Below are 248,496 nucleotides of genomic sequence, written 5' to 3' on the forward strand. Positions count from 1 at the left end.
GAAATAAAAAATATATTAAATGTTCATAAATGTACCAACCAAGCGCATACATAGATGTGTGGACCACATATCTGGAGCAGTACAGGAGGACCGCTCTGAAACCATTTTCACTCCCAAACTGGACGTGGGGGAGCCTCCCCATTGTCTTTTTGTTCACAAATCCTGTCTTAAGGGTATATCTGTGTTTGAATAGGGTGAGCCTGTGACCTGGCTCAGGAACTAAGTACTTGTCATTACAAAAGACTGGCCAGGCTCCCCAGGGTATCCAATCAAGTAAGCATTAACAGGTAACCTGCCAGACAGGAGGTAAACAACGACAGGAGATAAACAACGCACTCAGATTTCTGTTGTAGACCACCTTTTCTGTGATGTAGGTATGATGTATCGGGGGGGTGGTCTTGAGCCACACCCCTTCTGTGATGTATGTATGATGTTTCTGGGGGTGGTTTTGGACTCCAAGGCGGGCAATATAAAATGTCTATATAAGGGTGGGCACACCTTTGTTCTGGGTCCTCCTCCTTTCCTGCGTGTGAAGGGGACACCCTGTTGCAACAGATAAATAAAGATCAGGCTTACTAGCTGCTTTGCTTCTCAATATTCTCTGGTTGGCCTCTGTTCTTTTCTCCGACCGATGGAGAACCTACAAAGGACTCTATAAGGGCTCTTGTGTCCCCCCATAAGGGAACAAGGGCAGATTTATGTTTATTACAGTAGCCAGGGAGATCTCTGGGCCTCCAGTTCCTGGGAATCACAAGAGGGGAGAGTGTTTTGGGCATTTCCACAGGCGTTTGGCCACTGTGAAAACAGCATGCTGGACTAGACTGGCTTCTGGCCTAGTTCAGCAGGCTCTTCTTACGTTCTTATCATTGCACTGTGCTCTCTTCTCATACGTCCTCATTTTAGGGCAATCAGCAACATCCTGCATACATATATACAGGATTTTTTAAAATACTGATTTCGCATAGCGTCACAGCTCCCCTTGGCTATGCCACAAAAGACTGAATGGTGCTTTGGGGCTTTGTGACCTCTGCCACAGCGTGACTGTTCAAACAGGGCGTTAGCCTTTGTCCCCTTCTGTTTATTCAAAAACAGGGTTGTTTTTTCTTGAAGACACAGAAATCTGCCTAACCTTTTGGTTTCTTGGAGAGTCACAAAGCCAAAGGCTTTGTTTTATGTAGCCGACATTGGCAGAGACTTTAAAGAGAAGCAGCGGTACGAAGACGTTTTCTCACAGAAGCGTGTGATAAATTGTAAAGACTTCTGGGAAAATTATTTTTAGAAAAAGAAGCCGCTGCCCTGGATGGCAGTGATCCATTTGTGTCCTCAAGCTGCAGCGCAGAGGAGAATTACAGCACAAGGTTATCTTTAAAGTAAGATGAAGAAGCAGACTTGGACAAAGGTTCGCATCTGGTACAGCTTTTCTTTCATATGGCAGCCAAATGACTTAAAAGCAGGAAAATGAAGGGGAAATTATCTTCCCCATTGTTAGTCCCCAACAATAAACATTCTGGTGGTAGGATAACCAGCCTCATATAACCAAAATGCTTAAGTCCAACTAATGCATGAAGGGGTTAATGCCATAGAGTAAGCTGTCCTGCCAGGCTTGGCTAGGTCACTCTTCCTCACCTTGGGAGGAAGGAAAGAAAGTCTATTGTTTCCCTCCGTCTGTCCATGTGCAAAGAGGTCTGAGCTGGTTGCTCCAAGCTTAAACTGCATGGCTTTTCTACAAAGCCATTCTTGTGTTCCTATATCAAATAATTTAGGACCTTTCACCACTTTGGAACTAACCTAAGTTTTGCTGCCTGTGTTTTCTGAATGCTGTATGGTAAAGCACATGAACCTGACCTTTGAAGTGTTTATAAGTAAACCATTTTTAACTTTCATAAATTTAGCGTCATTTCTATGCTAGCGCAAGTGGGAAACTTTCGAATGAACTTAGAAGATTATATTTTAAAGGTTTAATAGCCTATACAGTCATACCTCGGGTTACAGACGCTTCAGGTTGCATTTTTTCGGGTTGCAGACCGTCGAAACCTGGATGTACCGGAATGGGTTACTTCTGGGTTTTGGCAGTCGTGCATGCGCAGAAGCGCCAAATCGCGACCCACACGTGCGCAGACGCACCACTGCAGGTTGCAAAAGTGCATCTGTTGTAAACAAAAATTGCCCTTTTCCCCTTATGGGGTATCCAAGAGCCCATATAGAGTCCTTACATAGGTTCCCTATTGGTAGGAGAAGATAACAGAGGCCAACCAGAGAATATTGAGAAGCAAAGCAGCTAGTAAGCTTGATCTTTATTGAGCTGTTGCAACAGGGTGCTCCCCTCACCCGCAGGAGAGAGGAGGAACCCCGAAAAATGGCGCGCAAGGCTTTATAAAGACTTTTGAAATTGCCACCCTGTAGATCAAGACCACCCTCAGAAACATCATACCTACATCACAAAAAAGGTGGTCTGAAACAGAAATTTTGAATGTTGTTTTTCTCCTGTCGTTGTTTATCTCCTGTCTGGCAGGTTACTTGATTGGATTTCCTGGGGAGCCTGGCCAGTCTTTTGTAATGATAAATACTTAGTTCCTGGGCCAGGTCACAGGCTCACGCCCTATTCATATCTTAAATGTGGCCTTAAGACAGGATTTGTGAGGAAAGAGACAGTGGGGAGGTTTCCCACTTTGACCTTGCAGAGAAAACATTTGCTCAGTTTAGGAATCAAAATGGTTCCAGGTTGGTCTTCCTGTGCTGATCTATGTAGGTGCTTGGTTGGTACACTTATGAACATTACCATATATCTAAGACCTCAAAATTCCTATCACACATCCTGCACGGATCACGTTTGCAACCTGAGCATCCACTGTATTTCCATTCTTTACTTTGCTGCATATTTCCCCAAAATTCTCAATCTGCTGGGGTTTCGTCACCAAATAATACTTATCCCAAACCTCCTTAGGAAACATGGGTTGTTGTTGTTTAGTCGTTTAGTCGTGTCCGACTCTTCGTGACCCCATGGACCAGAGCACGCCAGGCACCTCTGTCCTCCACTACCTCCCGCAGTTTGGTCAAACTCATGCTGGTAACCTCGAAAACACTATCCAACCATCTCGTCCTCTGTCGCCCCCTTCTCCTTGTGCCCTCCATCTTTCCCAGCATCAGTGTCTTCTCCAGGGAGTCTTCTCTTCTCATGAGGTGGCCAAAGTATTGGAGCCTCAGCTTCAGGATCTGTCCTTCCAGTGAGCACTCAGGGCTGATTTCCTTAAGAATGGATGCGTTTGATCTTCTTGCAGTCCATGGGACTCTCAAGAGTCTTCTCCAGCACCATAATTCAAAAGCATCAATTCGGTAGGGCCCACAAATTAAAGTCCACAAACACAGCTGCATGTAATTGGTGGCACATGGGAGCAATGGCAGTGGTGCACTCCTCTGCCACCTCTTTGGCAACCTCCCCACTCCCCACCCCAGTGTTCCTGGTCTCCTCCCACCCTTGTGGATCTTTATTTCCCCCCTTGTTCCTGATGGAGATCTTCTCTTCCCCCTTCTTCCCGGGCGGGAAAGGCAGCTCCATTTTGTGGTTCGTCTCAGGTGTCAAAATGTCTTGGGATGGCCTTGCCTAGAGACTTTCCACTACAGTGGAAAAGTGGCCCAGTCAGCAAGTCACCTGGCCCGAGCCTTGGGGATGAATTGGAAAATGCATATATCCTAAAAGGGAAAGTGAAGCTGCTGAAAGGTGCATGCAGTATTTTACTGGAATGGGAAACAAAAGACGAGGAGGTGAAATTGGTCATGAACAAATGGGCACAAGATATAGGACATACTGTATTTTTTGCTCTATAAGACTCACTCTTTCCCTCCTAAAAAGTAAGGGGAAATGTGTGTGCGTCTTACGGAGCGAATGCAGGCTGCGCAGCTATCCCAGAAGCCAGAACAGCAAGAGGGATTGCTGCTTTCACTGCGCAGCAATCCCTCTTGCTGTTTGGGCTTCTGAGATTCAGAATATTTTTTTTCTTGTTTTCCTCCTCCAAAAACAAGGTGCGTCTTGTGGTCTGGTGCGTCTTATAGAGCGAAAAATATGGTAATTATACAATTTGAAGATTGGGAAAAACTGTGGAGAACGGATTTAAAATTACAGACTGTTCCCTTTTGAAAGAAGACTATATGAAAGTGATGTACAGATGGTATATAACTCCAGTACAGATTGCAATAATGTATAAAACTGGGTCAAATCTATGTTGGAAGTGTAAAGAAAAAGAAGGGACATTTTGCCATATGTGGTGGGAATGTGGAGAAATTAAAAAATTCTGTGAAATGATATATAATGAGTCAAATAAAATGTTTAAATTAACATTTGTAAAAAAACCAGAGACATTTTTGTTAGGGATTGTAGGAAAAGACCTGCCAAGGAAAAGAAAGAATTTATTTATGTATGCGACAACAGCGGCAAGAGTCTTAATAGCACAAGGATGGAAGAATGAGGAAACCCCGACAAAAGAACAGTGGCAAGAGAAATTGATGGATTATGCAGAAATGGCGAAACTGACATACAAACTGCGAGACAAGGACAGCTGTGACTTTAAAGAAGAATGGCAACTTTTTACCAACTACTTAAAAAAATGACAAATTGAACTGGACTCCTTGGCAGGTGTTGAATAAACATACAAAAATCTTTTGACTGTTAATATAACAGACAGACAATTTAACGATCTTTACAATTTTATAATATGCAGGGAACAACATGTGCTGAAAAATCAGAGAGAGGAACTGAGGGGGGAAATTGGGTGGGGGGAGTGATGAAGATGATATGTTATGGTAATTTGTTATATTGAAATTATTAATAAAAATATTATTATTATTTAAAGGAAGATGCATATATCCATGCAGGTTCCTTATTGCAGGAGGCTCCCGAAATGGCTTTGGAGTTGCGATATAAATTATCAGCGGCATTTGGCAGCCCGGCCCAAGGGCAGCCACACGCCAGAGAAACCGCGGCCGACTGTGAAGCAAATTGTCAAGCTGTGAAATGCAAAGCCAGCTGAAGAGAGGAGGCCGAGGGAGATGTTTTTAGAATCGACCACATGAGGGGAAGATGTTTGCATGGCGGGTATCCTGTCCAATTCCACCGCCACCCCAGTCTCTGTGCTTTGTCTCTCTCAGGAAAGGGATTCAGCTCAGTGGTGGAGCATCTGTTTTACACAAGAAGGCCTCGGGTTCAAGTCCCGGTGGCATCCCCACTTAGGGCTGGGAGAGAGCTCCCGATAAAGTGAGGGCTCACTCTTGGACACTCCCTTAACAACCTGTGGAGACGCCCTACTCTGTTCAGGGACCTGGTCTCCACCAGCAGGTTCAGGCCTCCCTTCGTTCCTAGGACCTGTTTCCTTGTCTGGGAAGTGTAATAAACGAAACTCTGCCCTTATTCCCTTATGGGGGACACAAGAGCCCTTGTAGAATCCTTTGTAGGTTCTCCATCGGTCGGAGAAAATAACAGAGGCCAACCAGAGAATATTGAGAAGCAAAGCAGCTCGTAAGCTTGATCTTTATTGAACTGTTGCAACAGGGTTCCCCCTTCACACGCAGGAGGAGGAGGAGGACCCAGAACCCAGGTGTGCCCACCCTTATATAGACATTTTAAATTCCCTGCCTTGGAGTTCAAGACCACCCCCAGAAACATCATACCTACACCACAGAAAAGGCGGTCTACAGCAGAAATCTGAGTGCATTGTTTATCTCATCTGACAGGTTACCTGTTAATGGTCACTTGATTGGATACCCTGGGGAGCCTGGCCAGTCTTTTGTAATGATGAATACTTAGTTCCTGAGCCAGGTCACAGGCTCACCCTATTCATACACAGATATACCCTTAAGACAGGATTTGTGAATGAAAAGACAATGGGGAGGCTTTTCCATTTTCCTTCACCTTGCAGAGAAATCATTCGGCCAGTTTGTGAGTCAAAATGGCTTTATGGCTGTTTTCCTGTGCTGCTTCAGACATTTGGTTTATATATTTATGTACGTGTTTGCTTGGTACATTTATGAACATTTATTATATATATATATATATATAAGGCCTTAATTTTTTTTATTTCAGAAGTGTAGCATGAGGAGAAGAATGAAGTGCCCCTGAACATGAACAGAGTGCCCTTTCCTTCACTGCACCACAACTATGGTCAGACTAGGGACTGGGAGACCAGGGTTTGAATCCCCACTTGGACAAGAAGCCAGGGGTGACTTTGAGTGCCGGTCACTTTCTTTCAGCCTAACGTACCTCACAGGGATTTAATAAGGAGACTGAGAGCGATGTCCACCACTTTGAGCTCCTTGGAGGAAATGTTGGGATATAAATGCAATAAAACGAGTAAATAGACCAGCTCCTAAACCTCTAGAATGAGGAAGAAGGGGTTCCAAAAAAGCACAACTTTTTCCGTGCCAGTTTAGAATCAAGCCCAGGAACTATTAATACCAGAGTTTAAGCTTCCACACAAAAAAGAAACTAGGCTAAGGCAAAGGTGAACCTCAGATGGGCACCCCAATTTGTGGGCTGTGAGACCAAAGGTGGCTTTCTGAGTCTCAGGCCACAGGTTCCAGCTGTCCTGCCAGCGAGGAGAATAAAAAAAGCATTTAACTCAGGCCCCGCCATCTCATAAACATCTCAGCACTGCAGTTTTTAATAATCCCGGTGGCTCCACCAGACTCTAGTGAGACAAGAAGTAGCCCTATATGTCAAACGACTGGTTTTGGGTACCTTTTTTAAAAGAAAAAAAACCTACAAATCTACAAGCTCTCTATTTGTATTTATCTTTCCTCCCCAATTTATTATAGGTCAAAAAATAAAAACCGCTCTGAAAGCCAATACGAAACAAATGCCTCTTTTTATCTAGAGGCTCAAAGGTTTTTAGGCACGATGAGCCGCACGGCTGCTGGTATCGTCACGAGATTTTGCCATAACGACCTGTGTTTTCTCTTTGTGGAGTTTATTTAACTTGCAGGATGATGAGCAGCTACCCATAGACAGGATGGGCTCTGTCTACTCGTTTTTGCTGCTGCTGGCAAAGCTTATCTCTGGCTTTGTGGTTCTAGGAGGTTGGTGCAAACTCATCCAAAGAGGCGGAGGGCAGGAAAAGAGTTGCCATTATCTGTGTTCAATTCAAAAATCGCCAGGATTAAATCAATGTCGAGTAAGAGACAGACTTCGGGCGAGCGCCATGTTGAGAGTCTGGGGATGCAGTTCGGCTTGTATTGGAGGCTGGCGGGAAAGAAAGAGAAGACCCTCCAAGCGCTCTAGAGTCCCAGGTGTAATAAACAAAAATCTGCCCTTATGGGGAGACGCAAGAGCCCTTATAGAGTCCTTTGTAGGTTCTCCATCGGTCAGAGAAAATAACAGAGGCCAACCAGAGAATATTGAGAAGCAAAGCAGCTAGTAAGCCTGATCTTTATTGAACTGTTGCAACAGGGTGCTCCCCTCACATGCAGGAAAGGAGGAGGAACCCAGAACCAAGGTGTGCCTGCCCTTATATAGACATTTTAAATTGCCCGCCTTGGAGTCCAAGACCACCCCCAGATACATCATACCTACATCACGGAAAGGGCGGTCTACATCAGAAATCTGAGTGCGTTGTTGATCTCCTGTCTGGCAGGTTACCTGTTAATGTTCACTTGATTGGATACCCTGGGGAGCCTGGCCAGTCTTTTGTAATGATAAATACTTAGTTCCTGAGCCAGGTCACAGGCTCACCCTATTCAAACACAGATATACCCTTAAGCCAGGATTTGTGACCAAAAAGACAATGGGGAAGCTTTTCCATTTTCCTTTGACCTTGCAGAGAAATATTTCAGGTCAATTTGGGAGGGACAAAATGGTTTCAGGACTTTTTCTGTGGGGTTTCAGACATGTGGTTTATATATGCAGTTAGGAACATTATATATCTATATCTATCTATCTATCTATCTATCTATCTATCTATCTAATCTATCTATCATCTATATGACCTTAAATTTTTTATTTCACAGGGGTCAGCAAACTTTTTCAGCAGGGGGCCGGTCCACCATCCCTCAGACCATGTGGGGAACCGGGCTATATTTTGGGGGGGAAATATGAACGAATTCCTATGCCCCACAAATAACACAGAGATGCATTTTAGATAAAAGGACACATTCTACTCATCTAAACACATGCTGATTCCTGGACTGTCCGTGGGCCGGATTGAGAAGGCAATTGGGCCAGATCCGGCCCCCGAGCCTTAGGTTGCCCCCCTGCTCAAAGCTCACTAGGCTGTCCTTTAACCTGCGCTGGCCTTCAAATATTCTCAGGGTTATTTTCCTTTTTTCCTTTTTCATGGAGGATTAAGGGTATTGACGGCTGAAGCCACACTGGCCAAGTCCTGCCTTCACCACTGTCACAGGCAATCATAGAACTGAAGAGTGGGAAGGGGCCCCGAGTCATCTAGTCCTTTTAAAAAAAAAATCATTATTCATTTTCGTTCATTACATACATCTCAAATTCTCAACGTTTACTATATATTTCTCCCTCCCTCCCTCCCCTCCAAGGCTTCCCTCAACTTCCACTTCTGGTTTGTTTCTATTTTCACCCACTTTGCTATCTCTCAACAGAAAAATTTACTAATAACATAACATCAAACCTTAAAAACATAAAAATAAAATTAAATACATCATATTTCACTATCTTCCAAACATTTTCTGATGCTAATAATGTGGATGTTTATTTAAATCCTGCCATCAAGTCTATTGCCTTTCTTTGTTTCTGCAAATACCGTATTTTTTGCTCTATAAGACTCACTTTTTCCCTTCTAAAAAGTAAGGGGAAATGTGTGTGCGTCTTATGGAGCGAATGCAGGCTGCGCAGCTATCCCAGAAGCCAGAACAGCAAGAGGGATTCCTGCTTTCACTGCACAGCGATCCCTCTTGCTGTTCTGGCTTCTGAGATTCAGAATATATTTTTTTTCTTGTTTTCCTCCTCCAAAAACTAGGTGCGTCTTATAGAGCGAAAAATACGGTATATTATGAGCGGTTCCCAGTCTTTTTCAAAGTCTCTGTTGTCTTTTTCTCTTAGTCTTTATCTTAGTCTTAGACGGAGTCATCTAGTCCAACCCCCTGCAATGCAGGAAGTATCCCTGGCAGATGGCCATCCAGCCTCTGCTTAAAAACCTCCAAGGAAGGGGAGTCCATCACCTCCCAAGGGAGACCGTTCGTCTGCCAAACAGCTCTTACTGTCAGAAAGTTCTTCCTGATGCTTAGTCGGAATTCCCTTTCTTGTAACTTGAAGCCATTGGTTCAAGTCCCACCCTCCAGAGCAGGAGAAAACAAGCTTCTTCCTTCTTCCATGCAACAGGGCTTTTGATATCTGAAGGTGGCTATCATATCACCTCTCAGTCTCAGGCTAAACATACCCAGCTCCTTCAACCGTTCCTCATCAGGCTTGCTTACCAGACCCTTGACCATTTTGGTTGCCCTCCTCTGCACACCTTCCAGTTTGTCGATATCCTCCTTGTGGTGCCCAGAACTGGACACAGGACTCCAGGAGGGGTCTGAACAGAGCAGAATAGAGTGGCACTATTCCTTCCCTTGATCTGGACACTAGACTTTTGTTGATAAACAGCCTCGGTCCACTTCGCTGCGAGAAGTGAGGTTACAGGAACCAGGCAGAGGGCCTTCTTGGTGGTGGTGCCCGCCCTGTGCCCAGCAGATGTCAAGGCAATAAACAACTATTTTACTTTTAAAAGACAACTAAAGGCGGCCTGAAGGCTGTTCTGAAGGCTGGCGGTGGGAAGAAAAGCCCTTCTCCCCACCTCCCGCCCCGCAAGCTCCGGGGACAGGAGGGCTTTGCTGCCGACCGCCAGCACTTCTCCGCTGTCCCGGGGCGATTTTAAAATGCTGGCGGGCGGCAGCAAAGTCTCCGCTGTCCCGGGGCGATTTTAAAATGCTGGCGGGCGGCAGCGAAGTCTCCGCTGTCCCGGGGGCTTTTAAAATGCTGGCGGTTGGCAGCGAAGGTTTCGCTGCCGCCCGCCAGCATTTTAAGATTGCCCGGGACAGCGGAGAAGTCTCCGCTATCCCGGGAAGGCAGGCGGGGGGGAGCAAAGACTTTTGCCCCCCGTCGGCCTTCAGAAGAGGTCCAGGACCTCTTGTGAAGGCCGGCGGTGGGCGAAAGTCTTTGCTCCCGACCGCCAGCATTTTAAAAGAGGTCCCCGGAGATTTCCCTATGGGCTTTCTTCTTGCGAAGGAAGCCCATAGGGAAATTCGTCTGGCGAAGCACCTCGAACAACGGAAAACTCTTTCTTCTTGCGAGTTTTCCGTCTTGCGAGGCATTCGTCTTGCGAGGTACCACTGTATTATTATTATGCAATAAACCTCTGACTACCAGATGCTGGAAATCGTAGGGGATGAAAGTACTGTTGTGTTCAAATCCTGCTTGTGAGCTTTCCATAGGCACCAGGTCGCATACTATGGCAATAAGATGCTAGACTAGATAATAATAATAATAATAATAATAATAATAATAATAATAATAATAATAATTATTATTATTATTATTATTATTATTATTATTATTATTATTATTATTTATTATTTATACCCCGCCCATCTGGCTGAGTTTCCCCAGCTACTCTGGGCGGCTCCCAATCAAGTGTTAAAAACAGTACAGCGTTAAATATTAAAAACTTCCCTGAACAGGGCTGCCTTCAGATGTCTTTTAAAGATAGGATAGCTGCTTATTTCCTTCACATCTGAAGGGAGGGCGTTCCACAGGGCAGGCGCCACTACCGAGAAGGCCCTCTGCCTGGTTCCCTGTAGCTTTGCTTCTTGCAATGAGGGAACCGCCAGAAGGCCCTTGGCGCTGGACCTCAGTGTCCGGGCAGAACGATGGGGGTGGAGATGCTCCTTCAGGTCTACTGGGCCGAGGCCGTTTAGGGCTTTCAAGGTCAGCACCAACACTTTGAATTGTGCTCAGAAACATACTGGGAGCCAATGCAGATGGGCTTCTGGTCTGATCCAGCAGCCAGGCCCTTCTTGCGCTCTCCTCTCTGCCGTACGCAGGCACCCACCCCGTCCACAAAGGCATTTGTCTCAGCCCAGAATCCCTACCAAGCTGTGATCTCCCCAAGCCTCACTTTGCACAAACTGGCTCTGCGTCCACATATTAATACCTTTTCCAGTAACTAAGGCTGCAGAGCCAGGCCGTCAGTCATCGGCATCCCAGGGATAAAAGGGCAGCGTGTCTCGTCCAAAGGAATCATGCGTGTTTCTACAGCATTTCGTTTTCACCAGCTTGGCTGGAGGGGAAGGAATAGGGTGGCGGAGCAGAAGATGATGCTTCACTGCAAGGTCTCCTGGCAGGCGCAAAAAATCTGCGTTCCACATGCAAAGCGGAGGACGTGGCTTCCTTCTGTCCATTCCCCACCGTTCCCAGTTAAATGGCACAATTGCGGGAGACTGTAAGGCTTGTTAAATAAGCTGTGGGAGCTTGACCTGCAATTTTGTTGTTGTTGTTTAGTCGTTTAGTGGTGTCCGCCCCTTCGTGACGCCCTGGACCGGAGCACGCCAGGCACTCCTGTCTTCCACTGCCTCCCACAATTTGTTCAAACTCATGCTGGTAGCTTCAAGAACACTGTCCAACCATCTTGTCCTCTGTCGTCCCCTTCTCCTTGTGCCCTCCATCTTTCCCAACATCAGGGTCTTTTCCAGGGAGTCTTCTCTTCTCATGAGGTGGCCAAAGTATTGGAGCCTCAGCTTCAGGATCTGTCCTTCCAGTGAGCACTCAGGGCTGATTTCCTTCAGAATGGAGAGGTTTGATCTTCATGCAGTCCATGGGATTCTCAAGAGTCTCCTCCAGTACTACAATTCAAAAGCATAAATTCTTCGGCGATCAGCCTTCTTTATGGTCTAGCTCTCACTTCCATACATCACTACTGGGAACATCATAGCTTTAACTATATGGACCTTTGTTGGCAAAGTGATGGTTGGCAAGGTCCCCTTCATGGATCACTGCCTTGCCGTGGCGAAGGGGCTTGAATAACTCAGAGAAGCTATGAGCTATGCCGTGCAGGGCCACCCAAGATGGACAGGTCATAGTGGAGAGTTTTGACCAAACGTGATCCACCTGGAGGAGGAACCGGCAAGCCACTCCAGTATCCCTGCCAAGAAAACTCCAAGGATAAAGACAACAGCCAAAACATAACCACCATCCAATTCTAGCACTCAAGGGGATGGTATCAGCAGGCTCAGGGGAGCCTCGTGGGCCCTGGGGTTCATTGATGGAAGAAATTAAATAAACTCCGGGGTTTGCTAATGTTTAAAAAAACACTGAGGGGTGTGAAGAACAAAGCAGGAAAGAAACTTCCCATAAACGAAGCCCAAATGTACTCAGGATACTGACTGGGAGTCATGGAGTGGAGTATGGTACAGTGGTACCTCGGGTTAAGTACTTAACTCGTTCCTGAGGTCCGTACTTTAACCTGAAACTGTTCTTAACCTGAGGTACCACTTTAGCTAATGGGGCCTCCTACTACCACCGCACCACAGTTTCTGTTCTCATCCTGAAGCAAAGTTCTTAACCTGAAGCACTATTTCTGGGTTAGCGGAGTCTGTAACCTGAAGCGTATGTAACCTCAGGTACCACTGTATTGTATTTGATAGGAGAGTGACAGCAACGTTATTTTTTAATGCTATTGTGATTGTTGTGAGGTGCCTTGAGCTCCACACATGTCGCTGGAAAAGCAGAATACAAATATTAAATCAAAATCAGAGTGGCATGACTGACTGACTAGAAATCCGTGCAAACACTACTACGTGTGCCATACCTTCAAGTTTTCCATCTGATCCAATAGCTACACACAAGGAACGTTAGAATCCTCAAAACAGCGACACGTGGAACACCATAAGATAAGCATACCATACTGTGGTTATTGCCAATATGCCAGTTTAGGAACTGAATGGACTATCTCCTGACAATCCATTGGACTTTAATTTCTCAGGATACATTCTGTTTGCATGATGTGTTGATCTACGGAATTACACATTGTGAGATATGGTGAATTGTGTTTGATATAGAAGTTACACAGCCTGTCATGTTGTGTGTGTTGTGACTAGAAATCCAGGCAGGAGCTATGCTGCAACCTTGCATTTCAAGTTGCAATAGCTTTCACCTTGTGCGCATGCTTCATCCGGGTAGCCAACGCATGCACACTCAGGTGCCCGGTTGAGCTTCTCCATGCACGATGGCACAGTGCGTCTGGGCAGCTCTCCACAGTTGTTGCGAGTGGGAGACAGGGTGTGTGGCACCCCTCTCGGGTACCAAAATTCAGGGGACGAGCACAAACCACCATCCTCAAGCTGCAGCTGGTCTCTCTCTCTCCCCCTCTCTCTCTCTGCACAGCCCAGCAAATACCTGCCCTGGTAAAACCACAGAAATGTTACAGGACGGAATTCTTCCCTGCATGCCTCATCGCCGCCCAGCAGGATTCGCATCAACAAACGACTAAAGTAAACGCCGATCTCACTGTGCTTCTATTGTCTGCCCAAGCGCTCCTGGCCTCTTCGGTTTCCTTCAAGCGGCACATTATAGACCCCAGAGCTGTTCATTTTCGCCCGCTCGGTGCCAACACAAAGAGGAAATATGTAAACAGGCGTTAGCCTCGCGTGTGTACACACACACACACACAGCAGCTGCAAGCGGGTGGGTAGGGAGCCAGGATGTGGAGTTCAGCTGGCTGCTCTTGAAAAATCACTTGCCTCCCTTTCTTAAGGTGGATTGACATGCTCCCTTGGCAAACACGTGTTTCCAGACCGGCATTTGACAGGTAAAATCCTAGGAATATATATAACTTAGGCCCTGGTTATCTGAAAACTGCATCCTCCTATATGAACCTGCCTGGGTCTGAGATCTGCAGGAGAGACCCTTCTCTCAGTTCTGCCACCTCACAAGCATCCTTGGTGGAGACGTAGGAGAGGGCCTTCTCAGTGGCTGGTCCTCCAAGACTTTGGGACCTCCTCGCTTGAGAAGCTGAACTGGCCCCCTCCTTGTCCTTCTGCCAGCAGGTGAAGTCCTTGTTATTCCGACAGGCCTTTTGAGATAGATAGATGATAGATAGATGATAGATGATGATGATAGATAGATAGATGATAGATAGATAGATAGATGATAGATAGATAGATATAGATAGATGATAGATAGATAGAGAGAGAGAGAGAGAGAGAGAGAGAGAGAGAGAGAGAGAGAGAGAGAGAACAGGGCTTTTAACAGTGCTGTGCTATTTTTATTATCTGTATTTTAATAGAATTGTTTTTATACTGCTCTAATCCTATTGTTTAATTACTTTTTAAGTATTCTTTGTTAATCTGTTTTTAGCTTTTCTGCATTTATCTGCATTGTTTCAATTTGTTCGTTACAGGTAGGTAGCCGTGTTGGTCTGCCGTAGTTGAAACAAAAAAAAAAAACTTCCTTCCAGTAGCACCTTAGAGACCAACTAAGTTTGTTATTGGTATGAGTTATTGGTATCTGAAGAAGTGTGCATGCACACGAAAGCTCATACCAGTAACAAACTTAGTTGGTCTCTAAGGTGCTACTGGAAGGATTTTTTTTTTATTTTGTTTCAATTTGTGTAAGCCTTGAGTCCCGGTCTGGGAAAAAGCTGGCATCATCATCATCATCATCATCATCATCATCATCATAATACAAATGTGATGGGGGTTGCAAGAGAGGAAGGGCATTTTTGCATCATAGTAAGTTAGGCTGCCTTTGGTTCCAACATTTCCTCATAGGATCCACAATCAGGAAGCACCAAGCATAAAATGTCTCCTGTGGATTCCCTCCCGCCCAATACATTATCCATCAATTAACGAGACACAAAATTGCCTTTGATTTAGTTCCAGGCTGGAGAACATCCTAGAGGAGGCCGTTCCTGGTCTGCTGCTGCTTTCACTGCAGACTGAGCCCATTTCAATGCAAGCAAAATGCACACAGCCCTCGCATCCGCTTAATGGAGAGGCGTTCTGGGATCAGCCCAGAGCTTTCTTGGAGTAAAAACACTAGAAGAGGCTAGCTGTCTGATCAAACTAAAGGGGGCCTGTCTAGGGGGGCCTGCAAAGCAGCAGACTTGCCCCCCCCCAATGTGTTTCCCAGGACTAGTTACAGAAAGGTAGCCGTGTTGGTCTGCCATAAAGGTAAAGGTACCCCTGCCCGTACGGGCCAGTCTTGCCAGACTCTAGGGTTGTGCGCCCATCTCACTCTAGAGGCCGGGAGCCAGCGCTGTCCGCAGACACTTCCGGGTCACGTGGCCAGCGTGACAAGCTGCATCTGGCGAGCCAGCGCAGCACACGGAACGCCGTTTACCTTCCCGCCAGTAAGCGGTCCCTATTTATCTACTTGCACCCGGGGGTGCTTTCGAACTGCTAGGTTGGCAGGCGCTGGGACCGAGCAACGGGAGCGCACCCCGCCGCGGGGATTCGAACCGCCGACCTTTCGATCGGCAAGTCCTAGGCGCTGAGGCTTTAACCCACAGCGCCACCCGCGTCCCATTGGTCTGCCATAGTCAAAACCAAAAATTTTTTTCCTTCCAGTAGCACCTTAAAGACCAAGTAAGTTAAAAAATTTTCCTTCCAGTAGCACCTTAAAGACCAACTAAGTCCAAGAACTAACTTAGTTGGTCTTTAAGGTGCTACTGGAAGGAAAAAATTTTTTTGTTTTCCCAGGACTGTCATTCAGAGGCATGTGGCGTCTGATAGCGGAGCTTGGTTCACAGATTGCCAGTAGTCCCTGATAGCTGTGATCTGTCTACCCCCCTTTCTATGGAGAAGCCCATCGTTTAATTATGTACTCTTGTGTAGAAAGGTTTCCTTTACTGATTCCTTTATTCCCAACTTTTCCTTCAAGGAGCCCGAGGCGGCGCTGTGATAAGAATTTTAAAGTCTTAGATATATAATAAATATTCATAAGTGTACCAACCAAGCACATACATAGATCGGCACAGGAAGACCGGCCTGAAACCAATTTTGATTCCCAAACTGACCAAATGTTTTCTCTGCAAGGTCAAAGGAAAATGGAAAGGCCTCCCCATTGTCTTTTCTTCACAAATCCTGTCTTAAGGGTATGTCTGTCTGTGTTTGAATAGGGTGAGCCTGTGACCTGGCTCAGGAACTAAGTATTTATCACTACAAAAGACTAGCCAGGCTCCCCAGTGTATCCAATCAAGTAAGCATTAACAGGTAATCTGCCAGACAGGAGATAAATAACACACTCAGATTTCTGCTGTAGACCACCCTTTCTGTGATGTATGTATGATGTTTCTGGGGGGGGTGGTGGTCTTGGACTCCAGAGTGGGCAATTTAAAATGTCTATATAAGGGCAGGCACACCTTTGTTCGGGGTTCCTCCTCTTTTCCTGCATGTGAGGGGAGCACCCTGTTGCAACAGATCAATAAAGACCAGGCTTATGAGCTGCTTTGCTTCTCAATATTCTCTGGTTGGCCTCTGTTATTTTCTCCTACCGATAGGGAACCCACTTAAGGACTCTATATGGGCTCTTGTGTCCCCCATAAGGGAAAAAGGGCAGATTTTGTTCACAACAGCGCACATGGTTCTCCCTCCTCTCCTCATTTAATCCCCATAAAAACCCTGTGAGATAGGCCGGGCTGAGAGGGAATGACTGGCTGGCTCCCAAGGTCACCCAGTGAGAACTTCATGACAGAGTGGGGATTTGAACTCAGACCTCGCCCAAGTTAGTCCCAACATGCTAAACACCAGCTCCCACCAGCTCTTGGGTGCTGAATCTCTCACCCTTTAGCTTCATTGAGACACACAGCCCTGGCTGCTAGTATTTTGAGAAAAACAGAGAAACCCGATAAAGGCAATGCAGTACGCCCTGTTCATTTCGGTCGCCCCGTTCTTCACCTCACCCAGCTCTGCATCCTTTCTGAGGTGGGGCAACCAATTTGACCAACCATAAAGGCATCACCAATTGGGACGCAGGTGGCGCTGTGGGTTAAACCACAGTGCCTAGGACTTGCCCATCAGAAGGTCGGTGGTTTGAATCCCCACTCCCGTTGTTCGGTCCCTGCTCCTACCCACCTAGCAGTTCAAAAGCACATCAAAGTGCAAGTAGATAAATAGGTACCGCTCCAGTGGGAAGGTAAACGGCATTTCCGTGCGCTGCTCTGGTTCGCCAGAAGCGGCTTAGTCATGCTGGACACATGACCCGGAAGCTGTACGCCGGCTCCCTCGGCCAGTAAAGCAAGATGAGCGCCGCAACCCCAGAGTCGGCCACGACTGGACCTAATGGTCAGGGGTCCCTTTACCTTTACCTTAAAGGCATCACCACAGAGACTGTTTCCTTTCTCAACCCCTTCCGTCATGATCCCTGGCAGAGAATCCACCTTTTTCACAGCTGCTGGGCACTGGGTCAGCGTTTCCATTAACTGATCCACCACGACCCTAAAATCTCTTTTTCAGTCACCACCAATTCAGATTCCACCAGCATTTGTGTGAAGATCATTTTACATTCTCTCTTTTTTCCTCAGCCTCCCATTATATTTTGCTCACGGTGAACAACATTTACCATTCATCCAGTTTGGAAAGATCTTTGGGGGGGGGGGGTAGGTGGGGAGTTCAGAATCGCTTTTTTGTTTTTACCACAGAATTGTAGCGTTGGGACTGGGATCTCAAGGATCAACTAGTACAAACCCCTGCAAGGCTTAAAACATCTGTCTTTAGATAACCCTTTCCTGACACACAAATGTTAACGAGCTTTCATCTCTTTTACTTCCAACTGCCATTATTTTAAAATGTTTTTAATCGGTTTGCAGCAATTCTATTGATTTACTGCCATAAAACAGTACCTAAATTGTACCAAATTTAATTGATAAATATTTGGGTGTCATCCGGCCATGTCTTTGCATACCTGGCCACGTAGCATGGAGTCTTCGGGGGCCTTTGCATTTATTTACCCTGGTCTTTGGGTTCCAGCTTTCATGCGGGGGGGGGGTGGGCAAGCAAGCATCTTCACCCCAGGAAAACAACCTTGGCGCTCTGCCCAGGCTTCCGAGAATCAGTGAGAAAGGAGGGAAGATCAGAGCTCCTTCCTGCCATGGGATCCGCCACCGCCATCCCTCCCTCGTTCCCACCCGCTCCTGCAGAAGACAAACATCAGGCGCACTAATTAGCTGCTGGCACACCAGCCAGAGGGGAGGTTTCTCTGCAAGCAGCCCCAGGAGACGACTCACATTTCCTCCACAATTAGCCCTAACCAGGAGGGCTGGCTTCATGTCATGACCAGCGCTATACACAGCAACCAGCCACCCAAGTCTGAGCAGGCTTTGCCAAGCAGGTGCCCTCCAGATGTTCTGGACCACAGCACCAATCAGCCCCCAGAAGGGACCAGTTTAGTGAAGGATGCCATACAGTCTCTTACATTCTGCATCTCTCTCACCACCTCCCCATCCATCCATCCGCTCCTGTGTTCGAATCCTGCTTGAGACATCTGGTCGGCCACTTGTGAGCACAGGATGCTAGGCTTGATGGACCACTGGCCGGATCCAGGAGTCTCTTCTGATGTTATTAACTATACATACTATAAAGGCTGCTACCTGCTGCCTTGTGGGACATCTTTTGGGGGAAGGAAAGGCTAAGGAGTAAACCTTACACAAATCCGGAGTCAGACTCAGTGACTATGCATTCACACCAAAAGAACTTCACTTCCTTTTGCGATTATTGGGTCAATATGCATGCACACTGAAAGAGCACGAAATGAAGAGAAAGAAGCCCAATGAAAGGTTATTCATCTTCTTTCTATGCATATAGAACCAAAAACAACCTGTTTTGCTTTGTTTGGGCTTCTTTCACTTCGCTTTTCGTTTTTTGGGTGAATATGCATTCACACGGAAAGAACTTCACTTCCTTTTGCTAATTTTAGGGTGAATATACATGCACACCCAGAAAACACGAAATGAAGAGAAAGAAGCCCAAGCAAAGGTTATTCGTCTTCTTTCTACGCATACTGACCCACAAACAACGGGCTGTGCTTTTTCTTACTTCACTTTGTTTTGTGAAGTGTCCCTAAGGTGGTTGGATGGAGCCTTGTACGCCTCCTTCCGGCAGGCAAGGTGGTGCCAAACATTTCGCTCTGCTTTCCTTTGAACCACATCAGTGAGACTCATACTGGGGCGGGGGGAGTCTTGTCACCTGGGCAGCCCTGGACCCCCACACACAGCCCAGGTGAGTTGGATTGAAGAAACCTTGACCAAGCCTTATGAGGGAATTGGACAGGCTTGGCCTGGAGCAGAGAAGATTGTGAGAAGCGATGTGATAGCCAGCTTCAGATTTCTGAAGGGCTGTCACATGGGAGAAGGCGCAATCTCGTTTTGTGCTACTCCAGAGACTAGGACCCACGAATCTTCATTAAGTGCAGAATTAATGGCCAAGGAAATTGGCCATGCTATAAAAGGTTTTGAGGATTAGCCTTCTGGTTAGGGGTTCAAGTGGCCAGAGATCTGGAATCTGTAAGCGCAGAAGAAGGACCAGTTTTGCAACCTTTTCTCAGCGCTGGGGGGGGGGAGTGCCTGCTTTTCCACCAGTATTTATGTAGGAAGATTCAGCGCTCCCTCCAAACAGGCGCCGGGTCTTGCCAAGAAGCCTGGTGCCCAAGAACAGTCAGGTTTGTTTTGCTGAAATGTAACTTCATCGACAATAAATCAAAAAGTTGGAAAAACATTTAGCAAAGGAAAACTGGGCGGCAGCGGTTTGGGGGGGGTGAGAGGACGGTTGCCAGTGCCCTAAAGCAACGAGCGGGCCCGTTGTCCGAGCGGCAAGATGGATGGGGAGGCCCTGGGCAGAATGGAAGAAAACGTTTTTTGCTGTTCTGGCTAAAAGGTGGTTATTGGAAGAAGGCCTGGGTCACAAAACGCCAGTGAGATGGTGAACCTGTCTGGGTTGGGCCACTTCAGGTTGTAGGTGGTGTTCCACACAATTCAGTTCATCCCCATTTTTATTTAAGATCCCTGCAGATAGAAAAGTAGCTCAACAACATGAAGGCTAGGTAGAAACCTTCTCTCTTATTTTTAATATTTTTCAAACAGAGGCCCATCTGGCCTTGACCAAAGGTGTGCATTTAATGTAATTTTAATCTGCTTTAATATTTTAACTTCTATGTGTTTTAAATTATTGCTGTAATTTTCTTGATCTACCTTTTTGTAAACTGCTGTTTTAAGCAGTGTTTAAATTTTATGAAATGAAATAATTTACGTGAAGCTTCTTGATGCCGTCCAAGTGAGGCAGTGTGGTCTAGTGGTTAGAGGAAGGGTAGCCAAAGAGGCACACTCCAAATTTGCCGTTAGCCTCCAGCTTCTAGGTTATTAAGAGCAGGACCTGGGAATCCCGAGTTCAAATTCTCCCTCAGCAGCAAAATTCACTGGATGTCCTGGGGCCAAGCCACCATTTCTCAGCCTAACCTACTTTCCTGGGGTGCTTGGGAATGAAGGGCAGGATACAAACCAAGAAGGGAGGAATTATTAATGGGTGGCGTGGCAAAGAGCCCCAAAGTTACATATTTCCCAGACCCTGGAATTACACTAATTGTGAGTTTAAATTAACTGGTTTTTGTGCAAGAGAACCCTTTTAGGAAAGGCTTTACTTAGAAGAGCCTTCAAAATAAAAACTACTGAAGAGGCTTGACAACCATATGTCAGGAGTGCTCTGATGGTGTTTCCTGCTTGGCAGGGGGTTGGACTCGATGGCCCTTGTGGTCTCTTCCAACTCTATGATTCTATGAACCACGGACACTCCGATAACCAAACTTTTCATCCTGGTGCTGGATCAGGCACAATAATAGTGCAATTCTACATAATAATAATAATAATAATAATAATAATAATAATAATAATAATTTATTATTTATACCCCGCCCATCTGGCTGGGCCTCCCCAGCCACTCTGGGCGGCTTCCATAAAAACCAAAAATACAGTAAAATATCACACGTTAAAAACTTCCCTGAACAGGGCTGCCTTAAGATGTCTTCTGAATGTCAGGTAGTTGTTTATCGCTTTGACATCTGGTGGAAGGGCGTTCCACAGGGCAGGTGCCACCACCGAGAAGGCCCTCTGCCTGGTTCCCTGTAGCTTTGCTTCTCGCAATGAGGGAACCGCCAGAAGGCCCTCGGCGCTGGACCTCAGAAACAAGTCTACACAGAAACAAGTTCCAATGGGTTCCATGGGGATTACTCTTGAGTAGGTACAGGACTGCTCCTTTCATCCGACTTTCATGTCCGTGAGTTATCTCAGACTGGTGAGCTCTCCTGTTCAGTGTTTATGGTTGCCAGAGTGAACTGTGAGCCAGGACTGAGGCGAGTTCAAATTTCACCTTGGCCACAAAACATTCAAGGCAACTAAAGCTTCTTGCAAACCTTGTGACGGGGCAGGGCAGATAATTTTGGTTTAGATTACATGGCTGCTAAGGATTATGAGAAAACCTCTTTGAGAAGCTGAGATGCTCCAACACGAACATTGAATATTAGTTTTCCAAGTAGAGCTCCTGCGCCTTTAAACAGCTGCACAACAGGCAGAAATCCAACAGGTGAAGCAATCCCTTGCCACACTTCATGCAGGGAATGTGCTGGGTTTCTGTCTGTGTTTAAAGGCCCAGGGATCCCCCTGGAAATTCTCATTAATTTCCTCTCTCAAGGAGTGGTCTTCTTTACCTCCCCGCAGCATCGCTTGCAAAAGTTCACCACTGTCTCGCTGCTTCCCCAGAAAGCCTGCTCTAATCAACACCTCTCATGTCCCAGTGACGCACACCCTCGGGAGAGGGAAAAGGGAGCAGGAAGGGGTTTCCCCCTTCAAATATTCATGCCATTACACGTTGGAAGTAATGATAATGCACTGAAAACCTCGTCCCTTTATCTGGAATCTCCTGGAAAACAAGACACGGAAAAGAAAACCCAGATCCATCTCTGCTGTCAACTTCAGACCATGACTCTATTTTTTAGGCATCTCTAGGGTTGCTGTTGCTGGGACAACGGGACATTCCAGGAGACAACCGCCGTCTGAAGGTCGGACCCCAATTAGGAGGCAGGCGGGGAAGATGTGAAGAACTCTCTACAAAGCGGAATGACCACATCTGGAGCAAACCTATTCCAAGATAAGAGGGGGAAAGAATGCAGTTTATCCTTCTTCCACCACCCAGACACTCTACTGTTTTCACACAAGATTCTCTTAATGCTGCCGAGACATCACTTTTATTAAAATGGGAGTTAAAACAGCAGCTTTATAGCACTGCATGACCCAGTTGTGCCCTTCCTATGGCTTGGATTCTCCTTGTTTATTTTTTAATTAATATGCGACCTTTTCCTTCAGGGAGCTCAAGGTGGTGGACAGGGTTCTTCTCGCCACTCTTCCTTTAATCCCCACAACAACCCTGTGAGGTAGGTTAGGATGAGAAGTAGTGACTGGTCTCCATTGTCACCCAGAGAGCCAGTGTGGTGTAGTGGTTAAGAGTGGTAGACTCGTAATCTGGTGAACCAGGTTCGCTTCCCCGCTCCTCCACATGCAGCTGCTGGCTAGTCACACTTCTCTGAAGTCTCTCAGCCCCACTCACCTCACAGAGTGTTTGTTGTGGGGGAGGAAGGGAAAGGAGAATGTTAGCCGCTTTGAGACTCCTTAGGGTAGAGATAAAGCGGGATATCAAATCCAGACTCCTCCTCTTTTTCTTCTTCCTGGCTGAGTGGGGATTTCAACCACAGAGTACCAGGTCCCAGTGTGGTACTCTAACCATTAGACACACCGGCTCTTACTAGCTGGTCTGATATAAGGCCCTTTCCAATGCTAAAGGCCTCTGAGCAGCTGCCCAAGATGCAGATATTCTACCAAGGGCTTCTTGGAGACACACATACAGTGGTGCCCTGCAAGACGAATGCCTCGCAAAACGAAAAACGCGCAAGACGAAAGGGTTTTTCGGTTTTTGCGTCGCTTCGCTAGACGATTTTCCCTATGGGCTTGCTTCGCAAGACGAAATGTCTTGTGAGTTCTTGCGAGTTTGTTTCCTTTGTTCCTTTGTTTCCTTGTTTTCTTACAGCCGCTAAGCCGCTAATAGCCGTGCTTCGCAAGACGAAAAAACTGCAAGACGAAGAGACTCGCGGAACGGATTAATTTCGTCTTGCGAGGCACCACTGTATACCTGTTAGAATTCCTGCTCCGTGATTGCAGTCATGGGATTGTTGTCTTTCACGTGACGGTGTATGTTTTGACACCACAGAGTGGGAAGTGAGGGAGACAGGATGTTTGTGTTACTGTGTTCCGTGAAGTGGGACTGTTATCCTTTGTTCTTTCTCTCTTTGCTGTCTGATACTAGAGAGGGAGCCATTTTGCAGCGCTCCTTGTGTGTTTATATGTAAATGAAGTAGATTAGCCAATATGCTGAGTTGCTGAGGTCTGTTAAGCAAGCTGCGCAAACTCTGCGGATCCCGAAGTGTGCCGGTGTCGGTTGGCATCGGTCGCTGTGATGTTTGGGCTGAAGAAAGCTTATGAAGCTCCCGAATGATCGACCAGGAGGGAGGGAACATGTCAGTCAAGCACGTGTCTCTGCCAGGGTCCTACTCGAGTGTAGGCTGAACTCCTGACAACATCATGCGCTTGAGCATTTACCCCGAGACCTCGGCCTGCATGGGCTGCCTTTCCACAGCCCAGACTCAAGAGGACATCGCGCATGAAGGTATGTTTGAGGGAGTGTGTCAGAACCCAACAAAGGATGTTGCAGCAGCCAAAGTTACCCAGGGCAGGACGGAGAGTCTGTATCAATACACTGACAAAATGTATTCTTCAAGGCCAAAAGTTTTCCCGGTGTCAAAAACATTATGGTGGTACAAAGGCAGGTGAGGCTGTGAAACTCGTCTCACATCTTCCCGAAGTTGCAGGCGAGGAATAACGAAGAACAAAGCCACCGCTTGGGTTTTTTAATTTATTTATTTTGAAAACTGGTTTCTCGTGAAAGAGTACACTAAAGAGAGCATAGGTTTTTCCTTTTGTCACCCATAAAATGTGGACTGCCTGCTGCCGGTCAGCACAGAAGCGACAGAGCATGCACTGAGCTGCAGGCTGCAGCAAGAGCCTCCTCCGGGCCGTTTCCTCAATTTCAGACGTAATGCGCACCAAGCTTCCTTTAAGGGCCCTAGGAGGGGGAGAAAAATAAAGGACAGCGGAGACAAAAAAAAGGCAAGGAGTTAGTGGCAACCACAGCTCTACCACCACACAGTGCCTTCCTCCAATTCTGGGCCCAGATTCACTCAGCTGCAGAGGCGAAATGGTGGGGGTCTCAGCCACCCTTCACGACTATCCCAGCCTCCCCCCAAGCTGGCGCCCTCAAATGTTTTTGGACTGCAGTCCAGAACACCTGGGAGGCGCCAGAGGTTGAGGAAGGCCCAAGGAGCCGGCCGGCCCAAGGAGCTTCCTGGAGCAAGCATCTTCTAAGCAACCCATTCCAGTTCTTCAGATTAGCTTGCAACGAATGCTGATCATTTCAGCGGTTCAGGAAAAACAACAGCACTTCCAGAACATGGCTTGCTTTTTGGGAGGGGAAGCCGAACCGTCTGATTTCTTCAGCCACAAACTTGCCTGCAAGGTCATCATTTGTGATTAAGGCGCTGTGACCAGCTGGAGATATGGCAAACGGCTTCTAACTCCCCTGCTCCAAAGACTGCAGCGGATTAACAGCCGGCTCTACAAGAAACCTGAAGGTGAGGCTTGGGTTTCAGCAGACCCAGTCAAAGCAGAAATCGAAGCTGACCCTCTGAGCCATCCAGCCTGGCAAGAGCCCTCAACATCAGTCCAGGAATCCAGAGCTGACGTCCAGGACCTGCCACGCTGCAGAAGAGGCACAGCCCTGGCCAAGGCCCAAGGCTGCCTGTGGGAATGAAATGGCACAGGGAACGATGGAGCTGAATGGTACAGGCAGAGCTGAGAATTCTGCACTCTGCCCAGCCTGGTTCAGTTCTCAACAGCTACTGAATTATTTGCCAGTTTTGTGTGCAGTTCTCTGTGCAGAAACCAGTTCAATCTACAGTCATAGCTCGGGTTGTGAAGGTGATCTGTGTGGGAGGCTCGTTTGCAACCCGCAGCGCCGCATCTGCACATGACACGATTCGGTGCATCTGCACATGCGCAAAGTGCAATTTAGTGCTTCTGCGCATGTGCCGAAACCGGGAAGTAACTCGTTCCGGGTTCGGCGCAGTCCGTAAACCAAAAACCCACAGCGTTCGCAACCCGAGGTATGACTGTACAGTGGTACCTCTGGCTGCAAACGCGATCCGTTCCGGAGGCACGTTCGCAACCTGAAAAGAATCTAACCCACATCTGCGCACAGGTGAGTCACGATTCGCCGCTTCTGCGCATGACGTCATTTTGCACATCTGCGCATGCGGCGAAACCTGGAAGTAACCCGTTCCGGTACTTCTGGGTCGCTGTGGGACACAACCTGAAAATGCTCAAGCTGAAGCAAACGTAACATGAGGTATGACTATACTGGATTTTAGAAAGCTAGTGAATGTCGCACTGCTCCTGTTGTTTTGAGAGCAGGTTCCGGGTGGATAAGAGCAAAGTGATGGACTATATGGAACTGGCGGAAATGACTGGCAGAATCCGAGACCAGGGAGAAGAGTCGGTGGAGGAAGATTGGAAGAAATTTAAAGACTATTTACAGAAACATTGTAAAATTAATGAATGTTAGAAGGATGTTGGAATGATGCTATGTGGTTTTAGCAGAAATGTTATAAAGGATTAGGAAAAAACTGACTGTTAATTGGTGAAAGGAGAAAGTAAAGTTACATTATATTAAGATAAATTACAGGACAAAAATTTGAAAAGATGGAAAGGATTTGCTGAAACAGATAATCGAACTAGAATACAAAAAAGGGAGGTGTGAGGAGGTCAAGGAAATAAGCTAATGAAAGATAAGTTATGGGAAGATTCGCTGTTTTTTTTGGTGCTTTTTTAAATGGATTTTATTTTAATTTTTTTCCCTTTCTTTTTCTCATCCTTGTTTCTTCCTTATTGTGATGTGTTGTATTGTTTTTGTTTAAAATTGTGTTTTTTACTTTTTCTTTCTGTAACCTTTAAAACTTTAATAAACATTTTTTTTTTAAAAAAAAGGATAAGAGCAAAGCCTGACTTTCCGCAACACGGGACTAACCACGATGCTTGTTGCCACATAATGTCGAGGCCGGCCCTGTCATTGGGCGAATGACAGTAATGGAGCTTCCACATCCAAAGGCGGCATACCTCTGAATATCAGAATACGGCAAGCTCCACCGTCCCCTGCACACATGATTTCCTCAGGGGCGCTGCCTTGGGTTAGGTACAGCCCAGGCAGGGAGGTCTCCCTCTTACGTACCCCCATGTCTTAGTCATCAATGTATTCAAAAGGCTCCGGAGGCTCTGGTTCCTGCTCCTCCTCCTCAATCTTCGGCCCATGCGCAGCCACGGGCTCCACCAGCTCTTCTGTGTCCTCGCTGGTGTCTCTCAAGACAATGATGCCCCCAATGGAAAGCTGGAGAAAGAGGAGCACCAGGTGAGTCCAAGGTTCCCCGAGGCTGAGTCAGGGTCATGCGGAAGCTGCATCACAAGCCAGCCAATCCAGAGCAGGGGAGGGGGCAAGACCCCCTTGTTTAATTACGGCTGCAGCTAAATTTAGCCGCCTGACAATCACTGCCCCCGTTCTGGCACCCTGCCCAGCAAAGGGACATCTGCATGACACAGGAGGGGACAAAGAAGTCCAGCGTCTCCAAGGTAATCCTGACTGGAAATGGCCCACTGGCCCTCACCTAGCAGAGAGAAGAGAATCTACCAGGAAGGTCTCTTGCACAAGCCATCATGCAATGAAGAGGAGCCAGAGGTGGCCTAAGGCAGTGCTTCTCAAACCCTTTTTTCCACTGCACCACACTTTCAGATTTATTATTATTATCTGGCTGGGTTTCCCCAGCCACTCTGGGTGGCTTACAGCATATATAAAAAATTGTAAAACATCACACACTAAAAATTTCGATAAAGGGCTGCTTTCAGGTGTCTCCTAAAAGTCAGATAGTTGTTTCATTTCCTTGGCAGCTCGTGCCACGCCATTTATTTAAATTTTTGCCTGGCACCTAAAAGTGTATAATGAAGGCATCAGGCACACCTCCCTGGGGAGCACATTCCACAAACGAGGAGCCACCGCAGAAAAGGCCCTGTTCTCGTGTTTCCACCTTCCGGACCTCTCATAGAGGAGGCACATGAAGAGCAGCCTCTCATGATGATTGCAGGGTCTGGGTAGGTCCATATGGGGAGAGCAGCCATTGATAGCCCTCTCCTCCATGAATCTGACCAATCTTGTTTCAAAGCCTTCTAGTGAAGGGTCCTATGGTTAAATACAATTTAACCTGCTCAAAGCCAATGACGTTAAATCAATGACATGGTGAGTGGGATGAATCTGTCACCTCCCCCCTCCCCCAGATGCTGCTGGACTACAAATCCCATCGTCCCCCTGCCCAGGAGCCATGCTGGGTGGGGCTGATGGGATGTCAAGTCCAACAACAGCCAGGAAGTGCCACAGGTCCCCCGCCCCCCACTTTATGGTGTGAAGAGGGTTGTCAGAGGAGAGATGTGCGCTCGACTCACGGTCTTGAAAGGCTGGTATCGGCAGCTTTCTGGCATGGTGAGGACCTTGAGCTGGGCGGGCATCACCCGGGCCGGATTGTCAAGGAGCTGGAAGGACGGCTCAGGCTCTTTTTTCTTCTCCTTCTCATCCTTCTTCTCGGTTTCGTCCTGTTTGGGGACGGGAGGAAGGAGGCGTTAAAAACACACACAGCCAAATACATACGAGAGGACAGGACCTGGAGCCACAGCAGAACCTGCCCGTCGTCCAGCCTTCGTACCAGCACAGACGTGCCCCACGTCAATGAATAATAAAGCAAAACGAAGCCAAAATCCAGGCACGCCAGGCAGCCTTAATGGGTTGGCTGCAAATTTTAAAAAGAAGCAGAACTTTATCCTGTCCCGTCCGAAGCTCAACGATGGGTGTTTTTCTGAGCCATAAAGCTGTCTCGAAAGATGGCAGCGGTGAGAAATCGGCCGGGATTGATAGCTCTCTGGAGGCTACTTCAGGTACACTTTGCTCCCCTCGTGGGCTGACGGAGGGAAGGCTTTCCTTCAGCCTTGTTAAAATGCCTCTGGGCCTGTGTCATGTTTTCCCCCCTTACAGGTACGGCCGCATGTTTGGACAACACAGGAAGAGGGCTTTCAGTTCCCAGAGAGCTGGGAAGAAAAGGTGACACCCCAGAGCCAAGAAGACACCCCAGAGCCAAAAGGACACAAAGATGAAGGCGGCCGGAGTGGAAGACAGAGGAGAGTGGCAAGATCCAGACAGGCTTCAGTTTCTTGACTCGGCTATAAACTCACCGGGTGGTCTTGGGGAAACCACGGTCCCCCTCGCTCAGCAATGTGGGCGTACTAAGAAAGAATGTCCTGTCCTTCAGATGGAAGGATAGCTGCGCATGAAAGCTCCTTCAAGTGGTCTATTAGCCTCCCCGGATGTTCAGGACTACAACTGGAGGGTGATGGCCGCACTTGCAGGGAATGATGGGAGTTGTAGTCCAAAACTACTAGGGAAGGCTGCAGTACATAAATGCCCAAACCAACTTCCCCAGTGCCTGCTTCCATTTTTTAGTTCTCCCCACTGCTCCTACTGCCCCCTTGACTGCTGGGCCTTCACCTCTGGACCCAGTTCAGGCCACCTCCACCCCCAAAAGCAAAGGACAAGCCAGGGTGGGAGGGAACACAGCTTGCTGCTCACCCACCCTGGGCAGAAGAACAGGGAGGGACAGGAAGGAGCAGTGGGGCCAGGGGTTTCTGCTGGCGTGTGGATCAGTCTCTCAACACTGGCCCTGCACCGACCAGAAAGAGAAATGGGGTGGGAGGAAGAAACATGGGAGCACCACCCCAAGGCAGCTTCTGAGCAAATGACTCGAGCAAGTGATCCAGGCCACATGCTACAAAGGAAGGTGGAGACCCCAAGAGGCTCCTGGGGTGGTGGCAACAGCAAGATTCTTCTCTGATCCCAAACATTAAAGGTAAAGGTAAAGGGACCCCTGACCATTAGGTCCAGTCGTGCCTGACTCTGGGGTTGCGGCACTCATCTCACTTTATTGGCCGAGGGAGCCGGCGTACAGCTTCTGGGTCATGTGGCCAGCAGGACTAAGCCGCTTCTGGTGAACCAGAGCAGCACATGGAAACGCCGTTTACCTTCCCGCCGGAGTGGTGCCTATTTATCTACTTGCACTTTGACGAGCTTTCGAACTACTAGGTTGGCAGGAGCAGGGACCGAGCAACGGGAGCTCACCCTGTCGCGGGGATTCAAACCGCCAACCTTCTGATCAGCAAGTCCTAGGCTCTGTGGTTTAACGCACAGCGCCACCCGCATCCCCTATCCCAAACATTAGGAGCAATAAAAAGGGAGCCTCCTCTGGCAACATCTCAGCCTCTTTAGGAGAAATGAGTGCTCCGGGACAATCCAACCAGATACCCGGAGAACACTGAAAAATGGGAATATTTGATGTAGCTCAGCACCCAGTTTTGCATTTCCCCATGTCAGTTCTCCTCTCCTAAAGAACTCACTCCAAGTTAGCTTGGCCAGAGTAGAAGCAAGGCTGCCCTCCTCAGAAGGAGCCTCCTCATCCACTTCCGAAACTGGTCGGCTTGGATAAGACTGCCTCTGTCCCGCTTGCTGCAATCACGTCTTTGCCCCTCTTCGGCCTGCCTCCCATTCCTTTCTCTGGGGCCCAACTGAAGGCCAGAGAGTGGGATGAGCAAATAAGGGCCAGGCAGAGGGAGCAGGGTCCCTCCCGGCCCCACGGCCCATGGCTAGGCTTCTGTCTCCCTCTCCACGCTTGACCAGCTCCAGACACCACAGTCTCTGCAAGCCAGAGAGCTTCCTGAAGGTTCGGCAAAACATGGTGGTTTCTCCAAATAAACTTGTTCAATTCAGGTACCACCGTAAGGTAACTGCAAACGCCACTTAACTACGGGATGAAACCACATTGACTGAATTCATTCAGGGTTTGCTGGATTTAGGGTATAGCCAAGATCTTACTAGTGCTTTGCAGCACAGGGATGTTAGACTAAGGTCGCTGCTTCTCTCTCTTCCAACTGCAGTGTCAATTTAATGTTGCCTCTCTCTTGACTGACACTGAATGGAGTTGGTGGATCCTTACTGAGGCCTAAGGAACCCACAGACAGAGAAGAAGAGAGTTTGACCACCGTGATGTGGCTCCAGAGGCCAGGCTTCCTAGATCAATGCCTCGGAACAGCATTCCTGGATGAGGATACGGAGGATGGGAGATTACAGACTCACCACTTCCATTTTCTCCTCTTCCTTCTTCTCCTTCTCCTTCTCTTTCTCCTTCTTCTTGGCCTTTGCCGTGATGGACAGCACAGCGGTAGAAACCTGAGCGTGAGAACAACAAAAGGCTTTCAGGAGAACAAGCCAATAATGGTGCTCTGAGGGTCAGGCGCAGATATGGCAGGGGGGCAGGAGGCCCCAACTGGAGTGGGGGAAGTGTGTGTGTGGAGAGGGGTGGAAGAAGGAGGGTCAGCCCATGAAGCCCCCAAGATTAGAGGGCCCCAAAGTTGGAGGCCCAGTTCACTCTTGCTTCTCAAAAAGTTTGTTTTCAGAGGGTGAGCAATCAAGAGTTCTTAATCTCCTGAGGAGCCTTCCAAGGCTTCTCTGAAAGAGTCCCTGGAGCAGGAAGAGCCTCCCAGCTGGCCTCATATCCTTTCTGAGCACGCAGAGGCAGCAGCCTTTGAGGGCTGCTTTTGGGGTTAATTCACATTTTGACAGATCCGTGTACACTCATTAATAGTGTACATCTGAAAATGCTGGGCCATTAGTGGAAGCTAGCGCAAGAGGGCTTTCCCCAAGAACCCTGGAGGAGGAGAGGGAAGACCATCCCACTGGGCAAACAGAGATGCTCACACCGACTGACCAATCTCCTTAGCGCTGCACTGAATTCCACCCATAATTTATGATCAATAAAAACACATGTTTGAAATGAGGGAGGGAAGCATCAGGGATTCAGGACTGCCCGCTGCTCCCTGCCAGGCCCACCGTTTCAGGGCAAACTTAGGTTTTCTACCACACATTGTGTGAAATAGCACAGAGGGGCAATTTTGGCTTTGATCTCAGGGGCAGAGAAGCCTCGAGACATGTGAAGGGGTCCTAATGTAGCAGCAGCAGGGGCAACTGTTTGTTCTGTCTGCGCACAAAGCCAAGCAGCCCACATGGAAAGAGGGGGGCCGTTCACCCACCTTTTCTTTCTCCTTCTCTTTCGGCACCTCCAGCGGGGCTGGGTAGGCAAACGTGGAGGGCTTGACGTTGGATCTGTACTGCACTTTTGGCATCTGCAAAAGGAAGAGAGAGAGTGTTTGGAGGGCAAAGTCGGACAGGCATGGCGGAAGGCCGGAGAGCAAAGCGGTAGCCTCGTGCGGTGCCCTCGTTGAGACACGCACACAAGCCAGGTGAAGCACAAATGCTGCCTCTGCCACTCGCCGGAAGCTTCTGAGCCATCAGGGGACTGAAACATCATTATTCCATTACGAGGCAATTTAGTCCCGGTGAGGCAGTTGAGCTCTCGCTGGCTCCCACACGGTACAGAGCACTGTTTATGCTCTTGCTTTCTCTCCCGGCTTTTCACATTTCGGCCATGACTGGAAAAGGGATGTTGAAGGCAGGGCCGGGCAAACAGAAAGTGTGAGGTTTGGTGGCAGGTTCAGAAGTCAGCATCCCGAGAATCTCGCATTCACACATGCCCCAAGTTTCTAGCCCTTGTGAGGCTAGAGGAAGGATGCTGAGAAAGACGGAAGGAGCGTCTTGCAAAGGCTACAGTGAAATAAAAAGGTCAGGGAGGATGGGGAGAGTGGAAAGACACACTCTTTATTCGACATAAGTCTTCTGAGGGATTTCACATGCAATTTCCTTCCCTGCTGTGACGCCTGTCAAAATCCTACAAACTTCATTGTGCGGATCCTGAATTAGAATCAAGCACAAGTACCTAAAGTAACACCGGCTTTGGTTAAGTGTGGCCACTGGCTGCTGACTTCCAAGGCCAAATTATAACCGAGAGCAGATGAGCCTGTTTGTGGACTGTACCACATGGGGCCTTTGTGATTGGGTCCCCTCCGTCCTCAAAGGTTCTTAACACAACCATCTCTCACATAAGCTAGTCCCCTATGTGCAGGGACATATTTTTTTTACATATCATGGAGAGTTCCATCTTGTACTTCACAGACTGAGACGAGACTGCAGAAAGCAGGTTTATCCGCTCATCTGTGTGTCTCTGAGAACCTGTCTCTGCCGCCTGCGCCAATCGTTCAGCTCAAGGTGCTCTTGCCGGATTTGCAGGGATAAAAGGGTAGCCTGAAGTATGCGAAATTCAGGCGGAGAGGTGACATGTGCCCAGCCTGCAAAACACATTGCTGAATTCGGCTTGCTGTCGTTGCAGAATCCGAGTTACTTCTGAGACGGCATTTCCCTCAGGTTTGATTTCCCCAGGACACAATTGCTCTGAATCATGGCCACAGACACAGATGTGGTTGTGCAGACCCAAAAACAAGCAGACTTGGGCAGCAAGCAGAGAGAAGTCAGGAAGAGGCTTCTCACCTTACTGGGTATTTTCACGTGGCAATTCTCTCTGCACCTCCCTCTTCGGGAAAGCTTGGAAAGTGCTTACCCCACAGCCTGGCCTGCCTGGGAACGTCTAGTCCTTCACACCACAGATTCAATGGACTTAGTTGGGGGAGAGGGCCTTAGGTCCGTGGTAGAGCACCTGACATGCTTGCAGAAGGTCATCAGTTCAATCCCTGGGATTACTAGTTAAAAATTCTGGGAAACCTTCCATCAAGCGCCTTGAAGGGATGCTGGCAGTCAAAGTAGGCAATATTGGGTTTCACTCCCCAACATCTCCAGATACAGGAAGCAAGGCTTGGGAATGGTCTCTCTTCCAGAGACTGCAGAAAGCCGCTGCCAGTCAGAGTAGACAATACTGGACTAGAAGGACCAATAGTCTAACTCAGTAAAAAACAGCTCCATACGTTCACATGATAAAGTAATGCAATTGCTTTTCTGAGTCCTTCACCAACCTGGTGCCCTCCAGAGGTTTGGGACTAGAACTCTTATTAGCACCACCCTGCGCGGCTGAGTTTAAAACATCTGGAAGACAAGAAGCTGGAGAAGGATGCAGAAAAGCAACCTGAAATCTGTACTGTAAATACAATATATTCTTCTCCTATTGGCAGAAGCCCCAGGTTCTGACCAGGCACTTCTTGCACATTCTGAAACTCATACTTGCAGCCTAGAAATCTCTTTTTAAAAAAATTATTCTCAGGATGCTGAAGGTGATGGAGCTGGAAGTACAAGGACTGCCCAGAGCCCTGGTTCTGCCTGTTAAAAGGATCAAAGCAAAGGACTGCGTTTTGAGGATGGCGTTAAGAGGGCTGTGCAAATCGGCGGCGGCAGAGTCCGAAATAAAATCATCTCTACTCTCCAAGCTGGCAAGTCATTTTTCCTAAACCACCCCTGAGATAAAAGTCTCCAGCAGTGTTCAGGAAGTGGCAAAGGAGGAATGAGGCGGCTTCAGTTTGCTGTGCATTTTCCCTGCCCCCCTTAACCAGAGGGAGGGCAACTTCAAAACCTGCCCTCAACCCTGAATCTTAAGCTACCTACCACGATCCTGGCAATTTACAATCACTTTCTTTAACGTTGCCAGGAAACAGCTCCCTTCTTCTCCTGCCTACTGGCTGATGCAGATTCTCATCATGCTTTCCATAGCTGGGGGCACAAAATCCTCTCAGAGGGGGAAGCTTGAAAGATTAACCTTTGAGAGCGCCGATGTGATGCTGTGCTCACTGCTGGCTCCCCTTTTCGCCCACAGGAATCAAATGGCGCCCGAACTTAACGAAAGGGAATATAATTGCATCCCACAAATCTATTTGAAAGGGTGGTGCTGAAGAGAAGAAAGATCAGCAGTTCGGGCTTAAGGAGAAGCCGGAAACTGAGAATCTGAAGGCGGTTCCCCTGAAACTGTTAGAGGACCAAACAATTGCCTTGGTTTTGGGGACAGACTTGCGATGAGGTCAGATCACTGATCCACCTGGCCTAGGATGGGCTTCTCCAGGTAGCTGCTGCTCCCTAAAGTCCCAAGAGGGTATTTTTCCAGCCCTGCTACCCAGGGTCCCTTTCACAGGAGATGCTGAGGATTAAACCAGGTTACCTTCTGCAGGCAAAACACCTGTTTGTCCATTATAAGGAAGCTGCTATGCTTATTGGTCCTTCCAGGCTGGTGTTTCCCGCTCTGACTAGCAGTTCCTCTCCAGGGTCTCAGGCAAGAGGAGGAAAGGCTTTTCAAATCACCCATTAATTAATTCCCTTTTTTAAGGAGATGATAAAATATTAGATCCAAGACCTTTGGCTCTACAGGCCTGCATGTGTACTACAGTGCTCAGCTTGGAAATCACAATGCTCAACAGCTGAAAGCAGAAACCCCAGGGGCAAGACAAGGCCAAACCTATTTACACAACCAACAACAACAACAATTTATTATTTATACCCTGCCCATCTGGCAGGGTTTCCCCAGCCACCCTGGGCAGCTCCCAACAGAATATTAAAAACATGACAAAACATCAAATATTAAAAACTTCCCTAATCAGGGAATGTCTTCTAAAAGTCAGATTGTTGTTTATTTCCTTTCCACAGGGCAGGTGCCATTACCGAGAAGGCCCTCTGCCTGGTTCCCCATAACCTCACTTCCCACAGTAAGAGGGAACCACCAGAAGACCCTCGGAGCTGGACCTCAGCCGAATGATGCGGGTGGAGATGCTCCTTCAGGTATGCTGAGCCGAGGCTGTTTAGGGCTTTAAAGGTGAGCACCAAACTATTCTAAAACTCTTCTTCACTGGGTTGGGGAGGTAAGAGGCAACTCTGGAGAACGCAGAATGCCACCAGGCCATTCTGACCGAAGCAACGCCATTTTGGCCCCCGGAAGGACATACCTTGAGGTCCTTGTTAAGGCCGATGACGCAGGTCGGGGTGAAGGCCAGCGACAAGAAGTGAGAGAGAGGAAACCAGAACCAGAACTGGGTGAAGACCAGAACGCCGACCACCGAAGGCATGTGTGTGTGTCCAGTCCTCGACTGCAGAGAAATAGTCACGTTGTGGCCGCCTGGGGAGGTAGCACAAAAGAAACACGGGAGGTGAGGGTTGCTTGGATTTACAAAGGGCCCAGAAGAGCCACTGCAGTTCCATGAGGTTCGGGCTGGCCTCTTCTCCAAGAAGTGACTGTGATTAAATGGTATACCAAACATTGAAATAAAACAATAAGTAAAAGGAAATCAAACTGGGAGGAACAAGACAGTAGAAAGAGTTTGCCCTCCTCACTCCCACCCGTGTCAAGCCAACTAGAGGTGGATATAAACCAGGCTTCCCCAATCTGGTGCCCAGCAGATGTTTTGGGCTACAATTCCGTGTCCCTGCAAGGTTGCTGAAGGCTGACGCAGGGCTAACAAACCAACCGCTTTTTGTTCACCTACTTAGAAAAATTCTTGCAAATCCTCATTCAGAGTGAGCGGTAGCCATCATTTGTTTGATGTGGCCGGTCATTCCTAGAAACACTGGGATAGCTCAGGGGCCAGAGCATGGGGTGTTAATCTCAAGGTCGTGGGTTTGAGCCCCTCAAAGGATTCCTGAATTGCAAGGGGTTGGACTAGACGACCCCCGTGGTCCCTTCCAACTCTATGATTCTATGATCCCTCTCTAGGAACCGACCACAGTGAGCACTTGGAAAGCGGCTAAGAATGCAAAAGAAGCTCTGCAGGATCAAAGCATCCGTTGCTCTAGCTTAGTGACGGGCTTTGCAAGCAGTGGTCAGCCAGATGTTTCTCGGAACTTAAGAATAACATGTCTCCTTTATTATTCCCCCTCCAACACCAGGAATTCTGAGGTAACTTGCTCGGAATACAGAGATTTGACTCAGCTGTCATGAAGGTATGTGGCAGAATGTCTGATAAACTAGTCAGAGGTATAATCCAGCTATGTAGGCTTTGCTGATGTCATCTTTGTATTGTTGCTAATTAATTTATATACTGTACACCACTTCAGAGATTTTTTCTAAGAGGTTTATATTTTTTTTTTTTCTAAATGAAAATAATAAATACAAATAAATGAGTATCTCTCTGCTCCATTCTCTCTCCTTCTCCCTTATTTCCACTTGCCTGGAAGCAAAATTACTTCTCCATCCTTTCCCCCCATCCAGAAACCTCCGATCTTCCTGTGCCTAATAACTAAACTAGGAAGAAGGGGAAAGTCTGCAAGAGATTACATTCCCCCTCTCGACCAGAAGCAGCTTCAGATTCTGCTTCCTTCTTCCTACGGGTTATAAATCTCAGCAGCAGAATTAATCCTGCCAGATAACCAAACCCCTTAATTTCATCCTTGCAAAGCAGAGATCAGAGAGCTCATCAGGTTGATGCAACGCAGACGCTCCCAGCCAAAGCCAAACAGAAAGGTTAGGCCCACAGAGGGAGTGGGAAGGTGTTAATCGGATTTTCAGGGCTTCCAACCAGTTAGGCAGATGGGAGCTGGAGAAGGCCACCGGCATATTTATTGCTGCTGATGAGGCAGAGGGCAGTGGGCCTAATCTATTTAAGATGCAATCAAACTTCAAGCCCTTTTACATGGGGGGGGGGACGACTATGGAGCCCCTCCTCAGCCATCAGACCTGTAGCAGACCTGCCTGGGAGTGCAGTTGCAAGGCTGACAATGGTCCAGATTTGGCCAGAAAGTAAACACCATGACCAGAGAGACCAGAAAGTTCTGAATTTGTAAAGTGTATTCTGAAAAGGGTGCAGTATAGTTGAGTTCTACAGGATCACTCTGGATTGCTTAAGTTGGGAAGGGGCTCCCTGCTAATGAGTAGTGAGATCTCTCTCTCTCTCTCTCTCTCTCTCTCTCTCTCTCTCTCTCTCTCACACACACACACACACACACACACACACACACTTGCTTCAGGCTGTGTTCACGGGCCAAGCACACTCTGCTGAAACCCATCATGACTTCGGTTTAAACAACTTTGGAATTTTATTTTTCAACATTTAGCCTCTTGACTTCGCCTGCCTAAAATCTTGTCATTTCTGGAGGAGGTGACCTCAGTCCTCAAGCATTGCATTCACACTCTCACGGTTTCTGTTCTCTTTGCATGACACCCAAACTTTCTCTTGGCTCCCTGTCCGCAGGGCCTGTCTGGGAGCAGGAAAGTTATGCGATCTTGCTCTGCTCCTCATCTCAGAAGCATCACCAGGGTTTGAAGGGACGAGGGTTGAAACAGAAGCAATTTAGAAAACAGGATTGCTAGGAATTCTTCCAACTCAAGATCAATTTGTGCCGAGCTGGTAAAGAGTGATTTTTCTGTAGCCACATTCTGCCACTTTCAAAGCCAATTTTTCGGCATATTATTAAACTGGTGAAGAATGTGGGGTTGTACTACTTGTTCACATAACTCATACAGCACTCTGCTTAGAAGCAGGAAACTGGTTTATTTGCTGTCTTTCCTTTGCTCTGCACATTCATTCTCAACTCTGGACAATTTTGAAAACGAAACAAAACAAAACTGCCACCCTGCATTTTCCTCCCCATGACTGGTTCATGCACTGGTAGCACCCCAACTTATCCTTTCTGGCTTGTCCACCTTTCTCACCTTTAACCAAGGCTTAGCTGCCAAAATCGTGCTGGCTGGGACTGATGGGAATTGTAGTTCAAAACATTTGGAGGGCAGAAGGTTGGAGAAGGCTGAGTTACAGCCAGAGAGATTTATAGATGCCTTTCTCCCAGAACCTGCTGATGTGGTTCTGGAGATCAAGTCACATGGAACTCTGTGGCCTGGGAATTCTCTACGGCAGCTGAGAAATAAGGTCCCCAAGCCCCGAGATGTTATCACTCCATCCCTCAAACAGATAACCACGTCTTCCCATCAGCAGGCAGCTGTAAATCTTCTGTGACAATGTAGGGACAACCTGAGATATGCATCTCTGAGAAGAAAGGTCAGCCCTGTTTGTGCAGACAACCAACAACCCGAGGCAGGTCCAATTTCAGGACGTGTCAGCCAAGTGATTCACGCAAGCAATAAAATCCAAAAGACAGAATCTCATTTGGCTCTTTGTGTTGCTGATGTGCTATTGGTGCTTTAACAACTCGGGGGACTAATGAGTTGTTTACGAATGCGATGGAGACATCCAAAGCAGGATGGACAGTGGCTGCAGATTGGGTGCAGGAGCTTAATGCAAGATAGAAACTGAGGAGCCTTAAGGACTGCTGCTGCCCCTTGCAGATGCATTTGACCGCTCAGAGCTGCCATGAATTCTGTGGGGCGGCCTCAGGCAAGCCAGTATCTCTCAGCTTCTGCAAAATGAGGGTGAACATCATCTGGGGTGGCCACCAACCAGGGCAGCTTTAAAAGGAGCTTGGGCCAATCCATGCAAGGTAAGGCCATCCATGGCTACCAGCCACAAAGACTATGCTCTGGTCCCCCAGTCGGAAGGAGCATGCCTCTGAGCACCACTTGCTGGAGAGTGCGCTGTTGCACTCAGGTCCTGCCTATGGGCTTCCCAGAGGGATCTAGTGGGTCACTGCGAGAACAGGAAGCTGCAATAGAGGCTCCTTTGGTGTGATCCAGAAGGATATTATCTTGCTTTTCAACAGTGCCAGCTACAGGGCTCAGCCTCTAACTTGCAGGGCTGCTGTAACAATTACTGAGCACATGAAGCACTGTGGACACGCTTCGCAAATTCTAATTATTAGGTATTAACAAATCTGCCAGCTTTTAGTCCCCATGCCAGGAGCATCCCTACGTGCATCAAAGGCCAGGATCCTTAAAAAAAAAAAGCTGCCCTGTGAAACCTGGAAATGACACATGTCCGTAATGACCGCAGATGCTTCAAGACAACTATCCAAGGACACGATGCCTCGCTTTGCTTTGCTACGGCACACAAGATGGGCAATCTGTAAAGCCCTGTGCATACTGATAGGACTATACAAATAGACCCATTACCATACTTTCATAATCATTCAAAGTACTTAAAGGAAAACAAGGACGGCGGCAAAGTACACATTCTGTGGGGGAAGTGGAGAGATCAGCGTGGCTAGGAAAAACCTTACACTGGGCTCCGTGCAAGTCTGCATGTTCCAACCGATTTGTTCAGCGAATTGAACAATAAAATGAAAAGGAATTGACTGAACCCAACACCTCCTTGCAGCAGCAGAAATCACCTGCGTCCAATATGCCCTGAGCCAGGATTGCTCCAAACTTGGCCATCACATCGTCGTGTTTATCGTTGATGACTTTGGAATAGAGCTGCCTGAACTGGCTGACCTGCAAGAGAGAAGAGAGGGGCAAGGTTTAAAACACAACTATAAAACAAAACAAAACTGCAGAAGGGAAACCCATCAAGGTGCAGGGGATTCCAAACACAATTCTGTGACCCTTTAAACAAATTGGTTTATTCATTCACCGTTCCGTTTATATCCCGCCTTTCCTCCAATGAGCTGAAAGGGGCATACATACTTTTCCCTCACTCCATTTCATCCTCACAAGCCTGCGAGGTAAGTGAGGCTCAGAAGCAGTGACTGGCACCGAAGGTCACCCAGTGGGCTTTCTTGGCTGAATGGGGATCTGAACCCTGGTTTCCCAGGTCCTCGTCTAGGTCTGAGACTCCAAGTACTAGATCGCACTTATCTAGGAAGACTATGTTCAAAACACACCTGCCATTCTCCTTGCCCTTCAGTAGCAAACTGAATCCTGGGTTTAACCATCTGACCAAGTGCTAATCTGAACCGGATGGCATGAATCAGTAGCAACAACAACAATAATAATAATAATGGCGTAAAATCTTCCTAGGCAGCAGGGGCTGCCATTCCTCTCTTGCCTTCCATAAGAAGGAAAATCCTAGCGCTAGAGTCAACAAAGCCAGCCTGTACATTTCTGGACAAGGGCAGAAAGAATGTTCCAAAGGCAGGATGCAATTCCTCCCCGTTACTCAATTTTCTCTAATAAATCAAACCAAATTATGGAAGCCGCTAATATGATTCCTTCCTAAGCCAATTCCTCTGCATGCTTAGAATTGCTTTAGAGTAATGAATGGAGCGGCGTTTCCGTAAAAGCCCACGACGAAAGAAAACAAGGAAACTGCTTTATGTGCATTCGGCATTTATTTCACTGGATGGGTTTGAAGTCTCTTAACAAATTCGGGTTGGTGGGGGGCGAACTGACTAAAAGACTAACGAGGACTTTAAGTGCTCCCCTCCCCCCCCATGGGCATTTACACAGGGCTTAGCTCCACAAGCTTCTCCATCTCAGAGAACAAGGACAGGGACAAGAAGGAATTCACCCCAGAGTTTTCTGCAAAGAGGATACCCTCTTGGGCCTGTGTCACTCTGATTAATCGGGCTTTTGTGCCCTCTTAGTTATTCTGAACTGCTGAGAGTGTTCCTGTTTTCTGTTACTTTATAGTGCTTTCCAGATCTCCTTTAGGAAGGAGTCGGATGCAGTCTGAAATAAATCAAGCACAAAAGAAACAGGGCACCTGTATCATGTCCCGGAGGCAGGGAGGTGGAGTGGCTAGATGCAGAAGCGCAGGCTAGCCATCTGATCTCCTGGCACTTCTCTGGGGTCAACTGCTCCCTCCCACCGTAACTTTGCCTATATAAATTGCCCATCAAGGTCTCATGACAAACGTTGGTGTCTGATAGGTAGATAGTTAACAACTATAGGCCTGAGGGTCCAACCCTTGGAGAAGCCTAGCACACATGCCAACGCCATTTTTAGACGGCATCTGCAACACTGTCATTGCCAACAGCAGTGGTGCAGCAATAAAACTGATAGCACATTTGCCAAGCTAAGCAGGGTCCAGTATGGTTTCAAATTGGATGGGGGACGGCGTGTTGAGATTCCTGCATTGCAGGGGGGTGGACTAGATGACCCAGGGGGTCCCTTTTCAAATGTACAGTTCTATGATTCTATATGAATCACAAGTAAATTTATCTAAAGTTATCTCTCCCCATTCTGAAGGAAATCAGCCCTGAGTGCTCACTGGAAGGACAGATCCTGAAGCTCCAATACTTTGGCCAGCTCGTGAGAAGAGAAGACTCCCTGGAAAAGACCCTGATGTTGGGAAAGATGGAGGGCGCAAGGAGAAGGGGACGACAGAGGACGAGATGGTTGGACAGTGTTCTCGAAGCTACCAGCATGAGTTTGACCAAACTGCAGGAGGCAGTGGAAGACAGGAGTGCCTGGCGTGCTCTGGTCCAGGGGGTCACAAAGAGGCGGACACGACTAAACGACTAAACAACAACAACAACAACGTCTCTCCCACCACCATATCTTCTTCTTCTTCTATCACTCGTAGCCGAGTAAGATTGTCTTCCAAAAACACGGTTTTAACAATGAGTCCGTAAGTGACTGTGGAGGCCAATTCTGGATCCACACGTCCTTCCACAGTGGGGAGATTGGTTTCCGGGTGGATTTGACAAGAGTGCCTTCCTCTTAGTACGTTTCTCCCACCATATACCACACATACACACAGCAACTTTTTTGTGGTTTAAAATTTACACAGTTCAATTCCTCCTGGGATAGCTCAGTCAGCAGAGCACAAGACTCTTGATCTCAAGAGTTGTGGGTTCGAGTTCCATACTGGGCAAAAGATTCCTGCATTGCAGGGGGTTGGACTAGATGACCAGTGTGGTCCCTTCCAACTCCATGATTCTCTGTTCCATTCCTTCCTGGCGGCTCAGAATGGGCAAACGGTTCATTTTCAAAAAGACACACATAATAAGACCACCACACCAGTGAAATTAAAGTTACCCTCCAGCACACATGCCAGCTTAATACAGATGTTGAATGGCAGCCCAACAAGGGAAAGTTTACAGCTCTTCCCAACAACTGAAGTTCTCAGGGTGCCAAATTCTTCCCCTGGTACGAGATTCTGCTTATGAGGGAGGGAACACATAAAAGCCTAAAATATTCCAGCAGAGCAGGGGATGTTGTGCTTGAGCTTCTTTCAACACTTTTGCTTGGGGCGGGGGGTGTCAGCGGGGAGAGACAGAAACCAAAAGGCATTGCAGCACGTGGAAGACAGATTAAAACCAGGTTGCTTTTTGCCCAGGGTGCTGCCTCTTCATTCCTGTGGCTTCCAGAACATGTGGACTCATGTTGTTTATAAGACCTTGACAGTTGCTATAAACTCTGAAAATAAAAAAAGAGAGAGAGAAAAAAGTTGCTAGCCACACGGGCCATGATCTAGAATCCACACCGTAATCAAATCTTCAGAGAAACAGATCACGGCCGGAGCTGGGAGACATTCCGCAGATCTGCTAATGTTCACACTGGCGTCTGCAGTCTGACAGCAAAGGGCTCTGCATACGATAAGAGGGCTGGCTGGACCCCTGCGACACGGCACTTGGGTATGGAAGCTATTCAGCGCCACCAGCGATGCTCTAGGATGCAGTCCAGGGACTGCCATGCCACATCCGACTGGGAGGTGATTGATGGCAATGCCAGAGTCGGTTCCGAGAGCTTACGCATGCCTGTCATCTGAACACAGAAGAATCACACACCACAGAGGAACCCGTATCTCCCACCCGCTTTTTGTTGCCCAAGTCCCTGATCTAAAGGGCCTTCCAGAACAGCCACTCACACAGAGATGCAGCAGGCGGCCACCTCTCAGGTGTTAGGCAATTCTGCTTGCTTTCCTGCACCCAATCACATTCACTGCGCTTGTGTGTCAGATTTCTGTACCTGCAAGGGGAGACTGACTGAAAAGTGGAATGGCTAGAGCTGTGATGAATCATACATACCCAGCAAGCAGCCTTTTCGGAGGCCTTGGGATTCATCATCGCAGCGTTTATTCAATTTCTTGCTGCATGCAAAAATCACCATGGCACGCAACTGGGGAATTACTGACCTGAGTAAACTAGAGGCACGACTCATTTTTAACAATGAGGGCCCAACTAAATGTTCCACAGGACTACATTGATTCGTGCTTGATTTCTGGGTGTATGTGCATTTTAAGTGAGAAATGAGTATGATGTGGGCCTGATGCTGTCAAGATGTCCCTGGACTACAACTTCCATCATCCCTGACCAATAGCCACACTGGCTGGGGCTGATGGGAAGTGGAGTCTAACCATTATCCTGAGGCCCCCAAGTTCCCCACCACTATCCTAACCCTCTCCACAGAAAGAGGCTTTTCCTACATTAAAAATGGCCTGCTTGCTTTTGGCCTGGAAATCAAACCAAAAAAAAGAGAGGGGGGAATTTTTGCAAACTACCTTCAACCGCTATACATGTTGCAAGTTCTACAGAGAACAAAAGCCAAAAAGGTGTGTGGCGGAAACTCTGTACTTTGCTGACCTGTTGACATGTAAAGCAGCCAGAGACTGCAAAAGAACCTTTGCTGTTGTCTCTGCATTCTTTGGCATATTTCAGACCCAGGCTATTGATACAATTGCTCCAGCAAACAGTTGCGCAGCACCTGAAGGAAACTCCACGGTAAACCCACAAATTCCAGGGGAGCACAGAAAGCCCACAGAATACTGGACGCAGAATGTACCTTCCCAAAAAACTCAGGCTTCGCATTAAACTCCCGCCCCCATCAGCATGTTTCAAGTTCTCATGGGGCAGCAAAGATGTGCTTGGAAACGTATGGGGCAATGCCTGCTAAGACTCCGCAGAAGCCAGAGGTGGCTTGGGCAAAACTCCTTCCCCTTTGACTAATAGAGCAAAACATATGCAAGATAGTAAAAACTGGATAATAAATTATGCCAAGTGAAATAACTTATATCTGTTGCAGAACCCAGTGTCTCCTGGTGCAGAATTTCAAGTGCAGAATTTCAACTCCCTGCCACGCCAAGCGCATAATGCACACGGCCCTGTTCATAAAGCCTACATTTGCTAGCTTGTGAATCCTACAGTATAACCCTGGATGGGGTGGGTGCCCAAAGAGAAAAATCTAAATGATTTAGTCCCCCCTCTTCCTCTAATTAACAGCAGGGATTGCAGCCCACCGGGATGGTGGCTTGCGGACTGAAGTTCTCAGCCCCCCTGAAATGAATGGGGGGTGCACAAGAGCACTTCCCTTCACAGCAAGACTACCTCCAAATCCCTCCTTCCATCCACGTCTATTCTAGACACCCTACCATTGTGGTTAACTGCCAGCTCTTTAGGTCTGCCAGGCCAGAAGACCAGAACTGGGAAGGATGTGCCACATGGTGGTATTTTTAGAGCAAGGTACAAAACCTGTCTGTGGGTTGCATGCCCTCCACCCTCTCGACAGAACTCCATGGCTCTTTGAAGTTTTACGGCCTTAGAAAAAGGTCTGCTGGGGTACATTTGGGTGGCGTCCAGGGCAACGTTGGAACACAGGCAGCAATTCACTCCACTTCATTTGCGGCAGGCCATTCACCATCTCTGTGGCTGACAAAAGCCAGAACAGCTCAGCTCCTGCGTTTTAAAAAAGGCTACCAACTGCGGCATTAAAGCAAACCGTCAGGGCTATCTTGTTCACAGCACTCCAGAGCAAATGCCACAAGCTCTTCCTCTAGGGTTCACCGGGCGCAAGGATCGTCTACAGCTAGCCTTCAAGTCAAAAGGAATTCCACTGGCCACACTTTATTGGTGAGGGGTCAAAATTAAACGGGCTGGTAGAGACCTGAACAGCAGCCCACTCAATGCCTTAGAGAAAGTAACCAAGCTAATTGCAAACCGTCCAATCCCAGACAACCCTCCAAAAATCAAAATTGTGTTCTATTCTGTGGCACCACCTATAAGTACGCACATTAAAAGCAGGATCCTACTGAACACACATAAACCAGTGTTGCTTATGTCAAAATTCCAAGCCAGTTTTGTGCCACAAACCCTGGTTTTATGCCACCGCAACACAGACATACTTGGGAGAGAGGGCCTAGCAAACACCTTAAGCCCAGTGTTGTCCTATCTCCTCCCAAGTGCTGGTGAAGTTTTGTGCTGGCTTTGTGGTACAAACTCTGGGAGCCCTCATGTCTGAGGATATGTTCTGAAAGCACAGGAGGCAGCAACCTTGTTGAAGCTAAGCAGGTCTAGTTCTGGTCAGTGCCTAGATGTGTGGACGGCCTGGGAACCCTTGGCTTCTGGGATGTAAGGAAGGTGAGACATAAATGCAGAAAATAAATACCCTCTAAGCACCTGGTTGACCTCTGCTGCTTTAGGTAAAGGTGAAGGTACCCCTGACAGTTAAGTCCAGTCGCGAATGACTCTGGGGTTGCGGCGCTCATCTCGCTCTACAGGCTGAGGGAGCCAGCATTTGTACGCTACCGCAGATGTTTTTCTGGGTCATGTGGCCAGCATGACTAAGCCGCTTCTGGCGAACCAGAGCAGCGCATGGAAATGCCGTTTACCTTCCCGCCAGAGCGGTACCTATTTATCTACTTGCACTGCGTGCTTTTGAACTGCTAGGTTGGCAGGAGCTGGGACCGAATAACAGGAGCTCACCCTGTCGCAGGGCTTCGAACCGCCGACCTTCCGATCGCCAAGCCCAAGGCTCAGTTGTTTACACCACAGCGCCACCCGCGTCCCCCACTGCTGCTTTAAGTTACCACAGTAAGCAGCTGCAAGGGAGAAACCAGGGCACTATTTCCCCCGACACCATCAGCCATTGTGGCGATTGGCTCCAGGCCCGGTTGAGATGCACTGCAGGTCAAAGGAGGTCTTCCCAAATGTCTTTAAGAGCTCCTGCTCTTGCTGGACTGATACATGGTGGAGCGTCCATCAGCGCCACTTTTCAAAAGGACGCTCGTAAGAGGAAGCAAGAGGATGTGATCAATAGCTGCCCACTGAATCTGCCGCTCAGGTTATATTCAGCTAAGTTGCAGTGGAGCCAGCAATGAAATACAGCCCCAGAAGGCTGCTCCCCAAACACTGCAGCTCAGTTTATAGCTCCAACTGTCAGGAAGGCTCATTCTCGACAGCTCATAGCGGCTCCTGGAAATGAAGCACTTTTGCCATTCCATTGTGCAACTGACAGGCTTTATGGACTATGTGATGTTGCTCAGAAGCAGCGGCTCCTGCATTTTCTGCATTCCGGCTGCCGAAGTCCGCGTCAATCCTTTTGGCGAGGAACGCTGTGCTACCTGCCACAGGAGCGCAGGGATTCCAGGGAATGTCTGAGGGCGCATCAGCCAGACTTGCTTGCCCTCCCCGTTGCCCTGAGTGAACCGAGGGCAAGCCCCACAACACCAGCCAACGCAACAGCAACCACCAACACTGTGGCCACTCACTGCAGGGAAGGTTAATAATAAACTTATAGCCTGCCCCTTTATTAAAAGTATTCAAAGTGGCACACAACAAAACCATGAAAGCACAGGATGGTAATTCAACTAGCATGTCCTATCAGTGTAAGGATTTCTGCTTGCACAACGGAAGTCCCCCCCATACCTGCATGCCCCTTAAATCTGTTTTTGGGGTTCCCCCAAGCCCGAAGTAGATTTGGGGAAGGGTGCAGGGTGTGGGGGCCAGGAGAGGAAAGTTTAATTGAGCAAGCGTTGATCCTTATGCTGACAGGACACACTCATTGGATACCACAGAATATTGGATATATTACTGATATAATATGATCAGTAAAATGCACCCAAAAACTTAAAAACAAAACAAAAACACAAGCCTGGCAGCTGTAAGAGTCGGTTATGTTCTACATTAAAATTAGCAAGAATATGACTTGGCTAGTTTCACTCACAAAGAAACCCCCCGTTGAAGTAAAGGTGTGTTCTGTTTCTGGTAGACACCACATGAAGAGGGAGCTGTGTCAATTCCAACTGGGAGGGCAATGCAGGGTCATGTTCACTTGCTGAGTCTCCTGAGACGGCGCTGAGAGCAAGGGCTTCTGACACTGATCTCAATTCCCAGGCAGCCCTACACAGGAGCAGGTAACTGGTCCTCTGAAGGCTAGAACCAGCACCATCAAAGGGGCTCCAAAGCAAAAAAGAAGCCAAAGGAATAGCAGTTGTGGGAAGCCACTGGCAGAGAGAGTGTGCTTGAGCTCAGCGTACTATAAAAGCTTTGTGTTATCTCTTACATCTTGGGGTCTAGGTAGGTTTGCCCAGGTCCATTCACAGTGAGCTTCACGCATGTGCAGGGAGCCGGAGCCAGGTCTCCCCGGTTCAGATCCAACACCCAATCCAACTTCTCAATTTACACAGCCAATTGCAAAATAATGTGACTTGTGTGGCTAGATGCAGGTCTTTTAGTAATGCAATGCAGAGCAAAAGCAGCTTGGGTTTGGATCCCCCACGGCAGGCTGCATTTACTGCAGTGCCACAACCCTAGCCCCCACAACATTTAATCGGGGCCGGCCCACCCATGAGGCACAGCATGGCAACTGCCTCAGGCGGCAGAATCCACTGGGCCAGCAGATCTTGCTGCTGATTTGCTTCCTCCCTTGTTCCCGATCATAGGTGTAGATCCTCTCTTACCCTTTCTTCCCTGGCGGGCAGGGGGGAGCCATTTTGGGGTCCGCCTCAAGTGCTGAAATGTCTTGGGCTGGCCCTGCATTTAATTCTGTTTTTCCACCACCCCAGGGGAAAATTCATCATTCCTATTTTATGGATGGGGTACTGGTGCCAAGAATGTCTGGATCTGCCAGGGCCTTGAAGTGAGTCCAGCTTCACAGGTCTTCCACGTCCAAGTCCAACATTATGCTCCACTGCACTAAGACTAACTCTCCACTCCATCTAGTTCATCTTTTGAAAATCAAAGATGCTAATTGCTCCCATGTCTTCCGAGCTGTACAGATATCTGCTTCGGATCAACCAATACCCAGCCTCTTTCCTTCTTCTGCAGCAAGCCGGTAAGACAATAGCATCTAGCAGGAGGGCTTATTATCCTGCAGTTGACTCTACTTGCTCTCTAGAGTAATCCATGAGCTCATCCAGATCAGGTTCCACTTTCCCCATCCTCAGCTGTATTCATAGACGATTAGGTAAAGCATTTACACCCTACTCCACTGCTGAAAAGGACCCCAAAGCGGCTTGCATAAAACCATTAGCTAACAAAACAGGCCTTGCTCTTCCGAACTGATCATATTCAGTGAGCTTTCTTCACCTGATAAGAACTCTGCATTGCTCTACAAACCACGTGCCAGAAAGAGACAGCGCCTCATAAGCCTTCTCCTTTTGTTCAGAAATAGATAGGAATGATGCACACTGTGTTTGGCTGTGGTGCCTGTTGGTATGGTGGACCAAGGATAATAATTTTGCCTGGTTCTTTGTACAGGTTGGCTTAAAAATTCAGATATATTTTCAACGAGGCTTCACCCCTATTGCATCCAGTAAAACAAGCAGCAGGGCCAATCCTGTGGATAAGCTTAAGGAACAAACACCAATATTGTCTGTATGACATGTGCACTTTAAAAAATTGCATACTGGTTTAGAGACTACCCTGCACTTACAACTGCCTTGCTTTCAATCTCAACCGCACTTGTTCAGTGTTTTATTGGTCAATGAAATCTGAAGATGCTTTCTATCTCTGCCTAGGATTTCAAAACGCAGCATTTTACTTAATCGAGAACATATGTTGCTCCAACTTCACAGGAACCAAGAAAAGCTGAAGCATTAAAATGTTATACCTGGTTCAGCTTTCTGAGAATCTCTTGCTCCCCTCTTTTAAAAAATCAAGTTTTTAGTCCTTAAGGGTTTTGTGGCAGGCTTGACACAGTGTGGGCAATGTCCCAGGTGCCAGAAAAGATGCAGGATAAAACTGCCCATGTTCAGAGTGCAGAGCTTCAGCTCCTTGCCACTCCTCCTGCCCGGAAAAAATCTGTGGTGGGTCAGAATAATGTAAGATAGGCAAAATCATGTAACTCGTCTTGATTTAAATGATTTATACAGTTTACACATTTATTTTTAAAAAGTCTGGACTACAGACAGCCCTAGAATCATAAAATTGGAAGGGACCCGATGGATCATATGGGCCAAGCCCCTGCAATTCAGGAATCCTGCCCACAGCTGCCCCCAGCTGGACTCAAACCACCAACCTTCTGATTAACAGCCAGACGCACTACCCCTATGACCAAGGCAGCCTTCTTCCTCAGCCTTTCCTGAACAACAGAAGCTCTTCGGCTATTCCCCCATATCTTAGCCCCAGTAATGATTACAAAGTACAGATCTCCAACGCCCAGCACCTTTCTTGCCCATCTTCTGTAGACTGCAGGAACTCTAGACAGGCAGCTTCTCACTTCTGCGTCTTGCATATCACATAGCGAACCACTGGCACAATATGTGGGGAGAGCAGCAGCACCAGGAAAGGGAGAGAGCCGTGCTCACGTTCAGTAGGTGCCTCCCAGTTTCCCAAGTCTAACATGCAAAGGAACAGGATGAGGCTTTTACATCGGATCTATTAACTAATGACATTACATGCATCAGAGAGTTGAAACAACCTAGCAGGATGCTTGCCAAGGCCTCTCGCTTAGCACTTTTGTACAAACAGGGAGGCTTTTGCATGTGGATGTTCCCAGATGTCGTATGCTACAGGTGTGTTGTTTTAAACTGAATCCACCCCAACCTACACTGAGAAAGAATATTACTTTTTAAACTGCCGTTTCGAGAAGGCATTTTACTTTTTTTACATTGCTGCAACAACTTAAATCCAGGACGCCTTTCCCAGAAAGCCAAACATGTCGTTTCCCAGGACAAGGTGCTATTTTTAAAGAAGAGAGTTACACTTCAAAAATTTGCACAACAATTTAGAATGGTGGCCTGTTCCAGGAAATCCAGTAGGGCTAAGTTACAAAACCTTCGTACCAGACACAAGATATGCTCACACATGCTATTTATTAGTATGGACCATGGGCCCACGTACAGCCCTGCTATACAGAAGTGAAAGAAACCTCCAAATTCAGTAAAAAAATGCAGGGCAATATCCCAGAGAGCAGCGCTTCCAAGTTTGAGAAAGCGACGTACTGAAAAATGAGTCACCAACACAATGCTCCGTCACAGCCTTTTCGGGCTGCGTGGTATGAACCAAAGCTTCATTTAGCCTGGGAAGGACTGTGGGCGGCCATCCCACGATCTAGACTGGGAGAGAAATGTGCTCAGGAGCCAAAACCAGAGGCCCAAGAGGCTGCCTGTTTGCCACTGGAGACTAGAAATGAACTTCAGCGCATTCCTCTGCATGGACGACCCATTAAGAAGTAAACATTCCTTGGATATGCTGATTGTCCCCATCAAATCAACACATTTGCACCCAAGGCCCCCAGAGCTCCGCTGTTTTCATAACTGTGCAATGGATCAACCCAGCTGGTCATCTACCTGTGCTGGGCCTGTGGCTTTGGTCTCTGAAGAGTTTTTACTCTCCTGTTTAGCTTTTCCTTGCACTGAAAGCCAAGTCATAAACCAGGGAAAGGTGTAAAAAAACATGCTACTGAATGCAAACCGAAAGACCAATAGTCCACTCAAACAGGCGGTAAAATGAAAACTGCTCCAAGTTTAAAACTGCGACCTCAGTGGTTTGCCTGGGTAAAGAGGAGCGTTTCTGTGAGGTTTCTGTCCCCTGGACAGCAAGAAAGGTAGCTCCTTGGAGATGGCACACTTTGATATAATGACACTCACGCCCAAGCATCTCTTGCAATTTTTTGAACTCAAATATCGTTACAAAAATGAAGTTTTGTTCCTTGAAGAATGCCACTCGCTGAAGCAACTGCTATTGCAGGGCTGCAGCAGCTTCTGTCTCCTTCAGCCAAGGGCTTTTCTCTCTTGCATACCTCCCTGGCTGAAGATCCATTACTCACCTTTGGGCAGAGGATCTCTGTCTGCTGGATCATGATAAGGGCAGACGCAATCAAAGCGCCTTGACGCACATAGTTCACAGGATCATTTGTCATTGGCTCGAGCAAATTAATTGCTTCCTATTCGGAGAAAAAAAGAAGAGCACACATAATATTAACTGTATTACTTTTTAAACACCAGGCTTTCATCGGGATTATCAGATTAGGATCTTCAAGAAGGCCACGGAATAGAGCTTTGCTTATTTTTATTGATATTGATATATTTGCCCACCACACGGATAACAGGGCAAAGGGTGTGAAAACAGCAATTACTGTTTTCTAAAAAGCATTTCCTCAATTTAAGCTCAAAAACAGAAGGGAGATTTAACACTTTCCTGAAGGAAATCTGTTAGAAGCATAGGTGTGACAGGTAAGCAATTTATCTGATGCTATAAATGATGCCTATTTTAGGCAACGGGGTGTTTTGTTTCGTCTCGCCACTACCAGGCTTGATGAGCTCCTTGAACATCAATGCACTTTAGTTGACCGATTGATGTGCCTCAGGGCTCACACTGAGAAAATCCTATTCCCCAATCACACTTTCACCTCTCTCAAAGGAGCAGTCTCTGAATCGGACCTCTAAAAACTTAAGAACCTGGGTTGTGGGAAAGCATGTGAGGAAAGGGAGGGAATATCTAAAATGTATGGAAATACTTTATAGGCCAAAACACATGGATGACTTCCTCAGTTACGGGGGTATCAAAATTGTGTACCTCCATGTGACTAAAAGCTGAAATGTGGTATTATGTAATTCAAACGCATTTCAGATTGTTAGAAAAATTGGGTATTTGCACACTTCCCCACCCCCACCCCCCAAACCACATCACACCACACAGAAACTTGGAATTCGGTGCAAACCTAGTTGAAGGCCTGGAAAAGTATTTTTTCTACATCTGATGTTCAAAACCCAGGACATGATGACGTGCATCAGAGGGCAATACTCTTAGCACAGAATGGGCTGTAGGAACCTCAGCCTCTTACACACCTGAATGAGCATTGTGGGGGTTCCCAGTAGCAGCTGAGTATCCATACATTCCATGCCAAATTTACTCGCTAACCCACTTTAGAGCTGGAAAATGGATCTGATGACCCACTTAGAATCAGAGAGGTGGAAGAGACCTCAAAGGGCGTGCAGTCCAGTGCCCCCCAACCGCCAGGCTGACACAGGAAATCCAAATACTATAGCAATGCGCTCTACGTGGGGCTACCTTTGAAGGTGACTCGGAAACTACAACTAATCCAGAATGCGGCAGCTACACTGGTGACTGGGGGCGGCCGCCGAGACCACATAACACCGGTCTTGAAAGACCTGCATTGGCTCCCAGTACGTTTCCGAGCACAATTCAAAGTGTTGGTGATGACCTTTAAAGCCCTAAAAGGCCTCGGTCCAGTATACCTGAAGGAGCGTCTCCACCCCCATCATTCTGCCCGGACACTGAGGTGCAGCGCAGAGGGCCTTCTGGTGGTTCCCTCACTGCGAGAAGCAAAGTTACAGGGAACCAGGCAGAGGGCCTTCTCGGTAGTGGCGCCCGCCCTGTGGAACGCCCTCCCACCAGTTGTCAAAGCGATAAACAACTACCTGACATTCAGAAGACATCTTAAGGCAGCCCTGTTCAGGGAAGTTTTTAACGTGTGATATTTTACTGTATTTTTGGTTTTTATGGAAGCCGCCCAGAGTGGCTGGGGAGGCCCAGCCGGATGGGCGGGGTATAAATAATAAATAATTATTATTATTATTATTATTATTATTATTATTATTATTATTATTATTATTATTATCCTTGATAGAATCAGATTTAAAAATCACCTGAAGAAGCCATGTCTTAAATAAAAGACAGGCTGATGAAGTACAGGTTTCATGTACAAGGGGTTATTATTCTGAACTTTTTGTTTCTTTCACAGCACAAGCTTTCCAAAAACTTTGCTCTAATTATATGGCCTTTTACAAGGCCGAGTTGTATTTTTGTGCATTCATTGGCTCAGGCCTAATCTGTGACATTGCGTGAGTTCATGCCTATTTATAGCAGATGCGTGAGGGAAGTGCCTCTTTGGCCTAACGAAAAGCTTAACTTCGTTTCCAATCTCCCTAGTTCTAAAATATTAACTTGGCCTTTAAAATAGGTTGATGCAGGCCCTGGAAGACACACTGATATAAACAGATGCTCAAGATCCTTTATTTTAGAAATAAACAATAAAAAAGTACAGAGCTGCAGCCAAGCAGGTTCTATTATCCTGCCCATACAAATGGAGAAATAAAACAGACTCAGACTGTGAATACCAAACGGCTGACCATTTTTGTCCACTACAGGCAGATGCTCACACTACAAAGAGGGGCTAAAACGGGGGCTTGCTCCACCCTTCCTGCAACATAGGTGCTTAGTCCACATCACTGTCTGGTGGAGAGAGCATGCCCTGGCGCAGGGAGGAGAGGAAGATCCAGATCTTTAAAAGGAGATGCCTCTTCAAGAGTTGGACCAAGGAGTCTGAACAAGGGGGCATAATGGATTTGTGGGTTGGTGAAGCAAAGTGAAATACCAGGGGCACTTCCCAGTCAAGAAATGCACACGGCAGAGGGTGAGCTTGTTATTGTCAAAGAGCACTTACAGTTGCTCCTGCAGCTCTGGAGACCTATAAACACCAATCTAGCATCGAGGCAGCTATTCCCAGGTCCATCAGCAACAGGGGACCATTCCATTCTCTCTCCACCAGTTTACCGTATTTTTTTGCTCTATAGGACTCACTTTTTCCCTTCTAAAAAGTAAGGGGAAATGTGTGTGCGTCTTATGGAGCGAATGCAGGCTGCGCAGCTATCACAGAAGCCAGAACAGCAAGAGAGATTGCTGCTTTCGCTGCGCAGCGATCCCTCTTGCTGTTCTGGCTTCTGAGATTCAGAATATTTTTTTTCTTGTTTTCCTCCTCCAAAAACTAGGTGCGTCTTGTGGTCTGGTGCGTCTTATAGAGCGAAAAACATGGTGTGTACCTTCCCCCAACGGGCTGCGTGCACATCACTTGAGACTACGCCTGCGTGAAAGCTGACTCTGCTCTTCCCTCTTCAGTTCTCTCCTGGTTCTGGGAGACAGTGGTGCAAGCGAGCGTGAGGAAGCACCTGGCCCTTCACTTGCCTGGCCTGCCTCTTCCTCCGGCTCTGACGCTTCTCCTGCCTCTGATTCTTGCCTCCTGGCTGGTACAGGTCCCCACAGACCGCTGCCCCCCCTCTCCCGAGTCAAGACTCCAGCCCCCCTTCGCCCAGTGCGCACATGTCAGCGTGCTGCCAGTCGTTGACAGTAAATCAATTCCAGAAAGTTAATCCGGGTATATCAGGCTTCTGCAGAGCAGGTGAGTGTGTGGCAAGGCGGAGGAGATCCTCAGAAGATGAAGTAAAGCAGGAATACGAAAGGGCAAAAAGCACAGAGCAGAATCCGTGAGCTGAATGTAGCAGATGCTCTGTTATACGGGAGTCTGCAAACAGGAAGGGGTAGCTTACACAGAGAAAGGAAAAGCCAGTAATTGATCATGGTGGAAAGGCACAGAGAGATGAAGAGCTGGTCTGCAGGAGGCCTAACAGGAAAAGCAGTGGCCCATGAAGGCCCTCGGTTCAAGTCCATTTGAGATTATTGGCCTGGGAACAGCTGCCTAGACACTCAACTGGTGTCTGTCAGGATCCAGAGTTGTAGAAGGGACTGTAAGTGTTACCTTTGACAATAAAGAATTCACTATCCGCTGTGTGCATTCCTTTGGCTGGGAAATGTCCCTGACAGGTACTTAGGGAAACCGCAGAGAGCATGCACCTTTTTAGGAACCACTCCCTTTTATCTCCTAGGAAGGAATAACTGGTCAGATGGTGTCTGTATCACCTAAGAACAAAGATAGGATGTATTCTTCTTCAAAAATTATACATTAAATTGACTTTAAATCAGATGATAGATCCATTTTTCTATTTTGAAGTCTTATGCTGCAATTCTAACACAAGGAATCACGGTTACGTGCAGAACACTGTATGATGCACTTATTGAGCAGCCTGGACTTTCTGGAGCTCCTTCCAGCCATGAATTCTTCAGGTATAGGTAGCAGCCTCGATGGAAGAAGAAGGACAGAAAGCCTGGGCTCTGTTGTCCTTACCTTGTTCCCGGTGCCAGCACAGCAAATTCCTAGGGCCATGGCCGCTCCGTAGCGGACATGGGGGTTGTAACTTTCTGACAACAAGGAAACGACACTTGGACACTGTTCAGGAGTCCTGAAGGAGAGGGGAAAAAAAGAGAAAAGCAAAGAGAGCAGTTACATTTCACTGAAGTGTAAAGAGTACCACACCTTTAAAAAAAATATTATTTAATCATTTTTTCAATACAAACAACAACCGCAAAAGACACATACAACAAAAACCATAATAACAATTTGACATTTCAGATTTGAATACACTGATATACCTGTGACTACACCTTTTAAACCATATTTTCCCACCTCTCTCTCTCTCCCCTACTTCCCACCACTATCCACCTTATCGCTTAAATATTCCTTCCAGATTTCTTCAAATTTATCCATTCTTAATTTGCGTCGACATGCAATTCGTTCATATGTAGCTAATCTGTCCATATTATCAGTCCATCACACCTTTACAGCTGCAAAGTACTGAGCAAAGTCTTGCAACCAAAGGGAAAGGAAGCAACACTTACTTCTGCTAAACATAGCTTGGATTCTGCTGCCGCCTGCAAGAGGCGACTTTGACTAGTAATGTAAATAAGAAGGTGATGAGAACGGAGGTTCAGGGTGAAGGCAAGCTGTACCAGGCAATTCTTTCTAAAGCTAGAACAGGCCTGAGGACGATAGACTGCCTCACACATAAAGCTATTTGTCACTTTGTTCTCAAACAACAGCTCAAAGCTGGCATCAAACGGGCTGCTCTGAAGATAGGGAGTGACAAGGCTTTGAATAAATGAACCTAAACATTCACAGTAAAGGTTTTTAGGGCCCGGACACAAACTACATTTGCCTTTCGATTACTTCGGCAATTATTCAACCAACTTCAACACACATAAAGAGATCAGAATTTATTATTTATTATAAATATTTGTAGACCACTTGTCATTAGAAACGTATTTCCGTGGTTTACAGCAGTAAAAAGAATGTAATGTACAAAAACAAAATGCGCACAGTACGGCATACACAGCAGCCCAAAAACTGAAAATTGTAACAGCTGAAGCCATGAGCCTTCAAACACCAAAGCAAACAAGGTTTTCAGCAAGTGCCTAAACTGCAGCAGAATCCATGCTTTATACAGTTTCGGGGAGTCGGCTATTCCAGTGTATGAGCAGCAGCACCCTAGAATCAGTATCTGCTTGCATTATACACACACACACACACACACACACACACACACATTTTTAAACAGTCAGTTCCTTTAATGAATAGAAACATAGCTGTCTACTTTTCCCTTTTCTTGCGAGGAATCCTATTCGGAATAAGGGAATTTCCCTTTAAAAAAGGAAAACGTTTGACAGCTATGAATGGGAGTCTTCAAGTAAAACCTCTTACAGGAGGGGGGAAATGGAATGTAAAGTTTGGCATTATGAAAACAAACAAAAGGAGAACAATGAAGGCTACAGCAATGAAGAAACATTAAAATCAGGAACTCTGTAAGCCAGCTGCTTTGCAAAGTATAACATCCCTCAACCACACTTTCCCAGTACTGTACACTAGTCATGAAATCAGCCATGCTAAGGTGTCAAAAGGGTTCTCAAAGGTCGTTTAGTTCAAACCCATGTGATGAAGAAGACTGGCTCTCCGACAGCATTCTTGAGAGGTGGTGACTTGACCTCTTTCTGAGGCAGCTTGATCCCTCCCGTCAATTTCATCTACACTGATTTCCTTGAAATTTGAACCCACTGGTCTGGGCCCTACCTTCCTTTTGGAGCAAATTATTGATCCATCATTTAAATCCAAACCTGAAGATTGCCATTGTTATTATTTCATAGAATCATGGAATCACAGAGCTGGCAGGGATCTTGAGGGTCATCTAGTCCGACCCCCTGCGATGCAGGAATATGCAGCTGTCCCATATGGCAACTGAAGCTGCAACCTTGGCGTTATCAGCACCAGGCTCTAACCAACAGAAGCAGTCTCTTCTCCAAGCCAAACGCTTTCCATTCTTTCCTTTCAAGGATTTGAGTCTCCAGGGACATCACCATTTTTGTCACTCTTCTTTATCGACAAACGTGCCCATTCTTCTTAAACCATAATTGCTCAGAAGCGGGAAACAGCAATTCGAGTCCTGCCCTTTATAAATGAACGTCATTCCCCACTCTCTGAGCTAGCCAAAGCTCTGCTTCATCATGAAACCGTTTGTGCATGATGTTTTGTCTTTTTCCTGAGAATTATACTTTAATTCAAAGGAACACTTGTTCCTGGAAAGTCGAGTGAGCATCGCCGTTCCAGAATGGAGTGATATTTCAAACACGTCCCGTGGGACTTCTCAAATCAAAACCTATCACTTGCTACTCAGTTCCCCAGAGTCTTACAGCATTCAGCTAAGGCAGCCTTTCTCAACCTGTGGGTCCCCAGATGTTGTTGAACTACAACTCCCATCACCCCTAGCTAGCAAGGCCAGAGCTCAGGGATGATGGGAGTTGTAGTCCAACAACATCTGGGGACCCACAGGTTGAGAACCGCTGAGCTAAGGCATGTATTATGGCATAAGCTTCTATGGATTCATTTGCCTTCTGAAAATATTGAAGGCACAAAGCTTTTCCTCTGTGAAAGAGTTAACACTTCGACAGGGGGCAGCAACAGCACATCCGCACGCATCACAGTGGCAAAGAACCGACCCCAACATGTAAGAGGCAACCGCAGACTTTCAAGCACAGTGCAAACATTTAATTTTCACTCCAGCCAGAAATCTAGCCCCCTGCACACGCTAAAAATAGCTATTCTTCAGACGCACAGGACCGATAATGGAAATTTCCAAAACAAATGTGCTTATTGAAAGCCACCTGCAGAATACCAAACTCCTCACAGGAGCAAGGATGAATTTCCTGTTGCCACAATTAGAAATGGAGGGATGCGAACCTATTTTGCAGTAGCTTCACGGCGTCTTAATGGCAGCTGTCTCAATAGCGGCACAACCTGGATCTTTACAAGGATGTCAGATAAAAAGGACAGCTTTAGCCCATAACACTCCAAATGTACAAAAGTAGTGTTATCTGTCAAGGACGGCATTATCGTTAAGTGTATCTGCTTCCAAGGCAGCTATTCTACATTCAATGTAAGAGACCATCCGTTCCTCAGGGACCCTTTCTACCTTCCTTTTTGTTGTATGCTGATGAACTCCTGTGCACCTGACAATTCCTGGCTTTCAGAGAAATAACCGGCAGCAGGTGATGGGGAAGACTCTTACTCTGCACGGGACCCTGGAGACTCCCTGTCAGTCTGAGGAGTCGTATCTGAACTAGATGGGCAGATGGCATGGCTGGGAACGAGGTTCCTTTAAATGCTCCTGATGAGCAACCTGTCTGTGCCCCAGAGGATTCTGGAAGTATCTTCCAGGTGTAACTCAGACAAAAGTGGTTTTCCTAAACAAGAAATCGCCACACGCTACCATTTTCTAGGCCAAGCAACAGGCCCTATGCAAAACATCCCCAAACTGGTTACCTTCATAAGTTTTGTACTATAACCCCCACCAGCCCTAGACATCTGGAAGGCACCAGGCTGCAAGAAGGCTGTTCTCTGTGATTTAGAAATGTCAGTTTGCTGGTTGTTGTCCAGGATGCACTAGACTGAAGTAACGGGCAGCTCTTCAGAGACAAAATGGCACCCCAAGAATGTAATCCCATTTGAAGGCAGCTAAGACAATAACCAACCACCACATTTTGTTGCAGTGAGTTCCTTAAATTAAGCATTATGTGAAGGATCCTACTATTGCTTTACTCCATTACAATGTACTAGGTTCCCCCTCCCATGTATTTCCATATACACTGTGCCAAATACCCACCACTTGTAGAGTAGCTACCCCAAACCAAAGTTTTTGTGACTCACAAAATCACAGCAATAATTTGAGAATCTACTTGGTACTCCGTTCTCTAGAACAAAAAATGCCGCAACAACTGCACATGCACACCAAACTAAATCCTAGTTGGTTGAGCCAGACTGCTTGACATATTAGCCACAACTTTATCTTTAATACACAACATCTGTTGGGAAATAAAGTTTTACACCTTCAAAAACACTGATTAGTTCACCTACTTCCAAGTAATGCACGTAAGATTCATTTGCAAACAATAGTACGCAGGAAAGCCATAAACTCACCCAAGATTTTAGGCACCTCCTGGCCTCAGTTCCCTATTTGTAAAATTGAAGCCCAACTGACAAGGCTGCTGGGAAGATTATTAAAGCACGGCCTGTGATCGACTTGTGCACTTGAAGCACTATGCAGATTACAGATAAATTGTCGTACAGTGTCGTTTCCCCTGTATTTATGGAAGACTTAAAAAGCTCCTACTCCCAGGGAGCGCCTTTTGACTGCCGTGAGAAAGGGAACAGTGTATTTTTACATGCTCAAGTGAAAAGGGCCGACATTGATTGGATCAGCCCATTCAGAGTTGGGGATGAGAGTTGTGCGCTTCAGGTTTGGAAAGCTGGATGGCGGGGGTGGGAGGAAATAACCTTGCATGGCTCTTCTCCAGATGCAAAAGAAAAGAGGGAGGGGAGGGAATATCTGCTCATTTGTTGCTTTGCGTTTTAAGCACTTGGAGCTGGGTGCACTGGAATGAGTCAATCAACAGATGATACCAGCAGAGCATACACGTTCAGAGGAAGCTGCACAGAAGGCGAGAGGCAGAGAGGAAGGGCTGGTCAGCGCTCAAGGGACATATTAAGTATGTAAAAATTACCAAAAGAAAACGGCAGCATGACAGAGGAGGGAGGGAGCCATTGACTTGAGCCATTCTCCTCCTCCTCTGGGCTTGACAAGAGAAAGAAATCAGCGGCGTAATCGCAAAGTGAACCCGACTGCGGTGGGAAATTCAATCGCAAGTGTGCGTGGCTGGCTTGGAAGAAAGCAATGCAATTAGAGGGAGACATTCTAAGCATCCAGTGTGCGGCAAATAAGGAACACACGTCCTCCGAAGAAACGAATCCAGCTCAAGGACTAGGGAAATTCCGCTAAAATCCAGGGAGTGGATAAATAAGGTAAGGCGTCAGTCGTTTTAAAACTGTTAAAAGGCAAGAATGGTAACGTGCCCTTTGTATATTGAGAAACGCCATAGAAAAAACCTGAATGCAAATACAGAAATCCAAGGGGGCCACTTTCGTGTGCTTGTTTATTAGAGAGAAGGAATTGGTGAAGGTTCCTCTCAAAAGGGATTTAGAAGTCAAGTCTGTCTGGTCAAATAGTTCACAAACTGTAACTCCGGTAAGATTATTACTTGCTGTCTTCCCATTGAACAAGTAACCCCCCTATAGTTCTAGCCTGCAATCACCTGCAATAAGTACCATTAACTCAATGCGAGTTTCCTCTGAGTAAAAATGAATAGGATTGCACTATTAGCTTAAAAAATAAATAAATCCTAAATTGATTTTATCTGCCCTTCCACCTGATGAACAAGCAGGCAGGCACAGTAAGGAAGCCTGCACCAGTTTACAAGCTGTAGTTCTCTCAAGAAATGAAATTTACGGAGAGAAAGAACTGGGAATTATTCTCATAGCTCAACTACTGAGAAGGGGAGCAAAGCTGTACCCAAACAGGATAAATAGTTATCTCCGGAGCTGTTTTACCCCCAATTGCGAGTTTTTTGCAACATCACAACCTTTAAAACTCAAAACTCGATGGTATAAATTTTCAGCGTATGCCACCTTGGCACACCTCTAAGTTCAGTGTAACAATTCTAGCCCATCAACAAAAATAAAAACATGACATGTGTATGTTCTATTATGTAGGGCGAGCTCTTCAGAACAGGAGGAGAGGCACTGTGCGAGGACACAAGGATCTAATTCATTACCCAACTCTTCAACATTCATTTTTGAAGCTTTTCGCTTTAGGGAACGGTCTGACCATTGGGACCTATAATAAAGAGATGGATCCAAGCCAGCATACTCATTTTTAAATACTCTTTGCGTGCATCCAAGGAAGGACCACGATATAAAATTGCACAAGAGAGAAAAGACCCTCAGGTGGTAGCAGATGAGTATTTTATGATGCTGGTCTTTCATCAGGACCGCACTGGGCTGGAGAGGAAGACCAGGCTCCTAGAAGTTACAGTATGTCCCAGTAGTAACACATGCTCTCCGAACAAATCCTACCGGGTGCTGAAATGGCCTTGCCTGTGAACATGTCTGGATCCGGCAATGGATCTGCACAGCCAATCACAGCGGAGGGGACCATGTTGCGCTGGGCAGCTCTGCTCATTCTGATGGTCATCATCCCCACCATTGGGGGGAATATTCTCGTCATACTGGCCGTATCCTTGGAGAAAAAGTTGCAATATGCCACCAACTACTTCCTCATGTCTCTGGCAGTGGCCGATTTGCTGGTTGGTTTGTTTGTGATGCCCATAGCACTTCTTACCATCATGTTTGGTAAGTACTGGCCTCTGATCCTCTGAAGTTATGTGTTCTCTCTCTCTCTATATATATATATGTGTGTGTATGTATGCATGCATTTTAAAGCACTCACCAAATTAAGAGCTTTCTGGTGCCTTAAGCCCCTTTGCAAAATGCAGCAAATTACTCTACCTCTTTCATTCTTCCAGACCAATGCTCAGGGAAAATCAGAACTACTGAACACCACTCTGAAATAGCTCTTCTGCCAAGTGGGCAGCTATGTTATAACACACAGCAGCGATAGTTTCATAGTTTAAATGAAAATATACACAGTTCCTATAAAATTAGAGTAAGTTTTTTAAAAAAAAATTTTTTACATAAACTAGAAACATTCACCATGATCGCCACCAATGGGCATCGTTCCATCCATTTCAAGAAAGCCCCTTTTCTGCCTCTGTAGACACAATGATTCATAACACAGACCATATGTGTGATATAAGATACTGACATCATTTAATCTCCAGCTTCAAGGAAATAAAAGTTCATTTGAGTGCAATCAGTTTGCCTTTTTTTGCTTTCTGTAGTTAAGACAGACTCTAAGTTAGTATTCTAGTGATTTATGTGAAATTCATTTAAACTGTTCAATGGGGAATTTTCAGTAAAACGTCTTCCTCAGATTCTGCTAGATTTTCAAAAATATTTTTTTCTGCGTCTCCTAAAAACAAAACAAAACATGGATCTACAAATGAAAGTCAGGGAAATGTTCAGTGGCATGGTTCAAAGATGAGATGAACGGATGATGTTGTGAAACCATGATCATACTCTGATGGCAGTTTGTCTGAATTCTCTGATATGTCACAACCAAGGGGTGAAGTGGAAGGCCTTCGCCTCCTTGCCACGAGGTGGGATGTGGTCTGATTTCAACTCCTGGTCTTGGTGAATCAGCTCCCATGCAAGGTGTCTTCTTGTACATACTCTTGTGGTAGATAGAACTACTCAGTCACCAGCACAGCAGTTAAATCTCCTTAGTTCCAGTCCTCGTTTCACAGCCCATGAGATCACAAACAGAATTTGAAATTCTATTAGCAGCTTGGAATAATTGACAAGAGTCCATTTAACGCAGGGAACTGGTCAGAATGATCTAATGTACAATTACAAGTGTGAATAGGTATGGTACCCCACTCGTCCAGTGGAAATGCCCCTACATTCAATATTCCTAACTGTACCCATGTATTACTGATTCGTAGTAAGAGTCAACAGGAAGACTAGAATGCAATGCTACATCAGTAAACAGTGCCAGGGGACAGGATACAGAAAGCTCAAATTGCGGAAAGCATGTATTGTCTCATTAGTTCAATTTTCTCTCCACATACGTACAAAAAGGCCCTATGACAATTTGGCCTCTATGAATTATTATCCAGCAAAGAAAAGCGATAAAATCTACTGAGTGGATACAAAACCCACAAAACCATAGTTCAAAGGAAATGAACCAAGTGACATATTATGGCCGCAGTTTTCAAGCTGAAAATAAAAAATAAAGACATAAACAGTCCTTATGTTTGGAAGGAAAAGCACGAATGTCCCTCCAGCTACAAGGAAGATAAAACCAAGATGGGTTAGTTGATTCTTACCCCATGTCCTTGTCTGGGGAGATCAACTGAATTTAATTACGTACTGTTCAAATAACACTTTATAGGGTTCAAAGCCCTTCACATATAATACCGTGTCATGATCCTTACAAATGACAAAGGCAGCCCAGTATTATTACCCCCTTATCAGTGAGGTGGGATGGGGAGGTTCTGGGTGAAGCTGGTTAATGACTTCATGGCAAAAGGCAAGAATTAAATTGGCAACTTTTCTGTCACAGTCTCTTAAACTACTATACAACTCAAGGGAGTAATTGTGAGAGTGCAAATCATGAGGAGGAACCTTTGAAGAAGCAACGCAAATAAATCCTACATTAAATAGGAAGCTACTGCCATATTTTCTACTGCTACCCAGCATACTTAAATTACACTGGCTAAGATCATAGCAAATACATCGCTCAAACTAAATATGCACAGAGGCAGGACTAACTCAGACAAGCAAGTCTTGGCCTTGGAGTCATTATAAATCAAGGTTTCCCGGACTTGGGTCTCCAGCTGTTTTTGTACTACAATTCCCATCATCCCTAGCTATCAGGACCACCGTGGTCAGGGATGATGGGAACTTCCAGCTCCATCGCCTTCAAGACTGCTTTCTTTTAATCCAGATACAAGAGTGATAACATTTTGTTTTGTAGTGGTGATCCGTGAGAAGATGTGAGCATTCTGAGAGGTTCACTATGATCAGGTCTCTTGAGTTACAGAGATCTTCACAGCTTGCAGGATTTGCCATACTGTTGTGAATCTGATCAACATTAAGTGTAAGCACTAAGAGTTAGAAGAAGTAAAAGAGCAAGTGATTAGCGACCAGCAAAAAACTGCAAAAGGATTACAAACTCTCTCCTCTGAAATTTACTCAGGGCCAAACGACACAAGATGCCATTCATACATTTAGCAATCGTGCAAATGGCTAACCTGGCCTTAAGCCTCCTAACAATTTTGCTTTTCTGCTCTCGTCTTCTTTTATTATTGAAATTTAATCTTCCATTAATCCTGAGTGAAAACTACTAAAACCGAAGTTTAAAAAATGCAAGGAATCTTAATTTAGAAGCCAACAAAAAGGCAGCTCATGTTGCAGGCTGCTTAAAAGGGAGGGAAGTTAGGGATCGTAATTAAATAGGTGTGGCGACATTATTTGCAGGCGCTCTGAAAACACAGCTGACCCCAAGCTGAATTCACATCCATAAGATGTCTACCTAGCCGCAAAAGTTGTGTATTTCTGCTTCCTCAGCAACTGCTAGAAGAGAAAATTCACACCAGAAGCAAAAAAAAGGCCCTGGGCTGGGTGGACTGAAGCAAGAACACAGCTGAGTCTCCTAGAAGGCTAGTAATCCCTTAAAAATCCATTAGCCAGATAACTGTTTAAATAGTGTCAGATGTGGCCAAGTCGGCCAATAGGCGCACCCCTCCCTGCTTTTAAGACTTCTGTGCTTCCACAACTGTACAGAATCTCAACACATCACACAAACACAATTCCTTTCATTTCTGACAGTTGATACGGAATATCTAAGAGAGGAAATGTGTGTGCCTCTTGACTCTATTCACTCTTCTAGGCCAGTGGGCTTTAAGTGCATTCAAGGAAACTTTAGGGTTCTTTATAAACTTATAAACTTTATAAACACGGGTGGCGCTGTGGGTAAAACCTCAGCGCCTAGGGCTTGCCGATCGCATGGTCGGCGGTTCGAATCCCCGCGACGGGGTGAGCTCCTGTTGCTCAGTCCCAGCTCCTGCCCACCTAGCAGTTCGAAAGCACCCTTAAGTGCAAGTAGATAAATAGGTACCGCTTTATAGCGGGAAGGTAAACGGCGTTTCCGTGTGCTGTGCTGGTGCTGGCTCGCCAGAGCAGCTTTGTCACGCTGGCCACGTGACCCGGAAGTGTCTCCGGACAGCGCTGGCCCCCGGCCTCTTAAGTGAGATGAGCGCACAACCCTAGAGTAGGACACGACTGGCCCCTACGGGCAGGGGTACCTTTACCTTATAAACTTATCCAGAGTTCCTAAATGAGACTAGTAAATGGTAGGCAGGCATCTTTGAAAGACAGTCTACCATCATTTCAATGAAGAGTGACGGTCCTTCTATCTCATTGGAAAATTTAGGCAATGCAATTTGTAACGCACATGATCAACAAAGAGTAGGAGGATTTGCAGGCTGACATCTATAGCACCAAGGAGTTTGGCTTGCCTGGGCCAGAGAATAAGACATTCCCCTACTTAGCAGATGTCACTGGGGCAGTATAATCACTTAGCATTGATATAGTGCTTTAAAATGTTCAAAACCCATCATGTAAATTGTTGCAACCATCCCGTAAGGTAGATCAGTGTTAGCATATCACAAGGCGAGTTGCTGAAAGTAAAAGAATGCAGTTTGTCAAAGGATGCCTACTGAATTCATGGCCAAGGTGAAATTTGCACCAGGGACTTCCCAGTTCACAGCTCAGATGCTACACCGCTACCACTGCCTCCTGTAACTCCTCCTCTTCATTATTCTCATTTTACAGAGAGGAAAGAGTTAATATTATACACGGCCAAGAAGATCACTCAACAGCCACAATGTGATCTGGGCTGAAGACAGTCCAATGCCTTATTCACTGGGCCACCAAACACTGAAACACCCACACTCAAATTGCAGCTAGCACTCTCAATATCAAGCATTTAAAGTCACTTTTCTTAAACACACAACGCATGCACACCACCTCTCTCAAAACTGAGCACAAAAGGAAGAAAAAGCAGAAGTTTAGCGGGAGAAAAATCCACGTTCTCTGATGTAAGAGGGCAAGAGAGGCTATTTTGCTACAGCGCAAAAATTCTCTCCCTGCAGGAATGAGCAGAAAGGAGGTAACGTCTCAGCAGCACTGCACAAAGGAGAGAAAACATTGAAATCATTCATTGGAAATCTAGCGAGCCAGGAGCCATCATCCTCTTCACATGTAAAGCGAACACCTGCACACAAAAAGGCCATACATTACTTGGTCTCAACAACATTAGTTCAAGGCACAGGAAAACGCTTGCCTTGCTAGATAGAATCTCGGGATTTCAAGCACACAAATTTAATTGGTTACTTGAAGCTTTTATTTCTCCTGGCATGACTGTGCTCTGGGAACGAGAGATTTTTTTTAAAAAGCTAATAAAAACTCAAAGGAAGTCTTTAAAAAGGTTTGCTCAACATTTCACGGTCTATTCAACAAGGCATCCGCTTTCTACTTCATTTTAAATGTTATCAATTCTCTTTTTAAACAAAACAAAAAAAAAGCGCTCCAGGGTTTTTCCCTCTGCTATTACTATTAATACCCCACAAACCACAGAGCGGACTTCTTTAAAAATAAGACTGCGGAGGGCTGGCTGCTGCAGGAAGAACCAGCTGCCACATGGTTTGGGCTCCACAGCATCCCACCATATTCCAATAAAGAAACAGCCATTTAACACAGGTGCAGAGCCACTCACACAATGCTCCCCACAATGTCGGGACTGTATGGTTTCTGTGTAGGAATTGGATGGCTTGTGTAGGGAAGCTATAGACACACCGGAAGCCTCCCTCAAGGTAAACCAGGCTACCTGGGGAAAGGGGGAGGTGGGACAGTAGTTGTTGCTTATGGATCCAAAATGAAAAGACAGCCCGGAAGGTGGGGAGAATTGCATTCAGATCTGGTTTTGCTGTATTCTGCTTAACAAAGCCATAGGCAGCTTAACTAGGTTTGACCCAGTAGTAGTTGATTCATTATCCTTGTCAACCTTAGTATCTGAAGGAGCGTCTCCACCCCCATTGTTCTACCAGGACACTGAGGTCCAGCACCGAGGGCCTTCTGGCGGTTCCCTCGCTGCGAGAAGCCAAGTTACAGGGAACCAGGCAGAGGGCCTTCTCGCTGGTGGCGCCCACCCTGTGGAACGCCCTCCCACCGGATGTCAAAGAGAACAACAGCTACCAGACTTTTAGAAGACATCTGAAGGCAGCCCTGTTTAGGGAAGCTTTTAATGTTTGATGTATTACTGTATTTTAATATTTGATTGGAAGCCGCCCAGAGTGGCTGGGGAAGCCCAGCCAGATGGACGGAGTATAAATAATAAATTAGTAGTAGTAGTAGTAAAACTGAGAATCCTGGCAACTTGTGTTGGCCCCACAGATTAAGAAAAGAGGGCACACACAATCAGCAAGGTCCAAAATCTCAAGATTATGTCCAGAGTAAAAAAAGAACTTTATTTTTACCTTTGAACAGTCATGCCCCCCAAAATGTATCTATTTTTATTGCAATTGATCCAAGAGATGTCATTACGCGATCCCCAAAAAGGCCACAGCTAATTCACAGCAAGGGCCTCTACAGAGAAATCTGGCTTAGAAACCAAACCTTGCACCGTTAAGTAAGGAACAGGAGCTGGCTACTACAGGAATAGTGATGCTGATGGATTTGAATATGACAAAATGAAAGGGGGAACATTTATTATTAGCAGGTGCACAGGGCTGAAGAAACCCTATTTAGAAATCAGGATTCCGAATAATGAAAAGGAAAACCATGTGTTGCAACAAGATGCGGTATTTTCACCTGATCGCCGCCACCACAGCGAAGAAAAAGTCACCTAATTGTAAAGCAGCATATGTTCCAGAATTGTTGCGCCCCAAAACCAGAACACTACACCTCTAACGCTTAACAGATCACCAGTTGCTGCTGCCCTATTTTGCTTAATAAGCCCACAATCCACTGATTTTTAGGCCACTACCTCAAAGGCATTGAAGATAGGGCAATTGCCCTGTTCAAGAAGCCTTGATTAATCAATAGATTAAATGTGCTTACATTTGCAATTGAGAAAGGGTTCTACAGAACAGATCCCACCCCACATCTACCGATGCAAACACTCATCTTCAAAGTAGCTCCTCCAGTGCAGGAGAGGTGGAAGAAGACCTCTTCCGAGGTGTCACCTGCAGTTTTTAAAATTGCTTGTACTAAAAATAACTTTTTAAAAACTCCTGCCTGATTAACTGGAGGGGGTTATAGTGTCGCATATTCATTTACACCCCCAAAGAACAACCCTAACCCTTCCCTACTCTTTTTCAGAGATTGCATGGCCTCTTCCGCGGGAGCTGTGCCCTGTCTGGCTGTTTCTGGACGTCCTCTTTTCCACAGCGTCCATCATGCATCTGTGTGCCATCTCACTGGACCGCTACATTGCCATAAAAAAGCCAATCCAAGCGAGTCAGTACAACTCACGGGCCACAACACTCATCAAAATCACAGTGGTCTGGCTGATCTCAATAGGTATGTGGCAAGCATCAAAGGGAGCGCGTGCTTTTCATTTGCTAACAGCTGGTGTGAATGCATGGGTGCCAGAGAAGTGGAGCGCCGTGAATGGTGAGCAGTCTCCGATTAGGACATCAGCTAGCCTTGGTTCTCTTCCTCGAATGAAATCTGCAGCTGGGATCGAAAGCAAAACAGGCTTAATCATAGAGTTGGAAGAGAACCTGAGCATCATCTCATCCGACCCCCTGCAATGCAGGAATATGCAGCAATCCCTTATAGGGATCGAACCTGCAACCATGGCATTATCAGCAGCATGCTCTAACCGAAGGCGGCATTCCCAGTGCCTGGCCAGAAATTTCATACTATCTACCTATCTCGAGGGCGAATCTTCATTCTGTACCAAAAGAAGGCTCAAAGCCCTAACACACCATTCAGATAGCACCTCTGAACTCAAACTCCTATAAGTTAGGGATCAAAATACACAATACCTTACTGCCCAACAGAGCAAAGCATGGACATAATAATAATAATAATTAATAATAATAATAATAATAATTTGTATACTGCCTTGATCTGAAGATCACAGGGCAGTTTGCAACATAAAAATAAGAACACAAAGTACATACAAAAAGGACCCAAACCAATAATACCTCCCCTCCAACAAACACATTACCATTATTAGTTTGTTGGGAAATTGCTTAACACATTTCAGTTGCAAAAGTTGGATTAAAGGTAAAGGGACCCCTGACCATTAGGTCCAGTTGTGGCTGACTCTGGGGCTGCGGCACTCATCTCGCTTTATTGGCCGAGGGAGCCAGCGTACAGCATGTGGCCAGCATGACGAAGCCGCTTCTGACGAACCAGAGCAGCTCATGGAAACGCCGTTTACCTTCCCGCCGGAGCGGTACCTATTTGTCTACTTGCACTTTGACGTGCTTTCAAACTGCTAGGTTGGCAGGAGCAGGGACTGAGCAACGGGAGCTCACCCCATTGCGGGGTTCAAACCGCCGACCATCTGATCGGCAAGTCCTAGGCTCTGTGGTTTAACCCACAGCGCCACCCGCGTCCCACAAAAGTTGGATTGCTACAACAGAAATCACAATGCCCCAGGCTCAGAGAAGCCTGAATTCAGTCACTACCACTAGCCCCAGTGAGGAGCAGTTCCTTGTGGGTGGGAATCTGACACCACCTCCAATTGTTTTGGATCTAAAAGAGAACTAGCTGGGTCAAATGCCCACCGACAGACACACTAAACAAAAAAAAGATAAGGACAGAGGAACAGGAAGGTGGGGTGCAGTTGGGAACTTAACTGTTCAGAGGTAAAGGAAGAGAGGAAACTATGACTGTGTTGTCAAAAGTACGCAAAGCAGAAAATAATAAATGAGGTGCAAATGAATAGTTTATATTATGCTTCTCCGTGTATTCTGAACTCTCTGAAGGCACACTGCCCGTTGTTAATTTCTCGTTGGTTTGTACACAAAATGTCAACTCCAGATGTAAGACAAATGAGGAGCGGGGGGGAAGTGAATCAATGACTCCAAACTACTGGCAAGCAATGGCTCCAAAGCACAGGAAGCAGACATCATAGATTAACCGTAAAACAAGTGATGCAAAATATGCCCAAAAGAGTGTCAAGAATTAGAATGATTTTAAAATCAGTTATGTTGCAAACAATTGAGAGGTGAAAAAAGACACCACCCACTTAATCCATGACTACACCCGTGGGGTTTTTTTTCCAAAAAGCACCACTTCCTACATTAGTAAATTTAAGACCTTCCCGCAATCAAAGGAAACAATAGGCAACTTTTGAAGTCAAAAAAGGGAAACGGCTAATGAGGCAAAACTATTTGAACATGACCTTTTAATGCCAGGTTTTAGCAGCATCAATCATATGCAGCACTTGTCCCATGTCTTATTACTCATTAAATGTACTCAAGTCTCTGAACTGCATCTTCTCAATAATTTCAGGGGAGCTTAAAAACAGATTAGCAGATGTCTAGCTATGGACTCTCCAAGTTCAGAGGCAATAGGCTTCGTTGGGCTTCTTCAAGGCATCTAGATGCTCACTGCAGCAACCAAGATGTTGGACTGGATGGGCCCCACTGTCTATTGCTTTGGTTTGTTCTTGTTTTTATTATGTATTTTGTGTTTTCATCTTGCGTTTTTATGCTGTGAACCACCCTGAGATCCTCAGCTGAAGGGTGGCATAGAAATTAAATAACTAAACAATCCAGCAGGACTATTTTCATCGCAATGCCTCTGCACTGCTATGAAGCAAGAGAACACAAGGGACTTAAGGATGTTTGTCATTTCTACAGTGCATAAGACATGAAGCGATAGCCTAAGGTACAGCAAATCCCTAAACTTTATAAAGCCGTGGCGGCAGCACTAAAAAGTGAAAGCTTCATCGCTGACCCGATTACTTGAGTGCTGCAGGGCCGAAGGCACCAAGTTTTGCTTGGTAGCGAAGTCAGCTCTTAAGAAACCACAAATATGTTCAACAGCAGCAGTTGTTAGGAGGCAGGAAGATTCGCTAGGCCAGAGAACTCAAAGCATCCTGTGCTTGCAACTTGCAGAAGGTCAGGGAAGGAGAACGGAAAGATTAAAACCAATTTCCAGCATTTCCCATCCATCCCACCACCTTGAGACAATTGCTCTCAGTTGCATGTAGCTCCCCAGCCATGCTGTCCTCCCTCCTGTGTAAAGAAGGCTTGTGGGAAGTGGGTCACCATTGCAAATGCAACACGCGCTTTATGTCAAACAGAAGTGATCCAAGAAAAAATGGTTCTATTTGTTGCCCAAGAAAGGAGATGGGGCACAAAACAGCCAGGGTTGCTCCAGACATGGGCTAGAAGGAGTCAAGAGGCAGAATTAATCTCATGGGAGTCATCTCCCTCGACCTGATGCCCTCCTATTTTGAGGTACTATCTACCTACTTGATCTGTTGTGCATTGGAGACATCTCCAGTTCAACTGCTTTGAGGGCTTCTCTTCAATCAAGAGGCATATAAATGTTATTAATTAAAGAGGTTCTCTCTAACGGTGGGCTTGCAAAGCTCCTGTAATTTCATTTGCATAACTTGCTCCAATGTTCAGAAGCCAGTCTCAGAACATGTTCCTTTTTATGCACTGTGGCGCTTTCGGTTCCACGTCCAGGTTGAAGCTTACTAGGTTTCTGCTTCCCTTACAGGCATTGCGATCCCGATCCCGATCCGCGGCATAGAAGAAGGTGTTGAAAACTTCCCAAACTTCACCTGTGTGCTGACACCAGAACGTTTTGGAGACTTCATGCTCTACGGTTCGGTGGCTGCCTTCTTCGTCCCGCTGGCCATCATGGTGGTCACTTACTTCCTGACCATCAGAGTTTTGCGCAAGAAAGCCTACTTGATCAACAAACTGCCCCAGCGCTTTACCTGGAGCACGGTGTCCACGGTATTCCAGCGGGATATGACGCCCGGATCATCACCGGAAAAAGTGGCCATGTTGGACAACTCCAAGAAGGACAGGCCTTTGCCTAACGGGAATGAAGAACTGCTAATGCGCAGGATGTCTACAGTCGGGAAGAAGTCGGAACAGACTATTACCAATGAACAGCGGGCCTCCAAGGTCTTGGGTATCGTATTCTTCCTCTTTTTGCTGATGTGGTGCCCGTTCTTCATAACCAACATCACTTCTGTTCTGTGCACGTCCTGCAGCAAGGAGTTTATCCAAACACTTATGGAGATATTTGTCTGGATAGGGTATGTTTCGTCAGGCGTGAACCCACTGGTCTATACCCTCTTCAACAGGACATTCAGGGAGGCGTTTGGCAGATATATCACTTGCAATTACCAGACCTCAACCCCTGGATCCGCCATCCGGAAGTGCTCCAGCAGGCTCTCGTTCAGAAATTCCGTGGCAGAGAACTCAAAACTTTTCATGATGCACCATGGGATGCGGAATGGGATTAATCCAGTCATGTACCAAAGCCATCGGCTTCGCACCTCGCCCATCCAGTCTCCGTCAGCCATACTGCTGGATACAATGCTACTTACAGAGAATGAAGTTGGTAAAACAGAAGAACAAGTCAGCTATGTATAGCTGAAGAGAAAAGACAGACCATACCTGAAACTCACTGATAAATGCCCAGTATGTATATGTGGTTCCCATCTGTTATTTATATAAGTCCAAATTATAGTTTTATCAACTGCTCTCCTCTAAGAGTAGAGGCTTCTCTCACTCAAAGGGCCACCTTCATTTATTCTTATTTATCAGCAATTTATCCTGCTACAAAAAAAAAAAAGTATTTGAGCACGGTGGTTTACAAAACAGAGGTGTTCAAATAAATACAACCATGGCAACTATCGTGTCTCAGACATTGGATTCCCCATCCCGTCTCTTCAAAAGGCACATTATTGCTAGGAGGTCTCTATATAAGCATTATATAGGACCATCCTATAGAGCGACATTTTACATTAAGAGGAAGAGGCCTGCACTTTCAAACTCAAGTATGTACAAGTTTGCAGAATTACCAAGGCTTCCATGAAGGGGTGATTTAAGTTTGGAAAGAAAGTGCACATCTCAAGACCATTTAGGAATCCTCCCCACCCAACTGAAAAAGCTGTTTACATGTGGGCTAGTTGGAAAGGACATGATCATAACCTTCTCAGCTATTATTGTCCCACTCCCCCACAAAAACAATCCTATCCAATAAAGCTCAATGGTGCAATTTGAATAATATCAATGCATGGAACTGCCTTCCAGTCGAGGTCAGAGAGGTGCCCTCCCTACTGAAAACCATTTTTAATCCCGCCGGCATTTCCATTGGAGTTTGATTTTATAGTTTTAACCATTTTTTTTGTATTGTATCTTTGCAAACTGCTTAGAGACTATTGTAGTTAACCGGTATATAAATTGTTTAAATAATAATAATTATTAATATTAATAAATTAAGAAACCGCACATATGTTTAATTTTCATAATTCATTCTGCCTCCTTGTTCCCAATGACTCATTTCCAGCTAACAGCACTAAGAAATTTCACGCTGATCCCACGACTTCCACAATCAGTTATCGCGTGACAGTAACACCTTGATCAGTCTAAAGAAAAGGCCCATCTAGATTGTTCTGTTTCAAACAGCACCCAGTCGAAAAAGTCACATCAAAGGGCCTTACATAAAGAGTCCAGTAGAAAAGGGTTCTGCTTTGCACTGCAGGGGTTGGACTAGATGACCTTTGGGTCCCTCCCAACTCTACGATTCTATGAAATAATAGCGACCAACGGAGGCCAATAGTGAAATTCAAGGGCTGGGATTGAAATAGTTGCTCAGACTCACACAAGAGGTTAATACTTCTTTGACACCTATAGCACAACCTGCCTTTGAAACTTTCCTCAATTTCAAAAGCAGTTTGTCATGCAGTCCCTTTTTTGGAGGCGGGGAAGCTAAATGAGGAAAAACAAATCTAAATTCTCTCTCTCTCACCCACCCACCCACTCACACTTTGGCTCACTGAATTGAGCTTTTGTGGCTCTTCGGATCCTGCCTGTTGACTTATTGCAACAGCAGCAAAAAGAGCCAAAAAGCATTGTGACTCAGTCACTAGTTGTGGAAAATGGTTATAATATTTGCACACGTTAACTGAAAAGCTGCCGTATACACCAACAGAGATTGGCGTGCCCCATAAGAAATTATTAGCACCAGTGTTCTGTGAGTTTTCAAAGGACAAGTCAAGCGTACTTGTAAAACTTCAAGTCCTTCCCCAAAAACCACTCCGCGGCTGGTGGACTGCTGCAGTCTCTTCTCAAACTAGGGCGGCTCTTCCTGATGAATTGAGGTGAAGGCCAAGCTATGGGGAGAGTTTGTTCCTGGAGGGCTGTGCTTCCCCATGCTCTCAACGTGTGAGCTATGTGTGGAATGCTGCAAAATAAGGCAGCCTAACATATTTAAACCCATATTTTATTTCTCATATAAACGTTTACTTCTCAGCATGGCCTTAAAACAAACAAAACTGGGATCTAGTAGGTGCTCAATCATGTTCCCTGGCTCCTGATGACTTCGGTGCAGGACTCCCTTGGTTGGTGAGTCTGTATCAATGGTTCTCAAACTTCTTTCTCCCACGGTTCACTTCGATACTGCTGAGGAACTCAGCAGACTATGTAGGAAACTATTTGTTCTACATTTTAGAACACCCTCCCTTCCGTTTATGGATTAAACATCATGGGTATGGGTGGGTACCAGCATCACTGTCAAAACCAGGGGACTTACTTGGAAAATCACAGTCACATCCTCCATTGTAATGAGAGAATCAATAATGTGTCAGTTCAAGTACAGATACTCAAGACCTTCCACACACCATCTGCATGGAGCCACAGGACCACCATGGTCCACAAACCAGAGTTTGAAAACCTCTGTGTTTTACATGAAAAAAGCCACAAAAAAGCATTCACACAGACAAATGACACACAGAGATTATTAAGAAATGTCCTGCTTACTAATCTGAAAAGTGTTATACCCCACCCTTAAGAAGCACTTTGTAGTGTTCATCCCTTCTTAAACTTCACCTTCAGTGAGTTGTTAAAAAGGGAGGCTGTCAACAGTTTGCAGTCTAGATTCTGAAACTTAGGTCCTGGCCTCCAGGAGAGATGTGTGGGTTCTAGAACTCGGGGAGTGAACATCTATCAGCTGTGGCGAGTCCCCCCGCCCCTGACTTCGGCTCTGGGCACAGACCCTGCAAAAGAAGCCATTTCCTTCATGTCCTTCAGAAGAAATGTCTGCCACTCAGCTGAGCACAAGCAGTGCAGGAGAAAGGGAAGAGTCAATGCTGAAGTTATATTTAATACCCAACTACCCCAACCCACAGATGGCCATACACAGCTGCAGGAAGTGCCGCGGGAATCAAACTCTTACCCTACAATAGGGTTTGCAAGGTCCTGTCCCAATGAATTCAGTGAATTCAGAATGGGAACTAAAGTTCAAGGCATTTGAGAAATATTGGTTCAAGACTCTGTATGAGCCACATAAGGGGCTGATTACTCTCTTAAGGTGGGTCATACTACTGGTCCATGCAGCCCAGCAGTCTCCTGACTAGCAGTGGTCCTCCAAGATATCAGACTGGGGTCTCTCTCAACCTTGCCGCAACCTGACCCTTCTAAGTGGAGATACCAGGGCTTGATCCAGGGATCCTCTGCTTGCACAGCGCGTGCGTACACACACACACACACACACACACACACAAAACCACTGAGCTATGGGACCTGACTGGATTACAAAATCTTTCTGCCATCTTGAAGAAGGGTTCTCAAAGTTGAAAAAAAGTTGAAACCACTTGAATAACCTGATTGGCAGACACGCAAACTTCAGAACAAATAAAAGTGGTTTCTATTTACACTATGTTGCAAATATGATTGCAACTGCAGACTTGTCAACCCTGTCTCGGTTGCTGTTTCCTGTACAGAATGACAAAAGTGTCCATTAGGGAGAATAATGACGGCCCCAGAGCATTAAAAAAATGGTTCGAAATTAGTGTGACATCCATCAGAACACTTAGCCTTTAAACGCCTTCATTATTTATGGAAGAGAACTGTAATAGCTTGAACACAATGCCTTTTAGACAAGGTTGGTAAAACTTCACAAGAGGTTACATCATCCATATGTTAAGGGCGGGCAGCAGAGAGGTTGGAAGTATCAAAGAAAACTATTTATCCCGCAGCAGAGCTGGCTGCTCCAGGGCAAAGGGGAAAGAGAAAAGAAGCTTTGAATGGTGCTCATGTCTCCAGAGAAATTGACTTTACTGAATAAATGCCTGACCAGGGAACAGGGGGCTGAAATGGAAAGAGAACACTTGTGACGTGTAAGAGGCTTCTTCTTTACCTCTGAAGTCATTCATGCTTTTATGAAATTTTATCTTCAAATTTTCATGAGCCAAAACTGAATTCTGAATCCCAACTATCTCGGCACACCCACAGTAACAACAGATCCATCTATTTATTTATCTATCTACAGTAAGATCACTTGTCTGAACGAATGGTTCTTAACAATTACCGGAAGGATGAGAATCAGCATGTTAAAATCAGGAGTTTGGTAATCAAGTCCTATATATTCTTGTGAATATATTCCATTCACTATTAAAAGAAAACACACGTTTAAAAAAAACAAAAAAATACCAAACTACCCCGGCATCACCCATTTCGTCTGATTTCCAGAAGTGTTTTTGCAATTCCCATCGCCTGGCTGCTAAAGTTACCGACATAAACCAAGAGGGAACTTACAAAGGTTAACACTGTGGTCATTCATGAGTGTTAACACTAACCCTTTTTTGGTCTCTGATGAATACCATAGAGAAAAGGACAATAAAAAGCGCACACAAGTTTTAAAAGAGACCAAAATTCAGCAATAGAAAGTAACTGGCAATCAATCTGGAGGGAATGGTGCACTTATTTTAACCAATTCTGCATGTGCCTTTTTGACACAGGAGCTTCCTTTCTCCTACTGAAAGGCAGAGAGACAGGAAGCACATGCGCCTGCCTCCCTCTCGCGCTTTATACCAGACCTCTGGCTTTTGCACTTCTTTTCCCCATCCGCACCCAAAGAGGTGTGGACCGTGACATCATGCAAAAATCATGATGGCCTGCTTGAGTGTGTTAAGAGGCAAGGAGGAGAAGGTGTCTTCTCCTTCCCACTGCACAACATAGAATTGCCTTGCATCAAGCCAGGACCAACTGCTTGCATTGCAAAAGTAACTCGCCCTAAGATGAAAACTGTATGCTATATAGCAAGGGTAGCTAAATTCTTTTTTTGTGTGTGTGTACCATATTCACCCTCCAAGAGCGATATATTAGTAGAGCATGTGGACAACCTACTTTTTCTTAAACAAAAATATTTCCAAATGTATAAGCAAATTGTCCAGTAGCACCTTAGAGACCAACTAAGTTTGTCCTGGGTATAAGCTTTTGTTTATCTCCAGAAGTGTGCAAGCACACACAAACTTAGTAGTCTCTAAGGCGCTACTGGACAGTTTTTTTGTTTTTTAATATATTTCGACTGTGTCAGACCAACACGGCTACCTACCTGAATCTAAAAATATTTCCAGTCTCTGCAGGAGTAGACACAGAAGAACCAGGAGGCTGTTGTCTCATACTTGATACCCATGTTGGATTGCCAACACCTGAGGTCCAATGTCTCCTGGTGATGCCCACTGCTGCATGCTAGAAGCAAGCCTACCCTAGAAGCACCCCCCCAAGCCACCCCAAGAGCTAAGCAAGGAGTTATCAGAGTTGCTCCTACTACTCAACTTTTCTCCAAAACATTGTGTCCCCGGCACCCATGGCAAAACAAGACACCCCCTTCTCCAACAATTCACCACCAGGTTCTCAACTGCTCACACAACTCATCCCCTCTGCCTGCTAAAAGCAACACAGTTTTTAGCATTTAGAACACTCAGTTTAGTTAACTGTGCATATCTTGTAAATGGGTTCCTTCAAATTTACACCAAGAGCCATTTTATTCTACAAGAAGCACTTTGTGATGGAATAAATTATTCCAGAACACTTATTTCAGAGGGACTGCAATCAGCGCTAGTATGAAGTTCCTCAAACACATATGCAAAGGGAAACTTGCATTGAGCAAAATACCATAAACTCCCCAAGTGTCCAACTCCCACAAAAGTATGTTAATTAAGTTTTCAACTCAATTACGTTTTATGACTCAAGTAGCTCACCGTTTTCCAGCTTCGCTATGGAATCTCAGTTGCCAAACACATTCTGAAATGCTCCACAGGAGAAAAAAAATTAAACTAATAAGAGCCTGCTTTGTCCCAATACAATGCAGGCAGATGTATTTTTACTTTGGGAGGCAATCAAAATAAGGTGCTGCTGCACTACACACTTAAATTCTATTGGTTAAAATTCGGCATCTTATTTTAACTTTAAGAAAGCACCATAAACTTTAAAAGCACAACTGCTATAAGGGGGGGCTGCGTTAGTCGGAATTAAAAAAATCTGAATTAGTAGACCAGCACTTTTAAGACTGAGAAGATGCTATGGGAAAAGCCTGCGCACCCTCCTTCACTGGGGGCTAGAATGGCCTGCCAGAAAGAGCACTGGGCCAGTGGAACATTTACAGCCCAGCTTCCTCAGTCTACAAAGAGGGTTGTGCCCTGGAAAATCCACAGTACAAACCCCAGAGTTATCAAGCAGAGTCCTTTAAGCAGTACGTACTTGGCTGCAATTTACAAATGAGCTAAGCCACATTAATCGGCTTCCAGACTCATTTATTTAGAAGATCTATATCTCATTTTCCAGTATGTGTGCAATGTGGCTTGCAACAATAAACAATTAAACTAGAGAATCAACAGCTTTAATCATAAAAGAAAATGCCGGCCACTTAAGACAAATCAATTTTAGGGGGGGAAATCAAATGCCCCCAACGAAAAAGGTTTTGTACTCCCGGGAACAAGCAGAATGATTCTTCAGTTTAAGTGAGATTGTTCCATAGTCTTCAGTGTCATGTGCAAAAATCCGCTCTAGTTCCAGTACTCCAGCTACACACTTCCTGTATTCTGGAATTTCATATCCATCTTCACAATAAATCTTGCAAAGGCTTGGGCTTTCCAGGCCACACCATCATATGTTCTGGATATGTATTAGAAAAAAACATCTGGGCAGTAATCATAGTGACACTATAATTTTGTTAACTAGATCCTGAAAATGTGATTTCCCTTTCCTGGAAGATCATCAGTGTTTAATCCTTATGTAAATACTCGCTGTTTAGCGGGGACTTCCGAAGAGCCAAGGAAAAAGGCTTCATCCACTGAGGTGGCTGATATAATGTCACCTTGACAGAAAATTTCCCCCTTGGTAGCAAGCAGGAGGAGTCCATTCTGAAGCTGTTGCTCACTAGCCATCTCACAGACATAACTCGGAAACACCATCTCTGCCAAACCATATAAAACAAACAACTTTCCCGTGATTCCTAAGGTTCGGTGTCATATTCCATAAAGTCTGTTCTAGGTGCCACAGAACTTTTTGCTGCGTTTGCTGCTATGGGCGAAGGAATGTGTTATGGGAGGTGCTATCATAGACAAGATTCAATGTCAACAGATGCCCAAGAAGATTCCAGGTTATCGTCTATACAGAATTGGAGAAGCAACCAGAATGTTACTTAAGTACTTGTTTTTATGTTCCAGAAGTAAAGGAAAAGGGACGCCTGACCATTAGATGCAGTCACGGATGACTCTGGGGTTGCGGCGCTCATCTCGCTTTACTGGCTGAGGGAGCTGGCATACAGCCTCCAGGTCATGTGGCCAACATGACTAAGCCACTTCTGGCAAACCAGAGCAGCACACGGAAACGCCGTTTACCTTCCCGCCGGAGCGGTACCTATTTATCTACTTGCACTTCGTGCTTTTGAACTGCTAGGTTGGCAGGAGCTGGGACCGAGCAACGGGAGCTCACCCCGTTGCGGGGATTCGAACCGCCAACCTTCTGATCGGCAAGTCCTAAGCTCTGTGGTTTAACCCACAGGGGTAGCTACACAGAAAAAAGACTGGCCTTGTTCCTCAACAATTTAGAAGTCATAAAAATATGAGAGCGCTAAAATGTCTTCATTCATGAAAAACAAATAAACACAAAGCTATTGAATCTGTAAATTAATATCGTTAAGATTAATGTTTTCCCTAATGTATAATATAGCTTGCTTAGGAAAGTAGGAGTACCTTGTAAGCCTTATTTGTGCCCATGCCCAGAAAGAATGTAGTATTTTATGAACCTCCCTTGACACTGCGAATTACCGTATTTTTCGCCCTATAGGACGCACTGTCCCATAAGGCGCACCTAGTTTTTTTTTGGGGGGGGGGAAATAAAGGGAAAAAAATTTATTTCCCCCCCAGGCGCGGGGCTGGGGCGGGGGAAGCCCGAGCTTCCCCCGACCCCAGCCCCCAGAACAGGCAACTCTCCGCAAGCCGCGGGAGCCCAGCGCCGGGCTCCCGCGCCTTGTGGAGAGCTGCACGGAGCCTGCATTCGCCCCATAGGACGCACACACATTTCCCCTTCATTTTTGGAGGGGGAAAAGTGCGTCCTATAGGGCGAAAAATACGGTAAGTAGGCAGTCTGTCCCCTGCTGTTCTTCCATATTTGTGCATTTAATTATTGAAAGCAGGCATTTTACTGATTTATTTATTTATCTATTTCAGTCGCTATGATTGCCTTCCAGCAAATAAGAATTAGGTATTGTAATCTTAAAAAAACTGATTTAATTCTGTTACACTGAATTTTACCTGGCTGGTGGTTACATAACTAATCTGTGTGTCTAAAAGGACCTAGGGCCCACTTTTGAAACCGAGTTACAAAGAAAACAAATATGTGCTTGCACGTTTTTTCACCATATTCTTCTGTATGTGGCCCCAAAAGGCTGCTGAAAGTCAGAGTCAGAAGCTGTGGTCTTGGATGACAGAATATTCTTATCTGGTGCAAAGCAGCTTCTGACATTACGGTACTTTGGATCCAAAATGACTGAATGAGGAGTTCTATTTGTACCATTTCCTGGCTGTCCTTTCCCTCCAAAAGTCACCCCGAAGGTCAGGGGATACCCTCCCAAATTGGGAGTGATACAGCACAACTATATGGGAATATTGGGTTGTACCCCCCCCCCACAGGCAGAAATTCCTTCTGCTCACCAAAGGCACGATTTAAACCCAAGGCAATGACACTTTAAATACAATTTGCTTCAATTACAGTGCATTGTGTGCTCACATCTTAATATCTACAGCTATGGATGCATTTTCTCGTTTCTTCTGAGATTCTTCGATTGCCAAACAGACGCCTACAGAATATACCAAAACGCTTTAGGGGTGAAAGACCTGCACTTTCCCATTTTTGCTTTGTATTCACATTGCAAAATAATTTTTCTCTTCTGAATAATAATGTAAAAAGCTCACTGAAATGTTTGCCAAACATTAGAAGAAGGACGACCAAGCTGAGCTTCCTGAAGCAGAAACGCTAAACTGAAGACAGCAACTGAAAGAGACCTTTTGCTTTGAAACCTGACAACAAAGACTCCGGAAAGATAAAGACTCTTTCGGGCACAGTCTTTCCTTCCCCTGCAATTGACGTTTTAAAATTCAAAACACCAAGAAATCACTTAAATGGTGTTTTTCAAACAACTGAGATAAATATTGTATAAACTGCGCCAACGGGGTAGAAGAGAATTGCATAAACGTCGGCAGCCAAGCAAGATTTGTAGTCCACAGCTGTGAGCAGGAAAGGTGGCAGAAGGGAAAAGATGCAGAGAGCCGCTTAAAAATAAACACGGGACTCAAGATGCTCCCCACTTGGCCCTTCCACTCTGACTCTCCCAGTTCCCAGAACTTATGCAACTAGATGTATTCAGACTTAAAAAACCTTATTTTCCTCTGCAACCAGGGATGAAGGGGGCTGCAAGCTCAATTCTCCATGTATCACTCATATCATCTAGGACTGGGGTGTCATAACTTGGACTGGTCCACAGACATGACATGACATGGCAGAAGTACTGTTTTGGGGGGACAGGGGGCAGACAGGAGTGGAGGACTCCCTGGTCCTGGTAACTGTGCCCCTAAAGGACCAGGTGCGCAGCCTGGGAGTCATTTTGGACTTACAGCTGTCCATGGAGGCGCAGGTCAATTCTGTGTCCAGGGCAGCTGTTTACCAGCTCCATCTGGTACGCAGGCAGAGACCCTCCCTGCCTGCGGACTGTCTCGCCAGAGTGGTGCATGCTCTGGTTATCTCCCACTTGGACTACTGCAATGCGCTCTATGTGGGGCTACCTTTGAAGGTGAGCTGGAAACTACAACTAATCCAGAATGCGGCAGCTAGACTGGTAACTGGGAGTGGCCGCCGAGACCATATAAAACCAGTCTGAAGACCTACATTGGCTCCCAGTACGTTTCTGAGCACAATTCAAAGTGTTGGTGCTGACCTTGAAAGCCCTAAATGGCCTCGGCCCAGTAGACCTGAAGGAGCGTCTCCCCCCCCCCCCATCGTGCAGCCCGGACACTGAGGTTACAGGGAACCAGGCAGAGGGCCTTCTCGGTAGTGGCACCCGCCCTGTGCAACGGCCTCCCATCAGATGTCAAGGAAATAAGCAACTATCATACTTTTAGAAGACATCTGAAGGCAACCCTGTTTAGGGAAGTTTTCAATGTTAGATGTTTTATCATGTTTTTAGTATTCTGTTGGGAGCCGCTCAGAGTGGCAGGGGAAACCCAGCCAGATGGGCGGGGTATAAATATATTGTTGTTTTGTGTTGTTGTGGTGGTGATGTACGGAACACTTTAGTGTGTCTCCCTACAAGGATCTGTTGGATCATTTGTGGACAAGTCCTGAAAGGCTTCTCTGCCTGAATGCAGCTTTTACCTGAAAGCAGAGGAAACTTGAGCTGGAGGCCACTTACCAGCCAGATCCAACTCTGTGCTAAGAGCCTATATCATGAAGGATAAAGTGAAGTAAATAGCTTTAAAAACTACTGTAGCCAAAAGCCCAGTCTGCAACACCTGACTTTTCTAGTCTCCCATGCCTTCGAAGGATGCCTCCAATTTGAACTTATTTCATTTTAAGATGTCTCTTGCATGCACCAGTTTTCCCCCTACACAAAATCGCAATGCCTGCCAAAGTACTGTTTAGACAACACAAGCTTATTTACCCTTTTCTAAAAAGAGTGCTAGAAAGAATTCCTACAATTCACATGGTCCTGTTACATTTCATCTTTTAACTCTTTTCCAGCTTCTTGTCCCACATTCAAAAGGGCTTATTAACCTGTACAGTGGTACCTTGGGTTACATACGCTTCAGGTTACATACGCTTCAGGTTACAGACTCCGCTAACCCAGAAATAGTCCTGCGGGTTAAGAACTTTGCTTCAGGATAAGATCAGAAATCAGGCTCCGGGGGCGCAGCAGCAGCAGGAGGCCCCATTAGCTAAAGTGGTGCTTCAGGTTAAGAACAGTTTCAGGTTAAGCAACAGACCTCCAGAATGAATTAAGTACGTAACCTGAGGTACCACTGTATCCATAAAAATAAAGTTAACAAAAGAGAACGGTTATCATCTTCTCATGCCTCGCTGGCCAGTTTTCAGAGGCATCTAACTTGCCATCAGAACAGATGTGGTCCATGGTCTAATTCTGCAGTGATGGCCTTACTGAGTACAGGTGAGCAAGCCAGGATGGAGCAACACACCTGAGAGACAGCTCAGCACATTAGTTAGCAAAGAATGTCCACGGTGTGCCAAAAGCCCCCTGCTTCAGCTCTCATTATTACTATTCATTAAATTCATATTCTGCCCTTTATCTGAAGATCTCAGGGAGGTTCACAAGATAAAAATACAGGATAAAAGCATGAATAAATAGTTAAAACAGAAACAAAACAATAATGCCCCCCTCCTACAAACACATTTAAAAGGCTGTGGAATATTAATAAGCCCAAGGTCTGGTTGAAGAGGAAAGTTTTCACCTGGTGCCTAAACATGTACAATGAAGGTGCCAGATGAACTTTCCTGGGGAGAGCACTGCACAAACAGGGAGCCACTGCAGAAAAGGCTCGTTCTTGTGTTGCCACCCTCCAGACCCAAAGGGTGCTCATCAATGGTTCCTCTTCATCCTGGAGAAGAGTGACTAGTGGGGTGCCACAGGGTTCTGTCTTGGGCCCGGTCTTATTCAACATCTTTATCAACGACTTGGATGATGGACTCAAGGGCATCCTGATTAAATTTGCAGATGACACCAAACTGGGAGGGGTGGCTAACACCCCAGAGGACAGGATGACACTTCAAAACGACCTTGACAGATTAGAGAACTGGGCCAAAACAAACAAGATGAATTTTAACAGGGAGAAATGTAAAGTATTGCACTTGGGCAAAAAAAAGGAGAGGCACAAATACAAGATGGGTGACACCTGGCTTGAGAGCAGTACATGTGAAAAGGATCTAGGAGTCTTGGTTGACCACAAACTTGACATGAGCCAACAGTGTGACGCGGCAGCTAAAAAAGCCAATGCAATTCTGGGCTGCATCAATAGGAGTATAGCATCTAGATCAAGGGAAGTAATAGTGCCACTGTATTCTGCTCTGGTCAGACCTCACCTGGAGTACTGTGTCCAGTTCTGGGCACCACAGTTCAAGAAGGACACTGACAAACTGGAACGTGTCCAGAGGAGGGCAACCAAAATGGTCAAAGGCCTGGAAACGATGCCTTATGAGGAACGGCTAAGGGAGCTGGGCATGTTTAGCCTGGAGAAGAGGAGGTTAAGGGGTGATATGATAGCCATGTTCAAATATATAAAAGGATGTCACATAGAGGAGGGAGAAAGGTTGTTTTCTGCTGCTCCAGAGAAGCGGACACGGAGCAATGGTTCCAAACTACAAGAAAGAAGATTCCACCTAAACATTAGGAAGAACTTCCTGACAGTAAGAGCTGTTTGACAGTGGAATTTGCTTCCCAGGAGTGTGGTGGAGTCTCCTTCTTTGGAGGTCTTTAAGCAGAGGCTTGACAACCATATGTCAGGAGTGCTCTGATGGTGTTTCCTGCTTGGCAGGCGGTTGGACTCGATGGCCCTTGTGGTCTCTTCCAACTCTATGAGTCTATGATTCTATGAGTCTGGTCAGTTTTTCTGGGGAGAGACAGCCCTTAAGGTATTGCAGTCCTGAGCCCAAATTTACCAGTTCCCCATTTTAGATACAGGATATATGGATCACAGCCGAGTGGAAAAGCGCATGGCCTGCCGACAGAATGTCCTGGATTCAAGGTCTGTCATCTCCAGTTAAACAGGATCACAGAGCAGATGATGGGAAAGAGACGTCTGCTTGAGGGCCACTGCCTGTCGTCGTAAGGAACTCTTGAGCTAGATGGATAAATACAACCTTTGTTCCCAGCTAAAACTACCTACCGCACAGGGCATCTTGCAGGGAACATTAAGATAACGAGCGATAAATGAGCAAAGTGCCTGAAATATTTGGAAAGTGCTATATAAATGTCAAGCATTATCACCTTCTCCTGCAGCAAGTTTTAGAACGCAAAACAGCACCGATATTAGCAAGGACGCCGGTATGAGAATAAAGTTAGCCCACGCTTATTCATGAATTAAAAAGGTAGAACTCATTGCAACAGCAGACCTGGTGCAACTTCAATAGGCTGCTGGGGGAAACCCCCAACCCAAAACTCTTGCCCTTAAAAAAAGAAAAACAGATTAAAACCAGTACTGGCAGCAAGTCCTTGAGATCTGTTTTCTAAGATTTGCTATGTTTACAGAGTTCTGTGGACAATCCAACTTTTCTGAACAACACCCACAGTGAAATTGCAACAGTTTATTTTAAAGGAAATGTGTTGAGGAATTCACACAACAAAGCTTAGGAAAGTCAACAAATAGATGGAACGCAACAGTCAGAGGAGAAGGCATTGGCACAGGTTATTGCAATCCTCTTGTGGGTTTCATTAAAACTTTTATTTACTCTAACGTTACTTGCCATGCAATCTCCTCTGAAGTGAGAGCTCAGAATCTGAACAGGAGACCTGCAGGGCAGACAGACACACATTCTCAAGCAGCTTAGCCGTCAACAGAATGCAGGAGAGTTTGTTTGCAGAGATTTGCCGGCAGCCCCCCCACCTACCCACCCAAAGGAAGATATCAAGATTTCATCACCCGGTGAGAACATGTGTGTGCAAATGCTGGCTTTTAAACCAGTATATTGATTGCCTATGGGGAGAGAGAAATGTAAGCTCCCAGCTTATCACCACGGCTTTGAATCATTTCCAGGGAAGATTTTCTCCACATGGAAGCACTGAACAAAAGCCAGCACTTAAGATGGAGCATACTTCAACCGCCTGGGAGAAACGGGATGCCTCATCAGTGAGAAAAGTCTCGGCCTGTGAAAGCATTTCCAGAGCAAGGGCCCAGATGTGAAAAGTAGCAATAGTCTCCGTGTCTCTGAGCAATGGCAGAGTGCATTGCACTTGCCAATAAGTAACAACAGCCCAGCTCTTTATGACTGGTATAAGGCAGCAATGGTGGGGCACAGAGAGACAGATAGCCCTGCAGTGCAGCATGTATTATTACTATCAATAATAATAATAATAATAATAATAATAATAATAATAATATTTATTTTATTATTATTTTAATTACAGTGGTACCTCAGGTTACATACGCTTCAGGTTACAGACTCCGCTAACCCAGAAATAGTGCTTTAGGTTAAGAACTTTGCTTCAGGATGAGAACAGAATTCGTGCTCTGGCGGCGCAGTGGCAGCAGGAGGCCCCATTAGCTAAAGTGGTGCTTCAGGTTAAGAACAGTTTCAGGTTAAGTACGGACCTCCGGAATGAATTAAGTAGTTAACCTGAGGTACCACTGTATCAATAATAAGGAAATAAATGTATCACCCTTCACCCAAGGATCACAGGGTGCTTTACAGAATAAAAATACCAAAGTACATAGCATAACAACAAACAAAATAGCAACAGCCCACCCACCCACAGCTTAAAAGGCTATAAATTGTTTAATAAGCCAAAGGCCTGGGAGAAGAGGAATGTTTTCACCTGGTGCCTAAAGTTATATAATGGCTTGCATATATACAACAAAATAAACAACTATCCGACTTTTAGAAGACTTTTATTACTCTTCCCATTTTTCTTCCCAATTTACGTATTTTATTTTGGTTTTGCTGTTATTTATTGAATTTATTAGCAACCCTTCATCAACGAAGATCCCAGGGCGGCATCATGTAGTAACTGAAAGGACACCATGGTAATATAGTAGAAAACACAATCTATTAAAATAACTAAATTAGAGTCACGTTGAAACTTTGCTATAAATTGCTATTATTTAGGAGGCTGTGCACAAGCAAATGCAGCAGGGACAAGTTATCGACAAACTGTCCCTGCTTTGCCCCTCACTTTTCTACCTCCTCACAGATCTCTCAGCCTGAGCTTCAAATCTGCAATATAGGGGCAATACCACTAGCCCGCATAACAAGGGTGTTGAAGATTGAGTTAAAATTAGGAATGCTTGAGGAATTCAGTCTTTGCAAATACCAATAAAAAAATGACGTGATCGCAGATCAGAAATAGCTATTGCCTGATTTTGCACTTTCCTGAATTTTGCAACATAAGCTCTTGGCAATTAAATACATTATTCTAGGGTTACTGTTGTTGTTAAATGTATACAGTATATACTCAGATAAAAGTAGGAATGGAACGGAATTATGTAAAAATGATACAGATCAGAATAACACAGACTGGGCCATCTCTAGCTAATTCAGACGACACACTCTAGACAGCGGTGTTTCTCAGCACCACTGCAAGATTTAGTGGATGAATGGCACTCATCAGCTCCAGCACTCATGCCATGCCCAGAGAAGGCACAACCAAATGGATAAACTCAGAAAAAAAGATAACAGTACCATTTGGCAGGAAGCTCTCAATTCCAGATTATGTTTTATACTTGGCCGGGGGGAGGGGGGAAGCTGCAGTAAGATCAGAGAGCTAAAACTCTTTTATTAGAACCAGTTTGGAGCAGGGGAGGGAAATCACTGAAAAGTATGGAAGGAGTGTGTGGAATTTGCCTTCTTTATAAGCACACACACAGAGGTCAACTGAAGAGTACCAGTTCCCTTCCGGCAAAGGCTGTTCCACACTTGGCGTGTTGGGGAGGGCAAACGCCCCGCTGTGCCACACATTTAGCACAACGGCTCCACAGAGACACCTGCTGCCCACGAAGGGGAAGGGGAGGAGTGGCACGCAAAATTATACGTGGCACTTTCTGGAAAAGGGGTGGGCAAGACATTTATGGCTGCAGGATGACACACAGCTACAAATGATGGCCCCGTCTCTCAGAACCGACCAGATGACAGATTTGTTTAAGACTGCGCTTATCTCCTCTTCCTTTCCAAAGGAAATCCAGAAGGGGCTATCAATAAAACATACAAAGGAAAAAATGAAGCCATACTGTTAAACCTCAATATGGATGGATAGATGGCGGCTAACAGATTGAGGTTGAATCCTGACAAGACAGAAGTACTGTTTTTGGGGGACAGGAGGCGGGCAGGTGTGGAGGATTCCCTGGTCCTGAATGGGGTAACTGTGCCCCTGAAGGACCAGGGGCGCAGCCTGGGAGTCATTTTGGACTCACAGCTGTCCATGGAGGTGCAGGTCAAATCTATATCCAGGGCAGCTATTTACCAGCTCCATCTGGTACGTAGGCTGAGACCCTATCTGCCTGCAGACTGTCTCGCCAGAGTGGTACATGCTCTGGTTATCTCCCGCTTGGACTACTGCAATGCGCTCTACGTAGGGCTACCTTTGAAGGTGACCCGGAAACTACAACTAATCCAGAATGCGGCAGCTAGACTGGTGACTGGGAGTGGCTGCCGAGACCATATAACACCGGTCTTGAAAGACCTACATTGGCTCCCAGTACGTTTCCGAGCACAATTCAAAGTGTTGGTGCTGACCTTTAAAGCCCTAAACGGCCTCGGTCCAGTATATCTGAAGGAGCGTCTCCTCCCCCATCGTTCTGCCCGGACACTGAGGTCCAGCTCCGAGGGCCTTCTGGTGGTTCCCTCACTGCGAGAGGCCAAGTTACAGGGAACGAGGCAGAGGGCCTTCTCGGTAGTGGCGCCCGCCCTGTGGAACGCCCTCCCATCAGATGTCAAAGCGATAAACATCTACCTGACATTCAGAAGACATCTGAAGGCAGCCCTGTTCAGGGAAGTTTTTAATATGTGACATTTTAGTGTATCTTTCATCTTTGTTGGAAGCCGCTCAGAGTGGCTGGGGAAACCCAGCCAGATGGGCGGGGTACAAATAAATAAATTATTATTATTATTAATTATTATTATTATTATTATTATTATTTCAAAAGAAGAACAGGGATCTGGTGGGCTTCTTCAGAGATCGTTCCTCAACTGGGGTGCTACTACCAAGGCAACCCTACTGCAGACACCAAAAAACTTTAGATCTTAGGTAAGTAGAATGGGGAGCAGGACTTCTCCCATTAAAGCGGGGTTTGGTGGAGTACAAGTTGCAGAAAAACTATAAGGAATGTGAGCTCCCCTTTTCAGCAGGAACTGGGACCGAGTCTCCAAAGCTGTGTGAGCTGCAAGCCCATGAAGGAATAAGGTGAAAACATCAGCCTTTAGGGTTGTCAGGTAGTAGTATAAAGTCTAGGGGGCAGCTGCTTGCAGCCTCTGCTCGCTGAACTTACTTTTAAACCTTCTGCACAGATTCTGGATTCAATGCAAACAGAAGACAGAATTGGCTGTCGGTGTTCGCAGTGCAGATGAACATTACCCAGGACCCTGTCTAAGCAGCTGTTCTCAAACTTTTTTCTCTGGGCCACACTCTCAGAATAAAAATTTGCTCATGCCACACCAGGTTTGTTTTAATTGATTTATAACTTAGAGGTCAACTATTTCATAATATGATCAAGAGACATCCAGGAAATATAAAACATAAGAACAGGAAGCATTACCAAAATATAATATTGATTGTCCTTGAATCTTCCTGCTGTACTTGCCATCGTCTCCTGCTACGTCAGTGTGACATGCCATACTCTTTGAGAACCACTGGCCTAACTTGAAAGAGCTGTGGATTGGACTCTGAAAATTCCTACTGTCCAGTTTTATAATCTACCATTAGTACAAAAGAAGGGCGGGAGAGTTAAAATTTGTGAACTAATGAAAGCATTAAAACCGAATTCCATCTTCTGAAGCCAAGAATCAATCAATTTATGCTAGGCCAGTATTTCCTACACCGACTGGGAGCTGCTTCCCAGAGTTTCAGACAGAGGGCCTTCCCGTCATCTGAGACTTGGCCCTTTTTTCAATCACAGGGGCTGAACCTCGGGTCTTTATTTTATTTATTAAAGCATTTATATGCCACCATCTCATGAAATATCAGGGTGGTGCACAGCAATGCGTATATAATAAAACTTAAGATCTTCTGCACGCAAATATATGTCCTCTGCAACTAAACTAAGTTTCCTTCTTGATCCTACAAAGAATTGTTTAAACGCTGTTAGCCACCCCAAGTTAGTGGGAGTTATATAAATTCAAATTAAATAAAATGTACATTGCAGTTTAATTCAAGAATATTTGGAAACACTTCTCTTTCTTAAAACACTGAGTCATGGTACAAGAGTCACTTAGTAAGCCGACATCCACATCCTCAAGAATGACTGCAATTTATTCTTCTTAAACGTTAACTAACATTCCTGGCTTGAATATTATCCATCCTTGATCTGATACTTTCCAGACACTTCATTGATATTATGTCCTCTTAACAGGACTTCACGCACTTAATTCCACTTTTGGCAACTCCTAGTGGAAAGTTTCAACAAGAGTTATACTGAAAGTGCAGAGACAAGTCTCATATGCCTCTCAGAAAAGCACCTCCATCCAACCCTCTCCAGCGCCACTAAACAAAGGCTGAACTTAATATATTCATTCGTCTCTTCCGAGAGCTTCACACTTATCCATATGCCTTCTTTATTGGTCTGAAGGCAATCTGCTCTGGAAGCCCCAAGATATTTAATAAATGTCATTTGTTTATTCATTTAAAAGATTTTTAAAGCTCATCTTTCACAACACACTGCCCTCACAAGGTGACCTACAAGGCTCAAGCATGGGAAAATACTACTACAAAACACACACGGCCAGTTGCACAATTCAGACAAATGCAGACTTGAATAAATTTGCCGTCAGAATTTTTGTTTAATAAAACCCAGCAGGGATGAGGGCATACATGTCTCCCTGGGAAGCGGATTCCAAAGATGTGGGACAACCACTGAGGACCTGCCAGCCTAAAAGCGTTCAGTGGCAAGGGCACTTATCTCAATGCTCAGACAGGATCAGGCAAGTGTAGGTGGTCCCAACCCATTTAGGACTTTAAAGGCCCAAGTTGGCACCTTGAATTGGGCTCAGAAATGAACATGCAGCCAAATGAAAGTGACACAGTGTACATGAAATGACCTGAACACCAGCTCTCACAAGCAACTGTGTTCTGTACCAGTTGCTGTTCCTGAACAGCCTTTAAGGGTGACCCCATGGAGAGCACACTGAAATAATCAAACCTGGACATAACCATGTAATGCACCACTGTGCCAGAGTCTTCCTTCTCTAGTTAGGGTCCCAGCTGTCAATCTGGCCTAAAGCTAGTAAAAAGGCCCTCCTAGTAATGTCATCTGTGCCTCCACAGGCAGCAGAGAACCCAGCAGTGCACCCAGACTGAGTATCTGGCCTTTCAGGGGAAGAGTGATCCCATCCAGACAGATCTAAACCTCCTTCCAGATTGGCAGGCCTTCCAAATGGAGTACAGTACTTCTGTTTTATCCAGATTAAGTTTCAGCTTGTTAGCCCTCAACTAGCACCTACCTTGATTTTTCTTGAGGAGCAGCACTTTCTGCCGCACGCATCCAGCAAACAAAGCCACCATCCACACCCAACCTTCTATGGCAGCTTCAAAGCCTCAGCCCATTAAGGAGATTCCCAGCTTGCTTCTTTATCTCTCATTCTAACACAGCATTAAGCATTCCACAAATTGCTATTCTGCAAGTGCTCAGCTGAGACCAGGTTAGTGTGCAGCAAGTGGAGTATAAGGGAATTCCTAGAACTTCAGATAAATCTTACTGCAGACCGCAGAACGGATGGAAACAGAAACTGTACCTGAACAAAATGAAACCCAGTGATTCAACAGCTGCACGTCTCACATCATCATTGACATCACTCACCTAATAAAAAAGGGAAAAAACAGCAAAAAGTCAGGGCAAAATACCTAAAGCATACAGAAATGTACAGAAATATCTAGAAGGTACTAATGCATTTTTTTTCCAGAGATGTGCAGATGGATTTAAAATGGACCACAGCCATCAAATGACTGGTATCATTAGACCATGACATTCTTCTGCTGGAATAGGTAAAAGGTAAAGGACCCATGACAGGTTAAGTCCAGTCAAAGGCAACTATGGGGTTGTGGCGCTCATCTCGCTTTCAGAACGAGGGAGATGGCGTTTATCCAGATAGCTTTTTGGGTCATGTGGCCAGCATGACTAAACTGCTTCTGGCGCAATGGAACACCGTGACGGAAGCCAGAGTGCACGGAAACGCTGTTTACCTTCCCACCACAGCTGTACCTATTTATCCACTTGCACTGGCATGCTTTCGAACTGCTAGGTTGGCAGGAGCTGGGACAGAGCAACGGGAGCTCACCCTGTCACGAAGATTCGAACCGCCGACCTTCTGATCGGCAAGCCCAAGAGGCTCAGTTATTCTCAAAGTGGACCCATTCAAAGTACAGTCTGCTACAGAGCCAGCTATACTTACAGCAACATGCAACAGACGTCTGATTGCCTTGTTGTTTCCTGAGCCACAGTAAGCCATTGCAACAGTATACATCCCTGAACGGCGGAGGATCGGATCCTGGAAGAGGTAGAGCACTTTAACATTTAAACTGTGGGGGTGGGGAATCAAAGGAGAAAGACTCTGAATTCCTGAGCTAGAGGAACCACCAGACTGACAGCTTCCTATGAGCTCACTTTCCAACTCTATTTTTAAAAAGTTGTGGTGTGATCCATTACCGAGTTGGAAAGTGGCTTCTTTTAAAAATACCAACACTGATTTTCCATTAAAACTGCAACTTAGGACTTACAGGAAAAACCTAAATTCCAGTTGATATATGATGCATCTTAAATTTATCAAAAGTTGACCAAATTCCTAGTAGAAAACCAATCAGCTGAAGACTCCAGTCACTATTCAGATTCTTGAGCAAAGGAGCGTCCCCAAACAGTCATTGCAGTCTTTTTATTTGCTTTTGGGTTCTGAGCATCTAGAACACACTTACACTAAATAAATACTCAAGAACAATAGTATGAAGAGCTTAAGGCTTTTATGCTAGGTAAAGGTAAAGGTACCCCTGCCCGTACGGGCCAGTCTTGTCAGACTCTAGGGTTGTGCGCTCATCTCACTCTAGAGGCCGGGAGCCGGCGCCGTCCGCAGACACTTCCGAGTCACGTGGCCAGTGTGACATCGCTGCTCTGGCGAGCCTGCACCAGCGCAGCACACAGAACGCCGTTTACCTTCCCGCCGGAGCGGTACCTATTTATCTACTTGCACTTTAAGGGTGCTTTCGAACTGCTAGGTGGGCAGGAGCTGGGACCGAAAGACGGGAGCTCACCCCGCCGCGGGGATTCGAACCGCCGACCATACGATCGGCAAGTCCTAGGCACTGTGGTTTTACCCACAGTGCCACCCGCATCCCACGAGGCTTTTATGCTAATCAAAGCTAAAAACTGTATATTGTCTGTACTGCTCTGTGTGATGCTGCTTTAGATCAGAGGCAGGCAGAAGACAGGTGTCTGAGTAATTTCAAGCAGATCAGCAAGGATTTCTGACTCAGGTTTCTAGTAAAATCAAAGTAGATTTCACAAATCTCATGTCTGCCCACCCCAGCTTAGAAGGCTGAAGAATACTACGTGCTTTACGTCTCAATCAACAGCCAAAAGATCTTCCAAAATTAATCCGTTCCATATTTAGCAGCTTTTTTCATTTAATTGTTGATAGAGTGAGCCAGAAAGCTTGCTGGTGGCTAATTAAGTCAGTAGATAAATTTTGGCAAGACACTATACTTCAGCCTTAATCAAGCATCCTATAATAACATGGGGCTTTGAAGAACCTCTGCCATAAAAAATGGCATTTATTCCAGTTCATTATGTATTAATTTTTACCCGATTCCTGTCTTGGGAGGCAGCTTGTGGGTTAGAAGGTGGACTATTTTACACAGACACCCTAAAGTGCCAAAAGGCAAGTATTATTAAGATACCCTGAAGAAAAAGGCTGAAGCGGAGTGGGTAGTTTTGCAGGAAGAGCTACACTCACCTTATCTCTGCAGAGGCTCTCAATGAGGGCATCTGCCTCCTCCATTCTGCCATACATCACCAAGGCAATGCCAACTGCCAGGCCCCGCAAGATCTTCTCATGCTGGGTTTCTTGGGCATATCCCACCATGTCCTCAATCGCCTGCGCATTTTTAGACCCAAGCATCACCAGCCCAAGAGCCAGCCCAGCTGCTTCACCTTTAAGGGGGAAAAGGAAGAAACTAAAGACAGGAGCACAACAGGACTTCACCACTGCTTCTGCCTGCCGTCCTGAATAGAGTACACAGGATGATGGGTTGGCCTGCGGTGGGAGGAGTAGGCTTAAGACACACACTTGTGTCCACGGCAGTTGCTTACCTGTCACAGCATCATCTTGGTACAAGTTAGTTTTGAGAAGGTCGTAGACATCCTGGCGGGCAGTCCCCATGGCAGCCAAACCAAGTCCCAGGCTGCCCCCATGTCGGACAATCTGCAATAAAAGTAAGAGAGATGTTTCCTTTCTCTCTGTGACTCTACTTAAAACTTCTCAGGAGGGCTAGAAAGATCAGAACACAGTCCTCACCCTGGAAGTGAGACAGATAACCCATGAACTCATTCCACATTCAACTCTTGGTAGTCATTTTTCTAGTTATTCTGCATTGCAGGGGGTTTGACTCGATGACCCGTGGGTCCCTTCCAACTCTACAATTCTATGCAAAATTACATGCTCAGGTTGCGAACATGATCGGTGCGGGATGCACGTTCGCAACCCACAGCATTCGCAACCCGCGTCTGCGCATGTGCAAAGCGCGATTTAGCACTTCTGCGCATGTGCGACCGCCGAAACCTGGAAGTAACCTGTTCTGGTACTACCGGGTTTCGGCGGTCCGCAACCCGAGAAAACGCAGCCTGAAGCATCTGTAACCCGAGGTATGACTGTATTTTCCTTCCTTAACTGTGATGTAATTTTCAGCATTTGAAAAAGAAACACATTATTGATTCTTCATGAGAGCCAACCACATTTTACCTTGCATATTTTTTTATTTATGGCCTTTATATCCTAGACTTCAATAAAACCTCTGGGGCAGCTAACGCAATCATGGGCTAAGTGCTGAGAAGTCCAGCGACCCACATGCTATCCCTAAGGCACTCAATCACCTATGCAGGTGATTCAAAGGAGACAATACTTACATCATTGCTGGCATTCTTCAGCTGGTTCAGCAAATAGTCTATGATGTCACCACCATGATTGGCATGGATGAGTCCCAGGGCATAAAGCCCACCACCTTCCTGATAGGCAGACCCTGGGGACGTGTCTTTCGGCAGATACGTTGCCATTAACTGAAGAGCTTCTTTCTCATGACCCTGTAAATTCACAAGGAAAAAAGAGAGAACTATGAAGAGCTTTGACGCGTCAGCCCAAGGGGGGTCCATCTTCTGCAGCCATTTTCCTCCAATTCGAACTAAGCTGAACTAATTTAGTATGGATTCAGTACTATGAACTTAGCAGGCACATGCATCTTGAATGCACCCTGTGATGGGCAAGCAGTTTGCATCCCTTTTTGAATGCACATGTAGTACACACACACACACACACACACACACACACAGGAACATGCACTGAGTCTATTTTGTGTCCACAGTAAAATATAGGCCAGTAAGAGAAGACTGCACTTGTAAATACAGTAGCTCAATGAAAGCGAAATTTAAAATTCTTATGTCTAAGAGTTTAATGTCACTGATAGTTGTGTAACATAAACCAGCAACAGGAGGACACATGCCACCTCTGTCTAAAAGCTGGGTCAGAACCTGCAATGTAAACAGAAAGGCCTCAATATATCCTGAAGATGACAAGCCCACCAACACCTCAGATGTTATCAAAAACACTGTGATACATTTTAGTATTACCTTATGTATGACACCGAGGCTGGCTGTAGCAGTGAACTTTGCCCAGTTGGTAGCCCTGGCAAGCCACTCCAAATTATCTCTGCAGAGAGAAATATTGGGAATTGGTCTTAAGTCTCAGAAGTGTTCAAACTTTCACATCACAGGAATAGAGTGTTTAGAAGTTGACTGCTTGTTTCACTTTGTCTGCTCTGGTCTAGTTTGACTCAAAGCTAGCAATATCTGCAGCCAGAAATCTTTGTACAGTGGTACCTCGGGTTACATACGCTTCACGTTACAGAGTCCGCTCACCCAAAAATAGTACCTTGGGTTAAGAACTTTGCTTCAGGATGAGAACAGAAATCGTGCTACGGCGGCGCGGCGGCAGCAGGAGGCCCCATTAGCTAAAGTGGTGCTTCAGGTTAAGAACAGTTTCAGGTTAAGAACGGACCTCCGGAACAAATTAAGTACTTAACCAGAGGTACCACTGTATTCCATCTCTGACTCTCCAGTGGCTAAATCAATGCACACTGGAAGAGATCATTATATGAGGGAATGACAATAAGCTGAACACCATACAAAAGTTCTCAGTCCTAAATATTAGGGCCCTTTGATGGCATTATTTGAACATTCTCAAACCTAGAAAATCTGAATGAATAAATAAATAAATAAGCCCCAGACTTTCAGAAATGGCACCTTATCTTGCATTTGTGAAATTGCACACAAACTTCCCTGAACAAAACCTAAATAGTGGGACAATAGAAGTAGTTACAAAATTCTTGCTGATGGCTCAGTGCACCAATATATGAACCCAAGAAATGGCCTTAGGTCAAGTCAGACCACTCTTCCAAGCTGCTGGAAAAGCCTGATCGACTCTTCGACTTGCCACAGGACTCTAAAAAACCGTCTGTCCCAGGCCTTCCAGCCAAGATCCTCCACATGCAAAAGCACACTCTCAACAGTATCATATGCCATTTGTAGAAAAGGATAGAGAAATACTGCTCTCCTGCAACCATAGCAGATTAATTTATGCCCCAAGAGGTGATATGGTGCTCCGCTAAAGGCTTTTACCTAAGGAACTGGTCACTGGTTGTTCCACAATGCATAAAGGAGTTTGCTATGACTGTTGCTGTGTGACAGACAGAGTTCCGCACGGCGTCCTGGAGAGGCAAAACAGAAAAGTCACCACCAAGCAAAGAGGAACACGAGTATACGGTATAGAGAAACCTCATGCGTAGCCGTGTGCTCAGGTCCTAACATGGTAACTTTCCTTTTCCCTTTTCTGTTTCTGACTGTTCAGATCACAAAATCCATGTTGTAAAGCAAATATGATCTGTATTTCTTACAGTACGCTGCCAGAAATTTGTTGACTTGTCTGAACACTTCTAAACTAAGGTTTTTTTTGGGGAAAAAAAATACAACACAAATCTCACGAGGAAAGGATGAAGGATATACATGCAGATTAAAAGATAATAAGTGCAGTCTGAAGGGTATAAAACAGTACCTGCCCCCCTCTAAAAAGGTAAAGGGACCCCTGACCATTAGGTGCAGTCGTGACCAACTCTGGGGTTGTGGCGCTCATCTCGTTTTACTGGCCGAGGGAGCCGGCATACAGCTTCTGGGTCCTGTGGCCAGCATGACTAAGCCGCTTCTGGCGAACCAGAGCAGTGCACGGAAACACCGTTTACCTTCCCACCGGAGCGGTACCTATTTATCTACTTGCACTTCGTGCTTTCGAACTGCTAGGTTGGCAGGAGCAGGGACCGAGCAACGGGAGCTCACCCCGTTGCGGGGATTCGAACCGCCGACCTTCTGATCAGCAAGTCCTAGGCTCTGTGGTTTAACCCACAGCACCACCCGCGTCCCATAGCTGCCCCCCTCTACTGATGGAGAATAGGCCACTGCTAAAACTTCAGAGAGGTTGATTCAAGGCTGAATATAATCTGCTAACGTCCATTGTTAAAAAATGCTGAATTTGGTTCCTTTGTTAACTGTCACATACTAGCCCAGCAGGAATAGTATAAATGGAGAGAATTTGTGTAAGAACTTAAAGATGTTATCCAACCAAGTACAGTATTTATGTTCACAGAAGGGCTTCAGGCTGCGCCTAGACATTCTGCTCCACATGCCCCCCACCCAAAAAAATAAAAATCTGTTATGGGGAGGGTCTAAGAGGAGTGCGTAGGGACAGGGAAGGAATCAGAGATCCTTGCACTAAGGGAACGACTTCATTGGAGCCCTCAGTTCCCCCACTTGAACCCCCTTTACTCTTGGATCAAGAACCCTCCTTGTTGCTATTGCATCTTAGCTTCTCTTCTCTTCTCTGCTGGGACAGCTCATTTGGGGTAGAACTTTTTAAAGAAATCTCCTTTTGCATATTACAATTACCTCTTTTGTGTTTTTCTCTATGTACTATGCTCTCATACCACATTTTGCTAATATGCAAATATTCTTTGGAATTTTGAAGTAAATTAGTTTTTAATAATAATAATAAATTATTTATATCCCGCCTTCCCCAAAGCCAGGCTCAGAGCGGCTAACAACAGTAAAAGTAACACAGTTTACATAAAATCACAATCACAATCAATTAATTGAAATACATTCTAAAATCAGTTCATTCAAAAATCTGAATCAAATTAATGGCAACCACTGGGCTACAGTTCTATGAGGATTACAGAAGGAGAGAGGGGGTCAGGCTGTGCCTTGGCCAAAGGCCTGGTGAAACAGCTCTGTCTTGCAGGCCCTGCGGAAAGATGTCCAGTCCCGCAGGGCCCTAGTCTCTTGTGACAGAGCGTTCCACCAGATCGGGGCCACGGCCGAAAAAGCCCTGGCTCTGGTTGAGGCCAGCCTAACCTCCTTGTGGCCCAGGACCTCCAAGATGTTTTTATTTGAAGACCATAAGGTCCTCTGTGGGACATACCAGGAGAGGCGGCAAAAGGCCTTTTGCTCAAGTCTTTATTAATTTAAATATTCTCAGTATCATTCTGCTCAGAGCCCACAGTGCAGAACACAGAGGCACACTTCCTTCATGGGTTGTATTCCTTTACATTTTACTCAGAGTACACCTGTTGAAATTAACAGCGCCGAAGAATGGATGCTGTTGAATTCTGGTGCTGGAGGAGACTCTTGAGAGTCCCATGGACTGCAAGAAGATCAAACCTCTCCATTCTGAAGGAAACCAGCCCTGAGTGCTCACTGGGAGGACAGATCCTGAAGCTGAGGCTCCAATACATTGTGGCCACCTCATGAGAAGAGAAGACTCCCTGGAAAAGACCCTGATGTTGGGAAAGATGGAGGGCACAAGGAGAAGGGGACGACAGAGGACGAGATGGTGGGACAGTGTTCTTGAAGCTACCAGCATGAGTTTGAACAAACTGCGGGAGGCAGTGGAAGACAGGAGGGCCTGGCGTGCTCTGGTCCAGGGGGTCATGAAGAGTCGGACACGACTAAACGACTAAACTACAACAACTTTGCCATGTTCATAATTTCATTGGGTCTACTCTAAGTAACACTGAGCTAGGCACCACTCCTTATTGTGTATTAAATAGCTAGCTGGTAAAGTAATGCTATCTAAATGTCAAGATGCATTATTCAGCCTCAAATCCAAAATTATCTCCCAGCACTTTAAGAAGCAAGCCCACACAAATCATATATAGGCCTTACCTTTGTGTTTTTTAGAATCATGAGGTCTGTGTTGTTGTTTCGTATTAAGAACTGCAGATGTAACTCAATAGCCATTTCACCACTTAATATTTTAATCATTTTTGGGATCTGATCTTTCGACTCTGGGTTCTTCGTATATGCACATGCAGAAAAAGACAAAAAAGAACACTTTTCAAAATCCCAACAAGTATCTCAAAACACCAGCACCACCTTATCAGCCACGATCACTTTTAAAGTTTACATGTACCAAGTACAGCTAGATTTATTTTGCCATCTCCATCAACATTCATGATACAGGTGTGGCCAGGCAGTTCAGTACCTTCAATGTTTCATCCTCTATATTCATTTATTGTAAGTAAGTAAGTAAGTAAGTAAGTAAGTAAGTAAGTAAGTAAATAAATAAATAAATAAATAAATAAATGTATATTTAAGTACAGTGGTACCTCTGGTTGCAAACGGGATCCGTTCCGGAGCCCCATTCGCAACCTGAAAGGAACGCAACCCGTGTCTGTGCACGCGCACGATTCGCCGCTTCTGTGCATGCATGTGACGTCATTTTGCACATCTGCGCATGCGCGAGCGGCGAAACCTGGAAGTAACCCTTTCCGGTACTCCTGGGTCGCCGCGGGACGCAACCTGAAAAAATGTAACCTGAAGCAAATGTAACAAGAGGTATGACTGTATATTTCTGTAGGAAACATTCCACTGAGGAGACTCAGAAACTACAGCCATAACTAGGAGTGGGAAGACTTTGGGCTTGTCAGATCTACAGTACTGTGTTTTTCACTAGAACCCCAAGACAGAGCTAGGTGCAAAACAGATACAGGTAGAATTAAGAGAATAGGATATCTCTTGTGTGTGTTCTCAGGCAAAGAGTTTGCTTTCACTAACAGGACTGAACTAAGCTCACAGTACTTGCATTCAGAATTCCATTCCTGTTAGCTTTTTTCATTTCACCAGCCAAATTTAGGCAGGAAAAGTAGTTTTGTTATTTCCATTGCTAAACAACCAGGAACAAGAAAACCTTCACCACCTACTGCAAATCCTGCAGGGGTCTACTAGTAGATCCCAACCTACCTTAAGCTAATCCCGCTCAATTCTGTCTTTTCAAATTGCATTCCAGCATTAAGTTGAGGTATACGTCTGGGATAATTTCTGCATGCGTGCACCTTGGCAGCGCTTATTTTTCACAAAGGAAACAATTCGAGACACACTTCTTCCCAAATGCTCACTCAAACAGCATGGAATCTCCACCAATGCATGGGATCTCTACTTCTTCACTCAAGACTAGCCTTTTTTTCTTTTTAAACGTTTGTATCTGCTTGAATGTCATTTAATTTTCTTGCAACGTCCACACAAGCAACACAGAGAAAACCTCCACAATTTGGAGACAATTTGCACTGTGTCCAGAAAATGGCCTGGGAGCACCACGGCTGTAGGAATTACTGAAGCCAAGTCAGCGCACACTTGATGGAGAGCCCCATATAAGACTGACTCCTGTGAGAGGAAGGCGGCATAAAAAGCCCTACATTTAGGGTAATTTCTTTTCCTTTCTTACCCTACTGTATTTGGTGCTTTCTCCCCCAAGCGTCACCAGCAGCTGCAAAGTGCGACTTTTTCAACTTAAATATTTACAACTGCAATCAATGACCAAATAAGGCATTATTTTGTTTCCTACTTTCAAGGGCAAACCTTTATAACACACACTAATGCACCAAACAGTAAAACAGCAATAAATCTTTACGTGGGCTTCACAGGGCAGCTCTGATCTTTTATTGTTGGAAAAACACGCTGCATTAAGCAAGCATTCCATCCCCAAAAGATATGGAATTAGTAACTCTCTCATCCCTAGAAGTCACGGTTATCTGAGGGTGATCTGTTGTATAGGTTCTGAAAGTAGTAAAATCACAGCAGCCAAAGTCAAGTTGATCTAGGACTATAACCCTGTGATTGTGTGCTTCGGGGAAGAGAATATACACCGTGCTCCAGAGCCTTTCAAGGCTGCAGTGAGACAACTGTGCAATGCCTCTGCTTGCTTTATAGTTGGTTCTCTGTTTTATAGCAAGATATGCAAGGATGTTGTGATTTTAATAATATTGTGCATTACCCTGAAGCCCACAGGATAAAATGCAGTCAAGAAATCTTATGAAATAAACAATGCATCAAGGATGCTTTATACACAGCAACACTTACGGTTTGAACAGCCTTCACTGCAGCAACAGGACTATTTGTCTTTTCTTCTGTCTCCATGGTATCACTATAAGAAAAGAGGGAGAAAAACAGTCTAACTTGCATTGTAACCTATGCCAAAACTACTGAGAAGGGCACAGGAATCAATAAGGTAATGAACATTTCATTTCACAGTCCTAACGCTTCTACAAGTCTCCACACCTCTTAAAGCAAGAGAGAAAAGGCAACTGTGTTTCTCATGTTCATGACTGAGACCAGTCAATACAGTCAGCAGAATCAAATGCTGAAGCTTTTTCTGCACTTGACCACTGAAGATTGCAGTTGTGGGAATACCTATTTGAATCCCCACCCCCAATAGCAGGAGTATGCTTTTCCCTTTATGTACAACTTTGCAAGGCTGAATCCATCTCCCTTCTGTGCTCTTTGTTCTATAGGGAGCCTTAAAAAAAAAAAGGTATATATAAACACCGACAAATGGGGAACACTGGCCTGCGAGCGCTCTGGAAGTTTATTTTTAAGAGACACGTAAACCACAGTCATAACTAGGGGTGGGGAGACTTTGGGCTTGTCAGATCTACAGAACCTTCCTTACAAGTATCTAGGAATGGTGGTACAGGCCTCAGGAACCAACAAACTACACATAAACTCCATCGGGAGTTCAGCAGAAAAAACCTCAAACTGTATCCTTAAATTCTTTAGAGCACAAGGGAGCTTCTTTGTCCCCGCAGCTCTAAAATTATACAAGGCCAAAACTTTGGCACAACTCCTGTATGGTTCCTTTTTGAGTCTGCCTTCCTCTGCTTTCTCCCCCCTTGAGAGAGTCCAATCTAGACTTCTTAGAGCTCTCCTCCAAGTCCCCAGATGTGTCTCAAACGCATGGGTTAGATTGCTTTTCAATAGAACTGTAGGAGGAATCTATGGCTATCCGGGGAACGGACAGGACTCAGTATCTTAAACCAAACTACAAGTTCCAAGATTATTGCTGGCGAGGCGGCACAATTTTGTTGTGTAGATATAATGACTGAAGTGTGTATGGTATTTACATACACTCAAGGGAGAAGGAAAGAGCACAGGGTACAACTGCTTGGTCCTCTTCTCTTTAGTTCAAGAAGCAGATTCCCTGACATCTAACCAAAACCCACCCTGTGATCCGGTTAAATCCCAAGGCTAGCTCTGCCATACACCACACTGGAGGGCAATTCATCTTGCAGCTCAGCACCTGACAGTATTTGTGTTTTCAAGCCACATGCCATCCATTTGGATGCTTCTCGCACAAGCTCCCTTACCCTTCCTTCTCTGACCCTGGGACAGTCCCTGTGTTGGTTGACCCAGGCACAGAATGAATAGGGGTGCCAACAGTGCGGAGGTTCTGGATAACGGAAGAGAGGAACTGCTGGCTGGCACTTTCATACAAGTCAAAGCAGATCTGGTAAGCCATGAGAAGGTTGTCCTCCTTGACCAGCTTCTCCAAGATGTCGCTCACGGCCTGCGGGTCATCCAAGAAGATGAGGCACTGCGGGAGAGAGAACAGAAGAAAAGTCAGAGGATGTCTCAGCATGGAAGTAGGAGTTTCATAAGGCCAACGATTTCTTAAAGGTAAAGGGACCCCTGACCATTAGGTCCAGTCGTGCCTGACTCTGGGGTTGCGGCGCTCATCTCGCTTTACTGGCCGAGGGAGCCGGCGTACAGCTTCCGGGTCATGTGGCCAGCATGACTAAGCCGCTTCTGGCAGAACCAAAGTAGCGCACAGAAACGCCCCGTTGCGGGGATTCGAACCGCCGACCTTCTGATTGGCAAGTCCTAGGCTCTGTGGTTTAACCCACAGTGCCACCCGTGTCCTAATGATTTATTACCCATTCATTATGTAAAATTTACTAGAAACATGTATCTGAACCCCATTCCCAATGAGCTCATGTTAATGTTTGGAGTGGGGGGTGTTCCCCATTTCTACGCTTTTATGGGCATTATTATAATGGTTCCTGCATGCCATTGAAACCACTATAATATACCAAACAAGTCCCTGAAATAAATCTTCCTCCCTTCCTCTTTTCCCCTTTGTACACCTTCACAATAACTCTGAGGTAGGCTACACAGAGATAATAGTTTTGTTCCACCCTCTCAGCTTTGTGGCTGAGCAAAAATGTAGAGTCCAAGGGTTGAAGATGTTCCTATCGTGCAACGGAACTCCCCTGAGATTCTCTTCTTCCACATCTTCCCTGAACCCTCCCAAATCTGCTCTGACAGTTCCCCCATTCCTCCAGTTTCGTGGCAGAAGCAGAAGCCATTCCACTCATGCAGTGACTTCACTAATTCCACCCCAACCCTTTTCACTATCCCTCTCCGGCTTCTTTCAAGCACTCATTCGTTAAGAGCATTAACGACCAAAAGGGGGGGAAAGTTTCACAACCAAAGCAAGTTGTCAAAACACATCAAAACAGCTGATGTGTTTCTAAAGCACTCAACAGTGTAGGTGCTTCAGCTGGGCCAAGCTACATCAGTTGTTTTGAGTTTCTCTTGAACCACAGGCCAAGGGGGCAGAAGCACATGGAAGAATTTTAGCAAGCAGGTCCCAGCATGTATCCCAGTTAATTTCAGTTAGCAACCACAATTTTCTTGGATGATGCGCATCTTACATTTTTACACCCCCCCACACACACCTCTTCCTTCAAAGGGTGAAGTATGCATGCCACCATCTGGCAGATACTATTACTCAGATACCCTCCTCTTCCCCTGCTCCCAAGGCAAACTAGCATGTGGTCTGTAGCCATATGTACACACATAGCACATTACCTGGCACACATTGATGAAGTCAGGTTTTTCTAGGTTCATGTAGATTTTAACCAGAACTCTCAGTACCTGGTTGCGAAATTGCTTATTCTGCATCAAAGACATGCAGAGTTTTAAGCTGTACGCCAGCATTCCAGGAACATCATTCTGCCATGAAAGAAAATATTGCTGTAAAATTATTTTTCACAATTGTAATTTGCTGTTGTTGTTGTTTAGTCGTGTCCGACTGTTCGTGACCCCATGGACCAGAGCACGCCAGGCACCTCTGTCCTCCACTGCCTCCCGCAGTTTGGTCAGACTCATGTCTGTAGCTTCGAGAACACTGTCCAACCATCAATATTTTTTTACCCATGTCTAACAGGCTTACCTCTTATCTTCTTGGAGGATTGTGAGGTGGAGAGAGACAACAAATAATGCAAATGTGACAAAAACTAATCTGGCTAATCAACCCAAGCAAGTCTCACCAAACTGGCTTCAGTAATACTGAATGCAAAACATGAACACAATCCAAATTACTGGAAAGTGTACCTCATTCTATATCTCACTGCTGAAATGCCTACATACAGACAGGCAACATTTTGAGAACTGGCGCAGCACAGTGCCCAAGACCATGAGCCGAGAAGTCTCATTTCAGCTAAAAGGCTGCTAGGTCACCTTAGATAATCCACTCCTAACTTCTAATTGGCACAATTGCCAATTCTAATTGCCGTGGCAAGTGTTTCTCCAAACCTTGGTGACACTGACAAGAAGAGCACCACCTTTTGCTCTAGCTTGGAGTTGAAGAGAATTGTGCAGCACAGTTGTTTTTGAGCTTTGAAGGACACAACACAACTATGAAAAAACTCTCTGACTTGTTCGTCAGCTTCAATCTAGAGATGAAGTCTGAGGTTAGGACCTCTTGCGCCATCAAGTGCTAAAGCAAGTCTCAGTCTGTTCTCTAGGAGTCAAAGGGGAAAGCTGGAGACGACCACCTCAGCAATGGGTGGCCTTTTGAGTCTCAGGTGCAAAAGCATCCTGTGACATCCAGCACCAAGCCTGGAACTGCAGAAGCTAGGCAAGGGGTGCAGAAACCTTGTGTGGAACTACAGGGCCAATATGAGGAAGGGGATGAACAGCCCAGCCCTCTGTATGTCTGCTGAGGAGCAATTCTCACCGAAAGCTATTCTCAGGTAAGCATGCACAGGACTTCTGTTTTAGGGTGTGCCTGTGTCAAACATAACGTTCTGTGCTTTCACCCACCGATTCCAAAATGGTTTTCTCAAAGACATCCAGCCTGCGCGTCTCCAAAGCAATCCCAATGGCTTGCTTGTACTTGTGATCATCTAAACAGCGCTGGAACATCTTGTTGACAATCCCTTCCAGGCGCGGATCCACTGCCTTCTTCGCTCCCTCGGCCAGGTCGGCATTTTCCACACATTGTTTGGTGTAATGGTCAATGCACTTTGCTGGGAAAAGAAACACACATGCTCCGTGTTAAGCTTCTCCAACTGGCCCAGTGTCACAATGTCAATACAGTGGACACTCGGGTTGCGAACGTGGCCATGCGGGATGCACGTTTGCAAACCGCAGTGTTCGCAACTCGCGTCTGCGCACGCGCAGGTTGCAATTCCGCACTTCTGCGCATAGTGTGATTTAGCGCTTCTGCACATGCATGACCGCCGAAACCCGGAAGTAACCCGTTCCGGTCCTTCCACGTTTCGGCGGTCCACAACCCAAAAAAACGCAACCTGAAGCGGTTATAACCCAAGGTATGACTGTATATCCTCAGGATGAATAATAATAATAATACAGTAATAAGTATAATAATAATAATAAGGATGAAGTACTAACACCTGTCAAGTTAAAGCTGAAATTCAAAGAAACTTTCATCACAAAATCATTTATTAACTTAACAGCACTGTAGGACTAAGACATTTATTTTCCTCTGATTTGAAGAAAAAACCAAAAATCCTGTGCTAAGCATTCATGGTTTCATCCCATGCAAGATTCTGCACGTGCTTCTTTGTACTGGGTCCAAAAGTTGTATTCTGTGCAATCTCAGCTTTCATTATTAAAAACAAAGTTTCTCATCTTGCAAGATTATTTGTAGGATAAAGTGCCACAGCATAGCTACCTTTGAACAACTCATGCTCTTCAGAACAATGCTCTGCTATATGCAGAAATTCCTTCCACCCTACATGCAAAGAGTCCGTTACTCACAATATTCTGCCCCTTGCACCAACTGACATACCATCTAAAACTGGATTCCAAGTAAAAACTGCAAGTTTGTTTCACCACATTAAGCAAATTTACATTTAAATAAAGCAAACACTTCTCTTTCAAATCCTGGAAACCAGAACTTTGCCAAATCTGTATACTCCGTTTAGCACATTGCTAAACCAGGGTAGTCAGCTAGAATGTTTTCCGATTCAGAGCCCAGACTTACCAATGATCGTCTCCACATATTCTGAATTGTCATTGACATTGAAGAGGTTGCCTGCTCCCAGGGCATAGTTCAGTGATTCTTCAAAGGCTCCCAGGTGATAAAACACCTTTGAAGCCACCAAAGCAGCAAATTCACGACTCCGGAAGCCAACATCTTCATACAGGATTTCACTATAGCAAAAGCAAGGGAGAAACCATCAGCTGTCATGACTGACTCCTTTCAACAAAAACCAAATTTCACATATCAACTAACGTCCTGTGGATTATGGATATGCAATTCCTAAACCAAGAAATTCAGCTTGTGGAATGTAGAATCTACCGTATTTTTCGCTCCATTGGACGCACCGGACCATAGGAGGGGGAGAACAGGGAAATTTTTTTTCTTGTTCTCCCCCTCTAAAACAAGGTGCGTTCAAGGTGCATTCACCCGAGCGTGTGGGGCTGGCAGTGGGGGGAAGCGCTGCTTTCCCCCACTGCCAGCCTCAAAGATCCCTGAAGCCTTTGGAGCGCAGCGCCCCGCTGCCCTGGAGAGGCTTTGCGCGCAGCCGTCCCCAAGCTAGAGCAGCAAGACGGAGCCCTCCGTCTCGCTGTTCTGGCTTGGGAACAGCCTTGCTAGCTTCTGCAGGACAGCGGGGTGATGGCACCCCGCTGCCCTGGAGAGGCTGTGCGCGCAGCCGTCCCCAAGCTAGAGCAGCCAGACAGAGTGCTCCGCAGTGCTCCGTCTTCCTGTTCTGGCTTTGGGCTTAGCGGCGCAGCCTGCATTCGCCCTATAGGACGCACACACATTTCCCCTTAATTTTTGGAGGGGAAAATGTGTGTCCTATAGAACGAAAATTACGGTAATTTTTTTTTCTATTAACCAAGAGATAAGACAGGTGCATTTCATCCTTGTGCTCTGAACAGAAAAACCACCCTAATGCCAGAAATAATTTTTTTCTTACATTTTGTCCACTGACTCAGAGATCTCTGCCCAGAAGTCATTGACAACAGCATTCAGTTTCTGAAGAGCAAATTCCTGCGAAAACCGAGAATTAAATTATTAGAGCTCTGCCCCCAGAATCCCACAAGTGCAGAGTTGTGTTACATAGATAGGTCTTAAAAGTATAGCCATCTCTACCATGTAGTTTCCCAAAATAACTCTTACATTTACCAGCTTACTCTGTAATATCTGTCTAGAAGGACACAGAAACTAACTTCTGTGCACAGTGATAAGTTGGCCCCACTAAAAGAATGCAGACAAGTGGCAGAGAATTATTTGACTACTTCCAGGCCACTTTTGCATGTCTTCGTCAGACTTAAAAGGCAGAGTGCCAAGCTACCTTCTCCCAAATAGTGAATTCAGTGTGGCTGAGTAAGTAGAGAGTATACAGCTATGACTACTTTCCTTTTACTTAGACCATTTTGCTCACCATGGACAGGAGTCAACCCTGCTTTCTTCTCAGACTAGCGTTTTACTTAAAGCTTAAAAATACCTAATGCAAGCCAAACATCACTGGAATCCACCAACATCTCTTTCTTCTTGAGTGAGGGTTGTCTTTCCTGACATCATTATGTTTTGGCTAACCATGTTATAAGCAAAACAAAAAAAAAAATTTCCTTCCAGTAGCACCTTAAAGACCAACTAAGTTAGTTCTTGGTATGAGCTTTCGTGTGCATGCACACTTCTTCAGATACAGTGTATCTGAAGAAGTGTGCATGCACACGAAAGCTCATACCAAGAGCTAACTTAGTTGGTCTTTAAGGTGCTACTGGAAGGGGAAAAAAATTTTTGTTTTGACTATGGCAGACCAACACGGCTACCTATCTGTAACTGGAACCATGTTATAAGCTGCATGCTGTAAGACTGGCTGTGCTGTCAACTAAATCATTGCAATGTTTAACAGAATGGCAGTGTACTGCATATAATCTAAATTAACAGTGCTGCTTGGAACCTGACAATGAGGATACTAATGGCTGCTTCAGACGTTAACTTTAAAAACACAGAATTTTAAAAACTATGTCAACCTTAATGACCAGCTATGCATCAATTATATGCCAAGTTTCAACTACAGTCGTACTTTGGAAGTCGAATGGAATCCATTCCGGAAGTCCATTCAACTTCCAAAACATCCAAAAACCAAATCGCAGCTTCTGATTGGCTGCAGGAAGCTCCTGCAGCCAATCATTAGCCGCAGAAGCCCTGTTGGACATCCGCAAAGCAGAACACTCACTTCCGGGTTTGCGGCGTTCAGAAGCCAAAATGTCTGAGTACCAAGATGTTTGGGATCCAAGGTACGACTGTATGTGCTTCTCCCATTCTCTGTTCTACCATCTCCAGAATGGGACAAATGAAAAAATGACTCTTACCTAACACTTTCTCAGTTGCTTTTACTGGAAAACAGTTAAAAGGATAATCCTTGACCCAGATACCTGTATGAACAAGTGTGTAAAAACAAAACCTTACACACTTACCTTAAGTTCTGGCTCTTCCTCATCAAGCAGTGAAATAATTCCAGCTACAAAAGAAAGGTCATGTTAGTCATCACAGAAATCAATGCAGAACTGTCACAGCAGATTCCACATCATACAACCCATTTTGGTAAACACAATTAGCTTCACCTTGTAATAATTAAGGACATTTGTGTCTTCAAAACTACTCCTGCTTAAAGCACACTGGACTTAAGACTGCCATCCTATGCATATTTAAATAAGAGTAAGCCACACTGAACCTAGTTTTAGGGTGTCAAAGAGGACATTTCAACGGCACTTGCATAAGAAGCAATCTGGTGAGGGGGGATGTATTTCCACTTCTATTTATTGCCATCTAACCACGTGTCTTGCAACAATAATTTCCCAATGTGGAAAGTAAGCAAGAGCCTTGAGGCTGCTATGTGGGGCTGCTACTCATGGGCAACATGAATGACTAAAGACATTTCAACTATTGGTAAAGTGCTGTAAATAGCTCCTCCGTGTGGCAAGAAAGAATTGCAACCAAGCAAAACAGCTGTACAAAACTTTGCTTGTTTTGTGTTTTCCTTCCTACACAAGCAGCTAGCATCAGGGCATATGAACAGGAGGGCTAATAAGTTCTATGGGTGAAGTCTGAAAACCTGTTTGGCAGTCATTCACTGTATGGCTCCAAATAAATACCGTAAAATCAATAACAAGAGAGGGAAGCAAATGAGGTTAAATGCAAACCCCTCTTCCTTTTTTCCCCAGAGCCTTACTGCATATTCTGCAATGCACACCAAAAATATAGTCACAAATAAGCCGGGTTCTGACCACTTAGAGTTCTAAGTTTTCCCTCAGAGAGCAGCAGAGAAAAAATGGATAGTAGGATATGAAAATGTATTGCAAAGGCAGAAACTGATGGCCACCTCTCCCCATCCACTGTTCCTCTGTGAGTCATCATCTATAGAGATTTTCTTAAAAAACAAACAAAAATCCCCTTTAGCAATTAATTACCCCTTTCCCCCAATCCCTAGAGACAATTTAAAAAATAAGGGTAAGATTCAAAACAAGAGGGCCAGTGCCTCTACATTCCACTACCCATCTCTAGGGGCTCTTTCTGAACACAATCAGTGCCTGGCAGACACTACTCCCGTCATGGCTAACATTTAGCAAGTGTGAGAGAAGCCGCCTCATGTCCCCTTCTACACTTTTTTTTCAGAAATGTCTCTTTCCCCACATCCCTCTCCATAAAAAACCATTCCTTAGAACTTTTCACAGTTGAAAGCAGAGGCATTTTGACATCTGCAAGACCTGTTTTATGTCCACATGCATGTTTACGTGCACATGCACAGTCAAGACACAACGGCCCTGCACTCAACTACCTACAACTACAGCACACATACCAACTCTTGTATTTGGACCCCCACTCACCTCTGGAAATTTACAGTGTGGAAATTAAGCACCTCACCCATTTTATCCTCCCAACCACCCTATGAGGTAGGCTGAGCTGAGTGACAGCAACCAAGCATCACCCAATTCACCTCGTGGCTGAGCCATTTTAAACACGGGTCTCCCGCAGTCTAGCCTGACACGCCAATCACTGCCCCACATTGCTTCCTTCCCAACAGCTGTTTTGCCCAGAGGCACCCACTGGAGTCTTAGCCACACATATTACCACCTAGTGCGTAGCCTAGAACTCAAAGACGTTTTAACTTCCAGGGTCCTGAAGCACCTGAATAAGCCTACCATGTGTGTCAACATGCCCGATTTCTGTTGTTACTTAAAAGTATACATTTTGTAAGGCACCCAACATTCACCCCCAATAAAAGAACAGGGGCAGTGACTCTGGCACAACAGATATACGATATTCGATAACTTTATTGTCCCATACAAACCAATGAAATTGAAAATCTACATAAAACATTCAAAAACCCCTAAAAACTCTGGAATCCCATTTTAAAATACAATATACCATAGAAACTCCTTATGCTGCGTTTAGAACCAGAATTGCATTTGCATAGAAACTGTTTCTCAGGCGGCTAGTCCTGGCCTTTATAACCCTGTACCTTCTTCCAGAAGGCAGAAGCTGAAAGAGATCATTTCCGGGGTGCGCACTATCCTGCGCTATCTCTGCACCTGGAAGCATAGATCTGATCTAAGGTGGGAAGAGTGCACCCAATTATTCTCTCTGCAGTCTTTACAACCCTGGGCAGCATTGTTTTCTCCCTGGCCTTGCAGCTCCCAAACCACACACACAGACCATAAGTTGTCCACATAGGAAGAGCCCTGCTGCAGGATCAGACCCGTGGCCCATTCAGTCCAGCGTCCCGCTCTCACAGCGGCAGACCAGATGCCCAATGTGGGAAAACCGCCAGCAGGGCCTGAGCGAAAGAGCAACTCTTTCTGCTTTTGTCTGCGGAGGCAGAGCATAGCCATCCGACCCATTAGCCACGGACGGCTCTCTCTCCTTCCCCGAGAATCGTTGGCCGCCGCCTCCTTCCTGTGGCGGTGAGTTCCCCCGGTCGACTACGCGCAGGAACTTCCCTCCGCCCTGAAGCTCCCGACGCTCAGCTTCGCGAGAAGCCCGCAAGTCATGACAGGAAGGGGGCGAGGCAGAGGGGGACAGGCCGCTCCCAAGGGGGACTCCCGCGTGGCAGGGGGTCGGGCTAGATGACCTCTGGGGGTCCCTCCCGAGCCTGCGGTTCTAGGGTTCTAAGGGCAGCGCGCAAGAGGAAGAGGAGCGGGACGAGGAGCCGGGCAGTGGAACCTCGGGCTGGGCCGGGGCTCCCGGGAAGCGGCTTCGGGCCCTGCCTGACTCAGCTGAAAAGAAGCGGCCGGGGCGGGGGGGGTTCTTGTTTCCTCCCGGCGCCGCGCATGCGCGCTCCCTCACCGGCCGAGGTGATCATGGCGTCGCGTGTCCCCCGCCGGCGTCTCCGCTGAGGGAACCGGGAAACGGCGGGTGAAAGGGGTGACGGGGGAAGACCTTCCGAGACCGGCGCTGCCTGCCCTGCTAGCCCGTGACCAAGCTCCTTCGCCGCTTCCGTCGCGTCCTCGAGCCGCCCCGGAAGTGACGTGATAACAGCGAGCCCGCGGGGCTCTTGCCACGCCCCGCATGGCTTCGAAGGCCCCGCTCTCCTCGGCAACCCGCGCACGGGGCTGCCCGCGCGGAATGCCTGCTTCGGAAGGGAAAGGCGGCGGCGAGGCCTGTGGAACCGGGAGGGGGAATCTTCCCGAGGGCAATGGGGAAGGAGGGAAAAGGCCACCGCGGGAATCGGGGCGCTATGGCAGGTCAGGCAGCGGGAGAGACACCCAAGCGCCTCCCCGAGGACCCCTCCTTCCTTATACAGCACCTGCCTGTTCTGCTGCTCAGAACTGAAAGTCAGAGGGTCGTGGCCACGTGACCCGGTCAGGGCCTTTGGGTGCCCCCTCGCCTGCCCCTGCCATGGAGGGAACCTAGAGCATGGCTGGTGGGGCAGCCGCCCTGGGGCAACATCCGGGGAGCTGCAATGTGTTGCAGGGCTTTGTCAGTGGTGGCCCCTCAAGAATGGAACTCGCCTTCTTGGCAGATATTTTGATACGAATTTTGAGGTCTTAGATATATGTTAAATGTTCATAAGTGTACCAACCTAGCACATACATAGATCATCACAGGAAGACCGACCTGGAACCATTTTGATTTTCAAACTGTCCCAAACTGAGCAAATGTTTTCTCTAGAAGGTCAAAGGAAAATGGAAAAGCCTCCCATTGTCTTTTCCTTCACAAATCCTGACTTAAGGGTATGTCTGTGTTTGAATAGGGTGTGAGCCTGTGACCTGGCCAGGAACTAAGTATTTATCATTTCAAAAGACTAGCCAGGCTCCCCAGGAAATCCAATCAAGTAACCTGCCAGACAGGAGATAAACAAGGACAGGAGAAAAACAACATTCAAATTTCTGTTTTAAGACCTCCTTTTCTGTGATGTAGGTATGATGTATCTGAGGGGTGGTCTTAGGTTACACCCCTTCTGTGATGTATGTATGATGTTTCTGGGGGGTGGTCTTGATCTACAGGGCGGCAATTTCAAAAGTCTTTATAAGGCCTTGCATGCCATTTTTCTGGGTTCCTCCTCCTTTCCTGCGTGTGAGGGGAGCACCCTGTTGCAACAGATCAATAAAGATCAAGCTTACTAGCTGCTTTGCTTCTCAATATTCTCTGGTTGGCCTCTGTTATTCTCTCCTACCAATAGGGAACCTATGTAAGGTCTCTATATGGGCTCTTGGATACCCCATAAGGGAAAAGGGCAATTTTTGTTTACAACAATATGCATTGCAAAATCATACAAAAATTAAAGGTAAAGAGTCAGGAGTGTGGACAAACAAATAAATCCCTCCTTACTCTGGCGTAGTTGCCTTTGGCGATATATTTTTGTATGGCTTTGTAGTGTGCCAGTATATCACTACCCTGTATATTGTTTGTCGATGTGCATGGCATGGCATTCATTTATTGCATTTATAGTGTATCTTTTCCTCCAAGGAGCTCAAGATGGTAAACGCCACCTCCCCATTTTATCCTTGCAGCTCGATTAGGATTTGGGGGGTTTTTTGGGGGGGGGAGATGTGCATATAACCTTTATTCTGTAAACTGCCTTGTTATACAAAACATGGTCAAGATATGCTTTAATAAAATGAATCAATATCAATGAAATAATGAGCTTCCAGGAGACAGGATTTAAGATATCAAAAATTTTTATTACATCAATTATTCCTGCATATAAAACCCACACACCAAGTTAAATGTTACATAATACTCTGGCTGCAATGACAAACTAAAACAAAACAGAAACCTAGTGCCATCATTACATTATTAAAAGGGGGGGGGGAGTGGGAGGCCGAACAGTCATATAGCCAACCTGAAGCACTATGATACCTTAAACAAGCATGACTTGCCTCAAAAAAATCTGGGAGTTGTAGTTTGTTAAAAATGCTGAGAGTTGCTAGGAGGCTCCTATTTCCTTCACAGAGCTATAGTTTCAGAGTAGTTTAACAATCCCTCTTCCCAGAAAACAGAATTTTAACTTGTGAAGGCCGGTCTCCTCAGAATTCTCAGCACCCTTAACAAACAACAGCTCCCAGGAAACTTTGGGAGAAGCTACGGAAGTGGTATCATAGTGCTTTAAATGTATGGCCTGAATGTAGCCTCAGGAGTCTCTGCCTTTCTTCCCTTAATGCACATTCTTTTGTCTTATTGTGCAATTCATGCTTTCCCACTCACTGTTCAAAACCCTTTCAAGAACACAGTGCACCTTGCCTAGCCTGAATAACTAGCATATCAGAATTAAATACTTCTAGCACTCAAATCAATTTAGATTTGGAACATGCAAATTTATTCTAGCATAAACCTGTGTGTGCCGAACCCACTGGGCGAGACACACAAAGTGGAATTCCTCAGCAGGGTCAAGCAGCACAACTGATGGCAGTGTGTGTGCGCACGCACGTGTGCACCAGGACTTTGTCGATGAGCTCACTCCTGATTTGCAGGGAGTTTGAGTCAGCTTCTCCATATGGATCAATAGCTACAAGAATCTGTAGCGATTGTGAATTTTGTTCAACAGATTAATGGTTGGAACAACTTAATTCATGGTTAGTGCAACTAAAACATTAGTTGCTTTCATCTGCTTTGTAATACACTTAAGTTTTGGGGTTTGACAAAAATAAAAATGGCATGACTCTTTTCGTACAGGCAGATTAAACCTTTGAAATGGACACTTGAGTTTGATGGCGGTTCGGTTACATTATGAAGCATAGCAGCAGCTCTTTCGAACGAGCTAGTTGTGTGGTTGCCATATTTTTTTGTTGGCAGGGCTCCTGTGCCTTTGACACCTGCAAGGACAGGTAGAAATAAAGCTGGGCTGGTTTTCCATCACTACAGAAAGCAAGGAGAAGTTTTATCTGGTTGGTTTCTGTGTGTGCACACTCTTTGTGCAACTAGTAAGACAAACAGGAATCCTGTTAGTGTGGAGGTAGCAAGTGGAAGCACTCTCTGCTGGGCTTGGCAGCCTTGTTCTAGATCTGTTTGCATGGCAGTTGGAGGCAGGAAGAGTCCTGCCAAATTCGGCCGTGACGCCCAAATCCTTACACATACAGGCACACTCAGCATCTGGACCTATTGAGCTGTGCAGGAACAAAAAAACAACAACACCCTTCTACAAGAGGGGCGACTGTTCAAATTCAATTCCTCAGGTATGCATTGGAGAGCTTTTTGGACTGGGGTCCTCCTTAACCCACCTTCACCCTTCCACATTCCCTCATTTCAACTTGCACTGTCTTACTTGCGCTACTTACCCTCCTCTTGAGGTAGGCAAATGTTATCCTATTTCAGCACGTTAAAGACAACTGAGGTACAGAGGAAACCAAAGGGACAGACCTGCAATTCAGGGGCAGAAGAGGCTGACTTTCCTGAGCCATGCTGCTGTTCACTGCAGGACTGGGAGATATTCCAGCCTGGGGACTTTCAGATATTTTGAACTACAACCCCCATCAACCACAGCCAACGTGAAGGTAAGTATTCAGGAGTATTTGTGGTCCGCTGTTCACCCTGAGGGTCCTAGGGTCGACAGATAATACAGGGGTCGGAAAAGTTTTTGTGGCTTGGGCCGGTTCACGGTCCCACAGACGCCGCAGTGAGCCGGAGTGTGCACGCACGCATGCACAAACGCTATTTTCGGCGCTCCTTCTGGCGCGGAGGAGGCGTGCACAGCTTTCCATTGGCTGCAGGACCTTCCTGCAGCCAATGGGAAGCCAGCCAGTGTCGTGGAAGGCGGTCCCCGCTCTGCTTTGTATCGGTTTAGCGCAGCGCACGGGAGCCGACCAAACGGGCGGCAGGGGTCCATAGGCCGGTTAAATGACCCCCATGGGCTGCTTGTGGCCATGGGCCTTAGGTTGCCGACCCCTGACATAATACATCGAAACCGAAAATCAACAATTTAAAATGGACAGCCTAAGAACAGCAGACAAAACCAGCAGTTGTAGTCCAAAAAATCTGGAAGGCTGCAGATTGGAGCTGGCTATCCCAAGGCACGCTTTGCAAATGAAAAGACCCAACACAGCCAACAGCTATGGACAGCGGCCCGTCAGCGTCTCCTAGTCGTCAATGCCTCCATGGAATTTGTAAGGCAGAGGGCACAATGGCCGACTGGAGTTTGGCCTGGCCAACAAGTGCCAGCAACCCTATCGCCAATTTTGTGATGTTTCTCTCCCTCTCAGAAGTCTCTAATGGAGGTCAGAGAAAGAACTCTGCTCTGCTGTCACCATCGGTTTAAAAATGGTTAACATGGGTGATGTTGGCTGCAAAGGAATTTCCGAGGCTTTACTTTTCTGCAGAGTTTTCCCCCTCCCCGTTTTGTGAAGTTCATTAGCAGCAATGAATAGATGCCAGCTGAAAATACATTTAGCATTAGGCAAGCTTGGCAGTTTCAAAGCTTTTAGCTATGCTTACGAAATACAAGGAGACCAAACACGCTAAATTAGGTCACTCTTTAGTCTAGGGCACGGGTGTCAAACACAAGGCCCGCGGGCCAAATCCGGCCCGCCAGACCTTGTCATGTGGCCCGTGTAGCCGCCGCCGGCCGCCAGCCTTCACCTTTTATTCTCGCTTTTTTTTTTTTTTGACACAAGAAAGCCACCTCTTCAGCGCATGCGCGGCAGCCTACAAGCCAGAGAACGTCTGCCCTCGAGCGGCGCCGGCCGTTCTACACAGGAAACCTCCACTTTACATGCATTCAGGAAACCTCCACTTGTTTTTATATTGAGCGCATGCCATCCTGTGATGTGACAGATCCAACCGCTGCCTGAACCCTTCTCTCCTGTACTGTAAGTCCTACAGATACAACCGGCCCTTTCAGGGTGACCAAACTGCTGATGCGGCCCCCGATGAATTTGAGTTAGACACCCCTGGTCTAGGGCATCGGAGGAAACGTTCCAATACAAACTGAAAATGTGCCAATGCATTAAGCCTAAGTTGCACAAGAACGCTTCCCCTGAAAGTTTTGTCAATTCTAGATTTTCCAGAAAGCCCCCCTTACAGGTTAATTAACATAAATCGATATAATCTCCAGCCCCATCAGAGTTTTATAGAGAACCCAGAGAGACAAAATAGCAACTAAGGCAAAACAGAAACAGAAACATCAGTCAAACTTGATATTTAGGCTGCAACGCACGCTTACTGCAGAACAGGGCCCACTGAACTCCTACAGAGGGTTGCACTGTAAAACTTGCAGAACCCATCAGGTTAAAAGAATCAATTAACTGAGTTCTAATACTGAGGAACACAATCGCTGTGTTCTTTACTGAAAGGTACACATCACATATGATGGGCTGCAGCTGTTTGGAATTTTAGTGTGTCTTGCTACTGTTGCAATTTTATATTATGGACTATTCACAAGATTATTTAAAAAAAAAAACAACCCACATGTCTATAGTACAAACAGTTCACAGTGAATTTTGAAATGTTAGGCCAGGAGAAGAACTGCCTTTTGGAATAATGGTCTATCCAGGATCCCAAGTAAAGCATGTCAAACAGCTTCATTGCCAAAAATAATTGATTATTTCCTCTCTCCTTCTGTGCTGTGCTTTCAGCTCTGGACCCCCCATGTCGGAAAAGGCACCTGTTACAGGAAAAGGCACCCGTTACAGCAACAAGGCCTTTCTAAAGACAGTCAGTGCTTGCAGTGCAAAAGAAAGTCCAACAAAGCTTTCTAATGGAACTGTTTTGTGCAGAAGAGGGCGACAATTTTCTTCCAGTAGAAACAAGATTCTTGGGCATTTAATGGGTGACAGGTTTTGGGGGCTCCATCACATTCTTGTGAATATTGGGGGGCTTTTTTGGCTAAGCTCTACTACTGTTTCCTGCTCCTGCAGGCCAGTCCCTAGAACACCCTGGCTTGGGAGAATTGTAGGACAATTGCAGGACAGGAGGACAGATTGCAAAAGGAACCCTTCTAGGAATGCTCTCCCAGGATGAGAGTAGATGCAAAATATATACGTTGGGCTCCGTTTACTGCAAATGTACTTTGGACTCTAACCGTACTAGATCCAGAATACAATACAACTGTTATCACAACCACAGAGAAGAGGCAAGCAACAGCTGCCCAGATTTCTACATACTCCACTTAGAATCTGGTCAGATCCTCTTTGCGATGGCAAGCACAGTTTTAAAAAAAGCAGCACCAGAATCGTTCCTCTTTTTCCTCCCAAGCACAATAAATTCAGGCCATAAATACTTCCTCACCAGACATTTCACATTTGAAGGTAGTTATTTCCCAAATAAGGCAATTAAAACAATTACCCCAAAAATGAGAAGCCACTGTTAGTAATGGCAATATGCTCACTGACTAGAGGACAATGCCCGCCACTTTGCGTGAAAATGACACAGCCTTTTGAGTGGGAACCTCAAGGATTTGATGTAGTTCCCATGTAATTCTTGAGGCTGAAGAGGTCCCCATCTTCACTTGGCTGAGATTAAGCAGAGCTGCTTCTGGGCTTCTGCTACGAAGTTTCTTGGGATCAAACAAAGGCGAAGTAGCTCCTTTAAAAGAGCCAACAGATGCTTCCCCCCCCCAAAAAAAATCAGCCCTTGATGCTTTTCCTACAAGGCAAATAAAGGGCAGCTCCTTCAGTCCGATATAGCAGCAAAGAGAAGGTTCCTCCCGGACTTCTTAAGTGGCCGCGACTCCACAGGCCTCTTCACAGTTCCCGTTGGGCTCCATGTTGGTCAAAGATACACCTTCTTCTGGGTCTTGCAGGGCATCTACGTTGGGGGGGGGGAGGAAAACCAATTTAGAGCGTCTCAGTTACAAACTGAAGACCATCATGGTTTCCAGTCAAAATGAAGCCAAGGAACTGAAAGGGGGAGCATTTTAACGTGGCGCTGAAAATATTTTAGGCTATTTGACAAATGTAGGTTGCAGTTATCTGCACTCTTGACCTTGAAGGGTAATTGAACGCAGAAAGTAGCAAGACGCAGAATTGCACGGTTTCATCAGCAGAATGTCCTCCCTCCATGCATCCCCTAAATTTTTCTGGCAAGCAGAGCCGTCTTTCCCATAGGGCTTAGTGGTGCATTGCGCCAGGGCGCTGGCCTCTCAGGGGCACCCTAGCGACTGGGGGAGCTGCGCGGCTTTGATGGCAGCCTCCCCTTTCCCTGCACGCCCACCAGCTGCGCCCCGCCAACTATATGGCTGGTGGGCATGCAGCTTCCTTCCCAAGCCTCCGCAGGAGGAGAGCGATTCCTGCAGAGGTCATTGTCCTCCTCCTGCTTCCTGGCAAAAGGCAGCACACAGCCTTCCTGGGCTGCCTTCTTGGGCGCCCCGACACCGGAGAGCATGTCCGCCAGCACATTTTCCTGCTTGATTGCTGCCGCCACACCAGGGATCGGGGCAGTGGGGAAGGCAGAGGACATTTTCTACCACCCCCTCCCTTGTTTTGGAGTTGCCAAGGGGGCGCCGGAGGAATCTTTGCACCACAGAACCGGATATGCTTAAGACGGCCCTGCTGGCAAACTCTCTCCCCCCCAAAAAAACTCTCTGTACACATTCCTGTTTGCAGATATCTTTCTTAAACCTCAGCAGCAGCACCTAAATTGGCACACAGTCCCAGACACCATGGGGGCTAGGAACTTTAGTAAAGGTAAAGGGACCCCTGACCATTAGGTCCAGTCGTGACCGACTCTGGGGCCACCGTCAGGGCCAGATTTAGGTTTGATGAGGCCCTAAGCTACTGATGGTAACGGGGCCCTTTATACCTCAAGTTGCCCTTTGAGAACAACAATTGTCACTGTTTTTTTTGTTAAATATATGCTATACGGTCATTAGGTCATTAGATACCTAATAGGTATCTCAAGCCATTTGCACATAACAAAATATGTACTTTATCAAAGTAATTGTTTTTTATCTTATATTTTGGAAATGTAAAGTAAAGGGACCCCTGACCATTAGGTCTAGCTGTGACTGACTCTGGGGTTGCAGCGCTCATCTCGCTTTATTGGCCGAGGGAGCCGGTGTACAGCTTCCGGGTCATGTGGCCAACATGACTAATTCGCTTCTGGTGAACCAGAGCGGCGCATGGAAACGAAGTTTACCTTCCCACCGGAGCGGTACCTATTTATCTACTTGCACTTTGACGTGCTTTCGAACTGCTAGGTTGGCAGGAGCAGGGACCGAGCAGCGGGAGCTCACCCCGTCGCAGGGATTCGAACCGCCGAACTTCTGATCGGCAAGCCCTAGGCTCTGTGGTTTAACCCACAGCGCCACAGGGTTTCAAACCAAAATCAGGAATCTAATTCTGGACTCCACATGGGATGACACCCGTGTAACAAAAGTTGCGACGGATCAGCCGTCGGATCCCAAGAGCTGCCTCCTTTACTGCACCACAGAGCCCTCAAGCAGACCTGACCTTCGCTGGAGCTGCTGGGTGCTGCGTCCGAACGCCCTTCCTTCCGCCGACTCCTCCGAGCCCAAGGGATGCACTGCAGGAAGGCAGGGATCCTCTGCTTCTTGGCTTCCACCCCGTCTTTGGAATGAAGAAGAGAGCAAGAGGTCAGGCCAGATGTACAAAGCGCAAACCTCCCGGCAGATGGGATAATCTGGCTCAGGAAGATCTGCTTTGCCAAATCTGGAGTAACACTCCAGAACCCCCAGGGGCAGTTAAGGTGTCCTGAAGCGCAAGAAGAGTCCTGGGGGATGAAGAGAGTGGCTCATCCTGCTCTCAGAGCTGCCGGTCAGATGCCCCTGGGGCAGGTGAAAGCAGGAACTGAGTGCTTTCCTTTAAGGTCCTAAACGGCCTCGGTCCTGTATCCCTGAAGGAGCATCTCCACCCCCTTCGTTCTGCCCGGACACTGAGATCCAGCGCTGAGGGCCTTCTGGCGGTTCCCTCACTGCGAGAAGTGAGGTTACAGGGAACCAGGCAGAAGGCCTTCTCGGTGGTGGCGCCCGCCCTGTAGAACGCCCTCCCAGCAGATGTCAAGGAAATAAACAACGACCTGACATTAAAAGACATCTGAAGGTGGCCCTGTTTAGGGAAGTTTTTAATGTCTGATGCTGTATTGTTTTTAATATTCGGTTGGAAGCCACCCAGAGTGGCTGGGGAAACCCAGCCAGATGGGCGGGGTATAAATAATAAAACATTATTATTATTATTATATTATTATTATGCATGAGCACTCAGGCCATTTGTGATTCCAGGGACAGCGCCTCCAACAGCAGAGGGAGAACACAGCCATTGTAGCTGCATAGATTCATGGGAGTAGTTGTTTGGGGGGGGAGCTGAACTACCTAGGTGCATCTCCTAAAAAAAAAAGCTCAAAATTTTTGGGGGACCCCCTAGAAGAAGCTCAACAACTTTGGCTCCCTCCCTGCAAAAAGTCCTGTTGCCTAATCCTTTAAAGCCATCCAGGCTGGTGGCTATCTCTCCACAGCCCCAAATCATAGAATCATATAATTGTAGAGTTGGAAGGGACCCCTCGGGGTCATCTAGTCCAACCCCCTGCACTGCAGGAATCTCAGCTAAAGCATCCCTGACAGATCGAACCTCTGCTTAAAAACCTCCAAGGAAGGAGAGTCCACAACGTCCATTCCACTTTGAAACAGCTCTCACCGTCACAATGTTTTTCCTGGTGTTTAGTCGGAATCTCCTTTCTTGTGACTCGAAGCCACGGGTTCGAGTCCTACCCGCCAGAGCAGGAGAAAACAAGCTTCCTCCCTCCTCCATGTGACAGCCCTTTAGATATTTGGAGATGGCTATCATATCTCCTCTTTGTCTCCTATTTCCCAGGCTAAACATACCCAGCTCCTTCAACCGTTCCTCATCAGGCTTGGTTTCCAGGCCCTTCATCATCTTGGTCTGCACACCTTCCAGCTTGTCAACATCCTCCTTAAATGCTGTAACCTTTCCCCATAGGGGAGCTGCTCCTGCCTCTTGGATCATTTTGGGTGCCCTCTTCTGGGGCCCAAAGCAAACCTGCCCAGAAAAGAGGCTGCCAGCTGTATCTCTGTGTACAATCCCCGGAGCAGGGAAGCCAGACTAGAAACATTGTAAAAAGGTAAAAACCCTACTGGGAAATGATTTACAATGAATTGAAGAAAATGTTGCAAATAACTTTTGTAAAAAACCCCAGAAGTCTTCTTGTTAGGTATTTTAGGTCAAGACATACCAAAAGAAAAGAGGACTGTTTTCATGTATGCCACTACAGCAGCGAGAATGTTGATTGCACAAAATTGGAGGACTAAATACCAACTAAAGAACAACGGCAAGAGAAGTTGATGAACTATGCAGAACTGGCAAAAATGACAGACAGATTAAGAGACAAAAGACAACAGAGGCTTTGAAAAAGACTGGGAACCATTCATATTATATTTGCAGGAACAAAGAAAGGCAATAGACTTGATGGCAGGATTTAAATAAACATCCACATTATTAGCATCAGAAAATGGTGGGAAGATAGTGAAATACAATGATGTATTTACTTTTATTTTTATGTTTTTAGGCTTGATGTTATGTTATTAATAACTTTTTCTGTTGAAAGATGGCAAAGCGGGTGAAAATAGAAATAAACCAGAAGTGGAAGTTGAGGGAAGCCTTGGAGGGGAGGGAGGGAGGGAGGAAGATATAGTAAACGTTGAGAATTTGAGATGTATGTAATGAATGAAAAAGACTAAAATTTTAAAAAAGACTATAAACATCACCGGGGGCGGGGGGGGGAGAGGCAGGCAGGTGCATGCTTCTGCTTCTCTCAGAGTAAGTGCTACTGAACTCACTGGGAAAGTGAGTAAAGATGCGTGGGATTTGGGCCCAGCGGAAAGAAACAAGATACCTATCCTCTTTGCAGCTGAGGCGGCCTGGAATGACCCCAGGGTCACCTTTAAGAGCCTGGGAGATTAGCAGTCTCAGTCCTGGAGGATTAGAGGAGTTTGGCAGCCAAGGATGTGGCTGGAGGGGCCGGAAGGCAGTTAGCGGAGCAAGGGAACTGCAAACCTGCCCTGAGAAGCGGAATCTCAAGGCCAAGTCCTTCTTCATGCAACACATGATTAATCTATGGAACTCCCTGCCCCTGGAGGAGCTACCAACCAAGATGGCTTTAATAATAATAATAATAATAATAATAATAATAATAATAATAATAATAATAATAATTTATTATTTATACCCCACCCATCTGGCTGGGCTTCCCCAGCCACTCTGGGCGGCTTCCAAAAAATATTAAAATACAGTAATACATCAAACATCAAAAGCTTCCCTAAACAGGGCTGCCTTCAGATGTCTTCTAAAAGTCTGGTAGTTGTTGTTCTCTTTGACATCTGGTGGGAGGGCGTTCCACAGGGCGGGTGCCACTACTGAGAACCCTCTGCCTGGTTCCCTGTAACCTCACTTTTCGCAGCGAGGGAACCACCAGAAGGCCCTCGGCACTGGACCTCAGTGTCCAGGCAGAACAATGGGGGTGGAGATGGTCCTTCAGGTATACGGGGCCGAGGCCGTTTAGGGCTTTAAAGGTCAGCACCAACACTTTGAATTGTGCTCGGAAATGTACTGGGAGCCAATGAAGATCTCTCAGGACCGGTGTTATGTGGTCCCGGTGGCCACTCCCAGTTAACTGCAGTTTCCGGGTCACCTTCAAAGGTAGCCCCACGTAGAGTGCATTGCAGTAATCCAAGCGGGAGATAACCAGAGCATGCACCACTCTGGCAAGACAGTCTGCGGGCAGGTAGGGTCTCATCCTGCGTACCAGATGGAGCTGGTAGACAGCTGCTCTGGACACAGAATTGACCTGCGCCTCCATGGACAGCTGTGAGTCCAAAATGCCTCCCAGGCTGTACACGTGGTCCTTCAGGGGCACAGTCACCCCATTCAGGGCCAGGGAGTCCTCCACACCTGCCCGCCCCATGTCCCCCAAGAACAGAACTTCTGTCTTGTCAGGATTCAACCTCAATCTGTTTAAAAGAGGATTAGACAAATTCAGCAAGGAGAGGTCTATTGATGGCTGTGCTCTGCAATCAAGAGGCAGCAACGCTTCTGAATCCCAGTTTCTAGAAATCTCAGCAGCCGGCTCCTGTGTTTGAATCCTGCTAGCCGGTTTCCCACAGGCAGCTGGCTGGCCACTGTGAGAGCAGGATGCTGGACTTGATGGGCCAAAGGGATATTCCTGCTAGATTAAGCCAATGCTCTTATGCTAGACCTCGCAGGGTTGTTGTGAGGAATGAATGGGGGGGGACCACGTGGGCCACCGTCAGGGCCGGATTTAGGTTTGATGAGGCCCTAAGCTACTGAAGGTAATGGGGCCCTTTATACCTCCAGCTGCAATTTGAGAACGACAAATTGTCACTGTTTTTCGTGTTGAATATATGCTATACGGTGATTGATGCTCCTAATAGGTATCTCAAGCCATTTGCACATAACAAAATATGTACTTTATCAAAGTAATTGTTTTTTATCTTATATTTTGGAAATGTAAAGTGACCATTAGGTCCAGTCGTGACCGACTCTGGGGTTGCGGCGCTCATCTTGCTTTATTGGCCGAGGGAGCCGGCGTACAGCTTCCGGGTCATGTGGCCAGCAGGACTAAGCTGCTTCTGGCGAACCAGAGAAGCACACGGAAACGCCGTTTGCCTTCCCGCCGGAGCGGTACCTATTTATCTACTTGCACCTTGATGTGCTTTCGAACTGCTAGGTTGGCAGGAGCAGGGACCGAGCAACGGGAGCTCACCCCGTCGCAGGGATTCAAACCGCCGACCTTCTGATCGGCAAGTCCTAGGCTCAGTGGTTTAACCCACAGCACCACCCGCTGTGGTTGTTATTATTATTGTTATTATTATTGTCTTGAGAGTCCTACGGACTGCAAGAAGATCAAACGTATCCATTCTGAAGGAAATCAGCCCTGAGTGCTCACTGGAAGGACAGATCCTGAAGCTGAGGCTCCAAGACTTTGGCCACCTCAGGAGAAGAGAAGACTCCCTGGAAAAGACCCTGATGTTGGGAAAGATGGAGGGCGCAAGGAGAAGGGGACGACGGAGGACGAGATGGTGGGACAGTGTTCTGGAAGCTACTTTTGTTGTTGTTGTTTGGCCGTGTCCGACTCTTCGTGACCCCCTGGACCAGAGCATGCCAGGCACTCCTGTCCTCCACTGCCTCCCCCAGTTTGGTCAAACTCATGCTGGTAGCTTCGAGAACACTGTCCCACCATCTCGTCCTCTGTCGTCCCCTTCTCCTTGGGCCCTCCATCTTTCCCAACATCAGGGTCTTTTCCAGGGAGTCTTCTCTTCTCATGAGGTGGCCAAAGTCTTGGAGTCGTTTGACCAAACTGCGGGAGGCAGTGGAAGACAGGAGTGCCTGGCGTGCGCTGGTCCAGGGGGTCACGAAGAGTCGGACACAACTAAAGAACTACAACATTATTATTGTTGTTGTTGTTGTTACAGTGGTACTCAGGTTAAGAACTTAATTCGTTCTGGAGGTCCGTTCTTAACCTGAAACTGTTCTTAACCTGAAGCACCACTTTAGCTAATGTGGCCTCCTGCTGCCGCCGCGCCGCCGGAGCATGATTTCTGTTCTCATCCTGAAGCAAAGTTTTCAACCTGAAGCACTATTTCTGGGTTAGCGGAGTCTGTAACTTGAAGCGTCTGTAACCTGAAGCGTATGTAACCCGAGGTATCACTGTATTGTTATTGTTTAGCTTATGCGTCAATCCGGCACGTCCACGTGGAGCTACCTGGGCAAAAGAGAGCTGGGTATAAATGCAAAAAATAAATAAATCGGGGCGATGCCTGCCTGCTGCCCCGCTGCGCTCACCTGCTCGGAGCTTCAGGGCGGCTCTCAGCACCCGGCAGGCGGCGGCGCGGGCTTCGGCGGCGCCCTGTCCGGCTCCGGGGCTGTAGGGGGCGGCTTGCAGGGTGTCCTGCTCCGCCGGGCGCCTCCTCCGGAAGACCTGGCGGAGCAAGGCGTCGAGCTGCAGCCGGGCGCCCTCGGCCTCGCCGCCGCCCAGCACCACCACGCCCACCACCCCGGGGCGCGCCGCCGAGGGCAGCCGGCTGCGCACGTCGCGGAGGATCTCGCGCAGGCGGAGCCGCTCCCGGCGAGCGCGCAACGGAGGCAGAGGCGCAAGCGACGCCTGGCCGAAGAGCACGAAGAGCAGCGCGCACGAGGAGCGCGCCGCCGAGCCCCGGCCGCCCAGGCGCACGCGGACCTTGCGCGCCTCTCCGGCGGGAGGATCGGGCTGCGCCTCCGGCTCCTTGCGCGGCTCGGGCTCCGGCTCGGCGAAGAGGTCCCGGGCGAAGGTCTCCAGCAGCGCCCGCGGCGCAGGCTCGCCCTCGCGCGCCTCGCCCACCAGCAGCAGCCGCGCGCGCCCGCCCGCGCGATCCACCAGCGCCTGGAACTCGCGCAGATGCGGCGGCGCCGGCGGAGGATCCATGGAGAGAGAGGCCGGCCGAGGAGCAGGCGCCGCCCGCCCGCAAGCTCAGCCCCCGGCCGGGAAGGAGGGTCGCCTGGAGTCACCACTGGAACCGCCTCTCGGAGGAGGAGAAAGAGGAAGCTGCCAGCCGCGAGGAATTCACCTTTTTTTGCTTGCTGAGGATTTTATTTATGTTAACTGATGAATTGAAAAAAATATATAGTCCGGCCCCCCACAAGGTCTGAGGGACAGTGGACCGGCCCCCTGCTGAAAAAGTTTGCTGACCCCTGAATTCTATTGTCTCCACTTTCAGTTCATAGTCTTTTTCAGAGTTTAAGTTTGGGGGGAGACAGTTTTGTCTGACACATTCCAGTTGGGGGAAGGGAGGGTGGAGGGATGGCGATACAGTGGTACCTCTGGATGCGAACAGGATCCGTTCCAGAGCCCTATTCGCATCCAGAAGCGATTCGCCGCTTCTGCACATGAGTGGGTAACGATTCGCTGCTTCTGTGCATGCGCGTGACGTCATTTTGATCGTCTGCGCATGCGCGAGCGGTGAAAGCCAGAAGTAACGCGCTCCGTTACTTCCAGGTCGCGGCAGCACGCAACCCAAAAATACTTATCCTGAAGCTGCTTCAACCTGTGATAGGAATTTTATGGTCTTAGATATATGGCAATGTTCATAACCACACGTACATAGATCAGCACAGGAAAGCCAACCTGGAACCATTTTGATTCCTAAACTGAGCAAATGTTTCTCTGCATGGTCAAAATGGAAAAGCCTCCCCATTGTCTCTTCCTTCACAAATCCTGTCTTAATCTGTGTTTGAATAAGGGTGTGAGCCTTATCATTACAAAAGACTGCCCAGGCTCCCCAAGAAATCCAATCAAGTAACCTGCCAGACAGGAAATAAACAAAGCGACAGGAGAAAACAACATGCAAATGTTCTGTTTTAGACCGCCTTATCTGAGAGGTGGTCTTAGGTTACACCCCTTCTGTGATGAATGCATAATGTTTCTGGGGGTGGTCTGGATCTAGAGGATGGGAATTTCAAAAGTCTTTATAAGCCCTTGCACAGCATTTTTGGGGGTCCTCCTCCTTTCCTCGAGTGAGGGGAGCACCCTGTTGCAACAGATCAATAAAGATCAAGCTTACTAGCTGCTTTGCTTCTCAATATTCTCTGGTTGGCCTCTGTTCTTTTCTCCTACCAATAGGGAACCTATTAAGGACTCTAAATGGGCTCTTGGATACCCCATAAGGGAAAAGGGCATATTTTTATTTACAACAAACCCGAGGTATGACTGTACTGTTTCCTCCCTTCTATTGCCTATTCTTAGTGTAAGGGGATGGGTTCTGTCAGCATACCATTGGTATGCCCTGTGTTTGTGTATTTATTTATTTTGATTGATACTGAGAGTGGTCAAGGGGTTCCCATCCTTGCTTGGTTGTGTTTGGTTGATTGTGGTGTGGTTTATTTGTGTGAGGGAGGGGCGCTTGGTTGTTGGGTCAGGTGTGCCATATTGATTCCTATGCTGTTGGAGGGAATAGCTCATTGTCCTGTTGTGCTGCTGCGGATGTCACAAAGGGGAACCACACTGGGCTGAAGGCATCCTCCATAGCCTGTCCCCGTCCTCGTTTGTTGGTTGGTGTTATGTACTGAGTTGAATAGGATCCAAAAGGCAGCAGTCTGATTGGTCCTAGAACAATAGGATTCAGAATGCAGCAGTCTGATTGGTCCTAGAACAATAGGATTCAGAATGCAGCAGTCTGATTGGTCCTAGAACAATGCAGCAGTATGATTGGTTGGCAGGAACCACCCAATCATGCTCCAGATAGAAGTGAATCCACAACCTGATTGGCTTACAGTAGAATTCCAGAATTAGTCAATCATGTGCAGCCCATTGTGTAAATAATGTATATAAAGCCGATACTTTGAGGGGACTTTCATTCATTCCTCCTCACCACTATGAGCTGAATAAAGAGCATGAAATCACTTTGCGACTCTGAGTATATTTCAGTTGGTTAGCTGTTCTGGTAGGGTTTCCCATACGTTTTGGTACCAGTAGTCTTCTACTGGTATGTTCACTCCTGATAGGCCCTTCCAGTGTCTAGTTATGGTACAGTGGTACCTCTGGTTGCGAACGGGATCCATTCCAGAGGCCCGTTTCCAACATGAGCAGAACACAACCCGCAGAGCATCTGTACACGCGCAGGTTGCGATTCGCCACTTCTGTGCATGCGTGTGATGTCATTTTGTGCATCTGCGCATGCGCATGCGCGAGCAGCAAAACCCTTTCCAGTACTTCCGGGTCGCCATGGGACGCAACCTGAAAAAACGTATCATGAAGCAAATGAAACATGAGATATGACTGTATTTCTAGCTGCTGGTTCTAGTATGATGAGGGAGAAAAGCTTTCTCCGCATCATGTATAAATTTACACCTCGATTGTGTCCATCCGTCCCCAGTTCACCCTTTTTTCCAACTTAAAAAACTCTAGCTCCTCTTCCCCCTCTTTTTCATTTAGCACCACCCTTTGGGGGGCTCCAGAATCTCCATTGCAATCCAGAAAATGTAGCATCCAGAAACTGTAAAATCTGGCACAATCCCCTTGTAAACATGGCCTTTAGAACGTCCTTTCATGTTTAGGGAAGCTTTTAATGTTTAATAGGTTATTGTATTTTAATATTCTGTTGGAAGCCACCCAGAGTGGCTGGGGAAACCCAGCCAGATGGGCGGGGTATAAACAATATATTATTATTATTATTATTATTATTATTATTATTATTATTATTATTATTATTTACCTCAAATCCACCCTGACTCTCTTGCCGCCGTCCTGTCTGGGTCACAGGAGTATTTTTGCTCAGAGCTCTTCTCTACAGGGGAAACATGGCTGAGAGATTAAGGTTCTGCAATCCAATCCACATTTACTTCAGAGTAAATCCCATTGAATTTGTAAACTCACCTGGGGACAAAAGTGGCCACTCCTTTTACTCTTGGCCTTGTATTTCCTCAAATTCTGGACCAGGAGAATGGGCGTAGGCAGGATTTTTGGTGGGGGGGGGCAGGACTTCATTGGGGCAGAACCAATGTGATTGGGCAGTTAGTTAGGTATTTCTATTGTTTTACTAGATGGGGGGCAGCTGCCCCCATGCCCCCCCCCCAGGCTACGCCCATGGCCAGGAACAGGTTTGGTTGGTTAAATGTGGTCCGTCTGCTAGGAATGGGCTGTTGAGGTGATGGAGTCAGATTGTGTAATCCGCTCTGAGTGGAACCTGGGACCCGGATCTTCTGGAAACAAAACAGGGAGTAACTGAGTGGCAGATCATATGCATAAACCGGGAACACTTGTTCAAGCCAGCTGAGTTGCAACACCTCCTGGTCAATCCCTTTCATGTCTCCTTTGTTGTAAATCTCTGCCGCTCCTTTAGTTTTCAAAGGCCTGAGGTTCCTTCCAGAAGAGCACAAAAGATATTGTAATAGATCTATGGTGCTAAATGTTTAGGCTTAGTAAATCACAGGATTGGATGGGCTCCAACCACAAGCCTATTAAGATTTAATTAGAATTTGTATGTTATAACTGGCATATCTCAATGTTTATGCAATGGGTTTGAGGTGTTTCATTTGTGCGTAACGAATGTGTATCGGACCTTGAGAATGTAATCAAGATCCATGCGGATTGAGATGTGTGTGGATCTACTTCTGAGCACCAGCAATTGGCATATGAAAAGTTGACTAACATCTGAAGTGTGTACCAGCCTTTAATCCTAGTCAATCAACAAATGTTGATGCCTGGAGGGATTAACCATTAGTACTTCAAAGCATTTTACTTTCTTGGGCTCCATGATCACTGCAGATGGTGACAGCAGCCACGAAATTAAAAGACGCCTGCTTCTTGGGAGAAAAGCAATGACAAACCTAGACAGCATCTTAAAAAGTAGAGACATCACCTTGCCAACAAAGGTCTGTATAGTTAAAGCTATGATTTTCCCAGTAGTGATGTATGGAAGTGAGAGCTGGACCATAAAGAAGGCTGATCGCTGAAGAATGGATGCTTTTGAATTATGGTGCTGGAGGAGACTCTTGAGAGTCTCATGGACTGCAAGAAGATCAAACCTATCCATTCTTAAGGAAATCAGCTCTGAGTGCTCACTGGAAGGACAGATCGTGAAGCTGAGGCTCCAATACTTTGGCCACCTCATGAGAAGAGAAGTCTCCCTGGAAAAGACCCTGATGTTGGGAAAGATGGAGGGCACAAGGAGAAGGGGACAACAGAGGATGAGATGGTTGGATGGTGTTCTTGAAGCTACCAGCATGAGTTTGATCAAACTGCGGGAGGCAGTGGAGGACAGAAGTGCCTGGCGTGCTCTGGTCCAGGGGGGCACGAAGAGTCGGACACGACTAAACGACTAAACAACAACTTCAAAGCATCAGAATAACGGGGTATTAGCATGCAAATGAGTAAAGGTTTTTAGTAAGAACAGAATCAGGAGATGAGACCAGGACTGTGGAGAAGGAATCATTCTTGTATGTGCATTGGAGAGCAAGATAGGCTAATATATTTTCCCCTTCTCACCTGGACGGTAGAATAAGATGCATTTATAGAAGCCATTTATGCTGTTATGCCAACATTAATTTCAATGCTGCCTTCCTGAACTGGTGTGCTGCACCATGGGTTTTGGACTACAGTCACCATCAACCTTGATCACTGGATAGCTGTGGCTGATGGGAGTTGTAGTCCAAACAGGGGCGTAGGAAGGGGGGGCAGGCCGCCCCGGGTGCCACTTATGGGGGGGTGTGACAAGATGGCCCTTGCCTCCCCCCAGCTGTAAAGTGGCCGAGGGCGTCCATATGGGCTGCTGCTCTCTCACACCGTTTATACTGGCGTCCGTACAGGTTGCCTCTTGCACAGTGACTGTATGCGCTGCCGCGCATGCACACTCCGTACGAGCTGCCACTTGCACAGCATCCGTATGGGCTGCCGCTTGCACGGCAACCCATACGGAGTGCGCATGTGCAGCATTCCATATGGAGTGCGCATGTGCGGGATGCCACACATGCAGTCCGTACAGGATACCACACATGCACAATCCATATGGGATGCCGCACATGCACAGTCCGTATGGGATACTGCACATGCGCACTCCATATGGGCTGCTCCGCCCCGGGTGCCGGAGAGGGTTCCTCTGCCACTGAGTCCAAAACATCTGGAATGGCATCATCTTGGTAGCCAGCATGGAGGACTCATTTGCTGTTGAGGAACTTTTCCGTGATGTTTACTCTCAGCTTGGCTTCCTGCCACTGACAACCTATGACCCTAACCTTCAGATTTCAAAGTTTGAAATGTGAGCATAACAGAGCACACATCAAACATGTTTACCTTTTCTTCATTGATTAACAGGAGGTCTTGATGGGTTCCAAAGTTTCCTTTTCCGGTTTACCGATGAGAGGATTTTGCCGGCAGCCCTAATGGGAGGATTTTTAAAAAGCAGTGGCTAACTTTGTTAAGAGTGGTGTGCTAAGACTTACTGGTTAGTATTAGCATTGCACAGAGGGGGTCAGAAGCCTTTTGAAAGCCTTTTCCAAAACTGCCTCTGAGTTAAAGCTGCTCCGTCATTTATGACTTGGGGCTAAGCTACACAGGACAGAGAGCTCTTTGGTTTACAAACCTATTGTTTGTTTCGCTTTCAGCGGGACTTTGCCCCTCAAACCAAGACTAACTTAACCCAAGACTAACCTGGACCCAGGCCTGCCAGTTATAACTTCATCAAAACAGAGCTGTGCATCCGCACATTAAAACGACAACTTAAAAATTAGAAGGCTGTGTGTGGAAAGGCCCAAGTCACACATATATTTAGTAAGATGAGGGAACCCCCCTCCATTTGAGGACAGCGCATTACATGTGGATGGAGTGTTCCTCATAATTGGCCGTTTGTTGAGCAGGGAAATTAACAAGCAGAGAATATTCACATACTATTATCCAGTTAAATCTTTTCCAGTCATTTTGCCTCCAGTCTCTTTCCTTTCTCCCTCTTCCTTGAGCAAGTGTTGTTGTTTAGTCGTGTAAGACTCTTCGTGACCCCCTGGACCAGAGCACGCCAGGCACTCCTGTCTTCCACTGCCTCCCGCAGTTTGCTCAAACTCATGCTGGTAGCTTCGAGAACACTGTCCTACCATCTCGTCCTCTGCCGTCCCCTTCTCCTTGTGCCCTCCATCTTTCCCAACATCAGGGTCATTTCCAGGGAGTCTTCTCTTCTCATGAGGTGGCCAAAGTATTGGCGTCTCATCTTCACGAACTGTCCTTCCAGTGAGCACTCAGGGCTGATTTCTTTCAGAATAGAGGTTTGATCTTCTTGCAGTCCATGGGACTCTCAAGAGTCTCCTCCAGCACCATAATTCAAAAGCATCAATTCTTCGGCGATCAGCCTTCTTTATGGTCCAGCTCTCACTTCCATACATCACTACCCGGAAAACCATAGCTTTAACTATAAGCACCTTTGTTGGCAAGGTGATGTTTCCCACTTTTTGCCAGATGAAAGAGCGGGAGACCATCGCAAAAGGCAAAGCGTTTCTTGTTGCCTGCTAAGGCTTATAGCAGCTTGAGCGCATCTGGTGCACTCCAGAAGTTTTGGGCTACAATTCTCACCAGCCCTATACTGGCATCTGGTGGGCAAAGTTTGGTGTAAGGAAGCAGGCAGGATATCCAGGTTGCATCCTTGCTTCCCTAAACCCCGCAGCTCTGCCCTCCTCCGATCTCCCATGCCAGCCTGCACAATTCACGTCTTCCAAGTCCCAAGAACACTGAGGAGGTGGAATCTGACCACAGATCAAGCAAAGAAGCCAAGCTACATGCTGCAGGCAACTCCCCTCCGCTAACCCGCAGTCCTCCGGTCATCTCCAACTAGCAGAAGGACCTGCAAGAGCAGGGTTTGAGTCTCCACTCAGCCATGAAGCTCGCCATCTCTCAGCCTAACCTACCTTGCAAGGCTGTTGTTGTGATGAAATGGGGACAACCATATACCCCATGTACCTTGAGATACTTGGGAGTTAAATGCGGTATGTAGATGTAATAATAGGACAATTTATTTTTTCTTTCCAAAGTCATGCATAATTAGCTGGCTGCCAAACAAAGGAAATTGATGTGTGTGTACGTGCTCCATTTGTGTGTGAATAAGGGTGAATCATGCTTTAAAACTGGCCATTACTGAGACTGCTGCTTCAGTTGCTTATGCAGCATCACAGGCCACACAGTAACCAGCTCAGGACTTGCAGCTGATAACAATATTGTACCAATCTCTGTGTGTGGTTTATGGATTTAGCTGATGTTTGCTGGGGCAATAGGGCAAGGTCTGCCTTCCCCTTTCACTTGGAGCTACAGCACATCCAAAGAGTGGCAGCTCTGCACGTCTAGTAAAAAGCCCCTGAGGCTCAGCACCCTCCCAGTGTACACACCTCCAAGCAGCGGAAATGTAGCCGGGCAGATAAAAGTATAGGATTACTAGTTTCCTGTTCAGTGAAGGAAGGAGATTGCCGAAGGAAGAAAGTGACGCGTTTGCAGCCGGGAAATGACACTGTACACACAGGACTGAGTAAATGCAAAGTATGAACATTATCCAAGCCTTGGTAATGCTTGTGTTAGATTAATGCCAATGAGCCGCAGGTGGGGCTGGCTTTGGAAAGTGGTCAGAAATTGCCAATGCCTGAAATCCTGAGTGCCGCTGCCAATCAGTGAGGAAATACTGAGCTCGGTGAACCAAGGGCCCGAGTCCGTTTATGGCAGCAGCTTTTCACCCCAGGGTCAAAATAATAATATGAAAATGGGCTGTTAGGTGCAGGCTGAGGTTAAAGGTCAATGGTTGGTGCCGAGATTTGAGTGCTGTGTAACTGACATAGCAAAGGAAAGGCAGGAAACTGAATCAGCGCCCTCTGCTGGTGACATAGCCAAATGAAGAGTGCACTCTTTCAATTCCAAAGATGTGCGGCAACCTTTGGCAGATTTCTGTTGCACCTGGAGTCAAACACGTTTTGGCTCACTGTAAAGATGGACTTGCCAACAAAGGTCCGTATAGTTAAAGCTATGGTTTTCCCGGTAGTGATGTATGGAAGTGAGAGCTGGATCATAAAGAAGGCCGATCGCTGAAGAATGGATGCTTTTGAATTCTGGTGCTGGAGGAGACTCTTCAGAGTCCCATGAACTACAAGAAGATCAAACATCTCCATTCTGAAGGAAATCAGCCCTGAGTGCTCACTGGAAGGACAGATCCTGAAGCTGAGGCTCCAAGACTTTGGCCACCTCCTGAGAAGAGAAGACTCCCTGGAAAAGACCCTGATGTTGGGAAAGATGGAGGGCGCAAGGAGAAGGGGACGACAGAGGACAAGATGGTGGGACAGTGTTCTTGAAGCTACCAGCATGAGTTTGACCAAACTGCGAGAGGCAGTGGAAGACAGGAGTGCCTGGCGTGCTCTGGTCCAGGGGGTCATGACTAAACAACAACAACAAAGATGGACTGTGCACTGTACCTGGGCTGAACACACTGCAACCATTTTCTCTGCTGCTGCTGCAGTCCCCAATGCGAGGCCCTTTCTGACTCAGCTTTGAAATACAGGCAGCTGCGCTCAGTTCCCAAACGTGTTGCAGAATTTGGGCTACTATAAGAGGTTCACATTTCTTTAGCTCCGATATTACTCTCACCTAGCAAGATTATTTCATTGGAAGGGTTAACTATACACTGCCCTGAAATTCAGTACGCACAAAAGAGGACAAGATCAAGCTGAACTTCACATTATTAGAATCATAGAATTGCAGAGTTGGAAGGGACTCCCCCCCCCCGCCCCGGGCCATCTAGTCCAACCCCCTGCAATGCAGCAAAAACATCACGCAGACTAGAGTGGGCCATTCTGCCTGCCATATTCAGTGGAATCCTATGTACACCCAGAACCGTCAACTGTCATTAAAAACCCTATTCCAGCTGCTCCTTCACTTCCTTTCTGGGCACACAGCTAAGCCATCAAGCCTGTAACAAGGAGATGGAGAGCATAAGGAGGGCAGCCCTGCTGGGTCAGGCCAATAGCCCATCTGTTCCAACATCCTGTTCTCAGTTGCCAATCAAACGCCTGTGGGAAACCCAAGCACAAGAGCACTCTCTCACACTGTGCTTTTCAGAAACATAACTGCCTTCAGACTGTGGAGACAGAGCATAGCCCTAATCAGAAGCCAATAATTTCATTACATTTCACCATCACCTGTGATTCTTGATTAGGGTTTACCAGGTTGCAACCTAGAGATCATGCCTACGGTACTTAATTTTTTTGCAAAAAGCCTGAGCCACATATTCATCCAATATGCCCCACCCCTCCCATATGCAGTTAAAGCATCGTAACCAGAGTCCCACTTGCTTCAGTAGGTTCAGAGGATAGGTGACGAGACTAGCAGCAGAGGCAGGTGGGCTAAGTAGCAGCTACAGAGAGAATCTTCCCAGCTGGGACCCAGCAATTCTGTTCTTGGCACAGTGCAAGGCTAAGGAGACTTGGGTGGCCAGGGACCCAATCAGATTAAGAGAGATGGACTACTAAGGGGCAAATATCATGAGGACAAGGAAACACATTTATGACTTCAGTTTTATGTAAACTGGCAGTTACATGTGAAGAAGGGCTGGTGAAGAAATCCACGTTTCAGTCTCCACTTGAGCTAAACAACTGAACAGTAAGGTCTCAGCATTTTAGAAAACCTCACTACTATAAAAGAGGAGCAGGGATATTGGGAATGAGTTGCTGCCAGGAACATGGACCACAGCTTTGTTTTTAAAATAATCTGTTGCTTCAATGCCTTAAAAACAACAAAGAATCTTCTGGTTGTAGAACAGTGTTTTCCTGCAACTGAGCCTCGAGGACAGGAAACAAAAAGGCAAGGCAAGACCAAATATACAAAAGTGGAATACAGTCTTAATTTTATTTTCACTCTAAATTTAGACTCTAGATGGATACAGCATCTGTAAAAAAAGAAAAGAAAAAGAGTTACACATTTGGAAGGGAAAAGAACAGAAACCATGCCCTATGAAGATCTCGCTAGGGAACAAAACCCACATCCAAAAATATTTTCTGTATATTATTTAAATCACACAAGAAGGATCCTCAAGAAGTGCAAAAAAAAATGCACTGGGGATATCAAAGTTAAGTCATACTCAGAGTAGACTCACTGAAGTAACTGAACTTATACTTAAATCCACTGATTTCAAGGTGTCTACTGAAAGTATGGTCAACAATTGATTTCACTCAATGTTCCCAGTAATTTCGACAAGACATTTACAAGCTCTACATTTACGTGGACACACTGGAAAGATTTGCAATCTTTTCCAAGCCCTAGGTGATAACCCTCCTATTTGCCCAAGAACAGAGAGTAGTGTTGGACCAAACACTTCTGCTTACATTCCTAAGAGGCAACAAAACTTTGTCATACAAGGGAGCCTCTTACCACAGGGTCAATTTCTTAACAAGCCAATCTTGCATGTAAGCAAATATAAACACTGTAGAAAATATGCTCTGGATCAGTGCTCATATGATTCTGTAGTCACTGTATCCTTCTCATATTAATTCTTGAACTGCATCCTTCTCGTATTAATTCTTACAAGTCTGGCTGATGAAGAATTGACCTAGATTGGCTGATGAAGCATTGAACGAAACAGATTGGTTATCCAGAAACACTGTTCCAGCGATATTTGGTGACAGATTATGTATATATCGAACGTGAATTATTCCACTGTGACTGGTGAAGAAGATTTAGAGACTTTGGTTGTAATTTCTGATCATTTGCATTAGTCTATAAATAGTGTTTAGTGCCATTGTTATTGGCCATCGTGTTGTGTTACATTGTTCAGCTTGTCTATATTGCAACACAGGGGCCTGTTTACGGATAACATATATGTGTCTGTTAGGCTACTGACACACAAAAATTTGCTCACGGTTAATTTTAGTTCAGAATTTTTCTTTTAAAAAAATCCTCAAGGTAGCTTATAGAAAAGATTTTCTCCGCCTCTGGCCTGTCAAGGGCACTCGCAATGCTCATCCTTACCACTCGGATCCTGTGTCCAATGGCTTTGGCAGGTAGGTTGGAGCGGAACTTTGCCCGCACCATGCCGCTGCTTCCATGGGCACGGGTCACCTTTCCCCAGATCACTCTGGTCCTGTTGGGTTTGCCGCCAGGAGTCACGGTGTTGCTGACAAAGGGAAAAACAGATTAAACATTAAGTCCCACTACTGACCAAATGCAGGAGTGCTCTCCAAAATGTTCACGTTCACACACACACACACACACACACACACACACAGCGCGCGTGCTTGGAACATCTGAACAGTCCCCACTGAAAAGCAGTGAGAACAGATAATGAGACAATATGAAAGTTTTCACTTCTTTCAGTGATGACTAATTCACACGTGAAGTCATTCCCTGATGCTATGCTCAATAAAGCAATGAACATATGAGTGAGCAGGCGGATCTCCTGAAATTATGAACTGTTCCATTAAGCTTCTCTTATCACGGGTGGTGATGTGGTCTAAACCACTGAACCTCTTGGGCTTCTGCACGACGCGGTGAGTGCCTGTTGCTGTCCCAGCTTCTGCCAACCAAGCACCTTGCTGGATCATTCTGTTTCCTGCAATGACCAGTAAGCAGGACATGAGGGAAATAGCCCTCTCCTGCTACTGTTCCCTAGTGAGGGATAGTCGGAAGCATGATAGCCTTATCCTCTTCGATTAAAGTGCCTAATCCCCTTTTAGAGTCACCCAATATGGTGGCCACCACTACAGCCTGAGGTAGCGAATGCCATTACTGAGCTCTACATTGGGTGTGAGGAAGTACAGTGGTGCCTCACAAGACGAACGCCTCGCAAAACGAAAAACTCGCAAGACGAAAGAGTTTTCCGTTTTTGAGTCATTCCACAAGACGAATTTCCCTATGGGCTTGCTTCGCAAGAAGAAAGCCCATAGGGAAATCTCTGGGGACCTCTTTTAAATGCTGGCGGTGGGGAGGAAAGACTTTCGCCCACTGCCAGCCTTCAGAAGAGGTCCTGGACCTCTTCTGAAGGCCGGCGGGGGGCAAAAGTCTTTGCTCCCCACCGCCTGCCTTCCCAGGATAGCGGAGAAGCGCAGCGCGTTTCTCCGCTATCCCGGACGGCTTTTTGAAGGCAGGCGGGGGGAGCAAAGACTTTCACCCACCGCCTGCCTTCAGAAGACCTCCGCCGTCCCGGGGGCTTTTAAAATGCTGGGGGTTGGCAGCGAAGGCTTCGCTGCCGCCCACCAGCATTTTAAAATCGCCCCGGGACAGCGGAGAAGTCTCCGCTGTCCCGGGGGCTTTTAAAATGCTGGCGGTCGGCAGCAAAGCCCTCCTGTCCCCGGAGCTTGCAGGGCGGGAGGTGGGGAGAAGGGCTTTTCTTCCCACCGCCAGCCTTCAGAACAGCCTTCTGAAGGCTGGCGGTGGGAAGAAAAGCCCTTGCCCCCCCCCAGCCTTCAGAAGAGGTCGGGGGACAGACTGTCCCCGGACCTGGTCTGAAGGCGGTTTCCATAGGAACGCATTGATTGATTTTCAATGCATTCCTATGGGAAACTGTGCTTCGCAAGACGAAAAACTCGCAAGAAGAAAAAACTTGCGGAACGAATTAATTTCATCTTGCGAGGCACCACTGTACTTTCTTTTGCCTCAATTCTCATCAGTTTCAATGGATGTCGCTGGGTTCTAGTTCCAAGTCTGAGGTGCTGCTCATTCCTGTTTGTTCATGTCACACTAAACTATGGTTTTAGTACTGCTGCATGAGTACAGTCAGTTATTTGCCTATGGCTGAGCCGAAATCTGAGCAGGTCCAAGTCTTGGCTCTCCTTGTTCAATTATTCACACAGCAGTATCTGAGGCCACTTTGCCGCAAATTTGTGTAGTATGGCATAAAATGAAAACAATTTCAAAATGGTTTCAGTTCTTCAACACGCTCATGAGAATATACAAAAGATCCAAGCTCTAGTCCCCATTATCAATGACCACTCACTTTTTTGCTTTGTACACATAGGCGCATTTCTTGCCCAAATAGAATTCTGTCTCGTTACGGGAATAAACTCCCTCAATTTTCAGAAGAGCTGTGTGCTCTCTCTGGTTTCGAAGACCTCGCTTGTAGCCAGCAAAAGTGGCCTTGGACCACAACCTGGGGAAGAAAGCGCACACAAAGTTAAATCTTAAGGCTTTACAGTGTACTGCATCACAAATCAAGACTGCATAGCATATCTACTTCAGTATTACAGAAAGTCTGCTACAGACATCAAACATGCAAGAAAACTATAGGTGCTTCTATGGGACCAGACTATTTAAGGCAATCCTTTTGATATTTTTAAGTAGAAGCACTAATCTGTGTGACAGAGTGAAAACTAGCATAATAAAGATAACACACACATGAGAGGTTGTAAAGGCAGCAGAGGAACTGCAAGAATTGCCAAAGAACAGTTTCCTACCTGCCAGTCATGGTGTTGTCTTGAAGTCCTGTTCCCAGCAGGCCTAAGAAAGGAAAGGAACAGAAGGAGCTGTCAGCTGGGATATGCTAAACACCAGCCCAATCACAAACAGGTGTGGGGCGGGCAATTCTAGACTTCCTGAAGCAAGAACAGAGAAGAAAGAACATCCAAGATCTTCAACCATCAAGGTTAACTTTGCAGATGACTTCACTCCAACCAGCAAATGCCTGTGTTCTGGGGTCTAAATGCTTTGAGTTCATTGTTCCCTCCCTGCTAAACACCATCATAAAAGATCTGTAAGACACCTTGCACACGTGTTCTAAGAATAATTAAGGCCACTAAAAACCTATGAGCAAACAAGCATTACAATTTCCACTACACCAACCCTGAGAGATCAGTGCAATGTGCACTTGGTCCAGCATCTTGCTTCCAACAGTGGCTAGCCAGATACTGCCATGAAAAAGCATTAGCTCCCTAGCACAGTACACACAGCTTCTTAAGGCAAAGTTATTTAGTGATCATCACTGCTAATAGCTCACTAACTGCTTTTTCAATATGCTAGATGGCTCCCCCTTCCTACTCTACAATTTAAAGACACCTAAACTAACAGCCACTGTGGCCATGTGGCAAAGAATTCCATAAATTAACACCACACTGTGCCAAATCCGCAGAGAGGTCTTTGCCAGACATGTGAAACGGGCATCAAGGCTGGCAGGAATACATTGTGTTAACTGGTAATTCCTATTTGTTCCGAAAAGCTACAGCATTGTCTACTCTTGAGCAGGCAACAGCAGCAGTTCTCTAAGGTCCCAGAGGCAGGGCTCTTTCATTTCGCTGGTGATGCTGTGGATCAAATCCAAAGGGTTCAAATCCTCCTTCCTACCTCCAAAGCATGTGCTCCATCACTGGGCTACGCTGTCGGCCTGCAAAACCCCTTTTCAGCTTCGAATACCCCCCTCACCCTGAACAACGCTTCAAAGAGCTGGAGGATCTAGGCATCTGCAAGATTTAAGCTTAACCACCTTGATGAGCCCAAAACAAAAGTCTTTTCTTAAAAGACACATCAACGGAAAACTCAGCTCAACGGAATTGCATAAAACAACAACAGAGGTTAGCGACTGATGAACCTATCAGGCACGGCAGCGAAATGGAGCCTCCATGATCAGGGACAGTGTAACCCCTGAAAAAGCTGCTAAGGAGAATCTGCGAGGGTCTCCCTGCCTTGTGCCCCCCCCGGGGTACGTGGCTGGGCACCAAGCCCGCTGCACCAGGTGGCGGTTTGATCCTACACCGCAGGGCTCTTTTTAATGTCAACCTTAAGGGCACCAACTTAAAGACCAACTAAGTTAGTTCTTGGTATGAGCTTTCATGAAAGCTCATACCAAGAACTAACTTAGTTGGTCTTTAAGGTGCTACTGGAAGAAAAAAAATTTTTTGTTTTGACTATGGCAGACCAACACGGCTACCTTTCTGTAACTTAAAGTCACCACTTCACAATAATAATAATAATAATAATAATAATAATAATAATAATAATAATAATAATAATTTTATACCCCGCTCTCCCCAGCCAAGACCGGCTCAGGGTGGCTAACAACCAATAATAAAAATAAGTTGATTAAAATAAAATTAAAATACATTAAACCATTAGGACGCAGCCTCTTCACAGGAGGAGAAAGGAAATCAAACTGATTTAAGCCAAAGGCCAGCCCACCATTCCCCCCCGGAGACGCGCACTCGAGGCGCCTGGGGCTGCCTGGCCTCCGACTAAAAAGCTCCCCGCGAAGCAATGAAAGGGGCAGCGCTGGGGCCTTCTAAGCGTCCCTGTGGCGGCCTCAGCCAAGGCCCGAACTCAGGGCTCCGGCGCCATCCACCCCGTATCCGAGCCATCCCGCCGCCGTACCCCGCTGCGCCCACCCAGGCCGGTCCGCCGGCCCTCGCGGCGCCTGCCCAGCCGCCTCTGGAGCCGCTTCTCCGCCGCCCTCCGCCGCCTCGCCCGCCCGCAGAGCCCCTTCCCCGCTCTCACCTCAGCAGCACCCAGCCAAGATGGCGGCGAGAAAGAGCGAGCGCAGCCGCGGGGCGAGCTGGGATAGGGGACCGCCAGGACCCCTCGGCCGGCGTCTGTTGAGCCGTCTACGCCGCTTGCCTGTCTGAAATCGCTCCAGGTCGGGCTTTTGGGCGAGTCTCTTGGGTCAAAAAACTGATTGGTTTGCTTTGTTTTTGGGCTAGGCGTTTTTCCTGCTCCCGCGCCGCGCTACAAGCCCAAAATAGAAAAAAAAACCCCAACCTGGCAGGCGTCAACCAGGCCAGCCCTTCCCGGCGAGGACCTCTCCTGCGGCTTGGGGGGTAACCATGGCGACCACTCCGGGTCCCGCCATGGAGGCCGCCGGGTGAGTGTCTCGTGTGAAGGGAGGCCTGGCGGGGCGGGGCGCGGGGGTCGGAGCCCCACGGAGCGCTTCCTCAGGGTGGGCGCCATGCCCAGTGGGCAATTTGAAAAGTGAAGAGGTCGCTGGATACTTATTAAGTTGGAAGGGACCCCCAAAGGTCATCTAGCCCAACCCCCTTCAAAACGGGGATCTCAGAATCGAAGAATCCTTCGTGTCAGCGATGCCGAATTGGGTTCAACAGCACTTAATTCTCCATTGCCTAGGAAGTTCCCCCTGGGGATTTGGGGTGGGGGGGTGGCATCAGGGCTGCTGGAATGGCATCGTCTGCCAGAGACAACTGCTTTTTCTTTTTCATACATTTTTATTAGGTTTTTTATACATATCATTTCCAACATTCATTTAACATAACTTCTTATACAATATTTTAGACTTCCATCAACCACCTCTGATGATTTCCCGTTCTTTATCACTTATTCTGCATTTTTTAATTCCTCTATTACTCTTAATTATCATTAACCAATAATTCTCTTCATAGTCTTTCTTGCAATATTTCAGATAATCCTCCTTACAGAATTTCTTCTACTAGCATAATCTGTTCATTACAATTGCTTTTCAAATAATTCATATATTTACTCCAGTCTTCTAATAATCTCTGGTCCCGCAGCTTTCGAATCCTTCCTGTTAATTTATCTAATTTTTCAAAGCGCTGCAAGGCTTTCTTCTTCACGAGGGGCATCTGAGACATGAACTTGGCGAAGGGCTCTTTCTGGGGTGTGTCTTGTTGCTGTTTTTAGACATCTTTGTGAGCCATCTCTTGTACTGGATTTGGGAGGGGGGCACATGTATTTTAAATAAAATTATATTAATAATATATATTATATCATATAATAATTGTATTTTATTTGTATTTTATTAATATGCACACACATCCTCTCCCTGGTTTCCCACAGGGATCTGGTTAGCCCCTGTGAGAACAGGATGTTGGACTAAATGGGATTTTGGTCTGATCCAGCAGGATTCTTCTCACAGTTCCATTTAATCCTACTCAGCTAGGTGCTCCACAATGTTTGTTTCAATATACTAAAAGAAAGAAAGAAAACGTTTTGCTCTTTATCATTTTTAGTACATTCCCAACTGAATGTATGCCTGCTATGTTCTATAAACTCACATATAGCCCCTTAAAACTTGTTAGTGAACTTGTGACCTATCCAGACATGTTGGAATGTTTTTAAACATTTTTTACTGATTGTTTTATTTTATAATTTCATAAATCGCTTAGAAGTGGTATATCAACTTTGTTAAATAAAATGAAACCCTGTTAATCTCTCTGTTTCCCCAAAGAGGGCACTGTGGGTTAAATTGAAGTGCTTCCAGTTTTTCTGGTCTGGGAATTAGTATCACCGGAACAAAAAAAAACAAAGACATGATTTGCATGGCAGGAAGAAGACCCAAGTTTTGCCAGCAAAAGTCAGCAGAGCATCCCAAGTAGAGAGTTTCTTCGTTTAATTCCTATCCCCCTTTTCCAGAGGGCTCAGTGTGGATGGCAACCATTAAGCATAAAGCAAAACTTATGCATAATGAAAACAAAACACCCAGTTAAATTAAAACGACTTAATGCCTGTTTAATCTTGAACGCCAGCCAACCCCTCCAACATTCCAGAGATGAGAATAAGGATTCTCTTGTGTGGTTATAATACTTTCCCATATGAGCGTCCGCCTACCCAACGTTCTGCATTCCCAAAGGCTCTTCTCATTCTGATGTATATATAATCAGTTACTTTTAGATCTGCCAATTAGCTACCAGGCTAAGTGCAAGGTCCTGGTCTTGGTGCGCACACTAGGAATACGGTGTGCAGTTCTTCCTCAAAAAGGATATTGTAGAAAAAGTTCAAAAAGGTCCACCAAAACAGGATGGAGCAACTCCCCTATGAAGAAAGGCTGCAGCATTTAGGACTTTCTGGTTTAGAGAAAATGCAAGTAAGAAAGGTGGCATGATAGAAGTACCGTATTTTTCGCTCTGTAAGATGCACCTGACCATAAGACGCACCTAGTTTTTAGAGGGGCAAAGCAAAAAAAAAATATTCTGCACAGAGCATGTAAGCGGCTCTCGCTTTTCTTGCTTTAAACCCTTCCGTCCCTCCTCCCGCTTTGCTGTGAAGCCAGCAGAGCAAGCTGCACAGCTCTTGCTGAAGCCAGCAGAGCAAGAGCGATAGCTGCACAGCGCCTCTTCTGCTGGCTTCCCAGCAAAGCGGGATGAGGGACGAAAGGGAGCCCTTACAAGGGAGCGCTGAGCAGAGCCTGGCAGTGGCTCTTGCTGGCTTTTCCGGGAGGTGTGGGAAGGGACAGAGGGCAGCTGTTAGTCCCTTCTCCCACCTTGCGGAAAAGCCCCCAAGAGCCGCACACACGCTAGGCGCGGCTTTTTAAAGAGCGCACGGCTCTTGCTGGCTTTTCCAGGAGGTGGGAGAAGGGACAGAGGGCAGTCCGTCAGTCCCTTCTCCCTCCTCAGGGAAAAACCAGCAAGAGCCACACACACACTCTTTAAAGGGAGCGCTGAGCAGAGCCCAGGAGCCTGCATTCGCTCCATAAGATGCACACACATTTCCCCTTACTTTTTAGGAGGGAAAAAGTGCGTCTTATGGAGTGAAAAATACGTTATTTAAAAGTATGCACAGCCTTTGCTCATAACTCTAGAACTTGTTTTTTTTAAAAGATTTTTATTGATACAACAAGAAAAAAGAAAAAAACACAAATACACACAAGAATAACCATAGACACATAATTTTCTTAGCAAACAATAAAACATATATTGTTTTATTTAAAACATCACAACTCTAGAACTTGTGAATCCCTCTAACGGAAGATTCAGGGCAGGTAATTTACACAGCACATAGTTCAACTGGAACTCACTCAGAGGGCAGTGACAGCTACCAACTGGGATAGCTTTAAAAGAGAATTAGATAACTTAATGAAGGTTATCAGGGTCTGCCAGCCATGGTTGGAGGCAGTAGTGCTGAATACCAGTCACTGGATGCCACAGGGGGAAGAAAGGGCTCATGCGCTCAGGTCCTGTTTGCAGGCTTCCCACAGGGGTCTGGTTGGCCACAGTGTGGACAGGATGCTGGACTGGACGGGCCATTGGCCTGATGCAGCAGGCTGTTCTTCAGGTCTTGGGGAGAGGCTTTTCTAGCTGATGCTAGCAGTGGAACTTGAAGGTGCAACATTCAGCGCCCACACGCACAAAGCAGCAACCAGTTTGGGGGATGGTTGCCTTCTAGTATTCTGTTTGCATTCTAAATGGCAAATACTGTCTTGTTTGGCTAGGGAATTGACCATCCAGACACCAAGGCTCCTGCCTCTGGATGCGGTACGATTTTCTGCTCTACTGGAGGACTGCGTTGACCAGCTTGCCATTCTTGGCTTCATCATGCCAGTTTCCTATGAGGGGCGCAAAGATGTCAGCGATGTAAGTACATCACAGACTTGTGAGAGGGAAACTGAGAATGCATTCACACTCTTTCCCCTGCCCCCTGCCTCCACTTTTATCAGGATCAGCCTGATAATTTTTGCCTAGCATCCTACTGTTCTGGAGTTGTCTCTTATTATTTTTATTTATTCTTTTGTTCTTTCTCACTTATGAAGTTAATCTCCCATAATGTTATAAATAATCCTGCTCTTGGGCAGCCCAAAGCTTTATCCACCTTATCCTTTGCCCTTGACATCTTTCTCAACTGCTAACTCACAAAAAACATGAAACTCGTAATATTGAGTCAGACCAATAATGCCTCTTGCTCTGTCCCATCTTCTCCAGGGGTTGAGAACCTCAAGCTTGGGGGCCAAATGCAGCCTCCCAGGCCTTTCTGTCTGGCCCTCAAACTCTCACCAACCCCGATTTGGATGAAAAATGTTCCCCAACCCAATCTGCTTTGACTGGCAACAGTTCTGCAGGGCCTTTGAGGCAAGGTCTCACCAGCCTTGTCAGTCCTGCAAAGGATGTGCTCTACTATGGAGTTTTCACCTCACCTCCAAACCAGTGACAGCTTCATTTCCCCATGCAAATCAGTGTGCTTCAGGTGTGCATTCATGCAAGGGCAGAATCACATGATTGCTGAATGTTACAGATGTTCTGGCTGTGTTCGTCAGATTAAGCACTGCTCCATATTTCCCTCATTATACGAGATCTTGGTGGAGTGTCAGGCCTGACAAGCACAGCAGCTCATCCCTGGTAGCTCTTGTCCCATGGATCAGTTGCCAGGACTGAAAGTCCCTGCCTTCCCACAGCTGTCTACATCCCCAAGCAGGAGAAAAGTTAAGGAGAAATTTGTGCTCCAGAACAGCTAGAAGAGCCCCGATTAGCGAAACCCAGGCTCCATCTGGGTAATTTCAATGGTGGCTTCTGGTAAGCCCAGAAAGAGGGCAGGAAGGGAAGATCTCCCCACAGTTTGCCTGCAGCAACTAGTCCAACAAGGAGAGGAAGCATGAGAACCACTTGGGCAACCCAGTCAGATGGGTGGCATATAAATAATACTATATTATTATTATTATTATTATTATTATTATTATTATTATTATTATTATTAGGCTTCCTCCTGATCACATAACCACAGCTATGACTGCTTTCCTTCTTTCTCTTTTCTGCCCCTTATTTGCAAGGATCTCTTTTTGTTGCTCTTCAGCTTAACGATACAGAGATCCAGGGCGTTATTGCAAACCAGAAGGAGCTGAGCACAAGGTACAAGAACCTGATGGACGCCCGGGCAGAGAGTCAGGCCAAGATCCCCAATGAGCTGGGCAAGATTGCGGAACTTGGGCGGCAGCTGAAGGACACAGGCAATGAGCTGAAGAGGGCCAACTACCTTTTCACCATTGCCACAAAACAGAGTGCATTGTCCCCAGAGAACCTCAAGAAGATTCAGGCGGACAGGTGAGACCCCTTGGTCAGGCAATGGGACACAGGATGCTCATCTGCACTGAATTCTTTCAAGTTCTGATTTCACGAAGAATTCTTACACTTTCTGTTTATTTGAGGGTTTATACTCCTACCCAGAGTGCCTTTTTGAAGGCTTTCCCCCATACCTTGCTCCCCCTCGCCCTGAGCATGCAGTGGGGCTTCCTCCAGAGGTCAAGGCTATGCCCCTGTGGGCAGCAGCTCCCTCAGGTCCACAGCTGGGGTGTGGGTGCCATGGGAGACTTCCCCTCGGCAACTGGCCTGAGTGCACGGCCAGTGCTAAGTCATAAAGGGCCTGAAACACGATCTGGTTGGACCCATCGCTAAATGGCTGGGAATCTCGCCTGTCATTTTGCCTACTGGGCTAAGCACTTCTTTCCTTTCCTGCCAGGAAATACACGAGCGACGTGATTGAAGACGTGACAGAGGAAATGCTGGCACTGGGAACCTTTCACTCCCTCCAGTTAGCTGTGGACCTGGAAAATGAAAAGAAGTTGAACCTCCATAACCTGGTCCTCAGGTTGGAGTTTTATTTTAGAAGCTGCCTCTTTTGAACTTAGGCTGACTAGCGCAACATTGCCCACGCTGACTGACAGTCACTTTCCAGGTGCTCAGGCAGGGCCTCTCAGCAGCCACTAGTGCCAATCCTTAATATACGGAGAGAATGAGCCAAAATGCTCCACCTTACAGCTGCTCCTCACACAATAAACGGGCGTTTGCTGTGGTTCCACCACTGTGTCCGGTGGAGGCTCACAGAGCAGGACCTGCCACCCTAAGGGCTCAGCGCCCAGGGAAGGCCAACCAAATATCAGGGAGTAAGGAACTACCAGAAGTGCCCCATCAGCGGATGTCAGTGATCGAGGTGGAGCATAAGGGATCAGGTGCTCTTTTAGGTATTTTGGGATTTGTGAATTAACACGAGACCCTTGAACCTGACCCAGTAGTGAATTGGCAACCATCACAGCTTTCTCAGCAGCAGAGGGTCGTGCTGCCAGTAACTTCTATTTATTTCATTTAATCTGCTCCTGTGAGCCATCTGGCCACTGCATTCTGCACTAGTTGTAGTTTCTGAATCAGATACACATAAAGCACCTTAATAATAATTTTAACGTTTGATGTTTTAATGTGTTTTTAATATTTTGTTGGGAGCCGCCCAGAGTGGCTGGGGCAACCCAGTTCGATGGGTGGCATATAAATCATCATCATCATCATCATCACATGGCCTGTTTCTTGAGTTTGATATAGCATCTGCCAGTTTCCTGCCAACTGACCAGAGGGAACTCTGGGTGCATGCCCCAAAGTCCCCTTTCCGGCCTAAGTCTTGATGTGCCCCAGGAAACCAGGGATTTCCTTTCCCTCCCCTCTCGCCTTTTAGGGAAGAGATGGGAAGGAAGAAGATAAAGAGTCTCCAGAAGCAGCTCAGTGATGTCAAGAAGGAAAAGGAGTTTGAGTTACAGGTGAGCTTTAGGTAGTCACGCCCTTTAAACCCCCCTTTGAAATGCAGTATGAAATTAATAAAATTAGCACCAACAGGTGCAGCTCAGGCTGCAAAATGGGCTCTGCACAGCAGAAAGTTTCCAAATCTAGGGAATGCAGCAGAACACATAACTAAATGCCAGCATTTATTTGTGGATTTGGGGCTTCGATGGCTTTAAGAAAGGGTTAGATAAAACACCTGAAGGCTCAGATCTATCAGTGGACATTGGTCATCACTAAAAAGTTTTTTTCTGATTTGTTGTTCTTTGGGACAGGCCCTCCTTTTGCCGTTTTTTAAAATAGCAAGGTATTGTTGGAGCTGTCTGACAAGGCCCTCGTCTCCTGCCAGTAGGCAGGGCTGGTCTGGAGGGCTGCCCAGGCCCTCGCCTTGGGGAAGGTGTTGCATGATGCTGGCCCTGCCTACAGATCCAAAGGGAGGTTTGGGTGTTGGGGTTACAGCAACCAATCAGAATGCCCCCTGAGAGGCTTAAGAGAACCTCCATGTTCAGAATACTAGCTGTGTTATAGAGGAGGGATAACAAACTGAGGAGGGAGGGTGCTTGGTTGTTTCTCAGAGGCAACTGAGTCCGCTGCTGTTGGATACCCAGCACTGGGATCTGTGGGCCTTTGGTCTGATCTATTTTTTATTTTTTATTGCATCTCATTTGCATTTGCTAACATCAGAGTCCAAGTGTCTCTGGCACTGAATTCTAGGACCTTAATAAAAAGCTACACTCCTCCTCCATGGGTCACAACTATCGTGGGGCTGGCACATACATGGACTCCTGTGCTGGCAGGACTCAGTTGCTAACCCCCTATTTCCAAGATAGAATTCCTTCCCATGTACTTTTAGCAGCTCTAGTCTCAGACCAAAGCCCTACCCCAGCTCAACCCATGACATAGTGCTGAAGGCTTTACCTGCTGAATGGAAAATTTGGTTATTCTGCAACAGTCTGTCCTGCACTAGCTTCAAACAGGCATGTTATAGTCAATGGATCCTGTCTGATCTTGAGTTTTCCTCTTTTAAAACTTACAACTGCCTAACAGGATGTTTATTTTTCAGCCCCAAATACAGTAGTCAGTGAGTCAGACCTTAGTGGCAAAACAGAAGTCATCCTTAAAGGCCTCGATATCCCCGAGATAGTCAACCTGTGTCTGGGTGGGCTCATTTTTTATAAAAGGGGAAATCCATGCATGTAGAAAAGTGGCACACCAGAGAAAAGGAAACTTTTGTACAGAGGAGCATTCAGTGATGTAAACCCCCATCTGGAGTGGTACAGTCCAGACATGTTTTCTACCCCAGTGAGAAGAAGGCTGGAATGTTTCATAGGACACACTGTTGAGTTGCAATCCCATCCATACCCTGGCAAGGCAAGGCAAGGCAAGGCAGAAGCACCTCTGAGGATGACCACAGACCAGCACATCAAGTCTCCCTTGCTTGTAGTCCTACCCACCCGCCCGCCCACTCTCTCATTCCACAGAATCGGAACGAGATGATTGCATACCTCAAAGACCAGCTTCAAGAGATGAAGGCTAAAACAGACATGGAGAATCGTTACGTCAAGAAGGACACAGACCTCCAGGTGGCTCAAACAAAGAATAAATGCTTTGATGCTGAGAATGATCTGCAGAATGAAATTGAGGTAAGCACTTTGCCTTGGGCCATATGCATTCGTAGGGAGGTGGTCTGCAGTAAAGTGTGGGGCATGCCTTAATGACTTGTGTGGCCTCAGCATAGAGGCAGCCACTGTTCAGCGTCCTGGTATAGACTTTTCTCAGCAGCGTAACCTGACTTTTGGTTGAGCATCCTCAACCCAAAGAGGACTGCTGTGTGGTTGCTCCAGAGGCAACCCAGGAATACTAACTATTTTGGAGAGCTGAGTCCTCCTGGTGCCAGAAACAAGGCTTGTGCTGAACCTTAGTTCCGATTAAGTGAGCAGCAGATGATCTAACTCCCGATCAAGTCAAGGGCTAACCTTGGTATTAATAGAAAACTACGTTATATCAGGTCAGACTGCTTCTCCATTCGGACTGGCAGAGGCTCTCTGGGGTCTTGGGCAGTGTCCTCCCCATCACCTAGGTAAAGGTAAAGGGCCCCCTGACCATTAGGTCCAGTCGTGGCTGACTCTGGGGTTGCGGTGCTCATCTCACTTTATTGGCCAAGGGAGCCGGCGTACAGCTTCCAGGCCATGTGGCCAGCATGACTAAGCCGCTTCTGGTGAACCAGAGCAGCGCACGGAAATGCCGTTTACCTTCCCGACGGAGCGGTACCTATTTATCTACTTGCACTTTGACATGCTTTGAACTGCTAGGTTGGTAGGAGCTGGGATCAAGCAACAGGAGCTCACCCTGTCGCGGGGATGCGAACCGCCGACCTTCTGATTGGCAAGCCCTAGGCTCTGTGGTTTAACCCACCCCTGATCCTAAATGGCAAGGAGTGGGATTTGGGGCCTCTTGCATGCAAATTTAATGTTCTACCTGGCTCATATGCAGGATATTCTTCTTGGTTTTCACTTTCAATTGGCTTAACCTGGTTCAACTGCCCAGTGTTCTCAGCTTCTATTGGTCTTCTTTCAACCTTCAATCACTGTATGGCTAGCCAAGTCATGACATGGGCCTGGCAGCAGTGAAAACAAGGGCAGAATTTAGGGATGGCATCATTGACCATTTTTTTTGTACAGCTATACTACGCCTGGACCATAAACTCACTCTGCAACATGGCACAGAGAGGGATGTGGTGCATGCACTCCCCAGGTCTTCAGAGGAACCCTCTTGCCATTTGCTTAGAACCAAATAAAGTTTGATGCAATGTCTTTCTCCCGTTACAGAAATTGAGAAATCAAACTGAGCAGGAGATAAGAGTCCACATGGACATTGAGAATTTCCTTAAGCAGCAGCAAAAGGTAGGTGCCACAAAGCTTTCTGGTGCCCCATTGAGCTCAGAGATGTGAAGCTGTGGCACTCCAGCTGTTGTTGGATTACAGCTTCCATCTATCCTAATGACTGTTCATGCTGGCTAGGCTGATGGAAGTTGGCGTCCAACATCTAGAGGCTACAGGTCTTCTGCTTGTGCTATAACTTTTTGTAATGCCATCCATTCTCCAGCCAACTGCTCGATCTACTTCCTTGTTCTTCAGAGGTTTATGTGATCCCCACCCTTAATTCAAATCATTACTTTCTATTGACATACACTTCCTATGGGTTGAGCTAGCAAGTGGATCCAGACCCTACTGTATCTAAAGATCAGAGGCCTAGAACCCCGAGGCTGAGCTGGACCACTTTAAACTGCACATGGCAGGTGTGTTTGTGTGTGCATGCGGCTCATACGATTGCTCTTCCATTCAAAATACACCCTGCACAATAGATGCCTCTTTACTTTGTACCCCATCTTTTCGGGCAAGCAGAATAGAGTTGCCAGCACACAAGTTGACCACCTCAGGGGCCTCAGACAGAAGATATCTTGGGGATGGAATCCATAGGGAACTTCAGATTTAGCAAGCATCTAAGGTGCTGCACACAGCAGCCTATTGCCCATTCCAGTTCCCCGTGACTCTTGTTTCTTCCCCTTATTGCTGCTCCTTACACACACAAGGGCACCACCTTGCATGCACAGATCATCCCTGTTCCCTTCAGTTGCTTTGTGTACATACAAGAAATGACACAGAGCTTTGGCTCTGAAATGGTGTTCCAACAGCAACAGAGTTAAGCTGATCATCCTGGAGAAGAGGAGGTTAAGGGGTGATATGATAGCCATGTTCAAATATATAAAAGGATGTCACATAGAGGAGGGAGAAAGGTTGTTTTCTGCTGCTCCAGAGAAGCGGACACGGAGCAATGGATCCAAACTACAAGAAAGAAGATTCCACCTAAACATTAGGAAGAACTTCCTGACAGTAAGAGCTGTTCGACAGTGGAATTTGCTGCCAAGGAGTGTGGTGGAGTCTCCTTCTTTGGAGGTCTTTAAGCAGAGGCTTGACAACCATATGTCAGGAGTGCTCTGATGGTGTTTCCTGCTTGGCAGGGGGTTGGACTCGATGGCCCTTGTGGTCTCTTCCAACTCTATGATTCTATGAAATCCCCACCAAGCACCTCATTCTGCAAGTCCTCCAATATCATGTCATTGCATGAGGCACCGGGCTCTAAGCCATGCCCCGGAATGGTCAGGAGACAAATGCAGAGCGTTGTGAAGTGTCCACCTGTGTGTGTCGCAGAGCATAGAAGAGAAGCTGGAGTACTGGATGGACAAGTACGAGAGGGATACAGAAGCCAAGCAGCAAGAGCTCAACTCCCTGAAGGCCTCCAGAGCAGCTGACCAGGCAGCGCTACAGGAACTGGCCAAGCAGGTAGGGAACAAAGCTGGTGCTGGGGCTACAACCGTCTGTTCAAAGGTCAGGCTCCTCATTCCGTTGGTGATCCATGGCAGCTATATGTGGGGTCGCTCTATCCACACATCCTCACTGCTGCTCCAATTTGCTAGGAAGCTTAGAAAGCTAAGGAAGGAGTCCAGGGGTGAGAGGTGAGAGCGAAAGCCCACCTCCAAGCTCAAGTTAAAGGTGTCTTTGCATTCTACAGTGTCTCATATGCGAACAAGCTATAATTGAGGACCGGAAGGAAAAGGAGAATGCAAGGAAGAAAGTAGAACAGGACGCTCTGGAGCTGAAGAGTATCCTGAAGGTAAGATGAGTCAATATAGCCTTACCTTTGGAGTCCTGGGACTAAAAATTGGAAGCGGGGGTGGGGAGAAAACCTCTTCCTCCACCATGTCTTCTGCCCCTCTCCCAACATGTGGAGCAGATCATCTCCTTTGCTTTGTATAGCTCCCCCCCCCTGATGTTGCTGAACCACCCCTTGCTGGCCATGCTGACTGGGGCTGAGAGTTGCAGTGCAAATCGCTTGGGGGGCACCCGGTTGGGGAAGGCTGCTCTTTCTCATGGCTTCCCCTTTCAGGGCTCCAGATCTCTAATCCTTTTATGTGCTTTAAAAATGTGCCAAGCGGGGAGCATGGTGGCAGAATCATCTGCTTCTGTAGGGGGGCTTGGAGGTTCTCTCCAACCTCCTCCAGCGCTTCTCCCTAACCTAACAGCCATTTCCTCAGATAAGTATCATCAGCTAAACAAGAAGCAGGGTCTTCCCCGGAGCATCCTTGTATGGCAGAAGAGGCAGCCACAGATTGTGTCACAAAGAACAGTCTTATCTAGCCAGAGACCAGCACTTTCAATTCCATCAGCTGTAGGACTGGCCTGGAAGAGGGGAAAATATGTATATAGGAAAACAATATTAAGTGAGGCCTGAAACACTGTGGGATCCATAGCCATTTCTGTAGCTCTTTCTAGCCAACAGTTAGCCAGGGTACAGCATGAAGTATAATTTGTTTATCAGTTGTTTGCATGAATAGCAGACCTTGCTGTGCCACATGAAGAAGCACATTTGAACAAGTGCAGAATCTGCTCATCTAGGCATGACCATATCGCAGAAGTGAGAAGCAGCCTTGTGTTTGGCTTCACAGATAGCCAAAACCCAATCCTAGCCACCCATTTGCTCTCCTCAGTGCAGCAGCAGCAGCGTGCCTTCGGATGTTGGCTGCCCAGGGACATTCTGCAACAGATGTCATTTATTTCCCACTCAGATGCTTTCTTGGAGCGTATCCAAGGCTGCGCCTTTCTGCAGCTTGAGCTGGCAGCGATGGGATAAATGTGGGCATTAGATGCTGTGGCTGACTTGGAGCAGACAGGCAGCAGATGGAACGCTGGACTCAAGCCAGCCCTGCTTCATTAGAGAGGTGGGGGGAGCAGCCTAGGGGAACTGGGCTTGTTGCACAGCAGTCATTTCTGGGAGCCCATTTTTGGCAAAGCTTGAGCAGCAGCTGGAAGGTAGTGTGGGCACCCAGTGCCTCCTTCCTGCATGCACAACCCTTCTCCTCTTCCTTGCTTTCAGCTGCAGGCCTGGTGGAGAGGCATGATGGTTCGCAGATTCCTAGGCCCTTACAAGGCCCTCAAAAAACTCTGGGAAGAAGAGCAGCCGCCCAAAGAGAAGGGGAAGAAGGGCAAAGGGAAACCTGGAGCGAAGAAGAAAAAGTGATGGGAACAGAGCCCAGCTCCTGCGCCATCTCCACATTAGGCCTTTGGGCAACACGGTTTTGTGGGATGAAGGAACGGGACAATTGTATATGTCTTTGCTGAAAGGATCAGAATTAATAAAAGCTTTTAGCACTCGGCTCGAGATCCTGCTTTTTGGTCCCAGTCAGCAGAAGAGCATTGAAGCTGCTGGTTCTGTTTTTCTTGCTTTGAAAGTGAACAGGCCATACCAACATTTTGTGTTAATTACCCTGGACCAGATGATGCAATCTTGTATCTTTTCTCCCCACCCTCTGCTCGAGCTCAGGAAAGCTGCAAAGAAAAATGGTCTGTCATCTCCACAAGATTGCTCGTGTAAATTGCCTTTTTAAGCTTTAACTGCATAGAGACATACCATGAAGAATGTCACATCAAGGGTGCCAAACGGAATAAAATATTGGGGGGGGGGCAGATATTGATGCCCCACATAATCACAAGACCATTTAAATGGCAATGTCCATCAGTGGGGGGGGGCAGCTGCCTCAATTTTTTTATTGGGGGTGGTGGTGGCTGAAGTAACCTTGGACCCTAGGAGTGGTTCCTATATATTGGACATGTACTTGAAGTCCTTAGAAAACTAGCAAAACTAGTTATTAATATGGCAACTTCTCTAATAATCACAAATGCTGCATACGCAGAATAGGATCCCAACTTGATCCTACAGGAACATGATGAGCCCTTGGGAGCAGCAACACATTTGATGTTGTGATGTTGAACAAGCAAAGGAACAAGGCTGCTCAACCTCCCTCTCCCAGGAGAGAAGCAATCAAGGGCACCTGAGAGACTGGACAAACCCACTGCAGAATAAATGCTTCTCTTCACAAACACAGGTTTTAAAGCTTCAGCCTTTATTTCAAATCACCCAGGTTTGAAGTTTATAATATCATGTGCGCTAGAAATTGACTGGTAGCATACAGGCAATTTAAAATAAAGTACATGATATTATGATGTTTATATAGTCTTTGAAAACTATGGAATGTATTTACAGACATACAAATACAGGAAAGAACTTCTTAAAAAATCCTTTAGCTATACTACTAATTACACGTTTACAGTCTGGAGAAACAACAAGAGTGAAGTCTTTATCCTCTGGGCTTTCTGCCCAGTACCAGCCTAGAGGAGAATGAATATGTGAGAGCTGGAGTGCATTGAAAATGGCGGCTTTCAAATCTTCTGCAAAACATGCTTAGGAAAAAAAAAACCCACCCAAATTTACAGGATATCCCTCCCACTGCCCAAAAAACAAAATTAAAAGAACCATTCCAAGACGTAATAGCACCGGACATTACTGAACAGTCATGGAAAGATTCCTTTAAATATTTTGTGGCAGAGATTTGTCAGGAAAAGCTCCTGCACAAGCCCTCACAGAGGAGAGTTGGCAAGAAGCTGTTCTCTTGGGCACATTTAATGAACTGCGCCAGAAGTCAGTGCATTTGCTTTTCCTGCGAGTCTGCCTTCTCTGATTAACCAGCAACGAAAAGGAAGACAGATACTCTCCATCTACCCAGAGGTGAGACTGCAGTCCATCCCTAGGACAGGCAGAGGCTATTGGGCCTGAACTAGCAAGAACTTGCAGGGACTACTTAGAGCAACAAGGTGAGTTTGCCTTCCATGGAGCAAATTAGTTTTGACCCCCATCTTAATGTCACTATGTGGTGGGAATCAGAACGCTGGACAATGTCTACTTAATACAGTGCGTTTTGGTGCCATTGGGACTGGCAGGGTGGGAGGCAGACAGGCCAACTGTAGGGGGGGACAGATACAGTGAAATGCCCAGCCAATTCTTAGTGAAAGCAGGGTGGTTGGGGGGCACACTGAGGTTGGTGGGGCAGTGCCCCACTTACCCTAACACAGGGTTTCCCAAACTTGGGTCTCCAGCTGTTTTTTGACTTTAAGTCCCATCATCCGTAGCTAGCAGTGCCAGTGGTTGGGGATGATGAGAGTTGTAGTCCAAAACTAGCTGGAGACCCAAGTTTGGGAAACCCTGTTCAAAGGGATGAGCCAACACTGGATGAAAGATGGACTCCATAGCCAGTGTTCACGGGACAAGCAGGAGAGATCTAGCTTGCCCACTGAGTGTGCTGCATAAATTATTGTTCACTGGGTCCTTTCAGACAACCAGCTTCATTTGGGATAATATGATTGTGCACGCAACATCTATAGTTTCCCAAATATCAAGGGGGGGTTGTATAAAGCTTTCAACCTTACTTTGCACTGTTGGAGGAAAATTGAGACCAAATTATGCAAACAGCACAATCCTTTGCTGGAGCAGCCTTGAATGAATGATACCCCTTGCAAGATGGAAATAAAAGTGTCAGTTCTGGAATGGAAAACCACCTGATTCTCAGAATAGTCACGTTTGCCTGGGACTGCTTGTGGACAGGTAACAAAAACAGAAGGATTTATAGGAACCCAACAGCAAACACCATTTCCGGAATGGGGGATCTCTTGCACTGATATTCCCCAGAAGAGGACAGCCATCTATTGTTGCTTCAACACACAAAATAGAATTCTATACACTTTTCTTAAAAAACAAAAAAAAATTTCCACTGAATACAAGAAAAAAATTGCACATAAATATAACAAAACACAAAAATTCCCAAGCCATTTAAAACTAGCAACAGAAAACTCAAGTGGTTTTTCTTTTTTGGTATAATACATAAAACATGCCATCGGCTGAAAGGACCTGGATTTCCTTCACGCTGTTAATGTCCATTCATGGAACTCTTGCCATCATGAGATTATAATAAAGTGAAGAGACAAAATGACGCCGCGACACAAAACAGAGCATTTGTTTTTTTTAAAAGCATGTCATATGCTTTAGCCCTGGTCATAGGTGGTGATCTGCGTGGGAGGCAATACCACCGTATTGTGCTTAATTATTTCCTGGCAGTTATACCCCTGGGCATTACTGACTGCCCAGGCAGAAGAGCCCCCAGCTTACCAGCAGACCCACTGCGGCCCCACACAAGGGCAGCTGCATGTCGTTGGTAGGATACAGTCCTTTCTGGGTCCTCTCGCAAAGCATGCTAAGAATTTCTGGCCCTTAAGGGCTTTGGCCAACCACTTGCATGTGTCCTGCTGGAATGGGCTGGGAGCTTCAGCCGCACTACCAAACGTTGCCGCTTTTCTCCTGCAGTTAAAGGTGACCTACACAACCGGGCTGCAAGAAATACCGTTTCTCAACCCACAGTAATATACAGACTGAGCTGCCTGGGTAAAGGATTGACCTTGACATGGTAGAAGATGTTTTTACAGTATACGGTGATGAACTTGCTCATTTTTGGTAACTGGGCTGAAGCCTACAAACTGTTATATGTTTTTTTAAAAAAGAAAAAGGTGTGGGAGTGAAAGACTAACCTTCATGAAATCTCTCCTCTCTTACCCACCTCGCTATGCTAAGTTTGCTTCCCTCCACTTTGAGACGCTCCTGCTTGCATAAATAAGAGAAAAGCCAGAGACGTGTACGAAACAAGTGGATGAGAATTGGTGAGGCAGGCACTGCAGCAGAACTGGTGAAGCATCTGAATCAGAGCTCCGCGAGGTGGCAAACGGAAACACAAAGGAAACCGGGAGAGGGCTTTCAATGCTGCTATTGCATCTGATGTAGTTCCTCAAGAATTGCTTCTGGCCGGCAACACCGCACCCACAAAAGACGGCACGCCCGGCATCAGCAAAGAGGCAGGCAGTCCTGTGGCCCATCCAGCACCTGCAGGACTTGAGGCCGTCCAAGCTAGAAGAAAACACTTGCTTCAACCACATGCTACTGTTTTGCTAAAAATATTCTTCATGTGTTTCAGAGGAGAGTTGGGAGCCAAGGGTCATGAAGCAAAAAGGAACTAAGCAGCCTGCAAGGAGACGAGAGCCTACCAAGGCAAAATTAAGCAGGAAAATGACATTTGTGCTTTGTTTCAGCACAGCGCCACCCAGACACTTGGGGAGAGGAAATGCATGTCAAAAGCAAAAACACAGCCAGCCTGAGGTTCTTTTCCAGATTCCTCAAAACCCATTGTCTACACATCTCAGCTGAACTATTCTATCACCTCCTCCTGCCATCCGTCATTACATTCAGTGTTTTCTGCTTTATTTTGTGAACCTCACATACAGGCCACAAGGGCCTCTCTTCCCCAGGAATCACTGCTGAGAGCAGTGCCTTACATGGGTGCCACAAGAGAACAGACTGCATGGAGGCAGCCAAAGATTTCGCTGCCCCCAAGTACCCCCCCCAAATCCTCTGTGATACTGCAAGGGGCTATAGGGTGTGGCTCTGAAGCCAGCACACAGGCTTGCTCCCTGCTGCCCAAATATTGCTCACCTATGTGATGACATGGTTTGCTTCCAGCCACATTCTGATTACTTAAGCTCCCTCCCTACGGTCCTTCTCAGTCAGAGAATCAGCATAATGCTTCAGTACATGACCACCAATTCCCACAGCTGGCTCCATCTGGAAATCTGTTAGCATGAGGGGGAGGAGGTAAGTGTCTGAAAGGCATTCCAGTTGGAGAAACAAGACATGAACCTCAAATTGCCCATGATAAGGCAACATCTGGGGCAGGAGTGAAGATGCAGGAACTGCACGACTGCCAGCCTGCACTTCTCAGCTCATTTTTACGGTGCTCGCTGGGCAGATCCAGTCTTCAGAAACTGCTAACATGGTTTTCATCTGCCCCTGCACACTTTCCAAAGCTACAGGTTTTGAACACATGAGAGAAGCAATGAATAAAGGGGAAGGGTAGATGGCAGAAGAACGCAGAAAAAGAAATGCTGGATTAACTTCATGAAAAGAATTACCCTTAAAAGCTGTTCTTTCAAATCCACCAAAGAGCACTTTTTTCTCTTTCTGCAACAGAGCCACTGGTCTCCGTTTACTTCAATAATCCACTTTCCTACCCAGTTAACAGATCATTTTTGAAAAGCACAGGTCAAGGGCCCTGCTATTTTACCTCCAAACAGCGGTTTCTTTGTAGGATGATTTGACAATGAAAATTAAAAGTCGTACCAGGAATTGCTCTTTCAGGAAACCGTGAGTTACCAAGTTACGAGTAGATGGATGCTACAATTAATTTCTTGCGCTGTGCTGGGACACAGAATGCCAGAGGAAGAACCTGTGTGAAAAAGTATTCCTATACATACGTCCAATAGGAGTGATGTTGAAGCTAGAACATAACCTAACTCTTAGATGTACGCTTCCAAAGTCCTGGCTGAGGAGTATGTGTGTGTGTTCAGGTGGGTCTAATCCACAAGAAATGCCGTGTGTGCTGAAACGAATGAGAGCATTGCAAAAAAACCAAAAGATATTTCCTATCTGAATACGACATACTAGCCACCCCAGAGTTTTTTAAACATATGGTGTTTTTCAGGGGGTGGGGGTAGTTTCAAAGGCTCCCACCCGCTGCCCCAATTCTACTGTGACCTTATTGAGAAATGAATCGGAGAGGAGGTGAAATCTGCCCCTGGTTCCCTCCCACGTGTGCAGGCAAAACTCACTTTACAAAGAATTCTTTTCTCTTTAAGTTCAATGGAAACTTTTGTGACCTCCAAAAAAAGTGGAGAAATGAAGCAAAAATTATTCCCTTCAGGAATCCCGGATACAGATTTCCTCCTTCGAACGCAATGGTTGCCTGTGTCTGGACACGCTGCCCCAGCAGTCAAGTCCGGGCATTCTTCGGCTTGGCCAAGGACAAAGCAACAAGGTCTCGGGGGTCACTACACAGCAGCCAGCTGATTCTGCTGCTGCTGTTGCTGCTGGTGGTGGTGCTGCTGTTTTGGGGGGGCCCGTTCCAGAAGTGCCTGTACAGTCTCTGCCACTCGCGTCAACCCTCTCTCTTCTAATATGTGCAGAGGCAAACATAATCGCTCCTACATGGGAAAACACAAAAAAGACATAAAGGAAAAAAAAGGGATGAAAACTAAAACAACGCAAAAAAAAAGGAAACTAAATTAAAGCAAATGTGTGTGTGTGTGTACGTGTGCCAAAAATGGAATGTTATAAAATGAGAGGGTGGTGCAGCTCAGCGTTGGAGCTCATGGTCTGCATGCAAAAAAGTCCCACGTCCAGCCCATTGCATTTCTACTTCTAAAGGAGCCTCTTCTCTGCTGCTCAGCCTACGCAGAGCCGGCTTAACACGGACCAGTGCTCTGAATTAGAACCCAGGCAGCTTCACATGTTCAAGCCTCTCAGCTGTGGCAGCAATTAAGAAGCTGGCTCTCAGTATGCCTTTGCGGGGGGAGAACTGTGGGGTTTTATTAGAATCTAAACTTTCATCTTGGGACCTTCGAGGTTACACCTGAGAAATGCAACGGTCCCAAGCACTAAAGGATGAAAAATGCAACCACTGTGGTTTCTAATGCACACAATTTCTCAGTCAGTAGGACAGTATTTGTCCACACCCCACCCCTGGCAATCAAATGGCTGGTTCTGGTTCTTTTTTAAAGCTGAATGCGATCACTGGGCAGCAATACTATCCCGGCAGAAATGCAATATGTAGTTTGGTACTTTATGAACATGGAAGTGACGTGCAAATGTGGCATGTGGCATGCATGCCAGCCAAGGTCCTTCTTTTCAGGATGCATTCCTAAGGAAACACATCTCTGAGATGCCCACCACTGGATTGGACCAACAGCTGCATGTGTGACACAGTGAACAACAAGCCAGCCAGACTCCAGGACAGGAACTTTATTTAATCAACATGTTAAAAAAGAAAGCAACCCACAATCAGCCCCCCTGTCCCCCGCAAACAAGACACACACACATATATAAAAGGAGAATTATAAAGGTGAACATGAAGGGGAAGAGGAAGTCTTTTTTTCTGAAGTCGGATGGTATTAGACGTACACTTTATATGCAAAACCTGGTACAAAAGAGTACAAGCCAGAGAAGCACTTTTCGTTTGCATAACATGTGAATGAGGAGCGATGGCAGGAATTTGGAAAAAATAACCCTTTCTCACACACTAGTTAATACCTGTTTAAAGATGATGGCTAAACAAGCAAGGGAGATTGGAGAGGAGTCAATACAAGAGTTTGGAATGCTTTTCTTTACGCATTTCCGGCATGGCAACATCTCCCCACTCCCTTCAATCAACTCACAACTAAGAAAGTCGGTTTCACTGAGCAGCCCATTTATTTTCACAGGCACTCATTTCTTTTAAAATATTCCTAAAACTACCCCCAGTAGAAACAGCTTTAAAAAAATATACAAACTACAGTGTTCCAACACGCATTTATCCACGTAACTGAGGTGCTCTGTTTCCTTGACTAATTCAGGGTCGACTCCTGTACCCCCTACTCCTTGCTCGCCTGTGAAACTGCTATTTCTGAGCGGTCAAGAGGCAAGCTGTGGGACTCCTCTGAGAACACACTGCAGGTCTGCGGTCAAATACACACACACAAACACACACACCCCAGAAGAGTAGGGGCATTAGTCTGTAGCAGCAGAAAGTGCATGAGCACCTTAGAGACTAACATTTACTGAGGTATCAGCTTTTGAAGGACACAATCTGCTTTATACCGTATTTTTTGCCCTATAGGGCGCACCGGCCCATAGGGCGCACCTAGGTTTTTTTTGGGGGGGGGGGAATAAAGAAAAAAAATTATTTCCCCCCCAGGTGCGGGGCTGGGGCGGGGGAAGCCCGAGCTTCCCCCGACCCCAGAACAGGCTGCTATCCGCAAGCCTTGGGAGCCCGTGCGAACTCCCGCTGGGCTCCCAAGGCTTGCGGATAGCTTCCTGAAGCCTGGAAAGCGAGAGGGGTCGGTGCGCACCGACCCCTCTCGTTCTCCAGGCTTCAGCGAAAGCCTGCATTCGCCCCATAGGACGCACACACATTTCCCCTTCATTTTTGGAGGGGAAAAAGTGCATCCTATAGAGCGAAAAATACGGTAACTGTCAGGTGTAAAACTCAAGCCACTCTTGAGTATCACATTCCCCAGCCTGACAGGTGAGGCGTTAGCCTCAGGGCCGAGGTGACAGTTGCTAAGCAGATGCCGCCCAGTCTAGGAAGGGGCAAAAGGAAGGCATTGTGGAGGGAAGTGGGCACCCAGGAAACTCTTAAAGGCGGCAGTGGAAGAGGCTTGATGGCTGTGCCACATAGGAGGCGACTGAGAGCAGAATTTGCGGGGAGGGACCCCAAGCGCTCGTGACATTTAGAGCCTGTAGCTCTGTGATTATTGCACAAAGCATAAGAGCTCATTGTGGGAAAATGCTGTGATTCAGCCGGCTAAAGCTGAAACACCAGCATCCTGGCTGATCGACGGTCAAGGGCACCATTTTAAAAGGTATGGGAGCACCACCATCCCTCTTAAAAAAGAAGACACAGTGCTCTACTGCAGCCTTCACCAAGCTGCTGCCCTTCAGCTATGCCGGCTGGGACTGATGCGAGTTGTAATCCAAAACATCTGGAGGGCACCAGGTTGGCAAAGGCTGCATGCTGGCTTCAATGCAAAACTGTTCTGCGTGGACTGGCCCACCCGTGAAAATCCTGACAACCCCATTGGAATAGCAGGGATTATCTCAGCAATCAGGTGGTTTGCAAAAACTGGACGCATGCACTCACTGCACGTGTTGCAACTCTTACAGGAGCAAAGAATACATCTGCTTGAGAAACGTGTCTTTTTATTTTTTTAAAAAAGGTTGCTAGCCCTTATGGCTGTGAAGATACGCTTGATGTACATTTTGGGAAATGACTGCTGGAAATCTCTGAAGGTTGCTGAGTAAGATTTCAGTCAGCGAGACATCAGTGCCATGTACAAATCACTGCCTTTCCCCGTGGCTGGCAAAACCAGAATAAATTATGCAAGCCTCTCCAATCCACACAATTTTATACAGGTTGCAGAATTCTGGGTGCAGAATTTTAATTCTTTTCATCGCAGAAGACAGAAGTCACCTAATGAACCCTGTCAGCCGAAGCCTGAGTCATGGGGTTCCTTCTCCTCCTCACTCCCCCCACCCATCCCCTAAAATTGGCTTAAGGGGGGGTCAGGAGAACCCCAGAACATTGTGGAGGAGGGAGGAGGCATAGTTCCATCTGACAAGCTGATAGGCTTGCACAGGTGGAACATCTGTAACAGAACGACACTGAATCCCCCACACATTCCTGCTTTGGCACCTGCACTTTTAGTGGTCTATCAGCACACCTGGTGTGACTATGATAGCCTCCTCCACATACACAATGACATGCAGAAAGCTTGGGATTTCTGGCAAGCAGAGCAGGCAAACCAGGCACTCAGCCCCAACGCTACCTGAATTCAGCAAAATGCCACTATAAACATGGACTAAAGGGGATCAGAAAAAGGTAAAAAAACAAACAAAACCCAGACCTAACTCAGGTTAGCCTAAAGTGAGCAGAGGCCAGATATAATCATAGCTACACCTGCAGTATTGGACCAAACATTTTGAGACAAGGAGGATGAGTGCAAAAATAATACTCATTCATTCAAAGTGGAGAAAGGTCTTTCGGTAACACTGTCTTCAAGAATTCACAAAGGCAGGAGTTCTGCTTGCTAGGAGCCTTCCCATTTAGGAATCAACAGTCATAAAGCACTCATTAATTGACAGAAGAGGCCAATTCAAAAGCTATTCCAACGCATGCAACAAGGTTAGAGAATGATGTGTCTGTTCATGAGCCTAACTGCATGTGTTCAACTTTCATATTCTTATTTTCACATATGGGGAGCAACTTGCTGCTCTGACACTCATTCTAGGCCTAAGATGCCCCCCTACTTTGTATTTGGTTACAGCAGTACTTAAATGTGCACATTCTTAAAAACGTAACTGAATTTGTTCTTGCTTTGTGGAGCTTTTGGCTCCTAGCCAACCAGAGCAGGACAAATCCTAAAACATGTGAACTGATGACTGCCAGGCTGAGGCAATTCCAATGGGACACCTCCCCAAGGCAGAAGGGCAAACGCTTGTGCTTTGAGATCCACGTTAAGAGCAAAGGTCTCCCTGAGAAAGCAGGAGCAGAGTGCATGGATAGGCAAGAAAGGCTGAAGCATCAACCCGGCTGGTACCTGAGCTACACAAAACAAGACGAGTCAAGAAGCCATTCTGTAAGGCTGGCTGAAGGTGGTGGAATGAAGCCTCGGTGCTCCATCCATGGGGAGAGGGAGCTGTTAAACTGGGGGGTGGGAGCAGGCAACTGTCTGGCGAAATCTTAGAAGCCAGACTGAGCAGGGCTTCCAGGGGCTAGAGTTTCAGTGGGTTAACTTACTTTCTCCATCCCTGGTTTTATTACCCCACTAGACCCTTTCAAGGCTGAGCACCAGCAGAAATATTTGGACCCCAGCTTCACCAAACCACAAGAAGGACAAATGCCATCAGCCCCAAATGGGAACTGTCCAGCTTGCTGAACACTGTTACACATTGTTCTGTCTATAAACATGAAAGCACCTAATGAATCAATAACAGTGTGAACGGTATTTCAGATAAGGCGCTGCTCCTTAAAAGTGCTGTCACTATTTATTGGAAAGCTACAGGACTGGTATTAAAGCTGAGGGTTTCAACAACTTGCTCATGTGCATTTGCTAGAAAGTCGAATGCCTCTCACTCGTAAATTCTTTGTGACAGCAGAGATCAACTGAGAAATCCTAACCGTGAAATAAACAAGTCAATACATTTGTGACATTGGCACACATGTGTGCAAATATGAACGTGAGCCCAGAAGGAGGTGAGGAAACGCAAGGCAAAGGGTTGCATTTTCCCAGTGCTACACATCACCAGTAGCTGAAGACAACACTAACAGCTGGTGCAGACAGGATTAAGGTAGCAGACTTGCTGGTACAGATATTTGCTCACACTAGCGGTCTGCTCAGACTGAGCAATGTAACAGCAAAGAGGAACTTGTGTAAATATTCTAAATAGAGTAGAGATCACTAGAAAAAAATGGCATGCTGTGGATTTTCTGGTCTAAGAAGATGAGAAGCCATTTTTCATGAGCCCCTCCTGCATCGTAGACCACCAGTGCAAACTGCTATTTGGGTGGATAATGCCACTGTAATAAAACCTGCATTGGCTGTAAAAACCTGCAATCTCCACATTCTGCTGTGCAATACAGCCTGCTCTGCAAATCTAGCAGTGCCTCAGAGACAGGAAGGAATATTCCTCATCAGCACTGCTTGAAAATAAGGCCTCTGATGCTTAGGCTGGAGGTTTCTGAGGAATCCTGAACAATCGCCACTTTTTGTTTTAAAAACGATGGTGATGTTCCTAGCACTTGGAGAAAAAGGTGAAGATGCATTTCATTGTTTGTTTAATCCTTAAGAAACCAAAGGAGGTCTAGATTGAAAAATCTTAGGGTGAGGGAGTGTCTCCCTTCAACACTGTATCCCGGTTTTTCAAGTGTTCTGTGAGTTCCAAGAATCAAATGTCCATCACTGTCTCTACCAACCCTCCCTCCCTCCCAAAGGAAGTGGGTGAACTTCCTGTTCTACAAAAATATCCACCGTTGTGCAATTAAAATAGATTTCTACAAAGTGTAACCCCCCCTTCTGTTTTGCATAAAGTATTCCAGCCACACAATGTAAGGGAGCTTTCACTTATCTAACAGCAAATTCTGCCTGACTAGGTCATTATCAGCAAGAGAGTTTTTCACATCACACAGAGCAGATTGCTGGTGGATCAGGAACAACGTACACATACAAAATTCTCGACTGAAACACAGACCGTTTACCAACCGCTTGGAAGAGCTGGAGTTAAGTCCATGGCACCCTTGAGCTTTAGCTAGAGGAAAAAGACCCAGCGATAGAACACACAGAGCATTAGCATCAGAGCACAGTAAAATGCCGCAAAGCCACACAGCTGGGTGGAAAGGGAGACAAGATTCGGTTCTTCTGAATCTGCCCCCAGAGAAAGAAGAGATTCTACTGTCCTTTTAATGCTGAGGTTTAGCTGGAGAATGTCAGAAGGGGAACAGAGTTTGTCCTGTCCAAAGTGTGAGCAGGAAGGGAAAACAGACAGAAAAAAATTAGCGTCAGTCATCAGTCATGCAAGAATCCATGAAGTAGACAAGAAAGCCCAGGGTCATCCATTTCTCACAAAAGGGTCCTTCAGTGTTCTTACCTCTATTCTTATATTGCTGTTCAGTTGGAAGAAAACAGCCATAAAACATACTGGCACAATCAGGCCTTCATTTTTCAGGAAGGGGTGTTATTTAAACTGGGAGCGTGGTGCATGGAAAACACCCCAAAAGTGCACCCATTTTTGGTTGGGAATGCAAAGTTGGTCTCTGAGTGTAGTATCCTGCATAGGTAAACCAGTGTACCATCATGCAACACGTTTCATTTTCATTTTTTTAAAAAAAGTTTGCAATTTTTGGACTTTTCACTTTTTTCCCGGCAGAGGTGGTGGATGGTTGTGAGGGTGCAAAGCACATCAACCCCCAAATGTGTTTCTGTCGCACTGTGCCCACTAAATCACTTAGCTAAACATGGGCATGCGGGCACGGCAGAAGGGGAATGTGGCTCTATGCAAGATGCTACCTTTAGAGAACAGCTTTAAAAAGGGATCTTATCTGCCCTCTCAAAAGGTAAGTATTTCTACATAGGACCATGCGAACACCTTTCTCTTTATTACTGCTACAACACAAACCCAACAGGAGGCACCACATGCCTGTCCCAGGTCCAACACAGTGTGTGTGTGTGTGTGTGTGTGTGAGAGAGAGAGAGAGAGAGAGAGAGAGTGTGTGTGTGTGTGTGTGTGAGAGAGAGAGAGAGAGAGAGAGAGAGAGAGAGTGTGTGTGTGTGTGTGTGTGTGTGAGAGAGAGAGAGAGAGAGAGAGAGAGAGACCAAGTGGTACTTGGTGCAGGATCTCTTATTGCCATCACTGCCTGACATGTTCCCCAACAGTGAAGAGTATGGACCAGATCCTGTTTTGCGTAGAGCTCTACAAGTGCTTCAGAGTCCCTATAAACTATAAGCAGCAGCAGTTTTTATTTTAAAAGGATAAAGGATCCCCATTTCTCTAGGTGTAGGATCTTAGTTATGTCAAATTTGCACAGATTATGGGTAGGATTCACCTCATGAGGCCCCTCATAGGAAATTGTGCACCGATACTTCCACTTGTGCAAAAAGGCATTTCCGCCCTGACCTTGGCTCTGGGTGGTCAGAAAGAACCCCAGAACAGCGTGCGGACAGAGGGGAAGGCGATGTGATATTGTTCTATCTGGCAACCTGGAGTGCTTGTGCTGATGGAAAGATTGGAAGGGTGCAGTACTGAATCCCACCCTATGTGTATTCTTGGTTATAAGAAATATACTTAATTAAGCTTCCTCAAAATTGTTGGGGGATATATTCTCAAAATAGCCAGACTTCAGTTTGAGCATCCTTTGTTATGCTGAGTTGGGCAAAGTGCTGGATAGGTCACTGGTGTCAACCCACAAACTCCCAGACATCAGAGCAATGGCGTAAGTGGCTGGTCTCTGGCTCCTGGGTGTCTCCCACCCATCTCCCCAACCCCTGTCCTCACTCCTACTCAATGGTCTTGGGTCCATCAAGCATGACTCTTGCTCTTCCTTGTGAGGGCTAGCACCAACAATGCCTTCAGGTCACCCACTGAGCCCCAGCAACATCCTTGGCTTGAACCTACTTGGCACTTTTGGCTTCAACCTGGTCTACACAACCTTCTGCTTCTCTCCGGTCTGCACCAAAGCTGAACAGAAGCAGATTTCCCCAAGAACTTGAATGAAAAGGCAAGGAAAGAAAATGGCTTCTAGCCTCATCAGCTCAGCCACAACCATGACCCATCTTGAATTGTCAGACTGCAGAGAGTGCTGCTGGGTGAGCTGCTAAGCTCTTTCACTTGGCCTTTTGTTAACTCCAAGGGGCAGCCGACTCCAAGAGCTATTACTATGAAGATGAGAATGAAGGCCTTTCAGCTGGCAAAATGGGACATGGAAAAGATGCACAGAAGGCGGCAGCAGAAGACAACTCATTTATTCCTGCTATGTTCCAAACTCAAAACACATGGGACTGGCAAACTGCAACCTGAGAGTTGCTTGCAGATCCTGGCTAGTTCAAGCACAGCTCCTGCTTCCACTCTTCCTTGTCCTGCCCACAGGGAATGGTCAGGTGATGGCTAGCGTTACGTAGTGGAAGCCAGAGGGGCAACAACAGGAAGGAGGAGAAAGAGAGTGCAAGCCAGCCAGGCAGGGGGACAAGGAAGGCTGGGGCTAGTGCTATGCATCTGGGCCTCTCTGAGGATAGCAGGTAAAGGGGATAGCAGATAACAAACGGGGTGGGGGGAGTTGAGAGGGGATTTCGGTGGGAGGTTTGTGCAGTAGGCTTTAAGTCCTTGGCTGGTAGTGGATTTTATATGCCGCTTATGGAGTGTGAGACTTTGGCATTTCGATAATACACCTGCCAAATGCTAGTTATTCAAAACACACAGACAAGTAATGACACAGTCAATACTGCTCTTCATGGTAAAGATCTAGGGATCCCTTTGCAAAGCAGCTGTTTGTAGCAATTACGACTCGGCTATCATCTAGAGGTGGAGAGGGGACCATTGCCACCAGAAACAGTATTACAGCACTTAAAGACTTAATGTTTCACATGCAATATAATGAAACCAAATGACTGAAAAGTATCTGTGCTAAAAACCTGCAGCACACACAGTCAAGCCTCGTTTTTGCACCAACTGGGCTGCTCTCTGAAGGATGGTGAGCAGAATCCAGAAGCAAAAGGAGCTGGCAATTGGACTAGGAAGTGCTGAATGTCTGCAGTGCTGCATTGGAAGAGTCTCTGCCTAAAGTCAGCACCTGCAGCAATGGGGAAGATGAAGTGTCAAGTCCAAAAATTGTTATCGCAGTGTCCGGATTAGGATGTCAACTGCTGAATATAGGAATATATTATTGGATACCTACCATCAGAGACCAGGTCAAATGTCACAGGAGCTAGCTGCAAACATATCACTTTAAATAAGTGAAATACAGTCAGCTAGTCCTTCCACTTCTTCTCAAATACCATACATCACAGGAGGTCAATCTTGGGACTATGGTTTTCATTGGAGTGACCCCAAAGTTTCTCTCCAGTCCAACCCCCTCCCCCCAAACTACACAGTGCAGAAAAATTCTGCCCGTAGTAGCATCAAGTATGATATTCTGGAGCCCTCCTGCGCTCTCTGGCATACCTACACCAACTCCTTGGGCAAGTATATCTGAGGGCGTGGGAATGATTCAGAACACAGAACCCCATTTGAATAGCCAATGGTACAAATCTTTCATACAGCTGAATTTTCATCCTGAGTACAGTCTCCGAGAACAAGTACCAGAAGGTATAAAATAGGTAGACTAATGAGATTAGTAACAAGACTTCTTAGACTTGTAAGATACAATTATATTTATTGTACCCAGTGTTCTGTTTGCCTCTGTCATCCTCCTTCATAAACAGAAGCCAACAGCAGAACTAAACCTGATTTCTAGCGCAAGACCTCACATCTTACTCAATGCACTGAGCAAGACTGGGCAAGCCCTGATTAGGCACTCAGATGAACTGGAATAAACAGGAGTATGATTTCACTTCCTGACTTGCTACATTTTCATTAACACATTTTCCGTTGAGCCTATTTTGAATGCAAGTCTGCATATAGGCATTATTGAAGGACAAAGGGTGCTTATTACTGGAGTGGCTTGATTGGCTGCAATATGGTAGGTTACATCTCTAGGCATTTATTTCCATTGTGGCCCCCAACCCCGTGCAGGAACTGGTGCTGTGAAATGTTGGGCTCTCAATAATATAAAATGAAGACATGCAGTGCAAAATAAAGACATAAAGTTTTCTCTTTTACCTGAGGCACGCCAATCTTTCGGCAAGCTTCCAGGAAATTTTCCACATTCCGTCTACACTTGGCCATGGTTAACTTAGGCTGCAGAAGAAAGGAGGACCATGTCATTCTTAACTCAGCAGTGCCTTACAGATAAACCAGAATGCTTAAAGATATTTTTGTGCTAGGAGTCAATAGTGTGGCTGGGACCCTAGAAATTTCACTTAGGAAGAAAAATAGTACAAATGACAACATGGCTGTCCCCACACATACTTCTCTGCCAGCTGTCCCTTAACCAGGCAGAGGGCCTTCACGGTAGTGGCGCCTGCCCTGTGGAACGCCCTCCCATCAGATGTCAAGGAAATAAGAAACTATCTGACTTTTAGAAGACATCTGAAGGCAGCCCTGTTTAGGGACGTTTTTTAATGTTTGATGTTTTATTATATTTTTAATATTTTGTGGGAAACCCAGCCATATGGGTGGGGTATTATTATTATTATTATTATTATTATTATTATTATTACTACTACTACTGTCTCTAGGTGTGCACCTCTTGCTCACTGAGGTCCAAACTCTTACTCTCACCCCACTATCCTGGTCAGCCAGAAATTAAGTTAAAGCAGCTGCCTATACAGCCAGACAAATTAGTTAAGGTCTGGATTTGCATGGAATATTTGCATGCCAAAAGCAGCTGATTCAGGGGTTCTTACAATGCAAAACTGCAGTGTTTGCCACAGTAGCCATAGGTGCTTGCAGCTCTTGTTGAATATTATTGACACAGAGATCAAGGGTTGTTTGTAGCAACATTGAAGAGAAATTTGAAGAAACTAGTTTCTCTGTAGACTGAGATCTTTGGGGCTGGGGTGGGGCATGTTTCCTTATCAGAAGTCAGGCTGACCTCTTCAAGGCGCAGGGTCTTCTCTGCAGCAGACAACTGCTCTCCAGAATATGCTGGGAATTATGTGAAGCTAATTTCCTTCTGGCTCCTATGTATTTGTGGGAGGGGGGTTATTGATTTGTTTTTGTTTTATTTCGTATTCTCATTTTGCATTTTTCTGTTGTGAACCACCCTGAGGATCTTCAGATGAAGGGTGGTATACAAAGTTAATAAAAAATAAAATAAATCAGTAATAAAAATTTTATCACCACTGCTCTGTTGTTCTGCTTTTGTCATTTTACACTATTGCTTATCTTTAGCAGTCATCTGCTGTTTCATTGCTTGAGGGCCTTTCAAGCCAGAAGACAGAATCAAATTTGAAAAACAGGTACAGATTCTATCAAGCAGCCACAGCACTCTTAACGGGATACTTACAACAGCTGGCGATGGGACGTGAATACTAGGAACAGAACGAGGCCGCACATGATTGGCTAAATGGCAGAGCACCACGCCATCAGTCAGCGCTGCTCCAAGATCGCTGGGCAAAGACACTTTCAACCGTGATTCAATTTTCTGAAAAAAAGAGGGGAAAGAGGAGAGAAACTTTCAAGTTCATTGTCGCCGCCACAATACATGCTACCCAGAGACAAACTTTAAACAGGTTGCAAGAAATCTATAAAGTACACCCTACAGACAACATTAGATGAGGATATGGCTGTGTTCGGATTATCTCAGCAAAATAACCAGCAAATCTCATGCTCTGCAAGCAGCCACTTTGCTCCTTACTCTGCATGAGCAAGCAAACTATAGTTTCCAGTTACATTAGAACTGGGAAACTGTGGTTAACAGCTTTGGAACAAGCCAGGATAAGAAGCCATAGTTTGGAGTTGGTTTCATGTGCTGGCTTCCTCCCAAGTTACGAACCACAGTTTCCCAGTTCTAATGTAACGGACAACCATAGTTAACTGAAGACTCCCTGGCTTTTCTGCAAAACCGCTGCATACAGCAGTGCCATGGCTCATTCATACCTCAGCTTATTAAGCCAAGATGCAATTGTCCAAATGCAGCCAAGGGCAACATTCTGTACTCCCAAATGTTTTCCTCCTACAATTAAACTAAGTTATCTGGGAACCTGATTTGCAACAAATCAGAAAGAAGTGTGCTGAGAAACTGGGAGTGGTTCTGCAGGAGTAGACATTTATAAAGCCTTCTCAAATTACTTTTTAGTCATGAGACTAATTTGCAAGAACACTCTTGTGTACAAACACCACAAACAACACAGGATGAAGCCCACAGTGCAGTAATGAAATGCCGCAGATCAGCCAAATACACAAGTTGTGACATGCAAGATTTTTTAAAATCCAGAATGCCACGGACATCTCTAGCACTCCTTAAGGATTCCATGCTGGCTAGAGCTCATGGGAGTCCAACAATATCTGGTGGTCATTTGGTTGGCTACCACTGGAACAGATTTGCCTTGAACTTCTTTAGCAAGCCCATCTTTCCAAAGCAATGGAGAAAACTTTGCTATGTACTTTCCGCAGTTGCTCTATCAGCTCAACCTCTTCCTCCTGCAGCTTGGAACTGTGGTTTTCACTATGGTCTTCAGTGCTATTAGCAGGTGTCGATGCAGAAGGAGACAGTGATGCAGCGGCTAGAAAAGACAAGAAAATAATAAAGGACCATATGGAGTGTGTGGGAGCCATCCTTCAGCCACATAAGCCCCACTGCCCCCTCCACTTTGCATTCCGAAGAGGGAAAGCCCAATCACAGGTTAATCGCTTCATCTGCTGCTTGTTAGAGCATACCCTTCAGCCTAGTTAATGAAGCAACACAACTTGGCTCCAATGAAGGGGAAGATCCACTGGTCAGTGGTAGAGCACATGCTCTAAATGGAAAAGGTCCTAAGTTCAATCCCTTGTCCTGCAATCAGAACCAGTGAAGGCGGTGAAGGTCCTGTGTGAGTGCCTGGAGGCGGTTGGAGGATGGATGGCGGCTAACAGATTGAGGTTGAATCTTGACAAGACTGAAGTACTGTTTTGGGGGGACAGGGGGCGGGTGGGGGGGCTCCCTGGTCCTGAATGGGGCAACTGTGCCCCTGAAGGACCAGGGGCGCAGCCTGGGAGTCATTTTGGACTCACAGCTGTCCATGGAGGCGCAGGTTAATTCTGTGTCCAGGGCGGCTGTCTACCAGCTCCATCTGGTACGCAGGCTGAGACCCTACCTGCCGGCGGACTGTCTGGCCAGAGTGGTGCATGCTCTAGTTATCTTCCGCTTGGACTACTGCAATGCGCTCTACGTGGGGCTACCATTGAAGGTGACCCGGAAACTGCAATTAATCCAGAATGCGGCAGCTAGACTGGTGACTGGGACTGGCCGCCGGGACCACATAACACGGGTCCTGAGAGATCTGCATTGGCTCCCAGTACGTTTCCGAGCACAATTCAAAGTGTTGGTGCTGACCTTTAAAGCCCTAAATGGCCTCAGTCCAGTATATCTGAAGGAGCATCTCCTCCCCCATCGTTCTGCCTGGACACTTAGATCCAGCGCCGAGGGCCTTCTGGCGGTTCCCTCATTGTGAGAAGTGAGGTTACAGGGAACCAGACAGAGGGCCTTCTCGGTAGTGGTGCCCGCCCTGTGGAACGCCCTCCCTTCAGATGTGAAGGAAATAAGCAGCTATCTTCTTTTTAAAAGACACCTGAAGGCAGCACTGTTTAGGGAAGTTTTTAATATTTAATGCTGTATTGCTTTTAACACTTGACTGGAAGCTACCCAGAGTGGCTGGGGAAACTCAGCCAGATGGGCGGGGTATAAATAATAAATTATTATTATTATTATTATTATTATTATTATTATTATTATTATTCTGGGCTGAAACCCAGGAGAGCTGCTATGGGTTAGGGTAGGCAATACTCAGCTAGATGGACCAGTCTGACTTGGTTTAAGTCAGCTTCCTATGTTCCAAGGGGCTAACGGAGACCACCAAGCCACACCCTCACAGGTCCAATTTGTGCAGCCTACCTTTGCTCACTTCATCCCTGGCAACATTCCGAAAAAGGAAGCTCTCAGGGCGCTGGGGAGGATTTCTGTAAGAAGGAGGAGCAGCAGCAACAGCTGGACCAGGATATGGAGCAGACAGGTGAACTGAATGTGGACATGCAAAAACATGCTGTCAGCTCAGCAGAACAATAATTGGAAGGACACGTTTTTAAACTGACAAACTTATCGCTGAGTTATAAAGACGTGAGGGGAAGGCCAGCCCGTTCTAGATGTCTACGAACATTCCTCAGTACCCTCTGGAAAAAAGTCTTCTCTATTTTATTACAGTTTCACAACCTGAGGAACGTCCAAAGGAGCCTCAGTCCAGAAAAACAAACCCAATGCAATGAAGCTCCCAGCCCTCCCAAAGCGACTGACGCTCAGGCTACAATAGCCCTGCATTTATGAACCCATACAAAATGGTTTTCTCCCAGTACAATGGATTTTCACAGCTGAAGCATAATAGCCTGTTCATCTCCCATTGTGGTCTTATTTTGGTTTGGCCCAACATCACAGGCAAGATGTATCGGTGGGAGAAAGGCTCGTGTGCCATTACTTAACCATGGCAATTGATGATGGAGTTTTCTGGACCTAGCTTCATTTGGAGACAAACTTTTTTATTGCCTTACTTTACTTGTATGGAAGTGAGCTGTATCTCTGTGCTGAGTCAAAGAATTGAGAGAGAGCTAGTGTAGCATGGCAGTAAAACAAATGAGCTATGAATCAGGAAGGTACAGGGTCAAGTTTTGCTTCTGCCATAAACCCACTAGGTGGCTGTGGGGAAGGCACTGCTATCTCCGACTCCCCAATCTAGGAAAGGAGAAGAACGGTGCTGGACAATCCTACAAATCAAGGGTCATTACTATGTGTGTGAAGTCCTCTGAACACTCGGAAGTACGACAATTATTACACCTATAAAACTACCTGGTGGAAAGGATTGCTTAAGGCACTTCTGTACCCACAACTGGCTTGCAGTGTTGGCGCAGCCCTTGGTTGTGGTGCTACACTGGTCCACAGGTTATGGCCAAGACCCCTGTCAGCTTAGCTTGCACGCTGATAACCTTTTCAGCACCTCAGTGATGCATCTGTTTCCCCCTTTGCTTTCTCCCCCAAGTTTACCTGTTTGAGCTGTGGGTGAATTTGGTGAGATTGTGGATCTGTCATCACTCTGTGGATAAAGGAGAAAGATGAAGCAGTAGAACGCAGCAGAAACAAGCTTTATACACATCTAGGATATCATTCTAGGGGTAGGAAGATGGAGCATAAGATGGGGGGGGGGGTTACATGCCATAAAAAGGATCTCTTAGAAAATTAGCATAACACTTCTGGGACTATAATAATGGAGAATAGTACAGCCAGGATTAAATGTATTTGGGACAAGAGCCACAAAAAAGAAGGCTGCCACTAAGCTAGCCAATGGGGGGAGGGGGAGGAGATAATACTGATTATATGTAAAGAAAAGATCTTTAATCAAAGGCTAATTAGTACAAAGTGAATATTCAACTGCATAAGTACCTCCAGTTCTTAAGACATATTTTGCCATTTCTGTGAGGACTCTTTATTATCACTGATTACAATTTCCAGCATGTATGTACAAGATAATCAGACGAATCAAGCAAAGTGGACTTGTTAAGGAATGCAAGCACAAAAGGGTGACTTTTCAGTTCACGTTGAGGAGACAGCATTTTATACAACAAGGAAGCACCACACAGCAGGTGTACCGGCCCATCTACCAATATTCCTCTATTCCTCTATGTTCTGCTATTGGAGGGAGGCACAGTGGGCTCCAAGCTCAGGAGCAGGTTTTGGAAGAGTTGCATGGGTGGAAGCAAGGGAACCACAACCACCATCTTGTGTGAAGTGTCACCAAGAAGAAGCAAGTTACAGAGAACAGCCCACAAGCCTATTTGAAGGTCTCACTCTGGTACCTGAAGGATGTCAGCCGCTGATTCTGCTTGTGCTCCACCACCCAGGCTCACACCAAGAGGAGAAACCAGCAAGAGCAGCGATAAGAATTTAGCAACAGCAGGCCAGAGGAAGTCAAATGATCCCCCTGACCCCTCCAATGGCTTCTAGGTCAGGCCTGCTTGTTTGGGTGAACGGAAGACAGGCTGCCTTTCACCGATGTCTCTGCCCTTTCTCCAGCTTGACAGATAACCAGATCTTCTATAATAATAGAGTATGTTCGTTTTTTGTGTTTTTTTTTAACTTTTGTCAGAAATGATTCTAATGAAATATTAAGCAAGCACAGGACCTGATCATTTTCACAATGAAAAATCATAATGGCTTCTGCAAAAAGAAGTCTGCAAAGCACCAAAAACGTCAGACGAAAAGTGACAGACAGTGATGGGTGTGCATATGCACTTTATTTTAGTGGCCAGAAAAAGCCTTTATCTGCTGCTCAAGATTCTGCAAACAAGAAAAGTTTTACAGGCTAATTATCAGCGTCTACTGCAGACAGGTTAGACATCATATCATGTCAGAATAAAACTGCTTTTCTTTGACAACTCGTTTACTTGGCAATCCTATTCTGGCTCATTCATATGGCAAACCAGAAAATTGCACCAGGAGTGGTTCTTGGTGGTACAGATGGGATTTAATATGCAGAAACCAAAATTCTGTGGTCTTTGCAATGACTTAGGGCAACCAAAGTGATTCAGGGGCTGGAGCGTCTTCCTTATGAGGAAAAGCTAAAACATGTGTGGGTTTTTTAGTTAAGAGGGGGGAAAGACAAATAAGGGGAAATATGACGGACGGTTGCATGCAATTATGGAGAAAGTGGAAAGAGCCCCCCCTCCCCTTTCAGAATACTTGAACTCAAGAGTCACCCAGTGATGGGTAGCAGATTCGGGACAGACTGGAGAAAGAGCGTCCTCACACAACAGAGAGTTATCACATGGAATTTGCTGTCGCCAGATGTGATGACGGCCCCTTATTTAGACAGCCTTGAAATGGGACTAAACACATTCATGGAGGAGGGTCTGCGATAGCTAAACGGACCCTTCATATTTCTGAACTGCGGAGGGAAGAACAGCAGCAGAGGTCTTTCTTTTGTGTCCTCTTGCTTTGGGCCTCACAGAAGAAACTGGCTGCCAACTGGGAAGCTCAGTCGGTAGAGCATGAGACTTTTAATCTCAGGGTCGTGGGTTTGAGCCCCACCTTGGGTGAAAAATTCCTGCATTGAATGGGGTTGGACTACATGACCCGTGTGGTCCCTTCCAACTTTGTGATTCTTTGATTAGATGGACCTTCTCAGTCTGATTGAGCAAGGCTGATCTTACATTTTTAGTTTATTGTATTTGGCGTGACCTCCCCCAGCTTCTCGTCCAGACATGGTGCACATGGACCACCAACTCTCTGCAGAGTCATCCATTAAGCAAGGGTGGTTCTTGGCTCCATTAGATGGACATGAAAACTCTCCCTCGGGCTCCGCTTTAAATCAGCTCATGACAGGACAGGCCGAGAGTAGGGATCAACGCTGCCCTCAGTATCAGGTAAGCAGGAAACGTAAATCCAGCCAAGACAGTCACACGCTGCATGCTCTTCACCTGGTTGAGTGTCCCCGGCCTCCTTTTAATGGTGTTGGTATTACTGTCAATCTCAAACACTAAGATAGGCTCAAAACCATTCTGTCAGGGAGGGCAGAGAAGAGAGAAGGGGGAGAAGAAAGGGAGGAAGACAGAAAATCACCTGAAGAAGGCAGAAGGTGCAAAGCAGAAGAATCCAACAGACTACCCTTGACAACAGTCTCAGAATGGCCTATCAACATATGGAGCTGCCTTACTCAGAGTGAGGCCGCTGATCCATCTAAGTCCAGCAACGGCTGTCCTTGCTGGCAGCAGCCCTCCAAGGTCCCAAGCAGAAGTCTCTTTCAGGCCTGCTAACTACAACCCCTCAAAATAGAGATAATCAAGGCCTGAACATGGAACCAGCTTGCAAGGCGTGTGCTGTACCACTGAGCAATGGCCTCTTCTCTTTACCTGAACCAAGACTTGCTTCAAGTAATGCTACAGTCTTTCTTGAAGCAATTCCTGTTAAATTTCCCCACCAAGTCTGTTCTTAAGTGACAACTGGCAAAATATGCACTCTCTTAGCAGCGTGTGTCAAGATGTTGCTCACTGTAAAGTTCAAGGTGGTAGCCTGTCAATGCCGAGGTTGTGATTATCACTGCACTGCAGGGGTTGGAAAAATTTCCTCCTATTATCAGCATCCACATTGCATGTTGTGGTGATGCTACCACCTTTGGGGGGTGCAGGGAACATTGGCAAAGGGCAGCCCCCATACAGTGAACTCTCCTGGGCTTAGCCACTGACTTATTTCCCCCTTGCAAGCTCTTACCGAGCAAGCAGTGTTTATGGGGATTGCGTGAAGATTTGGTCCTCAAGGCTCAATTAGTAAACTCTTGGGAATGTAACGAACTAGGAACAACAGCATCATGTAAAATAACTCATTATAGTAAATTAAAATAAAATGCTGTCCACGAGAGTAAAGGGTGCCAGAAATTATGCACAACAAAAACCAACCACGCTTGTTTGTATTCCAAGGCCACCCAGGGCTGCATTGGGTTGTATTTGACACTTGCATGCAAAATTAGAATTATCTCATGCCAAGGAGTTTGAAGTAGAAGATGAAAGAGGACAAGCAAACATAGGGACCAGAAGTGCAGAGAAACACAGGAGAAAGGTAACAGATAATAATAATAATTTGTTTATACCCTGCCCACCTGGCTAGGTTTCCCCAGCCACTCTGCTTACTGCAGACGAAGCAGCCATGTGAGAAGGTACACAGCGGTTGGTTGCCACGGTGAGCTTTAAAGGCAACTGGCACAGTGCCAATCCCAGAAGATGGTCCAGTAACAAGTGTCACTGTACAGATTTTATATCCTTAGTGAATTTTTCAATCATGATGGGTGAGGATTATTTAGGAAAAACCTCTTTCTCCAAATCCACGAAAGCCTTCCTTTTCTGTGGGGCCCATGATTTGACAAAGATTTCTTCCATCATTCCCCCACCCCACCTGAAACGAAGCCTAACTATGTATAACTGGTGAAATTTAGAGTACTAGATCCCCGGGTCCTGTCGTTTGTTATTGTGTGAAGTGTCATGCATGCTTGGCCCAGGGGCAGCAAACGTGGTGCTCTCCAGATGCTACGGGACTAGAACTCATCATCACTGGCCACAGACGATGCTGCCTGAGCCTGATGGGAGTTCAGGTCCACATTCTGGAGGGCACCATATTGGTTATCATGTTGCAACAATACATTGGAAAATGGGTGATATTCTGCAAAGGCCATTTCTCAGCAGAACCATCTACTATGAGCTGTCCTATGAGAAGGATTCCAGGAGACAGAGGGAGACAGGGAGGTGAGGACCACCCCAGAGCCTGCTCTAGTTGGGCTGTCACTTACTCACTATTGTCATTTCATCACCAAGTGCTTGGTGAGGAGTATCCTGAATTATTATTTTTTTGTATGTTGATATTGTTCACTGTAGTTTAAAAAATGTATTTCAGTTTCCCCTAAGACACCTAGGAGGGATTTACATCCTGAAAGCTGGGATATCAGTAACAGTAAATAAATACAAAGAGAAGCTAATGCTGGCTATATGTTATGATTTCAAGTATCGTTAAACTTATTTCCAAAGCCACCCAGTGACTTTGAGGGGGTGGAGCTCATGAATTGAAGCCTTCATCAACACAGCAAATATTATTACTACTGAGTAATGGATAGTTGAGTAATTACTACTGAGCTTGGATAGCTCAGCTGGTTAGAGCGTGGTGCTGATAATGCCAAGGCTGCAAGTTTGATCCCTGTTTGGGACAGCTGCATATTCCTGCATCGCAGGGAGCTGGACTAGATGGTTCTCAGGGTCCCTTCCAACTCTACAGCTCTATGATTCTATGTTGTTTCCCAGATGCCCTTTTCAAGAGAGTCAAGGTGATCTACAAATAATATAAAATATGAGAAATCTAATCAGGGGAATATGCAGCCTACTTGTTCCTCTGAAAGCGAGTTGTGTCCACCTCCTGCACCTTGTTTGTGGGGGGGCTCCTAACCTGTCAGCTTGCACTGAGGTGGAAGGGCCTTGGCAGCGCTGATGTCGTGCCCGCCCTAGCCATGCCTGCAGACAGCCATGCCCGCTATGAGCCTGACTGCAGTGCCCCTCCCAAACCTACCTCCATTGCTCTCACCTTCAACACATGCATTTGAAGGGAAAACATGCAAACTGTTAGTGTTGAGTACACACTGGTGGTGGTAGCACCCTGCTTTCCAGAAATTGGGGGTGGCGAGCACTTAATCACAGCTGGAAGCATACAGTGCTCCAGAAACAACAAGTCAGACACAGCAGCAACCAAACTGCAAAAGGCAACTAGAAAGCCTGCTAAACAAAACACCAGGGGGGGGGGCTGCAAGTCTACTTTTGTGCAAGCAACAAAAGTGTAAAAGGGCGAGGGGCACAGGTAATTTCATACTGCCTGTTTGTCAGACCTATTTCCATGCATTTCCCCTAAACTAGAGTTAACATCATTGTTCAGAGAAAGAAAAAAAGCAGTCTTGGCTGAACAGGCACTATGATGTAATAAGGGAAGTGCTGAACAAAGGCCTTCGTTAGAATTCTACACAATATTCTATTATGTTGTGGAAGAAACTGCCGCCATGTAAGCAAGTGCAATTCAAGAGAGTCAGAAATAGACGCATAAACCATATGATGGAAATGGCTGGAATTGGCCAAATCCCATTCATCGCAGCAGTGATTTGTCAAAAAGAATTAAAATCGGATCGTGCCCTAAATCGACAAACAGGGAAGTATGCATGCCTGAGATAACAAGCTCACTCCAAGTCCTGGGACAGGGCAAGAACGAAATCTAGACCAAGCAAGTCAATTACCCATCCACATCAATCCCACTTTCCGGGCGTTTATGGAAATTAGAATGAGAGGGACAGAAACAGTTTACATCCACAACTATAAGAATGCCTGGAAACAGGGACACAAAACAACAACTTGTGTGCCACGTTTGCAACCAACTCGCTAGCTTGGTTACTACTGAACAACAATTTTCAAGAGACAGAGGTTTCTCTAGTCAGCAAAGGTCAAATGCTCAGTTTTCCTATTTCTAATCACCAGTTGTCCTTACATGAACTGAGGAACAAGACAAGTAAAGGGACTGGGCTGCAGAACTGTGTGCCCCATCTCTGCTCCAAGACGAATTACTCCCACCATTTTAAAGGTTTAAATTGGCATCAACGTTAACCATAGTAAACATTAAGCAGAGTTCTCTCTCAACCACACTTTTGAACCCATTTTCTGGCCTCTGCCTTCCCTGTACTCTCAAGTCACAAATAGGCAAATGCCTGAATGTAATGTCCAGGATGGGAGGGGGGTTGGGGGGTGTCCCTGCTTCACACCTAGGTGAAGTTTCAATGCTCTTCAGCCAACAACATGGCTGCACATATGAAACCTCAAGCACTTAACTGAAGAGAATATAAATGAGCAAATAAACTGGAGGCGTGCAAATCATGCAAAGGCAGGCAGAGCAAAGCAGGCCAGGAAAGAACATGAAAATGGATTTCAATCGCTATTTTTGAGATACCAACAGAGGAAGGAAATAGCATAAAACATGGAAATGGTGTTACATGAAATGCTGACAACTTTTTAAAAAAATAGACAATTCATACTTGAGAGATGTAAAAGTACCTCCACTGATTTAAACAGAGGGGCAAAACCAAAGCGTTTAGTCATGGTTAACTAAACATACTCAAATGGATCACCAGCAGCCATTCAGAGGGCCATGCTCCAAACAACTACAAAAGTAGTTCTTCAGGGGAAATCATGGATGAGTATCTGTGATGTATCATTTAGGCCACAGGGATCCTGCAGCTGGATAGACAAGGCTGGGTGATATCATGCCTCTTCGAAATCTATGATTCCATGTTATGATACTGAACTGGTTTAGCAAGGAAATGGAAATGCAAAATTTAGATGCCATCTCTCGACATAACACCTGGTACTTATTGGAACACTTCTGGGCCTTGTAATGAATGTGTTATCTATATAGCTGATGTGTGGATGACTCCATGAGTAGGCCAGGCAGGAACCTAAGAACCTGCTTAGCTGATTTCACCCCCTAAAGCTTATTCACACCTTTAATGTTTCCACGAATTGCACCAACCACTTATCTTATGAGTTCTAGGGACTAAATCAGAACAGGAAGTTCAGGAACACATAGCTGTGAACATCAGCTGCAATCCAAGGCAGAAGGAAGGAGGGTAAAGTAGCAATTTATACCAAAATTGCTATTATAATTAAGAGGCAGCCATGTTTTATGCTATTTAGGAGTAGTACTAAACTGCCTAATCTCAGCAAACCATAGAAAACATGCTAACTAGGATCTAGGAGGCTGACACATAAACAGGCCATTGCGTGCAGGATTCTTACCACCAGCAAGGCACTATCATCAGTGTGCTGAGACCTTCTGGACGGGAAGGGACACTGGGGATGCGGGAGAGATGGCAACATCAGAAACATGAGACCACCACAAAATATGCAGACAAACACAGACATCTGGAATTGACAAGGTTCGTAATGCAGAAGGCACATGGAGGTAATCAGTAACGTATAACTGAAACAATGGGGAGAGGGGAAAGAAACCTATTAGTCTCTTAATGATCTCAGCATTAAAAACATCTGCAACTGATTCAGGAGCTATTTTGCTTTCAGCTGCCGAGTCCAAGAAAGAGCAGGATTTGGTATGCGAATCCTTCCAGTGGAGAACGCTGCAATATTAAGGAAAGAACACACACAGCCTGGGAGGAACTGAAATAAAGATCAAATAAAAAGAATAGAACTATTTGGAAGCAGTCCAGAGTCACAGAATGCAGACTACTGGAAAACACTTTCCTATGTATTTGTGGTTTATTGTGTTGTGACTTATGACAGGCTGATCATGAAGTTAAAAACTATTTTCCGTTAGCAAAACAAGAAAATTGGCCCTGGTGGTGTATAAAACCTTCTTGTGGGGAAAGACAGATGCCAATGTGAGGGAGGCTGAGAACCAACCAAAATTCTGTTCCAAGGCACCAATATCAGCCTCGCGTGCTGGCTACCCTACAAGCATGAAGTTCAGCTCTTGCCAACCTGGCGCCTTCCAGATGTTTGGAACTACAATTCCCATGGCTGGCTGGATCAGGCCAATGGCTCATCCAATCCAGCATCCTGTTCTTACAATGACTTGCCAGATGTCCAAATGGGAAGCCCACAAGCAAGACCTGTGCGTCACAGCAGCCCTCTCCCCACTCACTTGGGAGTTCCAGCCACTGGCCATCAGAAGCAGATTGCCTCCAACAGTGGAGGAAGAACACAACCATCACGCCTAGCAGCCACAGATAGCTGTATTCTTCATGAATTTGCCTATTCCTCTTTTAAAGCCATCCAAGTTGGTGGCCATCACTACTTTTTATAGGAGTGAATGCCACAGTTTTAACTACGCACTGGGTGAAAAAGGACTTTCCTTTGTCTGTCCTGAATCTTCCAACATTCAGTATCAATGGATGTCTACAAATTCTAGTGTTACGAGACGGAGAGGGAATCCTTTCTCTACTCACTTTCTCGTCACCAGGTATAATTTTATATACCTTTGTCATGTTTTCCCCTTGCTCTAGACTAGTAAAGGTAAAGGGACCCCTGACCAGTCCTGGCCGACTCTGGGGCTGCGGCGCTCATCTCGCTTTACTGGCCGAGGGAGCCGGCGTACAGCTTCCGGGTCATGTGGCCAGCATGACTAAGCTGCTTCTGGCGAACCAGAGCAGCGCACAGAAACGCCGTTTACGTTCCTGCTGGAGTGGTACCTATTTATCTACTTGCATTTTGACGTGCTTTCGAACTGCTAGGTGGACAGGAGCAGGGACCGAGCAACGGGAGCTCCCCTTGTCGCGGGGATTCAAACCGCCGACCTTCTGATCGGCAATCCTAGGCTCCGTGGTTTAACCCACAGCACCACCTGCGTCCCTAAGCGCCACCCGCGTCCCTTGCTCTAGACTAAAATGCCCCAAATAGTGTGATTTCCCCCCCATCCCCTTCATTATTTTGGTTGCCCTTTTCTAAATCTTTTCCAGATTTACAGTATCTTTTTAAGATGAGGTGATAGGAGCTGTAGTCCAAAACATATGGAGGGTGTCCAGCGAGCGAAGACTGGTGCAATTGCTAATACTCAGCGAACAGAGCATGCCGTGAAGCCAACCTGTGCTCTGACGCCAGTGCACTTGCAGAGAAGAAGCAAGTGTGCAAAAGCAGAGCTTGACTGTTCAGTGGTGTTAAGCAATGCAAAAAGCCCTGGATCTGGTGGCCAACCCACCAGTTCAATGACAACTTGGAAGTTCAGGCTGGATTTAGTTCTTGATTGATGGTGACATGGCTGAAGGACCAGCAGTTCCAAAAGTGCTTTTTAATATTCCCAATATATTATCTGCTCTCACGTCAGCTCTACTGTTTCAAGAAAGATCTTGGAACAGATCTAAATAGGTCTATTTACATACATTTGCCACATTTACAAGACACAGACTACATGGACAAATCCACAGTCCAACCAACGTCAAAACAGGGGTGGGAGTGGGGGGAAGGTTTAGAGGAGACATCTCTCTGCTGCGGCACAGTAGTGATCTTTAAACCCTACGCTTACACTTCAGTCCTGAACAGATTTAAGTCAGATCCAGTGATTGTAGCCTCAGTAAAAGAGGGATCCCCCCCATAAAGAGCTTAGGAAATGACAAGAAGGTGGTTTATAGCTTTAGTTCTTACCTCGCTATCCAGAGGGCTTTGCTTCTGAGGGCTCTGGGATGCCTTTTGCTTGGAAGAATGAAAAGGAGCAATTTACTAGGGAAAAGCACGCAGGCTCAAGAAAATAGGAAATAAGGTGGCAAGATGGTCAAGAAATATTCCACGAACTTAAGCAGTTCCTAAGCTGAAACATTTTATTGACCTGTGAACAGAACCCACCTGCTTAGGAGAAAGAGGTTAGAGTTGGCATTATGTTTCTTAAGTAACTCAACTTTGGAACCAAATACACCAGCATTCTCCTAAATCTACTACTGTAAAGCTGGGTTGGTCTACAACTCCTACATTGCATCATAATGACAATAAATCCATTACAAAAGTATGAAGTTGGAAGACCCCTTTAAACAAACTATATCCCAAATCATTCCTGATCTTCACCACTTTCTGTGATACGTTTCTTCCACCTAATGTGCAGCCACAGTCTGATGCAGCTGTGCTGTGCTCTGGGTGACAGTCCTCTAAGCCCCCACTCAAAGACCTCACTGTGTGGAGGGTGATGAAACCCCAATGGTGACGAAAGCAATCCAATTTCCAGTAAAACAGAGCAAGCAGCAGGGCCTATCATTAAACAACCAGTTGTGTAAAACCTTAAACCTTTTCAGAACTATCAGTTCCCCATCAAGTTTCAGAAGAAGTAGCCTGTATCTTATTACACGTCTGCTGCCAAACCATGTGACCAGCTGCTAGACTTCTTAAAAACAAAAACTGGGCAAGATTCAGCTCCTGGGTAGGGGTGTGGCAAACCCTGTATGGATGAATGAATCAGGGGTGGGGCAGAACATGGTGCCAATACCACTTGTCTCCCACCCTCAGTATATGTGGACTTGAACAGCAATGCCAGACCCTGTGCAGTAATTAGAAGAGGATTATTCAGCATGCAGACTAATTCAGAGTGGTGGAGGGTTCCTATTGCGCTCAGTGTACAGGTGTGTGCATGCACAGCTAGCCATGCTATGTTTGGAGCGGTGACCCCCTACAACTTTCTTCTGGGGTGGGAGAAGGTCTGGCCTTTAAATATACAGTCGCAAGAGAGGGCGCACTGAGGCCTCTGTATAACTGGAAAGCACGGGACCACCACCACCTCTCCCTGGAGAATTGCACACTAAACCTGAAAACCTCACTTGACCTACCTTGACGAAGTCGAGGACGGCCTCCCTTTGGATCTGTTTTGTCCTCATCTTCTCCTCCTCGTATTGTAGCGCAGCAAGCTGGGCTTCCCTCCGGGTACGCTCCACTAAATGCTCACGCCTTTTGTGTAGATCTGCATCCGAGTGAGAGACCTGGAAGAACGTTAATTTGGAATGGGCATCAGAAAGAAAGCTACACCAGGGGTCAGCAAACTTTTTCAGCAGGGGGCCGGTCCACCGTCCCTCAGACCTTGTGGGGGGCCGGGCTATATTTTGAAAAAATATATGAACAAATTCCTACGCCCCACAAATAACCCAGAGATGCATTTCAAATAAAAGGACACATTCTACTCATGTAAAGACACGCTGATTCCCAGACCGTCCACGGGCCAGATTTATAAGGCGATTGGGCCGGATCCGCCCCCCGGGCCATTAGTTTGCCTACCCATGAGCTACACACCAAGCAGCACACTTCCCAATGTGGAACGCAAATTACCTGATTATGGGTGCCGGACAGCAAAAGAAGGCAAGATGAGTCGCCAGAACCTCTGAGGGGGCAAAACAGAACATTGTTGGATACAAAATAAGTATTTCCCCTTCACTGTGCATAATGCTCTAAAAAGATGGTTAACATAATAAAGCTCCTCTTCCTAATCATCTAAACATTTTCCTTGGGGCAACATGCACCCAGTGAATAAGCCATAGGAAACAGTAAATGGTCTGTGCAGTCAGTTTTACATAGGATGCCACAGATGTAGCTTCCTTTCAAAGAAAGCTTATTTGCACAATCACAACTACTGATGGGCCAGACCTGCACTTCATTTTAAATGAGGGGCACCACATATCACTCACAGCCTTACCTTTCTGCTCGGTCTAAGCAGTTCCTCAGAAGTTGCTGTCGGTCTCTGTCATGTGTCAAACTCAGACTTTCGGGTCGTCTTAATTCATCTCCATCTCTGAAAACAGAAATACACAGTGGGTGGTAGTGGTAACTGACCCAGAGAAAATGGAAAAAAGAAAATGGAAGAAATGTTACAGCATATGAGTAGACAGAGCAAACCCTTTTAAGAAAATAGTAAAATTAAGATAACCAGGCCTAAAATGTTCATGTTTTAGGGCTAAACAGCAACTAAATTCAACATGGGTAGTAGAGTGCAGAATCAGCTGCCTTGGGCAATGGAATTTTGAAAAGATGAAGAAAGATGAAGAAAGGATTTCTTCAGAAATAAAAACATTCAAACTGAACAAAACCGATGTAGTTAATCACCCTTAACCACAATTATCAGGTTGGGTGAGAGATCAAGTTCAACTCTAAAAGTTTATTTGCACTTTGAATGTATACCACAAAGCATCAAATTTCATTTGGATATCTTGCTTATAAATTTCTAGTGACATACTCTTTTTTGCTACTCTGAAGAAAATGAGATTCTCTTCTAGGCCTGCATACTAAGCTCCCACTCGAGGCAAAGTGGAGAAACAGATTTATCAAAGCTGACAGATCCTTCACTTTAGCTGCAGCTGATGACATTCTGATTAAATGAACTACATTGTCCTGCGCTCCCCCACTTCACTGAGCACCAGGAAGCACCAGGGTCAGTCTTCCACAGGGTTTTAGCTCTCTCATGGGGAGAGTGTGCTGAAGACTTGCCACACTTTGGCGATCTGTAATATCTGCTTATTTACAAAGGATGAGTTGAGCATGGGGGAACAGAGCAGGCAAACATCTAGGCGGACAATGGCAATTTGTAAAGCAGCATCAGTTCTCCCCAAAGCAAGCGCAGCATTCATTAGCAGCATCCCCACCAGCAGCCAACAAACCGTTTCCTGCTCTCTATCCATGAATCTTAAGTTTGGTTTGGAATATCATGAATAAGGCAGTTTAAGTTGGCATGAATTTAACCAGATCTATATTTATCCTGATAGCCAACAATAGAGATTTTGTTAACATAAGCCAGTCTGAGGCACCATCCCACTCGGATGCCTTGTTCTAATTTAAGCTCCCAGGGTCCCAGGTCAGGCTCATCACCATCATGCCCATTTTTGGTTAGGTAATTAAAAGCTTATCTACCAAGCACACAAACTCTTCAAAAAATACATTTACTTTGTTTTAGCAGTCCCTGCTACATTTGGATCAGCTATGGAACCGGGAGCAGGGCAGGGGAAACCCTTTTAAAGACTCGGATTTCAAGGAGCGTTATTCTGTAACATCCCATGGTGAATAATAATCTAGCAGGTTCCTCTTTCTGTTCTGGAAAAAATGGTTCCTTACAAGCTGCGAAGCTTCATTTATGAAGCAACGCTGCTTATGCTTAACAAAAACTGGGAGCATTATTGCCATAAATGGTGAACAGTGAAGACTTACTGCTGACACCGATCATGTATTATGTGGGACAAAATACTTCTGCACCCAACAACACAATAAAAGGATTGTACTATAATGAGTAACACACCATAACATGGTGCAGACATGATGCTATCAGATTCTTAACCATGGCTATTTGCAGATGCCTCTCCTTCTTCTCTTGCATGTACCCCCCTCCATTTCCCTTTTCAGACCTGGTATTATGTATACACTGAAAATTAATGGCAACTATCGTTGTAACAAATTACTTTTCAACCCCCACTTCTAAGTATGGTGATTGCTAACATAGGTGCAGATGCAACACTGCTATGGAAAGGGAATGGTGGAGGGGAATCGCATGTGTTAGGGGGCAAGGAGTATAAAAACCCTCACACTGAGGGGCTCCTGATCTCTCAACCATGGTTGCAAGGACAGAAACATTATGTTTGCATTTGGCCCAGTAAGGCAATATATGCAAAGACTCTGGGACCCTGTGCTAAAAATGCAACACTTTGTGACCACAAAACTAAAGAAATGGCGCCCAATTTATCAGGTGACATGTTCCTCACACTGCAGCATGATTCACCTTGCTGATTCCTAAAGCTCTGAGCGTATGGAACAAAAGTTGTTGTTGTTCAGTCGTTTAGTCGTGTCTGACTCTTCGTGAAACCATGGACCAGAGCACGCCAGGCACTCCTGTCTTCCACTGCCTCCCGCAGTTTGGTCAAACTCATGCTGGTAGCTTCGAGAACACTGTCCCACCATCTCGTCCTCTGTCGTCCCCTTTTCCTTGTGCCCTCCATCTTTCCCAACATCAGGGTCTTTTCCAGGGAGTCTTCTCTGTCCTTCCAATGAGCACTCAGGGCTGATTTCTTTCAGAATAGAGAGGTTTGATCTTCTTGCAGTCCATGGGACTCTCAAGAGTCTCCTCCAGCACCAGAATTCAAAAGCATCAATTCTTCGGTGATTGGCCTTCTTTATGGTCCAGCTCTCACTTCCATACATCACTACTGGGAAAACCATAGCTTTAACTATACAGACCTTTGTCGGCAAGGTGATGTCTCTGCTTTCTAGGATGCTGTCTAGGTTTGTTGTTGCTTTTCTCCCAAGAAGCAGGCATCTTTTAATTTCGTGATTGCTGTCACCATCTGCAGTGATCATGGAGCCCAAAAAAATAAAATCTCTCACTGCCTCCATTTCTTCCCCTTCTATTTGCCAGGAGGTGATGGGACCAGTGGCCATGATGTTAGGTTTTTTGATGTTGAGCTTCAGACCATATTTTGCGCTCTCCTCTTTCACCCTCATTAAGAGGTTCTTTAATTCCTCCTCACTTTCTTCTATCAAGGTTGTGTCATCTGCATGTCTGAGGTTGTTGATATTTCTTTCGGCAATCTTAATTCTGGCTAGGGATTCATCCAGCCCAGCCTTTCGCATGATGAATTCTGCATATAAGTTAAATAAACAGGAGACAATATACAGCCTTGTGGTACTCCTTTCTCAATTTTGAACCAATCAGTTGTTCCATATCCAGTTCTAACTGTAGCTTCTTGTCCCACATAGAGATTTCGCAGGAGACAGGTGAGGTGATCAGGCACTCCCATTTCTTTAAGAATTTGCCAGAGATTTCTCTGGTCGACACAGTCAAAGGCTTTTGCATAGTCAATGAAGCAGAAGTAGATGTTTTTCTGGAACTCTCTAGCTTTCCCCATAATCCAGCACATGTTTGAAATTTGGTCTCTGGTTCCTCCGCCCCTTCGAAATCCAGCTTGCACTTCTGGGAGTTCTCAGTCCACATACTGCTTGAGCCTGCCTTGTAGAATTTTAAGCATAACCTTGCTAGCGTGTGAAATGAGTGCAAATAGTTGGAGCATTCTTTGGCACTGCCCTTCTTTGGGATTGGGATGTAGACTGATCTTCTCCAATACTCTGGCCACTGCTGAGTTTTCCAAACTTGCTGGCATTTTGAGTGTAGCACCTTAACAGCATCATCGTTTAAAATTTTAAATTGTTCAGCTGGAATATCATCACTTCCACTGGCCTTGTTATTAGCAGTGCTTTCTATGGCCCATTTGACTTCACTCTCCAGGATGTCTGGCTCAAGGTCAGCAACCACACTACCTGGGGTGTATGAGACATCCGTATCTTTCTGGTATAATTCCTCTGTGTATTCTTGCCACCTCTTCTTGATGCCTTGATGTGTTGTTGGAAAAGAGTGTTTGTGATGGCCAGCTTGTTCTCTTGACAAAAGTACTCACCTATTATGATGCAAGTATCTTCTGGCATCTTCTGACCTGTGGAATTCCCGGATGGGTGTTGGTTTTACTGGTGAACCCTTAGTGAAGGAAGAAATGAGATACAAAAGTAATTATTTCTAGTGCATTGTGGAAGGTTCCAAATGTCAGCTCCCTTTGCCAGAGCAAGTCTGCCAATTGCAACAAACTAGTTTGAGAATTAGTGGCCTTTTAAGTTGTCCAGATCGAAATTAATCAGTGTGAGAAAAATACTAGACAGGAGGAAGTGAAGCACTGTGCTGTAAGAAAATGGGTTAATTTGTAGTATTTGGTTTTAGTATTTGGTCCTTGTCAGTTTTATAAACCTCAGTGTTGTCTTGTTTAGATTTTCAAATCTGCCAGCTTCAATTCACATGGGATGAAAAAGAGCTATTTTTAAATGTATTACCCACTATTCTAATGAGGTACACTACTTTAAAAGGACATGGAATTTCATATGCCAGCAAAATTTCAACAGGTTTGCTAATGCCCCACTCTAGACAAAACAATCAACCATGGCTTAAGGAAATGTGTGAATACCTAAACAGCAGTTAAGCGTTGTCCTAAAGCCAGGATTTGGGTTTGCAAATCATGGCTTGCCCTAAGTACTACATCTGCACAGATTAAATCGTGACCAAGACAGTTTTCCTGCCTCTCTGCTTGCAAGGCGACAAGCAGCTCAAGCTGTTCATTTCTTGAGCACACCCCTTCAAGGATGGGGATTACCTCAGCAAGGAAAACTACAGTTTTATTCTACTTTTAAACTCCTAACTGGGATTAAAGTAATAAACCACAGTTAGGTTTACTTCAATGTTGAGCCTATGCTGAACCTAAAGGTGAGGAAATTCCATAATGGCAGTGCCACCACTGACCATTGTTAAACTGGTTGTTTGCATCCATCTGTCTTGAGAGACAATGGAAGAGTCAGCCATCGGAGGTAAAGTCAAACCGTTGGAGAATTACAGTGCCTGCTGTGGCTGAAAAGACCTGTTTTATTGCGGCAGGGGCAGATGAAGGCGTCCATTGAATGTAAATTAACCCATTTTCCTAAAGAAAAATCCTTAACTTCCTCCTGCCTAGTATTTTTCTCGCATGGATTAATTTTGATCTAGACATCTTAAAGGCCACTAATTCTCAAACTAACAATCTCGTTTACTGAAACAAAATCTATAAATGACCCATTTGTTCTTAGGTACTATTTTCCAAAATACTGTTGTAATTTAAAGTGGTTTGAGTTCATACACATACACATTTATTTTTCACTAAGAGCTGGCGCCCCCTCGTTAACTTTGAAGAGAATTTTGGATTTTAGCAGCCTACGGGTCTCCTCCTGAATTATGCCTTGGGCAGCAACGTGATCCTTCTTGTCTCATTACTGGACTTGCGGAACTAATATACGGTCAGAAGAAATATGAGCCACTGCAATTTCAAGAATGGAAATGGGGGGGGGGGAATATAAAGGACCTTTTTAGCCAACCACTGAACAAATAGCAATTAAGCTGGCCCACAGACATGGCGGTATTATCCCACAGTACACAAAAGCAGCATATTCAGCCCCCGGGGAAACCCCAGTGCACTCAATTGGAAGATCATCCCAGTAATTAAGGAACTGCAAGTCTCACTGCCGCTTAGCCTTGAGAGAATAATGGCGGTTATGTTGGGCCCCCAAGTACGTATGCGTGGGATATGAAGTGGAAGAGATCACTGGGACAACAATAAGCCAAACAAAATGCACTTCAACCCAGTTTCGCATTGTAACATATATGTGAAGGCACAGATTGTAATCCGATTGCAGAATGGGCCACTTGTTAAGCAAAGTAGAAGATTATCCCGTGCAGGCTGCCTGCACACATGGGGTGCAGCCCACTGATTCAAGCCTCCCATTAGACTTATGCAGGAAAGGTTTAGATTAGAGGCCATGGAGGAGTAAATGTATTACTTTAACATTTCCTAGTGATTTTAGGCTTATTAAGAGCCCTTCCTTTCCTACAGTCCAGATGGTAACAGGAGGGGGTCCTTTGCCCCTCAATATGCCCACAGCAGTTAAAAGGCCAAAACCAAAGTGAATTCTACCCCCACTGCCCTTAGTTTTAAAGCAGACACTTAAGAGCGCAAAAAAGAGCCAATATTATATTGCACACTGCCATTAAGTACCCTTCCAAAGGTTGCTAAGTTTACTTTGAACCAGTCAAGCACTTCAGCTTTAAACAAAGCACACACTCTAAAGTTTGGAGAGCATTTTAACAGCTCTATTAATTTAAATATATCTCCAGATTAGAAACATGCATCCAAAAATACATTGGCATGTTCTCCCACATAGCACTGAATCCATCAAAATCCCAAACTGCCCCTGTGCCAGCTTAGCTGCATCTATTAAAAAGGCAGCCTGAAGAGAAGGTCTTATAAGCATGTCTAGTTCGGAGGATTTGCATAGCTGCAGGAAGCCACAAAATATGTAATGTGTTGTACTTTTTCTTTACAGGTGGCACATGCAGAGCAGAGTCAAGAGGGAAATCTTATAAAGTTTTCAGAATTGCAACGATGGATGCACTTTTTTGCATTAAACACAAGGCAACTGGCCTCAGCATTTAACTGCCTATAAACTTCAGCCATTTAGCTGCTTCCAACCAGAGGTGTTTGGTTGTGTTTTTTGTTTTTTTTAAAGCGAAGTAGCCACTGCAGTGTTACTTTAATAGTGGCATAGAAGGGCACTTGTATACATTCCCCCCAAGACCTGTTTACACTGATTCAGGATTATTGCAGAGTATGACAGAATGAACAACCACGTAACTCTCAAAGTTGGTGTTTGTAATCAAACTGGCCCCATAAAAAGCATGCTCAAAAAGGTTCAAAAAAACACTGTTATCTCAAGGAGCATGCCGTCCCAAAATGGCTGAGCTCATTCATTCAAGAAGCTCGCTCCATTTTGTGGCATAAAAACTAAACTGGTCTAATTTTGAAAAACCAGAAGGCACAATATAACAGAGCAATGGGGATTCAGTTCTGTTTTCTGGACCTAATTTTTTTGTTACTGTAAAGCTATGCATCTAATTATATGAAATGAAGAAAATATCTCCCTACTCTTCTTATTATGGGGAAGAGACGCTTCCTTTAGGCTGGCCCACAAAACAACTGGAGACTAAAGTGAGAATGCTGGAACAAGGAAATGAGCCTGGATTTCTTAATTGTAACCTTTCAGTTGAAATACCACGGGGCAGATTTAAAACAGCACAATGCTGTACACAGGCTGTACATTGTTCAATCTTATGTTCCAAAAATAAATCCCAAAACTTGTTGAATGTCTTTATTTCTTAGGATGCCAGAAAAGTCATACTTTACAGATGCTTGACCTTTATTTTTGACTTCCCTTGGGGCATCAGAAATTGCCATGACAGTATACTGGGAGGGGTAGATTTGTGCTAACAGGCCAAGAGGCCTGCACCCCCCCCTCTCCTGAGATTAGTGGATGGACTTGGATCCACACTCTGGTTGCTGATGAGACAATATCTGAGGTACACCCGCCCAAGGAGGATGCAAATGCAGACTAGCTAAAAGAAAACTCTTAAAAGCAGATCAGAATGGATTTGATATATACAATGAAGTGGTATAAAACTGCCTACAATAAAAGGATATAATTATTATTACACACCCAAGTACCTCTGAAAAAAGCCCTTGCTTGCAGCACCCTGATTTGGATTTAGGGATGGGGTGGTAATGGGAGGTGAGGCTATACAGCATTGGAAAACTGTCTGTGTGCAAGCAGAACAGACTTTTGCTCACATAAATGGGATTTCACCTTCCTCTCCTCCCTCCTGCAGACCCATGCAGCCTCAAAATCTGAAACAGATTTTTGGGAACATGAGGGGGGGGATGGAGACAGGAGGAAAGTAAGGCGACGTCCCATTGGATACTTCTCAAATTCTGCACCCAGACTGTTGCACGGACCACTATGGACATAGCACATGGGAGAGAAAGGCCAATTGAGCAGATATCAATTGAGACTCTATTGCAGTCAAAACTACCACCTTGTACACCTACAAGACCCCAGAGCACAGTGCTTTGAGTCAGTAGCTGAAAGCACAGCATTGGGACTGCTCCAAAATCTCCGAATCTCCAGATCTAAAAGTCAACCAATAATAGCCACTGTGGATGAGAAACAACACAAACAAAAGGGAATTTCACAGGGGCACACACACACAAATTAAAAGGAAGCACCACCTCGTGAGATATTCGCCGTTGTTCAATATATGCCATGAACTGTGAGCTGAGGCTGTCTGACTCCATGCACTTGGATTGCCTCACCTCTTCCTCCTCCTCTTCGGTGACACAACTGTCAATAAAGTCGATCTGATCCAGATCATGTTCCACTTGGCATATACAAAGAGAAGAACCGTAATTAGATAAGCAGCTGGGGGAAGGGAGAGGCGCAGAGAGAGTTAACAGAAGTTAAGACGGCAGCAGCTCCATCAGGTCTGACCATATTTATTCAAGAAATCTCTGGCTGCAGAGTGGCTCATACAATCAGCGAGCAAACTATAGATCAAGCTCTTTATAAAAACTGCTGATTGGGAGGAGATTTCCAACTAATATTAAACAAAGAGCCATTTCATACTTTAGAATGCATTAGAGACAAAGCAAAATCCCACCATGCTAGGGTTTTATTGCTCACTAATGTAACCAGAAATGAATAGTTTACAGCAATTCACTTACATAACACACATTAAATTGAAAAACTCTTTTCCACCTGCACTTTGGCTTACTTGCCAAGAATGATCTATTAGTGGTGAGTAGCAATATTAGTCTCTCAAGACTATAGAACCGTAGAATTGTAGAGTTGGAAGGAATGCAAAGGGTCAGCTAGTCCAACTCCCTACAATGCAGGAATCTCAACTAAAGCATTCACTAGAGATGGCCACTGCTGAAGATGCTCTTACCATCAGAAAGTTCTTCCTGATGTTTAGTTGGAATCTCCTTCCTTGTAACTTGAATCCATTGGTTTGGGTCCCAGCTTCCTAGCTTGATTCCTATATCTCCTCTCAGTATCCTATTTTAGGCTAAATACACCCAACTCCCTCAACCATTCCTCATAAGGTTTGGTTCCAGACCCTTGATCATCTTGGTTGCCCTCCTCTGCACACCTTCCAGCTTGTCAACACCCTTCTTAAATTGTGGCACCCAGAACTAAACACAGTACTCCAGGTGTGGTCTGACCAAGGCAGAACAGAGTGGTAATATTACTTCCCTTTATCTGCACACTATACTTCTGTAGATGCAGCCTAGAACAGTGTTAGCTTTTTTTTGCTGCTGCATCACACTGTTGACTAATGTTAAGCTTGTGGTCTACTAAGACCCCTAAATCCTTTTCATATGTACTTCTGGCAAACCAGGTATCCCCCATTTTATATTTCTGCAACTAGTTCTTCCTGCCTAAGTGCAGAACCTCATATTTGTCCCTGTTGAAATTCATTTTGCTAGTTTGGGCCAAGTTCTCCAATCTGTTAAGGTCATCTTGCATCCCAATTCTATCTAATGTTGTATTTTGCAGACACAAGTTGCTTAGACTTTTGCTATCCATATCCAAAGAAGTGCTTTAAGTTACGGGTATTTCTGGCTTCTAATCAATATGCGAACTCAGAAACCTCTGAAGCACCTTTGTGAATTGGTAAGTGAGACACGCACATTAACATGCAAAGCAATACTGTTCTGACCAACTTGAATCTGTAAAATGACATGCTAGAACAGTTTTTGGTTTGTTACGATTATTCTGCGAACACCAAAAATGATGCTTGCACTCAAGCCTGCAATTATATTTTATTTTGGCTACCTTCACATATAAAATGTGAAATTAAGAAAGCAGAAGGTTAAGAGGAAGGGATTGTAAATGGAATAAAATGGTGGGAGGGACTCACACCATAGCTGTCAAGTGTCCCTCATTTGAAGGGACAGTCCCTTATTCCAGTGCCATGCCCCGCTGCTGTCCCTTATTGATGGATGTCCCTTAAATGATGTCCCTTAAATTTTAAAGGAAGCAGCTCCTCTCCCTCCCTCCCTCCCTGCCGGCCAGGGAGGAGGGAGGCTCCAACTGTGTTGCTTGGCTGTGTTGCTCACCCAATAAGAAGTCTAAGAACGACTGGGGGGTGGAGCTTGCATGCCTTGTGTGTGGCTAGTTAATGCAAGCTGAGGGGTTTTTTGAATGCTGGGCGCCATTTTGTTGCACATGCTGCTGCAAACTTTGCAGTGCAAAGCCAGGCCGGGGAGCCATCTTAAGTTGAGGCTGCATAGGCCATGTGGTGCATGTGATTCAGATTCTATTCAGTTGAACCACTGGTTACAAAGTTGGTTGGACAGTGTTCTCGAAGCTACCAGCATGAGTTTGACCAGACTGCAAGAGGACAGGAAGACTGGAGTGCCTGGAACAGGTGAGGCTGCAGGTCCCTTATTTTCAAGGCTGCTGGTCCCTTATTTTCAAGGCTGCTGGTCCCTTATTTTCAAACCTGTAAGTTGACAGCTATGACTCACACACATTCAGAAGTGTATGAAAGCTACAACAAGAGCATGAAGCTCAGAAAGGTCTGCTCTCATTGATCCCTCCACTCATTATGTTAACTGGGGCATTTTTTATTCATCACTGCTTCTGTAAGCCCAATAAGGCTTTGCTATGTTGTTGTTGCAGCAAACCTTATGAAAATACTGCACGGCCCAGGATCCAAAATCCCTCAAGGACTCTTGCTCCTGATGGGCTGTGGACTGAACTATTATCCTTTAGAATAGTGCGGATAAGAAGCAAATTACACAAGGAGCAAGTCAACAGGTTTTAAAATTATTTTTTAAAGGTGCTATGCTGGAAGATATATAAAACTCAAAGAGACCCAATTTCCTTCAGTTAAAGGTTACTGTTTCCTGGTCCTCAATCTTTTACAGCTTCTTGTGGTAGTGGAACCAAGTGTTATTTGGATTCTCTTATCCTAGGAGCTACTTGCAGTCATTCCACTTATCCGCATTTGAAGGAGAAACTAAAATAAAGATTCCTCCATCATCCTGGCTGCGTAAAAATGCCATTTGGCTCCTCCAGTTAAGCTGCATATAGAGCTTTTTAAGACAAAGGGGTAAAATAAAATATGTCTGAAAAGATACTTCTTGGACATAGATGATGCTCCACAAAGCGCACCAGAATCTTGCCATGCAACGTGGGAGCAACCAAATATGCACTGATGGCTTTTTTCTCAAATGAGTGCCATTTACCTCCACCGTTGGTGACAACCATGCTCCCTCGGTGTTCCTGGTACTGACTCTCTCTCCTCAGTCTTTGTTCTTTTGTGATTTCTGCCACTCGCAGAGGAAGATCAGAAAATTCATCTGTAGGCTTCATTGAAAAAATACACCGGACAATTAAGAAAACAAAGATTGTGAAATACGTCCACTTTTATCCAGCTTCCGAAAACAAGATCTGCAGCACTCCAAAATAATGTTAGAAAGAGCTCCTCCTTCAAGTCACTCCAGTGATCTGAATCACATGTAGACAAAGTACACTTTTTTGTGAGTTTGTTTTCAGTTTAAAGAGTTTTGAAATGAAATGTGGAGCAAAGAGCAGTGCTTGCAAGTCCTTTCCTGCACCACCATTATCAGATTGAAAATAATCTCAGATGTGGAAATGGCACACTGGCCTCAATCCTTGGATGACTGCGGAATAAGCCGTTGCAAAATTGCAGCCCTATGCATTTTAGCAATTGAGTCTTCCACGGCTGTTCTGCCTGATTTTCTTCCTTTTCACATATGCTACAATTATCCACCAAACAGAAACAAAACAAGTATACTTACTTCATTTCCTGACCACCTTTTGTCTCCGCTGTCCACACTATTGAAGCCAGAATCCAGTGCTCCATATGGTCGGCTGGAATATAGTTCTTCATGGCTGTCAAGCAGATAAAATGTTAGTTATTTTATTGCAAAAAGCAAACGAGATTTTTTTGGGGGGGAGAAGATTAGATACCAGACAGTACCGGGGGACATATTCAACCTGTTAGTCATACTGCATTTTTCCATACATAATGCGATCCAGCTAAAGAGGTCCTGTTCTTCCAGACTGAGAAATGTTCCTTTCTGCTAGCCAACTGTTTGGGCTGCTGATCAGTTGCCTTGGCCTGCAAAGCATTCAGCCACTACCAAAACAATTTTCAAGCACTGCAAAAGAGTACAACTTGCCATCTTGGCAAAAGTAGCTCCTCTACAAACCAAGGTCTACCAGCCACTGCTGAACCTTTGCCGCTCCTTTTTTGTGGCACATTTTCCCTGTCATCTTTGCCTAAACTTTAATGTGCAGCCATGTTCTTCAGGCAGAAAACATAAGGGCCATGCCTATGGTCTGCACAGCACTCAGAACACAGTGGACAAAAACATCAAAATAAGAGCAGCCCTTTAAAGGTCACTTTGGGCTTCATGGAAGACAATAAAAAATGGGACCTAATTAAAATATATACATAGATACTAATTTGGGGTTAACTCTGGTGCTTCATCTGAAAGGCTCCATCCAAGAAAAACGAACTACATTTCAATGCACATTTCCCCCCCCTCAAAAAAAAATCTGTAACTCTGTAAGTGGTAAACTACAGTGCCCAAAATTCTTGGGGGGGGGGGAATTGTGCTTCAAGGTACAACATGTACACAGCCCTAGTTTGTGTTGGAGATAGGCTAGAATGTTGTATACCATCATTTTCAATTAATAATAATAATAATAATAATTTATTTATACCCCGCCCATCTGGCTGTGCTTCCCCAGCCACTCTGGGCGGCTTCCAACAAAATATTAAAATACAGTAATGCATCAAACATTAAAAGTTTCCCTAAACAGGGCTGCCTTCAGATGTCTTCTAAAAGTCTGGTAGTTGTTGTTCTCTTTGACATCTGGTGGGAGGGTGTTCCACAGGGTGGGTGCCACTACCGAGAAGGCCCTCTGCCTGGTTCCCTGTAACTTGGCTTCTCGCAGCGAGGGAACCGCCAGAAGGCCCTCGGTGCTGGACCTCAGTGTCTGGGCAGAATGATGGGGGTGGAGAAGCTCCTTCAGATATACTGGACCGAGGCCATGTAAGCAGCAGCCACTGATATGGGATACCCTGCAGAAACCCAGTATAAAATGCTTTTAAGGGCATATAAGAGATGGGTGGCGCTGTGGTCTAAACCACAGAGCCTAGGGCTTGCCGATAAGAAGGTCGGTGGTTCAAATTGGAGGTTCGAATCCCTGCAACAGGGTGAGCTCCCGTTGCTCGGTCCCTGCTCCTGCCAACCTAGCAGTTTGAAAGCATGTCAAAGTGCAAGTAGATAAATAGGTACCGCTCCGGCGGGAAGGTAAACAGCATTTCCATGTGCTGCTCTGGTTCGCCAGAAGTGGCTTAGTCATGCTGGCCACATGATCTGGAAGCCAGTAAAGCAAAATGAGCACTGCAACCCCAGAGTCGTCCGCAACTAGACCTAAGTCAGGGGTCCCTTTACCTTTAAGAGATGTTATTTGCATAGTGAATAGTGGTGGGATTTGCCTAATGAGTCCCATCGGTAGAAACCCTCCACAAGGGCTTCCACCTTCAAAACAGGGCTTTCCCATGTCTCCCACACCCATGTACCCTTGAAACTGACTGGGGGGGGGAGCTGTCGAAGAGAACCCCCAGAACAGTGTGCAGAGAGGCAGGAAGATTATGTCTGGCAAGCTGATATGCTTGTGCAGACAGAATGTCAGTAGTAGCGCAATGCTGAACTATACCCAAAATGTCTGAACTCAATATGGTTTACAAGAACTGGAACATGGTTATACTCAAAATATTAAATAATGCATTTTAAAACTTTTTTTAAAAGAAGTTAACCATTATTAATTCATAAAATATTTTGAATGTGTTTCAAATCAGCCCTGAAGCAAGTTGAGGGAAGTTTTTATGCATTTAATTTATTGCCAGAAATAGGCATGATATCCATGGTACTAGGAACTCAGCAAGAGGATACAGAGCACAGAGTAAGCTATCTCTGCTCTAAATGGACATAGTGACTAGACAGTTCAATACTGCGGCCATCACAGACACAGTATATGGAAACTGCCACAGACAGCAGAGACATAACAAGGAGGCTCGCCTGGCCCACTGCAAATGGGCATTTAACAATGAATCAACTGTCCTACTGGCACTAGATGCCCCAGGGAAATCTGCAGCAAGACAGTAATAATGGGCAAATGGGAAGTTCAGCAAACGGACGGCTCCACCCAGGCATTGCTAATTGCTGATTAGGCTGCGGCTGGTTGTCACTTGCATTGAAAATCAGTTGCTTGGAATGCAACTTGTAATTATTAATTATGTGGCACCGTGTGTGCAGAAGAGTCTCCGCTGTGAGAGAGCTGCAATCTAAGAGGGCAGAGCTCAACAACAGATGTTTACAGGAAGTGTGTTGCAAACATTAGGACTGCCGGCATTAAGTACTTCAAGCCAGGCGGCAGCCAATGTGTCAGAAGCGGCAGGTTGCCATTAATACATCTACTGTGGCATGCCTCACTTCTTCTCTGCATGTATATGTAGTGTTAGACGAGGTAGGCAACCTAAGGCCTGGGGGCTGGATGTGGCCCAACTGCCTTCTCAATCCGGCCTGCTGCCTTTGCAAGCTCTGAGAACCAAAGAGCTGCTGTTCCTGCAGTCTGCGGTCCACGCTGCGCCACCAAGCGCAAGGCGAACTCTGCACATGGCAATGCCGACCTGTTACATCATGTGCATACAAATGTCAGGCCAGCAGCAAGTGGGGAAGAGCATGAAAAGTTTCTGGGCTAGGAAACTATGCAGTGGGACGGCTGTTATCATAAATGTATTAAGAGCAGGAAGGTGGTAGAATCACTGGGGTTTTTAAAGTAGAGGTTAGATGGCCATCTGTCATGGATGCTTTAGCTGAGATTCCTAATGCATTGCAGGAGGTTGGACTAGATAAGGGGTAGGCAATCTAAGGCCCATTTGCCGGATCCGGCCCAACTGCCGTCTCAATCCGGCCCACGGACAGTCCGGGGATTAGCGTGTTTTTGCACGAGTAGAGTGTGTGCTTTTATTTAAAATGCATCTCTGGGTTATTTGTGGGGCCTGCCTGGTGTTTTTACATGAGTAGAATGTGTGCTTTTATTTAAAATGCATCTCTGGGTTATTGTGGGGCATAGAAATTCGTTCATTTATTTTTTTTCAAAATATAGTCTGGCCCACCACATGGTCTGAGGGACAGTGGACCGGCCCACGGCTGAAAAAGGTTGCTGACCCCTGTGTTAGAGTATTCCTGATTAATGATGACAACAAAGCTGAGCATGTGCAACTGTTACTAGTGTGATTCTCCATGCAATTGTATTAAGTAGGATGTGGGTACTCTACAACTGCATCATGCAATTGCTGAAGAACACAGAGTTCAACACTTCCATTTTAGAATACAGCAACTTCTGAGCAAAGGTAAGTCTGGAAGCAAGTGGGCAATACCTGGTCAAGTCTCAAAAGCTGAAATTCTGATTTCTTGAGTGGGTGGAAAGATGATGCACTGAACTAGATTTCAAGTAATCATGGGAGGTTATTCCGTGCCCTACATAACACCCCCCCTTTCCCAGGACTACCAGAAGAATAAAATATGCAAATATAAGCCAATTTGCTTAACTGGCATAATGTACAGGGCCTTCTTGGTAGTTGCACCCACCCTGTGGAATGCCCTCCCGTCAGATATCAAAGAGACAATCATATGACTTTTTGCAAACATCTGAAGGCAGCCCTGTTTTGGGAACCTTTTAATGTTTGATGTTTTGGTGTGTTCCTTTATATTTTGTTGCAAGCCACCCAGAGTAGCTAGGACAACCCAATCAGATGGGTGGGGTACAAGAAATAAATTAACAACAACAACAACAACAGAAAAACTCAACTACACTTTTATTGCCTTTTCAGCACAGGGAATTCATTGCTCTTCATATGTAGGCTAGACCATGGAGTTTTTTTGGAGATTTTAATAAACGACTTGCTTAGACCTACTCGTTTTCTTTAATTGCTATTATTTTTACTGCCCCGGCATTGGATATCCTAATTGTTTTATGGGCAGCACTATTATTATTATTATTATTATTATTATTATTATTATTCCTAGCTGGGGCAGAGGGCAGCTTGTTCTCAGTCACAGGAAGCCTTGCACTAAAAACCAGAAACAGAGGCCGCCACAAGCACAGCTGCTGTAGGGCTGAGTTTCCTGCATTTTACTGTCTCGGGGCCAAGAAATTCACCTTAGGGGCAGCCAGAATTGTTGTAGCAGCCAGTGCTGCACACTCATCTTCCACCATCTCCTGCTCCTCCTTTTGATTTATCTGCTGCTGCTCTGCTGGCCTGACTAGCAAGGCTGCACCAGGCAGGAAGAGGAAGCACTACACAGATGTTGCCAAATACATCTGCCTGTCTCACTCACTCAGCTCCCCTGCCGGGATTGCCCTTTCTAGAGCGTAGGGTCACAGTTTCCATTTCCACGGCACAGGGCATTCTGCTGCCCCTTCTCCCTTTCACTGCTGCACCGTTCAGCAAGGGGTGGATAATTCCCCTGGGAAAACCTACCGGCAATTTTGATGTACAGTGGTACCTCGGGTTAAGTACTTAATTTGTTCCGGAGGTCCGTTCTTAACCTGAAACTGTTCTTAATCTGAAGCACCACTTTAGCTAATGGGGCCTCCTGCTGCTGCCACGCCGCCAGAGCATGATTTCTGTTCTCATCCTGAAGCAAAGTTCTTAACCTGAAGCACTATTTCTGGGTTAGCGGAGTCTGTAACCTGAAGCGTATGTAACCCGAGGTACCACTGTATATTAATATACTCACCCCCCACCCCTTTTCTCTCTCTGTCTCTGTCTCTCATACACACACACACACACACACACACACACACACACACAGGCTTTAACATTAAAAACCGAGACTCTGAAAAAACAAACGGAATACCCAAAAATGCCCACACTGGCTGTGTAATGAAACGTATTTTTGGATGCAGGGACCAGACTAGAGAAGGAACTCTCTGGCTGGCTGCTCAAGTTCCCTTTTTCACTGAGACCCGGCCACAACCAGACTAGCCTGCTTCTTATTTACGCATTTATGGTTCTCCAACTTGTATTTCATTGACTTCCGTGCCCTGCCTTAAACTGTCTGTGGTTCAGAGTGCTCACTGCTCTCTCTCCTTCCTCCAGGGCCTTGCTTCATCGACTTGCATTACTCAGTACTGCATGATATAAACACAAGCTGCATTCCTAGCCCCCATCACCTTAATTTAGCAACTCATGATGCGGCTGACCGCTCAGAGATGAATGTTGCCCGGCTAAGCCAAAAGGAGACTCTGCCAAGAGCAACATAGCTTTATCATGGGAAAGGAGATCAACACTTACACCTGTGGTTAGACCAGAGATCTTATACAACCATGCACAGAAGGTTAAACATACAGCACAATGAGATTTCTCTGCCCCCACAACAAAGCCAGCTAACATCTTAATACAGAAAAGTAAAAATTATCCACAAAGATTCTTTTAAAAAACAGTGAATCTGAAATCTGTGCACACTTACCAAGAACCAAACCCCATTGGCCGCCTGTCGTAATCTGGAAGATCTGGCGCTACTTTGCATGCTTCCATATTCAGATACTTAAATATGTGGACTTTTCCTTTTATGCATATCTTTTTTAAAAAAGGGGGTGGGAAAACCATCGTGAATATTTGGAAATGATGCACAAACAATTGCTATCTATTGCAACTAATGTATTATATTTCTTTATATTAAAAAAAAAATTAACACCCAACAAATTGCCAGTCCAAAAGATTGTTTACAAAGCATAATTAGGCTGAGTACTCTAGAGGAAAAGCAGGGTAACAGCACAATAGATATTGCAGCCAGTCATACTCAGAGTAAACCCTTTGAAGTTCATGCACACAATAACTTCAAGTGCTCATGTGAAAAGATCTGCATTGGCCAGATCATAAGAGCTTTGAAAAGAGGCATAGCAGAGAAAACACACTGGGTCATTGAGATGATCCATCAGCATGATGTCAGGTTGTTCTTAAAGAGGGAGCTGTATTGGATCCTTGCCCTGCGCAGACAAATCCCAAAAGGGCTCAATGAGAAAATGGATTTCCTCTCTTTGATGTGAGTGCACTCACAGGAGTTCCCTTTCGTTGTTCTCTGTTTTGTTTCGCCATCTGTTTCCAGATTCTTTATTCTACCTCTTCATGTATGCTCAGGATCTTTTATGCTAGCAAGGGGTTAAAGTTCTCTTTCCATTTCATTTGACTAGGCTTTAACAGTTCATCTGGTGAAAGAAGATTTCCCCCTTCCAATTCTGCTCTATTTGGCAGCACATGTCTCCACAGGCAATTGGTTCAAGTGGATATAAAAAGTTTCATTTTGGATCCTTCATGCAACAGGAGTTAATATCCCCCAAGTGAAAGAATGATTGCTTAAAATGGTCATTTTATCTATGTTGGTTATCATGATAATTCTGAATTCTTACAGAGAACTTTAGGTTATATATTTTTTATCATTGCTATTTTTTATTATTCAGGCTTTTTCTCAGTTTGAAAGGGTGTATTTGGGGGGATTATCTTTTATTTAGGAATATATTTTTAATTTGGTTGTTAGATTAACATGCATGCCATTATATTTTAACGTTTGTGATAAACATTACCAAAAGAAAATTGGTGATTTTTATTTGGCTACTGTGAGCTTATGATGATACATTCTCTAATAGTCTACATTCATTATTTGTATTTTATTGTAATTTTTAGAAAATTCTGCATCTGTTACTCCTTATTCCATTTATGCTGTGTCCTTGAATGAATTTTCCAAAATGCCTATTGCCCTTATACAGTGGTGCCCCGCAAGACGAATGCCTCGCAAGACGAAAAACGCGCAAGACGAAAGGGTTTTTCGGTTTTTGCGTTGCTTCGCAAGACGATTTTCCCTATGGGCTTGCTTCGCAAGACGAAAACGTCTTGCGAGTTTGTTCGCTTTTTTCTTAAAGCCGCTTGAAGAGGCGCAGTTGCGACGGACCATGCTTCGCAAGACGAAAAAGATCGCAAGACGAAAAGACTCGCGGAACGAATTAATTTCGTCTTGTGAGGCACCACTGTAATCAAACTACATTTTTGCACCTCGAGTACTTCTTCCTATTTATTAGATCGCTCAACAAACCACGAGCAATAAGCCTAGAATAAAGCCTAGCTGTAGCTCATGGCTTGTTTGAAGAGCAGCAAACCACAGGTGCTGGTTTGCATGTAGCAGAAAGCCAGCCCTTGGTTTGTTTCCTAGACAAGAGCCAGGGAAGGGTGAAACTGGGAACGTCTGTGCAATGTACGCCAACATGCTCACTCAATTCACATTAAACCAGATATAAAAATTAATTTTGGTTGAATGTTGCATATGAACCAGGCCAATGTTGGTTTTAACAACAACGCTTTCCCTCCTTCAGATGACTGCAGCATCAGGCTCTGGCAGGCTTCTCTGGGGGAGGTGTTTTGGGGAAGATTTTTTTAAAAAAATAAATAAAACAGAGTACGTTATAGTACAATTAAATGAGAGTACAAAGGGTTAGCTGTCCCTATATGAATCCATGCTGTTCTTGCAATTAGAGATGGGGCAGGATTTGGCTGCCTTCACTATGAGAACTAAAATAGTCAGCTGTTACCACTGCTGCCCAAGGATCTGAAATGCCGCCCTCAGTGAGTGAGGTAAGGAACTGTAAGGGTCTTCTGGAAATTATGCAAGAACCTTTTAGTGCACACACAACACACACGCTAGGGTGCTGAGCTCTGTGGCTCACAATGTAATGATGTTCCCAGGCCATTTATGGCTCCACACAATAAAAGCAACACCTTTAAATACTTCCTGGAAGTTCATGGGCAGGCAGTGCAGCTGTTCTGGCATTGATTTTATAGCCTTCTTGTGACTTGCCTGCCTCCCCCATCCGAAGTTGGGCTAAACCATTCTGCAGTTATGAAGCTGTCTGCTTAGTATTTCTCCTCCAGCAAATGAGTACAGTGGTACCTCGGGTTAAGTACTTCATTCATTCCGTAGGTCCGTTCTTAACCTGAAACTGTTCTTAACCTGAAGCACCACTTTAGCTAATGGGGCCTGCCGCTGCCGGAGTACAATTTCTGTTCTCATCCTAAAGCAAAGTTCTTAACCCGAGGTACTATTTCTGGGTTAGCGGAGTCTGTAACCTGAAGCGTACGTAACCCGAGGTACCACTGTATATAAACACACGTCATATGAATTATATGTCCTCTCCTATGCAACTATCTTTCCTAAAATCGCTAACTTTTTTGGCATAAGCAATCATTTCTTACACTGAGGGTGCAGTGTATATATACACATAAGCAACTGTTTTTTTGTAGTGGTTTGCACACACTATCTACTGCACCATTATTTGCTTGTGCACTGTGCATCAGTCAGCATAGCAACAGCAAAATCAAGCAATGCATGCGAATGTCAGCTTCCCAACGCTAAGGTTTAAACAACATGTGTGATTTGTTTCCAAGAATTTTTCATCTGCCAGAGTGAATTGTATCCTCAGACAAAAAGCACATCAAGGACGGTCTTCTAGCAATCCTGACGCAAAGCTTGCATTAAGCTGAAAAGTAAAAGCTTTCCTCCCATGGATTTCTTTGCTACTCTTAGAGAAAGTGTATTCTGGTTGAGAATAGTGTTCTGACATTAGATGATACATTACCTGTGCAGGGGGAGACTGCAGTGGGTTGTTATCTAGGGTGATTGTCTGTAAGTGCCTGAGGTTACGGTAACAAACTGGGATGGTTGTGATTTTATTGCAGGAGAAATCTAACCGAATCAAAGGCAACTCGGCAAGCTCTGTAGGAGAAAAGACACACGCATGAAAAACACTGTCGTCTATTAACTGCAGAAGAAGATGAGACATTCACGTGTAGCAAACAATTTGATTTTGGAAATAAGAGCGTTTGTAGACAACTTCTCCCCTGCATTTCTCACCTTCAGGTAAATGCACCAGGTGATTTCTTCTGAGGTTCAGGTCCCGTAGAGAATATAAACTGCCGATCTGTGATGGAACTGTCTGTATTTCATTACAGCTTACATCCTAGAAAATCATGAAGAGGAGTGAGCTGTGGTTTAATGATTTTAATGATGTGCACCATGATATAAACACCATTTCAGTAGTTCAAAGCTTTGTCTTGTAAATGAAAAGCCCATTGTACACATGCAGAATACCTCCTCTTTGGAAAGGATCAATAATTCAATGGTATACACAGCATCCTTTTAATGTACAATAGTTCAGTACCCAGCCTCTAAGGTGCTGCTACCAGTCAGAAAAACAAGCCAGGTGACATCATCATCATAATAATATTAATAATAATAATAATAATTTATTTATACCCCGCCCATCTGGCTGCGCTTCCCCAGCCACTCTGGGCGGCTTCCAACAAAGTATTAAAATACAGCAATGCATCAAACATTAAAAGCTTCCCTAAACAGGGCTGCTTCCGATGTCATATCCAAATTACAGAGGTCAGGAATGCATACATGCGTATTAAAAACAGCAAGAAGGAGGCTACCAAAATATGCTAATCATTTACTAGAGACAGACTTCAGAAACAACAGCCCAGAAATGCAAATCGGGAATACAGTAATAAATGCACAGTCCTGTAATATTAAAACATCAAAGCTAATAAGGAGTTTTGTAAAAATGCATTCCAAAAGATCTGCCAATACAAAACTCTGAAAGATTAAATCATAAATGTCACTCAGATAGCTTGGTGAAATGGATGAGGAGAACCAAGCTGAGCTTGAAGCCTGGCAAGATGGAGGCTCTGTGGGCAAGTAGCTCCTGTGGGGTTGCACTCCTCCTGAAGGGACAAGTTCGCAGTTTGGGGTGCTACTGAATCCAGCTGTGCCACTGGAGGCTCAGGAAGCCTCAGTGGCTAGAAGTAACCTTTGACCAACTCCAGCTGGTTTGACAGCTGTGGCCATTCTAGGGCCAGGAAAGCCTGGCTGCAGCAGTTCATGTGTTGGTCCCTTCAAGAATGGATTGCTGCAATGCACTCTAGGTGGGGCTTCCCTCACACAGTGAGGATGCGGCAACACAACTGCTGACACGAGTGAGGCCTTGTCAGCAAGTAACACCTGTGCTCAGAGGTCTGCACTGGTTGCAAGGTGTTACTCCTAGTATACAAAGCCCTTAACAACTTGGAACCAGTTTATCTACGAGATTGCCTCTCCCTACATGTGCCCACTCGTCCACTTCCATCGGCGTGACTGGCACTGCTACAGGTGCCACATAATACCCATTTGTAAGAACTCAGTCGTTCAGTGTGGCAGCACCTGCACTTTGAAACTCCCTGCCTATTGAGATCAAGCAAGCACCTTCAAGGTACTCCTTCGGTGCCTGCTAAAAACATCATTGTTTAGACAACCTACTGGATGCTTAGAAAATCGAGGTAATTTTAATCTGTTTCAGTAGTTCAACTTTTAAAGTTGTTCTAAAGTAAGGTTGTGAATTTTTCTCAAATTTATTGTTGTAATATTTTTGTAAACCGCTTTTAGGATTTTTACAATCAAGCGGTGTATAAATTTTATGAAACAAACAAACATATTAATTAATTATAGCTACTACGTTAATTAAACACATCAGAAAGCCCACAGGCTATCAGTGGAAAATACAATGATAACCTTCATAATTCTAACGATTCAGTCAAAAGGATGTAAGCACACACACACACAAAATCACTTGTGGCTCTCAATGTGTCAACATCTCATTGTTTAAACAAATTCAACACTCTTTAGCAGCTCACCATAAAGCTAAACGAAAACCACAAGAATTTGGCACCTATCCATCCCACTCATTTCTAGGAAGGTTGAAGAAAGCATGTCAAGCTTTAAAAACAGAGCACAAAAATAGCATTCACTCTGCTCCGTTTGCAGTCATGACTATCATGTTAAAATGTGTGTTCTGGGACACATCAGAGTTTGGATAACCTTCAAGATGTATCAGGATGTTTATACTGGAATTCTTATCCTGATTACTCAACATATGTTTAGTAGAGTGTGGCAATCCCTGGATATCCCTGATTCATAAAAGGTGTCTACCTAACAATCAGTTTGGGGGGAAAGCTGATGCTTCCTTGATAAAAGATTGACAATTAAGGATTTAAATAAACTTACAAGCTCCATCAGGTGTCTTAGCTGCCCAATTTCTTCAGGTAGTGAGACGAGCTTATTATTGCTTGCTATCAAAACTTTCAAAGGCAGGCTGCACAAGTGAACTGGCAACGTTGAAAGCTGATTCCGGCTTTTCAACAAGATGAGGAAAAACACACACAAACACAAAAATGCAAGTAGTCAGAACATTAAATGAAACATATAACCAGTTCATGTGCAGCATGATAAAATCAAAATGCACTGTTATCAGAATATAAGAACAGGGCAGTTTGGGCACATAAATCAACAGCTGGGATCTCCTGCTATATCCACAGGGTCAAATGACTGTGAAGAAAAATCATGGCTGTACAGGATCCACTTCTGACAAGCTGAGCTGAATTCTGGGGTTGAAATTAAAAGGCAATACTGGAAGAACTTCCAGTGTATGCACCAAGCTGTGATTCAGAGAATTGCAGAGTCCTGTTTTATATGCATTCAACAGTTTATTGCTTTTCACATTTGCTTGCTATGCCAGAAGACAGAAATGCCCACAAGCTGTTTGAAGTCCCATACTTATGGGACCAAGTTGTCAAAACTAGCCTCCCTGAATAAAGAAAACCACCATCACATCACTTGAGAGTTATTTCACCATCGGCTCTTCTTCCTTGACAGATCCCTGCTAACCTAGAATCAACCCCAATTCCATACAGCTCAGTTATCACGATAAAAACAGCTATCATACAGTTAAAATGCTTCAGTCTTCTGTCAGTGCCATTCAACGAAAGATTAAGAGGAACAAAAGCATTGGAAAAAGCCTAGAGCAATACTTGTTTCCTTTGCTGATTTCCATCTGATGTCCAGACTACCTTATGGCAGAGGTTAGGGAATGGGAAAAGGTAGTTTGTGTGAAGGCAAAAAGGGGGGAAAGTTAAGTCCTAGCCATATTTTCTGGATAACTTTTCCTGAAATGTATGGAGGGAATCCGATTGGCCTCCATGCAGAGAAAAAAGTTAGTGATGTTCCTTAATCCCTTGATTTTAGAAAGGAAAAATGGAAAGCTTTATATTGGAAAGAGGCTCAGATGGCCAGAAAGGCAATCACCTGCATTTTCTTTTTCAAGCTGTGGTATGTGAATCTGCATTGAATATTAATGCCCATCTCTTCATGTTACATAGTTAATCTTAAGAAATAACTTTAGACTGGCATAACCAGTTTATAATGGTTGGTGCTTTACTGTGCTTTTAAATATCTTGTTCAGAGCTGCCCAGAGTGGCTGGGACAACCCAGTCAATAAAATTATTATTATGACTTTAAAAGTCAGGGAAAACCAGCAGCTGACAGGAATCAAGAAATCTGAAGTCTGGAATCAATGGTTCTCCATCCATAGGTTGCAGTATTGCCTCGGGTCATCCACGGATCAGAACACAGCTGTTACACATTTTATTAACTATGAAGAAAAAGCTTATATAGCATGGGGAAAGGATTTATATGGCGTTGCTGGATATAAATTGGTGGGAACTGGCTAATATTTGCCTCATCTTCCTCCTTTGAGATAAGTCATCTGGGTAACCAAGTGCATCTGTACTATCTAAGATCTCAGTCTTTATGCCTGTCTGGGTAAAGGAGGGAACCATGTGGCTAAAGCTGGCACAGTGAAGCATCTAAAAAGGAAACCACAGTCAACTGCAGCTGGACTTTCTAGCATTAATTTAACTTGACCCTAAATCCCACATAAAGGAGCACGCCCAAGAGTGAAACAGAAGAAAACACAAGTACAAAGCAAACTATAAACAGTTCAAGAGAGATGTACAACCCACATGTAAACTCTGCAATGGAGCAACGGAATGGCTTGTACCGGAAAACTGTGTTCAAATTCAGGTACGTTGTCATGAAAGGAAAAATAGTAACCAAGTGAATTGGGCACGATGAAGTAGGTTAACCATACTGTGTTTGCAAACAGTGATTACAATGAGCAGATGCAAGTGGAAGGCTGGTGATTACAGCTCTCGATCTCAAGTGCTGGAAAAAGAAACACTGGCCTTGAAGGTTTGTTCTTTTCAACAGAAGAAGATAGTCCTCCAGTGGGTTGCTCCTCCCGGCTGCTAAAGGCAAAGCAATACAAATGGCTTTTGTGCCTTCTGGTCGGAGAAGATGCCTCAGTTTTGGAATGTTCTGCAGCAAAGAATTCTAACATGCTACAAACCTCAAATCTCACGAGGAGTGCAATGCTAAGCAGCATTACAATGTGGGGACTTCCATGAAACACAGGGGCCACGCAGAATCAGGAAAAATGGACAATATAGAGGGCTACCCCAAGGGCTTCAACTATCACTGATTAAAACTCTTGGAAAAGAACTCGTGTTCTTTTTTGAAGAAGAGGAAGAGGAAGATTTTTATTAGTTAGTTTACAAAAATACGTGCATTGTCTCTTTTTCAGGTTGTGTTTTCTACAGATCAGTTTAATTTGTTGTGAGACATTAGTGTTGCATGCAGTATAAGGTTGGGAAGAAAAGAGGGGGGAAGAGGGGAAGGGTGGGGAGGGAGCATGGGGTGGGGTGGTAATCTTCTATTCTTCTAATTAGTGTATGTGTGGTGTTTTGTGTCAGCGTCACTTGTGTGGGTTCTCTTTCTATTCGCTTGTTGTATTTCCTTGGTGAGAGAGGTTGGGGCTGGTCTGGTTGGTTGTCTTTGTCATTTGTCTTAAGATTTAAATAAGACCCCAAAACTCCAAAGTTGTTGAGCTTTCTTTTACAAAAACACCAAAAGCCCCACAATTTTTCAATCGCCTAAGATCCAAAACAAAGCACCGCCTTTCAGAAATTCCCCCGGACGTCAAATCCCCCCAGATGTAATGCAATCTTAAGGTTAGCCAGATTGATTTGTATGCTGTTGGTGGATTCTTGTTGGATTTTGGGACATTCCCACTACATGTGGAGGTATGTGCCTGTGGATTTTGGTGATGCTCCTGGGCGAATCAGTGCTAGATTCTGTGGTGTTATGTACCATTTGAGAGTTTCAGGGTGAGTTCTTTTCTTTTAGCTGAGATGGATTTAAAGGGAGGTTTAGACCACATTCTAGTCCTTTGGGTAGGGTTAATTTCATGGCTTATGTTGTCCTCCCATTGTTTTTTGATTATGTCGAGGGGGCTTGTGTGATTTTGGAGTAGTACAGTGGTACCTCATGTTGCATAACCTCCAGGTTACGGAATCTTAGGGTTATGGCCACAGCAAACCCAGAAGTCTATACTTCTGGGTTTTGCCGCTCGCGCATGTGCAGAAGCACTCTGCGCACCGCGCGCATGCACAGAAGCGCTCTATCGCACCACGTGCGTGCGCATAAGTGGCGCCGAATTAAATCCGTAACCAGAGGTACCACTGTATCTCCTCATCTTCTTTAAACAGCAAGGACTTAGAAGCAGGATGGGTGGGGCAGGATACCTTCCTTCCAATAGAAAATCAACCCTCAGTTCAATGTTTCTTTCCTTTCAGTGGAGCACATTGTTGACAAGCAGTTGCTCCACTCTGTGTGGCTCCTAAATACTTTAGTTTGCCCAGAGAGAAGGGTGGTTATTTTTAATGCATGGAGCCTAAGCTTTCTACTGACAATTCCTCTCCTCAAGCAGCATAGACTGTCCAACATAAATTGGCAGCACATAATAAATATTTTAAAATGCACAACAATGGGAAGTTATCCTCTGACTCACATCCTTTGAATAAAAAAAAAAGACTCACTGTAAAAAAATTAAGGAAGCTAGGCAAAACTGAATTGGCTAGAGGATAGCGCCAAAGCAAACTCTATTACTTATTTTTACACTCTTTTATTTATTTACTAGTTCAATCTGTATCCTGCCTTTCCAAACGGTGCTCAAAGCAGCTAACAGTGGTCCGAGGGAGAATAAAATATACAAGGTTACAACAGAATATATCACTGCCTATCAATAAATCCAATAAAAACAACAGTCAAGCAGAATGCAACATATTTACAAAGGGTACAAGGTCAGCTTATAAAGCCCAAAGCATGCCTGAATAAAAACATCTCTATCTCTGTACAAATATCTTATAGCACTTTTCTTGATTTAACACAAAGGACATAATGAATAAGATAGCCTATTACTATCAAGTCAGCAAAAATTCAAGTTTTTACTACCATACACTTGAATATTTCATGCTAAGCAGCTTTTACTACAAATAATGCGGCCTTAAAAATCGGAGGACCCTCTGGTAAAAGGTAAAGGACCCCTGGACAGTTAAGTCCAGTCAAAGGCGACTATGGGGTTGCGGCGCTCATCTCGCTTTCAGGCCGAGGGAACTGGCGTTTGTCCACAGACAGCTTTCTGGGTCATGTGGCCAGCAGGACTAAACTGCTTCTGGGGCAACGGAAACCAGAGCACATAGAAACACCATTTATCTTCCCGCCACAGCGGTACCTATTTATCTACTTGCAGTGGCATGCTTTCGAACTGAGTACAAGGAGATGCTGTCAGAACAGGAAACCCAGAGAGTCCCAACATGCATGCAGAATTCTTTGAATCACAGCCAGTGTTTTTATTCAAGTCTGGCCCCAGCACTGAATGGTAGAAATGTGAAGAATTGCTTGCTTTCCCCTGCACTGCGTCCCTTTGGCTTGAGCTTTTCAAGAGTTGCATAATGTTGGGCGCTGCTACTTTTACATCACGGTTACCTGATATTCAGGAACGTTAAGGACTGCAGGTTCAGAATGGCTTCTGGAATATAGCGAATGCAATTCTGGTACAAATTAAGGCTCTCAAGGGAAACAAAGAGACAAGTTTCTGCTGGCAGCTCCGAGAGTCTGTTCCGCGATAAATCTGAAACAGAAACAATACATAACATGAGACTGAATGAATAAGGGGAAAAAGCAGGTGACCATTATCTGTAGAACACAGTAAATGTAGGACATGTGGATATTGTATAATAATAATAATAATAATAATAATAATAATAATAATAATAAATTTTCTTTATACCCCGCCCTCCCCAGCCAAGGCCGGGCTCAGGGCAGCTAACAACCAATAATAAAAACGAGTTGAATGAATACAACTTGAAAACAAGATTAAAATACAACATTAAAACATTAAAACAATTAAAATGCAGGATATGGATTCTAGTCCACGAAAGCTTATGTCCTAATAAATTTGCTATTCTCTTATGGCGCCATCAAGCTCATGGTTTTGATGCAACAGACTGCCACTGATTGACAGACTAACACGGCCAACCCCTCTGGAAATTATTAGCTATGTGTGGCTCAAAATAAGCTATTTTGTAAATAGCAGCTAAAAGGGACAATAAATGGAAAAGGTTTCTCCAGTGGTGCCACTTGCCAAGCTCTTTTGAAGTCAAGCAAGCTCAACTCCTTTCCCCAGAACCATCAGATTTTGCAATCGCAGTGACCAGTTTTAAAAAAACAATTGCCAAGCCAAGCCAAAACAATTACAAATGAATTCTGTTTTTGTGAATGGGGGTTTAGGAAGAGGAATCTGAGAGCAGTAGCGGAAAACAACAAAAAACAACAGTGCAGCACCTTGTGCATGTACAGCCGCTACACACCCCTTTTGTAGCTGCCCATTTTCTTCCCTGAAGTCTCTACCTTCAATAAAGTGAGCTCAGAGATGGAAATTCCCTGCTTTCCCGGGAAGTTTGGTGGGTGGAGGAGACTGTGCAGGTCTCTGTGCAGGTTCTTCACCGTGCCTCAAACATTTGGGATGTTTTAATGTAAAAAAAATCAACGACCAAGTTTTACGCAGGATATAATTTTCTCTAAAATGAAAGAACGGCGCTCAAATGAAAATCACACTGGTGCTGATTTGGGAATGAGTGTAATTGCTCTTCTGGACTGGCATTCAGGAATCAGATTTACTTGTTTCCACAAGTCTACAGGAAAACGTAAGCCTTACTGGAAAAAAATGGGGCGGCAGTATCCATGGAGGGAATATCATATGGGTAAAAGAAAAGAAGAAAATGTCTCTAGCCAACCGTCTGTGTTAAAAAAAACCCAACCCCAAAAATCTTTAATATACTATGTATACACAAATATTTAATGAATTAATCCCAAGCTAGACTAATTTGTTGCAGTCACCTTTACAAGACAATTCAACTGCATTTGCTGCATTTCTACAAAAACATCCTATTTTTATGATGAAATCTGTGAAGTACATGCATTAGATTTGTGGAGCTCAATTCTTCTTTCATCCCTTGCCCCCATCTTTTTGCTGTGCTAGCTACCCATTTTCTTGTTTTAAATTATAACCCTTTTGCAGACATGGACCTGCCCTTTTTTTATTTTACTTCTGAAACTCTTTAAAGCACTGTGGATCCTTATTCTTGTGGTATTAAATAAATAAACCTGCCTGATGCTTCAGACCTTGTCCCTCATCCATGTCCCAGATCTGTTCACCAGGTTAATGTGTCCAAGGGTGCTTTGAATTCCTTTCTCCCTAACATCAGCCTTAAATATTGCATGGGGAAATCATTTTAAAAAGTAGAGCGACGGGCAAAGGTGTTTGAAGTATGTTACAGAGTTTTAAAAAAACCAACACTGGAGGAGTAAGAGAAGGCTTCCTCAAACTCAGCCCTCCAGATATTTTGAGACTACAATTCCCATCATCCTTGACCACTGGTCCTGCTAGCTAGGGATCATGGGAGCTGTAGGCCAAAAACATCTGGGGGGCCGAGTTTGAGGAAGCCTGCTCTTACTCCTCCAGTAAGCATACAAAGCAGCTTTTGCTTGGATTCTGCAACAAAAACCCAATCACACCGGCCACTAATCTTGGGAACTTGATATGGCAGGCCAGTGAAACGGAATTAAATATTTTCCCCACTCTGTGCCTCTGTGTGTATCTATATCTATAATAGAAGGGGACGACAGAGGACAAGATGGTTGGACAGTGTTCTCAAAGCTACGAACATGAGTTTGACCAAACTGCGGGAGGCAGTGGAAGACAGGCGTGCCTGGCGGGCTCTGGTCCAGGGGGTCACGAAGAGCCAGACACGACTAAACAACAACATATCTGAAAGATTACTATACTGTCCATCAGAAATGGTTTATGTAACATGATAATTGTTTTAATGCTTCTGTTTATTATGTTTTTCCATTACCTTGTTTTTGCACGTAACATAATTAACAACATCATAAAATCCCTTAAACCACCAGCCTCTTAACAAATCTCAGGCTCAATCAGGGAAGCATTTGATGTGACTGCATGTTTTCCTCTTCAAGCACTTAAATAAGGTTTCTAATAAATACTGCTAGTTCCATGCTTGGAGGATTTCCTGAAACAGGAGGGCAGGATGATCTCATGCCTTCCTCCTTGCCGACCAAGGCAGGAGCATTTTTTGAACTTGGTTTATTTTAAAATCGTGAAACAATACCATCTCTCCTGCCCACAAGGCGTAGCTTAAGAAGGAGTTTTCAACTCTCTTCATTCCTAGCTTGTATGCATTCACAGTTGTAGGGCAAGTGCTAAGGGCAAAACAAAGAACCAAAGGGCAGAAAATAAATTAACATTGGGGCTGAATATTATAAATATAACACCACGCCAGTAGTGTATTTCTATTGTGCAACTTTTAAATTACTCTTATCACGAAATGAAGGCAGTCACTGGGAGAATTGGATGGAATGTTTTTGTTATTTATCATTTATTTTTCAAAACAAAGAATGGAAGATTATTTTAAATCAAATAACCACCGTAGCCTACATTTTTTGTTCTTATAATGGTATGGCTGGCTTTGATCAATTGATCTGAAATGCGTTACTACTTGTTATCACAGCTGTGATTCAGTTGCTGCGGGAAAATATTGTATTCAGAATGGCAGCTAACAAATTAATTAAATAAATATCTTGGGAACTCTTTTAGATTCAAGAAGCAGTATAGAAATGTATTGTATTGTATTATATTATATTATATTACCGTATTTTTCGCTCTATAACACGCACCAGACCATAACACGCACGTAGTTTTTAGAAGAGGAAAACAAGAAAAAAAATATTCTAAATGAAACAGTGGATGTATGATTTTTGTGGTTCATGCTGTGGCCACAGACATGTGATCTGACAGTGAGTTTGGAGTAGCCCAATGCAAAAATCCTGAGGATCCATGTGGATCCGTGCTTTGTAACCACGTTTTAAGTGGGGAGGGAAGGAAAAGCACTCAAGGGACAAGGAGCACGCATGGGGTGTATGGAGAAGGATGCTGCTAATAATGTTATTTAGTGAGCTGAGTGGGGAGGAGAGAGGGACAGAGAGTCTGCTTGCTTTAAAGGAGCCCGCTTTGCTCCTTTAAAGCAAGCAGGCTCTCTGTCGCTCTCTCCTCCCCACTCAGCGGCTCTTCTCCCGCTTCACTGTTTCAAAGTGAGCCACGGAGGAGGGAAGGAAGGGGAACCACGGATCCTCTGCTCACAACTGCAGCAGATCCCCCCGCCATCCGTAGGCATTCGCTCCATAACACGCACAGACATTTCCCCTTACTTTCTAGGAGGAAAAAAGTGAGTGTTATGGTGCAAAAAACACGGTATATTATATTATATCATATCATATTATATATAATCAATGGCCAGTTGTCATAGCAGACATATAAGTGCATGTATCTAGCACCGTTGCCCTGCTCTGTGAAATGAAATTCTCAGCAAGAACTCCCAGCACACAGATGGACTTCAGAAACACAAAGTGTGAAAATTAAGATGCTTTTACCAAAATCCTATTTGTGACAAGTTTGCAAACTCAAGAAGAAATCTGCCGACAGGCCATAAACTGGTAAACCTGTGTACAAAAATCACACTTCCAGTGCAAGACCAACTCATAATGTTTCCATGTGGCAAATATATTAAGGAAGCTAAAAGGTCCAGTTTCACCTAACCCACTTCTGACCAATGCCTGAAAAATCAAGTGGACCTGAAGGCCTGACTAAGCAGTCATGACTACGTATTCCTTAGACCTGTACACAAGTCACATACTGCATGCGGCAATCTGAAGCAAAGCAGTAGCTTAACATTGCAATGTCGTTTTAGACTAACATGCCAGACCACCTATATTAATACCACAAATTAGAAAGGGCAAACTTCCCAAAAGAACTCTGGAAATGCTATTCCTTTTTATAGAATAAAAGTATCCCTGCTGGTTAAAATAAGCAAAAAGAGGGACTCTGCGGAGCTGTACGGTTGTTCTGTCTGCTATCACGAGAGCAGGCAAGCATGAACAGTGGTCCTTATATGGAAAAGACTATTTTTAATAGGCTTCCAATTTTTACTGCTACAGCAGAAAGCAAGTCATGTGTCGCTGAATTCATAGCAACTCCACTCGCAAAATTCCTCCTGTATAGCAACACAATTATTTCTTCATTAGCAGTATGTGCTTAATCTCAAACATTTTCCTCAAGAATGTTTTAAAGTGAATTATGGATGAATGTCAAGTGAAATAAAAGGACTTAACCTGCAACCCAGCAGAGAGCTACCTGCATCCAATTCCTATTGATTTAAAAAGAGGTAAAGGTAATACTGGCGTGGGGGGTGAGGCCAAGCCCTCTGAACCTGATGTTTCCTTTAGTTATCTTGGTTAATAACCACTAATTGACCCACATCTTCCAGCCCACACCTAATTTCAGGCTGATTTAATGACCAAGGAAGGGGAGTGGCCCAAAGTTTTAAAGCCTAATTTAGGAAGAAGGCCGGAAGTGATGATCTACCCCCCCAGGTGAGTCCATGTTGAATAATGTAGCACAGGCACAGGCAAACTCCAGCCCTCCAGATGTTTGGGACAACAATTCCCATCATCCCTAGCTAACAGGACCAGTGGTCAGGGATGATGGGAATTGTAGTCCCAAACATCTGGAGGGCCGGAGTTTGCCTGTGCCTGATGTAACATTTGTAAGTTTCTTTAAATCATATATTGTGTTTTAGTTAAAATTATTTAACTGAAATTAATATGAAACTATTTGTTGACTGCCTTTGTCTTCCATACAATCAAAAAGTATGTAACAGATAGTTTAAGTGCTTTATTTTTATTGTGCTTTAAAATATGTGACTAATTTAACAGTTTTTCAGCCTCAAGTTTCTGTAACTTGGCTATGCATTTTCTCTATCGGAATGGATTTCTAAAATCAATCTGCAGCAAAATACATAAAAACCAAATGTTTCATGGGTAAATATCAAACAGTAGTGTTTATTGGAAATGGTGGAGAAAAGGTTTTCTTGCAAATGACCTGTGACCAATGTAACGTGATCAATATAACATCTGACAATTCACTGCCAGCTCGACAATTCTATGAGACTATGAGTCTATGATAGAGATCCACATTTATTTTACTCATGTGCAAAACGCCATTTTGGAAAACTGTTCCCAGATAATGAAACTTTGGGAAATTATCTTTTAGATGATGAGGAACATGTTAACTATATATGCAAATTAGAAATGAGCCTGTAAGTTGATATTTTCACGGAACTACCCCCACCCCAAAAACACATAAATGCCACAAGAGAAATAGTTACAGGAAAGAACGCCTGTGTGGTCTATGCTAGAACTGGTCTTGGGTCCTAGTACTTTCCAGGATTCTCTCTCTCCCGCCCGCTCTTTGCAAAATTCCAGCAAACCCCCTCTCCCTTACAACAGTTGAATCATCCTTCATTTTTCCCCTTTAGTACAGGCTCCCTGCCAACAGCTTAAGTAAGTTTCTTTTTCAAGCAAGGGGAAAGTACTGAGCTAAGCTGGCTAAAATAAGCTGAACTAAATAAATAAATGTTGCGAGACATTTACGCTGAGGAGTGAATTAGACGTCTCAGCTGGCTTACAAGATTTGGTAAAACTGAGTGCGCTCATGATTTTAGGGAACAGGCTAAAAGTCAGTCTCTGCTACTACTAAGAATTCTACAGAAAAGGAAAAGGAATTCTTACACCATGAAAATAACCCAGGACCTCAATGCGTGTGCAAGTGCAACAGGATTTTTTTAAACATATGGATGGACTTGAATCACCCACTGCTAAGTCCAATCTACTTAGAAGTGACTCATAAGTTCAACTGTATTCATAAATGAATGAGGCAAACTTCTCGGAGAACACAGACTCTTAGAGAGGAAGTTCAGGGTATCTATGTAAACATGCAGGGCAGTATTTCATAATCAAATTGTTGGGTAGGTTATGTCCAACCAATGATAACCCTTGAGACGTCAGCTGCACCAAATTTCTGCTGCTTCCAGTAACTGCTAGCAATCCAGTCCTAATCACCATATCATCTTCCGCTTTGCTCACGATTGTACGTGTGCACTGTTAAAAACCAGTCATATGAAATTAATATGGCATTGCCATGTGAACTGTGTCATATGGCAGCCATTGTTACACATGGATAAATGTGAGGGCTCATTAGCAAAGATGCATGAGTTATTCACAGTAGCAACAGGAATGGCAGGGGAAGAGCCAAGAGCCTTAGCCAGCTAACCAAAAAACTCATAGACTTTTGACATATTCTTAGCCGCTACTCATGAAGTATAGCAGTTTAATGAGCATCTCTTCAATACATTAAACATCTCTAAGTTGAAGGTCTGTTCACATGTTGAAGAGGGCAATTCTATACAGACAGAATAAAAGGTAAAGGTAAAGGGTTCAGTCGTGACCAACTCTGGGGTTGCAGCGCTCATCTCGCTTTATTGGCTGAGGGAGCCGGCGTACAGCTTCCGGGTCATGTGACCAGCATGACTAAGCCGCTTCTGGCAAACCGGAGCAGCGCACAGAAACGCCGTTTACCTTCCTGTCACAGCGGTACCTATTTATCTACTTGCACTTTGACATGCTTTTAAACTGCTAGGTTGGCAGGAGCTGGGACCTAGGCTCTGTGGTTTAACTCACAGCGCCACCCGCATCCCTCTAGACAGAATACAAGCCACCAATTGCAGATGTGACCACATATATACTGTATATACATTTTCACTAAATGTCATGATGCTGAAATCCACATGGTTAGACAGAAGGCACCGTGATCTACAGCATGACAAGAGGTGGTGGATGGGCAGGCCAAGTGAGCCAGAACAGACTGCAGCAGACCCCCAGCCCGTGCCTCTATGACACCTCGGCCCTTAGGATCCAGTTGCCGTGGCCGTGCCGTGCCTTCCTCCTACCTGGCTAGCCTGGGGAGCTGCTGCTGCTGCAGCTGCAGTCAATTAGGATGAAAAGTTGACCCAGGTAAGGTGCTGGCAGGTAGAGCAGCAAGAAGAAGGGGGAAAGCAGCCAGAAGCAATGGCTGCCTTGTCTGAAGATGTGCTGTTGCTGCCACTGCCAAATAAAATGAAGAGTCAGTCTGGGTAATGCAGGGGCAACAGGACCCCAGGCCCGCTGGCCATGGCTTTTGGCTGCCTTCCTCCTCCCTGTGCTGCCTTATATTGGGCCAGTCCAAATGTCACAAGGGACTATGGTTCAATATGAAAGGAACTAGTTTCAGACTCCTCACTGCTTTGTGGGCACAGCTGCAAGATCAGAAGCTTTCTCATGGGTCACAAAGGTGACTTGTTCAATCAAACATAGTTAAAACAAGCCACTGTTTAGGGTTCAGATGCAACACTGAACTGTGGTTAATAAAAACAATGGAAACAAAAGCTGCACTGGAGGAAAGAAGAGTGTATGAGTCTGAGGCTAACTGTGGATGATAAATCATGGCCAGGATGATAAATCATGGTTTTGGTGAAAGTTGAATGTATGCCATGGACGATTTGCATATATTCAGGAACTTGTTAATATTCAGTCCCAGTGTTATTTCCACCTGCTTTGAGAGAGATAATTTCTTACCCATCCTACACCATAAGGTCCCAGGGTGGGTAAAGCATATTAAAAAGTTTAAAGCAAATTACATCACTGGAATAGGATAGGTTCTAAAAATATGCATCTCAAGTGGCAAATGACAGGGTAAAGGAAGTGTGTCTTCAGCATATGATTGGAAGACTATAATGAAGGTGACTGGTGCACCTCTGTGGGGCAGCAGTTCCATGACTTAGGGGCTGCCACAGAGAATGCCCTCTCCCAGGCAACCCCTTTCTTACACCCAAGCACAACCTCACCCACAAATCTCTTTATTTAAAGAATCACAACCTCATTTAAAATCATTTCCCCATTTTATTAACCTTTCGCTTACTACCCCATCAGTCAATTCCCTTTCTATCCTGAAGAGTGCATCTTCACAGACACACACAAAAAAACACATTTCATGTCTACTTGAAAACTTTATTTAATTCCAAGGAAGCAAATATATACATCTGCACATATATCATAATTTAGAAAGCAAAATGTAGAGCATGTATTGATTTGCCCTTGCAACCACCTTGAAAGGTAAGAACACAGTCATTCTGTAATGCTAAATAACATGCATCTAGGTTTGAGGAGCAAATTGAACTATCTAGAAACATATAATTATAGCTGGAAAAATGTTCTGTGTGTTGTGGCTAAGAAGTTACAATGGGAGCAACCCAATCAAAATCTTTCATAGCACTCTGCCAGCGTTGTTACTTTACAGGAGGGCTGACCTGTGCAGTGGCTTCTGGATGCAGGGGCACAATTGTGTGCTTTTTAGTGGGGCTTAAGTGTGCCTTTGGGATGTGGGTGGCGCTGTGGGTTAAACCACAGAGCCTAGGACTTGCCGATCAGAAGGTGGGTGGTTCGAATCCCCGCGACGGGGTGAGCTCCTGTTGCCCGGTCCCTGCTCCTGCCAACCTAGCAATTCGAAAGCACGTCAAAGTGCAGGTAGATAAATAGGTACTGCTCCGGTAGGAAGGTAAATGGCGTTTCCGTGCACTGCTCTGGTTCGCCAGAAGCGGCTTAGTCATGCTGGCCACATGACCCGGAAGCTGTACGCCGGCTCCCTCGGCCAGTAAAGCGAGATGAGCGCCGCAACCCCAGAGTCGGCCACGACTGAACCTAATGGTCAGGGGTCCCTTTACCTTTACTTTAAGTGTGCCTTTAAAAATGAAGCAAAACTATGCTTTAAACAAATTAACCGTGTTCAGTTTCCAGCTTTCCCCATCAAAACATAAGAATTAACACTATTCCCAATGCAAGGAGTAAGGATGCACTAGAAGTCTCGAATGCAGTCCACAATACAGTTGACAGGTAAGGGGGAATCCCAGAAGCATTGCTTTTACCCTCAAAACAGGAACCCCTCCCTGAGCTATGGAAGGAAATCAACTGTGCTATCCCACAGTTGCAAGGGTGATGCCTTGCCTATTGTGCTGGGGAGATGAGCGTGCCTCCAAATTTAATCTAGACACAACCACCATTTAAAAAAAAGAATGCTTCAGGTATCAAAAACTAAAGAAACTTGCTTTATAGTCCTACATTTCCTCAAACATGTGGATGCATAAAACTGTAAATGATCAGACAGGCTGCAGATGACACTGGGATTTTATTGCCCAAGATTATACAATGGTTCTATACAGTAATATATGGTGACACAGCAAGGTCATCAAATTGCCTTACTGCACTGTAGACCCTACGTAATGTCTTTAAGAGAACAGTATCCATTGAAAAGAAGCATTGGTGGACTGAAGTCTAATGTTCTTTTAAGAACTCCATCCTTCTTGCTGATATCATTCTTAACAAATAGATTTCATTAAAGTCAACCCCCCCTCCCTCCCATGTTCAATTTCTGATACGACAATTAGCAGGCTTCTACCAAAAAAACTGGAATGGTGCCAGCTTACTGGTTCAGTACAAGATAAATCAATGTTGAGACATGAATTAACAATGCAGCGCAAGCTTTCAGAAAACCAAGTCTAAGAGACCATCCAAAGAATAAAGTACTAGATAGTTTCCCTAAAGTTTAAATTTAGACACAGCAAGTCAAAAGGGTCACTTTCATACTGAAGAATACACGGTAAATTTAAGCTGGAACTAAAGGAGCATGGCTAGTTAAATAGCTACAAGTATCTTGGCTTGATTCAAAACTGTATCTGCTTTTCAAATGCTACAACTGAGACAAACATTTTCCAGTGCCTAAAAAACAGCTGTATGCAAGTAATGTTTTGACATTAATCTTAATCATCTATAAATAAAAATCCATTCGGTATAAACTGTTGTGAGTCTTAAATTACTGGTAAACCAGAATCCCAAGTATCTTGGGTCATCCAGTGGAAGGTCTGGAAAGAAACTAGAAACCTCCCCACTAAATTCATCTTTCTGATTAGACAGGAACCCTACATGAACCTTTCCCAACACAGTAATGTGGAATAAAAAAGTTTTCATACTGGAAATTTTGTTGATGCTCAGTATTGGGGGGGGGCGCACACAAATATCTATTTCTAAAAATATGTTGTTTCATAAAATTAATCAACAACATAATGAATGGATATAATACCAGTCAAATCTAGAGATGTGTAAGTCTGTGCCCCACTCCCACTTTTCCATTCCACTCCAGGTCTTCACATTTCTAGTAAAATCTAACAGTTTCAACGTTGTAATTAGTTCCATTTCAGATAAACTAAACCTAGGAAATGTTCACATGCTTAATGCATAGTTCACTGGAGCTTGCAGAAGTGAGTACTGTACCTTCCTTTCTCCCCTTAAAATGTAAATAATACAAAAGAAGTGCATCCTTATAAACTGTCATATTTTACAAATATTCCAATAAAATTATTTCCAACTAAAGCTTTGAGTATTTTTGACCATAACATTCAAACCATATTAAGTGTACTTTATTAATGATTCCTCCCTTTAAAAAATGCAAATCTATAAACAAAACACTACTTTTCCAACTTTATGATCAGATGTGCAACTATATAAGAATATATTGTTTATGTCACCTTCGCAGTCGGGCTCTGAGACCTATTATCTCTCCACCTGATGCTTCCCCATCATATCAAGGCACATATGTCAAATCGGGGATGCCAAGTTTCCAACTAACACATTTATGTTTTAAAAATACATTATAGTTTATAACAACAACAAAACGGATCATGTGCCCGTTTTCACTGATGTGGCGTTGGGGGGAGGGATAGTTTTGTTATGAAGAAATCTCTCCTTTCTTTTGCACACATCCTGCACAGTGGGAAGCTCCATGCGGATAGAAATTAAGCTCAGAACATTTAAAGGAAGCTGCTCTCAGACCCATAAAAAGTATTATTAGCCTGACAGGTGTGTGAGTTGACAAGGGAGGCTGCTTTAGCTCCTAAAGAGAAAATGAAAGAGTCACGACACAACCAGGTCAGATATAAAGGAACTAATGTAAGCACACACCGAAAATCATCTGTGAGCTAGACACCTTCTCTATAAGACGAGCACCAAATTGTTCTATCAAGATCAGCCCAGATGTGAGTGACTTTGCCCTTGAAGTCACTGCTTGGAAAAATCTGATGAATGGCTAGGTAAGAACACAAGGGTGGCTGAGCTTTCTGAAGGTATCTGAAGAAGTGTGCATGCACATGAAAGCTTATACCAAGAACAAACTTAGTTGGTCTCTAAGGTGCTACCGGACAATTTTTTTATTTATTTCGACTGCGTCAGACCAACACGGCTACCTACCTGAGCTTTCTTTGTTACTATCACCACCACAACTCATGCAGCACGTATCAAAACCAGAGGGCCAATTTAAATCCAGCCTTACAGCAGAATAAAATAATAAAGCAGACATCACTGCAAACTGCAAGCAAGGGTTCACAATGCTTCTCTGCAAACAAAAAATATTTAGTGCACATAAAAATCAGCATATTAGGGAGACTAGGCTCAGCGGTTTCTCCCTTACACCCTGATTTTCTACATAGTTGCAATGAATCATATAAGCTCACACCTGAAGACTGAGAAGGTACAGCCCAGAAACAAGTTTGCAGCCACATATACTGCGTGCCAAAGGGAGGCCCAAGTACCAAAACAAGCTGCAAAACAAACAGAGGTGTAACCATCTGCTGGACAACTTTTTGTATAAGGAACTTCAACTGAAATGTTTCTGTACAAACCCTGCACTCTCTTCCCCCTTCCTTTTACTGCAATCATATGCAGCTTGGAAGCAACTTTTTGAAAACAGCACAGAAGCCTTTTGAAACATCTGTTGAACAGGAAGTGATGAACGCTGCATCCCACTGACTTTGAGGCTGGTGGTGCCCGACTGGGAGAAAGTCATAATCCGAGCTGGGATTAGTCAGAACCAGATTTTTGTGTCTGTGTGATAAGCACAGCAGATAGCTGTTTAAAAGAACTGTTCACTCAGAAGAGGCAAGTGGCAAGACTTATTTGGGAAATTAATCTCAGCAACAAAGACGAGCACAAGGAAAAGAAGCAAATTTTCTTGGATAAAACAGTCCTCTTCCCAAAAGCCGAAAACAGGCATCACATTTTTGTCTCTGCTGCTTTTCATCTCTTGCAGGCCATACAAGCAACATTGGCTTATGCTTGAAAGTAGTTACGTCAATTTTTTTTAACGTATAAACAAAACTAGTTTTGGTAGCAGAGAAGGCAGCACTTTGAATCAAGCAACCTCTACTTCATTCCTAAATCTGCTCTAGAATTGCAAGTGACCTACAATAAAATGTGCATGTATAATTTCTTCCCTAACTGAAAATACGTACTCTCACTTTCTTACAGTCTTGTGCTCATAGCAGCAGTGAAGAACACAAGTCGCAGCACCTAATTTCACAAAGGCTGTGTCTTACAACACTTTGGCTGCCAACTCATCCAAACATTAGTCAGCTTTTAATCTGTTTATCCAAAGCTAGGTCACACTGTACATTAAGGTGAGACAGCTATTATTATATTTATATATGTGAGAAACAAGCAAAAAGTAGTTAAGCATTATTTATTTACAACCCACTTTTCCACAAAATGTGCTCAAAACAGCTCATCAACTAGAGCAGAACAAACTGGTAAAAGGAAATAGAAAGGTCTTGCCTGGTGCCAGAATGTAATGAAGGCCCTAGGTAGACCTCTGAGAGGACCATGTTTCTTTGCTCTGAGATGGAGGTACCCCAGAAAAGAAACAGTCCAACAATTATCTGAATGAAAAGGCTGGTCAATTTGGGAGAAGGGGGTCTTCAAAAACACTCTTGGTCCAGACCCACTATATTTTACCATATGGTGAGGAAAACTGCAGGACACATGAACCCAAAATAATTGGATAACCTCTTGATAAGCCGTTAATTACATTAATCTTTCTCTAACTGCAGAAACCGAAGATGACAAATCTAAAGAAGCTTCTGTTTCAAAAGCAAAACAGTGCCTGTAGGCCCTTCTCGCTCTTGAACATTTAACACATGGGCCAGTTGTCAGAGCATCAGCAAACAGGAAGCAGGATGTACCTATCAACACCAAAACGGAAGAATGTATCAAGAAACAGGAAAAGTAGTAGCAGCAGCACACAAACACACACACCTTTAAGAAGGTGGGGGTGTGAGAAAGCACCAGAAATGGAAATAATCTGATTTAGTTGTGACTGCGAGGGAATAGTATGTGGGAAATGAGGAAGTTACAGCAATTTCATTATTCTGACATTTTATTATTCTGGCAGAGGTGACAAATAATAGTTTGCAGAGTTCTTTTAAATTTTAAGCAGCTGTTATGTATTTGAATATTTTTATCTTTTCTCAATCTGATTATGAGGTGTTTTATTACTGATGCAGGCAAGTTTCCCAAACTACAATGCTATGTAATAGCTTCATTCTCTCTCTCTCTCTCTCTCTCTCTCTCTCTCTCTCTCTCTCACACACACACACACACACACACTAAAATTCACTTTGTACAGTAATCAAACTATCAAGAGACAGATGCTGAGCTAACATTACTGCTGTTTAGACTTTTAAGAACAGAAAAGATATTATTTAGTGTTGTCTTTTAAGAGAGGCGATGATGCTTTCATATACAGTGGTGCCCCGCAAGACGAATGCCTCGCAAAACGAAAAACGTGCAAGACGAAAGGGTTTTTCAGTTTTTGCGTCGCTTCACTAGACGATTTTCCCTATGGGCTTGCTTCGCAAGACGAAACATTTTGCGAGTTCTTGTGAGTTTGTTTCCTTTTTCTTAAAGCCACTAAGCCGCTAATAGCCACTAAGCCGCTAATAGCCGTGCTTCGCAAGACGAAAAAACCGCAAGACGAAGAGACTCGCGGAACGGATTAATTTCGTCTTGCGAGGCACCACTGTATTTAAGAGCTAGATCACTGCCTGAAGATGTGTTGAGCCTCAGTAGACTTCTTTTTAAATTGGACAGATAGTTAAGAGGTGTCATCCCTTTGGTAGCAGCACTTTGGGGGGGTTGAAACGAGGGCGTGGGACAGCCCCCTTGTGTGAAAATTGCTGTTTTAACAGAGATGGGGTTTTAACTTTGGTGGGTGCTGTTTTATCTGGAGGCTGGGTTTTTTTTAAAGTATTGTTAAATGATATCTGTTAATTTGGATTTTTGTATTTGTGAGCTGGAGTATTGTTTAGGAGCACTTGTTGGGGAGTGTATTGTTTATTAGTGTGTATACATTTATATTGTTAATTGTATTGATTTTTTTATGTTTTGATTATTTTTCTTACGTGTTTTGTGCTTTAATTATTTTTATTATATATTTTGTGCTTTGTATATTGTATACAAATTTAACAAACAATAATAATTACTTCACAAAAATATATGTCTAAGATGAGGGTTGGTCCAAGACATTTGCCGCCGCAGCCAAAATGCCCCCTCTATGCCCTCCCCCTGCAAATCCAGGTCCCCACCATGCCCCCATACTGCCGCCTGCCCCATCACCACAACTGTACCCTCACCTGCCACTACACCAGCACTACTGCCACAATGCAGCAGCAGTGGCTGTGATGGCGGTGCGGGCAAGGCCCTGGTGGGATTGGCAGCAAGGCAATGTGGGAGCACCTGAAACAATTGGCTCCACCTTGCTTAAAGGACAGGCCACACCGGGCTAAGATGTACAATGTCATCACTCTCTGCCTCCATCAGAAGACCAGCATCTTTGGTTAAAATAAGTGAGCGATTCCATTTGCCCACTTTCATCCTAAGTTCTGTTTGTGCTGCATGACATCATGGCAGCAGGATGTACCTTATTTTTCGCCCTATAGGACGCACTTTTCCCCCTCCAAAAATGAAGGGGAAATGTGTGTGTGTCCTATGGGGCGAATGCAGGCTTTCGCTGAAGCCTGGAGAGCGAGAGGGGTCGGTGCGCACCGACCCCTCTCGCTCTCCAGGCTTCGCGCAGCTCTCCGCAAGCTGTGGGAGCCCGCACTGGGCTCCCACGGCTTGCGGAGAGTTGCCTGCATGCTGAAGCCTGGGCACGCAAAGCTCAGCGCGCCCAGGCTTCGCGCAGCTCTCCGCAAGGCGCAGGAGCTTGGCGCCAGGCTCCCACGGCTTGCGGAGAGTTGCCTGTTCTGGGGGCTGGGGTCGGGGGAAGCTCGGGCTTCCCCCGCCCCAGCCCCGCACCAGGGGGGGAAAATAATTTTCCCCCTTTATTTCCCCCCCCAAAAAACTAGGTGCGCCTTATGGGACGGTGTGTCCTATAAGGCGAAAAATACAGTATTATGGCCTCAGTTAAGATTCTCTGCTGCATCCTGCATGCCTCCTCAAGGGCAAAGAGTCCCTTCTCTCCTTGCACAGTGGAGCGGAAAGGCTTGCTTCAACTTGATTTGTATACTAAATCAGTAACAGCATAAAACCCTGAGACTGCAGGTGAGAGCTCACATGCCTGAAAGCTCTTCCAAAGAAAAGATTCCTTGTATGTAAAGCAAAATCAGGTACTTCAGAGACAAGTGTTCTGATTTAGCCAGTTTTCTATGTGTGTGGGATGGGGAGTATGGAAGAGAACTGAGATTCCAGTTGGGACTCATGTAACTACAAGTGGTACGGTTCAGGTACAGCTTTACTACCTCATCTGAGAATTTGAGTCAAAAGTATTTCTATCCAAGATGCCCTAAGAACTGGTGCTGAGACTAAGTCTCTCACTCATACACAGCATGCATTATATACCCATGAGAGAAAAAAGACAATACACACACATGCGTACCCTACAGGTGAAAGTTGTTATTTAGATCAGGAATCCCAAACTGAAGAGGGAGCTGAAGAGAAAGAAAGTTGTAACTGAAGGCTTCCAAAAATGCTCACAACACTTACAAGAACAACTCCAGATGTTAAACTGATGTGGGATTAACATCATTGGGTTAAGATCACACTTTAATCTAGTCCCATGATAGATTATATTATTGAAGCTCATGCAGAAAATAGAGGTTAAATTAACCCGTCTTCAAAACTATAGTTTGCAAGAACAAACCACTAAATTACTGAAGACATGGCCTACCTCTAAGGCTGCAAAATTAAAGAGGGAAGAGACAGCATGGCTGAAACTTTTAAGGATACTTTTCTATAAAATGAGTCTCTTTCTAGCAGTTCCCCAGGCTTTTATTTGCCTCTCTGCCATAACTTGAAAATACTTCATAATAAAATACTTCTATGGACACATCACTAGATCTCCAACTAGGCTCCATGGGTGTTACAAAACTGACTCCTTAATCATTTCTTTGGTTAGTAATTATGAAAGGTCAGCATAAAATATAATCATTAAGCATATTCAGGATTATACATTTTTCATTGTTTTTTTTTTTTAGGTGATTAATATTTTTTTAATTAAATGTTTATTAGCATTTTCAAAAAACAAACAAGAACAAAAAATAAACAGAACAAAAGAAAAATACAGAAATACATAACACAATTAAACAACAAAAGAAAAATAGAAAAAAAACACATAAAGTTACTAATACTTATTGTTCTTAACCTTATTTCTCAGACCTCCTCACACCTCCCCTTCTTGTATTCCAATTTAAATTGTCAGTTCAGCAAGTCCTTAACTTATTTCTTTACCTTAATCTTATACATTTATTCTAACATACCATTTTTTACTTTGCTTCTTTTTTCCATTTCCTCCATTTATTTTTAACAATCTTATTTTCAATTAATTTAAAAAAGAAGAAACCAATTTTACCTTGTTAAAAACACACATCAATACTTATACCTCATTAGTTATTCTTAAGCCTTTTTCCTAAAGTCGACCAAAATTTCCCTTCCACGATTTACCCAATTTCCTTACCACTAATTAAAAATAAAAAAAAAAGAAAACAAATTATCCTTATGTGCCCTTTGGATTCCCAGTCTCCTCCCACCCTTTTCCCGGTTCCAATCCCCGACCAATGTCCATCAGTCTTTATGTTATTTATTTAGCCTGGAGACCTCACATCTGAGGCCCTTTTATCTCTCTCAGTTCCTTTCTGCCGGTCTCTTTGATAGTCCTTAATGTTAAACCCCAAGTCTCGAAGGGGCTCCGGCCCAGCAGAATCCTTGTTGCTTCCAGCCAGTCTTCCGTACTTAAAAACAAAGCCTGTGGGGGGCTCCAACTCTTGTTTCAAATTTCTTACAGATCCAGATGTCCCCAAGGCTCCAGCTTTCACCTTCCGCAGATTTGTAATCCTCAGGTCTTCAGATCTCCTCCAAGGGAGATCTCTCCATTTTCCAGGCTCCCATTCAGACCAGGCTTTCCACATCCAATTTTTATTGTCCTTTTTTATCATCATGTCGGGCCTCATATTGTAACTCTCCTTCAACTCCTGCACATCTCCTGCTTCTCCTTCATTTTCTTCAAAAACAACACCTTGCTCCATCATTTCTGCACTTTCAGTTTCATTTATTTGTTCAGTTAAGTAGGCTTCCTGTTTCAAGTCCTTATCAGGCTCAGAACTGTTGTTTACTGTCCAGTGTAGTAGTGATACCTTTGTAGACATAACATTGTATTCATCTTTCAAGTTTCCCAAGAGAGCGAGTGTTCTGTCCAGTTCTGCTTGGAATTTACGTACTCCAGTCATTTTTGTAATGTAGTATCCTTGTTACCCCTCTAGGGGGATTTTAATTCCTTGATATTCCTTTCAGCTCAAAACCAAAAGTCCAGTTATTTTGTATCAGCCCTCATTATTTTCAACAAAGTTGTACCAAGTAAGCCAGCAAAAACAGCAGAAACAATGTTCTCTTTTTCCAGCTGGCAACTAGCTGACTAGCAGCTCTCTTGACAGCTGTCAAAATCTTCCATGCAACAGACTTTCTCTTGGGGTGTTCCCGGGTCTCGGGGGGGGGGGGTGAAATTCCAATCCCCAAATTCTTTTTATCCTCCAGTAAATCCTTATAGTGTCAAAACCGTGGAATCAAGATCTTTTCACTAAAAAACAGGTTCTCTCGACCTTAGTTACCCAGTCCTTTGCTTTAAATTGTTTACAAAGAGGGGGGGGGTTGACTTCCTTTTTAGCCCCTTCCCGCTCGTTCCAGATCCAAAATTAAAATTTTTTAACGTTCCAATCTCCGTATTACTCACGGGTTTATATTTTAGAGTCCAGTCGGTCTTGAAAGAAGTTGGCGCTCTCTGTCAATGGCTTGCGGCTTCACTCCGTAGGCGAGGGAGTACTCTCAGCACCACGCCTCACCCTGCCTCCGTTCCGAAGCCTTTAAAAAGGCTCCGTCCCGGATTGGGGGGGCGCAAGTGGTGCCCGCCGAGTCTCTGTGTTCACAGGCATCCGCGCCTGTGATTTTAAGGGTCCCCGCTTCGCCGCAGCGGCCAGACCCAGACGCTACGGAGCCGATTCCCTCCGGAGCTCGGAGGGAATCCGCCATTAAACAATGGCGCCAACCCGGAAGTCCTATACATTTTTCATTGTTAATGCTACCATAGACCTATTTCTTCGTTTTAAATCTCAACAATCATAATTGTCTTACTAGTGCTATACTGTCACTGACAGTAGCATCCCACTAAAATAAAAAAAAGCCAAGTAGAAAGGATTAGTCTTGGTTTGTTTGGCTCACTGGCTTCTCTCAGTTAGAACCATCCATTTTTCTTACATTTATACCTCACCATTCTTATCTTAGACCAGACCCAACCAGACCAGACCCAAGCCTTCTTAGCTTCAGACCATCACGCAGAATCAAGGCTCAATCAGATTTTCAAAATTGTTTGCTGATTTAAGATACCTATTGTCTAAAAAACTTTAACAGATAAACTGCAGAACAGCAATGGAATTTTCTTAATGAACCAAGTTACATAATTTTTTGACAATACCCTGCTCCCACTTTACCAGGTGCAGTCACTTGAAGTTTGAAAGCAGTGACTGTCTTTTCATTCAAATAAAAATGCCTTAAACAATCTTACATTATGCATTAATATATGAAAATTATGATAACAAGGCTGCAAAATTGTAGTAGAGATCAAATGAGCTCATTATGACATTCCCATCGAATGGTCTCCATAAGGACAGGGTAATTGTTCACCCACTTCGAAGACTCCTGCAGGATTCAGAAACATCTTTCAATTTTTTTAGAGTTGTCAGACCCACTTTTTTGTTGACCACACATGGCTGCCCTGTCTATTGCACTGCATTTCTTCAAAGGGATCACAAAGACACTAGAGACCACATAAAATGTGGCTTCAAAGTTCTGAACAGGGTGTCCTACTTTGGTGTGAAATAATGCTGATTAGAATGCTTAAAATGCAGGCCGCCATATGCCCAAACCTTTGCTTTTCCAAATCTCTTTTCCAAATCCACTTTGTCCAACCTTCTATTACTAAATTGATTACAGCTTTAGCTACTGCTCCCCTTCCTCCTCACCCTTTAACCATCTGTGCAGATTCTGCCCAATTTAAAAAACATCTACTGAGGAACAAGCTGAACACATCTTCAGTGCTTTAGTTCTTAAAGATATGAAAGCACCACCGCCTCTCTAAAAAGACAACACCAAATGATATCTTAAAAGTCATGCATGTGACTTCAGACAAAAAGTATCCTTTCACAAGCAAAAAAAAAGAGAACCAGTTTTCAGTATTTTATTACTTGGAAATCCCACAACCTACCAGTGAGCAAACACGAAAATACTGATACCCAGCTATTATTTTAAAACATTAAAAGAATTCAAGGGTCATCTAGTCTGTAACACAACCTGAAACATTTTACTACCATTTTAACCATTCAAAAATGAAGTAAAGAACTATTTGAAGTAATCATCACAGTCCTCTGCTTTTTATTCTGGGACAATTAATGAACAAGAATTCATAAAGAGTCAATCAACTCCTTGCAGAGATTTATCACGGATTACAAACCGATTTGATTAGTTAAGCCTAGCTCTTTCAGAAGATGGGCTGAGCAGCAATGTAAATATTTGACAACATGTATAGTAGCTGCCTTTGCTACTAGTTCTGTTTACTTCTGTTTGCCTATTGCTATCACAACTCAGGTGATTAAAATTTTATCTCACTAAAAACACTGTGTTCAAATCATTGCTCAGTCATAAACAAGATCGGAAGTTCTTCAATCTTCCAAGCCATGACTTAGAGAACAGGGAGCAAGTCCTGTGCTCATGCACTTGGGGTTAACAGAATATTTCCTGGTTTGATGACGACACAATTTGCCGCCAAATTAACAAATTGTAGTTTGAGTGAGTCCTCTAAACTAGGATCAAACTGAGGTTTGCATACCATAGTTTGCCAATTTGGAATTAAACAGCAAAATGTGATTTAATCAAAGTAGAAAAAATTACATTAAGCCTAGAAATGCAGATCATGGCTATTTGCCCATGTCTCACTGTAAACGCTTTAAAAGCAGCAGTTGGAACACAATATATTTTTCAATTACCTTAGCCTTTTTACTTTAAAATAAAAATATCCTAGCGTGTTTTAAATTCTCTTTTACTGTAAGCTCCCTTGGAGACTGTTAAGAAGAATATAAATATTTTAAATAAGCCAAACTTTTTCTGCCTCCAATATGTTGTTCAATTCTTGAACAATTAGAATGGATGGGAACTGGGTGACAGCTAGTGTTCCCACAAACTACTGTAAAAGTACAATGAGCCTCAACGAAGACAATAGAGAACAAATGGACTATTGTTTATCATTCTAACCAGCTAATCATTCATTGCAATGAGGATTTTATACAGATGCTTTCTATCATGTGCCTTTGAGAAGTGTTCTCTCAGAATTGCTTCTTGTTGCTATACTGTTTTAAATGCCTGTTAAAAACTTTATACCCAGAAATGTAATTTAGTTGCACAAGCTTGATTTAAAATTCTGGCTGACTTTACTGATGTATGTTTTACAATTGTTTTATATTATTTTATGTGTTATGACTTAAGAGCTCTTCCAAAGCATGGTATAGGTGATTCTAAAAATAAAATAAAGGCCAGAAACATTTCCCAAAGAGAGCAGCCTTGTTTGATATGAAGATCAATTTCAGAGCCGACATGAAGGGTAAAGGAGTTGGATGTGGAACAAATACCTGCCAAGTTATCAACCTGCGATGTATGAAAACAGGGACATTTCTAGTAAATCGTGATGGAAGACACAGATCTTTCCATATGAGCCTAACTGGAACCTGATATCATCTTCTGAGGGTGGCAACATAAGAACAGCCTTCTCTGCAGTGACTTCCCACTTGTGGAACGCTCTCCCCAGGGAAGTTAGCCTGGGACACCTTTATACACCTTTAGGTGCCAAGCAAAAACGTTCCTTTTTTTTAAAACCAGGCCTTTGGTTGATCTGATTTACATCCTATGCCTTTCTAAAATATTTGGGGGGGGGCGGGGGGATATTGGGTTGTTCTTTTTATTTTTATTAGGTATTTTGTCGTTTTACATCTTGATTTTATTCTAATAATAACCTTAGTCTTCTTATTTTCAACTACATGGTTAGGATAAGAAAGGTTACGCTATCTGTGACACAGCAGCTGAGACAAAAAGGGATATCCTCAAGTTAATTGCTAAGTATTTAACCTGACAGGGCTATGTTATGACATATTTTGAAAACAATCATGCTTACCAAGTGGTAAAAGGAGTGTAACCACAGTTTAATTTATCTTATGGTAAGGCAGCACAGGGTCTTGACTCCCTGAACCTGCAATACACAGGTTAACAGCACTGTGTGGCTGTCTAGCCACAACCTTGTTTTGAATCCACTCATCCATGGGTCAGTGAAGGCTATATTTGCCTTGGAAATACAGAGAACAACACTGAACACATGGTTCTGATGAACTAAGATCTTTTTACTTTTAGAACATTACTATGATTATTTATTTTCTTTATTTATCATCCAACTTTCCTCCAACAAGCTCAAGGCAGCATCCGTAGCTCTTGCCACTTCATTTCCTCCTCCCAATAACCCTGTGAAATAGGTTAGGCTGAAAGGACAGTGACTGGAGGGTGGAGGAAAAACTAAGTCAAATAACCTGATATGAGAAATCAGCAAAGAGCCTACGAGGGGGAAGAGACATTGGAGGTCACCTAGTTCAACCTTCCTGCACAAAGTAGAACGTAACTGATAGATACCATCCAGCCTCTGCTTTAATATCTCTGGAGAAGGTAAAGAGGAATGGTAAAGGACCCCTGGGCAGCTAATTCGACTATGGGGTGAGGCGCTCATCTCTGCTTAGTTTCAGGCCAAAGGGAGATGGCGTTTGTCTGTGGACAGCTTTTCTAGGACATGTGGCCAGAATGACTAAACCACTTCTGGCACAAAGGGACACTGTGACGAGTGCCAGAGCGCACGGAAATGCCATTTATCTTCCCATCATAGTGGTACCTATTTATCTACTCGTGCTGGTATGCTTCTGAACTGCTATGCTGGCAGGAGCTGGGACGGAGCAGCAGGAGGACAGCCCACCAGCTCTGAAGAAGTCTGCTCCTTTACTGAGCTGCTCTTGCTGTTAGGATGTTTCTCCTAATGTTGAGCTAAAATCTGCTTCCCTGCAAATACCATCTTATCACAACCAGATGATCATAAACAATGATTAAAAGCTTAGAAAATAAAGCTGTGCATACAGCTGCTTTCTTGCAGTCAGGAAAACTGTAGAACAGGGTCATTCCAGGACCTTGGTACTATCCACTTTTACAACCTTACAGTGGCAGCAGCAATAAACAGCCATCGTGAAGCTAAGGCTCCAAGACTTTGGCCACCTCATGAGAAGAGAAGACTCCCTGGAAAAGACCCTGATGTTGGGAAAGATGGAGGGCGCAAAGAGAAGGGGACGACAGAGGACGAGATGATGGGACAGTGTTCTCGAAGCTACTAACATGAGTTTGACCAAACTGCGGGAGGCAGTGGAAGACAGGAGTGCCTGGCGTGCTCTGGTCCATGAGGTCACGAAGAGTCGGACACAACTAAACAACAACAGAGTCCATGAAAGGTCCATGTATGCCACATACTTCGTTCCCCATTTGTTAACTCGCAATGCAGCTGAATAGCTTCACACTGTAACAGCCCTACTGGGCTTGATCTATGTACTATCCAGCAATAACCTTGCAAACAAGTCCACTAAAATAACATGCCTAGATTTCATTAGAGCACACATACCTATTTGTTAAGACATTTGTGGCCTAGAAAAGGCCAGCGTGGCAAGCACACTGGGGCTAGAAATTCTAATTTCACATATGGGGTCTGAACCAGCTGTGACTGACCAGGAAGACCACCTTGGTCACCTCTCTTCAAAAATGACATTGCAGAGCTGGAAAAGGTTCAGAAAACAGAGTAACTCTCCTATGAGAAACAACATTTGGAGCGTATTAGTTTAAAAAGAAAGGGCAGGGAAGGCAGGGGGCATGACTGAGGTGTACAAGATTATGCATGATGCAGAGGAAGTGGATAGGGAAAAGTTTCTGTCCCTCTCTCATAAAACTAAAACTCAGGGTCATCCAATGAAGCTAAATGTTGGGAGACTCAGGATAGACAAAAGGAGGGACCTCTTCACGGAGGGCATAGCTAAAACTATGGGATTCACTCCCACAAGAGGCAGTCAAGGCCCCCAATATGGGTGGCTTTAAAGGGGGATTAGATACGGTAATTCATGGAGCACAAGGCTATCAATGGCTACCAGACTGGCCACAATGGCTATATTCTACCTCCACTGCCAGATGCAGTATGACATGGAGCATCAGTTGTTGGGAACCATGGTGGGGAGAATGCTGTTGCACTCAGGTCCTAGAATAAAATGCTGGACAAGATGGGACTTGGACCTGATCCAGCAAGGCTCTTCTTATGTTCTTAGAGCTTCTCTGCCTGAAGGCAATTCTTCCTTCACATAAGTGGCCACATGAACAACCATTTTACAAAGATGATCTATAGCCCAGTCTAACAGCTTTGAGCTGTCTAAAGGGTTTCAAAGCAGATACATGTTTTAAGTAAGGCCTGCATTCTGGCTTCATCCAATGGAGGCAACTATGCAACACTTCATTCACTACAATATGTTGAATCCTGCATTTCTGCTACTGCATGCAGTGTACTATACAGAACCAACAAGGTTTCAATCTACATTGGGAACTTTCTTTTTAAAGATTGAGGCTAGGGATTGACAAGGAAGTAGTAAAAATAAGGGTAAGAGGCTTAAATGTAAACTGACAGGGAATAGAATTAAGAGACGTTTTTGCACGGAAAGGCATTAGATTAACAGTTGTTTTAGGTAAGTGTCTGATGACATTCGGACCATCTATTTATTCATTTAAATCTAACTAAACATCTCTCAACTCTATCTCCAAATAAACTTTTTAAAAGGAGCAGATGCCACAGCTAACTATTGTTCCTTATATTTTACTGCATCTTAAGGGCTTGTTTACATTTTATATTTCTGCTCAGGAAAGTTTCATTTCATTAAATGTGCCCCCTTAGTTTTATCCCACTGTCAGCATTTATTTATTTATGTATGGCAGTCTCCAATATTACAAAACCCTCAAAAATAGAAAAGTTGGAACTAGATCTTGTAAGCAAACAATTCCTACTCCAGCAGCTAATTTTCTTCATGCAGAATAATATTCTGCTTTATACTTCAGATCTATACAGTATAAGCACCTGACATACAATGTTATCAGCCCTGTGCATCACTTTGTGTGGCACCTCACAGCTCTGGCTTTCTAACAGAAGAGTGTAAGGGGCAAAAGCTGGTGAAAGGACTAGATGCCACCGATCTTCTCAAAGGTGCTAAATAAAAGCTGTTTCCAGCCTTACTTCACAATTGGCAGCACTAATGACAGCTGGCATTTTAAATATGGAGAAGGGACTGGGGTGAGTATGTAACATTATTGCCTGTCCCAAACAGCATGGAGAATGGAAGAACGTAAGCAATTATTGATTATGAAGGGATGAGAACAGACAGGAATGGATTTTAAACTGTACTGCATTGTGCTGTGAAGCACAAGTGCTAAACCACAGCCGAGCATCTTAAGAAAGCAGAATAACTGAAGTCAGACAATCTACACCTCCAGCCTAAATACAGCAAGTTTACTTTTAAGCAAGCATGCTCAGGGCTTACAGCTGTAGGCTCACTTAATTTGTTTCTAAGCTTCTGAGGCCATGTGCCATATTCCCATTTTGAAACTGCGGTAGTCATTAAGAGCATGAGCTATGAACCGGAAAGTCCCCCGATCAAATCACAGCTCAGCCAGCTCATCTCACTAGGTGGCCTTAGGCAAGCCTCTCTCTCTCAGCTTCACCCCTCATCAGTAATAGGGGAATAATACTTCTAGCCCAACTTACAGGGTTGATGGCATTACTGCGAATGTATCCGAGCACTTGGAGAAAAGCAGGACTGTTGGTTTTTATCCAAAGAAATATGATCTGTAGTACTTTAAAAATAGTATTAGATTTCTCAAATATTATTTTCAGCCAGGTTTTTAAAAATCCCTTAAAAATCAAGTATACCACAACAAATATATGATTGGTTCTACTATCCATTCTGAAGGAAATCAGCCCTGAGTGCTCACTGGAAGGACAGATCCTGAAGCTGAGGCTCCAATACTTTGGCCACCTCATGAGAAGAGAAGACTCCCTGGAAAAGACCCTGGTGTTGGGAAAGATGGAGGGCACAAGGAGAAGGGGACGACGGAGGACGAGATGGTGGGACAATGTTCTCGAAGCTACTAACATGAGTTTGACCAAACTGCGGGAGGCAGTGGAAGACAGGAGTGCCTGGCGTGCTCTGGTCCAGGGGGTCACGAAGAGCCGGGCACGACTAAACGACTAAACAACAACAACTATCTTAACAAAGTCTGCAGTATTCTTAACATGGAAAGATGTAGTACAGCATTCCAGCTGAGGAAATCTGGTCTGTACACCCTATTATTCACAGCTTACACCCTACTATTCACAACTTAATGCTGACCCATCCCAAGATCACTCTGCAGGTCCACAGGCAGACTTTTGAACCCAGGTCCCACAGGTTTCACATCCAGAAATCTTTCAACTTCATCTTTTTCTGCTAGCAAACCTGTTTCAAACCACACAAATTTTGCGAAAAGTTGTATCAGAATCAAGTTTGCAGCCACAGATGGTAACATCTGAATTCATCTAACAATGGAGATTAAGACGTTTCACAATGATGACTCATAGTATTTGTATTTATAATAAACACTTCTAGACATAGTCACATGTCAAATGATACAAAATAAACACTGTGCTTCCATTCACTGAATTCCTCCCCCCCCCCTTTCTTGGCTATTTGACTATTCATCTGGGTTCATCTGCATTCTGTTTATCCCACATAGTCCAGTTTGACAGCTTGTTCTCATTTAGACAGACCTGTAAATACTTAATCTACTTTGAATTATTCTATCCATCCTAAATACAGGCTGCCACAATTGGGCTCCATTTGCTTGTGTAAGCGTACTATGAAATTGGCAGTTACCAGGCCGTCAAGCCCATATTTAGAGTGGAATTTTCAACCGTACAACGAACAAATACACATTCATGCGACAGCATTTTTTGCAGAGTGAAAGAGTTCCTACCCAGTCCCCAGGCTCCAAGTCTTCACTACCCCACAATAAAAAAGTGTCCTGCTTTTTCAATTCCTCACAGATCCCTGGGTCCAGCTCTACCGGTGCCCACCCTAGATGCCACCCTCGAAATGCTGCCATCTATTCTCCAGCAGGTTCTCCCAGCCTACAGGGGCCCATGAAATACCCTCTTAAGTCGGGGTAGGGGGAGAAGAGGGAAGTGTTCCAGATGGTGGACTATTCCACTGTGGGGGTTTCCCTATTCCTCGGGGACTCCCTAATTCTCCAGGGATCAAGACCCTTATTCACCACCACCCATTATGCTTTCAAAATTATTTTGAATCATTTCGATTTGTGGAGGAGGGAGTGGCAGTTGTACACCACATTTCACACTCATACGGTAGAAAAGAAGGAAACTTTACAGTCCTCAGCTGAACCAAAGCCTTCGTGTGTGCAACTGCTCATATTAATCATTTGTCAGCTAAAGCTCTCCTCCTCCCCTCGATCAAGTTTAGATTGTGAGGCTCCTTGGGGCAGGGACCTGCCTTTTGCACCTCTCTCTCTGGACATACAACCAAACTGATGGTGCTATGTTGCCATCTTGGGGGTCCCTTTGAACAGAAAGGCAGGTTAGAACAGCTGTCATATGGAAGAAGGAACAAGCTTGTTTTTTCCTGCCCCGCTGGAGGGTAGGATTCGAACAAATGGCTTCAGGTTACCAGAAAGGAGATTCTGATCCAACATCAGGAAAAACTTTCCGACAGTAAAAGCTATTTGACAGTGGAACAGTCCCCGTCAGGAGGTTGTGGACTCTCTTTCCTTGCAGATTTTTGAGCAGAGGTTGGACGGCCACATGTCATATATGATCTAGCTGAGATTCCTGAATTGCAGGGGGTTGGACTAGATGACCCTTGGTGTTCTGTCCAACTCTACAATTCTATGATTCTAAGTGTTTTTAATAAATCTAATATCTAAGCTACACAAACATTTTCCCCCATTCTACTTTTGCAGGATCATTTTCTCATTTTCTGTGATCCCAGAAGTATAATATTTCATAAATAACACCACATAATACATTCAACACCACTTTGGCATCCAGTGCAGGTGGTTTGTAATATACAAATGCTTGTATTACAGATACAAAATCCACACATAAGCGGCCCACAACTTATGCTTATTTACTCAGAGATCAGTCTACTGACTTCAAATGAGGCTTACTCCCCAGTAAGTGTTTTGAAGACTGCAATCATAACACCACCTATCTGAAATTAACCCCAATACTGGTAATTGCATTTATTTGCAAGCATCCCAATTCATGCATACTGGCATGAAACAATTCACTAATCCACACAATTTTTGTGGAATAGCAGGGCAATGTTTACTTAGAAGTAAGTCCCAGGGAGATCAATTGGGCATACTCCCCAGTAAATAAGGTTCTAGCAGCCTTACCAGGGTGGTCTACAAGTATGGCTGCACATTTTGACTAGCACTGCGAAGCATCCTTGGCTCTTGGGGCTCACCAGCACAGACACACACACAACCCAACTAAGAAGGAAGGAAAGCAGCCTTCGCCTCGCTCCCACACTCTGGTTAGAGTTACAAAGCAGCCTTTCTGGCATCGTGGTTAAGGGTGTCAGATGAAGACCTGGGAAGCCAGGGTACAAATCCCTACTCAGTGATGAAGCTCAATGAGTGACCTTAGGTGCCAGTCACTCTCAGTCCGACCCCCCTCACAGGATTACTCTGAGGATAAAATGGGGAAGGGGAGATCTCTATGCACCACACTGAGCTCCTAGGAGGAATCATAGAATTGTAGGCTTGGAAAGGACCTCAAGGGGCATCTAGTCCAACCCCATGCAATACCGCTAAATAATCCCTGGCAAATGACCATCCAACCTCTGCTTAAAAACCTCCAGAGAAACAGAACCCAGCACCTTCTAAGAGAGTCCATTCTACTGTCGAACAGCTCTTACCGTCAGAAAGTCCTTCCTAATGTTTTTGCTCCAGGTTCCATGTGACCCCTTCAGATACTTGAAGATGGCTATCATATGTCCTCTCTGTCTACTCTCCCTCAGGCTAAACATACTCAACTCCCTTAACCGTTCTTACAAGGCTTGGTTTCCAGACCCTTGATCATCTCGGTCACCTTCCTTTGCACATGTTGCAGCTTGTCAACAACCTTCTTAAATTGTGGTGGCCAGAACTGGACATGTTACTCCAGGTGGGGTCTGACCGAGGTTGAATAGAGAAGGACTATAACTTCCCTTGATCTGGACACTGTAACTTCTGTTGATGAGGCCAAGAATCGCATTAGCTTTTTGGCTGCTACATCACACTTGAAAGAAAGGATAGAAAAACTGAGAGAGCCAGTGTGTTGCAGTAGTTAAGGAGTGTCAGACTAGGACTTGGGAGAGACAAGGGTTCAAATCCCCACTCGGCCATGAAGTTCACCGGGTGGCCTTGGATGCCAGCCAACCACTGCCTCTCTCTGCCCAACCCACCCCCCACTGGGGTGTTTTGGGGGTTAACTAAAGAGGCGGGGAGAGGAGAAACAATACACACTGCCCTTGAGTCATAGAATCATAGACTTCTAAAGTTGGAAGGGGTCCCGAGGATCATCTAGTCCAACCCCCTGCAATGCAGGAATCTTTTGCCCAACATGGGACTCAAACCCACAACCCTGAGATTAAGGATCATATTATTGTAGAGTTGAAAGGGACACAAGGGCCATCTAGTCCAACCGCCGCTGCAATGCAGGAATCTTTTGCCCAACATGGGGATCAAACCAATGACCCTGGCCAACTGACCTATCATATAACCCATGAAGGAAAAATACGGGATATATTTGTAATGACAGATGCTAATCTGTGGCAGAGAACAGGTGGAGCCAAATCCAGAATAACCAACGACGCATGGAACGAAGACCTGGGTTCGAGTCCCGTCCCCCCACTCAGCTCACTGAGTGTCGGGGGGGGGGGAACCACTGCCTCTCTCAGCCTAGCCCACCTCACAGGGGTGTTGTGGAGGTGGCCGGAAGAGGGCGGGGAAAGAAAACCATGTATGCCCACCGTCGGATTAAAAGGCGGGCTATGAACGTGACCAACGAAGCAGTCCAGCCAATAAAATAAATAGGTGGAGGGGCGCAAAGAGGGCCATTTGGGCCAGCGCCCCTGGAGGAGACCCTCTTGCCCTCCCCCCAAACACTGAGGGGTGGGGGGAGCACCCCTTGTCCCCCCAAACACTGAGGGGTGGGGGGAACACCCCTTGCCCCCCAAACACTGAGGGGTGGAGGGAACACCCTTTGTCCCCCAAACACTGAGGAATGGAGGGAACACCCTTTGTCCCCCAAACACTGAGGGGTGGGGGAGCACCCTTTGCCCCCCCAAACACAGAGGGGTGGAGGGAAACCCCTTGCCCCCCCAAACACTGAGGGGTGGGGGGAGCACCCTTTGCCCCCCCAAACACTGAGGGGTGGGGGAGCACCCCTTGCCCCCCAAACACTAAGGGGTGGGGGGAGCACGCCTTGCCCCCCCAAACACTGAGGGGTGGGGGAGCACTCTTTGCCCCCCAAACACTGAGGGGTGGAGGGAGCACTCTTTGCCCCCCAAACACTGAGGGGTGGAGGGAACACCCCTTGCCCCCCAAACACAGAGGGGTGGGGGGAGCACGCCTTGCCCCCTCCCGCCCCAGAGGCTCTTGGGGGCTCCCCCTCCCATATATTGGGGGGCGCAGCCCTCCCTCTCCCCCCGCCCCGGTTCCCCTCTCCTCACCGGCCTGCGTGGTGTCGCTGAGGTCGTGGCTGGCGGCGCTGCCCCGCGGGTAGTCCCTCAGCTTCCTGCCGCTCAGGCTGAGGGCGCCGCTGGCCGCCGCCTCCTCCAGCGCCCGCTCCAAGGAGCGCGTCCACGACGACGGGCCCGCCGAAGAGGCAGCAGCGCCTCCGCCGCCCCCCGAACCCAGGCCCCCTCCTCCTCCTCCCCCCGGCATGAGCGCCCCGGAGACCCCGCCGGAGCAGCCGCTGCTTCCTCCGCCCGCGCCGCCGCCCTCCGACGCCGCCGACGCCGCCAGCCCCGCGGCCGCCATTTCCCCCACCCCCCGCGCTCTCCTCCCTCAGGAGCCCCGCCAAGCTGCGCATGCTCCGCGGAAGGAGCCGGCCGGGGAAAGGGAGGGGAGGCGGGCCGGGCGGAAGCGCCCGCTAAGGGCGACACGGAAGGGGAACGCGCCTGCGCGGAGGAAGGACCCGGGCGGCTGCAGGGAAAGGGGCGGGGCGAGGGACAAGGGCGTCTTTCGTGTTAGACCCGAACCTGGAGGGTTTTTTTTCTCTTTCTGCTGAACTACAACTCCCGTCATGCCGCGCTGGGGCTGATGGGAGTTGGAGTCCCACAAGCTCATTTTTCTGGCTTTTAAGTTATTTTTTAAAGCAGTTTTTGTACTGAGTTTCCATGCTGTAACCCAGTGATGGGCGGGAAGCAAATAAATAAATAAATAAATAATATTTTTTTTAAAAAGTAAATAAGTAGCCAAAGGCCATGGCAATTCCATGCAATCATAAAGTAAGTTAAGTAAATAAAAAGATCTACAGGTTGCCAACTTCTGACGCACCTTTTCGCCCCCATGAGTGAAGTGGTGTATTATTTTGAACAGTGCAAATAGTTGTGTCATTTGGGGTTCTTTTGTGTTTGCGTCTATCGTTCATTTATTGCAATGCATAAAATATTGTTTATTTTTGTAAACCATCTTTCCACCCTTTGGAGCACACATAGTCATACCAACCAATAATTAAAATAACCACCAATAATTAAAATGCCGAAAACAAAAAATCCGAATGCAGCAGGCAATAATATTGGAACTTTAAAGAATTCCTTATTTCCAGTTATGTCCCAGGGCAAACAAGTGCATCTTCGATCAACGACGGAACCTGGTCAATGGGGGAGTCCAACCAAACTTCCCCAGTGGGGCACCACCACCAAGAAAGCGCTACTTTGCATGAACTACGCCCATCAGTGGCACTACAAAGAGGACCTCCCCACTGATCTCAAAGCATGAGCAGGCAGTTGAGGGGAATATATCAAAATGCCGCAGCTATTCCAACCCTGACACCCTTATCCAGAAAACTGTATCTACAGATAAAGGTAAAGGTACCCCTGCCCGTACGGGCCAGTCGTATCCGACTCTAGGGTTGTGCGCCCATCTCACTTAAGAGGCTGGGGGCCAGCGCTGTCTGGAGACACTTCTGGGTCACGTGGCCAGCGTGACGAAGCTGCTCTGGCGAACCAGCACCAGCGCAGCACACGGAACGCAGTTTACCTTCCCGCTATAAAGCGGTACCTATTTATCTACTTGCACTTAAGAGTGCTTTCGAACTGCTAGGTGGGCAGGAGCTGGGACCGAAAGACGGGAGCTCACCCCGCCGTGGGGATTCGAACCGCCGACCATACGATCGGCAAGTCCTAGGCCAGGGGTCTGCAACCTTTAAGACAAAAAGAGCCACTTGGACCCGTTTCCGAAGAGAAAAAAACTGGGAGCCGCAAAACTCGTCATTATAAAAATAACTTTTTTGTCACTTTTTTATTATTTCTTTGTTTGACCCCTCAGAATTACTCCTCCTCATAGAAATAAACGTTAAATTAACAAGTTACCTTTTTGTGTGTGTGTGTTCTTCACTCCCCTTCAAAACAGTGACCAGCGTACATGCCCCTTACAATGTAGCGGGCGGGCGGGCGGGAAGGTGACGTCGGGACGGTGCGTGACTAACGCACGCCGCCCCCATGCGACGTCACAGCCAGTACAGCGCCCGCCACAGTGGGGAGTGTCGGGGCGCACAATGCGCCTCCTCCCCTGGCTAGTATCCGCCCCGGAGCCGCGGCAAAGGTGTAGAAGAGCCATATGCGGCTCCGGAGCCGCGGATTGCTGACCCCTGTCCTAGGCACTTAGGTTTTACCCACAGCGTCACCCGCGTCCCTGTATCTACAGTTACTGTGAATAAAAAGCCCTGTAATCAGAAGGCTTATACCACTTAACCTGAGTGGTGTAAAATGTGACAAGAATGG

General features: G+C 45.4%; 6 protein-coding genes, 1 long non-coding RNA gene and 1 other non-coding gene across 19 annotated transcripts; 3 read left to right on the plus strand and 5 right to left on the minus strand.

Moving 5' to 3' along the window:
• Nucleotides 1–23,920: 23,920 nt before the first annotated feature.
• On the minus strand, nt 23,921–112,571 carry PSMD1 (proteasome 26S subunit, non-ATPase 1). The gene is made up of 25 exons (XM_053390850.1): nt 112,393–112,571; nt 109,524–109,567; nt 108,014–108,087; nt 107,074–107,243; nt 105,888–106,093; nt 104,652–104,795; nt 103,148–103,374; nt 101,865–101,928; nt 99,672–99,800; nt 97,080–97,168; nt 96,033–96,111; nt 95,316–95,489; nt 94,503–94,614; nt 94,147–94,343; nt 92,596–92,691; nt 91,939–92,003; nt 55,004–55,118; nt 50,849–50,965; nt 39,310–39,412; nt 35,043–35,212; nt 31,305–31,397; nt 30,352–30,444; nt 27,621–27,767; nt 26,362–26,517; nt 23,921–24,144 (listed from the first exon to the last, which is right to left on the minus strand). The coding sequence occupies exons 1-24, from the start codon at nt 112,406–112,408 to the stop codon at nt 26,371–26,373; spliced, it is 2,871 nt and encodes a 956-aa protein (XP_053246825.1). The 5' UTR covers nt 112,409–112,571; the 3' UTR covers nt 23,921–24,144; nt 26,362–26,370.
• On the plus strand, nt 59,598–72,620 carry HTR2B (5-hydroxytryptamine receptor 2B). Its single transcript, XM_053390851.1, has 4 exons — nt 59,598–60,061; nt 60,809–61,447; nt 68,099–68,299; nt 71,471–72,620. The coding sequence occupies exons 2-4, from the start codon at nt 61,150–61,152 to the stop codon at nt 72,358–72,360; spliced, it is 1,389 nt and encodes a 462-aa protein (XP_053246826.1). The 5' UTR covers nt 59,598–60,061; nt 60,809–61,149; the 3' UTR covers nt 72,361–72,620.
• A 3,098-nt stretch (nt 112,572–115,669) lies between the features above and the next one.
• On the minus strand, nt 115,670–118,149 carry LOC128413322 (uncharacterized). Its single transcript, XR_008330312.1, has 2 exons — nt 117,430–118,149; nt 115,670–117,014 (listed from the first exon to the last, which is right to left on the minus strand). It is a non-coding gene; the product is annotated as an uncharacterized LOC128413322 (long non-coding RNA).
• A 544-nt stretch (nt 118,150–118,693) lies between these two features.
• On the minus strand, nt 118,694–127,059 carry C5H2orf72 (chromosome 5 C2orf72 homolog). The gene is made up of 3 exons (XM_053387384.1): nt 126,312–127,059; nt 120,930–121,046; nt 118,694–119,286 (listed from the first exon to the last, which is right to left on the minus strand). Exons 1-3 carry the CDS (start codon nt 126,928–126,930, stop codon nt 119,195–119,197), a joined length of 828 nt encoding a protein of 275 aa, XP_053243359.1. The 5' UTR covers nt 126,931–127,059; the 3' UTR covers nt 118,694–119,194.
• A 9,774-nt stretch (nt 127,060–136,833) lies between these two features.
• RPL35A (ribosomal protein L35a) lies at nt 136,834–147,937 on the minus strand. Of its 2 annotated transcripts, none has more exons than XM_053387389.1 (5): nt 147,927–147,937; nt 140,400–140,444; nt 139,943–140,095; nt 137,980–138,124; nt 136,834–136,900 (listed from the first exon to the last, which is right to left on the minus strand). In XM_053387389.1, exons 2-5 carry the CDS (start codon nt 140,408–140,410, stop codon nt 136,877–136,879), a joined length of 333 nt encoding a protein of 110 aa, XP_053243364.1. In that variant the 5' UTR covers nt 140,411–140,444; nt 147,927–147,937; the 3' UTR covers nt 136,834–136,876. The 2 variants fall into 2 exon arrangements, with proteins under 2 accessions (XP_053243364.1, XP_053243363.1); XM_053387388.1 differs by lacking the exon at nt 147,927–147,937 and adding an exon at nt 142,426–142,498 and having other exon boundaries at nt 140,400–140,442.
• IQCG (IQ motif containing G) lies at nt 142,688–155,421 on the plus strand. Of its 4 annotated transcripts, XM_053387375.1 has the most exons (10): nt 142,688–142,789; nt 146,108–146,249; nt 147,460–147,707; nt 148,123–148,251; nt 149,107–149,188; nt 150,689–150,850; nt 152,036–152,110; nt 153,419–153,550; nt 153,780–153,881; nt 155,142–155,421. In XM_053387375.1, the coding sequence occupies exons 1-10, from the start codon at nt 142,752–142,754 to the stop codon at nt 155,283–155,285; spliced, it is 1,254 nt and encodes a 417-aa protein (XP_053243350.1). In that variant the 5' UTR covers nt 142,688–142,751; the 3' UTR covers nt 155,286–155,421. The 4 variants fall into 4 exon arrangements, with proteins under 4 accessions (XP_053243350.1, XP_053243352.1, XP_053243351.1 ...); XM_053387377.1 differs by lacking the exon at nt 153,419–153,550; XM_053387376.1 differs by lacking the exon at nt 148,123–148,251.
• Nucleotides 155,422–160,682: 5,261 nt separating this feature from the next.
• Nucleotides 160,683–246,436, minus strand: LRCH3 (leucine rich repeats and calponin homology domain containing 3). Of its 8 annotated transcripts, none has more exons than XM_053387341.1 (22): nt 246,220–246,436; nt 215,405–215,549; nt 210,749–210,875; nt 208,562–208,667; nt 208,287–208,423; nt 205,130–205,239; nt 199,376–199,469; nt 198,800–198,920; nt 195,860–195,924; nt 191,543–191,619; nt 187,807–187,902; nt 187,443–187,494; nt 186,950–187,099; nt 185,784–185,831; nt 183,426–183,479; nt 178,539–178,619; nt 176,110–176,158; nt 174,973–175,095; nt 173,487–173,605; nt 172,387–172,524; nt 171,099–171,176; nt 160,683–161,179 (listed from the first exon to the last, which is right to left on the minus strand). In XM_053387341.1, the coding sequence occupies exons 1-22, from the start codon at nt 246,431–246,433 to the stop codon at nt 161,027–161,029; spliced, it is 2,337 nt and encodes a 778-aa protein (XP_053243316.1). In that variant the 5' UTR covers nt 246,434–246,436; the 3' UTR covers nt 160,683–161,026. The 8 variants fall into 8 exon arrangements, with proteins under 8 accessions (XP_053243316.1, XP_053243311.1, XP_053243313.1 ...); XM_053387336.1 differs by having other exon boundaries at nt 195,776–195,924; XM_053387338.1 differs by lacking the exon at nt 160,683–161,179 and adding an exon at nt 161,977–167,237.
• Nucleotides 178,082–178,157, plus strand: TRNAK-UUU (transfer RNA lysine (anticodon UUU)). The gene has a single exon. It is a non-coding gene; the product is annotated as a tRNA-Lys (tRNA).
• Nucleotides 246,437–248,496: the final 2,060 nt, after the last annotated feature.

Source organism: Podarcis raffonei, chromosome 5 (assembly GCF_027172205.1).
Source record: "Podarcis raffonei isolate rPodRaf1 chromosome 5, rPodRaf1.pri, whole genome shotgun sequence".
In the NCBI taxonomy this organism is placed as follows: Eukaryota; Metazoa; Chordata; class Lepidosauria; order Squamata; family Lacertidae; genus Podarcis; species Podarcis raffonei.

Excerpts from the sequence above, each read along its gene's own strand:
- HTR2B (XM_053390851.1), top strand. The coding sequence starts at position 61,150 with ATGCTCTCCGAACAAATCCTACCGGGTGCTGAAATGGCCTTGCCTGTG. Across the intron at positions 61,448-68,098 it reads ACTTCTTACCATCATGTTTG|AGATTGCATGGCCTCTTCCG; the intron begins GTAAGTACTGGC and ends ACTCTTTTTCAG. Across the intron at positions 68,300-71,470 it reads GGTCTGGCTGATCTCAATAG|GCATTGCGATCCCGATCCCG; the intron begins GTATGTGGCAAG and ends CTTCCCTTACAG.
- PSMD1 (XM_053390850.1), bottom strand. Across the intron at positions 106,094-107,073 it reads ATATGTGGAGACGATCATTG|CAAAGTGCATTGACCATTAC; the intron begins GTAAGTCTGGGC and ends TTCTTTTCCCAG. Across the intron at positions 97,169-99,671 it reads TGATTCTAAAAAACACAAAG|GACGCCGTGCGGAACTCTGT; the intron begins GTAAGGCCTATA and ends TTGCCTCTCCAG.
- C5H2orf72 (XM_053387384.1), bottom strand. The coding sequence starts at position 126,930 with ATGGATCCTCCGCCGGCGCCGCCGCATCTGCGCGAGTTCCAGGCGCTG. Across the intron at positions 121,047-126,311 it reads CGCCCTGAAGCTCCGAGCAG|ACGGGGTGGAAGCCAAGAAG; the intron begins GTGAGCGCAGCG and ends TTCATTCCAAAG. Across the intron at positions 119,287-120,929 it reads ACCCAGCAGCTCCAGCGAAG|ATGCCCTGCAAGACCCAGAA; the intron begins GTCAGGTCTGCT and ends CCCCCAACGTAG.
- RPL35A (XM_053387389.1), bottom strand. Across the intron at positions 138,125-139,942 it reads TATGTGTACAAAGCAAAAAA|CAACACCGTGACTCCTGGCG; the intron begins GTGAGTGGTCAT and ends TCCCTTTGTCAG. Across the intron at positions 136,901-137,979 it reads TTGGACACAGGATCCGAGTG|ATGCTGTATCCATCTAGAGT; the intron begins GTAAGGATGAGC and ends CTTTTTTTACAG.
- IQCG (XM_053387375.1), top strand. The coding sequence starts at position 142,752 with ATGGCGACCACTCCGGGTCCCGCCATGGAGGCCGCCGG. Across the intron at positions 142,790-146,107 it reads CCCGCCATGGAGGCCGCCGG|GGAATTGACCATCCAGACAC; the intron begins GTGAGTGTCTCG and ends TTGTTTGGCTAG. Across the intron at positions 150,851-152,035 it reads ATCTGCAGAATGAAATTGAG|AAATTGAGAAATCAAACTGA; the intron begins GTAAGCACTTTG and ends CTCCCGTTACAG.
- LRCH3 (XM_053387333.1), bottom strand. The coding sequence starts at position 246,433 with ATGCCGGGGGGAGGAGGAGGAGGGGGCCTGGGTTCGGGGGGCGGCGGA. Across the intron at positions 198,921-199,375 it reads AAAGGTGGTCAGGAAATGAA|CCTACAGATGAATTTTCTGA; the intron begins GTAAGTATACTT and ends TTTTCAATGAAG. Across the intron at positions 187,100-187,442 it reads TGTCCGGCACCCATAATCAG|GTCTCTCACTCGGATGCAGA; the intron begins GTAATTTGCGTT and ends ACGTTCTTCCAG.